Here is a 288,358-nt window from a genome sequence, read left to right on the forward strand (position 1 = left end):
CATTTTTGCACGCTCGTACGGAAACACCCTGTATCTTGAATAATGGGCACACTGAATCTCCTGGTGTGATGTAGAATAGCTCATTTAGGTGAAATGTTTCTTTCAGGTGCAACATGTGCAATAAATATGTACAATAAATTTCTTTTTATTTAGAAGATTGTAGGTACATTGATAAAATATTTTTAGACACAACATATATATTTAATTTTGGCAGGTACATACAGAATAGGACATCTTAATTTTTGCAGTATATAGTCAATAGATATTCTTTTTACACTGTTGTGCTTAATAATCTATCTCTATATCCATCTTTATCACAATGAATGACAGAAACTTAACAATCAATCACAGTAAATTGTCACAATAGTGTGAGGGAGATGGTCCACAGAAAAATTCTCTGCCTTAAAACGAAACTATATACATATCTTTCACTACGTTAAAGTTCAGGGCATGACAAACACTGTTTTGGGGAAATTACAGCTTTTGGCACTGTCGATTTGGCTTTCATACAAAATCTCTCAGCCCCTCCCCATCACCAGCTATCCTTATATTCCTCCAGAACGTCAGTAAAACTAAAGTCGAAGTGTTGTTATTTAATTCTGTTTTGTAATAGTGCTAGTATTATCTATTACCAAAGTTTTTGCCTTGGAACTTAGTGTAGATAGGACCAAAGGTGGTAACTGAGGAATATCAAATTAACAGTCATCAAGGAGCACCAAATTTCCTTTCTGCTATATCTAACACCTCCAATGTATCATCAGTTCATGGTCATATTTTATTTAACATCAAATAGCCTCAAAAACACACGCGCGCACACACACACACACACACACACACACACACACACACACACACACACACACAAAGTTTCAGACATTATTATTAAAACAAGAGAGTTGATATTGTGTTTCCTTAATTACAGGTGCCCAGATTTGGTACTAAAGGGACTTTTTGTATTTGTTATACTCAGATTACTTTGATTGCGGTTGAGCAGTCAAATGTGTAGTGGCTTCAGCTGTCATTTTGTTTACACTGTGACTCAAGTGTACTACCAGTTTATTGTCTCTGTGTAAATCTTGAGTCAAGTCAGCGTTGTCAATTGGAGTACACCCACACTTGAGAATCACCAGGAACGTGTCTGCTTTTCATCCACTAGATTCTCCCACCAAATATTTGATAGCAGGCAACATTTATGTGTTACAGTGTTACAAATGTTTCACAATCCACAGTCAATATTTTGAAATGTGCACGATGTTAATTTTGCAGTGGGTGCAGAAAGAGCAGAGCCAAGTCTTTTGACAGTAGTTACTGGGAAAAAAACAGCCTGGTGATAGTGTCAAGAGCTGGCTGGGCGATGTTGAATCTGACAGAAGTTTGCAGACAACCGCTGTTGGGAAGTGCGTTGTGTGGAACAACAGCTACGAAATGACAGCCAGTCAGCAATGGAAACAAACAACTTTGTCTGGTAAGCGGATGTGTTTTTTCGCAACATACCAGGAATTATTCAGAGGGTGCGCTAGGCGTATTTTCCTCGATGTCAACTCTGTACTGATGCTGGAGGAAGCAGTTTGGATGTGAGAATATGTGATCCGAGAACAAGTGAGTGTTTAAAATTTAATTCGTGCTTCATTAGGCCGCACTTATTGATGTACTGCCCTTCTTAGAAAGAAAGTTGATTCACCCATCAAAAGTGTTTATTCGACCTTTAATCACCAAAGTCTGATAAAATACGAATTTGTCACGGCAAGTTAACGGGCCAGCTCGTGGTCTTGCGGTAGCATTCTCGCTTCCCGCGCATGGGGTCACGGGTTCGATTCCCGGCGGGGGTGAGGGATTTTCTCTGCCTCGACATGACTGGGTGTTGTGTGTCTTTCATTATTATTTCATCATCATTAACTCGCAAGTCGCCCAACTCCCCCGCATGGGTCCTTCCGGCCAGCAGTGCCGTACGATCATTTCAATGGAGCACTTTTCGTGCAAGGACTCATCGCGAAAGACTCCGTAGCCAATCCTTAATTACTGCCCTTTCTGAATTCATTGCTAATGACATTGCACCTCAAAGTAGCGGAGAGTGATGTACCTCAAGAATAGTGCACCTAGGAGTGTGTGATGTTCGATCTAGTGACTTCATTTTACAATCAGATGAAGGGCAGCCCACCAAAACCCCCAACAAGCAGTCTCCAGTATTTGCAATCGTCTTTGTTCCAATGAGAGATGAAGCTATGTTTTGTGCAACATTTCTTAATATTTTAGACAATGGAAACTCAGGTAGGAGTATCAACAGTGTAGGAAAAGACAGACTGCTACTTACTGTGAAGAAGGCACACGTAAAAGACACATACAGCTTTCAGCCACAGCCTCCATAAGGAAAAGAGGGACACCAATCGTACACACAATAAAGCACACCTCATAAACTCATTCCAGCCAGAGATGCTGGAGTTGGTGGTCATGTGTGCATGATGTGTGCTTGCTTGTCTGTATGATTGCTGTGGGTGTCTCTGTTCCTTATGAAGGCTGAGACCGAAAGCTCTGTGTAAGTGTCTTTTAAGTGTGCCTGTCTGCAACTTAATGTGCCTTTTTTTACGGTATTGTATACTATTGTATGTTAACCTGGGACCTAGAAACGACGGAGAGGCTCCGTCCCCACCGCAGCCGCAGTGGTCCACAACCCCACGACGACTACCGCAGTCCACTTCACCCCTCCGCCGCCCCACACCGAACCCAGGGTTATTGTGCGGTTCGGCCCCCGGTGGACCCCCCCACATGGAACGTCTCACACCAGATGAGTGTAACCCCTATTTTTGAGTGGTAGAGTAATGGTGGCATATGCGTACGTGGAGAACTTGTTTGCGCAGCAACCGCCGAGATAGTGCAGCTAAGGCGGAATAAGGGCAACCAAACCCCATTCGCCAAGGCAGGTGGAAAACCGCCTAAAGACCATCCACAGACCGGCCGGCTCACCGGACCTCGACACAGACCGCTCGGCCAACAGGGCGGGCGTTTTACGGTAAGTAGGAGTCTGTCTTTTCCTACATTGTTGATATTTGTAAATATTTTCTCTTCTACACATTCAATTCTTTGAGTACCATTGATTTCGTCTGAAACGACGACCTTTTTCAATTTCTTAAGCACCAGTGCCTTTAGCAAGGAACCACAAATGGTGTTGCAGAACACTGACTTGTAGTGGTACACTGAGCTACTTCTGCGAATGTAGTGCACTGTATAGTTCAAAGCAACCGTCAGGCTGGAGATTGTGCTACACAATTAATTGTGATTATAGGAGAATGTGACCATATTGAGGATACCATTGACAGTGAAACTAAGTATGCCTATTTGAGCTTGTACTATTGCTATGAAACCACAGGGGCAGTACGTAGTTTTGGTACATAGTTTATTAAATTTTAGAGCCATTTTTGCTTGTTGGATTAATTTGTTTGAGGCATGTGGGAGTGTGTCTAACAAAAATGCGAATTTCCTTTTAAATATATCACATGAAACGATAGGTTGTCGAAAATTGTATGTCCTAGTGGTTCCAAAGTGAAACCACCTGCTTAAAACATTTGATTGTTTACTTTCGGACAATACCTCCTCATATTCATTCCTTGCTGTGACAATAAAGCTTAATTTTACGACAAATTTTAAAATCAAGCCTTTTTTTGCACTGGTGCAAATCGAAGGGTTAAGAGCTGTATAATACGTTAAACTTATTTGAATCAGTCGAAGCTATGTCAACTTCAATTTTTTATCCATTGCAGGTTACGTTAGACAGGAATTTTTAGCTTTTAATTTGTCAAGACAGTAAGCTGTATTGCAGAAGCGTCCACAGCAGTAAGGAACCGACTTAACAGTCAAACTTTACCCAGTAAACGTGATACAGAAAATTCGTGTCTAAAGTAACATGCAATGCAACTGCGCTCTTTAGCATAAGAGGTAAAATGGGAGTGAGTGTATGCTGTCGTTGGCCAGGAAGTTCGGCCCCCAAGTGCAGGTCTTATTCCAGTTGGCGCCACATTGGGCGACTTGCGCGCCGGTGATGAGGATGAAATGATGATGAGGGCAACACAACACCCAGTCCGCGAGTGGAGAAAAATCTCAAACCCGGCCGGGAATCGAACCCGGGCCCTCTTGTATGGGAGACGAGCACGTTATCATCCAGCTAAGCAGACGGACTAGCACAATAGGTGTTACCTGGGACCAAGTTAGTTTCTGTGGGCACAATTCCTCATGCTCTTTGCCGGTCGACTGTCGTTTTATGGCTGTCAAATTCGTAGCGGCGCGTCTTTGACCAGTGGCCGTCTGAAAGATTTCAGTTGATTCGACGTACCCTGCCGTGCTGTGTTCATACTACCAGGTTGTTTTGTTTTTCCGCACCGGGTTGGTTGCCTGCACACCGTACTTGGAAGCACTTAAACTCCGCTACTGTTAACCAGTTGCTTCCTGCTTTATATAAGCTCACCAGAAAAAAGAATTTAGGCGCCACGGTGCGCAGGCAAGGACGAAGCGTTAAGCATTTACAGATGGCGCAGCTGTCGAGCACCTGCAGGGCTGCGCACGCACTGCCTCTGCTCAAAACGAGTCGTACGCTGCAATGGAATGTGCAGTGGAAGTTCCAAAGCTCGATTATTGAATGCAGTACGGAGTGTTTATGAAGGTGGTCTGGGAAAAGATCCCAGTTACTCATTTTGACAGGAGGCTGAGTGGATCCGAAGGTATTCTGAAGGGAATGGAACGAGGAAGAATGCAGCCGAACCTGGGAGCAAACCTGGCATGCTCGGGGGCTGCCTGAGTCAAGTGCTCTATGCTCTACATCACCATGGTCCACAATGTGTCTGTATGGAAATGAAATGAATGAAAACTTCGTGACATCACAATGAGTTCATTTCAAATTATTTAGCGATTCTTGATTCTGCGGCCTCGTTGACGGAACAGCAATAACTCTATTGTGTCGTGCTTAGATGTGTCAGTGTTTACATTGAAACACATCTGCACACATGTGTTTGCAAACAGTATTAGCTTATTAGCTGCTGTGTCTGTAGATATGTATAGCAGTAATGGTGGTGAACGTGCACTATAGGGTAGTTTTGTATAATGATGAAAAAGAGGTGCCTTTAGGTAACAGAGGGGACACACAAGTTTGTAACCACTAGTTACAAGACTCTGTGAACAACCCTCGCCTTTGAAGCTTCCCGAAGTGTTAAAATTAGGTGCCAGTCTCTGATTCAGATCCAGTGACATTGTATTACCGGTTCAGCTATCTGGACACAACTCGTGATCTGATGCCACAGGTGCACTTCTTCCAGTTCCTCTCACCCTTGCCTTTCTTCGCTAATGGGGTCATTAATGGATGGAAAGGTGTTAACTGGTCGGATCTCTAAACCAGTGCCTCTGAACTTTTGAGGATTGATGTCCAGTATCATTTCGTACCGTAGCCCACCATTTAACGAGTAAATGGTATTGACGGTTTATCTATCCAATGTGGATCACTGTACAGAATGGGGTACACTTCTAGTTCCGCAATGCTCGGTGCAATCTTGAGGGTGGCTCAGACTTTTACAGTGAGCCCTGACTGTGGAATGTGTGATTCACAATTCTTCTACAGAATGTCATCGAGGTTAGACACCTGATACTTGCGTCCGTGTTTCCACCCCCAGCCGTCCGACACGCGTGCATTGACTTTTACCAACTGCGACATAATTGCGTATACAAACAGTGATCCAATACTGTCAAATGCTTTTTTATTCCAGTCTATGATCACAATATAAATTCTTTAGACCATGACCGGTTTCAGTCTGTAACGACCGTCCTCAGATCTACTTTGGGACATGGTGTAAAAAATATTTTAGATCTGAGGATGGTCATTACGCACTGATACCGGTCATCGTCTAAAGAATTGATATTGTGATCAGAGACTGGAATAAAAAAGCACATGCATTGACTGTCCACGTCACAAGGACTAAACGTGAAACGCGAGGCCAGCACACCGCGGGCTCCAGTGCCACGGCAGTACTGACATTAAGCAATCCTTCAGTATCGGCCCATCTCGTGCTCACCAGACTCTGTGGACCTCTGAAGCTGAAATGTTCCCGTCGTTTCTGGATTGTTCGTAAAAGCAGTCCACAATTCGGTGCGTGATCCGCAGTACGACTCGACGGAGAGCACCTCGCGTTCTCCACAGAGGACCCAGAACTGCTGCCCTGCACGTGAACGTGCAGCAGCACTATCTTTCATCGGTGTGAAGTAGCAGGTCTCCTCGACAGTGCGGTGCGAGACGACTTCTCGTCCGGGGACCACGCTGCCAACCTCTCAGTGGGTTGGATCGGGGTCCCAGCAGAGTCCCGGCGGAGCCGTCTCCGCCACCCGTCCCGCAACGCCGCACCACACGCAGGGCCTGCTGGGCCGTCCTCGGCCTACAGGTCGAGGTACATCACCTGCGATGCGCAGACGGCGCCGCAGAGCGCGAGGAAGGAGGCGACGGCCGCCACGGCGGTGGTGGTGCCGGCCGCGCTCACGATGGCGCCCATGCACATGGAGAGCGCGAACTGCGCCAGGAACACCATGGAGCTGACGATGGCCACGTCGGTGCCCAGGCCGCGCACATGGGACCCCGGCAGCGCCTCCCCCGTCGCCGACACCGAGAACTGCAACAGTGGGGCACGTGTGGGTGTGGCAGTGGGTGTGCATCGACTCGTGTAGTAGACGAGGCAAGTCCTCCACAGTGTGCTTCCATGTATTCGGCCATGCGGGTACCAGGTTGAGATTCATTGGGAGAGTCCTTAGAAAATGTAGTCCATCAACAAAGGAGGTGGCTTACAAAACACTCGTTCGACCTATACTTGAGTATTGTTCATCAGTGTGGGATCCGTACCAGGTCGGGTTCGCAGAGGAGATAGAGAAGATCCGAAGAAGAGCGGCGCGTTTCGTGACAGCGTTATTTTGGTAAGCGTGATAGCGTTACAGAGATGTTTAGCAAACTCGAGTGGCAGACTCTGCAAGAGAGGCGCTCTGCGTCGCGGTGTAGCTTGCTCGCCAGGTTTCGAGAGGGTGCGTTTCTGGATGAGGTATCGAATATATTGCTTCCCCCTACTTATACCCCGCGAGGAGATCACGAATGTAAAATTAGAGTGATTAGAGCGCGCACGGAGGCTTTCAGACAGTCGTTCTTCCCGCGAACCATACGCGACTGGAACAGGAAAGGGAGGTAATGACAGTGGCACGTAAAGTGCCCTCCGCCACACACCGTTGGGTGGCTTGCGGAGTATAAATGTAGATGTAGATGTAGATATTTCGACAATTTACCCAGACGTCTCGAGGCGCTAAGAGTTTCATCGTTACGCGTACCCACTGTGCCCGAACTCCGACCACACTGCGAACTATTCTTGCTGTGCTGACGAGGACTGTCGATAAAATATCAATACGTATCGGCGATTTTTTTCACCCAATATATCGATGTATTGATCTCAATGTGTTTTTTTAAAGTAAAAAAGAAATTTCTGATAATTTCCTATGGGACCAAACTGCTAAGGTCATTGGGCCCTAGGCTTATGCACTACTTAATCGAATTTAAATTAACCTAGGCTAAGGACAACACTTGCGTGTTTTGAAGGGAGGATATAAGATGAACATCAACAAAAGCAAAACGAGGGTAATGGAATGTAGTCGAATTAAACCGGGTGATGTTGAGGGTATTAGATTAGGAAATGAGACACTTAAAGTAGTAAATGAGTTTTTCTATTTGGGGAGCAAAATAACTGATGAAGGTCGAAGTAGAGAGGATATAAAATGTAGACTGGCAATGGCAAGGAAAGCCTTTCTGAAGAAGAGAAATTTGTTAACATCGAGTATCGATTTAAGCGTCAGGAAGTCGTTTCTGAAAGTATTTGTATGGAGTGTAGCCATGTATGGAAGTGAAACATGGACGGTAAATAGTTTGGACAAGAAGAGAATAGAAGCTTTCGAAATGTGGTGCTACACAAGAATGCTGAAGATTAGATGGGTAGATCACATAACTAATGAGGAAGTATTGAATAGGATTGGGGCGAAGAGAAGTTTGTGGCACAACTTGACCAGAAGAAGGGATCGGTTGGTAGGACATGTTCTGAGGCATCAAGGGATCACCAATTTAGTATTGGAGGGCAGTGTGGAGGGTAAAAATCGTAGAGGGAGACCAAGAGATGAATACACTAAGCAGATTCAGAAGGATCTCTCGAAATGAGCACTACCCCTGAGAATGGATACCCCCTAAGTACGAGGATCACTCCAAAAGAAATGCACACTATGTTTTTTTTAATCCATCTTTTATTCTACATGTTTGAAAGTCTTACAGTGTGTAGATACATCCTTTAGGAACAGTATTTTCATTTCTTCACATAATTTCCATCCCTCTCAACTGCCTTACGCCATCTCGGAACTAGCGACTGTATACCCGCATGGTAAAATTCTGGACCAACCTGTTGGAGCTACTGTTTGGCAGCGTGCACAAGGGAGTCATTATCTTCAAACCTTGTTCCACGAAGAGAGTCTTTCAGTTTCGCAAAGAGATGGTAGTCACATGGAGCCATGTCAGGACTGTAAGGCGGGTGTTTCAGTGTTGTCCATCCGAGTTTTGTGATCGCTTCCACAATTTTTTGACTGACATGTAGCCGTGCATTGTCGTGCAACAGCAAAACATCCTGCTTTTGCCGATGTGGTCGAACACGACTCAGTCGAGCTTGCAGTTTCTTCAGTGTTGGTTCCACTTGGCATGATGTCTACAAGCAAGAGTCCTTCACAATTGCAAAACACCGTAGCCATAACTTTTCCAGCAGAAGGTGTGGTTTTGAATTTTTTTTCTTGGGTGAATTTGCATGATGCCACTCTGGTGAAAAATGATGGAGCCATGTTTCATCAACTGTCGAAATTCTTCCAAGAAATTCATCTGCACCATTTTCGTACTGTTCCAAAAGTTCGCTGCACACGGCTTTTCTTGTTTCTTTGTGAGCCACTGTCTACATCCTGTGAACCCACCTGGCACTAACCTTTTTTAATGCCAACACTTTCATTATTCTGCAAACAGTTCCTTCCCCTATCCCAAGGTAGCGTAACAATTCGTCACTGTGATGCGTCTGTCAGCAGTCACCAATTCATTAACTCTCTGCACACTGTCTCGAGTGTGTGCAATATGAGGCCTGTCGCTGCGAGGACAATCCTCAATATTGCCGTGCCCGCTTTCATCACGTAATCAACTTGCCCAGGGACTAACTGTACTGCGATCGACAGCAGCATCTCCGTACACCTTTTTCAACATCTTGTGGATGTTTCCCACTGTCTCGTTTTCACAGCACAGGAATTCTAAGACAGCACGTTGTTTCTGATGAACGTGAAGTGTAGCAGCCATTTTGAAGACAAGCTGTGACGGCGTCACTCATGTGAACAGGTTGAACTAAGTTTGAAAACAAGCGGGAGGGATGTATCTACACACTGTAAAACTTTCACACATGCAGAATGAAAACTGTATTTTTACAAAAATAGTGTGCATTTCTTTTGGAGTGACCCTTGTACATCTGCATCTACGAGGGTCATTCAATAATTAAGGAGACAAATTGGTCTGTCGAAAAAAACTGTTACTAAGGCAACTTTGGTACATTTATGGCTTTACGTTGGCATCACTGGGATGAGCCCTGATCAGCTGATGTATCAACATTGTTTTGTTTATAACCTAAAAGTACATTTCAAGATCTCGAGTCCGCTTGAAACGTCCGCATTAGTTGAACAGCATTCTGTTGTTCGTTTTTTACTTGCTGAAGGCGAGAAACCAGTGAATATATAGAATAAAATGTCTAAAGATTATTGTAAACGTTGTATGAATCGTGCAAATTTTTACAAGTAGGTATAGCAGTTCAAAAATGGTGGCGACTGAGTTACTGACGAACACCGCTCCGGCCGCCCAGTTGCAGTTTCAACTCCCTCACTTGAAAGTCGATTTGATGACACTATTCTTGCCGACTGCCATGCGACTGTCGAAATGATAGTCGATAAGGTTCAAGTTAGTACTGGTACAGTTCATAATATTATCTGTAACAAGCGCAAGTACCACAAAACATGTGCGAGATGGGTCCCAAAGGAGTTAATATGGCTACAGAAGAAAACCATGTTGAAAGTGTGCACAGAGCTAAAGGAACGTTATGAAAGAGAAGGTGAGCACTTTCTCACCAAAATTTTAATTTGTCATGAAACTTGGGTTCACCATTATGAGCCAGAATCAAAAAGACAAAGCATGGAGTGGAAGCACACCCACTCACCTGGCAAGAAAAAATTCAAAACCCAAGCATCAACAGGAAAAGTTATGTTGATAGTGTTTTGGGGTGCAGAAGGTCATGTTTTTTCGTGATTATCTCTAAGAGCAGCGTACAATGAACAGCCAATACTGCTCGGATTTCCTTTTAAACAAGGCGAAGCCAGCCGTGAGAGAGAGACGTCGTGGATCTCAGAGGAGAGGTGTGATTCTCCAACAAGACAACGCACGTCCTCATATTGCTCAACTGACCCGCGAAACCATCGACAATATGGTCTGGGAAGTACTGCCTCAACCCACTTACAGTCCTGATTTAGCACCTAGTCATTTCCATTTGTTTGGTGCACTGAAGGAGGCATTACTTGGTGAGAGGTTCCAGGGCAACGAGGAAGTGAAAAAGTTTGCGGCAAATTGGTTCAAACATCAAGATAAAGAGTTCTTTGCAGCTGGAATAAAAAAGTTTGTAGACCGTTGGAACAAGTGCATAAATATTCAAGGGGATTATGTTGAAAAGTAGAAAAAGTATTGTTTTGTAAAAATAAACGCTTTTTTCTCCAGAGCAATTTGTCTCTTTAATGACTGAATGACCCTTGTGCATCTACACGGATACTCTGCAAATCACACTTAAGCGCCTGCCAGAGGATTCATCGAACCACCTTCACAATCTCTCTCTCTCTCTCTCTCTCTCTCTCTCTCTCTCTCTATTCGTTTAGTCGGTTCCGACTCTTCGTGACCCCATGAACCAAATCACGCCACCTTTTCCTGTCTTGCACTTTCTCCCGTAGACCTTCCAGGTTGGAAGGTTGCTTCTGTGATGCCATCGATCCATCACATCCTCTGACGTCCTCTTCTTCTAGTTCCTTCAATCTTCCCCAGCATTAATGTTTTTTCCAGCGAGGCATGCCTTCGCATTGTGTGTCCAAAGTAGGTCAGCTTTTGTTTTAACATTAGACCTTCCAGGGAGAAGTCTGGTTTTATTTGCTCCAATATTGATCTGTTGCTTCTCTTTGCAGTCCATGGAACTCTAAGAAGTTTCCCCCAACACCACAATTCGAAGGAGTCAATTCTTCGCCGTTCAGCCTTTCTAATGGTCCAGGTCTCACATCCATACATCACAACTGGAAAGACCATAGCCCTCACAATACGGATCTTTGTTGCTAGTGTTATATCTCTGGACCTTATAACCTTGTCAAGGTTTGACAACGCCTGTCTGCCGAGCAACAGGCGTCTTCGGATTTCATGGCTGCAGTCGCCATCAGCAGAGATGATACCTTCACGCCGGCCGAAGTGGCCGTGCGGTTAAAGGCGCTGCAGTCTGGAACCGCAAGACCGCTACGGTCGCAGGTTCGAATCCTGCCTCGGGCATGGATATTTGTGATGTCCTTATGTTAGTTAGGTTTAACTAGTTCTAAGTTCTAGGGGACTAATGACCTCAGCAGTCGAGTCCCATAGTGCTCAGAGCCATTTTTGATACCTTCACAATAGTTCTGTATTATTCCAATCTCGAGCAGTGCATGGTGCCATGTGGAGTAGCCGTGCAGTCTTAGGCGCATTGCCACGGTTCGCGCGGCTCCCCCCGTCGGAGGTTCCAGTCCTCCCTCGGGCATGGGTGTGTAAGCCTAGGAACGGATGACCTCAACAGTTTGGTCCCATAGGAACTCACCACAAAAAAAATCTTCATCTCCAAGTAACTACTGCAACCTACATCCTTCTGAATCTGAGTAGTGTATTCATCTCTTGGACTTCCTCTACGATTTTTACCTTCCAATACTAAATTGCTGATCCCTTGATGCCTTAGAACATGTTCTACCAACCGATTCCTTCTTCTAGTCGAGTTGTGCCACAAATTCCTCTTCTCCCCAATTCTATTCAATACCTCCTCATTAGTTATGTGATCTACCCATCTAATCTTCAGCATTCATCTGTAGCACCACATTTCGAAAGCTTCTATTCTCTTCTTGTCTAAACTAGTTATCGCCCATGTTGCACTTCCACGCCATTCAAAAACTTTCAGAAAAGACTTTCTGATACTTACATCTACCATATACTCAGTGTTAACAAATTTCTCTTCTTCAGAAACACTTTCCTTGCCATTGCCAGTCTACATTTTATATCCTCTCTACTTCGAACATCATTAGTTATCTTGCTACCCAAATAACAAAACTCATCTACTACTTTAAGTGTTTCGTTTCCTAATCTAATTCCTTCATTACCACCTGATTTAATTCGACTACATTCCATTATCCTCGTTTTGCTTTTGTTGATGTTCATCTTATATCCTCCTTTCAAGACACTGTCCATTCCGTTCAACTGCTCTTCCAGGTCCTTTTCTGTCTGTGACAGAACTAAAATGTTATCGGCAAACCTCAGAGTTTTTATTTCTTCTCCATGGATTTTAATTCCTACTCCAAATATTTCTTTTGTTTCCTTTACTGCTTGCTCAGTATACAGATTGAATAACATCGGGGAGAGGCTACAACCCTGTGTCACTCCCTTCCCAACTAGTGCTTCCCTTTCCTGCCCCTCGACTCTTATAACTGCCCTCTGGTTTCTGTACAAATTGTAAATAGCCTGTCGCTCTCTGTATCTTACCCCTGCCACTTTCAGAATTTGGAAGAGAGTATTCCAGTCAAAACTGTCAAAAGCTTTCTCTAAGTCTACCAATGCTAGAAACGTACGTTTGCCTTTCCTTAATCTATCTTCTAAGATAAGTCGTAGGGTCATTATTGCCTCACGTGTTTCAAAATTTCTACGCAATCCAAACTGATCTTCCCCGAGGTCTGCTTCTACCAGTTTTTCATTCGTCTGTACAGAATTCGTATTAGTATTTTGCAGCTGTGACTTTTTAAACTGATAGTTCGGTTATTTTCACACCTGTCAACACCCGCTTTCTTTGAGATTGAAATTATTATATTCTTCTTGAAGTCTGAGGGTATTTCACCTGTCTCACACATCTTGCTCACCAGATGGTTTTATCAGGGCTGTAACGAAACAAAAGAGGAATGTTTGGTGTTGTTCAGGAGCAAGTTGATGAGGAGCAAGCAGGGATGCACATATGGCACCTGTAGATTTTTGTGATTTTAACTTAGAGCGCGCGGTACCCACACACCCGATTTTCTTAACTTTCCCCACTTCAAGCAAACGTCACACAATGGTGGAATAATGAGACTTCATCTCATTTTCTGGTTCTAGAGTGGACTGGCGTCGATCGTTGTGGATTAATGAATTTAAACGATAGTCGTGAGAGCCCTGATGGTCATTTTGAACGTGGACAGTGACTAATGTCGAAACGATCCTCCTTAAAACGAGAAAACCATTTTTTGCCAGGCTATGTTCAGTGGACTTATCCCCGTACATGGCATACACGTTTATGGCTGCCTCTGCTGCTGTCGCCCGTCCACTGGTTTCAAACATAAAAATATGTCGGGAATGTTCCGATTTCTCCACTTGTCGCTCCCATTTTACGGCGTCCACAGCTTCACTCACTATCGCACTATGACAAAATGATAATGTGTAAACTCAAATAGCAACAGCGAACTACAAATAATAAATGAAAGTCGCTAAATAAACCCATGCAACCGAAATAACGGCATACAAAACAAAAACGCTACGAATTTATGTACCGACGAAATATAGCCACGCTTGCAACTTGGTTTTCATTATACTTATGCGTAATTTGAATTCTCTCGCCGATTGTTGGTGTGCAGTAGACGGTACGGACGAGTTTTTCCTGACTCGTACGCTTTTAAATGTCAATAGATTATCTGTTCCTTACGTAAATGACAATATTGCAACTTGGGACTTTTTTGTTTTCAGAGTAATGTTTGTAATTTGCGAAAAAAGATGAAATAACACAATAAGTGAATGCTATCATGTAGAAATGCAATACTAAAATATAGGGTTACTCTAAATGATGGACCCATTTCCAAAACTTCGTATTTATTCAAGTACAAACCCATAATGAACAGGTTTTATACCCATGAAAAGAGGAAGTTTCAAAGATTTTTGTGATCTTTGATATCAATTTAATAATTTGTAATTAATTAGTTTTTCATAACTATTTAATAATTAGGAATGTAATAAATGTTGTAAATGTTGAGTGTGGCTACCCAGTGTGCGATTTGCAGGGGGGGATGGGGGGGGGGATTCCCCCCCCCCTCTGCATCAGACCATCCCCTCCTCTGGTTTTAGTTTATGCATCCCAACCTGGGATGTTTATTTCCACGCACTGGAGTAAAACTTTACATATAATTTAAATTTGTGGAGCCGAACACTGAAAGTTTTTAATACAGTCTTACTATTAATACTATTAATATGTTTGATTATTAATTTTGAAAAAGTGTTATGTAGTAGGTAAGCATTTCAAAACATTTAGAACAAAACGACAAGACGTCGCCCCAGCGTAAACGAGGCTTTAGAGCCAGGTCTGTATTGTATGGTGGATGTGACGTGTTGCGTACGAAACTAAAACCTGCGATCAGATCCAAACGTCGTGGAAAACTGGGAAGAGGTGTCATCCTGCAGCAAGATAACGCTCGCCCACATTCTGCCAAACGGACAGCCGACGCAATAAAGGAGTTGAGATTCGAGGTGCTGGAACATCCACCATAGTCCAGACCTAGCCCCAAGCGATTTTCACATGTTTGGACCCTTAACGGAAGCACTACAGGGAAGAAGATTTGAAAGTGATGAAGTGATGAAGACGTTATTGCTGCGGTGCGGTACAACCGATAAATGTATTTTCTGATGAAATAAAAAAACTCGTAAAACGTCGGGAAATGGTTCAAATGGCTCTGAGCACTATGGGACTTAACTTCTGCGGTCATCAGTCCACTAGAACTTAGAACTACTTAAACCTAACTAACCTAAGGACATCACACACATCCATGCCCGAGGCAGGATTCGAACCTGGGACCGTAGCAGTCGCGCGGTTCCGGACTGAGCCTGAACCGCTAGACCACCGCGGCCGGCAAAACGTCGAGAAACCTGCATTGAAGTCCAGGGAGGTTACGTAGAAAAATAACGCATGTTTCACTTTTCTATCATCAGAATAAGTACAGCTTTTCACAAATGTCCCTTTACTTTTTGAATTCCCCTCGTATACCTGTATGTAGATGATTTTGTAAATAAGCTTTACCTATAAGGTACTTTTACAGATGTAACAAGGGATTGCTTTTCTGATAGTGCTTACGCGTGAATAGTGAGTTTCGGCTTAAATATCTATTTATAAATAACTGTTTAACCATGGGTAACGCCACGATCCAAGCTAGTAACATGTACACTCCTGGAAATGGAAAAAAGAACACATTGACACCGGTGTGTCAGACCCACCATACTCGCTCCGGACACTGCGAGAGGGCTGTACAAGCAATGATCACACGCACGGCACAGCGGACACACCAGGAACCGCGGTGTTGGCCGTCGAATGGCGCTAGCTGCGCAGCATTTGTGCACCGCCGCCGTCAGCGTCAGCCAGTTTGCCGTGGCATACGGAGCTCCATCGCAGTCTTTAACACTAGTAGCATGCCGCGACAGCGTGGACGTGAACCGTATGTGCAGTTGACGGACTTTGAGCGAGGGCGTATAGTGGGCATGCGGGAGGCCGGGTGGACGTACCGCCGAATTGCTCAACACGTGGGGCGTGAGGTCTCCACAGTACATCGATGTTGTCGCCAGTGGTCGGCGGAAGGTGCACGTGCCCGTCGACCTGGGACCGGACCGCAGCGACGCACGGATGCACGCCAAGACCGTAGGATCCTACGCAGTGCCGTAGGGGACCGCACCGCCACTTCCCAGCAAATTAGGGACACTGTTGCTCCTGGGGTATCGGCGAGGACCATTCGCAACCGTCTCCATGAAGCTGGGCTACGGTCCCGCACACCGTTAGGCCGTCTTCCGCTCACGCCCCAACATCGTGCAGCCCGCCTCCAGTGGTGTCGCGACAGGCGTGAATGGAGGGACGAATGGAGTCGTGTCGTCTTCAGCGATGAGAGTCGCTTCTGCCTTGGTGCCAATGATGGTCGTATGCGTGTTTGGCGCCGTGAAGGTGAGCGCCACAATCAGGACTGCATACGACCGAGGCACACAGGGCCAACACCCGGCATCATGGTGTGGGGAGCGATCTCCTACACTGGCCGTACACCACTGGTGATCGTCGAGGGGACACTGAATAGTGCACGGTACATCCAAACCGTCATGGAACCCATCGTTCTACCATTCCTAGACCGGCAAGGGAACTTGCTGTTCCAACAGGACAATGCACGTCCGCATGTATCCCGTGCCACCCAACGTGCTCTAGAAGGTGTAAGTCAACTACCCTGGCCAGCAAGATCTCCGGATCTGTCCCCCATTGAGCATGTTTGGGACTGGATGAAGCGTCGTCTCACGCGGTCTGCACGTCCAGCACGAACGCTGGTGCAACTGAGGCGCCAGGTGGAAATGGCATGGCAAGCCGTTCCACAGGACTACATCCAGCATCTCTACGATCGTCTCCATGGGAGAATAGCAGCCTGCATTGCTGCGAAAGGTGGATATACACTGTACTAGTGCCGACATTGTGCATGCTGTGTTGCCTGTGTCTATGTGCCTGCGGTTCTGTCAGTGTGATCATGTGATGTATCTGACCCCAGGAATGTGTCAATAAAGTTTCCCCTTCCTGGGACAATGAATTCACGGTGTTCTTATTTCAATTTCCAGGAGTGTATAATTATACTAACCCCCTAAGGCACCCCCCCCCCCCTCGCCCACTGGTAAAAGCACAAATCGAACACTGTGGCTACCATCGGTTGCACGGCAAACATCGTCGCGGTAGGCAAGCTCGTCCCACACACGCGACAGCGTGCCTGCTGTTGCTGTGCACCGCAGCAGTGATCCGGTTCCGCAGATCGTTCAGTGGTTGGAAGAGGCGGGACGTAAACAGCTTCCTCCACATAACCCCATAAGAAACAGACGCAGGTTGCGAGATCAGGAGATCTCAGTGGCCAGAAGTGCAGAGCCAGGTCCTCAAGATCCCTGCGACTGAGGAAGGGAGTCATTTAAAAGGCCTCGTACATCACGGGGCCAATGGGGTGGAGCTCCATCCGTTGGAAAATGAAGTCCCGGAAATCTTCCATAAGTTGAGGGAACAGCCACTGTTCCAACACGATTCCCGCTACAGTTTTTTCTGAAAGGAAAAATGGTCCATAAACCTTTGTATGGGATATGGCACAGAACACGTCGATCTTTGGTGAGTCTTTTTCGTGTTGCAATGGTGAATGTGGGTTTTCCAAACCCTATATGCGAACACTGTCGACTTTTCCACTAAGATGGAACATTGCTTCTTTGCTAAAAATTACACGCTACGGAAATGCATCGTCCTCCATCTTTGCTAGCACATAACCACAAAATGCGAGACGATTCTCTTTGTCATTGGGGTTGAGAGCCTCCACAAGTTGTAATCGGGAGGGCTCGTACAGGAGGCGCCGTCACAGAACATTCCATCCAGTTTGTTGGGGTATTCCAAGTTCTCGACTGGCTCTATTGGTAAACTTACTTGGACTGCGCACAAAACTTTCTCGAAGGTACGAGGTGCATTCAAGTTCTAAGGCCTCCGATTTTTTTTCTCCGGACTGGAAAGAGGTAGAAACATGCGCATTGTTTTAAAATGAGGCCACGTTCATTGTCAATACGTCCCAGAGATGGCAGCACCGTACGGCAGATGGAATTTTACGGCCAGCGGCGAGAATCACAACTGTTTTAAATACTTAAAATGGCGACGTTTTCCTTACTTGAACAGTGTGCAATCATTCGTTTTCTGAATTTGCGTGGTGTGAAACCAATTGAAATTCAACGACAGTTGAAGGAGACATGTGGTGATGGAGTTAATGGATGTGTCGAAAGTGCGTTTTTGGGTGCGACAGTTTAACAAAGACAGAACATCGTGTGACAACAAACCGAAACAACCTCGGGCTCGCACAAGCCGGTCTGACGACAGATCGAGAAAGTGGAGAGAATTGTTTTGGGGGATCGCCGAATGACTGTTGAACAGATTGCCTCCAGAGTTGGCATTTCTGAGGGTTCTGTGCACACAATGCTGCATGACGACCTGAAAATGCGAAAAGTGTCATCCAGGTGGGTGCCACGAATGCTGACGCCACACGGCTGCCCGTGCGGCATGTTGCCGAGCAATGTTGACGCGCAACGACAGCAGGAATGGGACTTTCTTTTCGTCGGTTGTGACAATGGATGAGACGTGGATGCCATTTTTCAATCCAGAAACAAAGCGCCAGTCAGCTCAATGGAAGCACACAGATTCACCGCCACCAAAAAAATTTCGGGTAACCGCCAGTGCTGAAAAAATGATGGTGTCCATGTTCTGGGACAGCAAGGGCGTAATCCTTACCCATTGCGTTCCAAAGGGCACTACGGTAACAGGTGCATCCTACGAAAATGTTTTGATGAACAAATTCCTTCCTGCACTGCAACAAAAACGTCCGTGAAGTGCTGCGCGTGTGCTGTTTCACCGAGACAAGGCACCCGCACATCGAGCTAACGTTACGCAACAGTTTCTTCGTGATAACAACTTTGAAGTGATTCCTCATGCTCCCTACTCACCTGACCTGGCTCCTAGTGACTTTTGGCTTTTTCCGACAATGAAAGACACACTCCGTGGCCGCACATTCACCAGCCGTGCTGCTATTGCCTCAGCGATTTTCCAGTGGTCAAAACAGACTCCTAAAGAAGCCTTCGCCGCTGCCATTGAATCATGGCGTCAGCGTTGTGAAAAATGTGTGCGTCTGCAGGGCGATTACGTCGAGAAGTAACGCCAGTTTCATCGATTTCGTGTGAGTAGTTAATTAGAAAAAAAATCGGAGGCCTTAGAACTTCAATGCATCTCGTATAGGATACCATCCTCTGACACACGCGGTCGGCCTGTGCTTTTTCCTTTCCATACTGTCCCAGTCTGTTTAAATTGCTCTTCCTGACAGCTAATGCTTTAACGAGTTGGAGGACGAATACCGAATTTGGTACGAGATGCCCGCTGCACTGCAACGTGCGACTCACTTTTCGCGAACTCGAGAACGCAGAAAAACCTTGTGCTCCATAGTCGTCATCTTACTCACGACTGGCAGTGAAAGGAATAGCGGCCCTATAGAGAGCCTATATAGGGAGAGAGTGGCCAATCGGCCCGTGTCCGCCATGTTTTTACCAGATTGCGTGGGACTTGCAATTAGGTAGTGACGCGAGCAGAAAGCTAGCCACTTCACGAGTAAAATAAGGCATGTTTTTGACGCATGAGACCAAGGCAGATCTTCTAGCTTAATACATGATAAAAACAAATGCCATTCGTCTATTTTTGTATATACCTAATAAATTTGTGAGCAAATGGAAGTATCGTGAAACAGTGTGTATGTCTGCCGAATTTCAACAGCTGTATTTTATGATGCTATATAAACATTGACAACTGATTAATAAGAAAGAGAAGTTTCTTTTAATGTATCTCAGAGTAGATGATGCTATTTCAGATTTTTCCGTGCGGATATTCATCGCTGAAATTGGTAGACCTGTCTCTTTCCGTCCCCACTTAATGCGTTTTAAGTGTGTGTCGATCTTATAAAATTTTCTTATGCTGGCAAAACACGTCATTCTGTATACACTTTTAGGAACTCCATGACACAGAAAATCGGAAAAATATAAATACTTAGGTACTCTACTGAAACAGCAGAAAGTAATTCAAAATAGGTAACTGAATATCCACAAGATAATTATAATTTACAGGAATGCAAATAGCCAAGAGTACAGAGCCAAGTGCGAGTCGCCAGTCGGAAGTACGTAGACTTAGGGTTCCGTATACATCTTTAAACATACCGTGTAGCATGAATTGTCACTCAAAAACCATTAAAAATCTAGAAAACAACGTTTAAAAAGAACCTGCCAGGGGGCCGGATTCGAATTCACGACCTTCAGATTACAAAGTTAAAAATCTACCCCTGTGCTGCAAGGCCACGTTAGTGGTGTTGTGGTGTTCATTTAGTTTTTCTTTCATGGAGGGGATGGATCAGTAAATAGGTTTATTCTGTAATTTTTAAAATTTTGTTTTGTAGGCATATATGTTTTATAAGCATATATAAATAAATTGATTGTTCGATACACAATGAAACCAAACGAGCTTTCTAATAGTGACAACCAATGAGTAAAACGCATGTAACATAGGGACATCTCATGACTGTAGGAGTTCCACTGTTTACGTCTTTCTTCATATCTTGGGAAAACGAGCATCATACTGTATGTCTATCTTCAGTTCGGTTTTTGCACCCAGCAGCGGAGCAACCAGGCATTCCTCTTGACTGTCCTTGATGAATTTGTAATTAATATTATTAGTGACACTCAGTAAATAACTGTAAATAAAAATTTTGCCTCTAAAATTGCTGTGAAGATCTAAAAGTATCGTCATTGGTCCGACCAACAGAGTGACTGTAAGGTAATTTACGTAAATAGAGCCGACAGAGAACATCCAGAAGTCCTTCAATACCTACTGTATTACAACTTGTACCCAATTGTACAATGGAATTGGCGCTCGAAGCGTTGAAGAGAACCAATAGTACAGAATCACACGCAGTATCTATTTATACTCGTACCAAGTCAGCGTCAGTTTGGTAAAAACATGGCGTCCTCGGCTCTCAGCCAATCAACGACGCTATCACCATTGGCCACTCTCCCTCTATGTAGGCTCTCTAGGCCCTACTGCCGGGCGTGAACTCTACTGGCCGCTTCTGAAACCATCAGTGCCCGCCCACAGCCGCCCACCAGAAACTTTGAAACTTCACCTTTTCATTGGAATGAAGCTTGTTTACCATTGGCGTAGCGTGGTTGTAAAGGTTGGGGAGACTCTAAAGTTATTATAGGAAGACAAAATAGTACAATAAACAATAATTTAAACAAATGAAACAAAATGCATAAAATAAAACAACTACTACTACTTCCACTACCACTACCACCGCCACTAATAATAATAATAATGATAGCTAACTTGTTCAAGAAAGGATGACAAATTTATAGAACTCCAGCAGCAAGAGAAGAAGCACTTATATTTTCTTGTACACAAGTGCAATGCGCCTGTCTTTTCTTTACACGAATAAGTCTATAACTCGGTCTACAAAGATCTGATCACTCGGTAGCTCTCCAAGTAGTGTCTTTTCTATTGCTAACGTGCTCAAACACGACAGCCGGATGTTGGAGATTGAATTTCTTAAATAATTTTTCACTCATTCAAGAGCACTCGTGCTTCGTTCACTCCTTGGTGTAGTTGCGGGTAGGGTCAAAACCAAAAGCAGGAACTTCGTTGTTTCTTCATAAACAGAGTTTAAATCATTGTTGACAATGTACTTTAAGAGGATTCTTGGAGATAAGTCTTTTTTTCTCATCAGCGTCTATGTTACACAGTTCATTATCAAGTTGTTCTTGTTTGAAAAAAGGATACTGTTCTAATAATTGAAGTAGTTTCAACTTTGGGAATTATTTTTGATAGTTCGGGAAATACTTTTCGTTCAAAGGTTTAACAAACTGAATTTGGGAAAAGTCTTGAAACCTTTTTTCCATCTGAACAATTTGCAAATCCAGTATCTCGTGAGTTAATGCCCTGAGAGATGTCTTTTGACTGTCACAGAATGATAATTTGCCATTCAAACAGAAGCTGCATTTAATGCATTCATCAATGAATGTTTCCATTCTTAATGGTCATACGTTTCTCAAAACAGTTCTTATTTCGTCGTGGCAAGCAATTATACTGACAGATTTTGACTGAAGAACATTAAAGAGATGATCGACATAAACAAAGCACCCTCTTTAGCTGCAAAGCAAGTAGACAAACGTAGGATCATCCATTCGTCGTTTCATTCCCGCAGCACAGCTCAAAGATTCTGGGTCCCATTGAGAGTCTGTATCATCAATTATATAATTAAAAGCACCATATAACTCTGAGAAATGACTAAATATTGTTGAAACTGCCCTGGAACGAAAGTTTCAGCGAATGTTGCTCGCGTCTGGCAGTTTAAATCCTTTCTCAGTTAGCAATACAGTTCGTTTTGATGATTTGCTGAAAAACGAATGGAATGTAGTACTATCACAAACATGCGTACTTGTCATATGATTTTGGAGGCATGTAACAGTACCAAATTCAGGTGGTGCGCTTAACAATGAAGACAGAACCGATTCATCAATTGCTGTAGTTCTCTTTCTCTGCCCTCCATTACTGATGCGCAATCATCTGTTTGACTAACCACTTTTCCTTCCACATTCCATTCTGCTTGAATAATGTTTGGCAAACCTTCAGCAGTTTAATCTCCAGAAACATCGTAAAATCCACGAATCTTTCCTCAATTTTGTCTGCAATACAGTATCTGAATATAATATTCAGATACTGTATTGCAGACAAAATTGAGGAAAGATTCGTGGATTTTACGATGTTTCTGGAGATTAAACTGCTGAAGGTTTGCCAAACATTATTCAAGCAGAATGGAATGTGGAAGGAAAAGTGGTTAGTCAAACAGATGATTGCGCATCAGTAATGGAGGGCAGAGAAAGAGAACTACAGCAATTGATGAATCGGTTCTGTCTTCATTGTTAAGCGCACCACCTGAATTTGGTACTGTTACATGCCTCCAAAATCATATGACAAGTACGCATGTTTGTGATAGTACTACATTCCATTCGTTTTTCAGCAAATCATCAAAACGAACTGTATTGCTAACTGAGAAAGGATTTAAACTGCCAGACGCGAGCAACATTCGCTGAAACTTTCGTTCCAGGGCAGTTTCAACAATATTTAGTCATTTCTCAGAGTTATATGGTGCTTTTAATTATATAATTGATGATACAGACTCTCAATGGGACCCAGAATCTTTGAGCTGTGCTGCGGGAATGAAACGACGAATGGATGATCCTACGTTTGTCTACTTGCTTTGCAGCTAAAGAGGGTGCTTTGTTTATGTCGATCATCTCTTTAATGTTCTTCAGTCAAAATCTGTCAGTATAATTGCTTGCCACGACGAAATAAGAACTGTTTTGAGAAACGTATGACCATTAAGAATGGAAACATTCATTGATGAATGCATTAAATGCAGCTTCTGTTTGAATGGCAAATTATCATTATAATCATTTGACTCTTGCGTGACGTGTCTAATGTTTCATCAGCCTGAATCGAAATGAAATTGCAGTCCTGAATTTCAGATTTTATTTTCTCATTAACTGCCAAAGTTATCATTTATATTACATCATTCTGTATGTCTGGAGAAGTTCATTTAAAAGTTGAAGATGATGACAGATGGTCTCTGATTAACTGCTCTCCTTGAGCTAGTAAATCCAACAATTCCAGATAGTTACCGTAGTTGCTATAGGATTTGTCTTCTCGATGGCCGCAAAAGCCTAGTTCTTGTTTACAAATAAATACAATTGCCTGAATAAGACGAGCCAATACTCTGCTGTTAGATGCAACTTGTTCATTTTATTTTGTTGCCGTCAGGCGAGCGGCTTCAGAAAGGGCGCACTCAAGTCTACTTTTGCCCAATAACTGAAATGATTCTTTGTTCTGCAGGTGACGTTTTGATATCTGATGCTTTTGTGCTTTCCCCTCAAAGTTCTTTATTGTAAAAATGGCCTCACTGCACCATTCCTTTTCACCACCGAACAGAAGACATATATAAAATATAATCAAATATAATCTGTTATTAACTGCATTCGCTGTCAGCCAAGTGTACTTTTCGTACCAGGCTGTCTGAAAAGTGCGTTTTTGTTTGGCTTCACTTAAAACTACACTGAGTATAGGAATAGGTCGTTTGTCCTTCAATTCGCACTTTTTTCGTTTGTTAATGTAGAAAAAGTCGTTTTTAATAAAAATTCTATAAGGTGTTCAGTTGCTGGCTCACTCATGTTGGCGACACAACGAAAATATGCGCTAAAATCACACAAGAATGACTATGAACACAAACCGCGCGACTGTTCACTTCCATGTTAAAAGCCAGCATAGAAGCGGCAGAGACTGGACTCTAGAGGTGGCAAAAAATAACGTAACTGATAGAAATAACCGGTTACTGAGAAGTAACGGTTACTGCGATAACCGTTCCTCTGATTCTGGCAGTTATTTCAATAACTGTTTACTGTCAACAGTGCCTCGCGCCATCTGTTGACCGAAGATCGTACTGCGTATTTGGAAGGCGTTCTATAGACCATGGGAATAACTGTGAGACTGCGCGCCAACTGTGTACTATTTCGTGGGCCTTCGTTACTTTTAGCATAAATAATTAAATAAAGTTAATGTCCGAGCCGTGGCTGATAGGAGCTGCAGTACAGATATTAACAAGTACGGTCGTTCCCTTAAGCCACCGCCTTACGTGTTAATTTAGCTTGGACGGGTAGTAGAAGGAAAGTTACTTAGGAATTCGAGCGACTATGGAAATAACTGTCAGAGACCTGTATTCTCCTCTGGAAGTTATCGTTATTGGCTCGTAGTTCTAGTTCTCTGGTAGTTATCGGGCTACCACCACAGATAACCTGGAAGCTGGTAACGGAATAACTGTGTGTCTAGACGTTCCTGACTCGGTGACTCCAGTTAAAGGTCGTAGTTCCAGATGATATTTCCAGAGAGGATAGTAACTGGAGCGAACAAATATTTTCGTACTGCTACGGAAATAGCCGCTGGCCATCGCGAATGACAAATAACATGTCAGAAAGTATAACATAATACAGTGGAATATAATAATTATTATCCTCATCATTTGTCAGGAGATTGTCAAAATATGTGAATATATCACAGTAACTGCTAATATTTACAGAATTGGTACACTGACAGAATAAAACACAGTTACGTACTTTTAATAAATTTATCGTACACAGAATACCCGATCTTCACTGTTGCAACCAAGTGCTGTCAAAACTGAAATATAGCAGAATTTTTACCTAAGCTGGTCTACCAGTCTCTGTTACGATATTCATCTACAGAGTAGAAGGAGGGGTCGATGGAAGCGTCTGATTCCACCCGTCTGCTTCGACGTAAAGGTGTTGTGGTGTGTGAATGTCATTACGGCACGGTGTTTATGAGTTGGTTTGTGTGTGTGTGTGTGTGTGTGGGGGGGGGGGGCTGTCGATCTAGGTTGCAGTGCCGGAATTTGCTGGTGGTAATTAAATTTTTTTTTCTAGCTGTGATATTTTGTGTATTTATGATGTATTGAATGTGATTTAATTTATGTAGGGATGATTGATTTGTGGACTTTTGGGATTGTGGTTTTATTTTTCGCAGTTGTAGGTGTTGGTTTTTTGGCATCAGTAGCTGTGGTGGACCTATATAGGTCACCGGAAATGACCGATTCCCATTTTCATAGTTGTGTGTGTTGATGTTTTAGTATCGTCATCTGAGGTTGACCTATATAGGTCAAGGGAAATGTCTGATTCCAATTTTCGTACTTTTAGTTGTGGGTATTGGTGTTTTGGTATGGTCACCTATAGTTGACCTATATTGTTCAAGGGAAGTGTCCGATTCCTGCAGATTTTTGTTGGTGTAGCAGAATGCTGTAATTTTTTTCTTTTTGTTCTTCATTTTGTGTTTTGGGATCATGGTGTGTTTTTTTTACTAGCTTGTCCTCACCCTAAAACCCCCAACTTCCCGCAGTTGTCCCATTGGTTTGATTGTATTTTTGGTGGGAAATGTTATTGTATTATTTATATGTATCTTCGTGTTTGTTGCCATGTGTATGTAGTGACGTCATAGACACACTTAAAATAGCCATTTCCGGCATATTGATGACGGGTGGAATCAGACACTTCTGTATCAAATAGTCTTTCAAACACACTGTAAACCGTGCCTTATCTGAAACCAAGTTTTTAATGGTTGCTGACTTGCTGGCAGTTTATTGAAAATGCATGTTCCTGAATATTCGACCCCTTTTGGACCAAGGTAAGTAATTTTAGGTCTTTATGTAGATTGCTGTTCCCATTTCTAGTACTGATATTATGTATTAAGCTATTGGTTGGAAATACTTGTAACAAATTTCATAAAGGAATAAATATATTAGGAAGCAGTGGTTAGAATACAAAGTTCCTTGAACAGGTTCCTACATGATGTTCTTGAATTGATACCACAAACGATTTTTATTACACGCTTTTACACGTGAAAAACTTTTGCTACGTTTGATAAGTTCCCACAGAATATGCTCCCTTATGAAATAACAGAATGAAAAAATGTGGTATGCCCTTCCCAACTGAATTTATTATCGAGTTGTAGTCCCAGAAATGTAACACTGTCAATCTTTTCGATCTGCATGTCTTCATATGTTATAAACATGCTGTCACTGGAGAAATCGAGCAGTTTGCAAATCTGACATAAAACTTGGATTAGCGTACTCACACTTTTCCCAATAGGACTAGCTTTTACAGCACAGGAGTAAACGAATCTGTCACATTACGTATATTTTTTGTTGTATTATAAGGCTGTACACTTTATTCTATTATTCTATATATTCCTAGGGTTGCATATTGACAGCCAGCTTAGGTGGAGTGAACATGTTAAAAAACTCACAAAGAAGATATCTACAACGTGTTACGCACTTAGAGTTCTCTCCTCAGTATGCAGCGATGAATGTCTAAGAACTGTATATTTTAGCTATGTACATTCAGTCATAAGCTATGGGATAATTTTCTGGGGAAATAATGTACTCAACTTACAAACAGTTTTTAAAGTGCAGAAGAGAGCAGTGAGAATTATAACTAAAAGCAGTAAGTGGGCTCACTGTAGAGAACTATTCAAAATACTTGGTATTCTAACTGTTCCCTGTTTATTTATGTTCCACACTATAGTATATATAAAGAAAAATATAGTGAATTATAGTACAAACAGCATTTTACACAGCTATAGCACAAGAACAAGCCACTGTCTTCATCTAGATAGGAGAAATAAGCATAAGACCCAAAAAAGTTTCTTGTATCAGGGTGTAAAATTGTATAACAAGCTGCCACAGGAAATCAAAGAAATTAACAGCATGTACTGTTTCAGAAAAACTCTTAAACTGTATTTTCAGGAACACTGTTTTTACACAGTAAGTGAATATTTAAATGTTTGAATGTAATTTAAGTGACATAATGACATTGTATTGTATATTCTGTAAATGTATAACAAGCTGCACAGGACATCAAAGAAATTAACAACATGCACTGTTACAGAAAAACCCTTAAACTATATTTTCAGGAACACTGTTTCTAAACAATAAGTGAATATTTAATTGTTTGAATGTAATTTAAGTGATAAATGTCATTGTATTTGTATACTCTGTAAATGCATATAAAAGTGTCAATGTATCTGCAAAAATCACTGTATCCAAACTGACAACATCCATACATTGCAAAATGTCTACGGATGGCTAATCAAATAAATAAATAAATAAATAAATAAATAAATAAATAAATGTGAGCAGCACAAGAAATTAAGCTTCGAATTTAATCTACAGTACTCAGTTTACATATTACTTCATACTTAAAAATGCACGTTGTTAACATTTTACTTAAACAGTGCTTTGGCGAAGTTCCGCGTACTTTCTGTCGCAGCTGCGAAGATAATATTTCTAATAGCGACCGATAACCTACAAACATATAATATGAAACACTAATAATCGTTCTAACATCAACTAAAATGTACCCGGAGTTAATAAGCTAAGGTTATGACACGATTCATACGACATTTCTGCTATTTCACACTACTCGCAGTTATACTGATAACTAAACTGATGGATTCCAACTATGTCATTATTTAACTGTCGAAGTTATCGGTATTCGCTAGCGAAAAATAACTTAGCAGTTATTAATAACGGTTAACGATAACGGTTATCAAAGAATAACTGGAACTGTGATAACGGTTACTCCAGAATAACCGTTTGGCCCACCTCTACTGGACTCTATACCTGCTAGCAAGCGCAGCGCACCGGCCTTCGTGGAAGAGGGAAAGTGGAGGGGAGCCGAGAATGCCAGTAAAGCGTGCAGGCGCACACAGCCAGGTAAGGGAAGGGAGGCAGAGACTGGGAGCGGTCGAGTCTCAAGCAGGCGGATACACCAATACTCACAAGAGAACCTCCCCATCGCACCCCCCTCACATTTAGTTATAAGTTGGCACAGTGGATAGGCCTTGAAAAACTGAACACAGATCAATCGAGAAAACAGGAAGAAGTTGTGTGGAACTATGAAAAAAATTAGTAAAATATACAAACTGAGTAGTCCATGCGCAAGATAGGCAACATCAAGGGGAATGTGAGCTCAGGAGTGCCGTGGTCCCGTGGTTAACGATAGTAGCTATGGAACTAGAGGTCCCAGGTTCAAGTATTCCCTTGAGTGAAAATTTTAATTTTTTATTTTCAGTTTATGTGACAAACTCTTATGTTTTCATCACTTTTTTTGGAGTGATTATCACATCCACAAGAAAACCTAAATCGGAGAAGGTAGAAGAATCTTTTTACCCATTCGCCAAGTGTACAAGTTAGGTGGGTTGACAACATATTCCTGTCATGTGACGCACATGCCGTCACCGGTGTCTTATAGAATATATCAGACGTGTTTTCCTGTGGAGGAATCGGTTGACCTATGACCTTGCGATCAAATGTTTTCGGTTCCTATTGGAGAGGCACATCCTTTCGTCTACTAATCGCACGGTTTTGCGGTGCGGTCGCAAAACACAGACACTAAACTTATTACAGTGAACAGAGACGTCAATGAACGAACGGACAGATCATAACTTTGCGAAAATAAAGAAAGTAAAATTTTCAGTCGAGGGAAGACGTGAACCAAGGACCTCTCGTTCAACAGCTACTCACGCTAACCACGGGACCAAGGCGCTCCTGAACTCACATACTCTTTGATGTTGCCAATCTTGCACATGGACTACTCAGTTTGTATATTTTACTAATTTTTTTCATAGTTCCACACAACTTCTTCCTGTTTTCTCGATTGATCTGTGTTCAGTTTTTCATGGCCTATCCACTGTGCCAACTTATAACTAAATCTGAGGGGGGGTGCGATGGGGAGGTTCCCTTGTCAGGGTGCAGCGCGGGCTACAAAACTGATGTCTTCGCACATTTAGAGCTCTTAGCAGAAAGTTATTTATATTTTTGCTACGAATTACTATTGCATCTTTTTTAAGCAGGAATACAGGGGAGACGCGCACTGTTTTGGGGTGCGGTCGCAAAACACAGACACTAAACTTATTACAGTGAACAGAGACGTCAATGAACGAACGGACAGATCATAACTTTGCGAAAATAAAGAAAGTAAAATTTTCAGTCGAGGGAAGAATTGAACCAAGGACCTCTCGTTCAACAGCTACTCACGCTAACCACGGGACCAAGGGGCTCCTAAAATCACGTACTCTTTGATGTTGCCTATCTTGCACATGGACTACTCAGTTTGTATATTTTACTAATTTTTTTTCATAGTTCCACACAACTTCTACCTGTTTTCTCGATTGATCTGTGTTCAGTTTTTCAAGGCCTATCCACTGTGCCAACTTATAACTAAATCTGAGGGGGCTGCGATGGGGAGGTTCCCTTGTCAGGGTGCAGCGCGGGCTGCAAAACTGTTGTCTTAGCACATTTAGAGCTCTTAGCAGAAAGTTATTTATATTTTTGCTACGAATTACTATTGCATCTTTTTTAAGCAGGAATACAGGGGAGCCGCGCACTGTTTTGCGGTGCGGTCGCAAAACACAGACACTAAACTTATTACAGTGAACAGAGACGTCAATGAACGAACGGACAGATCGTAACTTTGCGAAAATAAAGAAAGTAAAATTTTCAGTCGAGGGAAGAATTGAACCAAGGACCTCTCGTTCAACAGCTACTCACGCTAACCACGGGACCAAGGGGCTCCTAAAATCACGTACTCTTTGATGTTGCCTATCTTGCACATGGACTACTCAGTTTGTATATTTTACTAATTTTTTTTCATAGTTCCACACAACTTCTACCTGTTTTCTCGATTGATCTGTGTTCAGTTTTTCAAGGCCTATCCACTGTGCCAACTTATAACTAAATCTGAGGGGGCTGCGATGGGGAGGTTCCCTTGTCAGGGTGCAGCGCGGGCTGCAAAACTGTTGTCTTAGCACATTTAGAGCTCTTAGCAGAAAGTTATTTATATTTTTGCTACGAATTACTATTGCATCTTTTTTAAGCAGGAATACAGGGGAGACGCGCACGGTTTTGCGGTGCGGTCGCAAAACACAGACACTAAACTTATTACAGTGAACAGAGACGTCAATGAACGAACGGACAGATCATAACTTTGCGAAAATAAAGAAAGTAAAATTTTCAGTCGAGGGAAGAATTGAACCAAGGACCTCTCGTTCAACAGCTACTCACGCTAACCACGGGACCAAGGGGCTCCTAAAATCACGTACTCTTTGATGTTGCCTATCTTGCACATGGACTACTCAGTTTGTATATTTTACTAATTTTTTTTCATAGTTCCACACAACTTCTTCCTGTTTTCTCGATTGATCTGTGTTCAGTTTTTCAAGGCCTATCCACTGTGCCAACTTATAACTAAATCTGAGGGGGGTGCGATGGGGAGGTTCCCTTGTCAGGGTGCAGCGCGGGCTACAAAACTGATGTCTTCGCACATTTAGAGCTCTTAGCAGAAAGTTATTTATATTTTTGCTACGAATTACTATTGCATCTTTTTTAAGCAGGAATACAGGGGAGCCGCGCACGGTTTTGCGGTGCGGTCGCAAAACACAGACACTAAACTTATTACAGTGAACAGAGACGTCAATGAACGAACGGACAGATCATAACTTTGCGAAAATAAAGAAAGTAAAATTTTCAGTCGAGGGAAGAATTGAACCAAGGACCTCTCGTTCAACAGCTACTCACGCTAACCACGGGACCAAGGGGCTCCTAAAATCACGTACTCTTTGATGTTGCCTATCTTGCACATGGACTACTCAGTTTGTATATTTTACTAATTTTTTTTCATAGTTCCACACAACTTCTTCCTGTTTTCTCGATTGATCTGTGTTCAGTTTTTCAAGGCCTATCCACTGTGCCAACTTATAACTAAATCTGAGGGGGGTGCGATGGGGAGGTTCCCTTGTCAGGGTGCAGCGCGGGCTACAAAACTGATGTCTTAGCACATTTAGAGCTCTTAGCAGAAAGTTATTTATATTTTTGCTACGAATTACTATTGCATCTTTTTTAAGCAGGAATACAGGGGAGCCGCGCACTGTTTTGCGGTGCGGTCGCAAAACACAGACACTAAACTTATTACAGTGAACAGAGACGTCAATGAACGAACGGACAGATCGTAACTTTGCGAAAATAAAGAAAGTAAAATTTTCAGTCGAGGGAAGAATTGAACCAAGGACCTCTCGTTCAACAGCTACTCACGCTAACCACGGGACCAAGGGGCTCCTAAAATCACGTACTCTTTGATGTTGCCTATCTTGCACATGGACTACTCAGTTTGTATATTTTACTAATTTTTTTTCATAGTTCCACACAACTTCTACCTGTTTTCTCGATTGATCTGTGTTCAGTTTTTCAAGGCCTATCCACTGTGCCAACTTATAACTAAATCTGAGGGGGCTGCGATGGGGAGGTTCCCTTGTCAGGGTGCAGCGCGGGCTGCAAAACTGTTGTCTTAGCACATTTAGAGCTCTTAGCAGAAAGTTATTTATATTTTTGCTACGAATTACTATTGCATCTTTTTTAAGCAGGAATACAGGGGAGACGCGCACGGTTTTGCGGTGCGGTCGCAAAACACAGACACTAAACTTATTACAGTGAACAGAGACGTCAATGAACGAACGGACAGATCATAACTTTGCGAAAATAAAGAAAGTAAAATTTTCAGTCGAGGGAAGAATTGAACCAAGGACCTCTCGTTCAACAGCTACTCACGCTAACCACGGGACCAAGGGGCTCCTAAAATCACGTACTCTTTGATGTTGCCTATCTTGCACATGGACTACTCAGTTTGTATATTTTACTAATTTTTTTTCATAGTTCCACACAACTTCTTCCTGTTTTCTCGATTGATCTGTGTTCAGTTTTTCAAGGCCTATCCACTGTGCCAACTTATAACTAAATCTGAGGGGGGTGCGATGGGGAGGTTCCCTTGTCAGGGTGCAGCGCGGGCTACAAAACTGATGTCTTCGCACATTTAGAGCTCTTAGCAGAAAGTTATTTATATTTTTGCTACGAATTACTATTGCATCTTTTTTAAGCAGGAATACAGGGGAGCCGCGCACGGTTTTGCGGTGCGGTCGCAAAACACAGACACTAAACTTATTACAGTGAACAGAGACGTCAATGAACGAACGGACAGATCATAACTTTGCGAAAATAAAGAAAGTAAAATTTTCAGTCGAGGGAAGAATTGAACCAAGGACCTCTCGTTCAACAGCTACTCACGCTAACCACGGGACCAAGGGGCTCCTAAAATCACGTACTCTTTGATGTTGCCTATCTTGCACATGGACTACTCAGTTTGTATATTTTACTAATTTTTTTTCATAGTTCCACACAACTTCTACCTGTTTTCTCGATTGATCTGTGTTCAGTTTTTCAAGGCCTATCCACTGTGCCAACTTATAACTAAATCTGAGGGGGCTGCGATGGGGAGGTTCCCTTGTCAGGGTGCAGCGCGGGCTGCAAAACTGTTGTCTTAGCACATTTAGAGCTCTTAGCAGAAAGTTATTTATATTTTTGCTACGAATTACTATTGCATCTTTTTTAAGCAGGAATACAGGGGAGCCGCGCACTGTTTTGCGGTGCGGTCGCAAAACACAGACACTAAACTTATTACAGTGAACAGAGACGTCAATGAACGAACGGACAGATCGTAACTTTGCGAAAATAAAGAAAGTAAAATTTTCAGTCGAGGGAAGAATTGAACCAAGGACCTCTCGTTCAACAGCTACTCACGCTAACCACGGGACCAAGGGGCTCCTAAAATCACGTACTCTTTGATGTTGCCTATCTTGCACATGGACTACTCAGTTTGTATATTTTACTAATTTTTTTTCATAGTTCCACACAACTTCTACCTGTTTTCTCGATTGATCTGTGTTCAGTTTTTCAAGGCCTATCCACTGTGCCAACTTATAACTAAATCTGAGGGGGCTGCGATGGGGAGGTTCCCTTGTCAGGGTGCAGCGCGGGCTGCAAAACTGTTGTCTTAGCACATTTAGAGCTCTTAGCAGAAAGTTATTTATATTTTTGCTACGAATTACTATTGCATCTTTTTTAAGCAGGAATACAGGGGAGCCGCGCACGGTTTTGCGGTGCGGTCGCAAAACACAGACACTAAACTTATTACAGTGAACAGAGACGTCAATGAACGAACGGACAGATCATAACTTTGCGAAAATAAAGAAAGTAAAATTTTCAGTCGAGGGAAGAATTGAACCAAGGACCTCTCGTTCAACAGCTACTCACGCTAACCACGGGACCAAGGGGCTCCTAAAATCACGTACTCTTTGATGTTGCCTATCTTGCACATGGACTACTCAGTTTGTATATTTTACTAATTTTTTTTCATAGTTCCACACAACTTCTTCCTGTTTTCTCGATTGATCTGTGTTCAGTTTTTCAAGGCCTATCCACTGTGCCAACTTATAACTAAATCTGAGGGGGGTGCGATGGGGAGGTTCCCTTGTCAGGGTGCAGCGCGGGCTGCAAAACTGTTGTCTTAGCACATTTAGAGCTCTTAGCAGAAAGTTATTTATATTTTTGCTACGAATTACTATTGCATCTTTTTTAAGCAGGAATACAGGGGAGACGCGCACGGTTTTGCGGTGCGGTCGCAAAACACAGACACTAAACTTATTACAGTGAACAGAGACGTCAATGAACGAACGGACAGATCATAACTTTGCGAAAATAAAGAAAGTAAAATTTTCAGTCGAGGGAAGAATTGAACCAAGGACCTCTCGTTCAACAGCTACTCACGCTAACCACGGGACCAAGGGGCTCCTAAAATCACGTACTCTTTGATGTTGCCTATCTTGCACATGGACTACTCAGTTTGTATATTTTACTAATTTTTTTTCATAGTTCCACACAACTTCTTCCTGTTTTCTCGATTGATCTGTGTTCAGTTTTTCAAGGCCTATCCACTGTGCCAACTTATAACTAAATCTGAGGGGGGTGCGATGGGGAGGTTCCCTTGTCAGGGTGCAGCGCGGGCTACAAAACTGATGTCTTAGCACATTTAGAGCTCTTAGCAGAAAGTTATTTATATTTTTGCTACGAATTACTATTGCATCTTTTTTAAGCAGGAATACAGGGGAGACGCGCACGGTTTTGCGGTGCGGTCGCAAAACACAGACACTAAACTTATTACAGTGAACAGAGACGTCAATGAACGAACGGACAGATCATAACTTTGCGAAAATAAAGAAAGTAAAATTTTCAGTCGAGGGAAGAATTGAACCAAGGACCTCTCGTTCAACAGCTACTCACGCTAACCACGGGACCAAGGGGCTCCTAAAATCACGTACTCTTTGATGTTGCCTATCTTGCACATGGACTACTCAGTTTGTATATTTTACTAATTTTTTTTCATAGTTCCACACAACTTCTACCTGTTTTCTCGATTGATCTGTGTTCAGTTTTTCAAGGCCTATCCACTGTGCCAACTTATAACTAAATCTGAGGGGGCTGCGATGGGGAGGTTCCCTTGTCAGGGTGCAGCGCGGGCTGCAAAACTGTTGTCTTAGCACATTTAGAGCTCTTAGCAGAAAGTTATTTATATTTTTGCTACGAATTACTATTGCATCTTTTTTAAGCAGGAATACAGGGGAGCCGCGCACTGTTTTGCGGTGCGGTCGCAAAACACAGACACTAAACTTATTACAGTGAACAGAGACGTCAATGAACGAACGGACAGATCGTAACTTTGCGAAAATAAAGAAAGTAAAATTTTCAGTCGAGGGAAGAATTGAACCAAGGACCTCTCGTTCAACAGCTACTCACGCTAACCACGGGACCAAGGGGCTCCTAAAATCACGTACTCTTTGATGTTGCCTATCTTGCACATGGACTACTCAGTTTGTATATTTTACTAATTTTTTTTCATAGTTCCACACAACTTCTACCTGTTTTCTCGATTGATCTGTGTTCAGTTTTTCAAGGCCTATCCACTGTGCCAACTTATAACTAAATCTGAGGGGGCTGCGATGGGGAGGTTCCCTTGTCAGGGTGCAGCGCGGGCTGCAAAACTGTTGTCTTAGCACATTTAGAGCTCTTAGCAGAAAGTTATTTATATTTTTGCTACGAATTACTATTGCATCTTTTTTAAGCAGGAATACAGGGGAGCCGCGCACGGTTTTGCGGTGCGGTCGCAAAACACAGACACTAAACTTATTACAGTGAACAGAGACGTCAATGAACGAACGGACAGATCATAACTTTGCGAAAATAAAGAAAGTAAAATTTTCAGTCGAGGGAAGAATTGAACCAAGGACCTCTCGTTCAACAGCTACTCACGCTAACCACGGGACCAAGGGGCTCCTAAAATCACGTACTCTTTGATGTTGCCTATCTTGCACATGGACTACTCAGTTTGTATATTTTACTAATTTTTTTTCATAGTTCCACACAACTTCTACCTGTTTTCTCGATTGATCTGTGTTCAGTTTTTCAAGGCCTATCCACTGTGCCAACTTATAACTAAATCTGAGGGGGGTGCGATGGGGAGGTTCCCTTGTCAGGGTGCAGCGCGGGCTACAAAACTGATGTCTTCGCACATTTAGAGCTCTTAGCAGAAAGTTATTTATATTTTTGCTACGAATTACTATTGCATCTTTTTTAAGCAGGAATACAGGGGAGACGCGCACGGTTTTGCGGTGCGGTCGCAAAACACAGACACTAAACTTATTACAGTGAACAGAGACGTCAATGAACGAACGGACAGATCATAACTTTGCGAAAATAAAGAAAGTAAAATTTTCTGTCGAGGGAAGACGTGAACCAAGGACCTCTCGTCCAACAGCTACTCACGCTAACCACGGGACCAAGGCGCTCCTGAACTCACATACTCTTTGATGTTGCCTATCTTGCACATGGACTACTCAGTTTGTATATTTTACTAATTTTTTTTCATAGTTCCACACAACTTCTTCCTGTTTTCTCGATTGATCTGTGTTCAGTTTTTCAAGGCCTATCCACTGTGCCAACTTATAACTAAATCTGAGGGGGGTGCGATGGGGAGGTTCCCTTGTCAGGGTGCAGCGCGGGCTGCAAAACTGTTGTCTTAGCACATTTAGAGCTCTTAGCAGAAAGTTATTTATATTTTTGCTACGAATTACTATTGCATCTTTTTTAAGCAGGAATACAGGGGAGCCGCGCACTGTTTTGCGGTGCGGTCGCAAAACACAGACACTAAACTTATTACAGTGAACAGAGACGTCAATGAACGAACGGACAGATCGTAACTTTGCGAAAATAAAGAAAGTAAAATTTTCAGTCGAGGGAAGAATTGAACCAAGGACCTCTCGTTCAACAGCTACTCACGCTAACCACGGGACCAAGGGGCTCCTAAAATCACGTACTCTTTGATGTTGCCTATCTTACACATCGACTACTCAGTTTGTATATTTTACTAATTTTTTTTCATAGTTCCACACAACTTCTACCTGTTTTCTCGATTGATCTGTGTTCAGTTTTTCAAGGCCTATCCACTGTGCCAACTTATAACTAAATCTGAGGGGGCTGCGATGGGGAGGTTCCCTTGTCAGGGTGCAGCGCGGGCTGCAAAACTGTTGTCTTAGCACATTTAGAGCTCTTAGCAGAAAGTTATTTATATTTTTGCTACGAATTACTATTGCATCTTTTTTAAGCAGGAATACAGGGGAGACGCGCACGGTTTTGCGGTGCGGTCGCAAAACACAGACACTAAACTTATTACAGTGAACAGAGACGTCAATGAACGAACGGACAGATCATAACTTTGCGAAAATAAAGAAAGTAAAATTTTCAGTCGAGGGAAGAATTGAACCAAGGACCTCTCGTTCAACAGCTACTCACGCTAACCACGGGACCAAGGGGCTCCTAAAATCACGTACTCTTTGATGTTGCCTATCTTGCACATGGACTACTCAGTTTGTATATTTTACTAATTTTTTTTCATAGTTCCACACAACTTCTACCTGTTTTCTCGATTGATCTGTGTTCAGTTTTTCAAGGCCTATCCACTGTGCCAACTTATAACTAAATCTGAGGGGGCTGCGATGGGGAGGTTCCCTTGTCAGGGTGCAGCGCGGGCTGCAAAACTGATGTCTTCGCACATTTAGAGCTCTTAGCAGAAAGTTATTTATATTTTTGCTACGAATTACTATTGCATCTTTTTTAAGCAGGAATACAGGGGAGACGCGCACGGTTTTGCGGTGCGGTCGCAAAACACAGACACTAAACTTATTACAGTGAACAGAGACGTCAATGAACGAACGGACAGATCATAACTTTGCGAAAATAAAGAAAGTAAAATTTTCTGTCGAGGGAAGACGTGAACCAAGGACCTCTCGTCCAACAGCTACTCACGCTAACCACGGGACCAAGGCGCTCCTGAACTCACATACTCTTTGATGTTGCCTATCTTGCACATGGACTACTCAGTTTGTATATTTTACTAATTTTTTTCATAGTTCCACACATGCCACTGTTGTTCATTTTGGATTTTTACTCGAATACATACAAATTTTTGGAAATGGGTCCATCATTTGAAAGGTGGCTACACTGAGCCACAGCGCCAAAGATCGCGCCACAGAGTATTGTTCCGCTGCCTCCACTGGCAGTGATTATTGAGACGTAGCGGCAAGCAGTTCTTACCGAGAAGTTGTGGTGGACACTGCTTGTCGTGAAGTCAGAGTGAGATGTGGTAGTGGAGAGTGTTGTTCCATGTTTTACGCAGTGGTTTGATGGGAGAGATAGCAGATGTTATTCCAATGGAGATATTGTAATGATCTGAGTGCTTTTCGTCAATATATATGAAGGTAATACAACACTATGTTCTTTTATTCTTTCAGTGTCCTGAATAATGTGTCATTACAGGTTCAGTCAACAAAGCATCTGGCTTGTGTTCTTGTATTAGAGTGTAATTTTGGTTTTCTTGCACAATTATAGTATTTGTAATTTCCTTTTATCACGTCAGTATAATTGCTGTTTAAAATTTCTTGTCTTGTTGAAAAAGAACCGTGCCAGATGTGTACGTTGAGTCATACTACCACACACAGAACAGCTACACTTGTGCTATGTTGGCTTCGTAGATTTTATAGTTGCTGGGGACTTAATTAATTAATTGTGCTAACAGAAATTTTCTTACATTCTTGTTGTCATTCTAAGCAGTCAGATTGCGTAATAATACTAGTCAGGGCCAGCCGTTTACGAGACTTGCGTAATCGGACATACAGCTACTAAAAATATTTACATTCATATTTATTTTAATTGAGCCCCCATGCACATTTCGAATAAGCGTGCATATTAAAGTCGTGCTGGCTGAAGCGTGAAGCTCGGAGCTGGCAGGCCAGACAGAGTGTGGCGCGCGCAGGAGGGGAGCTGCGGCCTTACCGTGCCGGAGGCGTGGTAGTGCGCGACCAGCAGGTAGGGCATGGTGAAGAGCGTCGAGTACATGACGCCGGCCGTCCACGAGAAGAGGATGACGCCGACGCGGCCCTTGGTCAGCGCCATGAGCGCCATGCCGGCGCTGTAGAAGAGCAGCCCGCCCACGTACACCTTGCGCGCCCTGCAGCACCACACCACACCGTACAGCCTGCGCCGCTGTCTCCTACACTAATGGCTTAGCACAAGTCTGACAACACAGACAATTGAAATTCACTACTCTAACTACCACTTCAGTTCCCTTTTCAGTTACAATTCGATTTCATGATGACTAACTGACAACCTCAGCTGCCGACAGGTGTTGTGAACAGCTGAAAATGTGTGCCCCGACCGGGACTCGAACCCGGGATCTCCTGCTTACATGGCAGTTGTGGACAGTCGGGAATGTGAGTCTCACGGGAAGCGTGCAAGGGATAATTCCCTGCAGTCGCGCTATTCATCTGTGTCCTCGGTAGCTCAGATGGATAGAGCGTCTGCCATGTAAGCAGGAGATCCCGGGTTCGAGTCCCGGTCGGGGCGCACATTTTCAGCTGTCCACATCGAGGTATAACATCAACACCTGTCGGCAGCTGAGGTTGTCAGTTAGTCATCATTTATTCCAGGGAAAAGCTGCACGGTCATCAACAGTAACTGTTCTTTCGAGAACTAGTTACTGTCTTCGTATATATAATTCGATTTCAATTTCTTTCTCTTATACATTTCTTTTTGATAATGATTAAAATTCTTCTGGATATTATGCCACGTCACTGCTAAAATTAACAACAATAATAAACTAAAACTGACGTTGCGGTCGAATTGCAACGGCCTTCCTCAGGGCACGACTGGTTTTGCACGGGGATAGGTCTGAGCGTGGGGTTGATCTGTTATTCTGCGCAACGGGTTAATCTGAGATGTGCCCTTTACCCTGTGGCTCCTGCAAGATGCAGTTTCCACCCCCACACTACTACAGAAGTCAGACAGACGCTCCTAACAGTTCTAAAGGGAAATGCCTGAAAAACTTTCACCAATAAATACCTTCTGGATTCGTCCGCTGTAAGAAAATGACACAAAAATTCGCAAAATTTCTTACGTAACTAGTGGGATATTTGGGTACTGGAGTAGTGTTAGTAAGTGTAAGAAAAACATGAAACTAACGAAAATTATTATTTATTTTGCAAAAATTCTGAAAAATCACAATGGCACTTTCAGTTATGAATTGAACAAGTTATGTCCTGGTTCTTTTTGGAATGTGAAGTTACCTCTCAAGGGTAGGCTTTGCTAATGAAATTTCTATTCAAAGTTTAAGATGGTTGTTGACTTGGGAGAATGGCTGAGAGGCGCACCTACTCAACTTGAATAAATATCATTTAGAATGTTGCTAGGTACGGTTGAGGCTGTCACGTGTGAAATGCAGTGAAGTGTACTGTTGTGGAGGAAATATGGGGCTCGCAATAGCTGTAGCGGACAATACAGTAAGCTGCGATGACTGCTGTCTGCGCCGCTCTCGCTTCTGACAAATAAGATAACTCTCGTTCTATCTCCCTATGCCTTGATGAAGTCAAGGACTCCTATTCGCCCCTAGTGTAACTATTGGCGTGGTACACCAGTCAGATAACCAGTCCACCGTGATGCCAATCAAAAATTCGCTCGCAGACGTTTAACTATAACTTTGTCCATTCACACTGCACAATAAGTGTGTCGGCCAACATAGTGAACAACGCTTAATCGCAAGGACTCAATATAGAGAGTCACACTTCGATTCGCTCTCGACAGAGGTGCTCTCCCAGTGAAGTACTGAGGAGAGACTTGTTCCTCGCTCCAAGAGCGACAAGGGAACGGCCCCGCTCCACGCCAGACGTGAAGGGGTATATCTTTCGGTCTCTTCCATTACTCCATCAGCTCAAGGCATCAGAAATATCGTCTGCCAATCAGCATTGCTGTTCTAAAACGGGAGAATGACGTTTCGTTTAAGGCGACCAGTCCGAAAACCTGTAGTATCGGCGTTTGCTGTCTCCTGTGAAAATCTCTGAAACTGCGTGCTATGTGTAAAGAATGCGTAGGCTGGCCGCTCCCACACAATGTAGCGGAATTTGCTTTTAAGCTGAACATGCGGCTGTTCCTCCTTTCCCTCAGGCGAACGCTGTCCGCTCCACGGGCGGTCACCGACCAACGTAGATGGGTTGGGACCGGCCTCCTGGCGTGCGGTTGCCTCTCTCGAACTAAAAGCTCCTGTGACCGTCGTGTCTGGAATGTATGTGTGTACTCCAGCCTCGAGTATTTCAACCATGGTGCGCACTTGCGATTTATTAGTTATTTGCATATCGTTTACATCAATGCATCCAACATTGACTATCTTATCGAGTTTGGGTTCGAATAAAGCGTCTTGATGAGCGGAATATGATTGTGAGGACGGAATATGTTAGCAATGAAGGTCAGGAGACCACGACGTCGTACATAGGTGCTTCTATTTATTACAAAAAAATGGTTCAAATTGCTCTGAGCACTATGGAACTTAACTTCTAAGGTCATTAGTCCCCTAGAACTTAGAACTACTTAAACCTAACTAACCTAAGGACATCACACACATCCATGCCCGAGGTAGGATTCGAACCTGCTATCGCAGCAGTCGCGCGGTTCCAGACTGTAGCGCCTTTAACCGCACGGCTACTCCGGCCGGCTATTTATTACAGACAATCGATGTCTGACGTCACTATTGTAAAACTCTTAATTGTCCCTCTAATACGACTGGCTAGTTATGACGACATGGAAGATGGAAGGAAAGAGGATATTTCGTGGATGTCCATGTCGACAACGATTGGTAGCACTGCAGGCGTTCACGAACTACGGTGTGAGTGCAGAGCTGCCTACATAGGGGAAACAGGGAGACCTGTCAGCTTAAGAGTAGCAGAACACGAATTCTATGTACGATTAGAACAACATAATAAATCGCCGATTGCGGAACACCACCGTGACCGTTGACAACCTATCAGGTTCCAGGAAGCACGAGTACTGGCGAAAGAATCGTGGATGCGAGAACGCAAAATACAGTAGGCGATCGAAATTATTAGGCAGGCTGACAACATCAACAGAGAAGGTGGCTACAAACTACCGGCCATCCCAGTCCAACGGGCCGCGGGGCAGAGCTACACGGGACACGGGCGTATCTGCACAAACAGCTGTGGAGCAGCTGTCAGTCCAGTTCCGCGCACACCAGGAGCAAACCTTGCCGACCACAAGCGGAACGCTGATTGGCGGACAGCTACCGATCGTTGACGACATGGACATCGACGAATAGCCTCTTTCCTTCCGTCTTCCCTTACGTCATGACTAGCCAATCATATTAGTGGGCCAATTAAAAGTTTTACAACAGTGACGTCAGACATCGATCGTCTGTAATAAATACACTCCTGGAAATTGAAATAAGAACACCGTGAATTCATTGTCCCAGGAAGGGGAAACTTTATTGACACATTCCTGGGGTCAGATACATCACATGATCACACTGACAGAACCACAGGCACATAGACACAGGCAACAGAGCATGCACAATGTCGGCACTAGTACAGTGTATATCCACCTTTCGCAGCAATGCAGACTGCTATTCTCCCATGGAGACGATCGTAGAGATGCTGGATGTAGTCCTGTGGAACGGCTTGCCATGCCATTTCCACCTGGCGCCTCAGTTGGACCAGCGTTCGTGCTGGACGTGCAGACCGCGTGAGACGACGCTTCATCCAGTCCCAAACATGCTCAATGGGGGACAGATCCGGAGATCTTGCTGGGCAGGGTAGTTGACTTACACCTTCTAGAGCACGTTGGGTGGCACGGGATACATGCGGACGTGCATTGTCCTGTTGGAACAGCAAGTTCCCTTGCCGGTCTAGGAATGGTAGAACGATGGGTTCGATGACGGTTTGGATGTACCGTGCACTATTCAGTGTCCCGTCGACGATCACCAGTAGTGTACGGCCAGTGTAGGAGATCGCTCCCCACACCATGATGGCGGGTGTTGGCCCTGTGTGCCTCGGTCGTATGCAGTCCTGATTGTGGCACTCACCTGCACGGCGCCAAACACGCATACGACCATCATTGGCACCAAGGCAGAAGCGACTCTCATCGCTGAAGACGACACGTCTCCATTCGTCCCTCCATTCACGCCTGTCGGGACACCACAGGAGGCGGGCTGCACGATGTTGGGGCGTGAGCGGAAGACGGCCTAACGGTGTGCGGGACCGTAGCCCAGCTTCATGGAGACGGTTGCGAATGGTCCTCGCCGATACCCCAGGAGCAACAGTGTCCCTAATTTGCTGGGAAGTGGCGGTGCGGTCCCCTACGTCACTGCGTAGGATCCTACGGTCTTGGCGTGCATCCGTGCGTCGCTGCGGTCCGGTCCCAGGTCGACGGGCACGTGCACCTTCCGCCGACCACTGGCGACAACATCGATGTACTGTGGAGACCTCACGCCCCACGTGTTGAGCAATTCGGCGGTACGTCCACCCGGCCTCCCGCATGCCCGCTACACGCCCTCGCTCAAAGTCCGTCAACTGCACATACGGTTCACGTCCACGCTGTCGCGGCATGCTACCAGTGTTAAAGACTGCGATGGAGCTCCGTATGCCACGGCAAACTGGCTGACACTGACGGCGGCGGTGCACAAATGCTGCGCAGCTAGCGCCATTCGACGGCCAACACCGCGGTTCCTGGTGTGTCCGCTGTGCCGTGCGTGTGATCATTGTCCGCAGTGTCCGGAGCAAGTATGGTGGGTCTGACACACCGGTGTCAATGTGTTCTTTTTTCCATTTCCAGGAGTGTAGAAGGACCTATCCCCATGCAAAACCAGCCGTGCCGTGAGGAAGGCCGTTGCAATTCGGCGGAAACGTTGGTTTTAGTTTATTATTGTTGTTAGTTTTAGCAATGACGTGGTATAATACGCAGAAGAATTTTAATCACTATGACACCGGCTGCAGAAGCCTATGTTCTTAAAGCATCTCTTTTTGTAACACACAATTCAGTTTCAATATTTCAATTTCTTCTTATTATGTACAATTCAGTTTAATTTTCCTTATACACAGTTCAATTAAAATTCATACATCTGGTTAATCACCCAAAACTTGCACCGCAAATATTGCGGAAACGGAAAGTGCTATTGGCGTACGGTTCTCACACAATGGAGTGGTAGCCAGTGGTTCGCATTCTTAGCCATTACACAGATTGTAATAATACTTAAAAAGTGCATTTTTTGTGCAAAAGTACATTTTTTAAAATGGATCAATGCCTATTGACACTAACAAACTAAAAGTAGGGACAATAGAATTTGAGTGGTGTTTGTTGCAGGATTCTAGAGTGAGTTGTTTATGAGACATCGGATTTTGAAAAGTTCCCACACCGACACTTGTGCAACACCTGTGATAGCACACACTAAACAACAACACAAGTTATGAGGATTCTGAACAGCAACGAGACGGTCGGTCATCACAGGTTTTGCTCAAAATGGCCACCGGCAGCGACAGTACACGCTTCCAGTCTGGTACGGAATGACTGCTGCACGCGTGCCAGCATTTCAGCAGAGATGTCCAAGCAGGCTGCAGTGGTACATCGCTCCTTATCATCGGATGTAGTTGGTATGTCCTTGTAGGCACCGTCTTTCAGCATTCCCCACACCAAAAACTTCTACAGGTGTCAAATCCGGGGTACAGCCTGGCCGAGGTGAAGATCCTCTGCGACGATTTGGAAACAATTTGTGAAGACATGATGCAGTACTCGGTGCACTATGGGCTGGACACCTACCATATTGGTACCACAGGTACCTTCTAGGATGCAGAGGAACGTCCTATAGCATCCGTGGAAGATGGTCTATTAGGAGGATGTGACACTTGTGCGCATTCTATGTTCCATCCATAAAACACAGGCCTACGAGCTGATGGTTCGCTATCCCACACTACAACTCTACACTCCACGGACGCTGACATTCCAGTTGATGAAGTATTGAGACTTGTCTCCTGTCTTAATACTCATATACAGAAGAACATGATTCTCATAATTGTTTCCATGCAGCTCTTGCTGCAGAGAGCAGCAACAATATTAATTACCCCTCTTCTCACTTGTTGCCTTCTGTTAAGCTGTCTAAGAGTTACACTACCATTTTTACGTATTTACGAGGGCTATTCAGAAGGTAGGGAACGTTTCCATCTGACGCCACTAGGCGCGCGCCGATCGGTTATATTTTGGCATGTGCGGGCTTGGGAGCTTAGTCGGCATTCATCCGTGACAGCGGGAACGTCTCTGCACGTCTGGTTTTTTCGATATTCGAATTTAAACTGTGCGCTGCAATCGAAAATCCCGCCAGCTGTGAAGTGCGGTCTGTTATACGGCCTTTGTTGGCAAAAAAACCTAAAACCTATACGAATTTATCGTGAACTGTGCGAAGTGTACGGAAACAACGTAATGAGTGAATGTTCCTTCCGGAAATGGTGCATTCGGTTTAAAAATGGCCGAACCAACGTTTATGATGAAGAGAAGAGTGGACGCCCGAGCATTGTGACTGACGATCTTGTCGCTAAAGTTGATGAAACGATTCGTGAAAACCGTCGCTTCACAATAACGGAGATTTCGCTTTCTTTTCCACAAGTTTCATGCACTTTGTTGTTTGAGATTTCACTCAAAAGCTAGGCTAACACAAATTATGTGTACGATGTGTGTGCAAAATGCTTACAGAGCACCATAAAGAACAGCAAATGGAGGCAACTTTGACATTTCTGGAGGCCTACCACAAACCTGGTGATTCATTACGGGATCGAATCGTAACTGGTGACGAGACTTGGGTGAAACACGTCAATTGCGAGACAAAATTACTGTCCATGGAGTGGGGGCACACAAGTTCCCCCCCTAAAACAAAGAAAATGTTTTCAAATCTTGTCAGCAAGGAAGTTGATGGCGGCAGTGTTTTGGGGTAGGCAAGGTGCGCTTATTATTGATTTTTTCGAACGTGGAGGAACCATAAATTCTGTCCGGTACTGCCAAACTTTGCACAGCATTAGAAGAGCAGTTCAAAACAAACGCCGAGGAAAGCTCACGTCCAAAATTTTGTTTTTGCACGACAATGCCCGACCTCACACGCAAACCGCACTAAAGAACTCCTTAATTCATTCAAATGGGAAATTTTCCCTCATCCTCCCTACAGCCCCCATCTTGCACTAAGCGACTGCCACTTGTTTCCTGAGATGAAGAACTGGCTTGCAACGCAGCGCTTTGATGACGACGCGGAACTCCAGGCGGGCGTGACCCACTGGCTGAAGTCTCAGGCGGCAGAATTTTACGACGAAGGTCTTTCAGAGCCTGTCCACCGCTATAAGTGCCTCAATGTGTTTGGTGACTATGTGGAAAAGTAGTATGTCAGTCGCTCTTTCAGATGTATATAATAAAATGTATTTCTTGTACTTAGTTTCTTTTGATGCCAAAACGTTCCCTACTTCCTGAATAGCCCTCGTAGTTGAAGAGGTTGGTAAATAATTACCGAGATTTGTTGTTTAGATTAGATTAGATTAGTACTTGTTCCATAGATCATGATTACGACACTTCGTAATGATGTGGAACGTGTCATGTTAATAAAAGGTGTCTATACAAGATATTACATTAGACAAAATATTACATGACACTCAATAATTTTTTTCTTCCTTTTTTGTGGAGGTTGGGAAATTACCCACTTACTATATCCTAAAATTCATCTAATGAGTAGAAGGAGTTGCCATTAAGAAATTCTTTTAATTTCCTTTTAAATGCTATATGGCTATCTGTCAGACGTTTGATGCTATTAGGTAAGTGACCAAAGACTTTTGTGGCAGCATAATTTACCCCCTTCTGAGCCAAAGTTAGGTTTAACCTCGAGTAGTGAAGATCATCCTTTCTCCTAGTGTTGTAGCCATGTACACTGCTATTATTTTTGAATTCGTTTGGATTGTTAATAACAAATTTCATAAGTGAATATATATATATTGTGAGGCTACAGTGAAGATTTCTAGCTCTTTAAATAAGTGTCTGCAGGATGATCTTGGATGAGGTCCAGCAATTATTCTGATTACACGCTTTTGTGCAATGAACATTCTTTTACTCAATGATGAGTTACCCCAGAATATGATGCCATACGAAAGGAGACAATGAAAATAGGCGTGGTAAGCTAATTTACTCTGATGTATATCGCCAAAATTTGCAATGACCCTAATAGCATAAGTAGCTGAACTCAAACGTTTCAGCAGATCCTCAGTGTGTTTCTTCCAGTTCAACCCCTCATCAGTGCATACACCTAGAAATTTTGAATATTCTACCTTAGCTACCGATTTCTGATCGAAGTCTATATTTATTAATGGGGTCATTCCATTTACTGTGTGGAGCTGTGTATACTGTGTTTTGTCAAAGTTTAATGAGAGCCCATTTGCAGAGAACCACTTAATGATTTTCTGAAAAACATGGTTTACAATTTCACCAGTTAATTCCTGTCCGTCGGGTGTGATAGCTATACTTGTATCATCGGCAAAAAGTACCAGTGCGGGATATCTTGCCGCACACACCGTACAAGAACGATCTGCATTCCTCCATGCACGATCAGCATGCCGGTTTTTCCTGCATTGGTAAACCCCATCGTCTGCTCAAGTCCCACTGCCTGGACTTTCACTGACTGATGAACAAGTCGCAGTGTACTCAAGGAACACACTGTAAGCAAACACAACAACATCGTACCTCGGAAGTAGCGCAGGTTGAATGCCAAAAACAAGTGTTGGTATGCACACTATTCAAAGTAACATACCTCGCAAATGACTCTCACTGGAATCCTGTGACAAACACCACTGACATTCTGATTCCCCCTACTATCAATGTATTAATATCAACAGCCATTGTTTGCACAAAAAATACACTTTGTGAGTAATATTACGATCTGTTTATTGGCCGACTGATGACGAAGAGGTTCTATCCTCCGAGGAGTGCAGGGGTGATGCGGGAGACCCGCACCACCTGCTAGGCGAGGTCTTAGCAGAGGTGGTGTGCCATTGCCTTCCTCCCACCGTAATGGGGATGAAAGATGATGATGATGATGATCACACAACAACACCCAGTCATCTCGAGGCAGGGAAAATCCTCGACCCCGCCGGAAATCGAACCCGAGACCCCATGCACGGGACGCGAGAACGCTACCGCAAGAACACGAGCTGTGGACTAGCACCGACTACCAGTCCATTATGTGACAAACACACATGAATAGCACGTTCCATTTGCCCAATATTTCCGATGCAGTTTTTATGTGATTAATCCTGTGTACTAGAAATGTTACTTTATAAGCACTAAACAACTGTAAGGTTTTATAATTAACTGTTTCCCTGAGACATGTAAGTCTCTTTTTTATTATCTACGACAATGATCGAGGCAGACGAAATGAATTAAACTTTGTGCTGCAGCCAGGACTCGAACCCAGGTCTTCTTGCTTGCTTTTATTTTTATCGTTGTGTTTGGTCGTAGCGGACGTCACATGACATCTGTTCAAATTCGTTGTTAATCCTTTCACTCAATTTTTTATTACAGAGGCCAACCAGCTCTCTGACTGAACACGCTGAGCTACCGTGCCAGCAGTTTGCTAAGCAGAAATGCTAACCATTACCCCACCACAGTACGAAGGTCAACATGACTGGGTGCCCTCCCCAACACAAACTTCAATTCATTTTTCCCTTACATATTGTCAATACTGTCAGGTCTCTCCAATATTGGCAAGCACCCGAGCATTGGACATAATGGGACATCCTTGTACCTTCGATCATTATTGTAGATAGTAAAAAGAGACTTAAATGTCTCAGGGAAACATTTAATTATAAGATCTATAATATCACCAAAAGAACAAGGACGTCCCATTACGTCCAATGCAGACATTGGAGAGCCCTGGCAGTAGTGACAATATGTAAGGGAAAAATGGATTGAAGTGTGTGTTGGGGAGGTCACTCGGCTTAGGTAGTTTGTGCAACCAATCAAGAAATGTAGAATGGGTCCAGTGCTTTAGACGTAAGAGGTGGGCGCACAACGATCATACCAAGCAAAATAAAGTATTTGTCATATGCATAAATTGCAACTGTGATACTTCTTCCGCTTGTGCCTTTATCCTACGATTTTGCAGGGTTGGCATGGTTATGAACGGATTTGGCAAGGTTAATGTTAAGGTGTGGCCAGATGCCATTCCTGCCGCCACTCCATACCCCCCCCCCTCCCCTCCCTGGGATGGAATTCGTATACCACAGCTGTCTGCGTCTACCGTGAACATGTTCAAATGTCTGCGAGTTGTGTAATTGAGGTGGGACATGGGGACCAGACTGGTATTCACATAGTGGGATGTGGAAAACCGCCTAAAAACCACATCCAGGCTGGCCAGCGCACCGGCTCTCATTGATAATCCACCATGCGGATTTGATTCTGGGCTAGCGCACCTACCCGGGTCGAGGAAGAAGCACATTAGCGCTCTCAGCGAACCTAGCAGGTAAATTGCAACTGTAATAATGATGATGATAAATCGTTAATTAACATTCAGAGTTCTACGTAGCACATATTATACTAATGGGTGGAAGTTCGCCAAAAAATTGGTTCATTGCCAGTAAAATTTTTGTATTTTGCTGTGGTAAGTGATGTAAGTAACCCTGTAATTTTGTTTACCGCCAATAAATCATATTTTGAAAAGGTTATTAGTGTGTTTTTCTTACCCATCATTGTGTAGTATGATATACATATACGTATTCTCATAGGTGCATAAACCTGCCTTATGCCCAGGGCATATTTGTGCACTCCACTTGAGCTTACATAAAATTATTTTCCTCTGTTAAATGTTATATTGAGTTAGAAGTATAAATACCAAGCCACACGTTAAAAACCTTGTTACTAAACTATTGGGTTGGTGCATAAGTTCGTAGCGTTTTTCCATTAGATTAATAAACACAACATATACCCGTAACAGACATTTTAGTCATGAATAATATGAGGGTTGGAACTGAAATAGTGGCAACTGTGGTGTCACCGCCAGACACCACACTTGCTAGGTGGTAGCCTTTAAATCGGCCGCGGTCCGTTAGTATACGTCGGACCCGCGTGTCGCCACTGTCAGTGATTGCAGACCGAGCGCAGCCACACGGCAGGTCTAGAGACACTTCCTAGCACTCGCCCCAGTTGTACAGCCGACTTTGCTAGCGAAGATACACTGACAAATACGCTCTCATTTGCCGAGACGATAGTTAGCATAGCCTTCAGCTACGTCAATTGCTACGACCTAGCAAGGCGCCATTATCATTTGCTATTTATCTTGTGATGCATGTACCGATGTTCACCAATTATAGATTAAAGTTGAGTACTCCAGCAGCTACATATTATTTTTACTAGACTCAACTCCTTTAACTGTTCCAGACCTCACGCCAGCCTGCGTGAGCTTAACGCGTGCCTTTCGGCTACCAATCATAGTGGCTTGGCTGTCTTGCCAAGTCACAACAGCAACTATTTATTCACAACCGATACAAAACAGTTACTGTCCTTCAACGTAGTCACCAGCGTTGTGTTTAACCCGTTGCCATCGATGTGGAAGGCGTAGTATACCGTTAGCAGAGCCTGTTCTGTTGACGTTGCGAATGGAGCGGTCTACTGCCTGTCGAATCTCTGGAACAGTTCTGAAGCGAATGCCACGAAGTGGTTCCTTCAGCTTCGAAATCAAATCAAAGCCACAAGGACTTAAGTCCGGGGAGTATGGTGGATGGCACAGTACTTCCCAGTCCCGTCGACCGAACAGAGCAGCCACAGCTTGCGCTGTATGCGCCCGCGCATTGTCGTGCAAAATGATGGGTGGGTTGCGCAGAAAGTGTCGCCGCTTCTTTCACAAAGCTAGTCGCAGGTGCTACTCCAAATCGAACAGTAACACTGTGCACCGAAGGTCTGCCGTGGAGTAACGTAATGCGTTAGGATAACACCATCACAGTAGTACACGAGAATCACCATAACTTTCACCATACTGCGGCTCTGGCTTTCGCGGCGACCTATAACGACGCCATTCGTTTCAGTTTTGGCTCGTACTATGTGGCCCATGTCTCACCCAGTGTTACGATACGGTGTAAGAAAGCCTCTCCTTGGCGCTCATAGCGCTCCAAGTTCGTCTGAGCAGCGTCGTAACGCATTCATTTCCGTCAAGTGATGCGGCCACCATCGTGATGCAATTTTTCGCACGCCCAGGCGTTCTTTCGGGATGCGAAGCACAGTCGTATGCGCTAATCCGGTTTCGTCTGCGAGCTCACGAATCGTATGGCGTCGATCACTGTCCACTAACGCGGCAACACCATGCTCTTCTTCTTCGGAGACGCTAGGACGACCTGCCCGATGCACGCCTGCCACAGTTTTCCGACCTTCGCTGAAGGCTTTTACCCAACGTGCCACTGTTCTGTGCGGCAAAGCCGATTCCCCGCACGGCTCTGGAAGACCTTGATGACGCTGTCGTGTTGTACGACCTCTGGCAGATTCAATCTTGATCCAACTCCGTTGTTCCTGTTTCGAAAACATAGTGATACCGTTACATTAGACCGCTCGCTCACAAGTGGCTGTATTTCCCTGGCCGGCCGCTGTGGCCGATCGGTTCTAGGCGCTTCATTCTGGAACCGCGCGACCGCTTCGGTCGCAGGTTCGAATCCTGCCTCGGACATGGAAGTGTTTGATGTCCTTAGGTTATTTAGGTTTCAGTAGTTCTAAGTGTAGGGGACTGCTGACCTCAGATGTTAAGTCCCATAGTGCTCAGAGCCATTTGAACCATTTTGTATTTCCCTCAATTGTGCGCACGCCGGTGACGTGGGACAGGCGAGGCGAGTCCATTTGCTCGGAGGTAAGGCAGGTATGTCAACAACGTTTCCGATCAGCGACAGTAGTAAGCATAGTGTCTCCACAGCAGTTTTGCCACTATTTAAGTTCCAACCTACGTATATTTTCCTTCACTATTCGAAACAGTTTGCCAAAGATGGGGTAACTTTTCGATTCCGTGACTGCCGAAATCACGCGATTTTGAGGCGAAGAACTCATCGACCCATACTCGAAAGCCATTTCGATCCTGAAAGGAAGTTCCTTCTGGGTTAGTGGGTTGTCAGTCTACTGACTGGTTTGACGTGGCATGGCGCTAACCCCTGTCCTGTGCCAACCTCTTCATCTCAGACTAGCACTTGCAACCTACGTCCTCAATTATTTGCTCGATGTGCTCCAATCCCTCTCTTCCTCTACCATTTTTGCCCTCTACAGCTCCCTCTAGTAGCATGGAAGTCATTACCTGTTGTGTTAACAGACGTCGCTTCAAAAATGGTTCAAATGGCTCTGAGCACTATGGGACAACATCTGAGGTCATCAGTCCCCTAGAACTTAGAACTACCGAGCGAGGTGGCGCAGTGGTTAGACACTGGACTCGCATTCGGGAGGATGACAGTTCAATCCCGCGTCCGGCCATCCTGATTTAGGTTTTCCGTGATTTCCCTAAATCACTCCAGGCAAATCGCGGGATAGTTCCTCTCAAAGGGCACGGCCGACTTCCTTCCCCATCCTTTCCTAATTCGATGAGACCGATAACCACGCTGTCTGGTCTCCTTCCTCAAACAACCAAACCAACTTAGAACTACTTAAACCTAACTAACCTACGGACATCACACACACCCATGCCAGAGGCAGGATTCGAACCTGCGACCGTAGCAATCGCGCGGTTCCGGACTGAAGCGCCTAGAACCACTTGGCCACAGCGGCCGCCAGACATCGCTTCACCTTGGCAGTATTTTCCATACATTCCTTTCGTGTTCGATTCTGCGCAGAACCTTCTCATTTCTTTCCGTATCTGTCCATCTAGTTTTCAACATTCGCCTGTAGCCCCACATCTCAAATTCTTCGATTCTCTTCTGATCCGGTTTTCCCACAGTTCATTTTCACTACTGTACTCCAGACATACGTTCTCAAAAATTTCTTCCTCAAATTAAGGCCAATGTTCGATATTAGTAGACTTCTCTTAGCCAGGAATGTGCGTTGTGCCAGGTCGAGTCTGCTTTTTATATCCTCCTTGCTCCATCCCTCATTGCTTATTTTGCTGGCTAGCTACCAGAATTCCTTAACTTCATCTAGTTAGTGACCATCAATCCTGATGTTGGGTTTCTCGCTGTTCTCATTGGTGCTACTTCTCATTTGTTTTTCTTCGATTTACTCTCAATCCACATTCTGCTCGATAGAGAGCGGGAAAGGTGCAAATCTGAGGGCACAACCCGGCTCCTGTGTAGAGTTCCTTGTGAGAGTGTGGGCGGCGTTATCTTGGAGTTGCATCACTTCACGCAGTCTTCCTGGTCGTTGTTCTTGGACTGCGTCTGCAAGACGTCCCAGTTGTTCACAATAAATGTCAGCAGTGATGGTTACACCTCGGGGAAGCAATTCGTAGTACAGCACATCATCGCTGTTCCACCAGATGCACAACATTATGTCTTGCGGATGAGCACAGGTGTTTCTATAGCAAGTTGCTTCTTTCTCTGTGTTGTAACAGCGACCGGGACGGTCGCGGGGTTGAAATGACGGAAAGCGCGGCGGGACCTTCGGAGAGGCCCTCGAACAACAACACAACGGGAGAGGACGGACACAACCAACGCAGGACAGAACAACAAGAAGATCGAACAACAGAGTCACAAGGAAACCTAACAAACACGTCCACAGAACAAGTAAGTAACGCGAGGCGATGTGTCAACAGACGTACGCGACATTAGACTGGCTGGCTGAGCTTTTCTTTTTTTCCTTTATTGAGTTTCGATTCCCCCTAAAGGGGGCGCGCTGGCAGCAGCTTATTACGCCGCTCTTCAGCCTACAGAATTTGTTTCAAAAAGATGAAGATAATAAAAAAATAATAACAGTTGGCGATAAAATCGGTGACTTAAAGGTAAAAATGGCAGAAAATTCTGGAGCGTAAAACATAAAACACAGGGTCGATGAAGCTAATAAAACACACAGGAAGCAGAAAAACAATAGACAGACAATTAAAAAAAAACACGGCGACAGTCTGGGTTCTGTTCGCAAGAGATATAAAAAGCACACCCAGCGACAGCCTGATTTCTGTTCGCAACACTGTGGAAAGACGTACAACACTGAACACTCACTTAAACACTGCACTAAAAAATTGTCACAAATATGACATACCACACCCGAAAGCAGGTGGGGGGGAAACTGGTCAGGTGACGGGAAAAAGGGGGGGGGAAGGAGAGGAAAAGTGAAGGGGGAGGGGGGAAATGAGCCAATGGAAGATGAGGATACATGAGAGGGGGGTCCTGAGCAGACGTGCCAGGGAGTGGGGGAGTACAAAAGGACTCGGGGGGGGGGGGGAGAAAGGAGATAGGGAGAGGGTAGGCGGGGAGAAAACACAGGATGGAAGGGGGGGGAGGAAGAGGGAGCCCAGGGAAAGGACGGAGGAAAGGAGTGGGGTGAGGATCAGAGTTGATAGAAAGGATAAGTGGAGGGAGAGAGGGCATCATCCGGGAGGGGGAGTTGATGGAAGCCACCTTGGGAAAGGAGATGTAGGGTGTAGAGATGGAGAGTAGGGGGGACACAACGGTGAAGACGTGGCAAGGGCGGGGATGGGAGAGGAGAGGAGCAACCAGGGGGTGAGGGGGTTCAAGACGGCGGGAGGTGTAGAGGATGCGGATATGTTCGAGGAATAGGAGCAGATGGGGGAAAGGAATGAGATCATAGAGGATCCGCGTGGGGGACGGGAGGCGTATACGGAAGGCGAGGCGGAGTGCATGATGCTCAAGGATCTGGAGGGACTTATAGAATTTGGGGGGGGGGCAGATATCCAGGCAGGACTGGCATAACAGAGGATGGGACGGATTAAGGATTTGTAGGTGTGGAGGATGGTAGAGGGGTGCAACCCCCACGTCCGGCCAGAGAGGAGTTTGAGGAGTCGGAGGCGGTTGTGGGCTTTGGATTGGATGGAGCGGAGATGAGGGATCCAGGTGAGGTGACGGTCAATGGTGAGGGCAAGGTAGGTGAGGGTGGGGGTGAGGCGGACAGGACGGGCGCAGACAGTAAGGTAGAAATCCAGGAGCCGGAAGGAGCGAGTGGCACGACCTACGATGATGGCCTGGCTCTTGGAAGGGTTGAGTTTCAGGAGCCACTGGTTACACCATGCAGCAAAAAGGTCAAGGTAATTCTGGAGAAGGCGTTGGGACTGGTGGGGGGTAGGAGCGAGGGCGAGGAATGCAGTGTCATCAGCATATTGCAAGAGGTGTACTGGAGGGGGGGGGGGGGTTGGGGCGTATCTGCCGTGTACAGGAGGTAGAGGAGAGGGGGGAGGACAGAGCCCTGGGGCACACTTGCAGAGGGGTAGAAGGTGTGGGAATTGGCATTATGGATGGTAACATAGGAGTGGCAGTGGGAGAGGAAGGAGGCCACCAGACGGATGTAGTTGATAGGAAGAGCGTAGGTTTGGAGTTTAAAAAGGAGACTGGGATGCCAGACACGGTCATAGGCCTTTTCGAGGTCAAGGGAGACAAAAATGGCGGAGCGACGGGAGTTAAGCTGGAGGGAGAGGAGATGAGGCGGAGGAGTTGGTCATCAACAGAGAAGGGAGGTCGAAAGGTGGAGGTGGTGATGGATGGGCTGGGAAAGGATGGATTCCAAGAGCTTGCTGAACACTGATGTGAGACAGATAGGACGATAGGAAGAGGCATTAGATGGAGGCTTGTTGGGTTTGGAGAACATCAGGATACGGGAGGTTTTCCACAGGTCGGGATAGAAGCCAGTGGCAAGGATGACATTGTAGAGGGTGGCTATGATTGAAAGGAAGGAGGGAGGGGAGTGTTTGAGGTGGCGGTAGGTAACGCAGTCGTGGCCGGGAGCAGTGTTGCGTTTAGTGCAGAGTGTGAGGCTGATGTCCTGTGTAGTGATGGGAGTGTTAAGTGTAATGGTGGGATGTGGCCCAAGTACTGGAAGCTAGGAGCAAGGGGAGGAACAGAGGTATTCGTAGGGTGTATGACATCAGGGAAGAGGGAATAATCAAAGTGGGGATCATCTGGGATGGAAAAAACATCAGAGACGTGGGAGGCAAAGTGGTTGGCCTTACTGAGGTTGTCAGGAAAGGGACGGTCATTAAGGAGGAGAAGGTACTGGGGGGTGGGGCGGTTCCCAGTAAGGCGGTGGAAAGCAGACCAATACTTGGAAGAGTTTATGGGGAGCGTGGTGTTGAGTTGTGTACATGTCTGGCGCCAGGCGCGGCGTTTCTTCGCAATAAGCAGGTTGCGGATGTGTCGTTGTAATTGCTGGTGGCGGGTAAGTGTATCCCGGTCACGAGTGTGGAGAAAAGAGCGGTAGAGGCGGCGGGACTCTCGAAGGAGAAGGACGGCCTGTGGAGGCATGGCGGGACGGTGAGGGAGGATGGCTTTGGTGGGGATATGGGTGGCGATGGCGTCAGACAAGGTCTGGTGCAGGAAGGCAGCAGTGCGAGAGATGTCATCAGGAGATTGGAGGGTAAGGTCGTGGCTGTCAACCTGGGTGAGAATGGAGTCCCAGTAGGCACCCCAGTTGGCACGGGAGTAATCACGGACAAGTTTAGGAGGGACGTCAGGGCGAGGAGCGTTGCGGGGATGGCGACCATTAGAGATAGTGAGGAGAACAGGAGTATGGTCACTGCCAATGAGGTCAAGGACATCTGCGGTGATGCGCCCACACATCTAGTGAAACACCCTGTATATACCTTGTCACACTTTAATAGCCAAGTTATAAGACTAAACCATTTTAAAGACGATAAGTGTAACAAAAAATATATATAAAAAAATTGCGAGAAGAGCTGAGTGTGCGCTGCACTGTGGGAGTTTGGGGCCCACCTGAACCTGTTGATGAGCCTCTCGATGATGAAGGAGTAGCAGGCGCAGGACAGCGAGTACATGGACATCCCCCAGCAGCCGAAGCGGACGCCCTCCTCGTACAGCTGGCGCGCCTTCGTGCCGTCCTCCGCCTGCCAACACGAGTCCAGTCTCAGCTGTGCGACTGCTGTACGACGCGCTTGGCGATTATCGTCGTGACATCACAAGAAAAGCAGCTCGGTCGTGCAGGAACCCTTAGATGTCTTCGCTTTCAGGGTATTGTAATCCTACATGGCTGTAGCCATTCTAGCAGGGAAGCAACTCCTTACATCTGCAAGCGGTACTCTCATTGCAACTTTGGGAGCTATTGCCACTTTTATACGGTCTCATTCGTCAGTCGTTAGACAGGCGATCATTCTAGGCAAAACCAACCCTTCCTTCTGTCTCCTCGACTTCTATCTCAGCATTTATGGCCGTCCTATCGCCCTCACCCCTATCCTTAAGTACCTTGGCGTCACCCTTGACCGTCGCCTCTCCTGGACCCCCCATTTCCGGACGATCCAAGCCGAGGCACGCTCCTGACTTCGTCTCCTCGAGCTCCTTTCTGGCCGCACATGGGGTCTGGACCCCTCCACCATCCTTCACACCTATAAATCCCTCATCCACCCTATCCTCTGCTATGACACCCCCCCCCCCCCCCAGCCTGGATCTCCGCCCCTCCCACCTTTTACAAATCCCTTCAAATCCTAGAACGCCATGCGCTCTACCTCACCTATTGCATCCCCTCCCCCACGCTGATCCTCTATGACATTATTCCGTTTCCGCACCTGCTTCTTTTCCTCGAACAGATACGGATCCTCTATACCGCCCGCAAACTTGATCCTCCTCACCCGCTTGTCCCTCCCATCCTCTCCCATTCCCACCTGCTGCCACGCCTGCATTCCCACGTCCCACCTGCTCTCCATCTCTCCACTCTCCATATCCTCGCCCAAGGTGGCTTCCAACAACTCCCCCTCCCTGGTTATGCCCTCATCCCCTCCATCTACCCCTCCTACCAACTTCGATCCTCCTCTACCGCACCCTGTGTTTTCTCCCGAGGGCACCCTCTCTCCCTTCTCTCCCTCCTCCCTTCCTCCCTCTCTCCTCCCCGGGCTTCCCCAACATTCCATACCTTCTTTCCTCACCCTCCCATCTCCTGTGCCACTGGCATCTACACCCTCCCCTCCCTCCTCGCCCCTTTTTCCCCTTTTGGCAGGTCCCCGGACTCACACACATCTAGTGAACTTTCACGCACTGGAGATCATTGTCTAGCGCTTGTGTGTGTCGCCGTGTTTGTGTTCAAGTGTTCCAGTGTTACTCGTTTGTACTCCAACGTTCGCGTGTGCCATCTGTCATCTCTGTGTGTGTCCACATGTCTGAACATTTTTATTTTGGACTCTGCGTCCGTGAACGGCTCCGTGTGTTTTCATTTTGTATGTCTATGTTTGTATATCCACCCTCTCTGTTCTGCGATTGCCGTCTTTTATGTCATTAGTTTTTGTCTGTGACCGAAGAGCGGCGTAATGTGCCGCTGCTGGCCTACCTGTACCAGATGGGAAATAAAGAAAAAAAAATCAATCGTTAGAAACGGAACGCTTATGGGATCATTCGGTTGTCTGCGTGTCCGACACCTAAGACCCCCTTCTCTCATGCCGGCCGTGGTTGTCTCGCAGTTCTAGGTGCTCAGTCCGGAACCACGCGACTGCTATGGTCGCAGGTTCGAATCCTGCCTCGGGCATGGATGTGTGTGATGTTCTTAGGTTAGTTAGGTTTAAGTAGTTCTAAGTTCTAGGGGACTGATGACCACAGATGTTAAGTCCCATAGTGCTCAGAGCCATTTGAACCCTTTTCTCGTGAAAGGGTCGACGTATCGAGTTGGAATTTATGTCACACCCTGAGTTCTGTGGCCCCTTAGCAGTTAAGCTTCTAAGTCAATGCAATCGAAGCACGTGTGTCACATACGAGGGGAGTTTGAAAACTCCGAGCAAAAATAAAAACTACTTACGTGTTTGGGGTAAACCTTTTTTCATTTTTCGACATAGTCTCGTTTTAGACTTATACTCTTTGTCCAAAGCTGTTGTAATTTGTTGATCCCTTCCGAACAATAGGAATTGTCCAATTGCTGCAATCACATCCTCATTTCAATAAAATCGTTGTCCCACCAGCCATTTCTTCAAATTGGGGAACAAATAGTAGTCCAAGGGAGCCAAGTATGGAGAATAGAAGGGATGTGAAACGAGTTGGAATCCTATTTCCATTAATTTTCCGTCCACAGCTGCTGAAGTGTGTGCTGGTGCATTGTCGTGATGGAAAACGACATTTTTGCAGTTCAATAGCCGGCGTTTTTTCTTGCAGCTCGGTTTTCAAACGGTCCAGTAACGATGAATAATATGTACGTGTAATAGTTTTACCCTTTACGAGATAGTCGATGAGGATTATCCCTTGCGAATCCCAAAAGACAGTCGCCACAACCTTTCCTGCCGAAGGACTGATCTTCGCCTTTTTTGGTGCATATTCTCCCTTGGTAACCCATTGTTTAGATTATTGTTTGGTCTCAGGAGTATAGTAATGTATCCACGTTTCATCCACAGTGACGAAACGACGCTTAAAGTCCTGCGGATTCTTCCTGAACAGCTGCAAACAATCCTTGCAACAATAACACGATTCCGTTTTTGGTCAAGCATGAGCAATCGCGGAACCCATCTTTCGGATAGCTTTCTCATGTCCAAATGTTTATGCAAAATATTATGTACCCGTTCATTCGAGATGCCCACAGCACTATCAATCTCACGCACCTTAACTCTTCTGTCATCCATCACCATATCATGGATTTTATCAATGATTTCCGGATATATACTAATATGGTATCTGTTCTTTCGGACATGTCCGAAAGAACAGATACCATCGGTCACCATGCAGCTCGTTAGAATGAAATTACAATGAAATGAACACCCTTAGCTGCTTACAGGCGTTGACATACGTCAACGGGGCAGATGAAAATGTGTGCCCCGACCGGGACTCGAACCCGGAATCTCCTGCTTACATGGCAGACGCTCTATCCATCTGAGCCGAAAGCAGATACCATCTTAGTATATATATAAAGGCTCACCGGCCACTTGACCATCTTCTTCTTCTGTGGGAATGCACAAAAAGTGCCCGAACCCTTACGGGGATCGGCAACGCGCCGCGAGTAAGGAATATAATGGGCGGGGGCACTACGAATGTAGTGCGGGACACTACGTTGAGAATGTGGGTTTCGCAGGAGGCGTGTCAGAGATAAATCCCTGCAGTCGCGCTATCCTCTGTGTCCTCGGTGGCTCAGATGGATAGAGCGTCTGCCATGTAAGCAGGCGATCCCGGGTTCGAGTCCCGGTCAGGGCACACATTTTCATCTGTCCCCGTTGACGTATGCCAACGCCTGTAAGCAGCTAAGGGTGTTCATTTCATTGTAATGATTTCTGGAGTGGTAACCTCCACAGGGCGTCCAGAACGTTCAGCATCACTTGTGCCCGTATGGCCACTCCGAAAATTTTGAATCCGCTCACTGTAATGTATATCAAGCTTCTCTTTAGTCTCCTGAGACGTTTTGCCTTTCATAAAGTAATGTTTAATCACCACACGAAATTCTTATTCGTCAATTTTTTGAGAATCACCCGCCTTCCTTGATTCACACGAATGCCAAACATCAAGAAATACACCAATATGGCTGAAAGTTAGTGTGATGACCTCAATTCGCGCCGGTGGTGCCACTCTCGGACTTTGCACGGACTTTTCAAACGCCTCTTGTATTTCGATACTCGCAAACTGACTCACCGTAACCTACAGGTGAACTACAGAGGGGCGCAAAATAGGTGTTACAAAGTGTTTGCCTACTGTGATTCAGTAGTATGCCATAAACGAGTCTCCTCGTGACATTGTTGTATGGCACCTGTGAAAATTCTACAGCTCGCTCAACAGCGCCTCATTTCACATTTCAGACCGAGCGACGCAGCTGGGTCAGTGGTCGGCACGATGGACTCGTATTCCGGAGGACGACGACCCAAATCCGCATCCGACCGTCCCGATTTAAGTTCTCCGTGATTTCCCTGAATCGCTTCAGGCAAATGCCGAGACTGTTCCTTTGAAAGGGCGCGGCCTGTCTGGCTTATCCATCATTCCCTAACGCCAGCTTGTCGGCGGCACGTTAAACAGTAGTGTCCAACTCCTCCTCCCCCCCCCCCCCCACACCTTTTTATAAAGGAAGCACGAACAGCGTCTGTTTATCGTAAATACATCATACAATTAAATGTTCTCTGAGACATTTGAGTCTCTTTTTATTATCTACGATAATGGTCGAAGCAGAGGAAATGAATTAAAATTTGTGCTGCGGCCGGGACTCGAACCCGGGTCTTCTTGGTTGTTAGGCAGAAATGCTGACCATTATACCACCACAGCACGAACTACGTAAGCCGAGTGCCCTCCCCAACACACACTTCAATTAATTTTTCCCTTACATATTGTCACTGCTGCCAGGGCTCTCCCATATTGGCAAGCACCCCAGCATTGGACGTAATGGGACGTCCTTGTACCATTGGTGATATTATAGATCTTATAATTAAATGTTTTCCTCAGTCATTTAAGTCTCTTTTTATTATCTACTATAATGATCATAGGGAAAAATGAATTGAAGTTTGTGTTGGAGAGGGCTCTCACCTTAGCTAGTTCGTGCAGCAATGTTGACCATTGTGCTGCGCTGGTGTAATGGTTAGCATTTCTGCTTAGCAAGTAAGAATACCCGGGTTCGAGACCCAGCCACAGCACAAACTTTAATTCATTTCGTCTGCTTCGATCATTATCGTAGATAATAGACTTAAATGACTCGGGGAAATATTTGATAATATCTATAAGATCACGAATGGTACAAGGACATCCCATTACGTCCAATGCTGGGGAGCTTACCAATATCGGAGAGCCCTGACAATATGTAAGGGAAAAATTAATTGAAGTTTGTGTTGGTGAGGGCAGTCAGCTTAGGTAGTTCGTGCAGCAATTTTGACCACCGTACTGCGGTGGTGTAATGGTTCACATTTCTGCCTAGCAAGCAAGAAGACCCGTGTTAGAGTCCCAGCCGCACCACAAGTTTTAATTCATTTCGTCTGCTTCGATCATTATCGTAGTAAATACAGCGCTATTACAAATGATTGAAGCGATTTCATAAATTCACTGTAGCTCCATTCATTGACATATGGTTACGACACACTACAGATACGTAGAAAAACTCATAAAGTTTTGTTCGGCTGAAGCCGCACTTCAGGTTTCTGCGGTCGGAGTGCTCGAGAGCGCAGTGAGACAAAATGGCGACAGGAGCCGAGAAAGCGTATGTCGTGTTTGAAATGCACTCACATCAGTCAGTCATAACAGTGCAACGACACTTCTGGACGAAGTTCAACAAAGATCCACCAACTGCTAACTCCATTCGGCGATGGTATGCGCAGTTTAAAGCTTCTGGATGCCTCTGTAAGGGGAAATGAAGTGCGGGCAAGTTTCACGCGTAGCCCGCGGAAAATTGGCTCATGCCACAACTGGAGACCGACAGCGCCGACTTCATCTATCAACAAGATGGTGCTCCACCGCAATTCCATCATGATGTTCGGCATTTCTTAAACAGGAGATTGGAAAACCGATGGATCGGTCGTGGTGGAGATCATGATCAGCAATTCATGTCATGGCCTCCACGCTCTCCCGACTTAACCCCATGCGATTTCTTTCTGTGGCGTTACGTGAAAGATTCAGTGTTTAAACCTCCTCTACCAAGAAACGTGCCAGAACTGCGAGCTCGCATCAACGATGCTTTCGAACTCATTGATGGGGACATGCTGCGCCGAGTGTGGGAGGAACTTGATTATCGGCTTGATGTCTGCCGAATCACTAAAGGGGCACATATCGAACATTTGTGAATGCCTAAAAAAAGTTTTGAGTTTTTGTATGTGTGTGCAAAGCATTGTGAAAATATCTCAAATAATAAAGTTATTGTAGAGCTGTGAAATTGCTTCAATCATTTGTAATAACCCTGTACATGACACACAAATTCTGTATCTATCGTTACGGTGAGACGCGCATTCGACAGCACATTTGATTCGAGAACAGCTCCATCCGGAATGAACACTTCTCCTTGAGACTACAGAACTGAAAGGGTGTCCAACTGTGGTGACAAAATTTAAGCCTCTTCCAATACAGATTTTGTGCGATGCTTTCCTTGTATTTTTACAGGTTGTTGACGCTTTTTGAAAAGACTTGATTCCTGCATAACTCAATGAAGGGCCGCTCAGGAAGACCAGATTCAGCTGAAACGCTGGAGAATGTGGAACGAGTGCGAACCCTAATTGATGAGGAGCCCACTACGTCGGAAAGACATTCGGCACTGCGACTCAGCATGTCACGACTCTCTCTCCTGAGAATAATGAAACAAATTAATACACTCCTGGAAATTGAAATAAGAACACCATGACTTCATTGTCCCAGGAAGGGTCAGATACATCACATGATCACTCTGACAGAACCATAGGCTCATAGACACAGGCAACAGAGCATGCACAATGTCGGCACTAGTACAGTGTATATCCACCTTTCGCAGCAATGCAGGCTGCTATTCTCCCATGGAGACGATCGTAGAGATGCTGGATGTAGTCCTGTGGAACGGCTTGCCATGCCATTTCCACCTGGCGCCTCAGTTGGACCAGCGTTCGTGCTGGACGTGCAGACCGTGTGAGACGGCGCTTCATCCAGTCCCAAACATGCTCAATGGGGGACAGATCCGGAGATCTTGCTGGCCAGGGTAGTTGACTTACACCTTCTAGAGCACGTTGGGTGGCACGGGATACATGCGGACGTGCATTGTCCTGTTGGAACAGCAAGTTCCCTTGCCGGTCTAGGAATGGTAGAACGATGGGTTCGATGACGGTTTGGATGTACTGTGCACTATTCAGTGTCCCCTCGACGATCACCAGTGGTGTACGGCCAGTGTAGGAGATCGCTCCCCACACCATGATGCCGGGTGTTGGCCCTGTGTGCCTCGGTCGTATGCAGTCCTGATTGTGGCGCTCACCTGCACGGCGCCAAACACGCATACGACCATCATTGGCACCAAGGCAGAAGCGACTCTCATCGCTGAAGACGACACGTCTCCATTCGTCCCTCCATTCACGCCTGTCGCGACACCACTGGAGGCGGGCTGCACGATGTTGGGGCGTGAGCGGAAGACGGCCTAACGGTGTGCGGGACCGTAGCCCAGCTTCATGGAGACGGTTGCGAATGGTCCTCGCCGATACCCCAGGAGCAACAGTGTCCCTAATTTGCTGGGAAGTGGCGGTGCGGTCCCCTACGGCACTGCGTAGGATCCTACGGTCTTGGCGTGCATCCGTGCGTCGCTGCGGTCCGGTCCCAGGTCGACGGGCACGTGCACCTTCCGCCGACCACTGGCGACAACATCGTTGTACTGTGGAGACCTCACGCTCCACGTGTTGAGCAATTCGGCGGTACGTCCACCCGGCCTCCCGCATGCCCACTAGACGCCCTCGCTCAAAGTCCGTCAGCTGCACATACGGTTCACGTCCACGCTGTCGCGGCATGCTACCAGTGTTAAAGACTGCGATGGAGCTCCGAATGCCACGGCAAACTGGCTGACACTGACGGCGGCGGTGCACAAATGCTGCGCAGCTAGCGCCATTCGACGGCCAACACCGCGGTTCCTGGTGTGTCCGCTGTGCCGTGCGTGTGATCATTGCTTGTACAGCCCTCTCGCAGTGTCCGGAGCAAGTATGGTGGGTCTGACACACCGGTGTCAATGTGTTCTTTTTTCCATTTCCAGGAGTGTATTTGCCCTTATAAAATTTAGCTTTCGAAGGCCAGTGATGTGGAGCAGCGATATTCTTTTGCAAACGAGATGAATGAGTCCTTCGGAAAATGGAACAGTAGTTAAAGATCAGGTTTATTGATCAAGTACACGTCCTTCTCCGTGGGAAAGTCAACAAACGGAGCTGCCCCAACTGCAGTACTATGAATCCGCACGTTCGAGCTGCTGGACGCAATGTGGAATGGCCCGCTTACAGTCCCGATCTTGATCCGTATCATTATTTATTTTGGGATTTTCTGACGGACGTTGTATTTGAACGTGCACCTGCGACACTCCAGGACCTTCAGACATGAATTTCCAGAAAGATTCGTGCAGTCGAAAATCGTGATCGTCAGTAATTCATCACGAAATTGGGGCAGAGCGGTCTAAGGCGCTGCAGTCATAGACTGTGCGGCTGGTCCCGGCGCATGGGGGTGTGTGTTTGTCCTTAGGATAATTTAGGTTAAGTACTGTGTAAACTTAGGGACTGATGACCTTAGCAGTTAAGTCCCATAAGATTTCACACACATTTGAACAGAATTGGGTTCAAGACTCTGCACAGTCATCGATGAGGAAGGAAAGTTTTCTGAAAACCATTTCTGCTAAATTTCAAGTTGTCTGCTGTAGCATAAATAAGATAAAAAATTATCACACCACATTATGTCGTTGTAGAAAAAAACTTTGTAACACCTATGTTGCGCCACAGTTTTTGTACGTACACATCGGTTCTGGTGCTCTATGGGTAAAGTACACGCCTGGAAACTGAGAGAGTGCGGTTTTCAATCTGGGTCAGACTGTGGATCCCTCAGTCTTCATTTCAACGTAGCATTTACCTCTACATGAGGAGATGACAGAACCAACATGTGGTTTGGATTCCACTATAAACTGTAGGTCCTTTTTCGCCAGTTGGATAACTGTGATAAGTTGGGGACACGCGAGCTGCAAAAGGGGTGCCTTTGAGCCACACAAAATTATTATTATTATTATTCTTCTTTCTTTCTTTCTTTTCTCAGACGTTATGTCTGGTCAAAAATGGAAAGTGATGCGGAACTTGATCAAGCGTGACTTCCTTTTAACTGTACGGTATATGTTATATTGCATTTAGGAACTTTCGGGTGGTTGAACATGTATCAATAATTACGGATTTCTGTAGTTGTATATATATAAGTTTGGATGTAGCTGTATTGCATTGATGTACTGGTGGATATTGTGTGGTATGACTCCTGTAGTTGATAGTATAATTGGTATAATGTCAACTTTATCCTGATGCCACATGTCCTTGACTTCCTCAGCCAGTTGGATGTATTTTTCAATTTTTTCTCCTGTTTTCTTTTGTATATTTGTTGTATTGGGTATGGTTATTTCGATTAGTTGTGTTAATTTCTTCTTTTTATTGGTGAGTATGATGTCAGGTTTGTTATGTGGTGTTGTTTTATCTGTTATAATGGTTCGGTTCCAGTATAATTTGTATTCATCATTCTCCAGTACATTTTGTGGTGCATACTTGTATGTGGGAACGTGTTGTTTTATAAGTTTATGTTGTAAGGCAAGCTGTTGATGTATTATTTTTGCTACACTGTCATGTCTTCTGGGGTATTCTGTATTTGCTAGTATTGTTCATCCGCTTGTGATGTGATCTACTGTTTCTATTTGTTGTTTGCAAAATCTGCATTTATCTGTTGTGGTATTGGGATCTTTAATAATATGCTTGCTGTAATATCTAGTGTTTATTGTTTAATCCTGTATTGCAATCACGAATCCTTCCGTCTCATTGTATATATTGCCTTTTCTTAGCCATGTGTTGGATGCGTCTTGATCGATGTGTGGCTGTGTTAGATGATACGGGTGTTTGCCATGTAGTGTTTTCTTTTTCCAATTTACTTTCTTCGTATCTGTTGATGTTATGTGATCTAGAGGGTTGTAGAAGTGGTTATGAAATTGCAGTGGTGTAGCCGATGTACTTATATGAGTGATTTCTTTGTGTATTTTGCTAGTTTCTGCTCGTTCTAGAAAGATTTTTCTTAAATTGTCTACCTGTCCATAATGTAGGTTTTTTATGTCGATGAATCCCCTTCCTCCTTCCTTTCTGCTTAATGTGAATCTTTCTGTTGCTGAATGTATGTGATGTATTCTATATTTGTGGCATTGTGATCGTGTAAGTGTATTGAGTGCTTCTAGGTCTGTGTTACTCCTTCACTACTCCAAATGAATAGGTCAATATTGGTATAGCATAAGTAATTATAGCTTTTGTCTTGTTTCTTGCTGTCAATTCTGTTTTCCGTATTTTTGTTAGTCTTTGTCTATATTTTTCTTTTAGTTCTTCTTTAATATTTGTATTATCTATTCCTATTTTTTGTCTGTATGCTAGATATTTATAGGCATCTGTTTTTTCCATCGCTTCTATGCAGTCGCTGTGGTTATCCAATATGTAATCTTCTTGTTTAGTGTGTTTTCCCTTGACTATGCTATTTTTCTTACATTTGTCTGTTCCAAAAGCCATATTTATATCATTGCTGAATACTTCTGTTATCTTTAGTAATTGGTTGAGTTGTTGATTTGTTGCCGCCAGTAGTTTTAGATCATCCATGTATAGCAAATATGGGATTTTGTGTTGGTATGTTCCAGTAAAATTTTATCCATAATTTGTATTAATTAGCATGTTGGATAGTGGGTTCAGAGCAAGGCAGAACCAGAAAGGACTTAATGAGTCTCCTTGGTCTTCTCCTTGGTTTTATTATTATTATTATTATTTCTATTCTTCTCAGACCTTAGGTCTGGTTAAAAATGGAAAGTGACGCGGCCCTTCATCAAGCGTGACTTCCTTTTAACTGTACGGTATATGTTACATTGTATTTAGGAACTTTCGGGTTATTGAACATGTATCAATAATTACGGATTTCTGTAGTTGTATATATACGTTTGGATGTAGCTGTATTGCGTTGATGTACTGGTGGATATTGTGTGGTATGACTCCTGTAGTTGATAGTATAATTGGTATAATGTCAACTTTATCCTGATGCCACATGTCCTTGACTTCCTCAGCCAGTTGGATGTATTTTTCAATTTTTTCTCCTGTTTTCTTCTGTATATTTGTTGTATTGGGTATGGATATTTCGATTAGTTGTGTTAATTTCTTCTTTTTATTGGTGAGTATGATGTCAGGTTTGTTATGTGGTGTTGTTTTATCTGTTATAATGGTTCTGTTCCAGTATTATTATTATTATTATTATTATTATTATTATCATCTCTGCTGTGTGCTCTGATCTTCCCGTTACACACTTCTAGAACTTATAGAGCGGGCTGAGTACATAGTATCTTGAACTGGAACACAAAGCTACCGTTCAGTGCTACAGCCATTTGAAAACCTATAGGTAACACCACCACTCTTACAAATAATTTATTAGTCGTGGCCCTGCACGTAACTTGTTTTACAGTTCCACTCAATAATAATCAAAGAAACCGCACCAATATCAGGTGGGCGGCGTTTTCTTGAAGCACCACACTCTCGCCTGCTGACGGAGTAGCTACCCTTTTCTCGAAGCCGTTGCGTAATTGTGGCGGAAAGGGTACGCGGTGGAGTCGGACTTTGAACAGAACGATCTTGTAAAGGCGACGAACAGCTCCATTTCCGCGAGCTTCGCCAGACAGAAGGACCGTGTCGGTGTATCCTGCAAACGTGTACCCACCCAAGTTGCTGTAACATCACAGATACGTGAATGAGGCTGTAACCAGGTCAGAGAGGTAGGATACATGTCAAATGACATCAGTCGATCCAACGTAAGCAACCCCCACCTGTTGCGTACCTACATAGCAAACATGATTCAAATGGCTCTGAGCACTATGGGACTCAACTGCTGAGGTCATTAGTCCCCTAGAACTTAGAACTAGTTAAACCTAACTAATCTAAGGACATCACAAACATCCATGCCCGAGGCAGGATTCGAACCTGCGACCGTAGCGGTCTTGCGGTTCCAGACTAGCAAAATGTTTTCAAACGGCTTTAGCTACGAAACGGTACATTTCCGAATATGGGTTCCACTTCAAAATATTGTCGTTCCCCTCTACCTCTACATCTACATCTATACTCCGCAAGCCACCTGACGGTGTGTGGCGGAGGGTACCTTGAGTACCTCTATCGGTTCTCCCTTCTATTCCAGTCTCGTATTGTTCGTGGAAAGAAGGATTGTCGGTATGTCTCTGTGTGGGCTCTAATCTCTCTGATTTTATCCTCATGGTCTCTTCGCGAGATATACGTAGGAGGGAGCAATATACTGCTTGACTCCTCGATGAAGGTATGTTCTCGAAACATCAACAAAAGCCCGTACCGAGCTACTGAGCGTCTCTCTTGCAGAGTCTTCCACTGGCGTTTATCTATCATCTCCGTAACGCTTTCACGATTACTAACTGATCCTGTAATGAAATGCGCTGCTCTCCGTTGGATCTTCTCTATCTCTTCTATCAACCCTATCTGGTACGGATCCCACACTGCTGAGCAATATTCAAGCAATGGGCGAACAAGTGTACTGTAACCTACTTCCTTTGTTTTCGGATTGCATTTCCTTAGGATTCTTCCAATGAATCTCAGTCTGGCATCTGCTTTACCGACGATCAACTTTATATGATCATTCCATTTTAAATGACTCCTAATGCGTAATCCCAGATAATTTATGGACTTAACTGCTTCCAGTTGCTGACCTGCTATATTGTAGCTAAATGATAAAGGACCTTTCTTTCTATGTGTCCGCAGTACATTACACTTGTCTACACTCAGATTCAATTGCCGTTCCCTGCACCATGCGTCAATTCGTTGCAGATCCTCCTGCATTTCAGTAGAATTTTCCACTGTTACAACCTCTCGATATACTACAGCATCATCCGCAAAAAGCCTCAGTGATCTTGCGATGTTATCCACAAGGTCATTTATATATATTGTGAATAGCAACGGTCCTACGACACTCCCCTGCGGCACACCTGAAATCACTCTTACATCGGAAGACTTCTTTCCATTGAGAATGACATGCTGCGTTCTGTTATCTAGGAACTCTTCAATCCAATCACACAATTTGTCTGATAGTCCATATGCTCTTACTTTGTTCATTAAACGTTTTTCGGGAGCTGTATCAAGTTTTTAATAGGAATTACAGAGCACTCTGTATACATAACTGGGTTTGAACGGGACCCTCAGAGTACGAGACCTACTGCCACTGGGAACCCCTGCCAACTTATTTCTCGTAACTTCCATGAGTTTTACAGAAAGAAACAGCCTCCTCTATTAGTAAACTACTGAACGCGTATATTTAAACATTTGTGCCTGACGAATTCGGTGGTTCAGTCAGTAAACACTTGACTTCTAATCTGAAGGTTTGTCTGGCTCCATAGCTTAGTGGTCAGTCATGTGGCAGACCCAGGTTCGAGGTTCGATTCTCGGTACTGCCAAGTATGCCACTTTACAGATCGTGAATTAGATTCTTTTTCAATTTTGGTCTTCGATTCTTCGAAGGTTGCAATTCCACAGTCTCTCTACAGTAATTCCCATGCTACTGGCGATGATGTGGAGTGTTTTTCTAATCTTATTCCCATCCGGAAATTCTGTGCACGAATTATTTCACAGGTTCCCTCATTCTCGTGCACAAAAATAAACATGACCATTCAAATCAAATACATGACATAGAATTTTTGACGAACAATATTCTAATGACAATGAGAAATTTTGGGATGCAATTAATATGAAACGCTCATGTTTGATAATTTGCTGATGTTGAAAAACGTTACTTTGCCACGAAATTAATTTAGAATATTACCACTATGAAGAGACACGATACCGTGTGCAAATTGCAAAGACTGCAGTGACATCTACTGGTTCATACTGAACGACCGAGCTCGATTCTGTCACGAACATCAGTCACTGATCAGTCTGTCTAAACTGTGTGCCGGAACGAGACTCGAACTTGGGACCTTTGCCTTTCGCGGGCAAGTGCTCTACCGACTGAGCTACCCAAGCACGACTCACGCCCCGTCCTCACAGCTTTACTTCTGCCAGTACCTCGTCTCCTACCTTCCAAATTTTACAGAAGCTCTCCTGCTAACCTTACAGAACTAGCACTCCTGAAAGAAAGGCTATTACGGAGACATGGCTTAGCCACAGACTAGGGGATGTTTCCAGAATGAGATTTTCACTCTGCAGCGGAGTGTGCGCTGATATGAAACTTTCTGGCAGATTAAAACTGTATGCCGGACCGAGACTCGAACTCGGGACCTTTGCCTTTTGTGGGCAACTGCTCTACCAACTGAGCTACCCAAGCACAACTCATGCCCCGTCCTCACAGCTTTACTTCTGCCAGTAAGCGGGGCGAGAGTCGTGCTTGGGTAGCTCAGTTGGTAGAGCACTTGCCCGCGAAAGGCAGAGGTCCCGAGTCTCAGTCTGGCACACAGTTTTAATCTGCCAGGAAGTTTCATATCAGCGCACACGCTGCTGCAGAGTGAAAAATCACAATTTTACCTGTGCTACTTACTCTGTCATCAGTGGTAAGGACACGTGCGGCCCGGAGGTGTCTCGCATATGGGAGGAGCGTGAGCGATCCATGGAGTTCTGTGACGTCAGTATAACGCTGACTCTATACCCGAAAATAGAGGCAACTTTCACCTGCGCCCTGAGGCAGGTTATGGCTGTGACTGCGTGTGCATCCCTGGAGCGTCTGCGCTCCCGCCTGGTCGGATCAGCAACTGTGCCTAGGCGAACACATATTTCCAGAGGAATTTCTCAGGTATCAAGTGCGAAAGGGATGTCGCTGCCTCATGCATGCGGGCATCTATGCGTGGTTTGACAGCTGACGGCTCCGTCACTTTGTGGGGCTGCACGCAGCCTCGTGTGTGGTCTACTGGACAGGGGATGGCAGACGGTGTTTGAGTACATTGATTGTCCGTCTGTTGCATTATTTTGCCAGCAGGTCTGTAGGCTGTGATATGCATTAATTGGGCACTTTATGAGTTGATTTCATGTCTGCACATCTGTGTTCTGCATCATTTAGGAGTAGTCTCCATGTCTGTACTGAAATTACTCTCCTGGAAATGGAAAAAAGAACACATTGACACCGGTGTGTCAGACCCACCATACTTGCTCCGGACACTGCGAGAGGGCTGTACAAGCAATGATCACACGCACGGCACAGCGGACACACCAGGAACCGCGGTGTTGGCTGTCGAATGGCGCTAGCTGCGCAGCATTTGTGCACCGCCGCCGTCAGTGTCAGCCAGTTTGCCGTGGCATACGGAGCTCCATCGCAGTCTTTAACACTGGTAGCATGCCGCGACAGCGTGGACGTGAACCGTATGTGCAGTTGACGGACTTTGAGCGAGGGCGTATACTGGGCATGCGGTAGGCCGGGTGGACGTACCGCCGAATTGCTCAACACGTGGGGCGTGAGGTCTCCACAGTACATCGATGTTGTCGCCAGTGGTCGGCGGAAGGTGCACGTTCCCCTTCGACCTGCGACCGGACCGCAGCGACGCACGGATGCACGCCAAGACCGTAGGATCCTACGCAGTGCCGTAGGGGACCGCACCGCCACTTCCCAGCAAATTAGGGACACTGTCGCTCCTGGGGTATCGGCGAGGACCATTCGCAACCGTCTCCATGAAGCTGGGCTACGGTCCCGCACACCGTTAGGCCGTCTTCCGCTCACGCCCCAACATCGTGCAGCCCGCCTCCAGTGGTGTCGCGACAGGCGTGAATGGAGGGACGAATGGAGACGTGTCGTCTTCAGCGATGAGAGTCGCTTCTGCCTTGGTGCCAATGATGGTCGTATGCGTGTTTGGCGCCGTGCAGGTGAGCGCCACAATCAGGACTGCATACGACCGAGGCACACAGGGCCAACACCCGGCATCATGGTGTGGGGAGCGATCTCCTACACTGGCCGTACACCACTGGTGATCGTCGAGGGGACACTGAATAGTGCACGGTACATCCAAACCGTCATCGAACCCATCGTTCTACCATTCCTAGACCGGCAAGGGAACTTGCTGTTCCAACAGGACAATGCACGTCCGCACGTATCCCGTGCCACCCAACGTGCTCTAGAAGGTGTAAGTCAACTACCCTGGCCAGCAAGATCTCCGGATCTGTCCCCCATTGAGCATGTTTGGGACTGGATGAAGCGTCGTCTCACGCGGTCTGCACGTCCAGCACGAACGCTGGTGCAACTGAGGCGCCAGGTGGAAATGGCATGGCAAGCCGTTCCACAGGACTACATCCAGCATCTCTACGATCGTCTCCATGGGAGAATAGCAGCCTGCATTGCTGCGAAAGGTGGATATACACTGTACTAGTGCCGACATTGTGCGTGCTCTGTTGCCTGTGTCTATGTGCCTGTGGTTCTGTCAGTGTGATCATGTGATGTATCTGACCCCAGGAATGTGTCAATAAAGTTTCCCCTTCCTGGGACAATGAATTCACGGTGTTCTTATTTCAATTTCCAGGAGTGTATTTAGGTAAATTAGGAGCTGTTTGTGTGTCTGTGGAGCATTATTTAGGAGTAGTTTACAGGTCTGTGGGCTGTGTCGTGTGACCCCAAGAATGTGTTTTGTGTCGTTGTGATAAATATACTCCATTCCTAAATAAATTGTTCCAAAATAAATAAAGTACACTCCTTCCTTACTCTATCCAGCAGCCCAGCGCAGGCTGAGTCATTTTCGCGCCATTTCCCCCCTCCAGACCACCATCTTGGATGATGTCACAGGATGGATGACAGCACCCTGTGGTGGCAGTATTGTGTATTAGGTTAGTTGGAGTTTAGATCTCGTGGTGGAGACATTGCCTGCAAAATTAAAACTTATGTCCAGCACAGGCAGGGTCGTTTTCCCACCATTTCCGCCACCATCTTAGATTATGTCACAAAACAGATGACAACGCTCTTTGGTGGTGGTACTGTGTACTAGGTCCAAACCTCATGGTGAATGGTGAACACACTGTTTGCCGCCATCTTGGATAATGGTACTTGCGTTATCAGCTGACATCATGACTGCCATCTTGGATTACGCCACAGAATGGACAACAGTGCCCTCTGGTGGTGGCACTGTGTACTAGGTCAGTTAGAGTGTGGACCTTCTGGAGAACACACTGGATGGTGGTGCTGCCTCTAATTGTTTAAATAAAGACTGGTGCATGATTTCGACAGCTGACAATTAGCAAGCATGTTTGCAGAGTCTTTTAGATGGATTATTATTTTGACAATTTAGGAGCTGTTTCACTCTCTCGACGTAAATCTATTGCATTATTTACGAGTGGTTTGCATGTCTGAAGGCTGTGCATGAGAGTTTACAATTAGCAGGTGCTTTGTGTAGAGCATTATACACGAGTTATTTAGGAGTAGTATGCAGGTCTGAATGCTGTGTGGCATGTCACAGCAAGTGGTCTGTATCACTGTGATAAATATACCCCATCGCTAAATAAATTGTTCGAAAATAAATAAAGTACACTTCTTCCTCTCTCCACCAGCCCTGTGCAGGCTGAGTCCTTTTCCTGTGAATCCCTAGGAGGAGGTGGCGGTCGGGTGTCTTAGGTTAGTGAAGTGTCCTTTCTTTCGAGCCATTTTCTTAGCTTAGTAGAGATATGCGAATTGACCTTTCTTTACCAACAAAATTCAAACTTGGCGCCAGTTCCTAGGAAGAGGTGGCGGTTGGGTGACTTTGGTTATTGGGGGTAGCTCAAGTGACCTACCTTCCCGCGATTTTCTTAGCTTACAAGGGAACCTCCCCATCGCACCCCCTCCCCCTGTCAGATTTAGTTATAAGTTGGCACAGTGGATAGGCCTTGAAAAACTGAACACAGATCAATCGAGAAAAATGGAAGAAGTTGTGTGGAACTATGAAAAAAATTAGTAAAATATACAAACTGAGTAGTCCATGCGCAAGATAGGCAACATCAAGGGGAATGTGAGCTCAGGAGCACGTGGTCCCATGGTTAGCGTGAATAGCTGAGGAACGAGAAGTCCGTGGTTCAAGTCTTCCCTTGACTGAAAATTTTACTTTCTTTGTTTTCACAAAGTTATGATCCGTCCGTTCGTTCATTGACGTCTCTGTTCACTGTAATAAGTTTAGTGTCTGTGTTTTGCGACCGCACCGCAAAACCATGCGATTAGTAGACAAAAGGACATGCCTCTCCAATGTGAACCGAAAACATTTGATCACAAGGTCATAGGTCAACCGATTCCTCCACAGGAAAACACGTCTGATATATTGTCTACGACACTGGTGACAGCATGTGCGTCACATGACAGGAATATGTTGTCAACCCACCTAACTTGTACACTTAGCGAATGGGTAAAAAGATTCTTCTACCTTGCCCGATTTAGGTTTTCTTGTGGATGTGACAATCACTCCCAAAAAGGTGATGAAAACATAAGAGTTTGTCACATAAACTTAAAATAAAAAATTAAACTTTTCACTCGAGGGAAGACTTGAACCTAGAACCTCTAGTTCCGTAGCTGCTCTCGCTAACCACGGGACCACGGCGCTCCTGAGCTCACATTCCCCTTGATGTTGCCTATCTTACACATGGACTACTCAGTTTGTATATTTTACTAATTTTTTTCATAGTTCCACACAACTTCTTCCTGTTTTCTCGATTGATCTGTGTTCAGTTTTTCAAGGCCTATCCACTGTGCCAACATAACTAAATCTGAGGGGGGTGCGATGGGGAGGTTCCCTTGTTAGTAGAGATATACAAATTGAACTTTCTTTACTGTCAACATTCAAAATTCGTGCCAGTTCCTAGGAAGAGGTGGCGGTCGGATGACTTAGTTTAGTGGAGGTAGCCCAAGTGACCTGCCTTCCTGCGATTTTCTTCAGTTCGTAGAGGTGTGATGCATTATCCTGTTGGAATTTGAACTTTTGAATTTTTCTGGGGGTGGGAGGGGAGGGGGTTAGGTTAGTGGAGGTACCCCAATAGACCTATTTTCCTGCCGACAAAAGCCGCCCTCTTGGATGATGTCACTGCCGCCATTTTGGATGACGTCATCGCCTCCATCTTGGATGACATCATCGCCGCCATCTTGGATAACGGTACTTTGGGGTGCTGTGCCCCTTGCCCCAATACTCATGGAGAGCGGAAATCATTCGACACTGTTTTAGAAAACAAACCCTATGATGAACCTACTACAATGTGGGTCACATAAAGAAAAGCGTGGGAGCCCAACTTTGTCAGCTGTAAAAAAAAACTTGGCGGCACCAACTTATCAGATGGAGAACGTAAAAAATATGCTGGGCAGCTCACTGATAAAGCTATTGCTGAATTTCAGGAATTCTGTGGCAAAGCCATTGGAGAAAACACACATGATTTGGTAAGCAAGGAAAAGAACCATGTAAGCAACATGCTTTCACAGGCTGTCTCCAGGTACTAACCCTGTAGCTAACTTGGGTCTGCCTGCACCATATACTGAGCACGGGCAGCAGGCAAACTACGTGAATTCAAACATAGACATTAAGTACCTGAAGCAGTAACAGAGGCCATTAAACATATATACAGAGACTCAGCAAATCCCGACTCGATAAAGAAAAGCTTCCACAGCAACACACAGAATGTTTAACGAGGCAGTTAACAATATTGTGTGAACTTGGATTCCAAAAAAGGTTTTTATAGGCTTAAAAACTTTCAGATTACGTGCGTGCGATGCAGTTATCTCCTTCTAAGACGGGTATTCTGGTAGAATAAAAGTTTCGGAACAGCTGGGCATAAGTAAAGGACAGAATACGGGAAGAACATTGGAAACCGTGGACCGATTAAGGGTACAGAAGGCTGAAATGATCGAGTTGGCAAGAAAGAAGAGAAGAAGGAAGAATTTAGGCGAAGAAGAAGGATCAGACTATGAACCAGGCTGCTTCTAACCAGTATTTTAGGAAGAGAGATGTGTTTCCATAGAGTTACAACTTTAATTTGAATTTTCTTAAAATTTTTTATTTTCTGACAAAATACCCATTCTCTCACGAACCAATAAATATATAAATTGTAGAAATTACTCATGTAGTGGAGGTGATTATATGGATCTGCAATCAGTGTTTTGAGAGTTGTGTAACTGATGGCATGTTATATAAGACACTAGTTTTTCGAATAAACAGGCGTATATTTAAAAAATTGTGTCTCAGTTTCCACTAGGGGTACCTTCCCAATTCTAGATCTGTGAACTAAATATCTTCAAATGTTGAACTGCTAAAAATTTGGTATGGATATCTCGAATAGTTTCAGAAATAATGGATTAATTGTTGGCAGAGATTTACATTGTTGGTATAGGAGTTTGCTTTCACCGTAACGTGTAAATTAGATCATTAGTGCTAACATGTGTGCCACTATATTTCTTACTGTTATATAAAAATATGATAGACAAATTAGATGTGGAAATAATATGGTGGAACTTAACATGAGGGTCCACTATATACTGCACGAAATGGAATACAAAGGTCAAACTATATGGCTGGCTGTTTTCTTGTAATGACTGGTAAAATACTGGGCTGTGATTGGTATAGCAAAATATTCACGTGTTAATTTAGAAGCACACTCTGCCTGGCCTGTTTACAACAAAGTGTGATGGCCCAGGAGAGGCGAGAGGAGGGCAGAGTAAGAGGCACGACGCTGTCACCCCACCATTGCCACCGCTCTACTTGCAGCACTCCTGCTTTTGCATCTAGGAGAGCGAACGGTTCGAGGTAATTTTGTGTCCATAGAGTACGTTGGTTTCCTAGACAAGTGGAAGAAAACACGAAAAAAATCAGTTCTTTTCCAGATAGTGATAATATGAGGAAAGACTGCTCTACTAGTGGTTTGTGCAACCTATCACTACATCAACAAAACCAAAATAAGGATAAAGGAATGTAGTCGAATTCAATTGGGTGATGCTGAGGGAATTAGATTAGGAAATGAGACACTTGAAGTAGTAAATGAGGTTTGCTATTTGGGGGCAAAAATAACTGATGATGGTCGAAGTAGAGAGGATACAAAATGTAGATTGGCAATGGCAAGGAAAGCGTTTCTGAAGAAGAGAAATTTTGTTAACATCGAGTATAGATTTAAACGTCAGGAAGTCGTTTCTGAAAGTATTTGTATGGAGTGTTGCCGTGTATGGAAATGAAACATGGAAGATAAATAGTTTAGACAAGAAGAGAATAGAAGCTTTTGAAGAAGAATGCTGAAGATTAGATGGGTAGACCATATAACTAATGATGAGATAGTGAATAGAATTAGGGAGAAATTTGTGGCACAACTTGACTAGAGGGAATCAGTTGGTAGGAGATGTTCTGAGGCATCAAGGGATCACAAATTTAGTACTTGAGGGCAGTGTTTAGGGTAAAAATCGTAGAGGGAGACCAAGAGATGAATTCACTAAGCAGATTCAGAAGGATGTAGATTGCAGTAGGTACTGGGAGATGAAGAAGCTTGCACAGGATAGAGTGGCAAGGAGAGCACCATCAAACCAGCCTCTGGACTGAAGCCCACAACAACAACAACAACAACAACAACAACAACGATAACATCACTACTTAATCTAAAATATGTACACTCTGCACAAAATTGAAGTAATCCAAGCACAACTTACTAGGAGAATAGACAGAGTAGAAAACAAATAGAGGTACGGGTGAGTCCCCATACTGGACCCAGTAACTAACCTGAGGGTCGCCGCCAAAGACGGCCTCGCCGACGAAGTCTGTGAAGTAGAGGGAGTAGCAGACGTGGGCCATCCAACAGAAGAGGTTGGTCAGGCAGAGCACGCGCAGAGAGCCGGGCATCCACACGATGGACATCAGGTACTGTCCCAGCGAGGGCGTCGCGTGTGCTGTCACCAGTGGGGGGCTCACCTCCTGTCAAAAGAAAACCGTAATTGTGTCTAGATCTAGGGATAGCTGAGGCAGAGCGTAAACACGGAGCGAGGCCTCCACAGTGGGCAGCAGGTGCTGCCGCAGTAAGGGTGTCATGCTCCATCACCAGGAGTTGGCCCATCTCCAGTCAGAACCACACAGTAAGTCACATCTAGATCTACAGGTTCACAAGGCAGAGTGTACACTCGGAGCCAGGCTTCCACACAGTGGATGGCAGGTACTGACAAAGTAAGGATGTCGCATGTCATTGGTGGTTGGTCCACCTTCTGTCAATACCAAACAATAAGTCATATCTAGATGTATAGGTTGGTGAAGCAGAGCTAACGCAGGGAGTCAGGCATCCACATGACGGACAGCAGGTACTGCCCCAAGGAGAGCGTTGCATGCACTGTCATCAGGGAAGGGCCCATTTCCTATCACCAACCCATCATAAGTCACCATTATACAGGGGCATTTCCACAGATAAATAAGTCCACAACTGGAGTACATAAATGAAATTACAAAAGATGTCTGGTTTAGTTGCTGCTAGCAAATGCAAAAGAAAGCAGAAAGACGTGAAGACTGGAAATGGTGCCGACCAGACTGCTGCTAGCCTATTCTGGCATTGAGCACTAAATGAGGAGAAAAGTTAAGCTGCCCACAACGTGGCTTTTGGTTTGAGGACCACAGTGCTCTACTAGGAACAGCCCTATTTTGGGGCGGCATGCCCTACCACCCTCTGACTTTTGATGTTATGAACCCAACCAGTTGTAGGTAGACCCACAGTTTAACAGAGTCCTAAGCACAGTAGGAAATAAGGCATTTTTCACTTTAAGAAATCATTGGCAGAGGTGAAAGAAGCAATAAGAGGTAAAAAGTGAGGACTGAATCCCAGATCTTTGCATGCAGAGCCTGACACCCGGCCATTGTTTGCGCATGGAACATCGACACAATGGAACGTCACGCTCCAGTGGAGGTGTACACACACCAGAAGAAACATCAACACACAGCACTTCTCTTACATCAGTATGTCCGTAGTACAAAAAGCTGGAATACAGTATCAATATTAAGTCCACTTCCACAGCCGAGTAGTCATCACGAATGACTGTCGTGCAGGGGACCAGCGTCTGATTTCTGGTACGGGCAGGGATATTTCCATGGTGGGAGGACTGGTATGGAGTGCACACAGTCTTGTGAGGCCAGCTTAGGAGCTCGATTAGTGACGGTCGCTATAACGAGAAACCCGACAACGGGGATATCAGTGTGCTGACCGTGTGCCCCTCCGTACCATATCTGATGACACCACTGGCAGAGGATGGCACAGTGGTCGGTCAGACCTGTTTGGTCCCTCTAGGCTCAGAATGCGGAATTTTACCATAACCGTTAAGAAACAGGCAGTATTTTATCTTGGAGTAGCACTTGCACCCAGTGTCCTGTATTATTTGCTGGATATATTACACTCCCTGTCATAGTGTCATCCACTACGATTTCTACTCTCCATGGCTCTTTTTAGTGACATAGATGTTATTCTCTGATGCCTGAATACATGTGCTATCATCCTGTCTCTTATTCTCTCCAGTGGGTTAACCGCACAGATACGGACGCCTTGCCACGGTTCGCGCGGCTTCCCCCATCAGAAGTCAGAGGCTCGAGTACTCCCTTGGGAATGGGTGTGTGTGTTCTCCTTAGCGTAAGTTAGTTTGAGTTAGACTAAGTAGTTGTGTAGGCCTAGGGACCGATGATCTCAGCGGTTTGGTCCCATAGGAATTTAGCCCAAATTTCCAATTTCTTGTCAGTGTTTTCCAAATGTTCCTTCTCTAGCCCATTCTATAGACGACCACCTCATTTCTTACAAACTGCCGGAAGAAAAAAAAAAAACTGTACACCAGGAGGAGAGGGGAGAAAATGCCGTATGAAAATAGGGGGAGAGGAAATAGCGTAAGTGAATAACTGCAATTACTTGTAAAGTGTGATAATGGATGATATGTATTGCTCAACAGAAATTAGGAACAGAATTGCACTGGAACGAAGAAGGATTCAAGATGAAACAGAAATTACTTTGCGGACCACTAAACAGAGATGTGAGGAAAATACTTGCCAAATGTTACATCTCGAGTGTTGCACTGTATGGTGCGGAGACCTGGACATTGAGGAAGGAAGATGAAAATGGATTGGAGGCGCTAGAGAGGTGGATATGTAGAAGAATGGAAAGAATGAAATGGGAAGACCGAGTAAGGAATGAAGAAGTATAAGGAAGAGTTGAAGAAGAAAGAAACATGCTGAAACTCATCAGAAAGAGAAAACGGAACTGGAGTGGACATTGTTTGAGGATGGACTGTTTACTGAAGGAAGGTATGGAGGGAATGGTGAAGGGGGAGGAAAAAGAAGATATCAAATGGTGGACAATATCAGAGGAGACAAATACTCAGAAATGAAAAGACTGGCTATGGGCAGACAAAAGTGGAAGAGGCTTAACCCACAACAAGACCTGCTGTAAGGCAGAATACCGTACTACTAGTACTACTAATTAACTCAAGATTTACTGCTGCAACAGTGCACATGGAGTACATGACACGATTACATTTACAGATTAATAGCACAAGCTGTTCTGACGTAACAGGCATCGACCCATGCTGAAACACCTTCAGGTGGCATATGCCGTCCTCAAATCAAAATCGTTTGATCTCAGGATGGCATATACCACCTGAAGAACAGTACGAGGTGCATTCAAGTTCTAAGGCCTCCGATTTTCTTTCTCCGGACTGGAAAGAGATAGAAACATGCGCATTGTTTTAAAATGAGGCCGTGTTCATTGTCAATACGTCCCAGAGATGGCAACACCGTATGGCAGATGGAATTTTACCGCCAGCGGCGAGAATGAGAACTGTTTTAAATACTTAAAATGGCGACGTTTTCCTTACTTGAACAGCGTGCAATCATTCGTTTTCTGAATTTGCGTGGTGTGAAACCAATTGAAATTCATCGACAGTTGAAGGAGACATGTGATGATGGAGTTATGGATGTGTCGAAAGTGCGTTCGTGGGTGCGACAGTTTAATGAAGGCAGAACATCGTGGGACAACAAACCGAAACAATCTCGGGCTCGCACAAGCAGGTCTGACGACAGATCGAGAAAGTGGAGAGAATTGTTTTGGGGGATCGCCGAATGACTGTTGAAGAGATCGCCTCCAGAGTTGGCATTTCTGTGGGTTCTGTGCACACAATACTGCATGACGACCTGAAAATGCGAAAAGTGTCATCCAGGTGGGTGCCACGAATGCTGACGGACGACCACACGGCTGCCCGTGTGGCGTGTTGCCGAGCAATGTTGACGCGCAACGACAGCACGAATGTGACTTTTTTTCGTCGATTGTGACATTGGATGAGACGTGGGTGCCATTTTTCAATCCAGTAACAAAGCGCCAGTCAGCTCAATGGAGGCACACAGATTCACCGCCACCAAAAAAATTTGGGTAACCGCCAGTGCTGAAAAAATGATGGTGTCCATGTTCTGGGACAGCGAGGGCGTAATCCTTACCCATTGCGTTCCAAAGGGCACTACGGTAACAGGTGCATCCTATGAAAATGTTTTGAAGCACAAATTCCTTCCTGCACTGCAACAAACACGTCCGGGAAGGGCTGCGCGTGTGCTGTTTCACCAAGACAACGCACCCGCACATCGAGCTAACGTTACGCAACAGTTTCTTCGTGATAACAACTTTGAAGTGATTCCTCATGCTCCCTACTCACCTGACCTGGCTCCTAGTGACTTTTGGCTTTTTCCAACAATGAAAGACACTCTCCGTGGCCGCACACTCACCAACCGTGCTGCTATTGCCTCAGCGATTTTCCAGTGGTCAAAACAGACTCCTAAAGAAGCCTTCGCCGGTGCCATGGAATCATGGCGTCAGCGTTGTCAAAAATGTGTACGTCTGCAGGGTGATTACGTCGAGAAGTAACGTCAGTTTCATCGATTTTGGGTAAGTAGTTAATTAGAAAAAAAATCGGAGGCGGTGAATCTGTGTGCTTCCATTGAGCTGACTGGCGCTTTGTTTCTGGATTGAAAACTGGCATCCACGTCTCATCCATTGTCACAACCGACGAAAAGAAAGTCCCCTTCGTGCTGTCGTTGCGCGTCAACATTGCTCGGCAACGTGCCACACGGGCAGCCATGTGGTCGTCCGTCAGCATTTGTGGCACCCACCTGGATGACACTTTTCGCATTTTCAGGTCGTCATGCAGGATTGTGTGCCCAGAACCCACAGAAATGCCAAATCTGGAGGCGATCTGTTCAACAGTCATTCGGCGATCCCCCAAAACAATTCTCTCCACTTTCTCGATCGTGTCGTCAGACCGGCTTGTGCGAGCCCGAGGTTGTTTCGGTTTGTTGTCACACGATGTTCTGCCTTCATTAAACTGTCACACCCACAAACGCACTTTTGATACATCCATAACTCCATCACCACATGTCTCCTTCAACTGTCGATGAATTTCAATTGGTTTCACACAACGAAAATTCAGAAAACGAATGACTGCACGCTGTTCAAGTAAAGAAAAAGTCGCCATTTTAAGTATTTAAAACAGTTCTCATTCTAGCCGCTGGCGGTAAAATTCCATCTGCCGTACGGTGCTGCCATCTCTGGGACGTATTGACAATGAACGCGGCCTCATTTTAAAACAATGGGCATGTTTCTATCTCTTTCCAGTCCGGAGAAAAAAAATCGGAGGCCTTAGAACTTGAATGCACCTCGTATCGTGCTGCACGAGTATCTTCCCCACAGTCTGAGTACTGCTTCCAATGGAGTGCATCATTACTGGGCCAAACTGACGGAAGCTGGAAGGTGCGAGGTCTGGCCCGTAGCGTGGATGGGGAACAACAGTCCGCCAAAGTTTTGTGATCTCCTCTTGGGTGCGGAGAATTGTGTGAGGCCTTGCACTATCGTGACGAAGGACAAGTCCGTCTGCAATGATGAATCCACTGAACCCGTTTCTTCAGTTTAGTAATGGTAAGACAATGCACTCCAGAGATGAGCGTCGCACCACGACAGAGAACATCAAAGACAATAACCCCTGCACAATCCCAGAAGACTGTCACCGTGACTACATCTACGTCTACATTTATACTCCGCAATCCACCCAATGGTGTGTGGCGGAGGGCACTTTACGTGCCACTGTCATTACCTCCCTTTCCTGTTCCAGTCGCGTATGGTTCGCGGGAAGAACGACTGTCTCAAAGCCTCCGTGTGCGCTCGAATCTCTCTACTTTTACATTCCTCGGGAGGTATAAGTAGGGGGAAGCAATATATTCGATACCTCATCCAGAAACGCACCCTCTCGAAACCTGGCGAGCAAGCTACACCGCGATGCAGAGCGCCTCTCTTGCAGAGTATGCCACTTGAGTTTGCTAAACATCTCCATGACGCTATCACGGTTACCAAATAACCCTGTGACGAAACGCGCCGCTCTTCCTTTGGATCTTCTCTATCTCTTCCGTCAACCCCATCTGGTACGGATCCCACACTGATGAGCAATACTCAAGTATAGGTCGAACGAGTGTTTTGTAAGCACCTCCTTTGTTGATGGACTCAACCTAGTACCCGCCTTACCAACAATTAATTTTATATGATCATTCCACTTCAAATCGTTCCGCACGCATACTCCCAGATATTTTACAGATGTAACTGCTACCAGTGTTTGTTCCGCTATCATATAATCATACAATAAAGGATCCTTCTTTCTATGTATTCGCAATACATTACATTTGTCTATGTTAAGGGTCAGTTGCCACTCCCTGCAACAAGTGCCTATCCGCTGCAGATCTTCCTGCATTTCGCTACAATTTTCTAATACTGCAACTTCTCTGTATACTACAGCATCATCCGCGAAAAGCCGCATGGAACTTCCGACACTATGTACTAGGTCATTTATATATATGTTGTGAAAAGCAATGGTCCCATAACACTACCCTGTGGCACGCCAGAGGTTACCTTAACGTCTGTAGACGTCTCTCCATTGATAACAACATGCTGTGTTCTGTTTGCTAAAAACTCTTCAATCCAGCCACACAGCTGGTCTGATATTCCGTAGGCTCTTACTTTATTTATCAGGCGACAGTGCGGAACTGTATCGAACGCCTTCCGGAAGTCAAAGAAAATAGCATCTACCTGGGAGCCTGTATCTAATATTTTCTGTGTCTCATGAACAAATAAAGCGAGTTGGGTCTCACACGATTGCTGTTTCCGGAATCCACGTTGATTCCTACAGAGTAGATTCTGGGTTTCCAAAAATGTCATGATACGCGAGCAAAAAACACTACCAGTTGAGGGTGCGGCTTTGAACTTTTTCTTCAGAGTATAGACAGTGTAGCACAACTTCACGGATTGCCGTATTGTTTTCGATTCGAAATTACGAACCCTTGTTTCATCGCCTGTGATGATGTTCAGCAAATATTGTCACGATCAGCCTTGTAACGTGCGAGCAATTCCGTGCTGATGTCCTCCGTCGTTCTTTATGGTCTCCTGTTATGAGCCAGCACAAACCTTTGAATACCCCAAATGGTGGACGAGTGTGTCAATACTATCGACAGAGACGTCCAGCGAGGTGCTCGATCTCCTCGAATAAGAGTGTCCGCACATTCTGACTTTGCAATAGTCGTTTGGGAGAAGAGACCAAAGAGCGAGGTCATCAGTCACATCAGATTAGGGAAGGAAGATTAGGGAAAGGAAGTCGACCGTGCCGTTTCAAAGGAACCATCCCAACATTTGCCTGGAGCGATTTAGTGAAATCTCGGAAAACTTAAATCAGGATGGCCGGACGCAGCATTGAACCGTCGTCCTCCCGAATGCGAGTCAAGTGTGCTAACCACTGCGCCACCTCGTTCAGTCAATAGTTGTACGAGGGTGAGTCAAACGAAAACGTTAAATTTGTAACAACAAATCGAAATTTCGCGCCGTTATCCGCTAAGTTGGTAAGCGTGCCTCAAACAGCGTGCAGAATGGCCTGTAGATGGCAGCATAGTGCAGATGCACACATACCGTCGCAGTGTCAGTGTAAAGATGGCCGCCCCACTTGCGACTTGCCCCAGGGGAGAACAGCGTTCTGTTGTTCGGTTTTTGCGTAGTGAAGGTGTGGTGTCACCGGCAGACACCACACTTGCTAAGTGGTAGCCTTTAAATCGGCCGCGGTCCGTTAGTACACGTCGGACCCGCGTGTCGCCACTATCAGTGATTGCAGACCGAGCGCCGCCACACGGCAGGTCTAGAGAGACTTCCTAGCACTCGCCCCAGTGTACAACCGACTTTGCTAGCGATGGTTCACGGACAAAATACGCTCTCATTTGCCGAGACGATAGTTAGCATAGCCTTCAGCTACGTCATTTGCTACGACCTAGCAAGGCGCCATTACCAGTTACTATTGATGCTGTAAAACATGTACCGTCAAGAGCGATGTTCACCATTTATGGATTAAAGTTAAGTATTCCACCAGCTACGTCCGTTTTTCTAAAGTCTAATTTCCTTGTCCTGTTCCAGACCTCACGCCAGCCTGCGTGAGCTGAAACGCGTGCCTTTCGGCTTCCTCTAGTACCCGGTGTTGCCTCTCCTGCCAACCCACAACAGAAGGTGTGAAAACTATTGAAATTCGTCGACGAATGAAGGTTCAGTACGGTGATACATGTTTGTCACAGCAGCAAGTCTACGAATGGAACAGCAACTTCGCAAATGGTGTGACTTCAGTGGAAGATGCTCCTCGTCCAGGTCAGCACAACGAGTTGTGACTCCACAGAAGCCATAGTGAAGGAAAACCGCCGAGTGACACTGAATGACACTGCAGCATGTTTACAGATTAGTCAGGGGTCAACACACCACATTGCGCATGATGTGCTGCAGTTTCACCAAGCGTCTGCAAACGCTGCAACGGCAGCTGACTCCTGAAATGAGAGAACGACGCGTTGATGCTTGTGAAGAACTTATTCGGCGCTTTGAACGAGAAGGTGATGGCTTCCTTGCAAGAATCGTTACTGGGGACGAAACCTGGGTTTACTTCCACCAACCGGAAACGAAGAGAGCGCGCAAGGAATGGCGCCATTCCTCATCACCAAAACCGAAGAAATTTCGAGCAGAACCATCAGCAGGGAAGGTTATGCTGACTTTCCTTTGTGACGAAAAAGGCGTCTTTTTGGAGCATTACATGCCTAGAGCGACCACTGTCACCAGTGCATCATACACAGATCTCCTAAAAAAATCATCTGCGGCCTGCAATCAAATCAAAGCGACGTGGATTGCTGTCAGCAGGTGTCCTTTTGCAACATGACAATGCAAGGCCCCACACTGCCCGTACAACAGTTGCAACAATCACAGACCTGCATTTTGAGTGTCTGCCTGATTCACCATACTCACCAGACCTTGCCCCCAAGTGATTTCCATTTGTCTGGACCACTCAAAGACGTAATTGGAGGAAAGAAGTTCCGTTCTGATGAAGAGGTACGCCACGCGGTGCATGAGTAGTTGCGCGGACTACCAAAAGAATTTTTTTCTAAAGGAATTTATGCACTTTGTAAGCGTTGGAGGACTTGCATTGAGCGTGGGGGAGATTATGTTGAAAAGTGTCACAGCTTTGTACCACTTCTGCACAATAAATAATATTTAAAAAATGTTTCAGGTTGTCATTGGACTCACCCTCGTAGTTGTGTGCGGCTGGACAGTACGCAGAAGATGGGACACGTTTGCCTGACCTTGTCACGACGATGACAGACGCCTCGCCCGACGACTCACCGTGCTTTTGTCGAATGCCAGGTCTCTGTAGGCATTCTGCGAGTGCCTAAGAATGTTTTTGTTGCTCCGTTTTTCCGCCAAAAGAGTCCGGTGACATCTGTCTACTCGGACCACACCTCCGTCACATGCGCCATTTTGAAGGCTACGTATAGCTCTGCTGTTAGGGAGACCAACTCTCCCGTGTTATACGGCTTCTCCCGTGTTTTAACACTTTTTTAAAGATTCGTCCGTCTCCCTTATTGTCCGCCTGTTTCTCCCGTATATTTCGTTTAGTTATCGCTGTTATAACCTGTAAGGTACACTACTGGCCATTCAAATTGCTACACCACGACAGTGACGTGCTACAGACGCGAAATTTAACCGACAGGAAGAAGCTGCTGTGATATGCAAATGATTAGCTTTTCAGAGCATTCACACAAGGTTGGCGCCGCTTGCGACACATGCAACGTGCTGACATGAGGAAAGTTTCCAACCGATTTCTCATACACAAACAGCAGCTGACCGGCGTTGCCTGGTGAAACGCTGTTGTGATGCCTCGTGTGAGGAGGAGAAATGCGTACCATCACGTTTCCGACTTTGACAAAGGTCGGATTGCAGCCTATCGCGAGTGCGGTTTATCGTATCGCGACATTGCTGCTCGCGTTGTTCGAGATCCAATGGTTGTTAGCAGAATATGGAGTCGGTGGGTTCAGGAGGGTAATACGGAACGCCGCGCTGGATCCCAACGGTCTCGTATCACTAGCAGTCGAGATGACAGGCATCTTATCCGCCTGGCTGTAACGGATCGTGCAGCCACGTTTAGATCTCTGATTCAACAGATGGGGACGTTTGCAAGACAACAACCATCTGCACGAACAGTTCGACGACGTTTGCAGCAGCACGGACTACCAGCTCGGAGACCATGGCTGCGGTTACCCTTGACGCTGCATCACAGACAGTAGCGCCTGCGATGGTGTACTCAACGACAGACCTGGGTGCACGAATGGCGAAACGTTATTTTTTCGGAGGAATCCAGGTTCTGTTTACAGCATCATGATGGTCGCATCCGTGTTTGGCGACATCGCGGTGAACGCACATTGGAAGCGTGTATTCGTCATCGCCATACTGGCGTCTCACCCGGCGTAATGGTATGGGGTCTCGGTCACCTCTTGTTCGCATTGACGGCACTTTGGACGTAACATTTCAGATGTGTTACGACCCGTGGCTCTACCCTTCATTCGATCCCTGCGAAACCCTACATTTCAGCAGGATAATGCACTACTGCATGTTGCAGGTCCTGTACTGGCCTTTCTGGATACAAAAAATGTTCGACTGCTGCCCTGGCCAGCACATTCTCCAGATCTCTCACCAACTGACAACGTCTTGTCAATGGTGGCCGAGCAACTGGTTCGTCACAATACGCCAGTCACTACTCTTCATGAACTGTGGTATCGTGTTGAAGCTGCATGGGCAGTTGTACCTGTACACGCCATCCAAGCTCTGTTTGACTCAATGCCCAGGCATATCAAGGCCGTTATTACGGCCAAAGGTGGTTGTTCTGGGTACTGGTTTCTCAAGAGCTATGCACCCAAATTGTGTTAAAATGTAATCACATGGCATTTCTAGTATAACATATTTGTCCAATGAATACCCGTTTATCATCTGCATTTCTTCTAGGTGTAGCAATGGGGTGTAGTGTAATATTGATAGTTGAAATCTTTTATCGAGATATTTCCATACTTTTCTTGCAATAATCGATACTATTCTCGATTACTGTGTCGTTTCAGCAATCGAAACAGACGAACGTTAGCGCCAAATGATTCGATTTGTGCCAACTTCTCGGTTTTTCCGTAATACCTACTGTGAAATATTCGTGTATGCAGTGTTTTCATTTGCTTTTTAAGTGAGTGGGCTTTCGCTATGTCCTCTCGCCGTGAAAATGGAGATGTTGAAACTCCGCGAAGCAAGGCGTTGAAGTACATCTATCTACATCTACATCCATATTCCGCAAGCCACCTGACGGTGTGTGGCGGAGGGTACCTTCAGTACCTCTATCGGTTCTCCCTTCTATTCCAGTCTCGTATTGTTCGTGGAAAGAAGGATTGTCGGTATGCCTCTGTGTGGGCTCTAATCTCTCTGATTTTATACTCATAGTCTCTTCGCGAGATGTACGTAGGAGGGAGCAATATACTGCTTGACTCATCGGTGAAGGTATGTTCTCGAAACTTTGACAAAAGCCTGTACCGAGCTACTGAGCGTCTCTCCTGCAGAGTCTTCCACTGGAGTTTATCTATCATCTCCGTAACGCTTTCGCGATTACTAAATGATCCTGTAACGAAGCGCGCTGCTCTCCGTTGGATCTTCTCTATCTCTTCTATCAACCCTATCTGGTACGGATCCCACACTGCTGAGCAGTATTCAAGCAGTGGGCGAACAAGCGTACTGTAACCTACTTCCTTTGTTTTCGGATTGCATTTCCTTAGGATTCTTCCAATGAATCTCAGTCTGGCATTTGCTTTACCGACAATCAACATTATATGATCATTCCATTTTAAATCACTCCTAATGCGTACTCCCAGATAATTTATGGTATTAACTGCTTCCAGTTGCTGACCTGCTATTTTGTAGCTAAATGATAAAGGATCTTTCTTTCTGTGTATTCGCAGCACATTACACTTGTCTACATTGAGACTCAATTGCCATTCCCTGCACCATGCGTCAATTCGCTGCAGATCCTCCTGCATTTCAGTACAATTTTCCATTGTTACAACCTCTCGATACACCACAGCATCATCTGCAAAAAGCCTCAGTGAACTTCCGATGTCATCCACCGGGTCATTTATGTATATAGTGAATAGCAACGGTCCTATGACACTCCCCTGCGGCACACCTGAAATCACTCTTACTTCGGAAGACTTCTCTCCATTGAGAATAACATGCTGCGTCCTGTTATCTAGGAACTCTTCAATCCAATCACACAATTGGTCTGATAGTCCATATGCTCTTACTTTGTTCATTAAACGACTGTGGGGAACTGTATCGAACGCCTTGCGGAAGTCAAGAAACACGGCATCTACCTGTGAACCTGTGTCTATGGCCCTCTGAGTCTCGTGGACGAATAGCGCGAGCTGGGTTTCACATGACCTTATTTTTCGAAACCCATGCTGATTCCTACAGAGTAGATTTCTCGTCTCCACATCTGTTCGACGTCCCTTCTTGAAAACGGGGATGACCTGTGCCCTTTTCCAATCTTTTGGAACGCTACGCTCTTCTAGAGACCTACGGTACACCGCTGCAAGAAGGGGGGCAAGTTCCTTCGCGTACTCTGTGTAAAATTGAACTGGTATCCCATCAGGTCCAGAGGCCTTTCCTCTTTTGAGCGATTTTAATTGTTTCTCTATCCCTCTGTCGTCTATTTCGATATCTACCATTTTGTCATCTGTGCGACAATCTAGAGAAGGAACTACAGTGCAATCTTCCTCTGTGAAACAACTTTGGAAAAAGACATTTAGTATTTCGGCCTTTAGTCTGTCATCCTCTGTTTCAGTACCATTTTGGTCACAGAGTGTCTGGACATTTTGTTTTGCTCCACCTACCGCTTTGACATAAGACCAAAATTTTCTGCCAAGTCAGTATTTGTGTGTTTACTTGAAGATATGGGAGGAACAATATTCGTGGTTAAAGGTCATGGACAACAACGCAAATCGAGGTCACTGTGTGCTATGTGAGCGTGAATTTAGAGAATCGCATATGGTGGTAAAGCTGACTGCATCCAACATTCTTCTACAGAACTACACAATCGGAACTAAAGAGACGTAAAGGGGAATCCAACTGTATTTAAATATTATGGTAATACCAGCAAGGACATGAAAAACGTTGCAGGTGAGCTAGCCACAATTTTTCATACAGTAAAGCACAATATCAGCTACAGAAGTATGGATTGTCCAAATAAATTATCGAAGGACATTTTTCTTCACACTACTTTGGCCAATATGATCTCATGTGGTCGTATTGCCACCGAGAAGTATTCAGAGCTTCACTGGTGTCTTAAAAGATCCAGCTAAATGAAGTAAGTTTTTTTCTGTTGCAAACTCATGCTTCGAACCACAAAACCAGCAAGATGTTTCCCATAGTTGTAAGATATATCGACCCTGAAAACGGATTAAAAAATAGACTTCTGGACTTCATTGAACAGACTAATGAGACAGCCAATGCTGCAGTCTTAAAAACCTGCTCTCAACTTGAAGAGGTACCCCAAAATATGATATATGAGTAAAAGAAAGTAAAGTATGTCTTACTTTTTATGTTTACATCCCCATTGTCATCCAGTTCAAGGAAATGCATGTAAGTGCGTACCTGAAATTCACTACGACTATCGCTATCGCTATCGCTTGCGCCCTTGTCCGGCATTGTGCGTGGGGTTGTCGTGGTTAAATCGGATGTGGCATGTTAATGTGAAGGGGTAGCCGGATGCCCTTCCTGCCACCCCCTGCCCCCGCCCCCCCCCCCTGGGACGGAATCAGAGTACCCCATCTGTGTAGCGTAAATCATGGGAAAGTGCGGATGTGTGTCGAATGTCTGTGAGTCGTATAACTGGGACGTGGGGACGAGGCCAGTATTCACCTAGAGGGATGTGGAAAACCGCCTAAAAATCTCATCTACACTGGTTGGCACACCGGCCCTCGTCGTTAATCCGGAGGGCGGATTCGATATGGGGCCGGCGCGCCTACCTGAGTCCAGGAAGCAGCGCATTAGCGCTCTCGGGTAACCTGGCGGGTCTTGAAACTGACTACGACTAAATCTCCTATATTCTCCCTTATAATCAAATTTTGGTCATCTTCCTTAAACCCGTGATCAAAAGTTGGTGGCCCTAGCTGCCACCTATCGGAACGTTACGAAAGTAAAGGGGTTGAAGCGGAAATATTACACGATGGCCCACGAAAAACGTTGTTGCGTCATATAGTGAACGCCTCTCGTGCAGATAAGGGTGTTTACACGTGATGAGAAACAGTGCTGGACCTAAGATTGAGCCTTGCAGAACGCGCAAGTTTCAGCAGCAGCAGGCGGTGTGTGACTGACCTGCGGCTCGGGGGCGCTGAAGGAGGTCTCGGCGGTGGGCGGCGGCTGCAGCCAGCTGCGCTGCTCCTGCCGCGGCGCGGGGGCGGCGGGGGGCGGCGGGCGCGGCGGCGGCAGCGGCTGCGGGGGCGGCGCCGGCGCCGGCTTGTGGTAGCTCTCGTCGTAGCCGAAGTTGACGTAGCCGTTGCCGTGCAGCGGAGAGTCCGTGCCCGCGATGGGCCGGTACTCCGCCCTGTCTGGCGGGCCGTCAACCTGCGTGCCGCACACCCACGCATGAAACGACTTCCCACTCGCTCCCACCACGCCACAATGCACTGAAGCTTACAGGCACACGGCACAACTACGTTTAACCCTCTCACGGGATGAGGGGGATTTATTTTATTTTACATTAGTTTTTTTTTCTTAAGCATGTTTCACTCCTTCTCCTGAGGAGAGAAGGCGCGCTGTTTTAAGGCTTATCTCAGTGCCCTTCATCAGCCGGAGGTTTACATCTTTATTTTATTTATTTTACATAACTTATATTTTTGAATACATGCTATAAAATGGTGCAAATGTCTCTGAGCACTATGGGACTCAACTGCTGAGGTCATTAGTCCCCTAGAACTTAGAACTAGTTAAACCTAACTAACCTAAGGACATCACAAACATCCATGCCCGAGGCAGGATTCGAACCTGCGACCGTAGCGGTCTTGCGCTTCCAGACTGCAGCGCATTTTAACCGCACGGCCACTTCGGCCGGCTACATGCTATACATGCTCACAATATATATAAATGACCTAGTAGATACTGTCGGAAGTTCCATGCGGATTTTCACGGATGATGCTGTAGTATACAGAGAAGTTGCAGCATTAGAAAATTGTAGCGAAATGCAGGAAGATCTGCAGCGGATAGGCACTTGGTGCAGGGAGTGGCAACTGACCCTTAACATAGATAAATGTAATGTATTGCGAATACATAGAAAGAAGGATCCTTTATTGTATGATTATATGATAGCGAAACAAACACTGGTAGCAGTTACTTCTGTAAAATATCTGGGAGTATGCGCGCGGAACGATCTGAAGTGGAATGATCATATAAAATTAATTGTTGGTAAGGCGGGTACCAGGTTGAGATTCATTGGGAGAGTCCTTAGAAAATGTAGTCCGTCAACAAAGGAGGTGGCTTACAAAACACTCGTTCGACCTATACTTGAGTATTGCTCGTCAGTGTGGGATCCGTACCAGGTCGGGTTGACGGAGGAGATAGAGAAGATCCAAAGAAGAGCGGCGAGTTTCGTCACAGGGTTATTTGGTAACCGTGATAGCGTTACGGAGATGTTTAACAAACTCAAGTGGCAGACTCTGCAAGAGAGGCGCTCTGCATCGCGGTGTAGCTTGCTGTCCAGGTTTCGAGAGGGTGCGTTTCTGGATGAGGTATCGAATATATTGCTTCCCCCTACTTACACCTCCCGAGGAGATCACGAATGTAAAATTAGAGAGATTATTGTTTTTTTTTTGTTTCATTAACATATAAATAAGTGATTGGTAACATTATAAATTAAAATAATTGAAATATAAGTAAAACTAAATAAGTGATTTACCATTAAGTAATGGTTTACAACGTTTAGGGTGCTTATATTAGTGACTAGGGTGATTGCGATTTTTATCATAGTTTTAGTACTATGAGAGTGGTGAGTGTTTTTTTTTTTTCCTTTTTTTTCTGCTTGCTTGTGCAGGAGTGTTATGTGTTGTGGTGTCGTGTTTGTTGTGGTGTTTGTACTTCTGTGTCTTTACTTACTTCTAGGTTACAGGTTCTCCTTTCCTGTTACTACAGTACTCGGAGTTCGGTACTACAACATTTTCCTTAGTCTATGATTCTCTGATTGTTCTTGTTCTCTTTTGTTGTGTTTTATGTGTGTTGACGTTGTGTTTTTCTGTACGATACTTGTGTGTTTTGTGTGGTGTGGAGGCGTTGCGGAGTTTTGGATGTGGATTTTGGTGCGTTATACTTCATGTCATGGGCTTTTGCTATGGTCTTTCGTCTAGGTGAGGTGGGATTGTTTCAAGATGAGTCAGTTGTGTCATTGTTGGTGCTAGGTCGGTGAATATTCTGGAAGTGTTTTGAGCTACTGTACGCGTTGGGTATATGTGTTTGAATTTTGGTCGTCCTGTCGTTGGTGGTTTGTTTGTCAGTATGTCTTCCATGTCTGGTCTTTTGTGCAGGATATGGCATCCATATCTTGCTCTGAGTTTGACGAGCCTTGTCTGGAGCGGCGTCACGTCTGTGATCTCGTATACTTCGTTGCTTTGGGTGCGAAGTGGTAGTTTTGCGATGCCGCACAATAGTCGTCGCTGTGTTGCGTATAGTTTTTTCGCTACGGGTATACCGCCTAGTGGCGCTGAGGTGTATTCGTAAATACGTCTGATGTATGTTTTGTACGTATGTATGGCTGTCCTGGTGGAACATCCATACAGCCGGCCTTGGACTTCTCTGATGAGGTTTTCTCTTTGTCTTGTTTTGTTTATTAGGTGCTGAAGATGAGTCTTATAGTTTAGGTGTTCGTCAAGGAATACCCTGAGGTATCTTGCGGAGTCTGCGAGTTGTTGGGGTTGGTTCCAGAGTCTGAGGGTGATGGCGGTGCGTTGTGTTGTCGTTTTCGAGTCAGGTTTCGGTGCTGGAATAGCACTGTTTGTGTTTTTGTGGGGTTTGGTCTTATCCTCCATTTTGTCATCCAGACTTCGAGTTTGGTCAAATATCTAGTGGCTTTTCGTTGTATGATGTCTGTCCAGAGGCCCTTGCACCAGTAGGCGGTATCGTCCGCATATAGCGCCAATTTTTCGTTGGCGTCTCTTGGGGTTGGTACGTCTGCGTGTACAGCGCGCACATAGTGGAGATAGTGGGACGCCTGCCACAGGGCGGAATGGTTCTGATGCTGCGTCGTTTACATGGACTCTAGAAATCCTTCCAGTGATTTGTATGCGTATGAGGTGCACTAGTTTGGGTGGGATGCCTAGTTTAATTAGCTTGTAAAGCAATCCGTTGTGCCATAATCGGTTGAAGACGCGTTCGATGTCTAAAAATATGGCTAATGTGTAATGAGTTCTATCTTACCCACTACTCTTTACAGCGTTCAAGAGAATATGTATTACCGTAAAATGGGGTTACTTTGTGACTGTGGGGGCTACTTTGTGACATACGTTAATGTTCGCTTATTTCGAATCTCCCGCTGCGTCCAAGATGCCTAGAAACCAAACATTAGCTCCAGCGGCTTGCCTGCAGTGCTGCACCATCTTGCGGCAGCCGGCTGAATCTGCCGCTCTTCTTTTGTTCGTCGGCAGTGCGTTCGTAGTGAAACCTGCTTTGGAGCCATTGTTTGAATTGTTGTAAACTTTGTGTGCTGGAGCCGTTCATGTGAAAGAACTGCAGAAAACAGGTATGTATGCCCGATTGTTAATATGTTGGCTACATTATGGCGTGATTTGGCGTTAATTGTAATGTTTATGTAAGCAGTATAATTATACAACCATAAAATCAGCATAACAATAGTAGAAGCGACCACTGGTAAGACGAAGGCGAAATCTTCGAGTCCTGGTATCGGCACTACTCAGCAGCCGAAGAAAAAGTGTTCTGAAGTGTCAAGAAGAGTCACTGATAAGGTCGAGTCCTCAGATGAGAGCGAAAGCATCAAGTGGACCGATGAAGATCCGAGTGACTCGGAAGCTCTCTATGAAAGTTCACCACATGAGCCATCAGACAGAGACGCACCTTCGACTACTGGTAAGTTACATCGAGACACAAGAAACGACCACCACTTGAAAAGGGCCACTAAGAGGACCCTGAATGCACATTCAAACTCGATGACTTTGTGGTAGTGAACTTCGAAGGTGAAATGTTCCCCGGAAGAGTGACCGATATCGAGCCAGGAGGCTACATGGTATTGTTGTTGTTGTTGTGGTCTTCAGTCCTGAGACTGGTCTGATGCAGCTCTCCATGCTAATCTATCCTGTTCAAGCTCCTTCATCTCCCAGTACCTACTGCAACCTATATCCTTCTGAATCTGCTTAGTGTATTCATCTCTTGGTCTCCCTCTACGATTTTTACCCTCCACGCTGCCCTCCAGTGCTAAATTTGTGATCCCTTGATGCCTCAGAATATGTCCTACCAACCGATCCCTTCTTCTAGTCAAGTTGTGCCACAAACTTCTCTTCTCCCCAATCCTATTCAATACCTCCTCATTAGTTACGTGATCTACCCACCTAATCTTCAACATTTTTCTGTAGCACCACATTTCGAAAGCTTCTATTCTCTTCTTGTCCAAACTATTTATCGTCCATGTTTCACTTCCATACATGGCTACACTCCATACAAATACTTTCAGAAACGACTTCCTGACATTTAAATCTATACTCAACGGTAACAAATTTCTCTTCTTCAGAAACGCTTTCCTTGCCATTGCCAGTCTACATTTTATATCCTCTCTACTTCGACCATCATCAATTATTTTGCTCCTCAAATAGCAAAACTCCTTTACTACTTTAGTGTGTCTCATTTCCTAATCTAATTCCGTCAGCATCACCCGATTTAATTCGACTACATTCCATTATCCTCGTTTTACTTTTGTTGATGTTCATCTTATATCCTACTTTCAAGACACTGTCCATTCTGTTCATGGTAAGGGACATGGAAAGGTCAAAAATATGCTGTAAGTGACCAGAACGAGATGATTCCATTTATTATTCAACGGAGGACGTTCTGTATAAAATAGCACTTCCAACACAGTAGGAAAGCGAGGCCTTTTTCATGTTAAGGATTTATTTTTAGATTAAGTAGCTACCTTTGTAAATTCTTTATGTTGTCAAGCAATAAACCAATGTTTTGTATATTGCTTTAAATAAACATCTGATGCGGTAACTTTGTGTCAATGTTTATTTTCCATGCATTTCGAAGCAAAAGCGTAGCTTGTCACATAGTAGCCCCACCCAGTGGGGTAACTTTGTGACAACTTTTAACAGTTACATAATGGTTTCTGTTGATTTATTTGTATAACATATCGCCACATAGTGGAAGGTTTCAGTAAATTCTTGGTATTACGTATTAAACTTCATAATGTGCACTGTCTGGCCCATGCGAGCAAAACCTTAAAAAACTGTCACAAAGTAACCCCATTTTACAGTACCACTTCTGTATGCTTCTGGCGCCAAGTGACAGTACGCCACACCAGCTGTAGTTTCTGTTTGTTGTGCCTTCAGGACTGTGGGAAGTATACACAGTGTGATTCACAAAGATATGCAAATACAGGGTGTTTATAAATCAATATCGGGGTTTTAACGCTTTGTAATATTTATTATATTAAACTTACAGTTATAAATGATATGTCCAATTAAAATTGCAACTCAAACAGTTTCACCAAGAACCTTATAAATGTTCAATGTGAGCACCATTTGTCACACAGCACACATCAAGTCTATAGCCAAGTTCTTCCCGAACGTTGATAAGCGTGTCTTCAGTGATTGTAACAACAGATGCTTCATTCCAGTTTCTTAATTCAGGGAAGTCTGCTGGTAGCAGAGGCTTGTACACACGATGAAGCCCCAAAGGAAAAAATCGCGTGGCGTTCAGTCGGGTGAACGTGGAGGCCAGGCAAAGCAAGCCCTGTCATTGGGCCCCTTGCGGCCTGTCCAGCACTTGGGTACAGTGAAGTTCAACCAATCACGTACTTCGCTATGCTGTTAAGGTGACACACCATCTTGCTAGAAAATGAAGTTCCCTGGCTCATCTTCTTCCAACCGAGGGAAGAGCCATTGCTCTGGTGTACAAAGATAAGAAGTGCAAGTTACACTAGATTTACCAATAAAGAAAGGCCGATAAACTTTCCGCCTGGATGCGGCACAAAAAAGTCACTCTAGGGGAATCTCCTTGCATTTGTACCACTTCGTGAGGATTTTCTGAGTCCCAGATGTGCACATTGTGAGTGTTAACATGTCCACTAAGGTGAAAGATCGATTCATCACTGAATACAACATGATTCATAAAATCTTTGTCGTCAAGAAACAACATTTCGTTTGCCAAGTTGGCACGTAATCCATGGTCTGCCGGCCTTAGAGCCTGTAATAACTGTAAACGGTAAGGATGTAGTTGTACACGTTTCCTTAAAACTTTCCGGAGAGTCGAGACAGGAACTTGTAATTCACGACTAGCCTTCCGGACTGATTTCTTTGGGCTACGGGTCAATGACTCTCTCGCTCAACAGTTTCTTCACTAACTCTTGGTCATCCTGTGCTCTTCCCTTTACAAAGGCAGCTGGTATCTTCAAATTGGTGATACCATCTACGAATGTTATTATCACTTGGAGGATCACAACCGAACTTCAGTCGGAACGCACGTTGCACAGTAACTACAGATTCAGTCTTTCCAAACTGCAAAACACAAAATGCTTTCTGTTCACTAGTCGCCATCTTCGCTACTACCGCTTCTAGCGGATTGCGGCGGAAACACTACGCGCTGCGCACGCGCACTGGTGCCAAACACAACTGTTTGAGTTGCTCTTTCATTTGACATATCATGTATAACTGTAAGTTTAATGCAATAAATATTATAGCGTTACGGAGTTATGGCTAATAAAAGATGTTGCCTCAAATTTATCAATTTCGCTAATACGAAGCCATCACAAAACTGTACGAAGTTATAGCAAAACACGATTTCCATTTATTTTGTTGTTAATGATCTGGTGAATCTAATAAAACACGTCCCAGATGTGTATCTGCAGTAGTTTCCCAGAACATCCAAAGAAGCTAAGAAGTAATTTTGTAAAATTTTTAATTTTTAACTACTTGGCCCAATTTCTTTTTTAAAATTCAGACAATTGCGTAAGTTTCCAACAGAACTTGTAGAGAATTTAATTTTGGAAAAATGATGGTAATAATGTTAACTGAAACTGTATGAATGTGTCAGATAATCTACTTTTATTAATACCATAGCACACGTGACTTCATGTTAAACCAGAAAAAACAAAGCTCAGTGTTAACGAACTTGTACGGTGTACATACAGTTTCACAATACATTCACAATAAATGTTGAAAAATGTCGGCACCGAGTTCAATACATTTAGCTGTACGTGTATGAACAGATTTTGTTGCTCGTTTCAGTTTCTCAGGGTTGTTCTTAATTTCGTCTATTGCATTCATAACGTGAGCAAATAATGCCTCACGTATATTGGTTTTTCCCTCATAAACTATGTCTTTCATCCATCTCCTTACACAAACATCCATTGGTGTTAAATCGGGCGATCTGGGTGGCCACAGACGTGTAGCACCACAACCAATCCATTTCTGGGGAAAATGTTCATTTAAACGTCTAGTAACGGCGTTGGTGAAATGTGGAGGCGCACCGTCATGTTGAAAATACATTTTCAATCGCGTAGCAAGTGGAAATCGTGCTTTACTTAAACCTCGTACAGTTTTGCGATTGTTTATTCGTGAAGTTGCTAAATTTCAGGCAAAAACTTTTATTAGCCGTAGCTCTGTAACCAAACATTTGTGGACCTATTTTATATGAACTATTATTCTTTAGTTTTACTTCTAGTATAACATATTATAATGTTTGCATATCTTCGTGAATCACCCTGCATATGCCACAAAACAACAGTGCTTTAATGGTTATTGGGAAGTATGGCTACCACCAATGTGGTTTATGGAAGGGGCTTGGGGAATATACTCAGCACAAAATTAATCTATCATTTGTGGTCCTTGGGAAGCATACTTAGGCGTATCCCAGAGGTTCTGGGAATACGTTTTACCACCTCTGTCTATGCCTGGCATCTGGTGGCGGTATACAGCACCAGGTCAATGAAAACTGCTACAACAATCAGTTTCTGTTTGTCGTGGGATCACTACTGTTGTCTTAACACATTGTTTCGCTACTGCAATATAAATTATTGTGGCCTGAATCAGCTCGTACGTTTATTGCGTGATACGGTTTCGAGGATTGTTTTCACATTGTAATAAGTAAACTTCAATATCGGTAACAAATTAAGGAAAAGGAAACATAAAATAAAAACAGGAAACACGGTTCATTACTTTTTATGTGTAATGGCAACACATAGCAGCACACAAAAGAAAAGTGGGAAATCTATTTACCACCAGTTTTAATACCTAACAAAGGCGCCGTGGTAATACATGTATCACCACAGTTTTTCGTCCTAAATCACAAAAACGAAATTATCAAAAAATAAACACAGGCAGTTGATCAAATTTGTAACGGGACAGCAAAAAAATTATCTTTGTTGAGCTTCCACAAAAAAAATGCGCCCGCGAAAGGGTTAACTTGCACGCAGGTATAAATGTAGTCGACATTTTTTCTTCCGCAAATTCCGTTAATAACTTTGAGTTTTCAAAACACTATGAGTTTAATCAATAAAACTTGATGGAAGGCTAAATTCCCTGTCTTCTTTTTAATGGTGACTTCGCTAGGAAGAGGATATTTCAATACGGCTCTGACAAAAGATAACGCTTTATAAAACAGCCAATGCAACTCGCAACATTTGCAATGTCATTAGACAACCTGTTTGTATCCCGTCCTGTCATAGCAACTCATCTACAGTCAGGAAAAGAGCCCTGTATCAATTTTTGAACATGTTTTAATATTTTTTCATTAATTCCTCATCTTTATTTAACCTGCTTGCAAAATCATAAAACTTGCAACATTCGTATAGGAAAAAAAAAAGTTGCAGATTTTTTCTTCCTCAAATTTCGTTAATAACTTTGAGTTTTCTGAACACTAAGAATAAATCAATAAAACTTGATGGAAGGCTAAACTTTTCTAGCTTGAAGGGGGAAACCAGATGGCGCTATGGTTGGTCCGCCTGATGGCGCAGCCATAGGTCAAACGGATATCAGCTGCGGTTTTTTAAATAGGAACCCCCATTTTTTATTACATATTCGTGTAGTACATAAAGAAATATGAATGTTTTAGTTGGACCACATTTTTCCCCTTGTGATAGATGGCGCTGTAATAGTGACAAACATATGGCTCACGATTTTAGACGAACAGTTGGTAACAGGTAGGTTTTTTAAATTAAAATACAGAACGTAGGTACGTTTGAACATTTTACTTCGGTTGTTCCAATGTGATACATGTACCTTTGTGAACTTATCCTTTCTGAGAACGCATGCTGTTACAGCGCGATTACCTGCAAATACCACATTAATGCAATAAATGCTCAAAATGATGTCCGTCAACCTCAATGCATTTGGCAATGCGTGTAACGACATTTCTCTCAACAGCGAGTAGTTCGCCTTCCGTAATGTTCACACATGCATTGACAATGCGCTGACGCACGTTGTCAGGCGTTGTCGGTGGATCAACTTTCCCTACAGAAGGAAATCCGGGGACGTCAGATCGGGTGAAAGTGTGGGCCATGGTATGGTGCTTCGACGGTCAATCCACCTGTCATGAAATATGCTATTCAATACCGCTTCAAATGGTTCAAATGGTTCTGAGCGCTTTGGGACTTAACTTCTGAGGTCATCAGTCCACTAGAACTTAGAACTACTTAAACCTAACGTAACCTAAGGACATCACACACATCCATGCCAGCGGTCGCGCGGTTCCAGACTGAAGCGCCTAGAACCACTCGGTCACACCGGCCGGCAATACCGCTTCAACCGCACGCGAGCTATGTGTCGGATATCCATCATGTTGGAAGTACATCGCCATTCTGTCATTCAGTGAAACATCTTGTAGTAACATCTGTAGAACAGTACGTAGGAAATCAGCATACATTGCACCATTTAGATTGCCACCGATAAAATGGGGGCCAATTATCCTTCCTCCCATAATGCCGCACCATACGTTAACCCGCCAAGTTCGCTGATGTTCCACTTGTCGCAGCCATCGTGGATTTTCCGTTGTCCAATAGTGCATATTAAGCCGGTTCACGTTATCGCTGTTGGTGAATGATGTTTCGTCGTTAAATACAACGCGTGCAAAAAATCTATCATCGTCCCGTAATTTCTCTTGTGCCCAGTGGCAGAACTGTACACGACGTTCAAGTCGTCGCCATGCAATTCCCGGTGCGTAGGAATATGGTACGGGTGCAATCGATGTTGATGTAGCATTCTCAACAACGACGTTTTTGAGATTCCCGATTATCGCGCAATTTGTCTGCTGCTGATGTGCGGATTAGCCGCGACAGCAGCTAAAACACCTGCTTGGGCATCATCATTTGTTGCAGGTCGTGGTTGACGTTTCACATGTGGCTGAACAATTCCTGTTTCCTTAAATAACGTAAGTATCCGGCGAACGGTCCAGACACTTGGATGATGTCATCCAGGATACCGAGCAGCATTAATAGCACACGCCCGTTGGGCATTTTGATCACAATAGCCATACATCAACACGATATTGGTAAACGGTCCATTTTAACACGGGTAATGTATCACGAAGCAAATACCGGAATGTTACGTGTTACCACGTACTTATACGTTTGTGACTATTACAGCGCCATCTACCACAAAGCGAAGAAAGTGGTCCAACTAAAACATTCATATTTCTTTACGTACTACACGAATATGTAATAAAAAATGGGGGTTCCTATTTTAAAAAATGCCGTTGATATCCGTTTGACCAATGGCAGCGCCGTCTAGCGGGCCAACCATAGCGCCATCTGGTTTCCCCCTTCAAGCTAGACGAGTTTCGTTCTTTGTAGTTTTTTCGTTTGGCCCGGTCACGATCAATGGACCACCCTGTATGTAATATATCAATATACCTTTGTCTCAGCATATGCCAATCGTACAAGGTCGAATGAGGTATCGTTGCGTGGAAAATTTTAACGTACAAGAGACGGTTAACTATCATAGGAAAAAGGGTATTTAAATGCCCAGCTTCATACCTACTTTTTACGAAGCTAATTTATTAATCACAAATAAGAGACGCTCTTTTCATATCACCTTATTACAAATCTCATTTAATTTGTTTTAAAATACTTAGTAAGTGCATAATTTGTATACCACATGTCATAGATAACAATTGTGAACAACGCCGCAGTCCATTATCTCTGCCCATTGTACAAGTTGACTTCTTTTAAAAGAATATACTTTCCGAAACGAAAAACAGGTTTGTCGTTTCCGCCTTGATTGTGATTTATCTATTCCAATTACGGAGTAACATGTTTCCATGAAGTATACAGTTAGAGGTTATTGTGGACTTCGTGATATATAAGGCAAGAAGCGAAGATTACGTTCTAATCTATACACTTTGAATTTATTTACTTCTTTGTATTTTATAGTCGTATTTGTAATTAAACCTCCCTTCAACAACTGGGAAATGTAAATATTATAGTTGAAAGATATAAATTACGAGCAATTATCCGTGGAAATGTATATACAAGGATGTTATTCATGATTATTATTTCGCTTCATTCGGTTCATTTTTAAAGATGTTTTCTCCACATTCTAACGACTACCCTTGTCCCAGCGACTCTACTTATTCCAAATACTGTCATTATTTAAAACTACGAAAGTTTCACACTGGTTCACTGGTTGTCAATTGAAACATTCGTGTGCTCTTTGCACCAAGCTGCGATAATCTGCCTTCGTTCTTCTCAAAATCGTCTTGTAAGCGCGGCACAAGCTGCGAAGTGCACTGCTGCAGATGCCTTCCCGCTCGAAAGCTCACAAGTGAGTGAACGGTACGAATTGTGTCGGCAACATTCACGTAATATCGCCTGTGTTCGGCTCCGACCAACGTGCGGCAGCGAGATGTGGAGGTAGCTGAGTTGCAGACGGCCGTCTGCGCAACTGCGCGTACTCTTTAGTGTGCAGTGAAAAGGATGGGTGACCGGGCACTTAGCCAAGTGGTCTAGCTAGCCCACAAGTAAATGCGGACCTGGTGTACACAGTAAGATTTGTTTTTACTAACATTCACAAGGAAATGGAAGACAGGTCTAGTAAACTGATGTCTATATAAATAAAAATGAAAATGTTGGTGTGATCAAAATCGTTAATTTCTGTAGGTTTATCACCGAGTGTCCACCCCAATGGCTGAGTGGTCAGCGAGACGGATTGCCGTCCTACAGGCCCGGGTTCGATTCCCGGCTGGATCGGAGATTTTCTCTGCTCACAGCCCGGGTGTTGTCTTCATCATCATTTCATCCCCATCCGGCGCGCAGGTCGCCCAGTGTGGCGTCGAATGTAATAAGACCTGCACCAAGGCTGCCGAACCTGTCCCGCAAGGGGCCTCTCGGCCAATGACGCCAAACACTCATTTCCATCAGTGACTGCTTTGAAATTTTTTCACATAACGTTGAATTGTAGTACGGGTGCGTTTTTAGATACCCAGTTCTTTAATATATGTATATATAAATGAAAAGTATGGTTATCAAAAATCTCATTTCCGATTTACTTCAAATTTTTATATGTTACCATAATAAACGATCAGACAGCTATAGGCTGTATAATTTCTAATATATAAATATGTATATAAAATATGCAATAGTGAAACAGGAAAGTTGTATTTATGGCTTATTGGTTTATGATTAAAATGCTACTACAGAATCTGAATTTGCAATAACAATAAACAAGGCTCAAGTTCAGGAATGGGGGAGGTAAGAGAAGACTGATACAAGGATGGGATGAAATGGGTGTAGAGAACACGAAGGAGGAGATGGGCAGAGAGAAAGGAGGAGAAGGTGGAGAGAGAGGGGGATGAGAAAATGGAGAGAGAGGGACGAGGCAAAGATAGAGAGGGAAGTAGAAGGAGAGAGGGGGATAAAAAGCTGGATCGAGAAGAGGAGGAGAAAGATAGAGAGAGAGGGAGGGGGAGAATATAGAAAGTGTGGAGAAGATGGAAAGAGAGGAGGAGGAGATTACGGAGAGAAAGGAGAAGATACAGAGAGAGGGAGGAGAAGATGGAGAGAGAGAGGAGAGGAGAATATAGAAAGTGTGGAGAAGATGGAAAGAGAGGAGGAGGAGATTACAGAGAGAAAGGAGAAGATACAGAGAGAGGCAGGAGAAGATGGAGAGAGAGGAGAGGAGAAGATGGAGTTAGAGGAGGAGGAGAATATGGAGGGAGAGGGGAGGAGAAGATACAGATAGAGGGGAGGAGAAGATTGAGAGAGAGAAGAGGAGAAGATGGTGAGAGAGGAAAGATGGAGAGAGAGAAGGAGGAAAATATGGAGAGAGTGGTGAAGAGGAGATGGAAATAGAGGAGGAGGAGAATATGGAGAGAGAGGAAAAGGAGAAGATACAGAGAGAGGAGAGGAGAAGATGGAGAGAGATGATGAACAGAGAGAGGAAGAAGGAGGAGGAGATGGACAGAGGTAGGAGAGAGAAGGAGCTTAGGACGTACATCCAATTCCCATACATGTTAAAAAAGTGTGGTTTCTCTTTTTTTCTTTCATTTCCATTTAAGTAAACCATGTGGCTGCATACAGCCACTCCTCAAAAATAAGAAAGAAAATAAAGAAAACTCACCTGGTTAGCATAGTCCGGCGACACGCTGCCGTAACCGTAGCCATTCACCGACGCCTCCGTGGATATCTTTGTGTACTCGGCGCTGTCTGGCTTCCCCTGCTGGTTCTGCAACACGCGACAACACACAATTATGGAATGTGGTACAAGATGGCAAAGCGGTACAATGTTACCGACACACTCGTGGAACCCACTGCGGTAGCAAAATTGGTTCAAATGGCTCTGAGCACTATGGTACTTAACATCTGAGGTCATCAGTCCCCTAGCACTTAGAACTACTTAAAGCTAACTAACCTAAGGACATCACACACATCCATGCCCGAGGCCGGATTGGAACCTGCGACCGTAGCGGTCGCGCGGTTCCAGACTGAAGCGCCTAGAACCACACGGCCAGTAAGCCCAGCACCTGTAGTAGCAGCAGAAGGTCACCGACGATGGCGGCTGAGTATAGGCTTGTTCTGCACACCTACACCACGTATGCCCGCACAGCCAATGAATATTCAGTATTTTCTGAGCGCTCTGCTGTGAATTCTGTCGGGCGCGGCTGTTCTAATTGATACACGTCGATATTTGCTGTAAATTATTTGTCGGCACTGGCGCCTTCTCACTAGTAGCTTCCATTGTTGTGTGCTTCAGTATCAACCCGTTACCGTTACATTTCAACAGGTAATTTCTTTGATTATCAACAAAACTTATTAAGTAGTAGAAAGCTAATTAACAATGTAAAATGCACTTATATTCTTGGAGCGTTTATTCGTCTTTTACAGTTGTCTGAATATCAAGTATGAAATTGATACACCGCGCCTGATTGCGTTTTTTATAGAAATTTTATGATTTTAAGTGTTATATACTTCATGATGGTAGGCTGCAGTAAGACGTATAATAATGCTGCAGATATCCAAAAGGTGCTATTCAAAGAGCCTTATAATGAATTTCAAGAGGATTTTGAAGACGAAGTGTACACAAATTGTGATGGGGTAGTTGAAGTCCAACCGGAAGATTCGGAAACAGAGGAAGACGACAGTGAAGATGACAAGGAGGTACTTGAGGAAAACGGCCATTACTGTATTGGAAGGGACAAAGAGACAAAATGTAATAAAGTTCCACCATCGCAGAGAGTACTATTCGGGGCTCTCAAAATTATTTGGAAGTGACCTGGACCTATGGGTGTGGCAAAAGCAACGAGAACGCTACAGATGTCTCATAAATTAGGCTCTTCATACGACCCCACAAGAATTAGTCCATAGGGGTTAAATCCGGCGGTCGTGGAGGCCACGCGGTTGGACCACCACGGCCTATCCATCTTTCACCATACCGTCTGTTGAGATGTCTCCGGACCGGCAGTGAAAAGTGAGGTGGTGCTCCATCATGCTGAAACCACATTTCCTGATGGGCATTCAATAGCACAGCTTCCAAGAACGGGTCCATTACGTGTCCTAGGGAGACTACGTATGCGGGACCCGTGAGTTTGTATGGAAGGATGTATGGTCCAATCACATGACCGTCCAGAATACCTGTCCACACGTTAATTCCAAACCTGTCTTGAAATCCCTGAACATGCGGGGCATGAGGGTTTTCGTCCGCCCAGACGTGGCTATTTCGAGCATTCAGAAGACAATCCGTCGTGAACCTACATTCATCTGTGAAGAGAACTCGACGTGGAAACAGGGGCGCGTCGAAGCAACGGTGCAGGAACCGTGTGCAGAAGGCGACGCGTTGTGGAAAGTCTGCTGGACCCAAAGCGTGTACCCTTTGTAAGTGGAACGTGTAAGGGGTCCATAGGCCCTTACTACACTCCTGGAAATGGAAAAAAGAACACATTGACACCGGTGTGTCAGACCCACCATACTTGCTCCGGACACTGCGAGAGGGCTGTACAGGCAATGATCACACGCACGGCACAGCGGACACACCAGGAACCGCGGTGTTGGCCGTCGAATGGCGCTAGCTGCGCAGCATTTGTGCACCGCCGCCGTCAGTGTCAGCCAGTTTGCCGTGGCATACGGAGCTCCATCGCAGTCTTTAACACTGGTAGCATGCCGCGACAGCGTGGACGCGAACCGTATGTGCAGTTGACGGACTTTGAGCGAGGGCGTATAGTGGGCATGCGGGAGGCCGGGTGGACGTACCGCCGAATTGCTCAACACGTGGGGCGTGAGGTCTCCACAGTACATCGATGTTGTCGCCAGTGGTCGGCGGAAGGTGCACGTGCCTGTCGACCTGGGACAGGACCGCAGCGACGCACGGATGCACGCCAAGACCGTAGGATCCTACGCAGTGCCGTAGGGGACCGCACCGCCACTTCCCAGCAAATTAGGGACACTGTTGCTCCTGGGGTATCGGCGAGGACCATTCGCAACCGTCTCCATGAAGCTGGGCTACGGTCCCGCACACCGTTAGGCCGTCTTCCGCTCACGCCCCAACATCGTGCAGCCCGCCTCCAGTGGTGTCGCGACAGGCGTGAATGGAGGGACGAATGGAGACGTGTCGTCTTCAGCGATAAGAGTCGCTTCTGCCTTGGTGCCAATGATGGTCGTATGCGTGTTTGGCGCCGTGCAGGTGAGCGCCACAATCAGGACTGCATACGACCGAGGCACACAGGGCCAACACCCGGCATCATGGTGTGGAGAGTGATCTCCTACACTGGCCGTACACCACTGGTGATCGTCGAGGGGACACTGAATAGTGCACGGTACATCCAAACCGTCATCGAACCCATCGTTCTACCATTCCTAGACCGGCAAGGGAACTTGCTGTTCCAACAGGACAATGCACGTCCGCATGTATCCCGTGCCACCCAACGTGCTCTAGAAGGTGTAAGTCAACTACCCTGGCCAGCAAGATCTCCGGATCTGTCCCCCATTGAGCATGTTTGGGACTGGATGAAGCGTCGTCTCACGCGGTCTGCACGTCCAGCACGAACGCTGGTCCACCTGAGGCGCCAGGTGGAAATGGCATGGCAAGCCGTTCCACAGGACTACATCCAGCATCTCTACGATCGTCTCCATAGGAGAATAGCAGCCTGCATTGCTGCGAAAGGTGGATATACACTGTACTAGTGCCGACATTGTGCATGCTCTGTTGCCTGTGTCTATGTGCCTGTGGTTCTGTCAGTGTGATCATGTGATGTATCTGACCCCAGGAATGTGTCAATAAAGTTTCCCCTTCCTGGGACAATAAATTCACGGTGTTCTTATTTCAATTTGCAGGAGTGTATAACTTTGCACTTGGCACTGGTCGATAGGACGAATGATGGATTGTGACGTGTTGAGAGATCGAGTGTCTAGATGCGCCAGTGTGGTTGGCGGGTATGTGTGTGTGAAGGCCATTGTTGAAATACAGGGCTTTAACGGAGAAGGGTGTCGCCATCGCCGTGGTTAGACCCCTATGTAATAGATTAATGCCGGGAAAGTGCTGAAGTGTCATTACGAAAGTGATCAGTGACGTTACTAGTGCCGATATTTGGTTTGGCGTCTACCGCGCCGGCCTAACCTTGGATTGCAGTGTTAAATGCAGTGATGGATTAGCGTGTGACGATAATGGAAAACGAAGAAAGCCTGTGCTGCGATTAGCCGTAATTAGATGTGTATGGCGAAGGCAGTGGCTGTCTCCTTTTTTGTGTTTTGAGAAGAATATAAGTTCGTAATTAGTAAAACTGTGTTGGTGTTCCTCATTACCAGACATTCAGCAGAACGAACTGGAAAGTAACAACTTCCGTAGCAGTCAATTCCGATTACCAGCCCCATTAGGTTCACGGTCATGTTACTAATAAATATTGGACTGCTATTCGATCAGATCAGGTCGGGATAAAAACGGAGGTGTTGCAAACGGATGTAATTGTTGCTCATGCAGGACGTCCAAGACGGTACTGTGACTAACAGCCATTGCACGCGCAATTGTTCGCGAACTCCTTGACGGGCTATCTCCAATGTGACTCAGTACACCTTCTTCAAATTCGGAAGTACGGCGTCGCCGTGGAGCCCCACAGTCCTGCCTCCTCACGGTGAAGGTACCAGTTTCTCGTAGCCGTTGTGTAACTTGGGCAGACAGTTTGTGCGATGGAGCGTGACGGTGTGGAAAACGTTCGTGATACAGCCGACTAGCAGCTCTCCCGTTACCTCCAGCTTCGCCGTACACAAGGAGCACGTCTGTGTATTCCGCAAACGTGTACTGCACCATGTTTCCTCTATCGGTGATGTACAGGTATTGACTCCGTCTCACAGCAAGGCGGACAATAAGTGACATCTGGGGATCGTTTGCCGTAGTACACGTCATCGAGTCTACCCTGTTGCATACCAGGACAGGGAACTCTGGGACGTTTCTCTTGCCATAAGTAGACGTTGACGAGGTACACATCTGAACTGAAACTGTCGTTGAACGGAAACGATACGATTCCTATTCAAAATGTTGTGTACTCACTACCCTCTACATGTCCTAGAAGTGCGTAACGGGAATTGCGACCACCCTGTATAGTGTGAGAGTGAGTTTTACTCCACTTCAGTTGTGTGTGACTGTTTTCATAGAGCTTATGATAAAAGAATGGTACACAAATGACAGTGGCAATTAAGAACATTATGGCATCCCTGAAAGTCTTAATTATTCATCGCCAATATCTAATCAGCCTATGCATTCGGGAGCACGACGGTTCAATCCCGCGTCCGGCCATCCTGCTTTAGGTTTTCCGTGATTTCTCTAAATCGCTCCAGGCAAATGACGGGATGGTTCCTTTGAAAGGGCACGGCCGACTTCCTTCCCCGTCCTTCCCTAATCCGATGAGACCGATGACCTCGCTGTCTGGTCTCCTTCCCCAAACAACCCAACTAATCAGCCTATCACTCATTTGTAGCGATACTCTTTGCAGTCGAGACGACAATCAACAGATCCACAACTCTGATATTTTCCGAATGACGCACAACTGTAGAAGACACGAGATGAGTGCAAAGAAGATTTATGCACTGGCACCTATAATCCGTCTTGATTGCAAAAAATGTTTCTTCACATGACCGGTTTCGGTTCCTCAAGAACCATCTTCAGATCTGCAATTCCGTTTACAGGAGTAACCCGCCCACACTCAGCAACCTTCACATGGTGCGTCTCCACTGCCTGTTTGAGTGGACCAAGCAAGTGATGCAGCATGTGAAGGTTGCTGAGTGTGGACTGGTTACTCCTGTAACCGGAATCGCAGATCTGAAGATGGTTCTTGAGGAACCGAAACCGGTCGTGTGATTGAACATTTTTTGCAATCAAGGCGGATTATAATTAGCAGTGTATAACAAGTGATTGCAGTATCCCTGCAGATATTATGCCTGTTTTTGCGAACATTTATGGTTGAAATGGCTCTTAGCAGTAGTCCGTATTTCAACTGTAGGGACGCTCAGTATTTGTTTGTGTACGTGTTAATCATATGTGGTTAAGGCAGCAGAAATGAACCAAGAAAAGTTGAAGAAACTACAGGCCCAGGTGCGGATTGGAGGGATACGCACACCGCGAAGGAAGAAGAAGGTTGTTCATGCAACCGCAGCCACTAATGACAAGAAGTTGCAAAGTTTGTTGAAGAAGCTTTCAGTAAATACTACACCGGGCATCGAAGAAGTAAATATGATCAAGGATGACGGTACTGTAATTCACTTTAATAATCCTAAAGCCCAGGCGTCTTTATGGCCAATACATTTGCCATCACTGGCCTTGGAGAAACCAAGCAAACTACAATGTTACCGGATATTCTAAGTCAGTTGGGCACTGAAGGTTTGACTCAATTAAAGCGCCTGGCATCGAGTGTGGCAAACAGTGCTGCAGGCGGCAAAGCTAGCACTGAAGAAGACGACGAAGTTCCTGAACTTGTTGAGAACTTCGACGAGGCAAGTAAGGAAGAGGTTGCAGTAATATCAGATAAATCCAAGGGGAAGGACGCGGATGGATCCGCAGGTGACAGAAAACAGGAAGAAAAATCCAAAGAAAATAAAGCGGAAGCAACAAACAAGGACAAGGAGAACTGAAGAATCTGAAGTGTCAGTTATTTTGCCGTGAAGAGTAGCTGTACCCCTGAATCCTCCAAGCAGCGGCAGCAGTCTTCATGGACATTTTGATGTGCATTTGCAACATCAGTTCTATAAAAATTTACTCTCACTGTATGTGAATAGAATAAAAATCAAAGTTTAATAAAAAATAACTTTGAGTGATTGTATACTTGCTTGATATAATCGAAAGAAAAAAGTTAATTTTCATTTCTCTTACATGTTATAAAGCTCTTAAACTTCGGAAGAGAAATGTTGAGTTAGTGTCTTAAAGTTGTTTTGTATTCTTTAACCACACTATTTTGTAAGCTGTTGAGCAAATGAGACTTAACTTTCTTCTTCTTCTTCTTCTGTAGTGGTCAATCCAACGATTGGTTTGGAACAGCTACAATGGCAGCTTGTCTCCATTCTGTGCGTCTTTCAGCTTTTCTCTTCATTTCTTTATAGGTGTTACATCCCACATCTTTCACGATTTGATCCATGTACCTCAGTCGTGGTCTTCCTCTTGGTCTTTTTCCCTCGACATATCCCTCTATGATTGTGTTCAGGAGTCCTTTATGTCTTAATAGATGGCCTGTAAATTGCACTCTTCTTTTAACAATGAAACTCCAGAAGCTTCTCTTCTCACCTGCTCTTTCCAGAACCACTTCGTTTGTGACCTTGTCGATCCATTTTATTTTGAGCATGCGTCTATAGCACCACATTTCAAAAGAATTTAGCTTCTGGTCTTCCTCTGTCCCGAGAGTCCATGTTTCACACCCATAGCATGCCACACTCCACACATATGATTTCAAAAATCTTTTCCTGATTTCAAGGCTGATGCTCTTAGATGTTAATATGTTTTTCTTCATGTTAAAAGCAGCCTTTGCTTGAGCTATTCTACTTCTCACTTCTGCCTTGCTCCTTCCATCCCTGGTAATATTACTGCCCAGATAAGTAAATTTATCAACTTGTTCAAGCAGTTCATTGCCTACATGAACTTGGACTTTCACTTGATCTTCTTTGTCACATGCCATTACTTTTGTTTTTGCTTTATTAATTCTCATATTATATTCTTCACCCATAACTTTATCCATTTTATTCAGTAAGACTACAAGCTCTTCTTCACTTTCAGCCAGGACAGCTATATCATCGGCATATCTTATCATATCTATTCGTTGGCCATGAATTACTACATCTGTCTGTGAATTTTCCCTTACTGTTCTCAGCGCCTCTTCGATGTATACGTTAAAGATAACAGGGGATAGTGCGCAACCTTGTCAGACACCTTTCCGTATCTGCACCTCTTCTTGTTTTGTCCGTCCACGGATAACTGCTGTCTCGTTTTTGTACTGGTTCCATACCATTTTTCTATCTTTATGGTCTATTCTTACTTTTTTGAGTACCTCAAACATCTTATCCCATTTAACATTATGAAAGGCTTTCTCTACATCTACGAAAGCTATGTATGTTTTCAGGTTCTTATCTAGTCTTTTCTCTATTATTAGTTTTAGAGCAAATATTGCTTCTCTGGTTCCTCTATCTTTCCGGAATCGAAACTGGTCTTCGGAGAGTGTAGCTTCGACTTTTTGATTTAACTATCAGATTGTATAATAAAACTGATAAAAAAGCACTATGAGAATTAACATCTGAGGTCATCAGTCCCCTAGACTTAGAACTACTTAAACCTAACTAACCTAAGGACATCACACACATCCATGCTCCAGGCACGATTCGAACCTGCGACCGTAGCAGCAGCGCGGTTCCGGACTGAAGCGCCTAGAGCCGCTCGGCCACCGCGGCCGGCTGAACATTTATGCCACGTGAATGTGAGGTTCACATGCCCACCTGCAACAGCCTCGTGAAATATCTGGCTGCTACAACGGCACGTTTTCGGCAGTCATGTCCAGTGGAGATGCAGCTAGCCGCTGGAGTGTCCAGCAGCTGGACTCACCTGTTGGCTGTGCAGCTGCTGTCGAGCCTCGTCTGCCTCCAGCACGTCCAGCGGTATCTCCCGGAAGCTGGTCACGGTGTACGTGACGCACGCCACGAAGATGAATGTGATCAGCGTGAAGACAGCCCGCACGTGTCCGCCCAGCACGCGGCCTGCCATACAAAACAACACAACACCAACATCTCGTCCCTGTAAACTTTCAGTCTCTAACTCAACCGACAAGAAATGTAAAACGTCAGTCGCCGTGCACTGTGATCAATCGTCGTGAGTACACCCTACAAGTCTGGCCGGATATTGACTTTACTCAGTATAAGCACACTGACGACTCCCTTCTCCTCCCCCCACTGCCGCCCCCCCCCACCCCCATCTCCCTGAACACACACATACAGGGTGTTACAAAAAGGTACGGCCAAACTTTCAGGAAACATTCCTCACACACAAAGAAAGAAAAGATGTTATGTGGACATGTGTCCGGAAACGCTTACTTTCCAAGTTAGAGCTCATTTTATTACTTCTCTTCAAATCACATTAATCATGGAATGGAAACACACAGCAACAGAACGTACCAGCGTGACTTCAAATACTTTGTTACAGGAAATATTCAAAATGTCCTCTGTTAGCGAGGATACATGCATCCACCCTCCATCGCATGGAATCCCTGATGCGCTGATGCAGCCCCGGAGAATGGCGTATTGTATCACAGCCGTCCACAATACGAGCACGAAGAGTCTCTACATTTGGTACCGTGGTTGCGTAGACAAGAGCTTTCAAATGCCCCCCATACATGAAAGTCAAGAGGGTTGAGGTCAGGAGAGCGTGGAGGCCGTGGAATTGGTCCGCCTCTATCAATCCATCGGTCACCGAATCTGTTGTTGAGAAGCGTACGAACACTTCGACTGAAATGTGCAGGAGCTCCATCGTGCATGAACCACATGTTGTGTCGTACTTGTAAAGGCACATGTTCTAGCAGCACAGGTAGAGTATCCCGTATGAAATCATGATAACGTGCTCCATTGAGCGCAGGTGGAAAAACATGGGGCCCAATCGATAAATCACCAACAATGCCTGCCCAAACGTTCACAGAAAATCTGTGTTGATGACGTGATTGCACAATTGCGTACGCATTTTCGTCAGCCCACACATGTTGATTGCGAAAATTTACAATTTGATCACGTTGGAATGAAGCCTCATCCGTAAAGAGAACATTTGCACTGAAGATTGACACATTGTTGGATGAACCATTCGCAGAAGTGTACCCGTGGAGGCCAATCAGCTGCTGATAGTGCCTGCACACGCTGTACATGGTACGGAAACAACTGATCCTCCCGTAGCACTCTCCATACAGTGGCGTGGTCAACGTTACCTTGTACAGCAGCAACTTCTCTGACGCTGACATTAGGGTTATCGTCAACTGCACGAAGAATTGCCTCGTCCATTGCAGGTGTCCTCGTCGTTCTAGGTCTTCCCCAGTCGCGAGTCATAGGCTGGAATGTTCCGTGCTCCCTAAGACGCCGATCAATTGCTTCGAACGTCTTCCTGTTGGGACACCTTCGTTCTGGAAATCTGTCTCGATACAAATGCACCGCGCCACGGCTGTTGCCCCGTGCTAATCCATACATCAAATGGGCATCTGCCAACTCCGCATTTGTAAACATTGCACTGACTGCAAAACCACGTTCGTGATGAACACTAACCTGTTGATGCTACGTACTGATGTGCTTGATGCTAGTACTGTAGAGCAATGAGTCGCATGTCAACACAAGCACCGAAGTCAACATTACCTTCCTTCAATTGGGCCAACTGGCGGTGAATCGAGGAAGTACAGTACATACTGACGAAACTAAAATGAGCTATAACATGGAAATTAAGCGTTTCCGGACACATGTCCACATAACATCTTTTCTTTATTTGTGTGTGAGGAATGTTTCCTAAAAGTTTGGCCGTACCTTTTTGTAACACCCTGTATATACAAATACATTATAACTGAGGTTTTACGAGGGTAAGTCAATTATTATCTGCAAAGTCATCATCAGTGTTCTGCCAAAAGGCAGGTTTTCACAGGGTAGTTCTCCAGGCTGTCCGGTCTTCTGCCATCCTCTTTCAGGTCTGCATAATTTCCTCTTCCCTTTATGTCGTCTATCATCTTGTATCTCCTTCTTCCTCTCAGTCTTCTCCTACAAACCAGTCCTTCCAAAGCATCTGCTAGCAAGCACTTCCTTCTCAATGAATGTTCCAACCAATTCTTTTTCCTTTCTCTTACAATCTTAGCGGACATCTTCTCTCACCGACCCTTTCCAATACTTTTTCATTACTCACTCTTTCCATCCAGCTTATTCTCTCCATTCTCCTCCACATCCACATCTCAAATGCTTCTAACCTTTTATCATCCTCTCGTCTCAACGTCCATGTTTCTGCCCCATATAGTGCCACACTCCAGACAAAACATTTGCTTTTTCCTTAGACCTTTATCTAACTTGCCACATAAATGTCTCCTCTTTCTGTTGAATGCTTCCTTCGCTATGGCAATTCGAGTTTTCACCTCCTGGTGACATCTCAAGTCTTCAGTTGTTGTGCTTCCGAGATATTTAAATTCACTTACTTGGCTAATGGTAGATCGTCCTATTTTAATATTGGACAGTCTGCGTCTTGTACTGATGACCATACTCTTTGTTTTTGCTGTGTTTATTTGCACCCCATATTCCACACAAGCTTCATGCTGATCTTTCAGCATGTTATTCTCTGTCCGCTCACTTTCTTCCACTAATACCATGTCATCAGCAAATTTTATACATTCTATTCTCTTTCCACCAATACATAATCCTCTTTTCCCATATAAGCCTTTCGCAATAATCTCTTCAAGGTATGCATTAAACAACAGTGGAGAAAGGCAACAACCTTGTCTAACACCTTGTCCAATGCTGCTTCCTTCTGACATTTCATTTCCAATCCTTATCCTTACTTTCTGGTGTAAATATAGATTCTGTATCAGTCATCTCTCTTTCCATTCTGCTCCCTTCCTCTTCAAAATATCCATCAGCTTGTTCCACTGAACTCTGTCAAAAGCCTTTTCTAAATCTATAAAAACAGCAAAGATTTCTCTGCCTTTTTCCATATATCTTTCCCCTATAGTTATTAACAGGCCAATAGCATCTCTTGTTCCTTTTCCTCTTCTAAATCCGGACTGCTCCTCTGCAATTCCTCTATCCAGCTTGCCATATAGCCTTCTGTTCAACACTCTCAGCAAGAGTTTAGCTGCCTGAGAAATTACACTGATGGTCAGATACTCTTCACATTGTTTAGTGTTTCCGCAAAGTAATAATGAAATTTTATTGTAATTAAATAGGGAACTTACAGGAACATCATTTTTCGAAATAGTCTCCTTGCGTTTCAACGCACTTTGTCCATCGTTGTACATGCTTCCTGATGCCCTCATAAAAGAAGGTTCTAGGTTGAACTGCGAGCCAGGAATGCGCCGCTTCTTTCACTGCTTCGTCCGAGGCAAATCTACGACCCCTTAATGCCTGTTTGAGTGGACCAAACAAGTGATAGTCGGAAGGCGTAGATCGGGACAATATGTAGGATGATCCAGTACTTCAAATTTGAGTTTCTGGAGAGTTTCAGCAGTGTGGGCAGCAGTATTTGGACGGGCATTGTCGTACAACAACACAACACCTTTTGACAGCAATCCTCGGCGCCTGCTTCGAATTGCAGGCTTTCGCCTGGAAGTAAGCATCTCACTGTAACGTACACTGTTTGTTGTGGTGCTCCTTTCCCCATAATGTTCCAGTACTGGACCTTGTGCGTCCCAAAAAACCGTAAGCATCAGTTTTCCTGCGGACGCTTGGGTCTTCAACTATTTCCTGCATGGCGAATTTCGATGTTTCCATCCCATACTCTGCCGTTTACCCTCCGGATCGTAATGATGCATCCATGTTTCGTCACCAGTAATGATCCTGTCTAAGAAGTTGTCCCCTTCGCTACCATAGCGATCCAAATGTTTTTTTGCAGATGCCCAGGCGAGTTTGTTTATGCAACAGTGTGAGTTGTTTTGGGACCCATCTTGCACGAACTGTATGAAACCCAAGTCTGTTGTGGATGATTTCGTAGGCAGCACCGTGACTAATTTGCAGACGATGTGCCACTTCGTCAATAGTTATTCGTCTAAAAGAGAGTCATTTCACGTGAACGCTCAGTGGTTTCTTCATTTGTCGCGGTAAACGGTCGTCCGGCTCCTTCATCGTGCGTAACACTTGTGCAACCATTTCGGAATTTTTCAATCCATTCGTAGACACTCCATTGTGGCAAAACACTGTTCCCGTATTGTACCGAAAGTCTTCGATGAATTTCGGCCCCTGATACGCCTTCCGGCCACAAAAATACGGATCACAGAACGTGGCCCTTCTTTGGTGCAAATGGACAGCGGAGCAGCCATGATTAACAGCACGGCAGCGATAACGGAACTAACGTAGCAGCTTGAAAATTGTAAAGATATAACAACAAATAAACAAAGCATGCGTCATCAACGTAAAACGACAGTATTACCAAAATAAACAAAAATATAACTAAATTGCGGATAATAATTGACTTACCCTCATAAATTCGTGAGTGGGACATATTGTCTCAAATTGAAATTTGAAAATAGTACCAGCCCCCCCTCCCCTCAGTTCTGACCAAGGTTTTCAGAAAGTTTCCCTCGCTTTTAAGGTAAATTGCATAACCGCAAATTCCCTCCAAAATATTCCAGGTTGGAATTCCAACTGTCGCTCTATTGACTAGCCTGGTACTTAGCTAAAAAGTGCCAGACCCTACATGGTCATTACTTGAACAGCCCGACAGGCGAAAAAAAAACTACTGACATATAGACAGTCTTTAAAAATAAGTATCTCATTGACCGTGTGTGGCTCATGTTCCTGCCATGATGTATTTTACATCATGTTTTTAACGTACTTTCACCTCACTACGTTAATTTAAATTAGTACTGTCACTGAGTTGCTGCTTTGCCTGACCGTGAGCGGCGTTAGCAGCGCGTATCGATATATCTGATCTCGTACTATCTTTGCTCGACTGCTATTGCTTTGTAAGACGTATGCGTTGCCGGCGATGGGCGAGGCATGGCAGAGCCTCTGACCAGAGAGTAGTATGTAGTTAGTTGTTGCTTGTCGCTAGTCGGCAGTAGTCTTGTGTAGTCTTCAGTAGTCTGCAGTAGGCAGTTTTTGTTGAGGTAAGAATTTTTCCTTCTTTATCCAGAATACAGGGCCGAGGCGCAGCGTTAGTGTCGTCATAAAATTTACCAGGTTACTGAATTTTTTTATCATTTCCGGGTTTAGCAATTGAATTTTGTGGTTACATTAAATGTGAATGCATTTCTGCACAGAGATAATAAATGGGAGCCAATTTCGTTCAGAGGTTACAATATATAAAATTCATTTAATTATTATCTTTGGGCGGAGGTTACACTTGGTTCATGGTTTTTAATTTAAATAATTCTATGGGGAGGTTACAACTACCCGGCCGTTGTCTGTGGCAGACCAGTTCGGGTCACAAGTTCGGGTCTGCAGTCGGTTGGAACGCGTCGGGAGCGCAGTCTGGACCTGAAGTCGGGGAATTGCAATGCGGCACTGGTGCAGTCGGGTTGGAGCAGCAGTGACGTCTGCGTCGACATGGCTCGCTCGAATATTACCGCCACGCATCACTTGAGCCGGGCCACAGTCTTGGTGGATCGTCGGTCGCGTTTTGTCTCGCTGATCATTCACGAGTCGGCTGTGTGTGTGTGCATTGACTCCCGATTTGTCTTCATGCGTGCTTAGTTACTGTCGGGTATCGTTCAGGTCTTCATGCAAGTGTTTGTCAGGTTGTGTGTGTGTAGTTGGAGTTACACTCCTGGAAATGGAAAAAAGAACACATTGACACCGGTGTGTCAGACCCACCATACTTGCTCCGGAAACTGCGAGACGGCTGTACAAGCAATGATCACACGCACGGCACAGCGGACACACCAGGAACCGCGGTGTTGGCCGTCGAATGGCGCTAGCTGCGCAGCATTTGTGCACCGCCGCCGTCAGTGTCAGCCAGTTTGCCGTGGCATACGGAGCTCCATCGCAGTCTTTAACACTTGTAGCATGCCGCGACAGCGTGGACGTGAACCGTATGTGCAGTTGACGGACTTTGAGCGAGGGCGTATAGTGGGCATGCGGGAAGCCGGGTGGACGTAGCGCCGAATTGCTCAACACGTGGGGCGTGAGGTCTCCACAGTACATCGATGTTGTCGCCAGTGGTCGGCGGAAGGCGCACGTGCCCGTCGACCTGGGACCGGACCGCAGCGACGCACGGATGCACGCCAAGACCGTAGGATCCTACGCAGTGCCGTAGGGGACCGCACCGCCACTTCCCAGCAAATTAGGGACACTGTTGCTCCTGGGGTATTGGCGAGGACCATTCGCAACCGTCTCCATGAAGCTGGGCTACGGTCCCGCACACCGTTAGGCCGTCTTCCGCTCACGCCCCAACATCGTGCAGCCCGCCTCCAGTGGTGTCGCGACAGGCGTGAATGGAGGGACGAATGGAGACGTGTCGTCTTCAGCGATGAGAGTCGCTTCTGCCTTGGTGCCAATGATGGTCGTATGCGTGTTTGGCGCCGTGCAGGTGAGCGCCACAATCAGGACTACATACGACCGAGGCACACAGGGTCATTCATTGTCCCAGGAAGGGGAAACTTTATTGACACATTCCTGGAGTCAGATACATCACATGATCACACTGACAGAACCACAGGCACATAGACACAGGCAACAGAGCATGCACAATGTCGGCACTAGTACAGTGTATATCCACCTTTCGCAGCAATGCAGGCTGCTATCCTCCCATGGAGACGATCGTACAGATGCTAGATGTAGTCCTGTGGAACGCCTTGCCATGCCATTTCCACCTGGCGCCTCAGTTGGACCAGCGTTCGTGCTGGACGTGCAGACCGCGTGAGACGACGCTTCATCCAGTCCCAAACATGCTCAATGGGGGACAGATCCGGAGATCTTGCTGGCCAGGGTAGTTGAGTTACACCTTCTAGAGCACGTTGGGTGGCACGGGATACATGCGGACATGCATCGTCCTGTTGGAACAGCAAGTTCCCTTGCCGGTCTAGGAATGGTAGAACGATGGGTTCGATGACGGTTTGGATGTACCGTGCGCTATTCAGTGTCCCCTCGACGATCACCAGTGGTGTACGGCCAGTGTAGGAGATCGCTCCCCACACCATGATGCCGGGTGTTGGCCCTGTGTGCCTCGGTCGTATGTAGTCCTGATTGTGGCGCTCACCTGCACGGCGCCAAACACGCATACGACCATCATTGGCACCAAGGCAGAAGCGACTCTCATCGCTGAAGACGACACGTCTCCATTCGTCCCTCCATTCACGCCTGTCGCGACACCACTGGAGGCGGGCTGCACGATCTTGGGGCGTGAGCGGAAGACGGCCTAACGGTGTGCGGGACCGTAGCCCAGCTTCATGGAGACGGTTGCGAATGGTCCTCGCCGATACCCCAGGAGCAACAGTGTCCCTAATTTGCTGGGAAGTGGCGGTGCGGTCCCCTACGGCACTGCGTAGGATCCTACGGTCTTGGTGTGCATCCGTGCGTCGCTGCGGTCCGGTCCCAGGTCGACGGGCACGTGCACCTTCCGCCGACCACTGGCGACAACATCGATGTACTGGGGAGACCTCACGCCCCACGTGTTGAGCAATTCGGCGGTACGTCCACCCGGCCTCCCGCATGCCCACTATACGCCCTCGCTCAAAGTCCGTCAACTGCACATACGGTTCACGTCCACGCTGTCGCGGCATGCTACCAGTGTTAAAGACTGCGATGGAGCTCCGTATGCCACGGCAAACTGGCTGACACTGACGGCGGCGGTGCACAAATGCTGCGCAGCTAGCGCCATTCGACGGCCAACACCGCGGTTCCTGGTGTGTCCGCTGTGCCGTGCGTGTGATCATTGCTTGTACAGCCCTCTCGCAGTGTCCGGAGCAAGTATGGTGGGTCTGACACACCGGTGTCAATGTGTTCTTTTTTCCATTTCCAGGAGTGTATATTGGCTGACTACAATTTAAGTGCACCAGCGGTATTTTCTGCCTTGTGGCCGTTAGTGTTCCAGTTACCTGCCCTGGCCACTAACGCAGTTTTAGGCAGCGTCCTTTCCTCATCTTTTGTCGCTGTCCAACATAGTGTGTAGTTTTGACAGCTAATACATATTTCATTGTGGATAGTAACGTTCGTAACCTTTAGTGTTTGAGTACTCATGTACCGATTGGTGGCAAGCAAGTCGTTGTTTCGGTCGGGCCGTGGCTGTCCCCTGGTTGGATTCCGACGGATCAAGTGTAGTTGGGTTCACCACCTGTCTCACCTAAGTGAACGAGGGCAGACCGACCTCCATGGGGGCTTCTGAGTGTCTTTATTGTCCTTCTCACTGGTGTTTAGTTGTCTGTTTATAATCTATCATGGCCAATGATTTAAAAAAATCGTATTTCTATTGGATTTTATGGATTTTGAATTTTGGAAAATCAATTGTGGTCCTTCAGCCACTTAAATCCTTATTCTAAAAAAAAAAAAGTATCGTTTCGGCCTTCTGCCTTTGAAAGGTTAAGGTAATTTATTTTAAAATCTTGAAAGTTTTACTGTGGGCCTTCAGCCTTTTGTATTGCATCTTGTTTATGTTTGTCTATTCACCATTGCCTTGAGGCTCTCAGCCATGCTGTGCGTATATCTATGTTAATTATTTTATTTGCAATTTTAACTGCATGTTTTTACCAGTTGAGAATCTTGTTGCTTTAAGATTTCTTGTTTGGAGGCCTACAGCCACAGAAAAATTGCCTTTTGGAAACTCGTAGTTCTAAAGGCTTGGCTATGTGCCGTTTTGGTTTAAAGGTGTTATTAAATTACAATAAATTACAATTTTGGGTGAACTTGACCGACACGTTATTTGGCCCTTTCCACAATCCTAAGCACGTGTTCTGCCCAGCGGGTTTAGGAGGTGTCTCACTCATGTTTTTTCAGCGGACAGTCCAGTCAGTATTACAAAATAGTGCTATAAGCTCATGTCTGGAAACAAGTCCATCTTGAGGTATGGGCTAATCAACTTGTGCACAGAACAGTCAGCACTCATTTGCAACATTCTCATAGGTAAGCCGAGCTGTTACATTCGTAAGGCTTTCACATTCACCTGACATGAGAAAAATTCAGGCATTCAATGGAGTGTGAACGATGCAAACAAGGGCCGTATTGCAGCAGACTGTAAATGGCAGTCAGCGTTCATCCACAGACAAATGTTGCGTTCGCCAACTGGACACATATTGTATGGAGCGTTTCACTGTGTTTCCTCCTGAAACAGCCTGAATAAGGTGGAATGCTAGACTCCCGCAGGTAGCGGAGATGGAAGGAGATGGCACGCATCTCAAGCTTTCCAGCCGCACTTCACTACACGGGTCATGGGGGCTGACCGTACTGAGCGCCAACGGCAGTATCAGCACACAGGCAGCCCAAGTGAACGCCTTGTTCCTCTAGAAGGATGTACTCGTATCTCCAGACGTACACAACTGGGCTGAAACATTATGGCCACTTACCTAATAGCACGCTGGTCCACCTTTAGGAAGCAATGTAGCAGCGATCCTGCGTGGCGTGTATTTGATAAGCCCTTATTAGGGTTCAAGCACAAGATGTCTGTTCTGAGGTCATGCAATTCCCATAAATAACCGGCAGTGCTATACAGGGTGCTCTAAACCTTGTAGGGACTCAGTAGATACACACATGAAAAAAAGTTTTACATCACCCCAGTTCCCAGAACTCCTAAAGACAGACGTTCACTGTGGTTATTGTAACACACACACATTACTTTTGACTGTTCAGGGATCTCACTAAACCCACCAAGAGATGTAAACAACCATGCATGAGCAGCGTCTATTAGACGAAGAAGGACCGACAGGCAATCAGTTCGTCATTCCACCAGGAAGGAGGTACACAGCTCGTGTTTTCTGTAGTACAACCATGCCTAGACGGTCAATACCGCGGTTCGATCGCGTCCGCATTGTTACTTTGTGCCAGGAAGAGATCTAAGCAAGGTAAGTGTCCAGGCGTCACGGAGTGGACCAAAGCGATGTTGTTCGGACATGGAGGAGATACAGAGAGACAGGAACTGTCGATGACATGCCTCGCTCAACCCGCCCAAGGGCTACTACTGCAGCGGATGACCGCTACCTACTGTTTATGACTCGGAGGAACCCTGACAGCAACGCCACCATGTTGAATAATGCTTTTCGTGCAGCCACAGGACGTCGTGTTACGACTCAAATTATGTGCAATAGGCTGCATGATGCGCAACTTCACTCCCGAGATCCATGATGAGGTCCACCTTTGCAACCACGACACCGTGCAGCATGGAACAGATGGGTCCAACAACATGCCGAATGGACCGCTCAGGATTGGCATCACGTTCTCTTCACTGATGGGTGTCGCATATGCCTTCAACCAGACAATCATGTTTGGAGACAACTAGGTTGGGCTGAACGCTTTAGACGCACTGTCTAGCGGGTGCACTAAGGTGAGGGGGTCCCTGCTGTTTTAGAGTGCCAATATGTGGGGCTGACATATGCTGCTGGTAGTCACAGAAGGCGCCATAACGGCTGTACAACACATGAATGCCATCCTCCGACCGATAGTGGAACCATATCGACAGCATATTGGCGAGGCATTCTTCATCATGGACGAAAATTCGCGCCCCCATCGAGCACATCTTGCGAATGACTTCCTTCGGGGTAATGACATCGCTTGAATAGAGTGACCAGCATGTTCTCCAGACATGAACGCTATGGAACAAGCTTGGATTAGATTGTAAAGGGCTGTTTATGGACGACATGATCCATGCTGAATCGCCGTTGAGGAGTGGGACAATCTGGACCAACAGCATCTTGATAAACTTGTGGATAGTATGCGATGACGAACACAGGTATGCATCAATGCAAGAGGACGTGCCACTGGGTATTAGAGGTACAGGTGTGCATGGCAGTCTGGACCACCACCTCTGGTCTCGCTGTATGTTGGTATGACATGCAATGTGTTGTTTGCATGAGCAATAAAAAGGCCAGAAATGATGTTTATGTTGGTATCTTTTCCAGTTTTCTGTACAGGTTCCAGAACTCTCAGAACCGAAGTCATGCAAAACTTTTTTTGATGCGTGTAGTATTTCGAATGGGAATCCATGTCTGGTAACACACCGTTTCTGTACTACAAATATTTGGAAGCACGTTGGTAATGTGACCATATGAGTAAATTATAAGGTGTGATTCGGTACATCACTTGTTTTAAAGTTCCACTCATTAATAAGCAAAGAAACAAAAAGAAACCTTAATTTGTTTTCACAAACACTGTTGTTGTCCAATGCCGGGCTGTGTGGGGTAGCTGCGCGGTCTAGGGTGCCTTGCCATGGTTCACACAGTTCTCTTCCCCCCCCCCCCTCTGTCCCCCCCTCAGAGGTTTGAGTCCTCCCTCAGGCATGGGTGTGTGTGTTGTCCTCAGCATAAGTCCATTTAAGTTAGATTAAGTAGTGTGTAAGCCTACAGACCGAGAACCTCAGTTTCGTCCCACAAGAACTTACCACCAATTTCCAATTTCCAACCTGGGTCTACGGCGGTCTCCTTGGAGCCTGACTACCATGAAGGTACCCTTTTGCAAAGCTGTTGTGTAACTATGGTGGAAAGCGTATGCAATGGAGTACGATATTGATATAGGCAGCAAGCAGCTCTTACATTAACGGGAGCTTCGCCATTCAGAAGGATCATGTCGGTGTATTCTGCAAACGTGTTGCTCTAACACTCACAGAAGTAGTGGGGCTATGTTCGTACAAGGCCATTTTGTTAGTGCGGGTTGCCTACATTAGGCAACCTGCACTAACAAAATGGCCTCATACGAACATAGCCCCACTACTCACAGACGAATGAATGAGCCTCAAACTGTATCAGAGAGGGAGGACAGATGACACCAGCCGGTCTGACGTAACCACCCTGCTGCATACCTACCTAACAAACATGTTTTCCAATGGCTGTAGCATGGAAGCGGTGCGTTTGCAGACATGGGTTCCTGTTCAAAATGTTGTCTAGTTGCTCCCTCTAAAAGTCCTAGAACTTGCTTACGAGAATTTTAGAGCACACTGCATACACAGGGTAATTAAGAAGCAGCTGTACTCACTTCTTGGGTGTAATGTATGCACCAAAATAAGAGTAAAAAATAAAGTTTTGACTGAAACTGCTTATTCGAGAGTTATGAGTAACGTACAGATCACAAGTGCAACAAAAAATTAATTCTTCTGAGAAGTCAGCAACACGAAGTGACCCGAAATTCAACACTACTACGTACTGTAGGTTAGTTCGAGGTACCAGGTTCAAAATGATGTCCACGTGGACAAAGACAGTGGTGTGCTCGATTTGTTTCCGCTCTTGGAATGTTTCAGACTCCATTCATCTCGTTCTGCATAGTTGCACAGCCATTTTCAGTTCGTTGCTGCAGTTTGCACTAGATACTCAACTGAGACACCATACATGACCTCCTCGGGGCAGCCCCACAGGTGGAAGCCGAGGGTCAAGCAACTGGTCCCGCACGATCTGTCCACTTATCGGGAAGATTGACACTGAGTCGACGGCCTTGCCGCGGTCGCAACACTGGTGCCCATCAGATAACCGAAATTAAGTGCTGTCGGGCTGGGTTAGTACTTGGATGGGTGACCATCCGGTCTGCCGAGCATTGTTGGCAAGTCTGATGCACTCAGCCCTTGTGAGGCAAACTGAGGAGCTAGTTGATTGAGAAGTAGCGGCTCCTGTCTCGTAAACTGACTTACGGCCGGGAGAGTGGTGTGCTCACTGCTTGCTCCCCCTCTCCCCCCCCCACCCCCACCCGCAATATCCGTATCCTGTGACGTCTGTGGGGTGAGGATGACATGGCAGGCAGGTGCTACTGCTGGGCCTTCATGACCTGTCTGGGTAGAGTTTAGTTTCTTAGTTTTATGGATACTCTCTTGAGTGCCAGCTGAAATATGCAGGGGCACAGAGGTCGAAAAGCAACATCAGTCCACATGCAGGTGAACACGATGCATCAGAAGCCTGTACTAGCCCCTGAGATAATGTCTACCACAAATGATGTTACGCATGATAAATCACAAATAAAGCAGTTTCACACATCAGTTTATTTAATATTTTACTCATATTTTGATGCATACATAACACACATGAAGTACAGGGGGTTTCTAAATAAATATCGGGGTTTTAACACTTTATAATATTCATTATACAAAACTTACAGTTATAAATGATATGTCAACTGAAAGAGCAACTCAAACAGTTTTACCAAGAACCTTCTAATGTTCAATGTGAGCACCATTTGTCACACGGCACACATCAAGTCCATAGCCGAGTTCTTCCCAAACGTTGAAAAGTGTGTCTTCAGTGATTGTAGCAACAGCTGCTTCAATCCGATTTCTTAATTCAGGAAAGTCTGCTGGTCGCGGAGGCACGCACACACGATCCTTGATGAAGCCCCAAAGCAAAAAATCGCATGGCGTTAGGTCGGGTGAACGTGGAGGCCATGCAAAACAAGCCCTGTCATTGGGCCCCTTGCGGCCAATCCAGCGCTTGGGTACAGTGAAGTTCAACCAATCGCGTACTTTGCTATGCCAGTGACCATTTATAAGGATCTTGGTAAATATGTTTGAGTTGCTCTTTCATTTGACATATCATTTATAACAGGAAGTTTAATGCAATAAATATTATAAAGTGTTAAAAACCTGATATTCATTTATAAACACCCTGTATGTACAGTTACGTTTGAATCACCCCATATATAAAAAGCAATGTCCTGACTGAGTGAGTGCGTGACTGGCTCACCATCGCCCAGCCCTTACTGCTGAGAACAGAAACTTGAAATTTGGTGAAAGTGTGAATCTTATACTCTAGGCATCATTTAAGAAGGGATTGCCCAAAATTCCACTGCTAAGGAGGTAGAAATAGAGGATGAAAGTTTTTTTTTCTTGAAAGTATGTCAATATTAAGTAAATTTTGAAGGTAGAACTACGAAAACTCGTATTTGGTTTCTCAGTCAGAAACTACAAAAAACATGTTTCATCATTTTTGGAAATTCAACCACTAACTGGGTAAAAGAGAGAGAAAAAATTTCGGGTAACCGCCAGTGCTGAAAAAATGATGGTGTCTATGTTCTGGGACAGCGAGGGCGTAATCCTTACCCATTGCGTTCCAAAGGGCACTACGGTAACAGGTGCATCCTACGAAAATGTTTCGAAGAACAAATTCCTTCCTGCACCGCACCAAAAAGGTCCGGGAAGGGCTGCGCGTGTGCTGTTTCACCAAGACAACGCACCTGCACATCGAGCTAACGTTACGCAACAGTTTCTTCGTGATAACAACTTTGAAGTGATTCCTCATGCTCCCTACTCACCTGACCTGGCTCCTAGTGAGTTTTGGCTTTTTCCGACAATGAAAGACACTCTCCGTGGCCGCACATTCACCAGCCGTGCTGCTATTGCCTCAGCGATTTTCCAGTGGTCAAAACAGACTCCTAAAGAAGCCTTCGCAGCTGCCATGGAATCATGGCGTCAGCTTTGTGAAAAATGTGTACGTCTGCAGGGCGATTACGTCGAGAAGTAACGCCAGTTTCATCGGTTTCGGGTGAGTAGTTAATTAGAAAAAACATCGGAGGTCTTAGAACTTGAATGCACCTCGTAGAGACAGAGAACGGGCTACTCACCGATGAAGGTGGCGTCCCAGTTGATGCCGCCCAGGGCATAGCCCATGAAGCCGCCCAGGCCGGCCATGATGGTGAACGTGCTGAGACCCCGCGCGTGGTCCTCTGCAACAGCAAACAATCCTGTTGGAAGAACATCCGTAACTGACCATTATAGCAGAGGTTGAAAATACGGCTTCAGTTGTAAATTACTTTATTTTCACACGACCGGTTTCGGACCGTTATAAGCCCATCATCAGGTGTCGTTCTGCGCTCATAGGCAGCACACCGCGCCTGGTACACGCGGCGCTCAGGAACCACAGCTCAGCTATACACCTGAGGATGGGCTTATAACAGTCCGAAACCTGTCGTGTGAAAATAAAGTAATTTACAACTGAAGCGGTATTTTCAACCTCTGCCTCTGCAACAGGTAAGAGCCGCTCTTTTCAAAAATGGGAGATCGATTACGACCAATCGATCTAGTCCTAATTAGGGCTGTCACATACTACTGACGATGTCAACACGGCGAGTGTTATCACCAGATTTCCCAGGAACTTCGCTCGATGGAAGAGGAGCAAAAATACACGAAGACGTGTCTCGGATTAGATGGGTAGATCACGTAAGTAATGAGGAGGTTCTGAATATAATTGGGGAGTAGAGGAATTTGTGGGACAACTTGACTAGAAGAAAGGATCGGTTGGTAGGACATGTTCTGAAGCATCAAGGGATCACCAATTTAGTATTGGAGGGCAGCATGGAGGGTAGAAACCGTAGAGGGAGGCCAAGAGATGAATACACCGAGCCGATTCAGAAGGATGTAGGTTGCAGTAGGTACTGGGAGGTGAAGAGGCTTGCATAGGATAGAGTAGCATGGAGAGCTGCATCAGTCTTTGGACTGAAGACCATATAGCGAACCCAGTAAAATGATACGAAAAGACTTAAAAAAACAGTATTTATAAAGAAGAGACATTTAAAAATTGAATACTATATATTTTTATCATGTACCCGTAAAACAATAATTTCTCTGTGTAAGTTTCGAGTGCAAAGAAATATAACAAAATGATCTAAAGAGACGACAAGATACGCTCTTTCGTTAATTTTTTAGTCGTCTTCACTTCTTCTCTTGTCTTGATTGCGTGTAGACGGACATCTTGCGTGTGCTGACATGTACTAATTAAGCAGATAATATATTGATTTAATATTATTGTTCACTTTTAATTTGTAAGAGGTGATCCCGATTTCATTTCCACCTTCATTGAATTAACCTGCATTCGAGTAATCTACAGTTTAACAATCGCAGCGGTCGATGCAGCCAACGGTGCCATTACGTGGCGATATTAACTTATAAAAATTAGCGGAAGCGAAAAACTCGCCCGCCATTAATATAATATACATTCTTCTCCACAGCCGCCTGACGTTGCAGAAAATAAGTAGCTTCAAGATTCTTATTTTCAGTACCATAGCCGAGAGCCAGAGCCAGGACTCCGACTACAATGCAATGGGTAACGGAGGTAAAAAAAAATACGCTCGCGCGTGTGTGGGCCGCAATTGTAATTAATAACTAAACATTTTTTGCTTTAAATTGAACTGACTAGCCGAGGAAATTAATATGAAAAGCTTATTCCATTGTTCAACTTATATGCTCATGTTTTAACATTCAGTGAGTCTAACGTTCATTAACGTAACAAATAATTTATACTGAAGATTAATATTGTTAAAAAAGGGACAACTTCACAAAAGCGTTTAATTGTAAATCAAAATAAAATGAAATATCATTTTTATTAAGGCCCACCACGTAAGTCGGCAACAATCAACATAATAATAATATATTAAATTACGACAGCCGACGGAAGCAAGAACCACAAGAACAACAACAACAACAACCATCAGAAAAAATGATAGCACAATTTTGCTCCCAGTCTTCGAAACACAATTATAGATTTTCTTTATTTTATTTTTATTGTTTTCATTTATCTGCACGTGTCCGTAGGAGATTATTATTATTATTATTGACATTTTTTCTCAGACTGTTAAGTCTGGTTAAAAATGGAACGCGACGCGGACCTTGATCAAGCGTGACTTCCTTGTAACTGTATGGTATATGTTATATTGCATTTAGGAACTTTCGAGTAATTGAACATGTATCAATAATTACAGATTTTTGTAGTTGTATATATATGTTTGGATGTAGCTGTATTGCATTGATGTACTGGTGGATATTGTGAGGTATGACTCCTGTAGTTGATAGTATAATTGGTATAATGTCAACTTTATCCTGATGCCACATGTCCTTGACTTCCTCAGCCAGTTGGATGTATTTTTCAATTTTTTCTCCTGTTTTCTTCTGTATATTTGTTGTGTTGGGTATGGATATTTCAATTAGTTGTGTTATTTTCTTCTTTTTATTGGTGAGAATGATGTCAGGTTTGTTATGTGGTGTTGTTTTATCTGTTATAATGGTTCTGTTCCAGTATAATTTGTATTCATCATTCTACAGTACATTTTGTGGTGTGTACTTGTATGTGGGAACGTGTTGTTTTATTAGTTTATGTTTTATGGCAAGTTGTTGATGTATTATTTTTGCTACATTGTCATGTCTTCTGGGGTATTCTGTATTTGCTAGTATTGTACATCCGCTTGTGATGTGATCTACTGTTTCTATTTGTTGTTTGCAAAGTCTGCATTTATCTGTTGTGGTATTTGGATCTTTAATAATATGCTTGCTGTAATATCTGGTGTTTATTGTTTGATCCTGTATTGCAATCACGAATCCTTCCGTTTCACTGTATATATTGCCTTTTCTTAGCCATGTGTTGGATGCGCCTTGATCGATGTGTGGCTGTGTTAGATGATACGGGTGCTTGCCATGTAGTGTTTTCTTTTTCCAATTTACTTTCTTCGTATCTGTTGATGTTATGTGATCTAGAGGGTTGTAGAAGTGGTTATGAAATTGCAATGGTGTAGCTGATGTATTTATATGAGTGATTGCTTTGTGTATTTTGCTAGATTCTGCTCGTTCTAGAAAGAATTTTCTTAAATTGTCTACCTGTCCATAATGTAGGTTTTTTATATCTATAAATCCCCTTCCACCTTCCTTCCTGCTTAATGTGAATCTTTCTGTTGCTGAATGTATGTGATGTATTCTATATTTGTGGCATTGTGATCGTGTGAGTGTATTGAGTGCTTCTAGGTCTGTGTCACTCCATTTCACTACTCCAAATGAGTAGGTCAATACTGGTATAGCATAAGTATTTATAGCTTTTGTCTTGTTTCTTGCTGTCAATTCTGTTTTCAGTATTTTTGTTAGTCTTTGTCTATATTTTCCTTTTAGTTCTTCTTTAACATTTGTATTATCTATTCCTATTTTTTGTCTGTATCCTTTTAGTTCTTCTTTAACATTTGTATTATCTATTCCTATTTTTTGTCTGTATCCTAGATATTTATAGGCATCTGTTTTTTCCATCGCTTCTATGCAGTCGCTGTGGTTATCCAATATGTAATCTTCTTGTTTAGTGTGTTTTCCCTTGACTATGCTATTTTTCTTACATTTGTCTGTTCCAAAAGCCATATTTATATCATTGCTGAATACTTCTGTTATCTTTAGTAATTGGTTGAGTTGTTGATTTGTTGCTGCCAGTAGTTTTAGATCATCCATGTATAGCAAATGTGTGATTTTGTGTGGGTATGTTCCAGTAATATTGTATCCATAATTTGTATTATTTAGCATGTTGGATAGTGGGTTCAGAGCAAGACAGAACCAGAAGGGACTTAATGAGTCTCCTTGGTATATTCCACGCTTAATCTGTATTGGCTGTGATGTGATGTTATCTGCATTTGTTTGGATATTAAGTGTGGTTTTCCAGTTTTTCATTACTATGTTTAGAAACAGTATCAATTTAGGATCTACTTTGTATATTTCCAATATCTGTAGTAACCATGAGTGGGGTACACTATCAAAGGCTTTTTGGTAATCAATGTATGCGTAGTGTAGGGACCTTTGTTTAGTTTTAGCTTGATATGTCACCTCTGTATCTATTATCAGTTGCTCTTTACATCCTCGTGCTCCTTTGCAGCAGCCTTTTTGTTCTTCATTTATAATTTTGTTCTGTGTTGTATGTGTCATTAATTTCTGTGTGATGACTGAAGTTAATATTTTGTATATTGTTGGTAGGCATGTTATGGGGCGATATTTAGCTGGGTTTGCTGTGTATGCTTGATCTTTAGGTTTCAGATAGGTTATTCCATGTGCAAGTGTATCAGGGAATGTGTATGGGTCTGCAATGTAACTGTTAAATAATTTAGTTAGATGTGAATGTGTTGAGGTGAACTTCTTTAGCCAGTAATTTGCTATTTTATCATTTCCAGGGGCTTTCCAATTATGTGTAGAATTAATTGCTCGGGTGACTTCATGTTGCAAAATTATCACTTCAGGCATTTGTGGTATCATCTTGTATGTGTCTGTTTCTGCTTGTATCCACCGTGCATGCCTGTTATGTTGTACCGGGTTTGACCATATGTTGTTCCAGAAGTGTTCCATGTCTGTTATGTTTAGTGGATTGTCTATTTTAATGTGTGTGTTATCCATTGTTTGGTAAAATCTCTTTTGGTTTGTGTTGAATGTTTGGTTTTGTTTCCTTCTATTTTCACTTTTTTTGTATCTTCTAAGTCGTTTGGCCAATGCTTGTAATTTCTGCTTTTTTTCATCTAATTGATCTATTGCTTCTTGTTGTGAGATTTTACCTAACCTTTTTCGTTTTTTGTCTGATATTTCATTTCTTATAAATTGTGTTAGCTGTCCGATGTCTTTTCTCAGTTTTTCTATTCTGTTCTGTAGCCTGTGTTGCCATGCTGGTTTTGTGGGTTTCTTCTGTGTGTTGGTTTGTTCTGATCTCTGCCTAGTGTGTATATTTAGTGTAGTGAGTGCTCCTATATAAACCAGTAGTTGTAACTCTTCCATAGTTGTGTTTTCATTTATTTTGTTGTGTATGATTGTGTTGATAGTTTTTATTGTTGTTTCGACTTGTGGGTTATTTGGCGGTGTAGTCAAGAATGGTGTAATGTCTGTATTTGTGTCTTTGTATTCTATATATGTCAGCTGAAATTTCTCTTCTATATCTAACACATGTGTCTCTTCGTGTTCTATTTGTGCTTGTTCTGGTGGCTGTGTTAAGATTTTGTTTTCCTCTGATTGTTTAATTGATGCGTGTTGGTCTTTGTTTGTTTGCTCTGGGATGTTTGAGTCCATTACTGTATTTTCTTCTCCTTCTGATTGCACATTATTTTGTTCCAGTATTTGTTGTACTTGTTGTTTGATGTTTTCTAATTCCGACTGGGGTATCCTGTTATTTTTTATTATTACACGGATCTGATCAGCTAGTCGTTGTTCTGTTAAAAATTTTAATTCCGGGTATCTGGTAATAAATGTTGTGTATACTTGTGATCTGTATCCAGTTGTGTTGGTTCCTAGGTTTGTTGCTTGGTAATAACAGAACATGAGGTGTCGATTAACTTCATCTGACCATCTCATCCTCTGTCTTTGTTTTCCTTCTAGGGTGGTTGCAGGAAGCATATCCTGCAAAACACCTCTATTTGGATTTAAATCATTTTCCAGTTGGCTAGCAGTGTCGTTACCATTGTGGGCGGGCATAGGGTTCAAGCGTCGTCCCCGACCATGACGGCGCTTGTCCGAGGCTTCTTTAGTTCTGTCCTGAACCAACTAATCACACTAAAAGGGGGGTTAGCCCTATTAGTGGTTTGTTCTTTTCGTCGCCTTTTACGACTGGCAGAACATACCGGAGGCCTATTCTTTTCCCGGGCCTCCACGGGAATTATTATTATTATTATTATTACAGGATTAATCAATTCAAAGATTAGTTAATAACGACATCTTTTTGTATTCCTGTTATCCTCCGCCAAGCCTCTTTATCCAGCGCATCTTCCTTGTCTATGCTACGATGTCCGATCACTCCATTTATATGGTCCGTCCAAAAACGTCGTGGTCTCCCGCGCTTGCGTCTGCCGGGTGGTTTCCATTCATAAGCATTCTTTGGCCACCGATGATCTGGCATTCTCATCATATGCCCGTACCATTTTAACCCTGATATCAAATCCTGGCTGGCCACTGTCACCGAGCGGTTCTAGGCTCTTCCGTCTGGAACCGCGCGACTGTTACGGTCGCCGTGTAACATTACGAGTCAAGATAGCTGTAACGGAAATTGAATAGCGTAAAGTTATCATTAAAAACGCACGCCGCGCGATTTGTGACGATTTGGTTGGTCGTAATAGTAGTAACATGCTTTTTAATACAATTAAAATATAACGGCGATACCTGTGTAGTTCAAATGGTTCAAATGGCTCTAAGCACTATGGGACTCAACTGCTGAGGTCATTAGTCCCCTAGAACTTAGAACGAGTTAAACCTAACTAACCTAAGGACATCACAAACATCCATGCCCCAGGCAGGATTCGAACCTGCGACCGTAGCGGTCTTGCGGTTCCAGACTGCAGCGCCTTTAACCGCACGGCCACTTCGGCCGGCACCTGTGTAGTGTTATTGGAAATAATATGTAGTAAATTAATGAGTAAGGTAGCCAATCCTATAAGAAGAGGTGAAATTGGGCATATTAAGGTGTTTTGCTTTATGTCGACTAAGCCGATGATACGGCGTCTTTTTTCCGTTTACTCTTAGAAAACAAAAACAAGTAACGAAGTGCTAATTGTGCGTTGTGAGAAATATAGGGGCGAATTTTAAATAGCTACAGTGTATAATCAGACTAACAAATGGACATTCAGTTACGCGAAATAGCGGACAGCGAAGTGTGGTCATTAAATTGAGTACACCTACAGGGCGGTCAATTCCGGGACAAGTCTATTCGCATCTCACGAGGGACACGGTATTTGAGACCGGTTTTTTTTTAATTATATCACGGAGAGCGGGCTTCAATTTATAAAAAGGAGAAAAGATGTGTCATTATCATTGACTGTTGGTGTTAAGCAACCAAAACTGTTCATCAAAGGGTTTCGGTGAATGAGTGGTGAATGCGAAATGAAACTGTGAACGAAGTTATGTTAAATAAAGCAGAAGAGACAAGACAGTTTGCTCGTATCTGTTATTATTCCATAAACCGTAACATTTCTTACGTACGTGTGGCGTGCACACGGGGGTTTTTTAGGTTAGAGGGACCCCCCCCTTGGGCGAAACGATAAAATACCTGACGGCTTACCAGAGAGGACATTATCATCGTTGATAAAGAACGTCCGTCCTCAGAGACCAAAAACAGGAAAAGTTAACGTAATATTGGTAAACTGCAGGAGTATCCAGGGCAAGGTTCCTGAATTAGTATCTCTTATTGAAGGAAATAGTGCGCATATAGTATTAGGAACGGAAAGTTGGTTAAAACCGGAAGTGAACAGTAACGAAATCCTAGACACAGAATGGAATATATACCGCAAGGATAGGATAAACGCCAATGGTGGAGGAGTATTTATAGCAGTAAAGAATTCAATAATATCCAGTGAAGTTATTAGCGAATGCGAATGTGAAATAATCTGGGTTAAGCTAAGTATCAAAGGTGGGTCAGATATGATAGTCGGATGCTTCTATAGACCACCTGCATCAGCAACCGTAGTAGTTGAGCGCCTCAGAGAGAACCTGCAGAACGTCGTGAAGAAGTTTCGTGATCATACTATTGTAATAGGGGGAGACTTCAATCTACCAGGTATAGAATGGGATAGTCACACAATCAGAACTGGAGCCAGGGACAGAGACTCTTGTGACATTATCCTGACTGCCTTGTCCGAGAATTACTTCGAGCAGATAGTTAGAGAACCAACTCGTGAAGCTAACGTTTTAGACCTCATAGCAACAAATAGACCGGAACTTTTCGACTCCGTGAATGTAGAAGAGGGTATCAGTGATCATAAGTCAGTGGTTGCATCAATGACTACAAGTGTAATAAGAAATGCCAAGAAAGGAAGGAAAATATATTTGCTTAACAAGAGTGATAGGGCACAAATCGCAGAATATCTGAGTGACCACCATCAAACGTTCATTTCTGAGCAAGAGGATGTGGAACAAAAATGGAAAAAATTCAGAAACATCGTCCAGTACGCCTTAGATAAGTTCGTACCGACTAAGGTCCAAAGCGAGGGGAAAGATCCACCGTGGTATAACAATCATGTACGAAAGGTACTACGGAAACAAAGAAAGCTTCATCATAGGTTTAAGAGTAGTCGAATCATAGCTGATAAGGAAAAGCTGAACGAAGCGAAAAAGAGCGTAAAGAGAGCAATGAGAGAAGCATTCAACGAATTCGAACATAAAACATTGGCAAACAATCTAAACAAGAACCCTAAAAAGTTTTGGTCATATGTAAAATCGGTAAGCGGATCTAAATCCCCTATTCAGTCACTCGTTGACCACGATGGCACCGAAACAGAGGACGACCGAAGAAAGGCAGAAATACTGAATTCAGTGTTCCGAAACTGTTTCACTGCGGAAAATCGTAACACGGTCCCTGACTTCAGCCGTCGCACGGACGCCAAAATGGAAAATATTGAAATAAACGATATCGGAATTGAAAAACAATTGCTATCACTTAGTAGCGGAAAAGCATCCGGACCAGACGAGATACCCTTAAGATTCTACAGTGATTATGCTAAAGAACTTGCCCCCTTTCTATCAGCAATTTATCGTAGATCGCTGGAAGAACGTAAAGTACCTAGCGACTGGAAGAAAGCGCAGGTCGTTCCCATTTTCAAGAAGGGTCATAAATCAGATGCGAATAATTATAGGCCTATTTCGCTTACGTCAATCTGTTGTAGAATAATGGAACATGTTTTGTGTTCTCGTATTATGACGTTCTTAGATAATACAAATCTCCTTCATCATAACCAACATGGATTCCGCAAACAGAGATCATGTGAAACTCAGCTCGCCCTATTTGCCCAAGAAATTCACAGTGCCGTAGACACTGGCGAGCAGATTGATGCCGTATTCCTGGACTTCAGGAAGGCATTTGATACGGTTCCGCACTTACGCTTAGTGAAAAAAATACGAGCTTACGGAATATCGGACCAGGTTTGTGATTGGATTCAGGATTTCCTAGAAGAAAGAACGCAACATGTCATTCTTAACGGTTCAAAATCTGCAGATGTAGAGGTAATTTCGGGAGTACCACAAGGAAGCGTGATAGGACCTTTATTGTTTACAATATACATAAATGACTTAGTTGACAACATCGGTAGCTCCGTGAGGCTATTTGCAGATGACACGGTTGTCTACAAGAAAGTAGCAACATCAGAAGACTCGTACGTACTCCAGGAAGACCTGCAGAGGATTAATGCATGGTGCGACAGCTGGCAGCTTTCCCAAAACGTAGATAAATGTAATATAATGCGCATACATAGGGGCAGAAATCCATTCCAGTACGATTATGCCATAGGTGGTAAATCATTGGAAGCGGTAACGACCGTAAAATACTTAGGAGTTACTATCCGGAGCGATCTGAAGTGGAATGATCACATAAAACAAATAGTGGGAAAAGCAGGCGCCAGGTTGAGATTCATAGGAAGAATTCTAAGAAAATGTGACTCATCGACGAAAGAAGTAGCTTACAAAACGCTTGTTCGTCCGATTCTTGAGTACTGCTCATCAGTATGGGACCCTTACCAGGTTGGATTAATAGAAGAGATAGACATGATCCAGCGAAAAGCAGCGCGATTCGTCATGGGGACATTTAGTCAGCGCGAGAGCGTTACAGAGATGCTGAACAAGCTCCAGTGGCGGACACTTCAAGAAAGGCGTTACGTAATACGGAGAGGTTTATTATCGAAATTACGAGAGAGCACATTCCGGGAAGAGATGGGCAACATATTACTACCGCCCACATATATCTCGCGTAATGATCACAACGAAAAGATCCGAGAAATTAGAGCAAATACAGAGACTTACAAGCAGTCGTTCTTCCCACGCACAATTCGTGAATGGAACAGGGAAGGGGGGATCAGATAGTGGTACAATAAGTACCCTCCGCCACACACCGTAAGGTGGCTCGCGGAGTATAGATGTAGATGTAGATGTAGATTTCTTCTCGTTGTACGAAGCCCTTATAGACGATCGTTATGACCATTTGCTTTGAAGGGATCTCGTTACGAGTTAAGTTTTGGGGACCTGGTCAACAGGGGATAGTTCGTAGATCTTAACTACTGCAGCTATTCTGGAATCAGGTGCTACCGTGACCGTTGTGTGTTGTCAATGGCTTAAGGTCATCGTATCTCATGCTCTAAGATCGACGCGCCTTTCCTCTTGGTATAACGGTGTCTCACGGTAACAACGACAACGCCGACGGCGAAGGAAGATACGATAGAAGTGGCGCCACAACGTGCGGCTCGATCGAGGAGGATTGCTGCATCGAGTCGAGTGTCATCCGGATTCACGAACCCTAGAGTTGGAAAATATTGTAGCAGCCAGTGAGTCTGTCCAATGAAAGAGGTATTCTTCAATAATCGCTAAAAGTGAGCGATACTACCAGGTATGATTAAAATAACTGTATAATTATATAAAAAAAAGAAGTTGAGACTTGTGATTTCGGTAGATAAATATATATAAATACATAGTGAAAATAAGTGTATGTCTTGGTAGTGAATAATCATGTCAAAACGAACGAAAAGAATACATGATAATGTGCAGTTGAGTAGAGTAATGAGTAGAGAGAGAGAGGAAAGTGAAGAGGATATGAATGATGCATCCCATGAGCTCAATCTGGGACAGGAGACATGTACAGATAATAATACAGTTATTGATTTAGAGCCGTTAGGAGATTCAAATACAGTGATAAGTAAGGTAAGCAGCGTGGGAGAACATAAATATCTTGAGGTTTCGGAAGTAGATCAGCAAGTTGATCCTCAAAATGGAAATATTAATCAAAAAATGTTTGATATGCTGGTATCAATAAATACTCAAATAGGTGTAATGAATGGAAGACTTGGTTCACTAGAAAATGATAATAAGCAATTAAAAGAGGACAATCAAAAGTTAAACGAAAAATTTGAGGCCAAATTTGGTTCATTAGAAGTTAAAATGGATTCTTTGGAAAGCAAACTGAACACCTTTGATTATAATTTGGAAAATACTAAGAAAGAATTAAAGGCGGACTGGGAGACTCAATTAAATGCGAAATTTGGAGAACTAGATGTAGAGTTTTGTAACACCTTAGAAAGGCAATATAATAATTTAATGGGAAAACTTCATGACGTAGAAAAGAAATATGAGGTAGTTTCGAAGAGTTATGATGGCCTGTCCAATAGGATGGTTAAGTGTGAAAGCAGCTGTTTCAATGCTAGCGCACAGATAGAAGAGCTTTCGAAACAAATAGTCGAGTTTGAGTCCAATGCTGGTAAGGGGATTGACAAGTATTTAGTAGATCAAACTAAAAGACTTGACGAAGATCTATCTGAATGGATAAAATAAAAGGAAATGAAATTGTAGACAAGGTTAAGACTACTATTGGATCCCAGCCAAATGAAAATATCAATGAGCACCTAAGTAGAAATGATGAATTAATTAAGCTCTTCACTAGCGAAATTCAGAAAATAAAAGAGAAAATAGTTGATGAGTTACCTAAGTGGCAAAAGGAAACCAATCATAAATTGGCGGAGTTAGAACGAAAGTCATCACAAAATTTGTTGACAGAGGACGAACGTTCGGAGAATAGGTCGAAAAACAACCGAACATGTGAAAATACGAAGTACAATTGTGGTGAAAATTTGCATTGGGAAGTCGATGATTCGGTTGGTAAAGATGATGATTCTTTTGGTCAGCGAGGATATTTGTCTTCTTTAAAGGTGGAGAACAGCATTTTTAAAAGTAGACAATTCCCAACATTCTCCACTGAAAAGAACAACCTGCATCCGAAACTCTTTATCAATAATTTCAAAAGAATATTTCCACGTAGCTGGTCAGAACACGACCGACTTCAATTTATAATATCCAAAATTACCAGAGAAGCCGCATTATGGGCCGCCGAAGTAAGTGAAAGTTGCCATACTTGCGCTGAGTTTGAACAACTTTTTTTGGCTAAATACTGGTCGTCGAGTAAACAAGAGAAACTAAGAAAAGAAGTTTACCAACCTGAGTATTTTAACAGTAAAAGGAGTACTTTAAGGCAATATTTTGAAAAGTACATAAATAAGACGCGTTATTGGAGTGATCCAATTTCTCACAAGGAAGTGATTAGAATTTTGAAGGGAAGGTTGCCCATAAATATACGTGAAAAGTTAATAAATGTTCCTGACCACGATGTAGAACAGTTCTTGGCGGTGATTGATTCTAGAGATATGATTATGGAAGACGCAAGACAAATGAGTAGTAATCAAATGTCGACTCACACTCATAGTAATACGAATAATTATAATAATAATAATTTAACGTATGATAATAATAATACCGAAAACCAGGTCAAACCCGCATCACAGGAGCGTGGACAATCTTCATCCTATGGTTGCAATAAAAACAATGATTGTAATAAATATAGAAGAGATACTTACTGTGCTAGAGGTAAACCTCGACATGGTGACGCGAATGTGCATAGTAGTGATATTAATAAGAGTAACAGGTACCCAAGTGATGAACCCAATTGTATTCGACCTTGGGAAGATAATTCGAAGCATAATGTTCATCGGCAGGATGGAACAAATGCCTCGAGTCCTCATCCAGCACAAGGAGTTATACCAATGGGCGAAGGAGCCTCCAATGTGCGACGGGGTGAATACCATAACTCGGATCATACTGTGCGGATTGTGGAAGTTCATGAACCCCCACCGATGACTCAACGAGATAGATTAAACTAATACCAGTCACCAAATGCCTTCCTAGGATGACTGGAAAGGAGAAGGAAGGCAGGCATCAATTTGAACTGAGAGTATTAAGGTACAATAATGATCAGGAGATAAGGAATGAATTAATTGAAGAAAAACCTGAAGTTTCTAATAAATGTGGACAAATTTTACAGGCAATAATTGCAACAAGTATAAATAATGTTGATGTTGAAATATTAATTGATACTGGAGCAACTATTAGTGTCATGACGCTGGACTGTTTAAAACAGATAAGCCGAGGGGTAAAAATGCCCACTTTTCCTATCACAGGATGTTCCGTGTCTGGCGCGTTCAGCGCAAAAATGCAAAAAGTTGTGAAACAGGTACGTGTCGACGTTACAATACGGGGGGCTCAAATAGAAAGTACATTCCTGGTTGTTCCTAAAATGACAGTACCATGTATCTGGGGCTTGGATTTTTTATGTGAGACCGGTGCAATCATTAATTTAGAGAAAGGTGAATGTATGTTTAATTCCAATGGTAATGTTTTGACAGCCACCCTGAGAAAGGGCCGAGTAATTCCAAATCAGTTGTGTATGAATCTAATGGTAAAATATGTCAGTATTGATGATGAAAATGTGTATGATATATGCCTTATTGAATGTTCTGAAGAAATGATTGATAAAATGTCATTGCAGGAAAAGGTGTTAGAATCAGAATATTTATCTGTTATCCAAAGGGACGAACTGTACTACTTGTTGGAAGCATATCAGTCGATTTTTAGTAAACGTCCAGGTATAGTAAAAGACTTTGAATTCCATATAAAGACGTATGCACATAAACCCTTTTGTCGTACTTCCTATTCTATCCCATGGACAAAGAAAGAAGTAGTCAGAAAGGAAATCAATAAAATGTTAGAATGGGGTATTATTGAGCCCTCAGATTCCGAATATTGTAACCCTCTTGTGGCGGTAATTAAACCCAATGGTGACATCAGATTGGTGTTGGATGCCACAGAGATCAATAAGATCATTATACCTGTACAAACGCGACCGGAGAACCTAGAAGAGTTAGTACAAAAGTTTTATGGTGCTCGCTTCTTAACTTCTTTGGATACGCGTAGTTCATATTGGCAAACTAGAATATCGAAAGAATCTAGAAAATATACTGCATTCATTTTTCTGGGCCGAAGTTACCAGTTTACCGTCATGCCACTTGGGTTGAAAATAAGCGGTGGTGTTTTCATATCGGCATTAGATACCGTACAGGATAGAGACCTTTTGAATGAAGTTACGTTATATGTGGATGATTTGCTAATTGCTTCTGAAACTTGGGAGGAACATTTGGACTTATTAAGAAGAGTTTTTGCGAAATTTTTGGAATACGGAGTCACTGTAAATTTGAGCAAATCCAAGTTTGCTCATAACCAATTGAAATTTCTTGGACATATAATCACTCCTGAAGGGATAAAACCAAATCCTAAAAAGATGGATGCGATTAACAGATGTGCTTATCCAAAAAATAGGACGGAATTAAAGTCATTTATCGGCTTAGTTTCATTTTTTCGACGATTTTTACCCAATCAGTTAGGAAGCCAAGACTGTTTGTTACGGCTGTTAAAAAAAAAGTCACGTGGGAGTGGAATTCCGAATGCACGCAAGCTTTTGATAACATCCGCAATGCTTTGACTAATGCTCCACTGTTACATCATCCGAGACTTGATCAAGATTTTTATATTGCTGCGGATGCTTCTGAAACAGGATTGGGTGCCACTCTTTTCCAGATGGACAATCCAGAAGATATCAGTACCATCAAAATAATTGGGTTTGCCAGCAGAACACTCTCTAGCTGTGAACGTGCATATTGTACTACTGAATTGGAAGTACTGGCCGTGGTCTGGTCCCTTAGAAAGTTTCGCTATTTTGTATATGGAAAGGAGATCATTGTATTCTGTGACCACAAAGCTTTATCTTTTATTTTAACAGGAAGGATGTTCCATTCATGTTTAACCCGGTGGGCCTTGCTACTGCAAGAATATGATATTACACTCAAATACATCAGAGGGAAAGACAACATCATAGCCGATGCTCTTTCAAGACTACCGAAAAGAAGGAATGACGACGAGTGTGAAGAACGGACTATTGACTTTAAAGTGATGAATTTATCAAGGCAATATTGTGAGAGGCAGATTTCACAGCTATGTCGAAGTCTTTCACAACTGCAAGAAGATGATAAGTTGTGGAAAGCCATTAGGCATGCTGTTGAAAGCAAAACGCTAAGTCACTCTCAAGAACAGTATCAATTAAAATCCGGAATATTGTACCGAAAGAAGGATGAAGAAGATGTTTGGAAAGTTTGTGTTCCAAATAAATATTTAGAATCACTAGTATGGTACACTCACTTGAATTGGGGTCATTTTGGTGCCGCTAAATGTACAGCCAAAATAGCACAATACTGCTATCATCCAAATTTGGGACGTATAGCTACAAATATTCTTAAGAAGTGCAAAATATGTCAGAAGGCGAAACCCATAAACTATTGTCGGAAGATATAATTACATCCTATCATCCCACAACAACCTTTAATGTTGGTATCATGTGATATCTGTGGGCCATGTCCCATGACACGTGGACGGTTCAAATATGTATTGGCTTTCTATGATCTCTTTTCAAAATATGTGAAATTATATCATTTAAAAAATCTCCACATTCGACCCATGTTACACAAATTTATCAACAACTATATAACTGAGCTTGACAAACCTATAATGGTCTTGACAGACAACGCTGCTTATTATACAAGCAAAGTATGGAGAGACACTATGAAAGAACAAGGAATCCAGCACATTTACATCTCAAGATTTTACCCTTGTGGAAATCCGGTTGAGAGAATCTTCCGAGAGTTGAACCGATTTTTACAGACGTACATACACAAACAACATTATAAATGGATCGATTGGATTTATGAATTTGAGAAAGTGTATAATGACTTACCACACTTATCGACAGGTTATTCACCTAACCAAATAGTATTTGGTGAAAGTATTGTGCCAGAATGGATGAAGAAATTACCTGCGATAGAACAAAAGATTACCAAGAAAGAATATATGGTGAAGAAGGTCTACGAAAACCTGAAGCATCAAGCACAATTGAGAAAAACCCGTTTTGATAAAAATGTGAAGAAAGTAGTCACATATGATGTAGGGGAAGAAATTTTATTGAGAAATCACCCAAAAGCATCACCCAGGAAAAGACTGAATAAGAAATGGCAATATTTATATACAGGTCCATACAAAATAATGAAAATACCTCATGAAGGGAGCTACCTCCTGGCAGATTGTGATACTGATGTAATTAAAGGCTTGTTCCCTCACATAGACCTGAAGAAGTATTATCAATAATGAGCAAAATATAGATTCAAGAAACACTGAATGATACCAAGACTACAGTCAGTGGACTAAATAAAAGCACCAGTGGATAAATACGTACTTATACTAACTTACAAAGAAAATTAAAGAATGTACCGACGATTTCCATGAGATACCTTCTTGGTATCAGCAACAATGTCGACGCTGAAATACGATTTATCCTCTCACCGAACAGCGAGGATGGATGATTTAAAAGTGGAATTAAGAGGAACAGAAAAGGACCAAATCCTCTCTGGTTGGCCTAGGATGCCAATCGTCGAACCCGGCCTTGATACCTGCCTTGCACAGTCGGTTGAAGAACTGAGGGCTTCATCCAAGAAAAAAAAAGTGGTGTGAATATGAAGTGATTAGTGCGAAGTGTTTCTAAGACAACCTATAAACAAATGTGGAATTTAGACAAGGGCATTTTGTCTAGGCCCATTAACTCAACTTAAATATTGTAGAATGTATGTACTGACTTGTTGAGTGAATCTGAGAGTGAGTGTATTCGCCGAAACAAATACCCTCTCCTGTCACTGTAAAAAAAAAAAAAAAAAAAAAAAAATAAGAAGCCTGTTCTGTCTGGAACCCTCCTCAAGAAATCACAGTCTTGGGGGCCGTGTAACATTACGAGTCAAGATAGCTGTAACGGAAATTGAATAGCGTAAAGTTATCATTAAAAACGCACGCCGCGCGATGTGTGACGATTTAGTTGGTCATAATAGTAGTAACATGCTTTTGAATACAATTAAAATATAACGGCGATACCTGTTTAGTGTTATTGGAAATAATATGTAGTAAATTAATGAGTAAGGTAGCCGATCCTATAAGAAGAGGTGAAATTGGGCATATTAAGGTGTTTTGCTTTATGTCGACTAAGCCGATGATACGGCGTCTTTTTTCCGTTTACTCTTAGAAAACAAAAACAAGTAACGAAGTGCTAATTGTGCGTTGTGAGAAATATAGGGGCGAATTTTAAATAGCTACAGTGTATAATCAGACTAACAAATGGACATTCAGTTACGCGAAATAGCGGACAGCGAAGTGTGGTCATTAAATTGAGTACACCTACAGGGCGGTCAATTCCGGGACAAGTCTATTCGCATCTCACGAGGGACGCGGTATTTGAGACCGGTTTTTTTTTTTTAATTATATCACGGAGAGCGGGCTCCAATTTATAAAAAGGAGAAAAGATGTGTCATTATCATTGACTGTTGGTGTTAAGCAACCAAAACTGTTCATCAAAGGGTTTCGGTGAATGAGTGGTGAATGCGAAATGAAACTGTGAACGAAGTTATGTTAAATAAAGCAGAAGAGACAAGACAGTTTGGTCGTATCTGTTATTATTCCATAAACCGTAACATTTCTTCTCGTTGTACGAAGCCCTTATAGACGATCGTTATGACCATTTGCTTTGAAGGGATCTCGTTACGAGTTAAGTTTTGGGGTCCTGGCCAGCAGGGGATAGTTCGTAGATCTTAACTACTGCAGCTATTCTAGAATCAGGTGCTACCGTGACCGTTGTGTGTTGTCAATGGCTTAAGGTCATCATATCTCATGCTCTAAGATCGACGCGCCTTTCCTCTTGGTATAACGGTGTCTCACGGTAACAACGACAACGCCGACGGCGAAGGAAGATGCGGTAGAGCAGGTTTGAATCCTGCCTCGGGCATGGATGTGTGTGATGTCCTTAGGTTAGTTAGGTTTAAGTAGTTCTAAGTTCTAGGGGACTGATGGCCTCAGATGTTAAGTCCCATACTGCTCAGGGCCATTTGAACCATCAAATCCTGGTCCTCCAAGTTCAGGGTTGGGTCAATGGGCCAGCATCCCATTACCCACAAAAAACTTCTATAGGCTCGAGAATCTAAAGCGGAGCCTCGGAAATCGGACAGGAACTCTTTACGACAATTATTGGCAAGGAGAAGGACATTGAAAGTTGGTACATGGCACGTTCAAAGCCTGACAAATGTCCGTAGAAGATAACTACACAAATGTTTCTTATCAGATTATGGTATACAAGGGCGTTACATTAATTCTGAAATTAGAGCTGAATTTCACAGTAAATGCCATACATATATTACGTATCTCTGTGTGGTATTTTGAGGAGTTACAATTTTTTAAAATTCTCATATTTTTATAATTAATTCTGATACCAATTCTTATATTGATTATTATGTTTTACTCATATATTTATTCTTCATAAAAATATGGTGTATTCCCTCGGATGATAGCGATCGTAGAAATAATCGGTACACAGATATTCCGAACACAACGAGCATCGTGCTAAGACAGGTTTGCCGTAGTGACATATCTTTGTAGGAATTTCACTCGGAAGACAAAGTTTCGTGCGTTGCCAGTTATTCCGCCGCAAGCGATGCATAATAGATCATTTTTCGGAAAACTGGCGCCTGCACTTGATTATGAATCAAAATACAGTACAGGCACTTCATCGAAAAAAAATTTCTATTTTTTAAAATTCTAATCTGATACGAAATTAGTTGGCGAGTACGGACGACGTTGTATCGATATACAGTGGAAAACATTCGTCTAGCGATCTTCTACAGACCTGGATATACAAATGAAAAACAAAAAGAAAAGCAATAATCGTGTTTAGAACACTGGTCGCAATACCGACTACTGTACGACCTCTTCGCCTGAGAATATCCCGCGCTGAACCGCACACAAACTACCTGCAAAACCATGACCGTGGTTTTCTCAGAAACGGCCGAGTACCATCTGCGGACAAGCCGAGACAGGTGCTCGGCTAATCTGACCCATCTTCCACTGAGCCGAGTTTCCGGGGAATTGGGTGGTGGCGCAATCGTGTCCTCCTGGTGAGTAACCGTCTCGTTACTGCCTGAAACCAGGGGCGTAACTGAGTTGGGTCAATCGGGACACTGCATTGCGCTGGGGCCTCCAAGAGTAGGGTGCCCCTAGCGTCTGAAAGCAATAAACGAAAAAAAAACAAGGAATTATTAAAATGAAAAGAAAAACAAAATTGAAAAATTAGTAAAATCGATCGATCCGATCAAGTTGAAACTTCCCCTTTGAATGATATGAATTACTGTGCTAGTAAACTTCTAAGTTATTTGATTTTCAAACAGTTGAGCAAAACTCAACGTACTCAGACAGTTTTCTCTTTACTTATTCTGATCATCACTAAACTGACACATAATATTTTACCGCAAGCAATCTCCTTTAATAATCCCTACAAAAGAATGTCCCTGACTAACATTAACCTATACCTTTCACAAATCACGTATCTCACAAAAATCTTCGTTACTCGAACTACTGCAATACAGCGAGCGCCAATACAGCCAGCTAAATAAAAGATTCTAGCTACTGAAGGCACTAACTACTGATAGGAATAGTTAGCAAATGAAAGATTTTGATAGAGAACAAACAATGTATTTACCTTGATAGTGTTCAAAAGTCATTATATACATAGGGTGGTCCATTGATCTCACGAAATAAGCGTCAAACGAAAAAACTACAAACAACGAAACTTGTCTAGCTTGAAGGGGGAAACCAGATGGCGCTATGGTTGGCCCGCTAGATGGCGCTGCCATAAGTCAGATGGATATCAACTGCGTTTTTTTAAAAATAGTAACCCTCATTTTTTATTACATATTCGTGTAGTACGTGGAGAAATATGAATGTTTTAGTTGGACCACTTATTTCGCTTTGTGATAGATGGCGCTGTAATAGTCACAAACATATGGCTCACAATTTTAGACGAACAGTTGGTAACAGGTAGGTTTTTTAAATTAAAATACAGAACCTAAGTACGTTCGAACATTTTATTTCGGTTGTTCCAATGTGATACATGTACCTTTGTGAACTTATCATTTCTGAGAACGCATGCTGTTACAGCGTAATTACCTGTAAATACCACATAAATGTAATAAATGCTCAAAATGATGTCCGTCAACCTCAATGCATTTGGCAATACGTGTAACGACATTCCTCTCAACAGCGAGTAGTTCGCCTTCCGTAATGTTCGCACATGCATTGACAATGCGCTGACGCATGTCGTCATGCGTTGTCGGTGGATCACGATAGCAAATATCCTTCAATATTCACCACAAAACGAAATCCGGGGACGTCAGATCCGGTGAACGTGCGGGCCACGCTATGGTGCTTCGACGACCAATCCACCTGTCATGAAATATGCTATTCGATACCGCTTCAACCGCACGCGAACTATGTGCCGGACATCCATCACGTTGGAAGTACATCGCCATTCTGTCATGCAGTGAAACATCTTGTAGTAACATCGGTACAACATTACGTAGGAAACCAGCATACATTGCACCATTTAGATTCCCATCGATAAAATGGGGGGCCAATTATCCTTCCTCCCATAATGCCGCACCATACATTAATCCGCCAAAGTCGCTGATGGGTTCAAATGGCTCTGAGCATTATGCGACTTAACTTCTGAGGTTGGTTGGTTGGTTTGGGGAAGGAGACCAGACAGCGTGGTCATCGGTCTCATCGGATTAGGGAAGGATGGGGAAGGAAGTCGGCCGTGCTCTTTCAGAGGAGCCATCCCGGCATTTTCCTGGAGTGATTTAGGGAAATCACGGAAAACCTAAATCAGGATGGCTGCACGCGGGATTGAACCGTCGTCCTCCCGAATGCGAGTCCAGTGTCTAACCATTGCGCCACCCCGCTCGGTAAAACTTCTGAGGTCATCAGTCCCCTAGAACTTAGAACTAATTAAACCCAACTAACCTAAGGACATCACACACATCCATGCCCGAGGCAGGATTCGAACCTGCGACCGGAGCGGTCGCTTGGCTCCAGACTGTAGCGCGTAGAACCGCACGGCCACTCCTGCCGGCTCGAGGTCGTTGATGTTCCACTTGTCGCAACCATCGTGGATTTTCCGTTGCTCAATAGTGCATATTATGCCTGTGTACGTTACCGTTGTTGGTGAATGACGCTTCGTCGCTAAATAGAACGCGTGCAAAAAATGTGTCATCGTCCCGTAATTTCTCTTGTGACCAGTGGCAGAACTGTACACGACGTTCAAAGTCGTCGCCATGCAATTCCTGGCGCATAAAAATAGGTACGGGTGCAATCGATGTTGATGTAGCATTCTCAACACCAACGTTTTTGAGATCCCGATTCTCGCGCAATTTGTCCGCTACTGATGTGCGGATTAGCCGCGACAGCAGCTAAAACACCTACTTGGGCATCATGATGTGTTGTAGGCCGTGGTTGATGTGGCTGAACACTTCCTGTTTCCTTAAATAACGTAACTACCCGGCGAACGCTCCGGACACTTGGATGATGTGGTTCAGGATACCGAGCAGCATACATAGCACACGCCCGTTGGGCATTCTGATCACAGTAGCCGTACATCAACTCGATATCGATCTTTTCTGCAATTGGTAAACGGTCCATTTTAACACGGATAATGTATCACGAAGCAAATACCGTCCGCAATGGCGGAATGTTACGTGATACCACATACTTATACGGTCAGCGATTTTCATACAGAGCACTACGTGGCGTTACCAACATAAAAACCTAAACAGCCTACTTACAAAGTGAAGTATTTCTCTGTGTTAAAACAAAGTTCGTTCTGCAATTCCTTTGGAGGTGACACTTGTATCGTTTATCGCCTTTACCCAGGTCAAAGAACAGTCTGCAGTGAGAATCGCACACAGTTAATTAGATGTACAGAAGGGAAGAAATATTGCAGCCAAGGCTGTGATGGAATTGAGGATTTCAAGATGCATTTGCAAAAAAATTCGGCTTAGAAGGATCTGCACAACATACGAGCTATTTTTTTTAAATTTCGCGGGCTTTATAAATAAAATTTCCAAAAATTTTTTATCTTGTTGGTAGACATTTTTACATTTTCAGCTCTTTCGAATATTTAGTCTTTTGTTGACAGTCGAAAAGGTTATACGTGTTTACGAGTGCTCGGCGAATTTTTACTTACGAAACAGATGGATCAAAGAATTTGCATTAAATTTTGCTTGAAAAATGGAGTAAAGTGCCACAGTACAGACACTGCAATCTCGTATTTATTCGCCGAGACCGGGCAAGCGACATTCCAGTAAAATATCACTCACCTGTACTGGAATACACATAGTGGATGTGCGAGCACAGATCTTAGGCGTGTGGTTGACGACATTTGGAAGTTTGGGTCCGCAGCGGTTCGTGCTCAGGTAGCCTAATGGCAAGGCGACCGCTCGTGACAAAGGGGAGATACGGGTTCGAATTCCAGTCCAGCACAAATTTTCATTAAAGAAAAATACGGTTCTAAGCACTATGGAACTAAATATCTGAGATCATCAGTCCCCTAGACTTAGAGCTACTTAAACCTAACTGACCTGAGGACATCACACACATCCGTGTCCGAGGAAGGATTCGAACCTGCGACCGTAGCGGTCGCATGGTTCCGGACTGAAGCGCCCAGAACCGCTCGGCCACAGCGGCCGGCTATGCATTTCTTGATGTGAGACAAACCACAGCGTACTACCACTACTGTTCGTTCGTATTTTTCCGACTAAACATTTGTCGCGCGTTTTGCGAAGTGTTATCATCTTCATTTTAGTTTTTTCCTATGATCATGTGCAAGAGAAAGTGAAAAAGCAGCGATGGAGTTGAAGATATAAAAGGCGGAAAGATGGGGCCGGGGCACAGACGAGTGACAGTGAATTTGATTACTGCAGTCGAGCCTGCAGGCGGTGTACACCGTATGGAGGTGTTCGATGTGACTGAGGAGAGGCGGGAACGTGGCGAGTTGGTAATATACACTATGTGATCAATAGTATCTGGATACGTTGCTGAAAATGACTTACAAGTTCGTAGCGCCCTCCATGCTGGATGGAATTCAATACGGTGTTGCCTCACCCCTAGCCTTGGAGACAGCTTCCACTCTTACAGGCATACATTGAATCAGGTACTGGAAGGTTTCTTGGGGGATGGCAGCCCATTCTTCAAGGAGAGGTATCAATGTCGGTCGGTGAGGCCTTCGAAAGCATCCCAAAGGTGTTCTGTGACTGTGCAGGCCAGTCCATTACAGGGATGTTATTGTCGTGTAACCACTCCGCCACAGGCCGTGCATGATAAACAGGTGCTCGATTGTGTTGAAAAATGCAGTCGCCATCCCCAAATTTCTGTTCAAAAGTGGGAAGCAAGAGGGTGCTTAAAACATCAATGTAGGCCTGTGCTGTGATAGGGGTGCAGGCCCCTCCGTGAAAAACCACACCATAACACCACCGCCTCCGAATTTTACTGTTGGCACTACACACGCTGGCAGATGATGTTCACCGGACATTCGCCATACCCACACCCTGCCATGCGATCGCTACATTGTGTACCGTGATTCGTCATTCCACACAATGTTTTTCCACTGTTCAGTCGTCCAATGTTTACGCTCCTTACACCAACCGAGGCGTCGTTTGGCATTTACCGGCATGATGTGTGGCGTATGAGCAGCCGCTCGGCCATGAAATGCAAGTTTTCTCACCTCCCGCTCGTCATAGTACTTGCGGTGGATCCTGATGCAGCTTGGAATTCCTGTGTGATGGTCTGGATTGATATCTGCCTCTTACACATTAAGACCCTCTTCAACTGTAGGCGGTCTCTCTCAGTCAACAGATGAGATTGGGTTGTACGATTTTGTGCTGTACGAGTCCCTTCACGTTTCCACTTCACTATCACATCGGAAACAGTGCATTTAGGGATGTTTAGGAGTGTGGAAATCTCGCGTACAGGCGTATGACACAAGTGACACTCAATCACCTGACCACGTTCGAAGACCGTGAGTTCCGCGGAGCGCCCCATTCTGCTCTCTCACGATGCCTGATGACTACTGAGGGCGGTGATATGGCGTATCTGGCAGTAGGTGGCAGCACAATGCACCTAATATGAAAAACGCATGTTTTGTAGGAAGCACATTTTGCTCATGTGGGAGCGATCTAGATGCTTGTAAAACAATATACTGGTAGCCAAGATCGCAGAAATTCTTTTTATTCCATGATTACCGGTTTCGGTGAAACTAAAGCCGCCATCATCGGATCTGGGGAGGACAGAAAACACTATAAACGTGGGCTTGGATTCCACTTATATAACATGTATACATATAAATTTAGTTACATAGCTTAGGACACAGACAGGTGACAACATCAAGACAAACAATGGTGATATTAATAGTTGCCTATAACTCGCAGGTCTTACAAAATTGTCGTAAGTAGCGCATAGGCGCCCGAGAGAGATGACATTATAAATGTTAAGCGTCTCCATCACATGATGGCGGCTTTAGTTTCGCCGAAACCGGTAATCACGGAATAAAAATAATTCCTGCGATCTTGGCTACCACTTTATTGTTTTAAAAGCGTATGTTTTTGGGGGTGTCCGGATACTTTTGATCACATAGTGTAAGTCGGGTGGGGAGGACACCCGCGCAGCATTCACACATCAAAGGATGGGTCGGATGGAGGTTTTATAGATGTGGAGGACAGTGGACTGGTGGAGTCCCCGAGACCGGGCAGTTAGTAGTTCTAGTCATGTTTCCATGCCATGATGCGCCCTCTATATCTTGTGTCAAATGTCCTGCCAGTCATACCAGTACAGATTTTTTCGCAGTTCCTGCAGTAGATCTAGTAGGTACCAGACTTTTGGTATGATTTTGGTTTTAGTTTATGGATGTGTTTCTGTATTGAGCTACTTGTTATGTAGGGAATGTTTATGTTTATATTTAAAATGTAATAATCTTGTGTTTTTACTAAATTAAAATTTATGTGATTCTCCTGTCTGTAGGTAGGTGTCGTGAATATAGAATCAGTCAGTACATGCCCCGTAACTGAAATGTAAACTTCAACAACTGTCAGTTAGTGCTCGCTTGGTAAAATATGAACTTGAACGTCAATTATTGTCGCTTGTGTGTTTTTCGTGTGGCTTATAGTCTGAAAAATATACAGGGTGGTCCATTGATGGTGACCGGACCAAATATCTCACGAAATAAGCGTCAAACGAAAAAACTACAAAGAACGGAATTTTAGCGCAATTTGTCTGCTACTGATGTGCGGATTAGCCGCAACAGCAGCTAAAACACCTACTTGGGGATCATCATTTGTTTATGGATGTTGACGCTGACGTTTCACATGTGGCTGAACACTTCCTGTTTCCTTAAATAACGTAACTATCCGGCGAACGGTCCGGAAACTTGGACGATGTCCAGGATACCGAGCAGCATACATAGCACACGCCCGTTGGGGATTTTGATCACAATAGCCATACATCAACACGTTATCGACCTTTTCCGCAATTGGTAAACGCTCCATTTTAACACGGGCAATGTATCACGAAGCAAATACCGTCCGCACTGGCGGAATGTTACCTGATACCATGTACATATACGTTTGTGACTATTACAGCGCCATCTATCACAAAGCGATAAAAGTGGTCCAACATTCATATTTCTTTACATACTACACGAATATGTAATTAAAAATGGGGGTTCCTATTTAAAAAACGCCGTTGATATCCATTTGACCTATGGCAGCGCCATCTAGCGGGCCAACCGTAGCGCCATCTGGTTTCCCCCTCCAAGCTAGACGAGTTTCGCTCTTTGCAGTTTTTCGTTTGATGCTTATTTCGTGAGATATTTGGGCCGGTCACTATCAATGGACCACATTGTATAACGGAGCTCACCAACAAAACTGAAACTAGTATTAATAAGTGTGAAGAGCGTCGAAAAGCCAATTCCATAGTACTGCGCACTTCATCTAATAACAGTTCGGAACATTTAATAAAATGTTTGAAATGGCTCTGAGCACTATGGGACTTAACTTCTGAGGTCATCAGACCCCTAGAACTTAGAACTACTTAAACCTAACTAACCTAAGGACATCACACACATCCATGCCCGAGGCAGGATTCGAACTTGCGACCGCAGCGGTCGCGCGATTCCAGACTGTAGCGCCTAGAACCGCTCGGCCACTGCGGCCTGCGGAACATTTAATAAACACACGAAGAAGACTAGAGAAGAAATTCGACGAGATAGACAGATACAAAACATGTTGGTAAGTTCCAAGATGTAGATGCAGGCGGTAGAAATAGCGCCGTGAGGGGCTAAAAGTTTTGCTACAAAGTGTTAGAGTAGACCAAATATGTTAAACACTTGTTAAGAACTCTGCTTATGATCTAAATATCGGACACGCTCGTAACTGACGAAACCGGTTTACGCTAAGGCTGTCTATTTCGATAATGACGGCTCCTTAGATTGTTACCCACTTAAAAAACATTAAGTTGCCACCTATCATACGAGCTCGACACGGCACCTTAGCAACAGGTATACAGTGCTGCACGTGCTTCAGACTCGTCTGGTTGAGCAAAACACACGTAACGCACCAGAGATGCCGACTGTAAGGCTTGTGCACGCACCGCCGACTTTATAACTTGCAGTTTACACAGGGTTCAACAGCTAGATCTGCGTACTCAAAGACGCCGTACGTTCCATGGCGGAGACTACGAGGTACTAGTAGTTGACATTTCCCTTCCGCTTCCACTCGCAAATAGAGCTATGGAAAAAGGACTGTCTATATGCCTAGGTGTCAGCCCTGATTTCTCGTACCCTACTGAGCCGAGGTAAAAATTGCTGCTTTGAAGAGCGCGCCGCAGAGCGTAGTGTGTAGCAGTCGCCCTCCGTTTCTGGCGGTGGCGCCGCTGTGGCAATCGCAGCTTTGGTGTCTCCCTCTGGTGGGAAAGGGGAAAGGATGCCTGGTCACATGCATTTAAGGGGCGCTATGAGCTCGTCAGGCGAGGATACGGATGTGGTGTCACCGCCAGACACCACACTTGCTAGGTGGTAGCTTTAAATCGGCCGCGGTCCATTAGTACATGTCGGACCCGCGTGTCGCCACTGTCAGTAATTGCAGACCGAGCGCCACCACACGGCAGGTCTAGAGAGACTTACTAGCACTCGGCCAGTTGTACGACGACTTTGCTAGCGACTACACTGACGAAGCCTTTCTCTCATTTGCCGAGAGACAGTTAGAATAGCCTTCAGCTAAGTCCATGGCTACGACCTAGCAAGCCGCCATTAACCATATCTAGAGAGAGTCTCACTTGTATCATCAAGAATGCTGTATACAAATGATGGAGTAAAGTTAAGTATTCCAGAAGCTACGTACTTTTCTTTATAGCATTCATTACGTATCCTGTTTCAGACATAACGCCAGACGGCGTGTGTAAACGCGTGCCTTTCGATTACCCGTCACTGTGGACTGGCTGTCTTGTCAGTCCACTACAACGGATCCTGTACACCTCCCGTAAACTCGATCCTCCTCACCCGCTCGTCTCGGCCATCCTCTCCCACCCCCGCCCGCTGCCGCGCCTGTATTCCCACGTCCCACCTGCTCTCCATCTCTCCACCCTCATTACCCTCTCCCAAGGTGGCTTCCACCAGCTCCGCCTCCCTGATGATGCCCTCCTCCCCTCCACCTACCCCTCCTACCAACTTTGATCCTCCCTCCCTTTTCCTGTGTTTGCTCCTTTCGGCACCCTCCCACCCTTCTCTCCCCCTTCCCTCCCATCTCCATTTCTCCCCACTCCTCCCCCGGGCTTCCCCTCCCCCGTCCCTCTACTCCTCCTCCCATCTCCTCAGCCATTGGCATCTTTGTTCTCCCCTCTCCCCCCTCACCCTTCTTCACCTCTTCCCCTCTTGGCGGACTCGCAGACATTCGTGGGCCGGAGATCATCGCCGTCCGTGTCTCGTGTGTGCCGTCGTGTTTTGTGTTCAGTATTCACCGTCACGCTCCATCGTTCATGTGTGCCATCAAGGCATGTGTGTTTGTGCGTCGTGTCAACAGTTTGTAGTGTGGATTCTCATCGAGTGTGAACGGCTTCATGTTTTTTATGTTCATATGTCTACTGTTTTTTTCCCCACCGATTGTTCCAACTCGTGTGTCTTCTCTGTTTAATCATTGTAACATCTTGGGCTGAAAAGCGGCGTAATGTGCTGCTGCGAGCCTACCTGTTGTTATACGGGTATTAAAATCACAATAAAGAAAAAAAAAAAAAACTCGTCAGGCGGTCAGTCTGGGTCAGTCTTTCGTCCCCATCTTGCTAGTCTCTCTCTCTCGTCCGCATTTCTTAGGCAGTTAATGTCTGTCGTTCGGAGTGCTAGTATGTCTCTCGTTCGGATCAACCCGTAAAGCCGGCAAAATGAGAGTCTTTCCACTCCGCCAGTAAGAGAACTCAGCGAGTGTACGCCCGGTCGGGGCTGAGCTCCTGCATCTGAGTCTGCGCGTTAGGCCGCCAATCTGCTCGAGTTTGCTCAGGCAATGGTCATTGGCTGTTGGATCGATCGGTTGGTCGGTCGCGCACTGACACACAAGATGACTTGTCCCTCTTGAGCGTCGGCGCATGTGAGGTCGCCACGTGAGTCCAGTGGGCCGCGGCGTATAGCGAGGGGTAGTGACTTCGCGGTCGACACGAGAGCAACAGGAGTCAACCCACGACATCAGTCTGGCCGGTGCGAGCTGCGAAGTCGTGGTGTAACTGGTTCTCCGAGCGCTTCTGGGCCCCTTGAGTTACCATCTTGTGGAGCTTGGCTCGGTTCTTTCCTGGTGCAGGGATGTCGTTTAGCCAGTGGGCGTGTTTCCTCTGCATGGTTGGGTCCGAGCCAGTATTTCTGCCGTCGTGTGTCTGGAAGTGAGTGGGAGACGCACCAGCAGTGCAGTCGCGACGGAGCAGCGGGCAGTCGGTGGGTTGGTGCGGACCAGGGAAGACGGGAGATTGGCGCACCTTCCTGCGTCCGTTGAAGCGGCTGGCAGCGGACAGTTCGGGAGAGCGATTTGGGGGTGCTGCGCCAGGTCTTCTCGAGAAATCGCAGTTTATTAGAAGTGATTGGTGATATGTTGTGTGATTTACTCTTCTACATCTACATCTACATGTTTACTCTGCAATTCACATTTAAGTGCTTGGCAGAGGGTTCATCGAACCACAATCCTACTATCTCTCTACCATTCCACTCCCGGGAAAAACGAACACCTAAACCTTTCTGTTCAAGCTCTGATTTCTCTTATTTTACTTTGATGATCATTCCTACTTATGTAGGTTGGGCTCAGCAAAGTATTTTCGCATTCGGAAGAGAAAGTTGGTGACTGAAATTTCGTTAATAGATCTCGCCGCGACGAGAAACGTCTTTGCTTTAATGACTTCCATCCCAACTCGCGTATCATATCTGCCACACTCTCTCCCCTATTACGTGATAATACAAAACGAGCTGCCCTTTTTTGTACTCTTTCGATGTCCTCCGTCAATCCCACCTGGTAAGGATCCCACACCGCGCGCCAATATTCTAACGGAGGACGAACGAGTGTAGTGTAAGCTGTCTGTTTAGTGGACTTGTTGCAGCTTCTCGAATGAAACGCAACCTTTGGCTCGCCTTCCCCTCAATATTATCTAGGTGTTCTTTCCAACTGAAGTAATTTTAACACCCAGGTACTTAGTTGAATTCACAGCCTTGAGAATTTTACTATTTATCGAGTAATCGAATTCCAAAGGATTTCTTTTGGAACTCATGTGGATCACCTCACACATTTCGTTATTTAGCGTCAACTGCCACCTGCCACCTGCCACACCATACAGCAATCTTTTCTAAATCGCTTTGCAACTGATACTGGTCTTCGGATGACCTTACTAGACGGTAAATTACAGCATCATCTGCGAACAACCTAAGAGAACTGCTCAGATTGTCACCCAGGTCATTTATATACATCAGGAACAGCAGAGGTCCCAGGACGCTTCCCTGGGGAACACCTGATATCACTTCAATTTTACTCGATGATTTGCCGTCTATTACTACGAACTGCGACCTTCTTGACAGGAAATCACGAATCCAGTCGCACAACTGAGACGATAAACCCATAGGCCCGCAGCTGGACTAGAAGTCGCTTGTGAGGAACAGTGCCAAAAGCTTTCCGGAAATCTAGAAATGCGGAATCAACTGGCTCTCGTCTGCATCTGTTAGGCAGTTAGTGTCTGTCGTTCGGACTGTTAGTATGTCTCTCGTTCGGACCAACTCTTAAAGCCGGCAAAATGAGTCTTCCCACTCCGCCAGTAAGAGAACTCAGCGAGTGGTCGCCCGGTCGGGGCTTAGCTCCTGCATCTGAGTCTGCGCGTTAGGCCGCCAGTCTGCGCGAGTTTGCTCAGGCAACGGTCATTGGCGGTTGGATCGATCGGTTGGTCGGTCGCGCACTGACACACAAGATGACTTGTCCGCCTTGAGCGTCGGCACACGTGAGGTCGCCACGTGAGTCCAGTGGGCCGCGCCGTATAGCGAGGGGTAGTGGCTTCGCGCTCGACACGAGAGCAACAGAAGTCAACCCACGACATCGGTCTGGCCGGAGCGAACTGCGACGCCGTGGTGTAACTGGTTCTCCGAGTGCTTGTGGGCCCCTTCAGTTACCATCTTGTGGAGCTCGGCTCGGTCCTTTCCTGGTGCAGGGATGTCGTTTAGCCAGTGGGCGTGTTTCCTCTGCATGGTTGGGCCCGAGCCAGTATTTCCGCCGTCGTGTGTCTGGAAGTGAGTGGGAGACGCACCAGCAGGGCAGTCGCGACGGAGCAGCAGTCACGGACGGAGCAGCGGGCAGTCGGTCGGTTGTTGTGGACCAGAAAAGACGGGAGATCGGCGCGCCTTCCTGCGTCCGTTGAAGCGGCTGGCAGCGGACGGTTAGGGAGAGCGAATTGGGGGTGCTGCGCCAGGTCGTCTCGAGAAATCGCAGTTTATTAGAAGTTAAGTGACTGGTAATATGTTGCGTGATTTACTCTTCTTAAATTTTACTTGTTTTCTTGGTCAGTCTCTCGTCCCCAGCTTGCTCGTCTCTCTCTCGTCCGCATTTGTTAGGCAGTTAGCGTCTACGTCTACATCTACATCCATACTCCGCAAGCCACCTGACGGTGTGTGGCGGAGGGTACCGTGAGTACCTCTATCGGTTCTCCCTTCTATTCCAGTCTCGTATTGTTCGTGGAAAGAAGCATTGTCGGTATGCTTCTGTGTGGGCTCTAATCTCTCTGGTTTTATCCTCACGGTCTCTTCGCGAGATATACGTAGGAGGGAGCAATATACTGCTTGACTCTTCGGTGAAGGTACGTTCACGAAACTTTAACAAAAGCCCGTACCGAGCTACTGAGCGTCTCTCCAGCAGAGTCTTCCACTGGAGTTTATCTACCATCTCCGTAAAGCTTTCGCGATTACCAAATGATCCTGTAACGAAGCGCGCTGCTCTCCGTTGGATCTTCGCTATCTCTTCTATCAACCCTATCTGGTACGGATCCCACACTGCTGAGCAGTATTCAAGCAGTGGGCGAACAAGCGTACTGTACCCTACTTCCTTTGTTTTCGGATTGCATTTCCTTAGGATTCTTCCAATGAATCTCAGACTGGCATCTGCTTTACCGACGATCAACATTATATGATCATTCCATTTTAAATCACTCCTAATGCGTGCTCCCAGATAATTTATGGAATTAACTGCTTCCAGTTGATGACCTGCTATTTTGTAGCTAAATGATGAGGGATCTTTCTTTCAATGTATTCGCAGCACATTACACTTGTCTATATTGAGATTCAATTGCCATTCCCTGCACCATGCGTCAATTCGCTGCAGATCCTCCTGCATTTCAGTACAATTTTCCATTGTTACAACCTCTCGATATACCAGAGCATCATCCGCAAAAAGCCTCAGTGAACTTCCGATGTCATCCACAAGGTTATTTATGTATATTGTGAATAGCAACGGTCCTAAGACACACCCCTGCGGCACACCTGAAATCACTCTTACTTCGGAAGAATGACATGCAGCGTTCTGTTATCTAGGAACTCTTCAATCCAATCATACAATTGGTCTGATAGTCCATATGCTGTTACTTTGTTCATTAAACAACTGCGGGGAACTTTATCGAACGCCTTGCGGAAGTCAAGAAACACGGCATCTACCTGGGAACCCGTGTCTATGGCTCTCTGAGTCTCGTGGACGAACAGCGCGAGCTGGGTTTCACACGACCGTCTTTTTCGAAACCCATGCTGATTCCTACAGAGTAGATTTCTAGTCTCCAGAAAAGTCATTATACTCGAACATAATACGTGTTCCAAAATTCTACAACTGATCAACGTTAGAGATATAGGTCTATAGTTCTGCACATCCGTCCCTTCTTGAAAACGGGGATGACCTGTGCCCTTTCCCAATCCTTTGGAACGCTACGCTTTTCTAGAGACCTACGGTACACCGCTGCAAGAAGGGGGGCAAGTTCCTTCGCGTACTCTGTGTAAAATCGAACTGGTATCCCATCAGGTCCAGCGGTCTTTCCTCTTTTGAGCGATTTTAATTGTTTCTCTATCTCTCTGTCGTCTATTTCGATATCTACCATTTTGTCATCTGTGTGACAATCTAGGAAGGGAACTACAGTGCAGTCTTCCTCTGTGAAACAGCTTTGGAAAAAGACATTTAGTATTTCGGCCTTTAGTCTGTCATCCTCTGTTTCAGTACCATTTTGATCACAGAGTGTCTGGACATTTTGTTTTGATCAACCTACCGCTTTGACATAAGACCAAAATTTCTTAGGATTTTCTGCCAAGTCAGTACACAGAACTTTACTTTCGAATTCATTGAACGCCTCTCGCATAGCCCTCCTCACACTACATTTCGCTTCGCGTAATTTTTGTTTGTCTGCAAGGCTTTGCCTATGTTTATGTTTGCTATGAAGTTCCCTTTGCTTCCGCAGCAGTTTTCTAACTCGGTTGTTGTACCACGGTGGCGCTTTTCCATCTCTTACGATCTTGCTTGGCACACACTCATCTAACGCATATTGTACGATGGTTTTGAACTTTGTCCACTGATCCTCAACACTATCTGTACTTGAGACAAAACCTATGTGTTGAGCCGTCAGGTACTCTGTAATCCGCTTTTTGTCACTTTTGCTAAACAGTCGTCCAGAGCTTTCTGTGTCATGTTTGTCGGATTCGGCGTGTTAACTAATTTATTGCTTGGAGTGTAACGGCCTAATTCCTGAAATATGTTTTGATCTTGCCTATCGTCTAGAGAGGTGCTATATGTGTACTGTAGAGCATGTTAACTCTTTTGGCCAACCTTGTATAATTTTATATAAGATTGCATTTCATGGGCTTTTATTTAAATGGTCATTTTAGTATATAAAGTTGCCACCCTTCCACCGTAAGACTTTTCTTAGAAGTAAAAATAAAGTTTCACCTTCGGTGGCAAGTTAATCTTTTAATTTTAGTGTTTTGTACCATTTCCATCCCTCCTACGGGGTGCATAGTTTGTGTGCTTGTATGAATTGTAAAAACTTTTACTTTAAGGTAATATGGTGTGTTGCAGATTTGCACCAGTGTAGTCTTGCAGAGGTTGTTGTGAGTCGTCGTGACTACAGCCGTGTCAAAACGGAGCGGCAAGGTTCTCAGCCCGAAAGCTCATACACTCAAAAATTTGTTTCTTTCTGCATCTGAATAAATTGTAACTTGGTATTTAGAGGGTGTTTTCTGATTATAATTTTAAATCTGTTTCTTTTTAAAAATGCTTTAGGCACCATTAAAGTGAATAAATTACCATTTGTTAAAAAGAATTTGGTTATGATTTCATCAGCCACTCCCTGGCAACTACTTCCACGCTTACATAGTGTGATTAAATGTGCTAATGTTCTTGATGAAAAGCTAGTAAATAAAATAAGTTCTTGAGAATATTCTTTGAAAATAAATTCACGGATCACCTATCTTCGTGGTCAGTCCAAAAACTGGTTCTATAAATTTTCTCAGCAGTGGTCCTCAACAAGAACGCCGCCTTCCGTCAAGGGATTTCCATTTGAGCCCACGACGCATCCCCGTAATATTTGCGTGCTGATCGAACCTACCGGTAACAAATCTGACAGCCTGCCTTTGAATTGCTTCGATGTCCTCCTTTAATCCGAGCTAGTGGGGATCCCAAACTCTTGAACAGTACTCAAGAATTGGTCGTACTAGTTTATTACACTAACCCAAAATTCTCCCAATAAAACGGCAGTAGAACATTCGCCTTCCCTCTTACCGTACTACGGGTTGGAGCAGAGAAAACGCACGTTTTTCACTATTTAATAACTGCGACACGGTTTGATAAAAATAATAATAACAAGCATTAAGTGATAGATTTTTTAATGCAGTTTTGAAATATACGTATTTTAATTTGGTTCGAAAAATAAGGTTTTGGAGATAACGTCCTTCTAGTTGGATACTAATTTGGATCCTCTCCCGAAAGTTACGCATGGCTCTCTCCAACATTTCATTCGGCACAGCTTCTATTTCCTGACGAATGGAATTTTTTAGGTCATCGATTGTGCAAGGCTTCTTCGTGTAGACTTTTGAGTTTAAATGTCCCCACAAAAAAGAAGTCGCATATCGACAAATCAAGTTAGCGAGGAGGCCAATAAACATCACCGTATCTCGAAATAGCATGTCCTGGCAACATCTGTCGAATCACTCCCATGAATGTTCTCGCCGTGTGAGCTGTGGCACCGTCCTACTGAAACCATATTTCTCTCTCATTTTCACTTGACGCCTTTCAAATTCCGGACGAAGAAAGTTGTTCAACACTTTAACGTAACGAACTGATGTCACAGTAACTGCAGTTCCTTCATTTTCAAAAAATAGGGTCCAACAACCCCCATCTTTGAAATGCAGCACCACACTGTTCTACACTACTGGCCATTAAAATTGCTACACCACGAAGATGACGTGCTACAGACGCGAAATTTAACCGACAGGAAGAAGATCCTGTGATATGCAAATGATTATCTTTTCAGAGAATTCACACAAGATTGGCACCGATGGCGACACATACAACGTGCTGACATGAGGAAAGTTTCGAACCGACTTCTCATACACAAACAGCAGTTGACCGGCGTTGCCTGGTGAAACGTTGTTGTGATGCCTCGTGTAAGGAGGAGAAATGCGTACCATCACATTTCCGACTTTGATAAAGGGCGGAATGTAGCCTATCGCGATTGCGGTTTAACGTATCGCGACATTGCTGCTCGCGTTGGTCGAGATCCAATGACTGTTAGCAGAATATGGAATCGGTGGATTCAGGAGGGTAATACGGAACGGCATGCTGGATTCCAACGACCTCGTGTCACTAGCAGTCGAGATGACAGGCATCTTATCCGCAAGGCTGTAACGGATCGTGCAGCCACGTCTCGATCCCTGAGTCAACATATAGGGACGTTTGCAAGACAACAACCATCCGACAAACAGTTCGACGACGTTTGCAGCAGCACGGACTATCAGCTCGGAGACCACGGCTGCGGTTACCCTTGACGCTGCATCACAGACAGGAGCGCCTGCGATGGTGTACTCGACGACGAAAGGCAAAACGTCATTTTTTCGGATGAATCCAGGCTCTGTTTACAGTATCATGAAGGTCGCATCCGTGTTTGGCGACATCGCGGTGAACGCACGTTGGAAGCGTGTATTCGTCATCGCCACACTGCCGTATCACCTGGCGTGATGGTATGGGGTGCCATCGGTTACACGTCTCGGTCACCTCTTGTTCGCACTGACAGCACTTTGAACAGTGGACGTTACATTTAAGATGTGTTACGACCCGTGGCTCTACCCTTCATTCGATCCCTGCGAAACCCTACATTTCAGCATGATAATGCACGACCGCATGTTGCAGGTCCTGCACGGGCCTTTCTGGATACAGAAAATGTCCGACTGCTGCCCTTGCCAGCATATTCTCCAGATCTCTCACCAACTGAAAACGTCTGGACAATGGTGGCCGAGCAACTGGCTCGTCACAATACGCCAGTCAATACTCTCGATGAACTGTGGTATCGTTTCGAAGCTGCATGGGCAGCTGTACCTGTATACGCCATACAAGCTCTGTTTGACTCAATACCCAGGCGTATTACGGCCAGAGGGGGTTGTTCTGGGTACTGATTTCTCAGGATCTATGTACCCAGATTGCGTGAAAATGTAATGACATGCCAGTTCTAGTATAATATATTTCTCCGAAGAATACCTGTTTATCATCTGCATTTATCTTGATGTAGCAATTTTAATGGCCAGTAGTGTATTAAACTGTGGAGAGGTCTTTCGTGTAGTTCATGTGGGTTCTCCAGCGCCCAATACCGACAATTTTGAACATTGACGTAACCGTCTACATGAAAAAAGTGCTTTATGACTCATGAAGACTGTAGATCTGCATCGTTCGTAAAAATTTCGTCCATTAAGCGACAAATCTCTGTGTGCTGCACAAAATCTGTGGTGTCACCGCCAGACACCACACTTGCTAGGTGGTAGCCTTTAAATCGGCCGCGGTCCGCTAGTATACGTCGGACCCGCGTGTCGCCACTGTCAGTGATTGCAGACCGAGCGCCGCCACACGGCAGGTCTAGTGAGACTTCCTAGCACTCGCCCCAGTTGTACAGCCGACTTTGCTAGCGATGCTACACTGACAAATACGCTCTCCTTTGCCGAGACGATAGTTAGCATAGCCTTCAGCTACGTCATTTGCTACGACCTTGCAAGGCGCCATGACCAGTTTATATTGAGATTATATAATGTATCAACAAGAGCGATGTTCTCCAATTATGGATTAAAGTTAAGTATTACATCAACTCCGTACTTTATTTATTAGACTCAATTCCTTTAATCTGTTCCAGACCTCACGCCAGTCTGCGTGAGCTTAAACGCGTGCTGTTTGGCTACAAGTCATAGTGGATTGGCTGTCGGGTCAGTCCACTACAAAATCCCCTTGACTTGGCTGTCGGACGATCATTAACTTTACGGGTGGAACTTAAGATCATCACGTAAGATGTGGCGAAGCGAACGACGTGACAGACCCAGCGCTACAGCCTGTCGTCTCGGACTAGCAAGAACTGCCGTTCTCACTCGGACTACACTTTCCGGAGTACGAACTGAACGGCGAAGACAAGGCAGTTTCTTTCTCATCACAGATACAGTACTTCTAATCATTTGGCTAATTACAAAGTTGTGTAAAGTATCAATGTGAGAATTTGCGGTGCAATATTGAGATTCAATGAAACGACTGTTTTCAAGAGTCACGATCATTCGACTGGTGCTACAGATCAAGAGGCATGTTTTACGCGCAGAACTGTAACCATATGCATCAGGCGAAGAAATGTTAATAAGACATTAATCACAATTTTAAATTACCCACAGGCTCACAATATCAAAGATCAGTTTTGAAAGCGACGCAATAATTCATTTGAGATGAAAAATTTTACGCATCATTTCACAGTCGTCTTAAATTTCTTAAACATCACATTTATTTTATTTTTCTAACATGGCACAATGGAGGTTCGAAGAAGTAGTTGATACAAATATTATTGCTACGTCATTAAAATACATTACGTGTAATTTAATATACAAAGAATAAACAGCTTTATGTACGAGTTTGTACATAATTAAAGTGGCACTCACCATAGGCAGCCTAATTCGACTGATATATTCTTACTTTTTGTGACCTCACATCTAGCCGGCCGCTGTGGCCGAGCGGTTCTACGCTCTTCAGTCCGGAACCGCACTGCTGCTACGGTCGCAGGTTCGAATCCTGCCTCGTGCATGGATATGTGTGATGTCCTTAGGTTAGTTAGGTTTAAGTAGTTCTAACAACGGAACCTCCCCATCGCACCCTCCTCAGATTTATTTATAAGTTGGCACAGTGGATAGGCCTTGAAAAACTGAACACAGATGAATCGAGAAAACAGGAAGAAGTTGTGTGGAACTATGAAAAAAATAAGCAAAATATACAAACTGAGTAGTCCATGCGCAAGATAGGCAACATCAAGGAGAGTGTAAGCTCGGGAGTGCCGTGGTCCCGTGGTTAGCGCGAGCAGCTGCGGAACGAGAGGTCCTTCGTTCAAGTCTTCCCTCGACTGAGGCGTTTAATTTTTTATTTTCAGACAATCATCACCACACGTACTGTTTATCAACAGATGTAGGAAATAATCATACAAATCTTCGACAATCGTTCGATCCCTTAAGGAACTTTCCGATGCGTTTCAGTTCGGAAAATATTCATTGACATTATAATTGAAGTCGCGAGCTATATTTGCTGGATTCATATTGCCCACGGAATACATCTCACGTATTTAATGCACTCTCGTCCAAAGTAGCGAACAGTCAACTGCCAGCCAGGGAGCCTCGTTAGCAGGAATACTCTCTCTTCCGTGCGCTGTAGTCGGCTGACGTCACGTGCTTCGATGTTTGTCTTGGTGTAGCGTCATCATAATACGGCGCAGCTACCTCGCATCGGACGGACGGATGGACACATAATAATAGTCTGAAAATAAAAAATTAAACTTTTCTCTCGAGGGAAGACTTGAACCAAGGACCTCTCGCTCCGTAGCTGCTCACGCTAACCACGGGATCACGGCGCTCCTAAATACACACTCTCCTTGATGTTGCCTATCTTGCGCATGGACAACTCAGTTTGTATATTTTGCTTATTTTTTTCATAGTTCCACACAACTCCTTCCTGTTTTCTCGATTGATCTGTGTTCAGTTTTTCAAGGCCCATCCACTGTGCCAACTTATAGCTAAATGTGAGGGGGGTGCGATGGGGATGTTCCCTTGTAAGTCTAGGGGACTGATGGCCTCAGATGTTAAGTTCCATAGTGCTCACAGCCATCGGAACCATTTTTTGACCTCACGTCCGTCAAACTGATGTAGAGAGGCATGCCCGTGAACAGCTTTCTGAGAGACGGCACATGCAGTTGAAGGTGAACTGATGCTGAGGTAGGCCATTCTGAAGGGCGAAACCTGTATGTTTGTCAATACTTTCCAAAGTTAGGTTGGCATCGCTGAGAAAACGTGGTTGATGCCTGTCGAGACTGCGACTCTGTACGTGAACTGTGTTGACGTGATAAATGTACGGAGACTAGTTTTCACTCACTGCTGGGTGCAAGGAACACAATGCCAGGACAGGTGAAGCCCGAGACCAGATGCCTGGAATGGACTGCATCCAGCCCCATTAATTCATCGTTAACTCCCGACGATATCCGTAATACGGAATTGTGGGACTCAGAATTCGATATTTTATTGACTTCGAGTTTACGAAACGGCACGAAGGTAACGCCTTGTTCTTCTGAAAGGATTTCAGCACAGCCTTCCCTGAACATGGCCGCGCCCAGTACGTCTTGCGTGCTGGTGGTAAATAATGGCGCCATTCTTTATTGGCTCTTTTGATTTCATCTCCTGTAACGATTCCCGCAAGGAGACCACGACCCTCTGCTTCGAGGCACCCCAAACACATCTCAGTCGCTCTTCCACCTTGGGAAAATGGTTCAAATGTCTCTTAGCACTATGAGACTTAACATCTGAGGTCATCAGTTCCCTAGACTTAGAACTACTTGAACCTAACTAACCTAAGGACATCACACACGTCCATGCCCGAGGCAGAATTCGAACCTGCGACCGTAGCAGCAGCGTGGTTTCGGACTGAAGCGCAAAGAACCGCCGTTGCCTGGTGGAACATTGTTGTGATGCCTCGTGTAAGGAGGAGAAATACGTACCATCACGTTTCCGACTTTGTAAAGGTCGGAATGTAGCCAATCGCGATTGCGGTTTATCGTATCGCGACATTGCTGCTCGCGTTGGTCGAGATCCAATGACTGTTAGCAGAATATGGAATGGGTGGATTCAGGAGGGTAATACGGAACGCCGTGCTGGATCCCAACGGCCTCGTATCACTAGCAGTCGAGATGACAGGCATCTTATCCGCATGGCTGTAACGGATCGTGCAGCCACGTCTCGATCCCTGAGTCAACAGATGGCGACGATTGCAAAACAACAATCATCTGCACGAACAGTTCGACGACGTTTGCAGCAGCACGGACTATCAGCTCGGAGACCGTGGCTGCGGTTACCCTTGACGCTGCATCACAGACAGGAGCGCCTGCGATGGTGTTCTCGACGACGAACCTGGGTGCACGAATGGCAAAACGTCATTTTTTCGGATGAATCCAGGTTCTGTTTACAGCATCATGATGGTCGCATCCGTGTTTGGCGACATCGCGGTGAACGCACATTGGAAGCGTGTATTCGTCATCGCCACATTGGTGTATCACCCGGCGTGATGGTATAGGGTGCCATTGGTTACACGTCTCGGTCTCCTCTTGTTCGCATTGACGGCACTTTGAACAGTGGACGTTACATTTAAGATGTGTTACGACCCGTGGCTCTACCCTTAATTCGATCCCTGTGAAACCCTACATTTCAGCAGGATAATGCACGACCGCGTGTTGCAGGTCCTGTAAGGGCCTTTCTGGATACAGAAAATGTTCGACTGCTGCCCTGGGCAGCACATTCTCCAAATCTCTCACCAACTGAAAACGTCTGGTCAATGGTGGCCGAGCAACTGGTTCTTCACAATACGCCAGTCACTACTCTTAATGAACTGTGGTATCGTGTTGAAGCTGTATGGGCAGCTGTAGCTGTACACGCCATCCAAGCTCTGTTTGACTCAATGTCCAGGTGTTTCAAGGCCGTTATTACGGCCAGAGGTGGTTGTTCTGGGTACTGATTTCTCAGGATCTATGCACCCAAATTGCGTGAAAATGTAATCACATGTCAGTTCTAGTATAATATATCTGTCCAATCAATACCTTGTTATCATCTGCATTTCTTCTTGGTGTAGCAATTTTAATGGCCAGAAGTGTATATCTCGACTCTTAAAAGCCCGCATCTCGTGGTCGTCCGGTAGCGTTCTCGCTTCCCACGCCCGGGTTCCCGGGTTCGATTCCCGGCGGGGTCAGGGATTTTCTCTGCCTCGTGATGGCTGGGTGTTGTGTGCTGTCCTTAGGTTAGTTAGGTTTAAGTAGTTCTAAGTTCTAGGGGACTGATGACCATAGATGTTAAGTCCCATAGTGCTCAGAGCCATTTGAACCATTTTTTTGACTCTTAAAATTTCACAAATAGTTAATGGTAAACACCAGCTACCTTTATGACTGTACCGAATGACGGAAGTCACAATATCATTTCATTTTACACATAATGCGTTCGGACACTTTCAGCATGAAAGCTAGTCCACCACTTCCTTCTTCTCTCTCTGCCTCCACAAGCACCTCTATCTCCTGCGTGACGTGGCAAACCGTCCCACTTCTTATTGGCTCTACAGAATTACGGCCAATCTGGACTGACTTTTCTTTTTTTCTTTTTGTAACTTCCAAATTATGACAGTTATTGACTTCAGATCTTGACAGATTGTTCCTTTATACAACAGAAGGTTATATACCTAATATGAAGTTCCTCGGGCTATTTCTAGTTCAGTTATTAATTTTCATAGTTCCAGAGAATGTAACTACTCTGTAAGCGTCTCTGGCTGAGCGCTTCAAGGCGCTACAGTCTGGAACCGTGCGACTACTACGGCCGCAGGTTCGAATCCTGCCTCGGGCATGGATTTGTGTGATGTCCTTAGGTTAGTTAGGTTTAAGTAGTTCTGAGTTCTAGGGGACTGATGACCTCAGAAGTTAAGTCCCATAGTGCTCGCAGCCATTTGAATTTTGTAAGGACCTCTCCGCTACTTTCACACGCTGCAGTCACGCCATATGGTCACGACGCACGTCTGCAGGGCACAGCTCGCCCGTTGCAGATCGTATAAGATTCTGACTGCTTACACTGGAGCCCACATACATTCACACAAGAAAGCTTTAATAGACAAGTTGGCGATTGCGGCGTAGCTGCGGTGCCTCAACACATTTGAACAAATGGATCACTCGACAAGAGCGCACGAATTTTCCAACTTGACTGCATAAGCTATGAGGAGATATGAGAAAGCTGTCCCGCACCACACAGTACTGATTTAGACACTGAGGCCAGAGTAGACTGGAAGGTACCTGGTACGGTGACGTCCAGCAGGTAGGCCCTGGCAGGGCTCTGACAGGCATCGGCGTCGAAGTCGAGCAAGACGGTGCCCAGGATGGTGAAGACGACGCCCCAGGGGTGGCTGGACTGCGGCTTGCGTGACACCACCGACGACTCGTTGGCCAGCGCTGCGGGGCTGTCCGTGGTGGAGAGTCCGGGCCCCAGGCTGGCGTTGGTCGCCTGCCACTCTGAGGAGGTGACCACCTCCAGTGGGGGAGTCGCGTTCAGCGCTCCAGGGGGGCTGGGCGACGGTGCGGGCCGGGGGTCGCCCAGCGCGTACCCGATGTCCGCCCCATTGGGCACCAGGATCAGTCCTGTAGGAGCACCACACACAACGTCACAAACTCGTAATGGCAGAAAGCAATGGTGAACCTCTGTCAAGGATGACACTGTTTCTACGTGGACTGAGGCCCGTTTCATCAGCTGACTAATGTCAGTCTTAGATCATTTTCTAGTGATATTTATAAATAATCATACATATAACAACACAAATTACATAACAAACCAAAGGTTTCTGTTGGAACCCCACAGTATATTACTAGCCACAGTCCCACCACTGACAACACTGTGAGCATAAGGACCACAACCACTGTCTGTGGTTGTGTCTGCAGGTACAGCAACGAGAGTGGACTGATGGAGGGGGTAATCGCCAACATACACTCCTGGAAATGGAAAAAAGAACACATTGACACCGGTGTGTCAGACCCACCATACTTGCTCCGGACACTGCGAGAGGGCTGTACAAGCAATGATCACATGCACGGCACAGCGGACACACCAGGAACCGCGGTGTTGGCCGTCGAATGGCGCTAGCTGCGCAGCATTTGTGCACCGCCGCCGTCAGTGTCAGCCAGTATGCCGTGGCATTCGGAGCACCATCGCAGTCTTTAACACTGGTAGCATGCCGCGACAGCGTGGACGTGAACCGTATGTGCAGCTGACGGACTTTGAGCGAGGGCGTATAGTGGGCATGCGGGAGGCCGGGTGGACGTACCGCCGAATTGCTCAACACGTGGGGCGTGAGGTCTCCACAGTACATCGATGTTGTCGCCAGTGGTCGGCGGAAGGTGCACGTGCCCGTCGACCTGGGACCGGACCGCAGCGACGCACGGATGCACGCCAAGACCGTAGGATCCTACGCAGTGCCGTAGGGGACCGCACCGCCACTTCCAGGAAATTAGGGACACTGTTGCTCCTGGGGTATCGGCGAGGACCATTCGCAACCGTCTCCATGAAGCTGGGCTACGGTCCCGCACACCGTTAGGCCGTCTTCCGCTCACGCCCCAACATCGTGCAGCCCGCCTCCAGTGGTGTCGCGACAGGCGTGAATGGAGGGACGAATGGAGACGTGTCGTCTTCAGCGATGAGAGTCGCTTCTGCCTTGGTGCCAATGATGGTCGTATGCGTGTTTGGCGCCGTGCAGGTGAGCGCCACAATCAGGACTGCATACGACCGAGGCACACAGGGCCAACACCCGGCATCATGGTGTGGGGAGCGATCTCCTACACTGGCCGTACACCACTGGTGATCGTCGAGGGGACACTGAATAGTGCACGGTACATCCAAACCGTCATCGAACCCATCGTTCTACCATTCCTAGACCGGCAAGGGAACTTGCTGTTCCAACAGGACAATGCACGTCCGCATGTATCCCGTGCCACCCAACGTGCTCTAGAAGGTGTAAGTCAACTACCCTGGCCAGCAAGATCTCCGGATCTGTCCCCCATTGAGCATGTTTGGGACTGGATGAAGCGTCGTCTCACGCGGTCTGCACGTCCAGCACGAACGCTGGTCCAACTGAGGCGCCAGGTGGAAATGGCATGGCAAGCCGTTCCACAGGACTACATCCAGCATCTCTACGATCGTCTGCATGGGAGAATAGCAGCCTGCATTGCTGCGAAAGGTGGATATACACTGTACTAGTGCCGACATTGTGCATGCTCTGTTGCCTGTGTCTATGTGCCTGTGGTTCTGTCAGTGTGATCATGTGATGGATCTGACCCCAGGAATGTGTCAATAAAGTTTCCCCTTCCTGGGACAATGAATTCACGGTGTTCTTATTTCAATTTCCAGGAGTGTATATAGGACACTGACCTCACTTATATTTTTTAGAGTACGATTCCATTTGCGAACCGAGCGTACTTGTCTCGGTTACATGACTGTTGCCTATCTGTATACAATTCCTGAAACAGACTAGTGCAGGTTGCATAAAACGGATCGGTAGGGGTAGCTGAATCACCTGTAATCCAGTGTTGCACTCACTCGAATGAAGGTGTAATGATCAAATTTCCTCTAAGTACTCTACCTAATAAAATCCTACATTTCAGTGAAAGAAGACTGAGCCATAGTTGTATCTGGCTCTTCGAAAAGCGTGCCAGGCGGAGTGCTTTCGCTTCGCGTCTAGTGTTTTCGGTTTGGCGCGCTGTTTGGATCGCTACCGCCACCTGGCGTGACGATCGAGGGGTACGTACTGGGCTGGGACCGAGAGAGGTGTTAGCCCCCCCCCCCCCCCCCTGCTGTTGGGGGTCGAAAACTGCTCGCCACGTGCCTTGGCCGACCTCTCGGCTGTCAGGGGCTAAGTCAGCCTTACCCGCATGTGCGTGGCTTATGAAGCTTAGAAGCCGTGGTGCAGGAGATCAGTGCGTGGGACCGTATGTCTTCTTATCGGCCGTTGAAACCACTGGCAGCAGTTGCACCTGACGAGCATTTGGAAGGGTGTGTTCCCAGCGCTGTAGTGGAGTGTGAGAAGTTGAGTACTGTTTTTATGCAACAGAAGTTCTAGTGAAGTGTATGAGTTTCTTCACCAGTGGTTTTGTTGAGGTCTTCCCACCACAGTTTTCGTTTGCCTGTCTGCGGGAATGTGGTAATTGCTTCTTGGTCGGGCCGCTTCATTCAAACCTCGATTGGGTGATTTAGGGTCAATTTCGCATGTCTCTGTGGTTTGGAGTCTGTGCAGGCACCGCCGTTGCTACATCTTCTGGTTTTGGGTAACTCGGGGAGGTGGTGGCTTGTAATGGAAGTTTTGGGGCTGATCAGCTGTGGCCCTGTAGACCACCAATAACTATTCCGACTGTTGTGATTTGGGCCCCTTTACACGTGTCACACCCTGACCGAGCCAAGGAAAATTTTTTTGGGAACTGCCTTTAATGTGAAGGTTTGTGTGCTGGCTTATTCACATTTATCTTGTAACAACTGACAGGCGTAATGTAGGTTATTTAACTGGCGAGAGACAACTATTTTAGCTTTAGTGGAAACTAACTATTTAAAGGTGTTTTTTTAAGGAATTGTTCTCTTGTAAGAAGTTTAGAATCTTATTATTGGGAAGTTGTTAACGTCATACCTTGCAGTATCCTTTACATAGAGAAAATTTCTAAGCTATTTAAAAAGGTTTTTTAAATTGTTGTCTTATATATACGTATGTCAAATTATAATCTTACTATTGGGAAGTTGTTAACGTCATACCTGCAATCTCCTTTTCATAAAGAAAATTTGTCAGCTATTCGAAATTGTTTTTGAAATTTTTTTTTTAAATGCCAGAGTTAAAAATTTATTATTGAGAGAGCCTTTAAAATAAAAAGATAACCTTAGCAGTGTGTGTTATTTCACCAGCAGCTCCTGGTCCCTACTTCCACGATAACGTTTTTGGAATAACATGTGTACTTGAGTTGTTGTTTGTGAACCGCCTTTTAATTGATGGCTCAAACACATCCACTTTCTCTCATCTCTGAAGGCTGTAGTGAAATACACGGAAGTCCAAGTCAGCTGCTTCACCTTAACACGATATCGAGGTAACTTCAAACTTAGCGATTCGCAAACAGCCATATCAGTGGGTCACTGCATATAAATCGGTATTATGTTCATTTGACTCTCGATGTGACGTCAACAGAGCGGTGCAATAGGCAATCGCTTGCAGGAAGAATGGACAGGAGAGATGGCAGCCCTGCACACGGCTCGCACGCTCAGGATGGCCATTCTGCTTCCACTGTTGCACAAACCATGGTTTGCTCGCCAAGAAAGGAAAGAAATCGAGCGACATTCCGAAGAGACTCCAAATACTATTTGTTGTTGCTAATGTGAGTAAAACCCGAGTTTTAAATTGGTCCAACAATTTCCAGAAGGGTCGTGATAAAGCGGAAAAATAAAAGCCATAATTAGTGTCCAGCGACTAGAGACACTGAAGACAATATTCGAACCACGTGTGAGTTCACTGAAGGTGACCGCAACATTACTGCTGCCAAGATTGCGTGACAGGTGGGGATAAGTGTCAGCGTGTCCGTACCATTTTATCGGGCTCATTTGGACACTGAAAAATGTCACATGGTGGTCTACATGTGTCCACAATAAGGAACCAAAAAGTGTGTGGAAAGACAATTGTTGACAATCTCTTTGAAGAAGGAACAGCAGACGCTTTTCCGAAATGAAACGTGTGTCCATCACTAACGCCAGAGATGGAGATGGGGGAATGTTGGAAGAGGGAGCAGAAACTAAGACTCGTCTGTGAGGAAAGTTTGAGGAGTCAGCAGAGGTATTACTGTGTACCTGCACGGGTCAAGGAAGGTGAATGTGCCCTACTACCACAGACTGTCAGCTGATGCCCAGAGTGCTTGTTGCGACAACCTATGCTAGCAACCGATCTGCAGTGTCTTCCTCCTGCACAACATGTGGCTGCGTAGAGGAGATCCGACTTGTGTAAAGTTCACGAAGTGGCACCAGCAGACCATCCACCCTGACAGTGCAGGCTTGTTCTCGTGTGACCACCACAAGTGCAGACCACTGAAGAAGGCATTAGAAGGGGAACATTTCGAAGATAACACTGTGGACAAAGTACGCAGATTACTGGGGCTGCCAATTTCTCTCTTCCATTAAGGAATCTGAAAGTTTATTATCCACTGGGCAAAATATACGCTATATACAGGGTGTTTCAAAAATGACCGGTATATTTGAAACGGCAATAAAAACTAAACGAGCAGCGATAGAAATACACCGTTTGTTGCAATATGCTTGGGACAACAGTACATTTTCAGGCGGACAAACTTTCGAAATTACAGTAGTTACAATTTTCAACAACAGATGGCGCTGCAAGTGATGTGAAAGATATAGAAGACAACGCAGTCTGTGGGTGCGCCATTCTGTACGTCGTCTTTCTGCTGTAAGCGTGTGCTGTTCACAACGTGCAAGTGTGCTGTAGACAACATGGTTTATTCCTTAGAACAGAGGATTTTTCTGGTGTTGGAATTCCACCGCCTAGAACACAGTGTTGTTGCAACAAGACAAAGTTTTCAACGGAGGTTTAATGTAACCAAAGGACCGAAAAGCGATACAATAAAGGATGTGTTTGAAAAATTTCAATGGACTGGGAACGTGACGGATGAACGTGCTGGAAAGGTAGGGCGACCGCGTATGGCAACCACAGAGGGCAATGCGCAGCTAGTGCAGCAGGTGATCCGACAGCGGCCTCGGGTTTCCGTTCGCCGTGTTGCAGCTGCGGTCCAAATGACGCCAACGTCCACGTATTGTCTCATGCGCCAAAGTTTACACCTCTATCCATACAAAATTCAAACACGGCAACCCCTCAGCGCCGCTACCATTGCTGCACGAGAGACATTCGCTAACGATATAGTGCACGGGATTCATGACGGCGATATGCATGTGGGCAGCATTTGGTTTACTGACGAAGCTTATTTTTACCTGGACGGCTTCGTCAATAAACAGAACTGGCGCATATGGGGAACCGAAAAGCCCCATGTTGCAGTCCCATCGTCCCTGCATCCTCAAAAAGTACTGGTCTGGGCCGCCATTTCTTCCAAAGGAATCATTGGCCCATTTTTCAGATCCGAAACGATTACTGCAACACGCTATCTGGACATTCTTCGTGAATTTGTGGCAGTAAAAACTGCCTTAGACGACACTGCGAACACCTCGTGGTTTATGCAAGATGGTGCCCGGCCACATCGCAGGGCCGACGTCTTTAATTTCCTGAATGAATATTTCGATGATCGTGTGATTGCTTTGGGCTATCCGAAATATACAGGAGGCGGCGTGGATTGGCCTCCCTGTTCGCCAAACATGAACCCCTGTGACTTCTTTCTGTGGGGACACTTGAAAGACCAGGTGTACCGCCATAATCCAGAAACAATTGAACAGCTGAAGCAGTACATCTCATCTGCATGTGAAGCCATTCCGCCAGACACGTTGTCAAAGGTTTCGGGTAATTTCATTCAGAGACTACGCCATATTATTGCTACGCGTGGTGGATATGTGTAAAATATCGTACTATAGAGTTTCCCAGACCGCAGCGCCATCTGTTGTTGAAAATTGTAACTACTGTAATTTCGAAAGTTTGTCTGCCTGAAAATGTGCTGTTGTCCCAAGCATATTGCAACAAATGGCGTATTTCTGTCGCTGCTCGTTTAGTTTTTATCGCCGTTTCAAATATACTGGTCATTTTTGAAACACCCTGTATATGAAGATAGCAACTGTTCTCGAAAGAACAGATGCCATTGATGACCGTGCAGCTTCTCTAGAATAAATGATAATTAACTGAAACTCTCAGCTGCCGACAACAACAACACAACAAATTTTGGGAGTGGGTAAAGACAGCGACCAGTGGGTAAGTGAGTGAGGGAGAGGGAGAGAGAGAGAGAGAGAGAGAGAGAGAGAGAGAGAGAGAGAGAGAGAGAGAGCTGGACTGAGGACCACAACAGCAACAACAACAACAACAAGAACTTTTGGGATTAGATAAAGACAGCGACCAGTGAGTAAGTGGGTGGAGTAGAGGGACAGAGCGGATACTGACCGAGCAGGACGCCGGCGGCGAGCAGCGCGATGAAGGGCCTGCGGCGGCCCCAGGGCAGGCGGCAGCGGTCCGACAGCGACCCCAGCAGCGGCGTCACGAAGAAGCCGACCAGCGGGCTGAGCGCCCAGGCCAGCGTCATCAGGCGGTGCGCCACGCCGATCTGCAGCAGCGTCGGCGACACGAACGCCGTCTCGGCCGCGTACGAGAACTCGATGCCCGCCACCGCCGCCGACACGCGCACCAGCTCGCAGAACGTCTTGCGCCTGCAGGCAGAGGCAGCGCAGCGTTAGTCGTCCCACCACGCCCTCAAGGCGGGCCGGCAAGAGACTCCCAGGAAGACCGAGATGCAAATGGTTGGACAGGAAACGAGCAGCAAGGCAGTGGACAAGCACAGCCAGAAGCAGAAAGGAGTCACTACCTGCACTAAAGAGTAGGCAGGATTCGAAGCTTAACATTAGTCGAGAATTCTGTTAACTAATTTTGGTGCAAATTTGAATATTAGTTTAAAGCACGAGGCAAAATGAAAATGAGCATACGGCATAGTACACCTGGAGGCTGAGGGAAGTTTGACCGCTGAGTGCAAGCCTTATTTCAGTCGACACCACATTGGGTGACTTGCGTGTCAGAGATGATGAAGAGGACAACAACATGACACTCAGTCCCAGGGCGGAGAAAATCTGCGGCCCGGCCGGGAATCGAACCCGGGCCCACTTGCGTGGGAGGCGAGCACGTTATCGCCCAGATAAGCAGGTGGACAAGCTATGAGGTGAAGGTGGCCGAGGTACGTGGAGTGAAAGATACGAGCCAGGAATCGTGACGGACTCCGCGAGCATTGATTGTGTGAAACTTGTATACAGGCCATTTCTGTAAGAGCGTGCAAAAATATAGCAGAACATACAGGATGCTCCACTGAACACTTTGAGGTACGGAACCTGGGGTGGGAGGAGCCAGTTTAAGGACGTAGTAGGACCAAAACCACATTACTGCGAACTCTTTCATTCACTGCAAATACCATCAGTGATACAATGAATGTACCAGTTCTACTTTATCTTACAAAATGTGCTGAATCTGACGTCCCCAAATCTCAGTGCAAGTGTGACAGCGGCAAATAGGATTCTGATGCAGCCTGACAAATCTCCCTGGTGTCTCTCAAATCATGTGACAGGGAGCTACAATTGTGCCAACTAATTCCATCTCCGTATCCACACGGGTGATTTTCGATATCCCCACAGGAAATAGTCGAGGGGTTTCAGATATGGTGGCCTGGCAGGGCACGGAATAGGACCTTCCCTTCCAATCCAGCGACCATAAAATACAACATTGGGACAGTTGCAGGCTTCCACACTGAAGTGAGATGGTCCACCGTCATGTCGTATCCACATCATCCCGTGAACAGCGAAAGGTATGTTCTCCGACAATTCACATGAACTTGCATGAACCTCAAGTAGAGGTGGCTATGGCCAGGTAGAATATATAGCCCAATGAGATTATCACCTACATATTCACAGGAAAACGTAGTTGATGGTGCGACTCTAGTACAGCGAGAGGGTTTTCCTCAACGCTCACGTGGCTTTTACTGCTGTTCAAAATATCATCATGATCAAATGAGGCCTTGTCTGTAAACAGCACGACTTGGAGGAAGTCTGTTCGATGAATCCATTGATGGAGCAACTCCTAACACAATGCAATCCTTGATGGAAAGTCAGTCACAAGCATTCTATAGACTCGCTGTGGGTGATAGGTGCAATTGTTGTTCATGGAGTACTCGCCACACACTAGTATGTGTAGTGCCCATTCCACATGCAGTGGGGTCTGCTGCAATACGTTCCAGCATCTCCTCATCAAAATCGGATGTGCGAGTGGTCCTCATGTTGCCAGGCCCCTCGTTTCATCTTTCCAACCAATCAGTCTCCCACAATCCTCGATCGAGAGAAATAAACCTTTGTCATGACGGATGATGCCTGTTAGGTAATCGTTCTCTGTACAACCTTTCAGCAGTGAGAGCATTGCAACATGCATCCCCATACACATTGTGGATGTTAGTGAGTTCTGCGAAACTGTACCGGTGGTGCTTCATTGTACTTTACTGTACATCTCTGAATACCAATGAGTAATAAATGGGTCTGTCATGATTCATGACATGTTCTGTCAGGGGTTACCTTACACACAGGTAAAGTACACATAGCCTGCATCATGACTCCACAGTAGTTAGTCTCGTCCTCCATGTTTCCTTGCAGGAAATAAAGAATGTATATGTAAATAAACAGCACAGTACCTGTAAACCTGTACATTTGTTAGTTGTAAATAAGCTGGAAAGCAGTAATGTTAGGCAAAGCAGTAGAAAAGTTTACTTCCGTATCTCCTTAAGGATGCAGGGTACTTTTCTGGCTCAATATTATGTAAAAATCAACACCTATGTCTTTCAGGCACTGTTTATAATGTATATGGTTTACAGATTTTTTGTTGATATCAGGTAATGCAGCACACTTTCTAAACAAATCAGAAGTGTTTGGAGTACTTTTGAACCTGCTTAGGGTTATTTTAAAAAACTACAAAGAAATTGATGCAATTTTTTTCCAAAATCCTTCCTCAAATTGAGGTACCATTTAATCCAATGTTATACATTTGAAGAAGACCAAATATTTACCAGATATGCATGACATGATGGCTGAGGTACTGGACCAAATTAAATTCCATCTATTACGTATATCACAATGATAAAAAATATCACATCTCAAATTTTAATTTTTATAATTTTTTTCGTAATAAAAATGGTATTTTTTCTATAATTTAGTTGATTCTGCAATAAAGCTTACGTCTACTACATAAGTATGGGCTATTGCAAGTTACAGAAAAAAATTAGAGCAATGCTTTATAAACTTTAGGAAATATTTGTACCTAAATTCTGAAAAATACAGCTTATGGGAAATTGTGAAAGACGGTATGAATCCAACTAAACTATGCCTCCGAACATTCCTTAAGCATATTCATCCTGCAGCATTTCTTCATCTCCAAGCTTCCTCTTGGCATTCCTTTTAGCACTTCTTGCTTCTTTGGTAACATGAAGAGCGAATTTTTCAGCTTCGTGCACCCATTGTCTGTCACACGCAAGCAATTAATCTTCCATATTAGAGCCACATTTTATGCCTAAATTTGTCAGGACTTTCAACCTTCCTATCACTCCATAATTGAAACATATAACTGCATCTAGTACACCAACTTTTAACGTATTTAGTCCTACAAAAAAATTCTTGGGTAATCTTTACCATACGCAATGGTTGAAACTTTCTTTTGTATTCTGAGTGCCCTCATGAAGACATTTACTAAGCAAAACAGGATGACTCGTGTCTCTAAACATTGGTTTTATTTCGTTCATAACAGACTTAGGAAGAGAATGCTTATGTTGGTTTATTTGGCCACTTTTTTTGCTTTTTGGTAACCACGCCAGGACGCTGCTACTTTAGGACAAAGTCCGTGAACGGGGTGGTCATCTGTGGACAACTTATGAAAGTAGGTGGCCCATACAGTTTTTATCATTGCTGTAACATCATTCAGAGGTGCAGTTTGTTTAATGGCTAGTCCATGATAACTCTGAAGAAGGTCTATTTCAGTTTCTGTCAATCTGCCTCGGCCAGACAATTTCCATCAGATAGCAACTTTCATTTATATTAAAAAACTAAAAACCCGCCTCGATTGCGAAAACAGCACCTAGTGTTAAGTGTTAACCCAGGTTTCAGCGTAGATAACTACACCTTCTTCAGAACAACAATAAAACCCACCAGTGCCTAAGAAGACCTTTTTAAATGGCACTGGTGGGTTTTATTGTTGTTCTGAAGAAGGTGTAGTTATCTACGCTGAAACCTGGGTTAACACTTAACACTAGGTGCTTTTTTCGCAATCGAGGCGGGTTTTTAGATTTTAATATATTAACCAACGATTGCTGACGCTCTGCGATGTTGAAGGTTCTTTCCTTTCATTTCTCTTTTTAGCTTCCTCAATCTGGCACCCATCCTCTTTTGCACATGTCCACAACACGCCAGTTTTGTTAGCAAGGTGTCACCATAAACATTGAACTCGTTAATTTTATTGAAAGCTTTAGAGTTCCCATCGCCTAATTTTTAAATTTGGTAGAGAATAGGTCATTTTTCATTTGAAACCGTAATATGTATATATCAATGTAATCAGGAAAGACTGTAGAATTTAATAAAGTCATTTAAAAAAATTTCGATTTTTCCACCACTTATCAGTACCCTGTATCCTTAAGCTGGCTTCTCTGACCCCAGGTTCCCCACCTCAGATTGTTCGATGGAGCATTCTAGATTCCCTATAACATTTTTGCACGCTGTTTCGGAAACACCTGTATACAGGGCACACCAAAATTCTGCTTAGCAACTTCTAGTAGAGGGAACCGAATAGATAACATTTTGGAACTCATGTCTGGAAACACGCGGTTCCCTTGCTACAGGCGTTTGATAACGTGTTTGCTAGCGAGGTACGCAACTGGGTAATCATGCTGGGCGGTTGGATACGCCGGATTTTCTGATGTCATCTGACGTCTGACCTACATCTCTGACACGGTTCGAACCTCATTCACGTGTCTGTGAGTGATAGAGCAACGTGGCAGAGTATGCGTTTGCAGAATACGCTGGCATTGTCCTTCAGTATGGCGAAGCTCGCAGTAACGGAAGAGGTGCTCACCGCCTTCAAGACCGTTCTCCGTAACGTAGGATTCCATCACACCCTTTTCGTTGCAATTACGCAAAGCCTTTGAGAAAGCCGTACCTTCACGGCCAGCAGGAGCGGCTGTGGTGCAGCAACGAGAAGCCGCGCACGTTAATTGGCTGCAAACAAGAGCTTTCATGAAAACTGATTAAGTTTCCTTTCTGTTTGTTTGATTATTAATGAGTGGAATTGTATAACTTGTAAAAGTGTTCGCGTTACCAACTTGGTTTCCAATGGTTGTAGCACGGAAAAGATACGTTACCGGACCTGGATTCCCATTCAAAATACTACCTTCTCTCTACAAGTCCTAAAGTTGTATTTGGTTTCTCTGTCAGAAATAAAGAAATGAGTGTTTCAGCACATTTGGAAATTTAACTCCATGGGTGTGAAATAATGGATGAAAGCTTTTTTTGAAAATATATCATTATTAAAGACCTACTAAAGTATGATTAAAGCTACATCTATGAACGTTGGTTTCTAACTTTTCAGCTACAAATAACAAACGTTTTTGAAAATTGAACCCCTAAGAGAATGAAATAGGGGATGAGATCTTTTTATGAAATTATTTTATTATGAAACCATTTTTAAAGGTAAATCCATAAAAATTTAAATTTGGCTTCCCAGTTAGAAATAAAAAAACGCTTCATTGTTTTTGAAAATACGTCCCTAATGGGGTGAGACGGGGGATAAAATTTTTTATGGAAATATTTCATTGTGCAAGCATTTTTGAAGCTAAATCTATGAAAATTTGTGCTTGGCTTCTCTGTTAGAAATAAAACATACACCTATCACTGTTTTTGGAATTTCAACCCCTAAGGGGAAAACAGCATCAGGCATTCACTGAATCATCACTGTCAAGTACAAACCGCTAATAACAGAAACTTGAAATTTGGAGAGGGTGTGGATCTTATATTGTAGCTATCACTTAAGAAGAGGTTGTCCGACATTCCACTCCTAAGAAGGTGAAATGGGCGATAAAAGGCTTTCTGAAAGTCTGCCGCTATTAAGGGACTTTTGAAGCTAGAACTAATTAAACGGGTTTCTCAGTCAGAAAATAAAAAATACGTATTTCAGCAATTTTGGAAATTCAACCGCTAAGGGGGTAAAATAGTGGTTTTTTTTCAATAAATAATTGGTAAAGGTATTAGTAAGGGATTTTTAAAGCTACATCTATGACAGTTGGTATTTGACATGTCAATTAGAAACAAAAAATACGTGTTTCAGCGTTTCTGGACATTCAACCCCTAAAGCAATGCAACGGGGGATGAAAATTTGTAAGAAAATATTTCGTTACATTAAAAAAATTGAAAGCTATATACACTCCTGGAAATTGAAATAAGAACACCGTGAATTCATTGTCCCAGGAAGGGGAAACTTTATTGACACATTCCTGGGGTCAGATACATCACATGATCACACTGACAGAACCACAGGCACATAGACACAGGCAACAGAGCATGCACGATGTCGGCACTAGTACAGTGTATATCCACCTTTCGCAGCAATGCAGGCAGGCAGCACGTTGGGTGGCACGGGATACATGCGGACGTGCACTGTCCTGTTGGAACAGCACGTTCCCTTGCCGGTCTAGGAATGGTAGAACGATGGGTTCGATGACGGTTTGGATGTACCGCGCACTATTCAGTGTCCCCTCGACGATCACCAGTGGTGTACGGCCAGTGTAGGAGATCGCTCCCCACACCATGATGCCGGGTGTTGGCCCTGTGTGCCTCGGTCGTATGCAGTCCTGATTGTGGCGCTCACCTGCACGGCGCCAAACACGCATACGACCATCATTGGCACCAAGGCAGAAGCGACTCTCATCGCTGAAGACGACACGTCTCCATTCGTCCCTCCATTCACGCCTGTCGCGACACCACTGGAGGCGGGCTGCACGATGTTGGGGCGTGAGCGGAAGACGGCCTAACGGTGTGCGGGACCGTAGCCCAGCTTCATGGAGACGGTTGCGAATGGTCCTCGCCGATACCCCAGGAGCAACAGTGTCCCTAATTTGCTGGGAAGTGGCGGTGCGGTCCCCTACGGCACTGCGTAGGATCCTACGGTCTTGGCGTGCATCCGTGCGTCGCTGCGGTCCGGTCCCAGGTCGACGGGCACGTGCACCTTCCGCCGACCACTGGCGACAACATCGATGTACTGTGGAGACCTCACGCCCCACGTGTTGAGCAATTCGGCGGTACGTCCACCCGGCCCACTATACGCCCTCGCTCAAAGTCCGTCAACTGCACATACGGTTCACGTCCACGCTGTCGCGGCATGCTACCAGTGTTAAAGACTGCGATGGAGCTCCGTATGCCACGGCAAACTGGCTGACACTGACGGCGGCGGTGCACAAATGCTGCGCAGCTAGCGCCATTCGACGGCCAACACCGCGGTTCCTGGTGTGTCCGCTGTGCCGTGCGTGTGATCATTGCTTGTACAGCCCTCTCGCAGTGTCCGGAGCAAGTATGGTGGGTCTGACACACCGGTGTCAATGTGTTCTTTTTTCCATTTCCAGGAGTGTATATCATACTATTTCACTTCTTGGTTCGATATAAAGAAATATTCGTCAGGGGATGAAAGTTGCTATGCAAATATCTCTACAAGAACGCAAATGGTATGATTAACAAAAACTTCAGACTCCAGCTCCCAGAATCTCTTTTTGGTCACTTTCGGAAAAGGCTAAAGTTCTATGGCCTTAAGTAGTTTGAAAAGTTTAGAAGGTGTTGCAATTTGTGAGAAACACAAAAATTCGATTAAATATAAACAAAAAAAATCCTCTAGGCATCGGTTACTGCTGTTACGATGGCAGGTTATCAAGATGTGAGTGAGTTTGAACGCGGTGTTATAGTCGGCGAACGAGCGGTGGGACGCAGCACCTCCTAGGTAGCGATGAAGTGAAGATTTTCCCGTACGGCCATTTCGCGAGTGTACCGTGAATATCAGGAATCAGGTAAAACATCAAATCTCGGACATCGCTGCGGCCGGACAAGGATCCTGCAAGAACGGGACTAACGACGACTGAAGAGAATCGTTGAACGTGACAGAAGTGCAACCCTTCCGCAAATTGCTGCCTACATCTGACACTAGTAGACTTATCTAGGCGAGAAATGCCATTTTTTCCAGTGCTAGACTGCATGTGATGTCCTCCTTACTCCTCCGTCATTGATTATTTTGCTGCCTAGGTACCAGAATTCCTTAACTTCATCTACTTCAGGACCGTCAATTCTGATGTTTGTCGGTGTTCTCATTTCTGATACTACACGTTACTTTCGTCTTTCTTCGATTTACTCTCAATCCATATTCTGTACTTACTAGACTGTTCATTCTGTGGTGTCACCGCAAGACACCACACTTGCTAGATGGTAGCCTTTAAATCGGCCGCGGTCCATTAGTAAACGTCGGACCCGCGTGTCGCCACTATCAGTGACTGCAGACCGGTCTAGTCTAGAGAGACTCCCTAGCACTCGCCCCAGTTTGACAGCCGACTTTGCTAGCGATGGTTCACTGTCTACATACGCTCTCATTTGCAAAGACGACAGTTTAGCATAGCCTTCAGCGACGTCATGTTCTACGACCTAGCAAGGCACCATATTCAGTTACTATAATCTGAACAGATAATGTTGTGACTCATGTACCGTCAAGAGCGACGTTCATCATTAATGGATTAAAGTTAAGTATCAAACTAATTATTCCACTGTGGCGAAGTATTTTTGGTGAAATACTTCGCCACAGTGCAATAAAAAAAAAATCGGAAACGGACGATAATGTAAAGTGTATCTTGAAAATCATGTGAACAGCCGTCTGATGATGAACTTGCCAGTTCGAAACCGGTAACGGCGCTATTTACCTAAATAAATAGCAGTATTAATAGTGGCTGGTTGCTGTCTTCTTCTTTGCAAGAATTAACCTACATTAATCAAGAAATTTTTTAAACGGTGGTTATGGAACCCTAGTAACATAATAATTATTCCTGCATCTTTTACGGTTGTAGTGACACTTTGAAAATAAAGAATTTATTTTATTTTAAATTTTTGCAGGGCAGCTCCAGTGCTGCCTACAGAGCCTGTTATGTAAATGCGTCCCAGGTGCAAGCAGGGATTAATTCGGGCACTGGTGCTTTATATCGCAAGTATCTGAGTGGTCAGTGAAGTGTGTCCGGTGAGTTCAAGGGGGTGCTGCATCCGACACCAACGAAACAGGTTAGAGCAGGTTTGGTTGCATATAAAACAGGAGTAGCGAGTCCGCCATCTGGCGGTGCAACAGGTGGGACTTGTTAGGGTATTAACACACGCTTTATCCTGAGAATCTGACCGGAGGACCGCGCCCACTCGCCGTCATCCATTAGTTGCAGATCTGTGGTGTGTGCCAGGCTTGCCGGAAACCAAAATGACAGAAGCGTCAGCTCCAGTCGCCCAAGGAAGGGTCTAGGGACGTCAGCATTTCTGGCGTGGGTCGGAAGTGCATGTGCCATTTACAAATGGTTCAAATGGCTCTGAGCACTATGGGACTTAACTTCCGAGGTCATCAGTCCCCTAGAACTTAGAACTTCTTAAACCTAACTAACCTAAGGACATCACACACATCCATGCCCGAGGCAGGATTCGAACCTGCGACTGTAGCGGCCGCACGGTACTAGACTGTAGCGCCTAGAACCGCTCGGCCACAACGGCCGGCGTGCCATTTACACTGAGGAGACAAAAGTCGTGAGTTTCCTACTAATGTCGAGTCGGAACCGCTTTTGCGTGGCCTAGAACAGCAAATCGATGTGGCATGGGTTCACCACGACATTGGAAGCCCCTGCAAAAATACTGAGCCATCCTCCCTCTATAGATGTGCACAATAGCGAAAGTGTTGCCGGTGCAAGATTTTGTGAACGAAGTAATCTCTCGATAATGGCTTATTAATGATCAAATGGTTCAAATGGCTCTAAGGACTATGGGACTCAACATCTGAGGTCATCAGTCCCCTAGACTTAGAACTACGTAAACCTAACTAACCTAAGGTCATCACACACATCCATGCCCGAGGCAGGATTTGAACCTGCGACTGTAGCAGCCACGTGGTTCCGAACTGAAGCTTCTAGAACCGCTCGGCCACAGCGGCCGGCCATTAATGTTCTGCGGGGCTTATTTCAGGTGATCTGGGTTGCCAAATCAGTCAAACGAATTGTCCAGAATAATGTTCAAACTAGTGGCGAACAACTGTGGCCTAGTGAAGTATTTACGAACATGAAGTCCATTAGTGACTCCAGATGGTCGATGCAAACACAGCCCAAATATCAGCCGTGTTCAAGTTATTAGACTAAAGATATACACTACTCGCCATTAAAATTGCGACACCAAGAAGAAATGCAGATGATAAACGGGTATTCATTGGACAAATATATTATTCTAGTACTCACATGTGATTACATTTTCACGCAATTTGGGTGCATAGATCCTGAGAAATCAGGACCCAGAACAACCACCTCTGGCCGCAATAACGGCCTTGATACGCCAGGGAATTGGGTCAAATAGAGCTTGGATGGCGTGTACAGGTACAGCTGCCCATGCAGCTTCAACACGATACCACGGTTCATATAGAGTAGTGACTGGCATATTGTGACGAGCCAGTTGCTCGGCCACCATTGACCAGACGTTTTCAATTGGTGAGAGAACTGGAGAATGTGCTGGCCAGCGCAGCAGTCGAATATTTTCTGTATCCAGAAAGGCCCGTACAGGACCTGCACAGGGTCGTGCATTATCCTGCTAAAATGTAGGGTTTCGCAGGGATCGAATGAAGGGGAGAGCCACGGGTCGTAAAACATCTGAAATGTAACGTCCACTGTTCAAAGTGCCGTCAATGCGAACAAGAGGTGACAGAGACGTGTAACCATTGGCACCCCATACCATCACGCCGGGTGATACGCCAGTATGGCTATAACGAATACACGCTTCCAATGTGCGTTCACCTTTATGTCGCCAAACACGGATGCGACCATCGTGATGCTGTAAACATAACCTGGATTCATTCGAAAAAGTGACGTTTTGCCATTCGTGCACCCAGGTTCGTCGCTGAGTACACCATCACAGGCGCTCCTGTATGTGATGCAGCGTCAAGGGTAACCGCAGCCGTGGTCTCCGAGCTGATAGTCCGTGCTGCTGCAAACGTCGTCGAACTGTTTGTCGGATGGTTGTTGTCTTGCAAACGTCCCTATATGTTGACTCAGGGATCGAGACGTGGCTGCACGATCCGTTACAGCCGTGCGGATAAGATGCCTGTCATCTCGACTGCTAGTGATACGAGGCCGTTGGGATCCAGCGCGGCGTTCCGTATTACCCTCCTGAACCCACCGATTCCATATTCTGCGAACAGTCATTGGATCCCGACCATCGCGAGCAGCAATGTCGCGATACGATAAACCGCAATCGCGATAGGCTACAATCCGACCTTTATCAAAGTCGGAAACGTAATGGTACGCATTTCTCCTCCTTACACGAGGCATCACAACGACCTTTCACCAGGCAACGCCGGTCAACTGCTGTTTGTGTATGAGAAATCGGTTGGAAACTTTCCTCATGTCAGCACGTTGTAGGTGTTGCCACCGACGCCAACCTTGTGTGAATACTCTGAAAAGCTAATCATTTGCATATCACAGCATCTTCTTCCTGTCGGTTAAATTTTGCGCCTGTAGCACGTCATCTTCGTGGTGCAGTAATTTTAATGGCCAGTAGTGTAGGTTATATTTGTACATTCAACACTTTGTATGCATGCGTTTGTTCTTAATCAACATTTTTATCCTGTTTGGCATTTTTTTTTAGCTTTTCACATGAAATTTTAACATCATTGTCATGGTATTAGATTTCCTCTAGTTTCGCCATGAGATCTTGTATAAAAATGGATAAAAATGGCTACTTTATTAGGAAACCACTAATTTCTTTGGAGGGAAAAAGTTCCTTTTCAAAGATTTCTTTATATTGTTCTTGCCTCATTGTTTCTTCAGGAATGCATAATCAGCCAGTACCTTTCACGGACTTCACCCTCCAAACCATAAAGGAAGTTGGATGCTTCACACATTGCTGCACACACTCAGCTTTGAACTCTTCTCCAGGTCTGCGACGAACATACTGGCTGCTTTCTTCCATCACATTCAATACAGATTCATCACTGAAGCATTCCTGAAGCTTGTATACAAAATTGCAAGTTAGAAGAGTTGAAAATAGTAGCATAGGAGACCTCAACAGTTCCAAAATTCTAATGTGCATTTCCTCAGTATCAATACGTCACAATTTCAAGACAAAACTCCTAACTTTAGAGATCAGACCCACTTAATTTACCATATCATTGCACATATCTTAGCCCAGTTCTCACTTGTCCACACATGGAGTTGTTTAGCCCACTAAAATCTTTTGGTTTTCATGGCAGGTGTGGATTTTCTGTTTTTTCCACATTCAAACAGCCTTCTCCCCACTGTCACAAGTGAAGCTTCAACATCCAAACCTTTCAGCTGTTGGTTCATGTCTTAAGAAGTAAGTTTACGGTTCTTTGTTGCCATGTTTGTAACTCTTCTCATTGTTCTAGGATTGATTTTCCTTTTACGTCCACATTTTCCTTTCTTGTTTGGCTTGTGCCTTTCTGTACTCGAAGTTTGATTCTGCTGACAATTTTCTGTAATATTCTCATTCTGTCAGCAATTTCTTGCTGTGTATAACGATTTTCAGCAAGAATTGCTACCACAGCCGAAACATCTTTTGTCTTCACATAACCTTACTTTCTTTGGAAACTCCTATAGCTAAAAACATCCAAGTTCACAACCTATACAATGTCTTGTTAATGCAGCAAAAAGTTTGTAGAATAAATAACAATACGAACTACATCACAGAAACATAAAACATTGCTGTAAACACAGTTTCAAAGCATACACAGACAACTAACACCAACACGATTTAATGGCAAAATGACAAATGTTAGCAACTGCGAAACATTCAATGACCTGTCAGTTGCTTGGAAGGGAAACTTCGTGGCGTCAATGAAGCCATTAAAACAAATCAGTTATTACACTTTTTCTCCTATTTTTACACCAGAAAACTTAGGAGTATCACAAATAATCGTTTAGTCTAATTTACATCTACATATATACTCCGATAGCCGAAAAGCGGTGTGTGGCGGAGGGCACAATTCGCGCCAAAGTCATATCCCCCCCCCCCCTCTCTGCTCCCCTCGTGGGATCGCACGAGGGAAAAACGACTGAACGCCTCAGTACGAGCTCTTATTTCCCTATCTTTGAATGGTGATCATTGCACGATTTAGAAGAAGTTGGTGGTGATAATATATGCTCTACATCCTCGGCATAGATCGGATTTCGGAATTTAATGAGCAGCCGCTTCCGTTTAGCGCGTCGTCTATCTGCAAGTGTGTCCCACTTCAATCTTTCTATGAGATTTGTAACGTTCTCGCGATGGCTAAATGTACCAGTCACGAATCTTGCCGCTCTTCTTTGGAACTTCTCAGTCTCTTGAATGAGACCCCACTGGTAAGGGCCCCATACAAACGAACAATACTCTAAGACTGGACGAACAAAAGTATTTTAAGCAATTTCCTTTGTTGAAGGACTGCATCGCTTCAGGTTTCTACCAATGAACCGCAATCTAGAGACGCCTTACCCGTTACTTGTGTAATCTGATCGTTCCATTTGAGATCATTTCGAATAGTCACACCCAGATTCTTGGCGGATATTACTGCTTCCAAAGACTGGACATTTATTTTGTGCTCGTACATTAATGGGGGTTTTCGCTTTGTTATACGCAGTACGTTACACTTACTAATATTGAGAGATAACTTCAGTCATTACACCACGCGTTTATTTTCTGCAAATCCTCATTGATTTGTTCACAACTTTCGTGTGATACTACTTTCATGTAGACTACAGCATCATCGGCAAACAGTCTAAGGTCGCTGTCAATACCATCAACCAGATCGTTTATGCAAATCGTAAAAAGCGGAGGACCTATTACACTGCCCTGGGGCACACCTGAAGTTACGCTTGTTTCTGTTGAAGTCACCCCGTTCAGGACGACATACTGCTCCCTGTCTGTCAAAAACTTCCTATCCAACCGCATACGTCACCGGATAGACCGTAAGCGCGCACTTTTTGCAGCAAGCGACAGTGCGGAACTGAGTCGAACGCCTTTCGAAAGTCGAAGAATATGGCAGCAACCTGGGAGCCGGTATCTAGAGCCTGTTGTATATCATGCACAAAGAGGGCCAGCTGTGTCTCCATGACCGCTGTTTCCTAAAACCGTGCTGGTTTCTGCAGATGAGCTTCTCATAGTCTAGGAAGGTCATTATGTCTGAACACAAAATATGTTCCATGATTCTACAACAAATTGATGTCAGTGAAATTGACTGGTATTTATGTGCATCCGATTATCTACCATTTTTGTAGATTGCTATGACCTGGGCCTTCTTCCAGTCCTGTGGAACTTTCCGCTGTTTCAATGATCTTTGATAGATGATGGATAGGAATGGTGTTATGTTTGTAGCATAGTCAAGATATAATTTTTCGGGGATACTGTCTGGGCCAGATGCCTTCCCGGCGTCTAAGGATCTTAACTGTTTTACAATCCCAGATACACTAAGCACTATGACAGCTATAATTGAAAGGGGAAATGGTGCTGCAGTCCTCTACCGTAAACGAGTTTTTGTATGCTAGGTTCAGAATTTGGGCCTTCTGTTTATCATCATCCGTTACATTACCCCTACTGTTAGCAAGAGAAGGTATTGAATTTTTCGTAGCGTTCATAGATTTTACGTATGGCCAAATATTTTTGGAGTTATTTTTAGAATCTGTAGGTAATATATTGCTTTCAAATTCGTTAAAAGAATCTCTCATTGACTTTTTGACAGCTGCTTTCATTTCGCATGGTTTCTATTGTGTACATAGTTCCGCATAGTCAGCGCGTACACAACTTTCCCACTAGAGCGCGCCCCGCTAAGCACAACAGCGCAGGCGCAGCGCTCGTTTGTCTCCGCACTACGAGATGGCGCTGCCATAGAGACGGACCAAATTCTACTTCCGCCGATCCTCGTATTAGTATGTAACGCAGCCAATGAGATTGCTGCTAACGTAGAACCTTTTCTCCTCGCGGATCACACTCGTGCAGTGATACCTGAACGTGCGAGGTATTATAACAAGTGTACAGACCTCCGATTAGTCAGTCTTCATTTGTCTACACCAGTCTGTACCAGTCTGCATTTGCCTGCACCAGTCTGTACCAGTCTATAGTCATGTTTCAGTCTGCGCCTAATAAGATTACCATATTCCTGTACATAGCCCTGAAGATAAATGTATAGACACTTTTGTCAAGTATCAGAGATATAAGTGAGAATAAGATTAACGTACCAATACCAAAGGAACTTCAGATTGTCAATTGTAAATAGCATCGAAAACCAAGTTAAGTAATTTTTAAGCTTGTTATTATTTTAATAAATGTGTGTGGAAATTAATCAAGTTCTGTTTAAAGTTGGTCACCGTCAATCTGCTACTCTAAGCGTGCAAGTGGCATTTCTATCATGTGACCTAACGGCAGAAGATAAACACGCCTAAATATGTTTGTTGTACCAAGGTGGATCCTTTCCCTCCCCTATATTTTTGCTAGGCACGTACTGCTCTAGCAGGTGGTGGACAGCACCTTTAAATTCGAACCAAAGAGCCGGCCGCTTCTAGGAGCTTCAGTCCGGAACCGCGGTGCTGCTACAGTCGCAAGTTCGAATGCTGCCTCGGGCATGGATAATGTGTGATGCCCTTAGGTTGGTTAAGTTCAAGTAGTTCTAAGTTCTAGGGGACTGATGACCTCAGATGTTAAGTCCCATAGTGCTTAGAGCCATTTGAACCCCTTGAATACAACCAAAGATGCTCAATATCTTTGTGTCCTGTGGTGAATGCTTGGAGCTGACTACGAAGATATTCATTAATGACACTTTTATTTGCATTCACAAACAAGAAAACTCTACGCTAATAATCTGAAAACGTCTGTGTTATGGAGGAAACACCAGCTTGCACAGTGCCCCGTCGACAGTTTGAGTCCACGGGTTCGTGGGGCCTACGCCACAATCGAACACAACGATCAGCTCTTACCGCCTGAAATGGGACTCATCTGATCAGGCCAAGGTTTTCCGATCGTCTAGGGTTCAATCGATACGGTCACTCGCATCGTTCGACTGCCGCCATAGCCCATTAACGCCGAATTTCGCCGCACTGTCCTAACGGATACGTTATGGGTACGTCCAACATTGATTTCTGCGGTTATTTCACGCAGTGTTGCTTGTCTGTTAGCACTGACATCTCTAAGCCAACGACGCTGCTCTCGGTCGTTAAGGGAAGACAGTCTCCACTGCGTTGTCCGTGGTGAGAGGTGATGCCTGAAATGTGGTATTTACGACACATTCTCGGCACTGTGGATCTCGGAATATTGAATTACCTAACGATTTCTCAAGCTTAAAGACCTATGGGTCTGGCTCCAACTACGATTCCCTGTTCAAAATCTTTTAATTTCCGTCGTGCGGCTACAACACTCTTTGAAACCTTTTCACATGAACCGTCTCGGTACAAACGACATCTCCGCCAACGCACTGCCCTTTTATACCTTGTGAACACGACACTGGCGCCATCCGTAAATGTATCTATCGCTATCCCCCTATTTCGCGATTTCGGTGTATGTTAAGAAGCAGCATTTGGGGTAGTGGAAAGAGTGCAGAGCGGTAAATTGGGTATCCTGCGGTCGGATCCCTACATGGAAACTATTGCATTTTATTTATTTATTTATTTTTTCTACCAAGGGGCCCGTCCGAAACTTGCGCATTTCTATAGTTTTAATTAATGGCATACCGGTACTGCATGTAATTTCTAACTTTACGTTTACTGCGCTTTGTTGGCAGAACACTTAGAAGATGCGACAAACCCACTAAAGAGACAGCCTACGTTACACTTGTCCGTCCTCTGCTGGAATATTGCTGAGCGGTGTGGGATCCTTACCAGATAGTATACACGGAGGACATCGAAAAAGTGCAAAGAAGGGCAGCTCGTTTTGTGTTACCGCGTAATATGGGTGAGAGTGTCACTGATATGATACGGGAGTTGGGGTGGCAGTCACTTTAACCGAGGCGGTTTTCTTTGCTGCGAGATCTATTTACGAAATTTCAATCACCAACTTTCTCTTCCGAATGCAAAAATTATTTTGTTGATATCCACCTACGTAGGGAGAAATGATCATCATAATAAAATAAGAGAAGTCGAGCTCGAACGGAAAGATTTAAGTGTTCCTTTTCCCCACGCGCCATTCGAGAGTGGAATAGTAGAGAAGTGGTATGAAAATGGTTCGATGAACCCTCTTCCAGGCACTTACGTGTGAATTGCAGAGTAACCATGTAGATGTAGATGTAGATGTACCTGTTGCTGAAGGAGAGTTTAATGAGAAGTACGAATATAAAATACAAATAAGTAAATAAATGCGTAATGTATAGGTTGGGAAGTAGTGTTCGCTTGTTACCCGGTGGGTCACTAACTGCATTTTTTAATGTATCTGCACATCCTGCTTCACTCAACAACGTTAAGCGCTAGTAGTAATAAGTAGATCACAATTCAAGGCGACAATGACAAATATGTTTGTCTTTTCGGAAGGTATATTCCTTTACAAAAGTCAACAAGTACGATGGGGAACTTTAACAGACTACCGCAGTTGCCACGATTATTGTCTATGACAATGCTGTATACCAATGATCTGGTTAGGAAGTACATTAAAACAAATAAAATGATATTTGTAATAAGATAACATGAAAAGGGAGTCTTTTTTAGTGATTAATATAAGAAGTTAGCTTCGTAAAATACGGGTATGAAGTTGGCCATCCATGGTGCCCTTTTCCTAGGATAGTCAAAAGTCTCTTTAACGTTAAAATTTTCCAAAAATAGTACGTTTTAGCGCAAAATCGGCATGCAGTGTCAAAAGCCGGTTAAAAAGCCTTTCTAACGATACCTCATTCACGCCTGTGCGGTTAGTAAGTATCGAGAAAAAGGGATGTTGACTTGGGAAATAATATTACAACTTATTTCAATACGCACGGTCGTAACCGCATTTAAGTTCTTTATTTAAAAGAACTTAAATACCATCACGACTGTGTGTACTGAAATAAGTTGTAATATTATAAAGGTCGCTGTTTTTCCTTGAAACGTGTTCTTAAAATTTTTACGTAATAATATGATTTTTACGTTACTTACATTGTTAATAATGCTCAGTATACTGTATTTATTAATATTGTCGTAAAAAGCGGGGAAAGGCAATGAAAACGTTCAGACTGCAAATAAGGGATTGTAAGGTGTGCACTAAATTTCTTATCTAGGAGGGTGCCCCCATTGTTAATGCCTCCGAGTTTTTAATGTGAAAACTCTTGCAGGTTTCTAAACAAAAGGAACGTTATTGATATTCTGTATCTTTATTCTTAATGTCAACATATTTATTTCTCACCATGGTCGCCCTGGCAACGAAGATGTTTTTCCCAACACGAGACAAGTTTGTTATTTGACTGCGTTGACGGAGCCGCAACTTCACCTCCGCTTGAAGCGCTCCATCACTGTCAAAGTGAAGTCCTCGAAAGCGTTCTTTAAGTTTTGGAAACAGATGAAAACAGGGTGGAGCCAAGTCGAAACTGTATGCAGGCAGCCGTCTTAGCTTGTCTGCAGATGACGCTGTCGTTTATCGTCTAGTAAAGTCATCAGAAGATCAAAACAGATTACAAAACGATTTAGAAAAGATATCTATGTGGTGCAAAAATTGGCAATTGGCCCTAAATAATGAAAAGTGTGAGGTCATCCACATGAATGCTAAAAGGAATCCGTTATACTTCAGTTACGCTACTGGCCATTAAAATTGCTACACCAAGAAGAAATGCAGATGATAAACGAGTATTCATTGGACAAATATATTACACTAGAACTGACATATCATTACATTTTCAAGCAATTTGGGTGCATAGATCCTGGGATATCAGTACCCAGAACAATCACCTTTGGCCTTAATAACGGCTTTGATACGCCTGGGCATTGAGTCAAACAGAGCTTGGATGGCGTGTACAGGTATAGCTGCCCATGCAGCTTCAACACGATACCACAGTTCATCAAGAGTAGTGACTGGCGTATTGCGACGAGCCAGTTGCTCGGCCACCATTGACCAGACGTTTTCAATTGGTGAGAGATCTGGAGAATGTACTGGCCAGCGCAGCAGTCGATCGTTTTCTGTATCCAGAAAGGCCCGTACAGGACCTGCAACATGCGGTCCTGCATTATCCTGCTGAAATGTAGGGTTTCGCAGGGATCGAATTAAGGGTAGAGCGACGGGTCGTAACACATCTGAAATGTAACGTCCACTGTTCAAAGTGCCGTCAATACGAACAAGAGGTGACCGAGATGTTTAATCAATGGCACCCCGTACCATCCCGCCGGGTGATACGCCAGTATGGCGATGACAAATACACGCTTCCATTGTGCGTTTACCGCGATGTCGCCGAACACGGATGCGACCATCGTGATGCTGTAAACAGAACATGGATTCATCCGAAAAAAATAACGTCTTGCCATTCTTGCACCCAAGTTCGTCGTTGAGTACACCATCGCAGGCGCCCCTGTCTGTGATGCAGCGTCCAGGGTAACCGCAGCCATGGTCTCCGAGTTGATAGTCCGTGCTGCTCCAAACGTCGTCGAACTGTTCGTGCAGATGGTTGTTGTCTTGCAAACGTCCCCATCTGTTGACTCAGGGATCGAGATGTGGCTGCACGATCCGTTACAGCCATGTGGATGCCTGTCATCTCGACTGCTAGTGATACGAGGCCGTTGGGATCCAGCACGGCGTTCCGTATTACCCTCCTGAATCCACCGATTCCATATTGTGCTAACAGTCATTGGATCTCGACCAACGCGAGCAGCAATGTCGCGGTACGATAACCAGCAATCGCGATTGGCTACAATGCGACCTTTATCAAAGTCGGAAACGCGATGGTACACATTTCTCCTGCTTACACGGGACATCACATCAACGTTTCACCAGGCAACGCCGGTCAACTGCTGCTTGTGTCCGAGAAATCGGTTGGAAACTTTCCTCACGTCCAAACGTTGTAGGTGTCGCTACCGGGGCCAACCTTGTGTGAATTCTCTGAAAAGCTAATCGTTTGCATATCACAGCATCTTCTTCCTGTCGTTTAAATTTCGCGTCTGTAGCACGTCATCTTCGTTGTGTAGCAATTTTAATGGCCAGTAGTGTACATGATAAGTCACCTCTAAAGGCCGTAAATTCAACTAAACACCTAGGAATTACAGATGCGAATGACTTAAATGAGAAAGAACACATAGAAAATGTGGCTAATGCAAACCAAAGACTGCGTTTTATTGGGAGAACACTTAGAAAGTGTAACCGATCTCTTTAAGAGACTGCCTACACTACGTTTCTCTCGTTTGGAGTACAGTCAGATAGGACTGACGGAGTACATCGAGTAAGTTCAAAGAAGGGCAGCACGTTTTGCATTATCGCGAAATAGGTGAGGGAGTGTCATGAACTTTCTCCACCGAATGCGAAAATATTTTGTGACTCCGACTTACATAGAGAGAGAAACGATCATTATAACAAAATAAAGGATATCAGAGCTCGGACGGAAAGATACAGGTCTTCGTTTTTTCCGAAATTGGAATAATAGAGAATTATTGTGAACATGGTTCGATGAACGCTCTGCCAGACACTTCAGTGTGGTTTGCAGAATATCCATGTATAGGAGATAGGAAAAATAATGTGAACACCTGTACTTACTTGGGAATGGTTTATTTATAAAAGAGTTGATGATGTGAACTCCTGTACTTACTTGGGAATGGTTTATTTATAAAGGAGTTGGGCCCCCATTTGCCCGTAATACAGCTGCAATTCTTCTTGGAATAAAAAAGTACTCCGTCTTCAGGCCACGAGTGGCCTACCGGGACCATCCGACCGCCGTGTCATCCTAAGTGGAGGATGCGGATAGGAGGGGCGTGGGGTCAGCACACCGCTCTCCCGGTCGTTATGATGGTATTCTTGACCGAAGCCGCTACTATTCGGTCCAGTAGCTCCTCAATTGGCATCCCGAAAAATTGGAAACAGTGCATGGCTGCCTGGATGGTCACCCATCCAAGTGTCGACCACGCCCGAGAGTGCTTAATTTCGGCGATCTCATGGGAACCGGTGTATCCACTGCGGCAAGGCCGTTGCCATTCTTCTTGGAATACTGACATATAATGATTGTGTAGTCTCCAGTGGAATGTTATGCCACTATTAGAACCTCTTCTAACTCCTGTAGTGACGAGGGAGGCGGATATCTACTCCGGAGTCTGCGCTCCAATACCGCCCACAACGTTTCCATGTCCGTCCGAACAGGCCTCGAAACCCTAACGGTAGGGACCGACCGCAGTGGTGGTTAGTGTTTAACGTCCCGTCGACAACGAGGTCATTAGAGACGGAGCGCAAGCTCGGGCTAGGGAAGGATTGGGAAGGAAATCGGCCGTGCCCTTTCAAAGGAACCATCCCGGCATTTGCCTGAAACGATTTAGGGAAATCACGGAAAACCTAAATCAGGATGGCTGGAGACGGGATTGAACCGTCGTCCTCCCGAATGCGAGTCCAGTGTGCTAACCACTGCGCCACCTCGCTCGGTACCGACCGCAGTGTCATCTTCCACTGATAGTCATTACCGGAGTCAGAAACATTGCGGTATGTGGCCAGAACACCGCTCTCCGTTGTCAGTTGTCGTGACCGGAGCCGCTACTTCTCAATCGCGTAGCTCCTCAACTGGACTTCTGAGTGCCGAGCGTACCCCGCTTGCGAATAGCACTCAGCAGACCCGGACGGCCACCCATCCCAGTGCTTGCTGAGCCCGACACACTTAACTTCGGTGGTCTGACGAGAACTGGCGTTTGGACACATTTGAGGTGTGCTACTAACCTACCAAGTCTGACGCCAAATTGAAATTTCCATGTCTGTAAGGTCCCCTTGTTAGAAACATTAGGTGTAAGTCTGGAAATATTCATAAAGTTTAGTGTTGCTGTTTGTCAGACACTCCTCACATTCAGAAAGAAAACATAATTGATCCAACGACTCCATGAATCTGTGGTTCCAAGAATCATTTCCCGACAAACTGTTCCCACACGGTTCACATGTAAACATCTTGGGTTCATAGTGTCTGCAACAGCGCCCACACAACACCAAATACACTAACGGAAAAAAGATTGCAACACTGTGCGACATAAACGAAAGCTGGTAAGCGCCTGTCTATTCAAATTTCGCGCCAGCCGAATAAGAGTAGCGATAGCAGCGCCACTATGGGGATGCAAATCAAGTTTCCTGTAACGGTCGTGAGTGTAGGTTACCTTTGAGATTGATATGTTGAGTTCATGACTGTGAAGAACGCCTTTAAGGCAACAAAGAAGCCATCATCAATGCCTCACTGAGTTTGAACGAGGCCATGTAATAGGGGTAGGAGAAGTTGGATCTTGCTTGTACGATATTGCAAAAAGACTTGGCAGGAGTGTAGCCACTGTTCAAGACTGCTGGCAGTGACAGTCATGAGAAGAAGACTGGGCTCCGGATGGCCATGTGGCACTACCGAGAGGGAAGATCATCGTGTTCAGTGTATGGCTTTGGCGCATCGTACTGCAGCTGCAGCAGAAATCTGAGCAGCAGTTGCCACCACAGTGACACAAAGAACTGTTACAAGTCGGTTACTTCAAGGACAGCTCCGAGCCAGATGCCCCGTAGCATGCATTCAATTGACCCCAAACCACCAACATTTGTGACTTCAACAATGACAAGCTCATTGGAGGGCAGGTTGGAGGTTAGTAAAAGCTGGTTCTGCCTTGGTGCCAGTGATGGTCGAGTGTTGGTTAGGAAGAGGCGAGTTGGGGGCCTGCAACCAACATGTCAGCATGCTACATGCACTGGACATACACCAGGAGTTACAGACAGGGTGCAATTTCGAAAGACAGCAGGAGCACTCCCGTGGTTATCCCATGCACCCTGACTGCAAATTTATACCTCAGTCTGGTGATTTGACCTGTTATGCTGGCATTCTCGAGCAGCACTCGAGGGGGTGGTTTCCAAGAGGATAACGCTCAGTGGTTTCCAAGAGGATAACGCTCGTTCACATTTCACTGTCGTAGCCCAACACGGTCTGCAGACTGTCGACATGTTCACTTGGACTGTTCGGTCACCAGATGTGTCTCCAATCGAGCACATACAGAGCAGCACGAATGTCCAGCATCATTCACTAACAGCGTTAACCGCCACTGTACTGACCAGCGAAGTGCAACAGGGCTGGAACTGCATCCCACAGCCTGTCATCCGGCACCTGTACAACACAATACATGTGCATTTGGATGCTCGCATTCAATATTCTGGCGATTTCACCTGTTATTAATGTACCAGCATTTCACATTTGCAATGGCTTGTCTCGCACTTATTCTTCTTCATGTTTCGAATAACCCATTTGGAGGGTACGATGGATCAACTTTGGCTACTCTTCATTGTATTAGATTTCTTTAGTTTCCAAATTTCCTTCATCCTTTTAGAGTGTTGTTCCCTTTCTTCTTGAGTCCACTTTCGTCTAGTTGATTTCTTTCTCTCCTGAAATTCTGCCTTTTGAACTGCCTTTTTGAAATGTGCTCTGTTTTCTATTGTGTCTATTGTAATTCCAGCGCTTTCCATGTCCTTTTCAGTCTCTATGAACCACGCAGGCCTGGATTTATAGCTGTTGAGTAATGTGAGTATCCGCTTGGTTAGTCTGTTGTTATCCATTCTGAATACATGTCCAAAAAACTGTAGTCTTCTCTTCCTCGTTGCATCAGTTACTTTTTCAGTTTTCAAGTATAGCTCTCTGTTTGCTCATAACCTGTGTTCAGCATTATCGTTTCTTTTAGCTCCCAGTATTTTCCTTAAAATTCTTCGTTCGACCTTCTGTAGTTTCTGATCTACATTTCTTGTTACTTTAAGTCTTTCTGCCACATACAGAGCTTCAGGTCTGGCCAGTGTTTGGTAGTGTCTTAATTTCCTGTTCCAGGACAAGGACTTTTTGTTATAAACGTTTTTGGTCATATGAAACACTCTTTCCATTTTGTGCACTCTAGTTTCTATAGCTATCTTTTCTTTTGCATTGTACGTAATCCACTCTCCTAGGTATTTAAAGGAATCTGTTATGTGTACAGGATTACTGTCAACTGCAATACTCTGAGGAGCATCACAGATGTTTGTCGCGTTTATACACTCATGGAAATGGAAAAAAGAACACATTGACAGCGGTGTGTCAGACCCACCATACTTGCTCCGGACACTGCGAGAGGGCTGTACAAGCAATGATCACACGCACGGCACAGCGGACACACCAGGAACCGCGGTGTCGGCCGTCGAATGGCGCTAGCTGCGCAGCATTTGTGCACCGCCGCCGTCAGTGTCAGCCAGTTTGCCGTGGCATACGGAGCTCCATCGCAGTCTTTAACACTGGTAGCATTCCGCGACAGCGTGGACGTGAACCGTATGTGCAGTTGACGGACTTTGAGCGAGGGCGTATAGTGGGCATGCGGGAGGCCGGGTGGACGTACCGCCGAATTGCTCAACACGTGGGGCGTGAGGTCTCCACAGTACATCGATGTTGTCGCCAGTGGTCGGCGGAAGGTGCACGTGCCCGTCGACCTGGGACCGGACCGCAGCGAGGCACGGATGCACGCCAAGACCGTAGGATCCTACGCAGTGCCGTAGGGGACCGCACCGCCACTTCCCAGCAAATTAAGGACACTGTTGCTCCTGGGGTATCGGCGAGGACCATTCGCAACCGTCTCCATGAAGCTGGGCTACGGTCCCGCACACCGTTAGGCCGTCTTCCGCTCACGCCCCAACATCGTGCAGCCCGCCTCCAGTGGTGTCGCGACAGGCGTGAATGAAGGGACGAATGGAGACGTGTCGTCTTCAGCGATGAGAGTCGCTTCTGCCTTGGTGCCAATGATGGTCGTATGCGTGTTTGGCGCCGTGCAGGTGAGCGCCACAATCAGGACTGCATACGACCGAGGCACACAGGGCCAACACCCGGCATCATGGTGTGGGGAGCGATCTCCTACACTGGCCGTACACCACTGGTGATCGTCGAGGGGACACTGAATACTGCACGGTACATCCAAACCGCCATCGAACCCATCGTTCTACCATTCCTAGACCGGCAAGGGAACTTGCTGTTCCAACAGGACAATGCACGTCCGCATGTATCCCGTGCCACCCAACGTGCTCTAGAAGGTGTAAGTCAACTACCCTGGCCAGCAAGATCTCCGGATCTGTCCCCCATTGAGCATGTTTGGGACTGGATGAAGCGTCGTCTCACGCGGTCTGCACGTCCAGCACGAACGCTGGTCCAACTGAGGCGCCAGGTGGAAATGGCATGGCAAGCCGTTCCACAGGACTACATCCAGCATCTCTACGATCGTCTCCATGGGAGAATAGCAGCCTGCATTGCTGCGAAAGGTGGATATACACTGTACTAGTGCCGACATTGTGCATGCTCTGTTGCCTGTGTCTATGTGCCTGTGGTTCTGTCAGTGTGATCATGTGATGTATCTGACCCCAGGAATGTGTCAATAAAGTTTCCCCTTCCTGGGACAATGAATTCACGGTGTTCTTATTTCAATTTCCAGGAGTGTATTAGCCAGTGATCTTGCAATATTAATCGCTTAATTACGTTACGTAGACAAATGTATTGCCGAAATTTCATTTTATATTCTACATTAATTTTTTTGTGTTGCGATTTTTTTCCCCATCAATATGCAAAAGTGTCGATGCCAGGCCGCAGAAACGTCCATCCGAACCGAAACAATCCCGCTAGCCCTCGCTAGCCTGAACTCCAGCGCTCTGACGCCGCTGCTCCGGAAATTGTTTTCTTTCATTCCTCTCCCAGAATGGGGGAGGTGGACATCTGCTCTTTGGCGCCTTGTATTGACTAAATTATGCTGTTTTGGCGATTTTAATTTTGAATTGGGGTAGGATTTTCCTATTACTCTTTCGAGTATCTGCTCGTACGTAACTGCTTTCTTTCGGGCAGTAGGGTGGTAAAGATCCTGCCATCTGCCCCAGTGCTGAGGGAAAGCTCCGTAAAGCCTCAGCAAGGATGTCTGGAGTCTTCTATTCCTTATATGTACGGTTGTTCAGCGTGGGGTTACTTGTTCTGCTCTGTCCCCATATTTTTAAATGTCGTGTTACTCTTCAGGTTCGTCTTCTAGAAGGTGTTTTAGCTTGACGCCTTATCTATGGTTCAAATGGCTCTAAGCACTATGAGCCGGCCGGAGTGGCCGAGCGGTTCTAGGCGCTACAGTCTGGAGCCGCGCGACCGCTTCGGTCGCAGGTTCGAATCCTGCCTCGGGCATGGATGTGTGTGATGTCCTTAGGTTAGTTAGGTTTAAGTAGTTCTAAGTTCTAGGGGACTTATGACCTCAGCAGTTGAGTCCCATAGTGCTCAGAGCCATTTGAACCATTTTAAGCACTATGAGACTTAACATCTGAGGTCATCAGTCCCCTAGACTTAGAACTACTTAAACCTAACTAACCTAAGGACAACACACACATCCATGCCCGACGCAGGGTTCGAACCTGCGACCGTAGCAGCAGCGCGGTTCCCGACTGAAGGGCCTAGAACCGCTCGTCCACAGCGGCTGGCACGCCTTATATATCTGTGATGGTAAAATTTGTTTTGTATCGGTTGCCTTTGTGCAAGTTTTAATGATTGTTGTCAGATAGGGATATTTCGTTTTTGGGTACATGAGAACTGTGTATTGTCTTTGTAGGAGTTCTGGTGTCGCTCTTTTGTTCTGTAATTGGCTGAAGTCAATTTTGGCGGTTAGTTCGAGCCATCTTTTCTTTAAAGATCGTACTTTTACGTTTTGGGCAACGGCCTTGCCGCAGTGGATACACCGGTTCCCGTGAGATCACCGAAGTTAAGCGCTGTCGGGCGTGGTCGGCACTTGGATGGGTGACCATGCGGGCCGCCATGCGCTGTTGCCATTTTTCGGGGTGCACTCAGCCTCGTGGTGCCAATTGAGGAGCTACTCGACCGAGTAGTAGCGGCCTCGGTCAAAGACAACCACCGTAACGACGGGAGAGCGGTGTGCTGACCACACGCCCCTCCTATCTGCGTCCTCCCCTGAGGATGACACGGCGGTCGGATGGTCCCGGTAGGCCACTCGTGGCCTGAAGACGGTGTACTTTCACGTTGTGGTGAACTAATTCGTTTCTGGTCCTTGCATTCATCTTTCCCGCGATTTGTAATATTTTTTTCTTTCTGTCGCCATTATCTTCCCCGCTGTTGTCCTGTTTGCCATCCGTACTGGTGCAGCGTACTTTAGTACGGGGCGAACGAAAGACTCGCAGGTGTGAACCATTGTGTTTGTGTGTCTGCGGCGTTCTTCCTGGATCTCAGCAGGCGGAGAAAGTTGGGTCTGGTTCGAGCTTTTGCTGTGACGTGTTGTGCTCAAGAGGAAGGCCGCCGGGTGCAGCTGCGATGTGCCGCTGCAGCCAGAACTTGTTTCACGGCCCGCACACACACACACACGCACACACACACACACGGGGGCAACCGGCCGACCTCCAAACAACCAGTCCCGCCTCGCAGGCCTAATCTTTTTACGCCACGCTCCATCTCGTCTCTTTCTGCAGCCGGCCACGACAATAAAGCCGTCGAAAAGATATTTATCGTCTCGCGACCCGTCTCGAAAGGAACACTTTTCATAATGTGAAGTCGGGCGCGTCTTGTTACACGCCCTAGATCGCTTTACACTGGAGGCCTTCCACTAACGCGACAAATACCCGCTAACCACTCACAAAATTACAATTAATGTAACGACGGATAGTACTCATACTGACGTAAAGTTGTCACTTCTACCTTATTCCCAAGCGGTGTCTTGTTCAAAATGGTTCAAATGGCTCTGAGCACTATGGGACTTAACATCTGAGGTCATCAGTCCCCTAGAACTTAGAACTACTTAAACCTAACTAACCTAAGGACATCACACACGTCCATGCCCGAGGCAGGATTCGAACCTGCGAACCGTAGCGGTCGCGCGGTTCCACACTGAAGCGCCTAGAATCGCACGGCCACACCGGCCGGCGTAAATTGTAAATTATAGATTGCAGCAATAAGCCGTCCTTCTTAAATTTTACTATGCAGATCTAGATTTCGGCTATAAGCTAGCCATTCTCAATGCTAAGAATACAAGAAGTACATAGACGATGTCATAATAAGTTACAAGTAATGGATTAACTCATATGGTTTGTATATTACATACCACTAATTTTTTCGTTCAATGCATGTATGTCCCTGTTGATCGGGGTTGCTTTGTATTTACAAGAAAAAGGATAATGAGGTTAGTACCCTCTATATCTATAGCGGCATAGCCAAATTGCACCAACCATGCATCTGACTGACATTTGGTGCCATCTATCAACTCTTTAGTAAAAATGATGAACAATATACTTGTTATGTTTTAATAAAGGGAGATATAAAGATAAAAATACTTAAGCCATATCAACTGGCAATGGCAAGGAAAGCGTTTCTGAAGAAGAGAAATTTGTTAACATCGAGTATAGATTTAAATGTCAGGAAGTCGTTCCTGAAAGTATTTGTATGGAGTGTACCCATGTATGGAAGTGAAACATGGACGATAAATAGTTTGGACAAGAAGAGAATAGAAGCTTTTGAAATGTGCTGCTACAGAAGAATGCTGAAGATTAGATGGGTAGATCACATAATTAATGAGGAAGTATTGAATAGGATTGGGGAGAAGTTTGTGGCACAACTTGAGTAGAAGAAGGGATCGATAGGTAGGACATGTTCTGAGGCGTCAAGTGATCACCAATTTAGTATTGGAGGGCAGCGTGGAGGGTAAAAATCGTAGAGGGAGACCAAGAGATGAATACACTAAGCACATTCAGAAGGATGTAGGTTGCGGTAGGTACTGGGAGATGAAGAAGCTTGCACAGGATAGAGTAGCATGGAGAGCTGCATCAAACCAGTCTCTGGACTGAAGACCACAACAACAACAACTGATAAGTGTATACAGCACGTGTCTTCTTGTATCTCATAAATTTTTAAAAAGTTTTACCCATCTCACGAATTTAGATGTTGTAATAATAATAACGGACTCACAGGGAGTGAATATCGAAATTTTGTTACTTGCCTAGAAATATGAAGTTCGTCGGACTACATTGTAAAGAATTATACGCTACTGGCCATTAAAATTGCTACACCACGAAGATGACGTGCTACAGACGCGAAATTTAACCGACAGGAAGAAGACGCTGTGATATGCAAATGATTAGCTTTTCAGAGCATTCACAAAAGGCTGCCGCCGCTGGCAACACCTACAACGTGCTGACATGAGGAAAGTTTCCAACCGATTTCTCATACACAAACAGATGTTGACCGGCGTTGCCTGGTAAAATGTTGTTGTGATGCCTCGTGTAAGGGGGAGAAATGCGTACCGTCACGTTTCCGACTTGGATAAAGGTCGGATTGTAGCCTATCGCGATTGCGATTTATCGTATCGCGACATTGCTGCTCGCGTTAGTCGAGATCCAATGACTGTTAGCAGAATATTGGTGTATTCGTCATCGCCATACTGGCGTATCACCCGCCTGATAGTATACGGTGCCATTGGTTACACGTCTCGGTCACCTCTTGTTCGCACTGACGGCACTTTGAAAAGTGGACGTTACATTTCAGACGTGTTACGACCCGTGGCTCTACCCTTCATTCGATCCTTGCGAAACCCTACATTTCAGCAAGATAATGCACGACCGCATGTTGCAGGTCCTGTACGGGCCTTTCTGGATACAGAAAATATTCGACTGCTGCCCTGGCCAGCACATTTTCCAGATCTCTCAGCAACTGAAAACGTCTGGTTAATGGTGACCGAGCAACTGTCTCGTCACAATACGCCAGTCACTACTCTTGAAGAACTGCTGTATCGTGTTGAAACTGCATTGCAGCTGTAACTGTACACGCCATCCAAGCTCTGTTTGATTCAATGCCCAGGCGTATCAAGGCCGTTATTACGGCCAGAGATGGTTTTTCTGGGTACTGATTTCTCAGGATATGTGCACCCAAATTGCGTGAAAATGTACCACATGTCAGTTCTAGTATAATATATTTGTCCAATGAATACACGTGTATCATCTGTATTTCTTCTTGGTGTAGCAATTTTAATGGCCTGTGCTGTACGATGGGGGCTACAAGTTGAAAGTAACGGCGTATGCAAAACAACGTGAAAACCGAACAGCTGAGCAGCATTTCGGCTCTCCACCAACAGTAAAATAAACTTTCAAGTTTGTCGGGCTAGTGCAGGAGAATTGAAAAAATGAGGCAGATTAAATACGCAAATAGAGGACGAATGCAAAGTGGCCGAAACTAGGAGACGACGTGTTGAATTGGATTCAAGGACACCGTCAAAATGGCATTGGAATTAATACAAAAATTATTCAAATACACGGTCGTACGCTAGCGCTGCAATGAAGCTTAAGAACCTTAAAGGTGGAGTTTATGAAGCCTCAGAAAATGCCGCAAGAGTTTGAAGAGAAAATTCTCGCTTTATTATTCAACATCGAAAGGAAACCACTGTGGAGCGAAGCCAAATGGCGAATGTGGACGAAACTCCGCTGACAGTTGATGTGCCAAATAACGGAACTGTTGCCAAGAAAGGTACTAAACCTGTGATTACAACAAGTGGACATGAAAAAATGCGCTACACCTGTTGGCCTTCCTTGTTGTGCTAACGGTACTAAAATTACTCCGACGGTCATTTTCGAGTGCAGAACAACGCCAAAAACTTCTAAAATACCTCCAGGTGTTGTTCACGCACACAACAAAGGCTGGATGGACGCGGCTGGTATGAAATTGTGGATTAACCGAGTGCGAGAGAGGTGCTTCAGTGAAGAAGAGTTCTCTTCTCGTGCTAGACCAGTTTAGCAGTAACATAATTTAAATGCAGTCTTGATCGCAGCCGATGTTAACTACTGACGGGTTTCGGCCTTTTAATTACGGGCCATCATCAGAGCTTGCATCATCTGGATGATGGCGATGTCGCCCGAGGCGCTGTGGATGCGTCAGCTACTGTAACTGTTTAACCGTCATTTGAAAAATTCTGTGGAAGTGAAACTGAGACAGGAAAATACAAAGTTTTCCGTTATTTCGGGAGGATTCACTTCGCAATCGCGACCTCTTGATGTCTCGACAAATAAATCGTTCAAAGTGTATATGAGAGACGAATGGAACAAATGGATGATGGACGAAACCCAACATGAATTCACGCCGAAGGGAGCTTTAAAACGACGTACAATCAAACAAGAGTGTCTGCGAATAAATCATTGGTGGTCTAGAGCGAGAGAGGACATTACTGTTACATGCGTCAAGGAGTGTGGCATAAGTAACGCTCTCGATGGGACAGGATGATTTTTCCCAAGGTGTACAAACTCCAGGGATTGCTCGATGAGAGAACATGGAACAAAAAAGTCTAATGAACTTATGTCCGAAAATGCATGGTTTCCATGCTGAAGACCTTCCAGTCATACTTTGTTACAGCGACTGTGGTGTAATACACGCTGTACTATGCAGCCACAGTTACAGCACGTATTGGTTTCCTCCTTGAGAGTGGTACTGTTGCTAATATATCGTGCCCTAGAGCCCTATCCTGCCATAGTAATTGGTAATGTTGTATCCAATTCACTTCTCTCGCTGACTCACCTTGTAGTGGTTATAATACAGCTCTGTGCACAATGGTTCCTAAATCTCTGTCTTACCATTGTACGATGCGTGTTTTTTTAAGTAAGTGCCGTTTTGAAATTAAAAAAAGACTTGCTAAGATATCTCAGTAATTTTATTTTTACCTTAATCTACGCACTGACGCCATTACAGTCTGGTTCTTCCTTGTATACGTTGCGTATTGAGTGTTTAAGGTGCCTCCGATACTCGTGAGTCCCGCCGCCTGTGAAGTATGGGCTATTATAAGATTTCTTAGTGCTAAAGGCCTAAAAGCGATCGATATTCATCGTGAGATCTGCGCGGTTTACGGAGAAAACATTATGAGTGGTGGAATGGTAAGAAAGTGGGTGAGAGCATTTAAAGATGGCCTCACAAATGTGCATGTTGAACAACGAAGTGGGCGTCCTTCAGTCGTTAATGAAAATTTGGTGCAGGAAGTGGACAATAAGGTGAGAGAAAACAGACGCTTTACGATTTCCTCCTTGCGGGATGACTTTCCTAATGTTCAAATGGTTCAAATGGCTCTGAGCACTATGGGACTTAACATCTTAGGTCATCAGTCCCCTAGAACTTAGAACTACTTAAACCTAACTAACCTAAGGACATCACACAACACCCAGCCATCACGAGGCAGAGAAAATCCCTGACCCCGCCGGGAATCGAACCCGGGAACCCGGGCGTGGGAAGCGAGAACGCTACCGCACGACCACGAGATGCGGGCTTTCCTAATGTTAGTCGTAGTGTTTTGTATGGCACTGTGACTGAGCACTTGTATTACCGAAAATTGTGCGCACGTTGGGTGCCGAAAATGTTGACGGATGTGAACAAAACCAAACGTTTAGACAGTGCATTGACTTTCCCTGAGCGGTACCACAACGACGGTGATGATTTCTTAAGCCAAACTGTTAGAGGCGATGAAACATGGGTGGCCTATGTCACACCAGAATCAAAGCAACAGTCCATGGAAGTCGAGCAAGGACATCGTTTTGCTGCAAGACAATGCCCGTCCGCATGTGGCGAATCACACCAAAGATCTCATCACATCTTTTCGACGGGAAACTCTAGATCATCATCCGTGCAGCCCCGATCTTGCGCCCAGTGACTACCATCTGTCCCTGCACTTGAAGAAACACCTGGGCGGTCAGCGTCTTCAAAACGGTGGCGATGCAGTTGTTAACAAGCCAGGCGGCAGACTTCTATGAGGAGGGTATTCAAAAACTGGTACAACGTTATGACAAGTGCCTCAATATTGACGGAATTAATTTGAAAACGGTACTTACTTAAAAAAACACGCCTCGTATAATCTATCCGAAACCTTCTGGTGTCTACAGGTCTCTTCCATGTATACAACCTTCTTTCATTATGAGCACGGAGAAGCCAATACCTCACATGAGGGACGTCGCTACAATCATTACCACACGCAGCTGTCATTCCTGTATGGCTTTAGATTGGAGGCACGTTTTCTGCGATTAGAAATTCGTTCACAGCCTTCGACCATAAATATAATAGACTGGCCCTGAGGTCATTTTCTTGGCTCCAACATCTCTGGGCTAAAGTCACGTGAATGTTGGCAAAACATGGTTGTTTCGTGTTGCGCTTATGGCTGTACTCAGCGTTTTGTCGGGGAAAATGGCGTTACATTTCACGTGTAAGTGTTTCTATGATAGCGCAAATGCGTTTATTGAAATCTGCTGAAGTGACTTTTATATGTTTTTTACACTTGAAATAGAGTATCACGTAAATTAGTGTGCTGAAAGTGATGCCTGTAAAGTCAGACTCATATTACATTTTGGAAAGTATCTGTGATAATTCGGTTACAGAAGTAAGTATAATTGTTTCTCGTTCCTACTCATAGATTCCCTAAGGATGAAAACCGAAGGCAGCTTTGGGTACAGGCCCTGAAAAGGAAAAACTTTAAGCCATCTGCACATACGCGCCTTTTTGTATATACAAGTGAGATTATAATAAGGTAAGAGCACCTGTAGTCGGCACATGAAGAGAATTTTTTTCTACCTTCTAATACTATTAAATAAATGTAGGCTCCAAAATTATTTTCTGAAACTTCAAAGTCTCACCTTTCATCTAAAATATCATTTTTTAAAACTGATAGTTTAAACTTTTGTAAAAATAGTAGGAACTGAACCTTTGAAGTGCACCTAAAATTGATACTCTAAAATGGACCTGCTCCTAAAGTCGACAATTTTGGCACCTATAGTTGACATAATTCCCATATACCATTTTCTTTTATAAGTGACTAGACCTCAAAACGCTGCGAATCCAATGTTTAAAGTTTTGACACGAGCCCACTCTTACTGTTTAAAAGAATTTTAACGACATTTTACTTTAACTGATAGTTTATAGTAATTTCGTCCCGCTGCCCACCAGAGGGGCGTTCGATGTATTTGTTAGATTTTATAAATGGTTGTTGTTGTTGTGGTCTTCAGTCCTGAGACTGGTTTGATGCAGCTCTCCATGCTACTCTATCCTGTGCAAGCTTCTTCATCTCCCAGTATCTACTGCAACCTACATCCTTCTGAATCTGCTTAGTGTATTCATCTCTTGGTCTCCCTCTACGACTTTTACCCTCCACACTGCCCTCTAATGCTAAATTTGTGATCCCTTGATGCCTCAAAACATGTCCTACCAACCTATCCCTTCTTCTAGTCAAGTTGTGCCACAAACTTCTCTTCTCCCCAATCCTATTCAATACCTCCTCATTAGTTACGTGATCTACCCACCTTATCTTCAGCATTCTTCTGTAGCACCACATTTCGAAAGCTTCTATTCTCTTCTTGTCCAAACTAGTTATCGTCCATGTTTCACTTCCATACATGGCTACACTTCATACAAATACTTTCAGAAACGACTTCCTGACACTTAAATCTATACTCGATGTTAACAAATTCCTCTTCTTGAGAAACGCTTTCCTTGCCATTGCCAGTCTACATTTTATATCCTCTCTACTTCGACCATCATCGGTTATTTTACTCCCTAAATAGCAAAACTCCTTTACTACTTTAAGTGTCTCATTTCCTAATCTAATTCCCTCAGCATCACCCGACTTAATTTGACTACATTCCATTATCCTCGTTTTGCTTTTGTTGATGTTCATCTTATATCCTCCTTTCAAGACACTGTCCATTCCGTTCAACTGCTCTTCCAAGTCCTTTGCTGTCTCTGACAGAATTACAATGTCATCGGCGAACCTCAAAGTTTTTACTTCTTCTGGTGCTGTGAATAAATCCAGGTCAAATCTAGTTCTGACATAAGTTTACGCAAATAAAAAAGTAATTTTTGTTGGAAGCGTTTGGCAGTCAATTGAGAAATGTGGGTAATATACGACACAAACAAATGATGGCAGAACGCTGATTTGAAATCCCGCCACGTTTTGCCAACAGTCACGTGGTTTATGTTGGAGCCACACCAGCCCTATAGCTTCTGCACAGCGAGGCCAGTCTACTAGTATCTATGGTCGAAGTTCACAGCACGCCGTTTCTCACGAACCGACGTAGTTACGTTACACACGGCCGTGTTGCGCGCTACAATCCGGAGCCCTCTAGCGGCAGAGACGCCTGCGACTCGAGTCACTGGAGCGGGAAGTGCGGCGTGACGTGTAATACCTTACCCGACATTGTAAACAGAATAAAAATTACGGAGGCATTGCCTTTCAGTACACCCGTGTATATCCTCTATACTTCTGCCCTTAAGAGTTATTTTGTTGCCCAAATAGAAAAACTCTCAGCATAATTAAATTATGCTCCATGCAGAATTCTACCACTCAGTCCATATCCACCTACTACTTTTCCTTCTCTTCCTTTTCCTACTGTCAAATTCCAGTCCCCCCTTGACTATTAAATTTTCCTCTCCCTTAACTATCTGAATAATTTCTCTTGCCTCACCATACATTTCCTCAACTTCCTCCCCATTTGCGGAGCTACTTGGCATATAAACTTGTTCTACTGTGGTGGGTGAGTTCACTTTGTCGTTCGGAGTAGCTTATCCGCATGCATATATTTTTGTTCATTATTAAAACTACTCCTGCATTATCCCTATTTGATTTTGTATTCATAACCCTGTATTCACCTGACTAGAAGTCCTCATGTATACATAAAAATAAATAAATAAATAAAATGAAAAGTAACACAGTTCTTGCTCAATCGGTGTAAACTACTGTATCTGTGAAACATCCTGACAGACCAAAACTGTGTGCCCGACCGAGACTCGAACTCGGCAGCTTTGCCTTTCGCGGACAAGTGCTCTACCATCTGGGCTACCGAAGCCCGACTCACGCCCGGTCCTCACAGCTTTACTTCTGCCAGTATCTCGTCTCCTACCTTCCAAACTTTACACTGTATCTGTCTTCGTTCTTGGTTTTCCACGTACTCCACTCCTATCTCCTCAAGGTGTGACGGAATACCGTGGCCAGGTCTCGGGTTGCGCTCCCTGCCCACTCTGCCCCCTGGCCCCTTCCTTTACGCCCTAGGTATGGGGAAAAATTTTCAACTTTCCCCACTGATTTCAAAGGATGCTCGCTCGCAGTTAATGTCTGTAATTCCTTTGCATCTTAACACCTACCTTGTTTGTTATTACTAGGCCGGGGCATAAATTAAAATTTCGATGGCGTTCCATTTCTGTGAGACACGACAAAAGAGTTAGAATAAAGGACAGTGTGTTGAAAAGAGATCATAAGACAAAAATCGACACCGAGCGAGGTGGCGCAGTGGTTTGAACATTGAACTCGCTTTTGGGAGAACGGTACAATCCCGAGTCCGGCCATCCAGATTTAGGTTTTCTGTGATTTCGCTAAATAGCTCCAGGTCAATGCCGGGATGCTTCCTATGAAAGGACGCGGCCATTGACACAATCCGCGCTTGTGTTCCATCTCTAATGACATCGATGTCGATGGGACGTTAAACCCAATCTTCCTTCCTTCTTTTTGAAAATCGAAAAAGTGAAAAATGGCTGACAGAATGTATTCGAAATACATCTGGTGGTGATGAGGGGATACGTGATGAAATGAGACACTGGAGTAGCAGCTGAGTTCTTCTATTTGGGCAACAAAATGTAAAGGGCAGAAATACAGAGTATATACATAGGTCTGCTGAAAACTAATGCCTCCGCAATTTTTATTCTGTTCTCAGTGTCAGGTGAGGTATTGTGCGTTGTATGTTAAGGGGCTCCGGAAAGGCTCAAAATCATGAAAAGTTCAATTTTTACTTTTTTGCGTTTTCTGAATCTGCAGACTATTACCTTTTAATAGATATATAATTTATTCAATTCCGAAGACTACAACTATTTTTAAATTTTTTTTTGAAATGTGTTCTACATGGGCGTGACCCACTGTGGCGCTGTTAAACTGCTGTCAAATGGTGTTATTATTAACGTCCGTGTTCATCAGGTACATTTTAGTGATGTGAGATAAAGTATGTGTTGTGGCTAACCTGTGATGGTTCAATATATATCGCTGGTGTAATTGTCGATTGTTTCATGTTTATTTACTCTGTCGTTATCTCCAAAATATTCGTAATTAATCCTGTTTCTTGAGTCTCTGTTTTGTTGAAGTATAATAATGAGTAAAAGTAAAGTTATTAGAAATCCTCTGAAGGCTTTTAAAAAAAGGAGAAATGTTGGAAAGCCAAAGGTATGTGTTATTACTGTAAATAATAACATTCTAACATGGTACGAGCGATGCTTGCTTTAGACAAGGAACGCCTTCGGGCTGCAGACAGGGCTGTAAAGAGTCTAGAAATACAAGCAAGAGTAAACAGGAGGAGGAACAAGAGGAAGCTGGAGGAGGAGTTTGCAGAGGATGAAGATAATCCATCCTATGGACCTGGAATGCACTAAAAAGTTAATCCAATCTTTGTCGCTCGATTCCCAAAACTTTTATTTTCTCATACTAATTACATGTTTTCTAAGGATCTTCCAAACGTATTTGTTTCAAACTTTCAGTAAATGTTACACAGTACCTTCTGCATAATTTAACACAGCCTTTTTCCAAAAAACTGTATATTTTTGAATATATAAATAAAAAATTGCAAAAAAATGTTGTGAATTTTCATTACAATTGAAAAAAAAAATCATCTTTAATAACTGAACTAAAATTTTGTAAAATCCCTATGTTAAGTTGTAGCCCATATTCCAATAAATAATCTGTAAAAAGTTCAACTTCCTACCTCAAATACTTTGCGAGGAAAGATGTAATTTATAAGCGTTATTTTAACATTGCAAGTATACGGCGTTCCGGAGCCCCTTAAGCGGGGACCTAGAAACGACGGAGAGGCTCCGTCCCCCCGCAGCCACAGTGGTCCACAACCCCACGACAACTACCGCAGTCCACCCCTCCGTCGCCCCACACCGAGCCACTCTTTCAGGGTTATTGTGCGGTTCGGCCCCCGGTGGACCCCACCAGGGAACGTCTCACACCAGACGAGTGTAGCCCCTATGTTTGAGTGGTAGAGTAATGGTGGCGTACGCGTACGTGGAGAACTTGTTTGCGCAGCAATCGCCGACATAGTGTAGCTGAGGCGGAATAAGGGGAACCAGCCTGCATTCGCCGAGGCAGATGGAAAACCGCCTAAAAACCATCCACACACTGGCCGGCTCACCGGACCTCGACACAAGTCCGCCGTGCGGATTCGTGCCGGAGACCAGGCGCTCCTTCCCACTCCGGAAAGCCATGCTGCGTTAGACCGCACGGCTAAGCCGGCGGGCTAGGTGAGGTATTACACGTCATGTCGCACTTCCCGCTCCAATGACTCGAGTTGCAGGCCTCTCTGCCGCTAGAGGGCTGTTCTCCAATCTAAAACCATAGAGGAATGACAGCCGTGTGCAGTAATGATTGTAGCGACATCCGTTTTGTGGGGCATTGAGTTACCATGCTCGTAATGAAGGCAGCAGTGGTGCTAACTTCTACGTGTGTGACAGCGCTCGGGGTGGACGACAATCGAGGAGACTCATTGGAATCCGGTTGATGAACTTATCATCAGGGAAAACAGTCAGATAACACAGTGGTAAAAGGTAAGAGAAGAGAACCACTTGTACGAATACCAAGAGCTCAGTTCTAAGCAAAGCAGGGAAGGCAGAAAGGTGGAAGGAGTATATAGAGGATCTATAGAAGGGCGATTTAGTTGAGGGCATTATCACAGAAATGGAAGAGGACGTAGATGAAATGGGAGATATGATACTGCGCGAAGAACTTGACAGAGCACTGAAAGAGGCAAATCGAAACAAGGCCCCGGGAGTAGACAACATTCCATTAGAACTACTGATAGCCTCGGGAGATCCTGTCCTGACAAAACTCTACCATCTGGTGAGCAAAATGTATGAGACAGCAAAATACCCTCAGACTTCAAGAAGAATATAATAATTCCAATCCCAAAAAGAAATGGTTCAAATGGTTCTGAGCACTATGCGACTTAACTTCTGAGGTCATCAGTCACTTAGAACTTAGAACTAATTAAACCTAACTAACCTAAGGACATCACACACATCCATGCCCGAGGCAGGATTCGAAACTGCGACTGTAGCGGTCGCTCGGTTCCAGACTGTAGCGCCTAGAACCGCACGGCCACTCCGGCCGCCCTATCCCAAAGAAAGCAGGTGTTGACAGGTATGAAAATTACCGAACTACCAGTTTAATAAGTCACGGCTGCAAAATACTAACAAGATTTCTTTACGAATGGAAAAACTGGTAGAAGCCGATCTAAGGGAAGATCAGTTTGGATTCCATAGAAATGCTGGAACACGTGAAACAATACTGACCCTACGACTTATCTTAGAAGATGGATAGGCAAATCTACGTTTCTAGCATTTGTAGACTTAAAGAAAGCTTTTGACAATGTTGACTGAAATACTCTCTTTCAAATTCTAAAGGTGGCAAGGGTAAAATACACTCCTGGAAATTGAAATAAGAACACCGTGAATTCATTGTCCCAGGAAGGGGAAACTTTATTGACACATTCCTGGGGTCAGATACATCACATGATCACACTGACAGAACCACAGGCACATAGACACAGGCAACAGAGCATGCACAATGTCGGCACTAGTACAGTGTATATCCACCTTTCGCAGCAATGCAGACTGCTATTCCCCATGGAGACGATCGTAGAGATGCTAGATGTAGTCCTGTGGAACGGCTTGCCATGCCATTTCCACCTGGCGCCTCAGTTGGACCAGCGTTCGTGCTGGACGTGCAGACCGCGTGAGACGACGCTTCATCCAGACCCAAACATGCTCAATGGGGGACAGATCCGGAGATCTTTCTGGCCAGGGTAGTTGACTTACACCTTCTAGAGCACGTTGGGTGGCACGGGATATATGCGGACGTGCTGTTGGAACAGCAAGTTCCCTTGCCGGTCTAGGAATGGTAGAACGATGGGTTCGATGACAGTTTGGATGTACCGTGCACTATTCAGTGTCCCCTCGACGATGACCAGTGGTGTACGGCCAGTGTAGGAGATCGCTCCCCACACCATGATGCCGGGTGTTGGCCCTGTGTGCCTCGGTGGTATGCAGTCCTGATTGTGGCGCTCACCTGCACGGCGCCAAACACGCATACGACCATCATTGGCACCAAGGCAGAAGCGACTCTCATCGCTGAAGACGACACGTCTCCATTCGTCCCTCCATTCACGCCTGTCGCGACACCACTGGAGGCGGGCTGCACGATGTTGGGGCGTGAGCGGAAGACGGCCTAACGGTGTGCGGGACCGTAGCCCAGCTTCATGGAGACGGTTGCGAATGGTCCTCGCCGATACCCCAGGAGCAACAGTGTCCCTAATTTGCTGGGAAGTGGCGGTGCAGTCCCCTACGGCACTGTGTAGGATCCTACGGTCTTGGCGTGCATCCGTGCGTAGCTGCGGTCCGGTCCCAGGTCGACGGGCACGTGCACCTTCCGCCGACCACTGGCGACAACATCGATGTACTGTGGAGACCTCACGCCCCACGTGTTGAGCAATTCGGCGGTACGTCCACCCGGCCTCCCGCATGCCCACTATACGCCCTCGCTCAAAGTCCGTCAACTGCACATACGGTTCACGTCCACGCTGTCGCGGCATGCTACCAGTGTTAAAGACTGCGATGGAGCTCCGTATGCCACGGCAAACTGGCTGACACTGACGGCGGCGGTGCACAAATGCTGCGCAGCTAGCGCCATTCGACGGCCAACACCGCGGTTCCTGGTGTGTCCGCTGTGCCGTGCGTGTGATCATTGCTTGTACAGCCCTCTCGCAGTGTCCGGAGCAAGTATGGTGGGTCTGACACACCGGTGTCAATGTGTTCTTTTTTCGATTTCCAGGAGTGTACAAGGAGCGAAAGGCTATTTACAATTTGTACAGAAATCAGATGGCAGTAATATGAGTAGAGGGGCACGAAAGGGAGGCTGTGGTTGAGAAGGAAGTGAGTGTTGTGTACATAGTTCCGCTTAGTCAGCGCGTACACAACTTTCCCACTAGAGCGCGCCCCGCTAAGCACAACAGCACAGGCGCAGTGCTAGTCCGTCTCCGCGCTACGAGATGGCGCTGTCTTAGAGACGGACCAAATTCTCCTTTCGCCAATCCACGTAGTAATATGTAACGCAGCCAATGAGTTTGCTGCCAACGTAGAACCATTTCTCCTCGCGGATCACACTCGCGCAGTGATACCTGGATGCGCGAGGTATTATAACGAGTGTTCAGACCTCCGATTAGTCAGTCTGCATTTGTCTGCATCAGTCCGTACCAATCTGCAATAGTTTGTACCAGTCTGTACGAGTTCTACATTTCTTTGTACCAGTCTATAGTCAAGTTTCAGTCTGTGCCTAATAAGCTTACCATATTCCTGTACATAGCCATGAAGATAAATGTATAGACACTTTTGTCAAGTATCAGAGATATATGTGAGAATAAGATTAACGTACCAATACCAAAGGAACTTCAGATTGTCAATTTTGGTCACCGTCAATCTGCTACTCTAAGCGTGCAAGTGGCATTTCTATCGTCTGACCTTATGGCAGAAGATAAACACGCCACGATAAGACCACGAGACATATTGCTGACTCTCACCTACTTCGTTTGAGCGACAGGTCAAATAATCTGATGGTGCATGTACCGAAGGTCTTACAGTACGCACACCATAGTGAGAGAGGGTTGTACCCTATCCCTGATGTTATTCCATCCGTATATTGAGCAAGTAGTAAAGGAAGCAAGCAGTGTGGTCGATGGCATCTTGCCACGGTTCCTGCAGTTACCACCCTCAGAGGTTACAGTCCTCCCTCTGGCGTGGATGTGTGTGTTGTGCTTAGCCTAAGTTAGTTTAAGCTAGATTAAGTAGTGTGTTGGCCTAGGGACCGATTACCTTAGCAGTTTGGTCCCATAGAAACTTACCACAAAATTTCCAAAAAGGAAACAAAAGAAAAAGTTGGAGTAGGAATAAAAATCCATGGAGAAGAAACAAAAACTTTGAGGTTTGCCGATGACATTGTAATTCTGTCAGAGACAGCAAAGGACCTGGAAGAGCAGTTGAACGGAATGGACGGTGTCTTGAAAGGAGTATATAAGATGAACACCAACAAAAGCAAAACGAGGATAATGGAATGTAGTCGAATTAAGTCAGGTGATGGTGAGGGAATTAGAAATGAGACACATAAAGTAGTAGATGAGTTTTGCTATTTTGGGAGCAAAATAACTGATGATGGTCGAAGTAGAGAGGATATAAAATGTAGACTGGCAATGGCAAGGAAAGCGTTTCTGAAGAAAGTATTTGTATGGAGTGTAGCCATGTATGGAAGTGAAAACAATGGACGATAGATAGTTTAGACAAGAAGAGAATAGAAGCTTTAGAAATGTGGTGCTACAGAAGAATGCCGGAGAGTAAACGGGCAGACCAAACAACCAATGACGAGGTACTATACGGAATTTAGAAGAAATAAATCTATGCAACAGCTCGACTAGAAGACGAAATCGGTTGATAGGACACATACTAGGGCATCAAAAAGTCTTGAGTTTGGTCATAGAGAGAAATGTGTGTGTGGGAGAGGGAGTTCGAGGGGGGTGGGAGAGTGCGGTGATTAAAATTGTACGAAAATATCGAGGGATGAATACAGTAGGCGTATTCAGAAGCATTTGGGTTTCAGTAGTTATTCGGAAACGAAGAGGCTTGAATATGATTAGCATGTAGTGCTTGCGTCAAACGAGTCTTTGGACTGCAGACCTCGGTACCAGTAGCAGGTGGTCCAAATTGCATTTGCAATTTAGGGGTGCAGTGGACAGCTGATACGGTGCTTCTGAACTCGGGAAAAGACTTCTCATACAGTTCCAGGCCAACGCCTTGTGCAAACTACTCGCAAACTCGCTTCGAAAGAAGCAATTTCCGCTACGTGAAGTCGTGCACGCCTTGTTAGACGACTTTATTTACTTCACCTTATTCGCTCTCCACTGAGGCCATCCAGCCTCCCAACGGCAGCCCACTACCCACACAGAAAATTGCCATTCACGTTTGAGGACTTTATGCAGAAGTAGCCACTCGTAACTTTACCTATTGCTGGTTGCAAGTGGTTCATATTACTCACGTAAGGGGCCATACACACATATTGCGTCACACCTTAAGGGGGAACGGAGGGGGTCGACAAAGTTTGGGGGGGATGGCGCATGGTGGTGGAAGGGTTTGACGATTTGTAAGCTTCGCGACGTTACATGTATACAGTTGTACTACAAAACACGACAAAAACTGTATACAGTTTTGTCGTGTTTTGCAGTGCAACTCTAAACTTTAACGGAAAACCTTAAAACGTTAGCAATTCTGCCATTATTATTTACCAACATTTGTTTGTATGACTATTCGCCGTACCCACAGCCGCCTTTGACACAAGTCGAAAGGCCGATACCGCCTTTGAAGTTTCGACAAAAACCGCCACCGCTCTCATTTCGTCTTCCTTGACTTGTTTGTATCGTTCAAAATTCAAATGGCTCTAAGCACTATGGGACTTAACATTTGAAGTCATCAGTCCCCTAGACTTAGACCTATGCAAACCTAATTAACCTAAGGACATCACACACATCCATGCCCGAGGCAGGATGCGAACCGGCGACCGTAGCATCCGCGTGGTTCCGGACTGAAGCGCCTAGAACCGCTCGGCCACCGTGGCCGGCTTTATATCGTTCAGTAGAAACTTTAATTCCGCTAAGTGACAGACGCGTTTTTCTCGGTTCTACAATTTTGTGATTTTCAATTTATTTAACAAAAGTAAAATGAGTAAATATAGCGATTTAGGTACACGTCTACCGCAAACTATATGAAATATACAGTGCAGCTCGTGCTGATAAAAATAAACAAAATACGCAAGACGAAGTTTGCACCTTCCCCGGCGAAGTTTGGTTCAAATGTTTCAAATGGATCTAAGACCGGTATTACACTATCAAATTTCTTTGTCCAATATCTTTGTCCAAATCCTTTGTCAAAGATATTTGATGGTGTAATAGGGACTTTGTCAAATGTCGTCCAATATTTGATCAAATCTAGGGCCTCGCTGTAGATTTGATCAAAGAAATCGCTTGTCTTCTGTTCACACTTCACTGCAATGTGACATGTTACCACATGGAGCGCTAGCATCGCTGTAGTGTTCTGTCGTCTGTAGTGTTTTTATAAACTTTGCCGGTAAATAAAATTGGTGTGTGCCGACAACTACAAAATTAATAGAGATGTATGAAGCTGATGAGGCGTTTTACAATGTGAGGCACCCTGAATACAGAAATAGATTAAGAAGATTGGAGACCTGACCTGACCTGACCTAACCTGACCTGACCTAACCTAACCTAACATAACCCTCTCCTGTAGCAAGGAATCGGAGTGTTACAGTGAGCGTGTCTTCTGCAGATGTAGCAGTTCTTAAGTGAATATTGTGCTTTGTGATATGAGGATACACTTCACCAAGCACATACAGAAATGTATGCTCATCCATTCTTAAGTAATTGATGTACGACTTGACGTCATCCAGTGTAAGCTCACGTAACGAGTTTTGTTGAATGCTTTTATCGTGTCGTCGTAAAACCCGCGGCTTCACCCAGATTAGATTAGTTTTTCGTTCCATAGATCCGTGCTGAGGAGATCCTCGTGGATGTGGAACATGTCAATCTTTTAAAGCTGAAATAACAATACTAATAGTATGAATAAATACATAATTTGTTTCTATTAAAAATTTCGTCAATGGAGTAGAATGACCACTAGTAAGTCTTTCAGGCTCCTTTTAAACTGATCTTTATTTGTAACTAAATTTTTTATGTTTGCTGGCAATTTATTGAAGATGAGTGTTCCTGAGTAGTGGACCCCTTTTTGAACTGAAGTAATTGCTTTTAAGTCCTTATGCAGATCATTTTTGTACCTGGTATTGTATGTATGAACTGAGTTGTTTGTTGGAAAAAGAGATATATTATTTAGGGCAAATTTCATTAAGGAGTAAATACACTGAGAGGCAGTAGTTAGTATACCCAGTTCTTTGAAGAGGTTTCTGCAGGACGTCCGTGAATTTACTCCACAAATAATACGTGTTACACGTTTTTGGACTCTGAAAACTTTTGTTTGACTTGAAGATTTACCCTAAAATATTATCCCATATGACATTATGGCATGAAAGTAGGCAAAGTATGCAAGCTTTTTATTTTTATGTTGCCTATGTCTGCTATTAACACTCGAATTGCAAATGCAGATTTGTTAAGGCGTTTCTGCAGTTCTGTGGTGTGCTCCTCCCAACTGAATTTATTATCAAGTTGTAATCCCGGGAATTTAAGACTGTCAACCTCGTATGTATGGTTCCTTTTTTTCCTCCACTTCTTTTCCGCATGTGCACACAATGCAATTGCGGTACGTGCAACTGCTGCGGTTAATAACAAGTTGTTGTCAGCCATCTTGAACTTTGACGATAAATTTGATGACAGTGTAGCCCGCATCTCGTGGTCGTGCGGTAGCGTTCTCGCTTCCCACGCCCGGGTTCCCGGGTTCGAATCCCGGCGGGGTCAGGGATTTTCTCTGCCTCGTGATGCTGGGTGTTGTGTGCTGTCCTTAGGTTAGTTAGGTTTAAGTAGTTCTAAGTTCTAGGGGACTGATGACCATAGATGTTAAGTCCCATAGTGCTCAGAGTCATTTGAACCTTTCTTTTTTTTTTTTTTTTTTTTTTTGATGACAGTGTAATACCCCTTCTAGCGCTACGTCAAAGATCTTTGTCAAATATATTTGACGGAATATTTGATCACATCTTTGATCAAATCTTTGACAAAGAAATTTGATAGTGTAATACCGGCCTAAGCCTCCCCCCCCCCTCCCTTTAATCCGACCTCGGTTCGTGGAAGGCTGCAGTCAGCGGATCTGTGACAGTGCGATGGACACGAGATCTTGCCCCATCTTTCGTGGGAACAGTGGTTTGCAAACAGTTGCACTGTTCCGCAGAAGGACTCAGGTGCTGTACAAAGTCATACGGCGAGTGCAGTGGCTCTTCGTACGCAACAGGCGGTTTTAATGGTACCCCAAATTTGGCAGTTCTGTGTATTCACTGCACGCTGTAGAGAGAAGTGTGTCTCACCACTTCATAGATGACTTGCCGGTCACGTCGATCCGTGCCAGGAACCGAAGAGAGAATTCAGAACGTTGCTGCAGATCGTCAGCCTTCAGCTATTGTACCAGACGTATCTTGTACGGGTTGTAGTCTAAAATAGACCGCAAAACTTTCCGTACTGTTGACCACGTGATGGACAATTCTCGTAACACTGCACGATCAGTTAACAGCAACAGCGGCCTCGTCTCCAACTTCCACCGGAACAGGACGTCTTTCTCTTCCAGGTGCCACACGAAGCTCAACCGTGTTGTCAAATTTCATTATCATCTTGTTTGTACCGTTTAATGGCACAGTATCTTTCTTTTCAGACTTTTCAGATGGCGATACTGTGGTGTCACCGCCAGACACCACACTTGCTAGGTGGTAGCCTTTAAATCGGCCGCGGTCCGCTAGTATACGTCGGACCCGCGTGTCGCCACTGTCAGTGATTGCAGACCGAGCGCCGCCACACGGCAGGTCTAGAGACGTCCTAGCACTCGCCTCAGTTGTACAGCCGACTTTGCTAGCGAAGCTACACTGACCAATACGCTCTCATTTGCCGAGACGATAGTTAGCATAGCCTTCAGCTACGTCATTTGCTACGACTTAGAAAGGCGCCATTACCAGTTTATATTGAGATTGTACTTATGTATCATCAAGAGCGATGTACACCAATTATGGATTAAAGTTAAGTATTCCAGCAACTACGTTCTTTTCTCACTAGACTCAACTACTTTACATTGTTCCAGACCTCACGCCAGTCTGCGTGAGCTTAAACGCATGCTATTCGGCTACAAGTCATAGTGGATTGGCTGTCGGGTCAGTCCACTACAGATACTGTCTCAATACGGTACCGTAATCGGTGCCGTTCACATGAAACAGTCTCACTAACAGCCACACTGTTCACCAGCGTTTAGGCTTGTAAATGACTGCGCGGACGTCTAAGCGTCATACAGACAGTGCACAAGGCCAGACTGGCACCTGGTGGCCAAAATTGGAACTAATTCTTTTCAAGAGTAAATCGGACCCACTTTTAATGGGATCTGGAACGATGAAAATAGCAAAATTAACATTTTTGGGGTTTTTCATTATAAAATTATTTGCAGTTTTACGATTAAAACAAATCGAGTTTCACTCTTCTAAGTGAATTTTAAGTGCGTTTTTAATAGTTTCAAAGTTGATGCGCCGCGCCGCGTAAATGGCCGTAGCGAGTCCGTGTGTTCTCTCTCACACCACCGCTCCCTGGCTTAAGGCAGCGTTTCTTGGCGGAATTTGCCAGTTTTTTGTTTTCCAACGTTGTAGGCCTTGATCTCCGTGACAAGTGAATGTTCACATCCGTTAACATAAACGGAGCGCCGTGTTTGTTGACTTGTGAGGTTTGCTATGTGCATGTTGTTTGGCTCAGCAATTTTGCGTATTTGTCGAATTTTTCTCGTATCTGTTTTACGTATTTGGTTAATGGATATAAATACGCCACGTTTCAGCAATGGAGTGTATAAGAAAAGTCGCAATGAGTGGAAGAAGAAATCCTTTGTTGTTGTTTCCATCTGATTCATAAAGACTCCAAATCTGTGTGAGTAAACTTCTTCCAGCAAGAAACTTATTGAGAGCAAAAAAAAAAAAAAACTGTGGAAGTGACAGTAATGATGTGAATGCAATAATTAACATTTTCTTGCTGTCTAATGCTTTAAAACATGGTCGGAACTTTAATAATGGCAACTATTTATTTGCAGCTCGTACAATGTGGATACGTGTTTCAAACTTTTACTGACCTCCAAAGTAGTCACCAGCATTGTGTATAGCCCGTTGCCAGTGATGTGGAAGTCGTAGGATACTCTTAGCGGAGCCAGTTGTGTTGACAATTCGAACGGCGCGGTCTATTGCCCGACGAATTTGTAGCAGTTCTGAAGCGAATGCCGTGAAGTGTTTCCCTCAGTTTAGAAATCGACTCGAACTCACGAGGGCTTAAGTCAGGGGAGTGCAATAGGTGATATAGCACTTAGCAGCTCCATCAGTCAAACAAATCAGTGACAACTTGCACTGTACGTGTTTGAGCATTGTCCTGCAAAATGATGGTCAGCTCCTGCAGACAGTGTCATCCCATCTGTCTCTAAGGTGGTCGTAGGTTGTGTTCCAGAAATTAATAGCGTAGAAACAGAAGTGATGACACTATCTGCATGACCTGGCCATCATTTTGCAGGACAATGCTCAAGCACGTACAGTGCAAGCTGTTACTGATTTGTTTGACTGATGGGGCTGCTAAGTGCTATACCACCTAGTGCACTCCCCTGACATAAGCCCTCGTGAGTTCAAGTCGATTTCTAAACTGAAGGAAACACTTCACGGCATTCGCTTCAGAACTGCTACAAATTCGTCGGGCAATAGACCGCGCCGTTCGAACTGTCAACACAACTGGCTCTGCTAAGACTATCCTACGATATCCACATCGCTGGCAACGAGTTATACACAATGCTGGTGACTATTATGAAGATCAGTTAAACTTTGAAACACGTTTCTATTTTGTACGAGCTGTAAATAAATAGTTGCCACTATTTAAGTTCCAAGCCTTGTGTTATGCCAAGTTTGCAAAGAAACAGGGCTCTAATTGAAAATAATGTCTCGCATTGATTTGGCATGTAAAATGTATTTGAAGTGTGACAAATGTGGTGCAGAGATTTCGTTTTATAATTCTGATAGTATTTCCCGTAGTGATAATAGTGGAAACAAGGTGCATGACATAAATTTTAGCCCTCATCTCGTGGTCGTGTGGTAGCGTTCTCGCTTCCCCCGCCCGGGTTCCCGGGTTCGATTCCCGGCGGGGTCAGGGATTTTCTCTGCCTCGTGATGGCTGGGTGTTGTGTGCTGTCCTTAGGTTAGTTAGGTTTAAGTAGTTCTAAGTTCTAGGGGACTTATGACCACAGCAGTTGAGTCCCATAGTGCTCAGAGCCATTTGAACCATTTTGAACATAAATTTTAGGTTAGTGTATGGCTTTCTTTTCATAGGAAGGAGCGTTGCTGCAGGAACAACGTTATGTGGAATTATGAACTTGCCAAAACCACCAATCAAGTTCGGATTTTATAATGAATTGGCGAGATCTTCTGATGGTCAGCGTCACGGACTGCGTGCGAAGGGCCCCGGGTTCGATTCCCGGCTGGGTCGGGGATTTTCTCCGCTAAGGGCCTGGTTGTTGTGTTGTCTTCATCATCATTTCATCCCCATCCGGCGCGCAGGTCGCCCAATGTGGCGTCGATTGTAATAAGACCTGCACCAAGGCGGCAGGACCTGCCCCGTAACAAAATATGTTCCATAATTCTACAACAAATCGATGCCAGCGCTAAGTTACTGATGTTGCTATTCTCTCCAAACATTGTAGATGTAAGGGCAATACCAAGGAAGCAAATTTTCACGGCACAAGTGGGGCGATGGAAGTAGAGGGCGTCAAAAGAATTTTTTCCAGGTCAGGGGAGTGGTCATCATCATCATCATCAGACAATTCAATCATTAGATGATGTGGCCTCTTCGAGTCGTGGATTCAGGTAGGCTTTCAGAAGTCTTCTCCAAGTGTGACGGTCTTGGGCAGTTCTCTGCCAGGTGTTACCAGCGATCTTCTTGATGTCTTTGTCCCATCTGTCTGGTGGTCTTCCTCTAGGCCTCCGGTGCTCTCTCGGACTCCACTCCAGTACTAGCTTCGTCCACCTGTTGTCTTTTCTTCTTGCGACGTGGCCAGCCCACTGCCATTTCAAGGAACCTACTCTCTCTAAGATGTCGTTAACCTTCGTCACAGACCGGATGTCATCTGCCCTTTTCTTGCCCTTTCTTGTATAGCCCAGCATTGGTCTCTCCATGTATCTCTGTGCTGTCCTAAGTTTCCCTTTTGTGAATGAGTTCAGTGTCCATGTCTCGCATCCGTACGTCATCACAGGAAGAATGCATTGATCAAATACTGCTTTCTTCAGATTTACTGGCATTGTCGATCTGAATACTTTTGAATTCTTCCCAAATGCTTGCCAGCCAAGCTTGATGCGTCGATAGATTTCTGGTCTTATGTCTCCCTTCATATTTATAATCTGGCCAAGGTAGACATATTCACTGACCTCTTCTAGTAGACTGTCCTTGACTTTCACATCTCCAGCTGGGACCCATTTGTTGGAGTGGTATAATGTAGGATATACTAACTATTTATGGGATGGTGAATCTAACGGATGTAACACTGTAGAGGAACTCGAACCTTGTGGCAATGAAATTCACATTAAAAAACAGGAATGCATCGGACAAGTGCCCAGGCGCACGGGGGCAAACTGAAGCAGACATTAGGATCCCAGAAGCTTAGTGTTGGTAAGACCCTTGGAAGAAGAGGGAGACTGACAGATGAAACAAAGAGAGATTGGAGAGGTATTATGGTTGTGCAGTTAGGCAAAACACAGGAAGCGCTGAACATATGAGGAAAGCAGTATGGGCATTATTTTTTCGTACTGCAAAACAAGTAAGCATCCACAACATGCGCTATGTCCCACAAGTGATGACTCGTCGTGTAAGTACCAATGAGGAAAGGAACATGACCATAAATACAATTTGCCAAATGCTGTAATTGATGTAATTAAGTCAATATTCAGAGAATTGTCACAGACAAATTTATTGGAAAAGTGCCTACATGGGAAAACACAAAATCCCATTGAAAGTATAAACAATTTAATTTGGATTAGGATTCCAAAAACAGTGTTTGTACAGATAAAAACATCGCACTTTGGAATGTATGATACAGCTGCAACATGCAACGCTGGAAACATTATAAAATGTGATGTGCTGAAAGGAATAGGTTTCCAACCAGGGCACAACACCATTTCCTAAATGCACCTAATTGACGAAGAAAGAGTAAAAGGTGCAGCAAGAAGAGACAAAAGTCTACAACATGCAGCAAAAGGGAACGAGAGACCTGTGAAAAGAAAACTTACAGTAGAAGAAGAAGAGGATGCTGATGATGCATCATACGGAGCGGGAATATACACTGCTGGTCATTAAAATTGCTACACCACGAAGACGACGTGCTACAGACACGAAATTTAACCGACAGGAAGAAGATGCTGTGATATGCAAATGATTAGCTTTTCAGAGCATTCACACAAGGTTGGCGCCGGTGGCGACACCTCAACATGCTGACATGAGGAGAAATGGTTCAAATGGCTATGAGCACTATGGGACTTAACATCTGTGGTCATCAGTACCCTAGAACTTAGAACTACTTAAACCTAACTAACCTAAGGACATCACACACATCCATGCCCGAGGCAGGATTCGAAACTGCGACCGTAGCAGTCGCCCAGTTCGTACATGAGGAGAGTTTCCAACCGATTTCTCATACACATACAACAGTTGACCGGCGTTGCCTCGTGAAACATTGCTGTGATTCCTCGTGTAAGGAGGAGAAATGCGTACCATCACGTTTCCGACTTTGATAAAGGTCGGACTGTAGCCTATCGCGATTGCGGTTTATCGTATCGCGACATTGCTGCTCGCGTTAGTCGAGATCCAATGATTGTTAGCAGAATATGGAATTGGTGGGTTCAGGACGGTAATAAGGAATGCAGTGCTGGATCCCAACGGCCTCGTATCACTAGCAGTCGCGAAGACAGGCATCTTATCCGCATGGCTGTAACGGATCGTGCAGCCACGTCTCGATCCCTGAGTCAACAGATGGGGACGTTTGCAAGACAACACCCAACTGCACGAACAGTTCGACGACGTTTGCAGCAGCACAGACTATTAGCTCGGAGACCACGGCTGCGGTTACCCTGGACGCTGCATCACAGACTAGAGCGTCTGCGATGGTGTACTCGACGACGAACATGGCTACACGAATGGCAAAACGTCATTTTTTGCATGAATCCTGGTTCTGTTTACAGCATCACGATGGTCGCATCCGTGTCTGGCGAAATCGCGGTGAACGCACATTGGAAGCGTGTATTCGTCATCGCCATACTCGCGTATCACCCAGCGTGATGGTACGGGGTGCCATTGGTTACACGTCTCGGTCACCTCTTGTTCGCACTGACGGCACTTTGAACAGTGGACGATACATTTCAGACGTGTTATGGCCCGTGGCTCTATCCTTCATTCGATCCCTGCGAAACCCTAAATTTCAGCAGGATAACGCACGACCGCATGTTCCAGGTTCTGTACGGGCCTTTCTCGATGCAGAAAATGTTCGACTGCTGCCGTGGCCAGCACAATCTCCAGATCTCTCACCAACTGAAAACGTCTGGTCAATGGTGGCCGAGCAACTGGCTCATCACAATACGCCAGTCACTACTGTTGATGAACTGTGGCATCGTGTTGAAGCTGCATGGGTAGCTGTAGCTGTACACGCCATCCAAGCTCTGTTTGACTCAATGCCCAGGCGTATCAAGGCCGTTATTACGGTCAGAGGTGGTTATTCTGGGTACTGATTTCTCAGGATCAGTGCACCCAAATTGCGTACAAATGTAGTCGCATGTCAATTCTAGCGTAATATATTTGTCCAATGAATACCCGTTTATCATCTGCATTTCTTCTTGGTGTAGCAATTTTAATGGCCAGTAGTGTATTTGGTGAAATTAACGTGGAGGAGATAGGACGTTCCGGCTCCCCTTGAGCATCAACATATCTCCGTACGACAATCACAGCGCGCACCGGAAGTTCGCTTGTAACTACTGTATAACCAGGCGGCAGCGTCGGTCTCTCTGTCTTCCCGTATAGCGACATCCTGGCGTAGTGTGGGAGCGCAGCGATCACGGCTGCCGCACGGGTCGTACATCATGGAACCCTGTGTTTAGCTCGGAGGCCGCTGTGCTCAAGCGGGCCAAATTACGGAGTCCGCATAATCGCCGCACCGCCGTTAAAAGGCAAGGGCAGCGAGGCTGCCTGCCTGCCTCTCTGGCCCCGGCCAAGATCTATGCTGTTTGTCTCCTGGCGCTACACAACAGCTCGGCGCTGGCGCTACGGAAATCCAAATGTCACAAAAGAACCGCAAGTCGCACACCGTGTGCGTAAGAACACTGCAATGTCTCCTCGATTCCCTCATACTACGAGAGTGGTTCGGTAGCATAACAAGTGTCCTTTACGGGTGCCCGGTATACGCAAAGACTTTACGAGCAGCTGTTGTAAGATTCGATGTCTTCCAGGAGACTCCAAACAAGCTCACAACAGTTCAAATGGCTCTAAGCACTATGAGACTTAACAAAAAAAAAATGGCTCTGAGCACTATGGGACTTAACATCTGAGGTCATCAGTCCCCTAGAACTTAGAACTACTTAAACCTAACTAACCTAAGGACATCACACACATCCATGCCCGAGGCAGGATTCGAACCTGCGACCGTAGCAGTCGCGCGGTTCCGGACTGAGCGCCTAGAACCGCGAGAGACTTAACATCTGAGGTCATCAGTCCCCTACAACTTAGAAACTACTTAAACCTAACTAGCGTAAGGACATCACACAAATCCATGCACGAGGCAAGATTGAGAAGTTATTGAACATTAAAAAAAATCAATGTTAAGAGCCTGTGGTTTATACGTTATTAATAATCTGTAATGTTTGATGAAATTAAATCACTTCATTTGGATGTCAAAATAGACTACTGGCCATTAAAATTGCTACACAATGAACAAATACAGATGATAAACGTGTATTCATTGGACAAATATATTACACCAGAACTGACATGTGATTACATTTTACGCAATTTGGGTGGATAGATCCTGAGAAATGAGTACACAGAACAACCACGTCTGGCCTTTATAACGGCCTTGTTACGCCAGGGAATTGAGTCAAATAGAGCTTGGATGGCGTGTACAGGTACAGCTGCCCATGCAGCTTCAACACGATACCACATTTCATCATGAGTAGTGACTGGCGTATTGTGACGAGGCAGTTGTTCGGCCACCATTGACCAGACGTTTTCAATTGGTGAGAGATCTGGAGAATGTGCTGGCCACGGCAGCAGTCGAACATTTTCTGTATCCAGAAAGGCCCGTTCAGGACCTACAACATGCGGTCGTGCATTATCCTGCTGAAATGTAGGGTTTCGCAGGGATCGAATGAAGGATAGAGCCACGGGTCGTAACACATCTGATATGTATCGTCCACTGTTCAAAGTGCCGTCAGTGCGAACAAGAGGTGACCGAGACGTGTAACCAATGGCACCCCATACCATCACGCCGGGAGATACGCCAATATGGCAATGACGAATACACGCTTCCAATGTGTGTTCACAGCGATGTCGCCAAACACGGATGCGACCATCGTGATGCTGTAAAAAAGAACCTGGATTCATCCGAAAAAATGACGTTTAGCCATTCGTGCACCCAGGTTCGTCGTTGAGTACACCATCGCAAGGCGCTCTTGTCTCTGATGCAGCGTCGGGGGTAACCGTAGCCGTGGTCCCTGAGCTGATTGTCCATTCTGCTGCAAACGTCGTCGAACTGTTCGTGCAGACGGTTGTTGTCTTGCAAACGTCCCCATCTGTTGTGTCAGGGATCGAGACGCGGCTGCGCGATCCGTTACAGCCGTGCGGATAAGATGCCTGTCATCTCGACTGCTAGTGAAACGAGGCCGTCGGGATGCAGCACGGCGTTCCGTATTAACACCCCCCCCCCCCCCCCCCGAACCCACCGTTTCCATATTCTGCTAACAGTCATTGGATCTCGACCAACGCGAGCAGCAAAGTCGCGATACGATAAACCGGAATCGCGGTAGGCTACAATCCGACATTTATCAAAGTCGGAAACGTGATGGTACGCGTTTATCCTCCTTACACGAGGCATCACAACAGCGTTTCACCAGGCAACGCCGGTCAACTGCTGTTTGTGTATGAGAAATCGGCTGGAAGCTTTCATCATGTCAGCACGTTGTAGGTGTCGCCACCGGCGCCGACGTTGCGTGAATGCTCTGAAAAGATAATAATTTGCATATCACAGCATCTTCTTCCTGTCGGTTAAATTTCGCATCTGTAGCACGTCATCTTCGTGGTGTAGCAATTTAGTGACCGGTACTATAGTCGTTGCAGCCTTACGTACCTACTAAACCTGTATTATGTTAACAACTCAAGGGGCGTCCAATAATGGGGCCAGGGACTGTAGATCACAGTACGACGTTTTAATGAAGAGTTAATTCGCGTTAGCTGCTCAGAGTTTAATATCATACTTTTGTACTATAAGCTTATCTCGCCTTTTTATCATTACCTAGTGCAACCTGCATCACTGTACACAGTACGGTTGCCTTCTCCTAGATGCTAGTTTACACAGAGTATGTATAGAGGTATAGTTATGTTGTTCGTAACGTATGTACGTACTGCATATCTGTCTGGTCGCTGCTGTCTTGTTGTTGTTGTGGTCTTCAGTCCAGAGACTGGTTTGATGCAGCTCTCCATGCTACTCTATCTTGTGCAAGCTTCTTCATCTCCCAGTACCTACTGCAACCTACGTCCTTCTGAATCTGTTTAGTGCATCCATCTCTTGGGCTCCCTCTACGATTTTTACCCTCCACACTGCCCTACAGTGCTAAATTTGTGATCCCTTGACGCCTCTGAACATGTCATACCAACCGATCCCTTCTTCTTGTCAAGTTGTGCCACAAATTCCTCTTCTCCCCAATTCTATACAGTGCCTCCTCATTAGTTATGCGATCTGCCCATCTAATCTTCAGCATTCTTCTGTAGCACCACATTTCGAAAGCTTCTATTCTCTTCTTGTCCAAACTATTTATTGTCCATGTTTCACTTCCATACATGGCTACACTCCATACAAATGCTTTCCGAAAACACCTCCTGAGATTTAAATCTATACTCAATGCTAAGAAAACCGCTTCTTTGGAAACTCTTTTCCTGCAATTGCCAGTCTACGTTTGTATCCTGTCTACTTTGGCCATCATAAGTGATTTTGCTGCCCAGATGGCAAAACTCATCTACTACTTCAAGTGTCTTATATCCTAATCTAATTCCTTCAGCATCACCTGATTTAATTAACTACATTGCCTTATCCTCGTTTTGCTTTTGTTGATGTTTATCTTATATCCTCCTTTCAAGACAATGTCCATTCCGTTCAACTGCTCTTCCAGATCCTATCCTGTCTCTGACAGAATTACAGTGTCATCGGTAAACCTCAAAGTCTCTATTTCTTCTCCATGGATTCTACATTACGTTGTTCATAACGTCTCTGTCTAGTCGCTATTTTCTTGCTGTCTTACGTTGTGAATAATTACTTACTTTTCGTTGTTGTTGTTGTTGTCGTCTTCAGTCCTGTGGTTTGATGCAGCTCTCCATGCTACTCTATCCTGTGCAAGCTTCTTCATCTCCCAGTACTTACTGCAGCCTGCATCCTTCTGAATCTGTTTAGCGTATTCATGTCTTGGTCTCCATCTACGATTTATACCCTCCATGCTGCCCTCCAGTACTAAATTGGTGATCCCTTGATGCCTCTGAACATGTCCTACCAACCGTTCCCTTCTTCTAGTCAAGCTGTGCCACAAATTTCTCTTCTCCCCAATTCTATTCAATACCTCCTCATTAGTTACGTGAGTCCGCAGCTCGTGGTCGTGCGGTAGCGTTCTCGCTTTCTGCGACCGGGTTCCCGGGTTCGATTCCCAGCGGGGTCAGGGATTTTCTCTGCCTCGTGATGTCCTTAGTTAGGTTTAAGTAGATCTAAGTTCTAGGGGACTGATGACCATAGATGTTAAGTCCCATAGTGGTCAGAGCCATTTGAACCATTAGTTATGTGATCTACCAATCTAACCTTCAGCATTCTTCTGTAGCACCACATTTCGAAAGCTTCTATTCTCTTTTTGTCTAAACTATTTGTCGTCCACGTTTCACTTTCGTACATGGCTACACTCCACGCAAATACTTTCAGAAACGACTTCCGGACACTTAAATCTATACTCGATGTTAACAAATTTCTCTTCTTCAGAAACGCTTTCCTTGCCATTGCCAGTCTACTCTACTTCGACCATCATGTGCAGTATGTGCAGTTGACGGACATTTTATAGATGACTTTCTGGTAACAGATTATGTCATAAACGACGTTGCTCCTATGACATTATGTTATGTTCATAAATTACACTCCTGGAAATTGAAATAAGAACACCGTGAATTCATTGTCCCAGGAAGGGGAAACTTTATTGACACATTCCTGGGGTCAGATACATCACATGATCACACTGACAGAACCACAGGCACATAGACACAGGCAACAGAGCATGCACAATGTCGGCACTAGTACAGTGTATATCCACCTTTCGCAGCAATGCAGGCTGCTATTCTCCCATGGAGACGATCGTAGAGATGCTGGATGTAGTCCTGTGGAACGGCTTGCCATGCCATTTCCACCTGGCGCTTCAGTTGGACCAGCGTTCGTGCTGGACGTGCAGACCGCGTGAGACGACGCTTCATCCAGTCCCAAACATGCTCAATGGGGGACAGATCCGGAGATCTTGCTGGCCAGGGTAGTTGACTTACACCTTCTAGAGCACGTTGGGTGGCACGGGATACATGCGGACGTGCATTGTCCTGTTGGAACAGCAAGTTCCCTTGCCGGTCTAGGAATGGTAGAACGATGGGTTCGATGACGGTTTGGATGTACCGTGCACTATTCAGTGTCCCCTCGACGATCACCAGTGGTGTACGGCCAGTGTAGGAGATCGCTCCCCACACCATGATGCCGGGTGTTGGCCCTGTGTGCCTCGGTCGTATGCAGTCCTGATTGTGGCGCTCACCTGCACGGCGCCAAACACGTATACGACCATCATTGGCACCAAGGCAGAAGCGACTCTCATCGCTGAAGACGACACGTCTCCATTCGTCCCTCCATTCACGCCTGTCGCGACACCACTGGAGGCGGGCTGCACGATGTTGGGGCGTGAGCGGAAGACGGCCTAACGGTGTGCGGGACCGTAGCCCAGCTTCATGGAGACGGTTGCGAATGGTCCTCGCCGATACCCCAGGAGCAACAGTGTCCCTAATTTGCTGGGAAGTGGCGGTGCGGTCCCCTACGGCACTGCGTAGGATCCTACGGTCTTGGCGTGCATCCGTGCGTCGCTGCGGTCCGGTCCCAGGTCGACGGGCACGTGCACCTTCCGCCGACCACTGGCGACAACATCGATGTACTGTGGAGACCTCACGCCCCACGTGTTGAGCAATTCGGCGGTACGTCCACCCGGCCTCCCGCATGCCCACTACACGCCCTCGCTCAAAGTCCGTCAACTGCACATACGGTGCACGTCCACGCTGTCGCGGCATGCTACCAGTGTTAAAGACTGCGATGGAGCTCCGTATGCCACGGCAAACTGGCTGACACTGACGGCGGCGGTGCACAAATGCTGCGCAGCTAGCGCCATTCGACGGCCAACAGCGCGGTTCCTGGTGTGTCCGCTGTGCCGTGCGTGTGATCATTGCTTGTACAGCCCTCTCGCAGTGTCCGGAGCAAGTATGGTGGGTCTGACACACCGGTGTCAATGTGTTCTTTTTTCCATTTCCAGGAGTGTAGATATTGTGGTTTGAGTTGTTGTTTATGTAATCTTTGGCATATGTTTTAAGTCGGTCTGAGTATAGATCATAGACGCATGATTGACGACACATGGAAGTTTAGGTCTGGCCGTTAGTCGTGCACGCATAACCAGATGGATCGAATGCGGATCGGCAAATGACGTTTGGTATTTGGTGCGTCAGATATTGTCTTTTCTCACACGCACGACTCCCGACAGGATAACTACCCGATCACTTCTTTTCCCAAATGGGGTGTATTTTCCATGGGCAAAAACCATCTCTGTGACGTGGATTAGCGGCTCGCTGCCCACTACCTATTCGACAATGGCGACAAGATAGTACCCGATTTTTGGTACCACCTCAACGAACGACGTTATGCGACCGTCAAGAACCTAAATACAAACAATATTTTTCTAATTTTCTTTGGAGCGCATTCCCTAACCCGCCTCGCAGCTGGATTGTCCATGAGATGAGAAGATAACCTACCAACGTCTTTCCAGTTCATTTTATTAATGAGACTGAACAAACAACGGAATCAACACGGTGACGAGACGAAAGTCATCGGAAAATCTGCAGCGGGCTGTAGCATGCATGATCCTTACGTCGTAACGGGACGACCTTTATTATTCTGGTTATGCTGCCGAAGAGGAACGGCATTCCTTTACCATTTGTGTTAAAAAAATAAATAAACAAAATAAAAATGAAACAAAGTGGTCAAGGTGAGCAGCCGGGAACTGCTGGCTGCGGTTCGATTGCCACTCATGCCAACACTCTTTTTCATTTCATTTTATTCCTCATGTTATTAAACAGTTAACTACAAAATACACTACTGGCTATTAAAACTGCTACACCACGAAGATGACGTGCTACAGACGCGAAATTTAACCGACAGGAAGAAGATGCTGTGTTATGCAAAAAAACTAGCTTTCCAGAGCATTCACACAAGGTTGGCGCCGGTGGCGATACCTACAACGTGCTGACATGAGGAAAGTTTCCAACCGATTTCTCATACACAAACAGCAGTTGACCGGCGTTGCCTGGTGAAACGTTGTGGTGCCTCGTGTAAGGAGCAGAAATGCCTACCATCACGTTTCCGACTTCGATAAAGGTCGGATTGTAGCCTATCGCGATTGCGATTTATCGTATCGCGACACTACTGCTCGCGCTGGTCGAGATCCAATGACTGTTAGCAAAATATGGAATGGGTGGGTTCAGGAGGGTAATACGGAACGCCGTGCTGGACCCAACGGCCTCGTATCACTAGCAGTCTAGATGACAGGCATCTTATCCGCAAAGCTGTTACGGATCGTACAGCCGCGTCTCGATCCCTGAGCCAACAGATGGGGCCGTTTGCAAGACAACAACCATCTGCACGAACAGTTCGACGACGTTTGCAGCAGCACGGACTATCAGCTCGGAGACCGTGGCCGCGGTTACCCTTCACTCTGCATCACAGACAGGAGCGCTTGAGATGGTGTACTCAACGACGAACCTGGGTACACGAACGGCAAAACGTAATTTTTTCGGATGAATCCAGGTTCTGTTTACACCATCATGATGGTCGCATCCGTGTTTGGCGCCATCGCGGTGAACGCACATTGGAAGCGTGTATTCGTCATAGCCTTACTGGCGTATCACACGGCGTGTCGGTATGGGGTGTCATTGGTTACACGTCTCGGTCACCTCTTGTTCGCATTGACGGCACTTTGAACGGTGGACGTTACATTTCAGATGTGTTACGACCCGTGGCTCTACCCTTCATTCGATCCCTGCGAAACCCTACATTTCAACAGTATAATGCACGACCGCATGTTCGACTGCTGCCCTGGCCAGCACATTCTCCAGATCTCTCACCAACTGAAGACGTCTGGTCAATGGTGGCCGAGCAACTGGCTCGTCACAATACGCCAGTCACTACTCTTGATGAACTGTTGTATCGTGTTGAAGCTGCATGGGCAGCTGTACCTGTACACGCCATCCAAGCTCTGTTTGACTCAATGACCAGCCGTATCAAGGCCGTTATTACGGCCACAGGTGGTTGTTCTGGGTACTGATTTCTCAGGATCTATGCACCCAAATTGCGTGAAAATGTAATCGCGTGTCAGTTCTAGTATAATACAGGGCTATTACAAATGATTGAAGCGATTTCATAAATTCACTGTAGCTCCATTCATTGACATATGGTCACGACACACTACAGATACGTAGAAAAACTCATAAAGTTTTGTTCGGCTGAAGTCGCACTTCAGGTTTCTGCCGTCAGAGCGCTCGAGAGCGCAGTGAGACACAATGGCGACACGAGCCGAGAAAGCGTATGTCGTGCTTGAAATGCACTCACATCAGTCAGTCATAACAGTGCAACGACACTTCAGGACGAAGTTCAACAAAGATCCATCAACTGCTAACTCCATTCGGCGATGGTATGCGCAGTTTAAAGCTTCTGGATGCCTCTGTAAGGGGAAATCAACGGGTCGGCCTGCAGTGAGCGAAGAAACGGTTGAACGCGTGCGGGCAAGTTTCACGCGTAGGCCGCGGAAAATTGGCTCATGCCACAACTGGAGACCGACAGCGCCGCCTTCATCTTTCAACAGGATGGTGCTCCACCGCACTTCCATCATGATGTTCGGCATTTCTTAAACAGGAGATTGGAAAACCGATGGATCGGTCGTGGTGGAGATCATGATCAGCAATTCATGTCATGGCCTCCACGCTCTCCCGACTTAACCCCATGCGATTTATTTCTGTGGGGTTATGTGAAAGATTCAGTGTTCAAACCTCCTCTACCAAGAAACGTGCCAGAACTTCGAGCTCGCATCAACGATGCTTTCGAACTCATTGATGGGGACATGCTGCGCCGAGTGTGGGAGGAACTTGATTATCGGCTTGATGTGTGCCGAATCACTAAAGGGGCACATATCAAACATTTGTGAATGCCTAAAAAAACTTTTTGAGTTTTTGTATGTGCGTGCAAAGCATTGTGAAAATATCTCAAATAATAAAGTTATTGTAGTGCTGTGAAATCGCTACAATCACTTGTAATAACCCTGTATATTTGTCCAATGAATAGCGGTTGATCAACTGCATTTCTTCTTGGTGTAGCAGTTTTAATGGCCAGTAGTGTAAAGAAAACTGGTTCGCTTAAGCGTTGATATGCTAGTGCTCTATGAGATGACAGTATTAAATTTACAAAAAGAAAATGAAAAAAGAAACATTTAAAAAATAAGAAAAAACTGATAAGGCGACCGCTCACGATACGTGGGAAATCCGGGTTCGAGTCCAGGTGCACCACAAATTTTCACTGGCGTCATTCCATTCTACAGCTGGTGGTAATCATTATTCGCAGTTGCCAATTCACCTGATGTAACGGCTCTGGTCGGCGTAGTGCATCAGAATAACGCAGGCACACCAATATCCTATACTTACAGGTGTATGAATCGCCAAAATTTTCCAAATCTATTAAAAACTTTCACAAAAATAATTGCCTATAAAATTTGAGTTTTTCTAAACATGAAGTTTCAAATGTAACAGCTCATTCAGTTCTTCATAAATTAAATATAATTCTAAAGTTTGATACACCTGCAAGTGTGAGTTTGTATACTGTGCAAAACTGATCGAAGAATATCTCTTACTTATGAAGAAAAGTGTAACTATAGCACCAAATGCAGCAAATAGTAAGTGAAAAAAACGATGAAATTTTGCAAGTAAAAAAAAATTTTTTTTCTTATGTCTTTGAACTTTCTCTGCTATGAGTGTGCATCCAAAATCCTTCCTGGTCATGCTACATCTACATCCACATTTATACTCCGGAAGCCACCCAACGGTGTGTGGCGAAGGGAACTTTACGTGCCACTGTCATTACCTCCCTTTCCTGTTCCAGTCGCGTATGGTTCGCGGGAAGAACGACTGCCGGAAAGACTCCGTGCGCGCTGGAATCTCTCTAATTTTACACTCGTGATCTCCTCGGGAGGTATAAGTATGGGGGGAGCAACATATTCGTTACCTCATCCAGAAGCGCACCGTCTCGAAACCTGGACAGCAAGCTACACCGCGATGCAGAGCGCCTCCCTTGCAGAGTCTGCCACTTGAGTTTGTTAAACATCTCCGTAACGCTATCACGCTTACCAAATAACGCTGTGACGAAACGCGCCGCTCTTCTTTGGATCTACTCTATCTCCTCGCCGGCCGCGGTGGTCTAGCGGTTCTGGCGCTGCAGTCCGGAACCGCAGGACTGCTACGGTCGCAGGTTCGAATCCTGCCTCGGGCATGGGTGTGTGTGTGATGTCCTTAGGTTAGTTAGGTTTAAGTAGTTCTAAGTTCTAGGGGACTTATGACCTAAGATGTTGAGTCCCATAGTGCTCAGAGCCATTTGAACCAGCCATCTATCTCCTCTGTCAACCCGACGTGGTACGGATCCCACACTGATGAGCAATACTCAAGTATAGGTCGAACGAGTGTTTTGTAAGCCACCTCCTTCGTTGATGGACTACATTTTCTAAGGACTCTCTCAATGAATCTCAACCTGGCACACGCCTTACCAATAATTAGTTTTACACGATCATTCCACTTCAAATCGTTCCGTACCCATACTCCCAGATATTTAACAGAAATAACTGTTACCAGTGTTTGTTCCGCTACCATATAATTATACAATAAAAGATCCTTCTTTCTATGTATTCGCAATACATTACATTTGTCTAAAGGCTAGTTACAATTTGTACAGAAACCAGATGGCAGTTATAAGAGTCGAGGGGCATGATAGGGAAGCAGTGGTAGCGAAGGGAGTGAGACAGGGTTGTAGCCTCTTCCCGATATTATTCAATCTGTATATTGAGCAAGCAGTGAAGGAAACAAAAGGAAAATTCTGAGTACGTATTAAAATCCATGGAGAAGAAATGAAAACTTTGAGGTTCGCCGATCACATTGTAATTCTGTCAGAGACAGCAAAGGACTTGGAAGAGCAGTTGAACGGAATGGACAGTGTCTTGAAAGGACGTTATAAGATGACCATCAACAAAAGCAAAACGAGGATAATGGAATGTAGTCGATTTAAGTCGGGTGATGCTGAGGAAATTAGATTAGGAAATGAGACACTTAAAGTATGTTTTTCTGTTTGGGGAGCAAAATAACTGGTGATGGTCGAAGTAGAGAGGAAATAAAATGTAGACTGGCAATGGCAAGGAAAGCGTTTCTGAAGAAGAGAAATTTGCTAACATCGCGTATAGATTTAAGTGTCAGGAAGTCGTTTGTTGTATGGAGTGTAGCCATGCATGGAAGTGAAAAATGGACGATTAATAGTTTGGGCAGGAAGAGAATAGAAACTTTCGAAATGTGGTGCTACAGAAGAATGCTGATGATTAGATGGGTAGATCACATAACTAATGAGGGGGTATTGAATAGGATTGGGGAGAAGAGAAGTTTGTGGCACAACTTGACAAGAAGAAGGGATCGGTTGGTAGGACATGTTCTGAGGCATCAAGGCATCACCAATTTAGTAATGGAGGGCAGCGTGGAGGGTAAAAATCGTAGAGGGAGACCAAGACATGAATACACTAAGCAGATTTAGAAGGATGTACGCTGCAGTAGGTACCGGGAGATGAAGAAGCTTGCAGGGAATAGAGTGGCATGGAGAGCTGCATCAAAGCAGTCTCAGGACTGAAGACCACAACAACAACTACATTTGTGTATGTTAAGGGTCAGTTGCCACTCCCTGCACCAAGTGCCTATCCTCTGCAGATCGTCCTGCATTTCGCTGCAGTTATGCCGACAAAGTTCTGTGGATTTATTTGTAGAAGTATAGACAGTGGGAATTAAAATGTCCTGTGGTGCCTCTCCTGCTCCAAGTCAGCCCATTTGACGTCCTAACTCCCCTTACTCCGCTACGTTTACTCGGTTTGCAACTGCAGTTCACGCGGGAAGTACTAACTGCGGACTGACCTTTAAAAACTGCTGCGTACTACTTGTCTTCACTGCGTAGATTTTTAATTACCGGTCCATCAGTCTTTGGTGGAGACGGCAATTATCGTGTAGCCACACACATTCCGGCGCACACGTAGACCTTGTCTCGTCCCGCGATCTTCAGATTGACTTTCGCACGTTCCGGTCCCGGCTGGTAAGGCCGGCGATGCGCTCTTTTTCGTTTTGTGGAAACGTAATTTTTTTTCGCCAACCTCCGGATTGAAACCCGAAGCGCGAGTAATATTTCCCTGCGCGGCCGCTCGCCTTGGTGTGTCGTGAGTCGTAAGTAGCTGCGAGCAAGGCGCCGGCTGTGTAACTAGTTTCCAGACAGGTTTTGGGAGCCAGAATGCGCCGCAACGCTCCCTCCAGGCGATACTTAACGTGTGTGGATCTAGCGAGCTGTTCTGTGGTCGGCCAGCAGCGGATTTAAGGGGAGACTGAAACTTAAAATTTTTAAATAGAAAGCAAACTAATGGCTATTTCACATCTTAGGAGTGTCCGCCCCGATAGCTAAGTGGATAACTGGACCAAAAAAAAAAATGGCAGCTATGCCTGTTCGGTCAGAGGGTATAGCTACCTATGCCTGTTCGGTCAGAGGGTATAGCTACTCTCTGTAACAAACAAAAAAAAAAAAAAAAAAAAAATTGACTGTACGAAACAACGTACAACCGGAACGAGTGTTATCGGACGTCCGTCACTAACAAATTCAACAAACAGTATAGAACAAAATGGTCGTCAGCCTGACGGATTGCCATCCTACGGCCTCGGGTTCGATTCCCGACTGGGTCGGACATTTTCGGCCGGCCGCGGTGGTCTAGCGGTTCTGGTGCTGCAGTCCGGAACCGCACGACCGCTACGGTCGCAGGTTCGAATCCTGCCTCGGCCATGGGTGTGTGTGATGTCCTTAGGTTAGTTAGGTTTAAGTAGTTCTAAGTTCTAGGGGACTTATGACCTAAGATGTTGAGTCCCATAGTGCTCAGAGCCATTTTTTTGAACATTTTCTCCGCTCAGGGACTGGGCGTTGTCTTCATCATCATTTCATCCCCATCCGACGCGCAGGTGGCCCGATGTGGCGTCGAATATACACTACTGGCCATTAAAATTGCTACACCACGAAGATGACGTGCTACAGACGCGAAATTTAACTGACAGTAAGAAGATGCTGTGATATGCAAATGATTAGCTTTTCAGAGCATTCACACAAGGTTGGCGCCGGTGGCGACACCTACAACGTACTGACATGAGGAATGTTTCCAACCGATTCCTCATACACAAGCAGCAGTTGACCGGCGTTGCCTGGCGAAACGTTGTTGTGATGCCTCGTGTAAGGAGAAGAAATGCGTACCATCACGTTTCCGACTTTGATAAAGGTCGGATTGTAGCCTATCGCGATTGCGGTTTATCGTATCGCGACATTGCTGCTCGCGTTGGTCGAGATCCAATGACTGTTAGCAGAATAAGGAATCGGTGCGTTCAGGAGGGTAATACGGACCTACTCGCTGGATCCCAACGGCCTCGTATCACTAGCAGTCGAGAAGACAGGCATCTGTAACGGGTCGTGCAGCCACGTCTCGATCCCTGAGACAGCAGATGGGGACGTTTGCAGGACAACAACCATCAGCACGAACAGTTCGACGACGTTTGGAGGAGGATGCACTATCAGCTCAGAGACCACGGCTGCGGTTACCCTTGAAGCTGCATCACAGACAGGAAATCCTGGGATGGTGTACTCTACGACGAACCTGGGTGGACGAATGGCAAAACTTCATTTTGGATACTTAGTAAAATTATTCTCCTTTGTATGGAATGCATTGAATGATGGCGAATGATGGCGAATGCGTACTCTAAAGCAACAACAGAGTAACGCGATATATTCTGGTCTCTCATGAAAAGCAAAAATGTGATAGCTACAGGTACAGCAGTGTGAAAAGCTGGCCATAGTGCTTGAAATGCACATGAAATCCTGATAAACGAGAACATTTTAAGAAAATCCAACTTCTTTAAAAAATATTTGACCTGGACAGGGAGGCGGTACTGATTATGGTGAATTACTAACACTGAGTTTACTTAGCAAAATGTGCAAGTTAAGTTTGTCTTTTCAAAAAACATCTGACGTTACATTACTCACAATTGATTGACAAACAATTAGATTTAAACAGCAAATATTATCTAACCTCACTAATCCAACATAAATGCAAATCATCAAATTACACATAGCTCTGTTAACATATCTTAGAACGTTTTTGAATGATTTCTTGAGCCTTCAGCTGCTATTTTCTTTATTTCCTGTACGATTGTACAATTTCGGCCTTAGGACATTTTCAAGTATTTTACAGATGACTTTCTGGTAACAGATTATGTCATAAACGTCGTTGTTCCTATGACATCATGTTATGCTCATAAATTAGTTCGAGGTGTTTACGCTATTTTAGGAACACGTTACTTTAGAGCAGTTGTTCAGAACGTGCTTCTAAAATTGCCTGAACACCTCCAACTAATTTATGAGCATAACATGATGTCATAGGAGGAACGACGTATATGACATAATCTGTTACCAAAAAATCATCCGCAAAATACTTGAAAATGGCCTAAGGCCGATATTGTACAATCTCACAGGGAATAAAGAAAATGGCAGCTGAAGCCTTCAAGAAATTCAAACAATTCATCGCAGCTACGGACCCTATCGCAATAAAAATCTTAGAGGCACTACAAAAGTGAAATATGTAACTTGCCTTTCTATAAAAACGGTTTACGTACATTCTGGGGTTACTCAACAATTACAAATTACCAGCCAACTCATCTATACTAACGCGCTGGCAAAACAAAAATCATAACTTTTTAATATCTTTACCTTGCTTGCATGAAGACTTGTGCTTCCATGTTCAACAAATCTGACACACCTACATTAATCTAAAACTTGGTGGCTTCACACAGCACACCACAAAAACTGCCTACTCCATAGTCTTTTCCTCACAGACAGCTACCTACAATTACGCGTCAAGCGCTCTCTCACTCCAACACTGTAATAATCTCAGACCAGAGGCTGCATCTTTGGGTCTGCGATATAAAACCTATGAAAGACATACAGCGTTTATAAAATCACATTCGGTTGCCAATAGACTCTTCTCATCCCTTCCGACTTTCGCCCCCGGTAGCTGAGTGCTCAGCGCGACAGAATGTCAGTCCTAAGGGCATGGGTTCGATTCCCGGCTGGGTCGGAGATTTTCTCCGCTCAGGGACTGGGTGTTGTGTTGTCCTAATCTCCATCATTTCATCGCCATCGTCGCGCAAGTCGCCGAAGTGGCGTCAACTCGAAAGACTTGCAACAGGCGAATGGTCGGCCTGACGGGAGGCCCTAGCCACACGACATATTTTTTTTAAAAAATAAGGACAGAATTATAATTATCGACGTCCACATTATTGGTATTACTGTTTTTTACGCAAAAATTGTGTCTCTCTAGCTCTTCGTCTTCCAGTCAGACCTGTTAGTGTTCTTCTTCGAGGCATAGCCTAAAAAAAAATACAGTTTATGGTGGTTACTGAAGAATGGGATATAACTCCTCAGCTCTGACCAATGATGTCAGATCTTACAAGATACATGTACTGTACAGGTCTAACAGCAAACACGAATGTTGACAAACAAAGGAATGCAGGACAGACAAAACAGATGGTAAACATATCTCGTGCACATTCATATTTAGAACATTATGTGAAGTATATCGCTTCTTTGAGTCCTAGTATGCTATTCTTCAGCTGACCTATACAGCTCAACTGAAGAATGGGATAGTAGTGCAAAGAAGAAAGAAATAAAGGGACAGAAGTAATGTTAGCATGGAATACCTCAATTGACATACATGATTTGTATCCCGAACTTGAGTTGACCTGTGTAGGTTAGCTGTAGTACAGGATACAAATTTAAAATATATCGACTTTTCTGCCTTCGCTAGCACTAGTAGCTTATTCTTCAGCTGACCTATGTATGTCAGCTGAAGTCTTTTTTGCTTGTACCTGTGTCCTGCAGTTTCGCAGGGTCGGTATGATTAGGGTCAGATTAGGCAAGGTTAATTTTATGGGGTGGTCGGATACCCCATATCCCCTGGGATGGAATCAGTGTACCCCCCCTGTCTGTGTCTAGTGTAATCCATGGAATAGTGTGGATGTGTTCAGATGTCTGCGAATTGTGTATCTGAGGCGGAATGTGGGGACCAACCCGGTATTCATCTAGTGGGGTGTGGAATACCGCCGAAAAACCAGATCCAGGCTGTCTGGCACACCGGCCTTCGGCGGTAATCCGCCAGGCGGATTCGATCCGGGGGCCGGTGCGCCTATCCGAGACCAGGAAGCAGAACATTAGCTCTTTCGGCTAACCTGGCGGGTGTATGGCAACTGAAGTACAAGATGCAAATTTCACAGACGCTGTTTTCGCCTCCGCTACTACTACAAATAGCATCCTATTCTTCAGTTGTCCGCCCCTCGTGGTCTCGCGGTAGCGTCCTCGCTTCCCGAGCGCGGGGTCCCGGGTTCGACTCCCGCCGGGGTCAGGAATTTTTCCTGCCTCGAGATGACTGGGTGTTGTTGTGTCGTCTTCATCATCATCATTCATTCCCAAAGCGGTCGGAGGAAGGCAACGGCAAACCACCTCCATTAGGACCTTGCCTAGTAAGGCGGTGCGGGTCTCCCTCATCGTTCCCCTACGCTCTGTAAAGAAGCATGGGACTTCATTTCATTTCATCACATTCTTCAGTTGATACCAGTACTAGTGAAGGTAAAAAGACCGACGTACGTAAAATTTGTATCCCATACTTCAGTTCATCTAAAGTACGTGATACAAATTCTTTTTCGCCTTCGATACTAACAGTATCGACTGAAAATTATCATAGTAGTACTAGCGACGGCGAAAACCCTTACAAGAGTAAAATTTGTAAAAATGGTTCAAATGGCTCTGAGCACTATGGGACTTAACTTCTGAGGTCATCAGTCCCCTAGAACTTAGAACTACTTAAACCTAACTAACCTAAGGACACCACACACATCCATGCCCGAGGCAGGATTCGAACCTGCGACCGCAGCGGTCGCTCGGTTCCAGACTGTAGCGCCTAGAACCGCTCGGCCACTTAGCCGGCAGTAAAATATGTACCCCCTATTTCAGCTGACGTACGTAGGTATGCCGTACTTCTGTTGACCTACGTAGGTCAACTGAAGAATGGGATACAAGTGCTAGCGAAGGCGAAAAATAACGACAACCATAAGATTTGCATCCGGTACTTCGGTTTACTTTTTATGTCTACTGAGGAGCAGGAGACTACCTTCGTAGTTCAACAGAGGTACAGGATGCCAATGTTACGTATGTCGCTTTTTTCGTCTTTGGTATCACTACTATCCTATTCTTCAGTTGACCTATATAGGTCAACTTAAGTACGGGATATATATTTTTCGTACGCCGGTTTTTTCGCATTCGATAATACTAGTATCGACTGAAAAATATCGTAATACTAGTGCTATCGAAGGCGAAAAAATGCAACTGTAAAAATCTGTATTCCGTACAGCAATTGCCGCACCCTGTTTCCCATATTCACAGAAATAGATAAATCGATGCCTTCAAACGAAAATAAATAAAAATTTCCCAGATTGAAAAACAATTCTTCTAAAATATTTCAAACTCCCTAAGAGTGGAAATAAATACCGAATGAATTGGGGCAAACAAATGATTTAAACTAATACAAGCGAAAAAAATCGTACGCAATGTCTAGTCCTGTCCGCTAAAAAGACATTTATTTATTTCAGTTTACAATGATGACCTCTCACCTTACAAGATAACCGATTATCATCTATGGTTCGAATATAAAGACAATAATATACAGCACTCTGTCTTCAGGCCACGAGTAGCCTACCGGGACCATCCGACCGCCGTGTCATCCTCAGTGGAGGATGTGGATAAGAGGGCCGTGGGGTCAGCACACCGCTCTCCCGGTCGTTATGATGGTATTCTTGACCGAAGCCGCTACTATTCGGCCGAGTAGCTCCTCAATTGGCATCACGAGGCTGAGTGCACCCCGAAAAATGGCAACAGCGCATGGCGGCCCGGATGGTCACCCATCCAAGTGCGGGCCACGCCCGAGAGCGCTTAACTTCGGTGATCTCACGGGAACCGGTGTATCCACTGCGGCAAGGCCGTTGCCAATAATATACAGGGTGGTCGGGAATTCCCGTTCCAGACTTCTAGGACATGTAGAGGGTAGTGAGTAGACACATGTCCGGAATCGTATCGTTACCGATCTATGGCAGTTTCAGTTCAGATGTGTACCTCTTCAACGTCTGCTTAGGGCAAGAGAAACGTCTCAGAGTTCTCTGTCCTAGTATACAACAGTGTAGACACGATGACGTGTACTACGGCAAACGATCTCCAGCTGACACTTATTGTCCGCTTTGCTGTGAGACCGAGTCATTATCTGTGCTTCGCCGATAGAGGAAACATGGTGCAGTACACGTTTGCGGAATACACAGACATGCTCCTTGTGTACGGTGAAGCTGGAGGTAACAGCCGAGCTGCTAGTCGGCTGTATCACGAACGTTTTCCACACCGTCACGCTCCATCGCACAAACTGTTTGCCCAAGTTACACAACGGCTACGAGAAACGGCTACCTTCACCGTGAGGAGGCAGGACTGTGGGGCTCCACGGCGACGCAGCACTCCCGAATTTGAAGAAGGTGTACTGAGTCACATTGGAGACAGCCCGTCAACGAGTTCGCGAACAATTGCGTGTGCAGTGGCTGTTAGTCACAGTGCCGTCTTGGACGTCCTGCATGAGCAACAATTACATCCGTAACCACTTACAAAGAGTACACGCTATGGGTCCAGTAGACTTTCCACACTGCGTCGCCTTCTGCACACGGTTCCTGCACCGTTTCTTCGACGCACTCCTGTTTCCACGTAGAGTTCTCCTCACAGATGAATGTAGGTTCACAAGCGATTGTGTTCTGATGCTCGAAATCGCAATGTCTGCGCGGACGAAAATCCGGATGCCACGCATGTTCAGGGATTTCAAGACAGGTTTGGTATTAACGTATTCTGGACGGTCATGTGATTGGATCATACCTCCTTCCATCCAAGCTGAATGTCTACCAGAACATGCTTCGGAGGTACAATGTGTGTAACAACGTTTGTGGTCGCCACATCGAGCCGCTGTTGTAATACATCGGTACGTTGCGGCTGGTGCCGTAGATGCTGGGTTCTTGTTGTTGTCCACTAATGTAAACCATAAGGAGTAAATTGTAATGCAAATCTGTAAGTAATAACGGAACGAGTCAGTATTCTTTTAAAATGGATTGCAAACAATTGTACTGGGTCACGCCTAAGTACACTACTGGTCATTAAAATCGCTACACCACGAAGATGTGCTACAGACGCGAAATTTAACTGACAGGAAGAAGATGCTGTGATATGCAAATGATTAGCTTTCCAGAGCATTCACACAAGGTTAGCGCCGGTGGCGACACCTACAGCGTGCTGACATGAGGAAAGTTTCCAGCCGATTTCTCATACACAAACAGCAGTTGACCGGCGTTGCCTGGTGAAACGTTGTTGTGATGCCTCGTGTGAGGAGGAGAAATGCGTACCATCGCGTTTCCGACTTTCATAAAGGTCGGATTTGTTGACTGAAATACTGTCTTTCAAATTCTAAAGGAGGCAAGGGTAAAATACAAGGAGCAAAAGGCTATTTACAATTTGTACAGAAATCAGATGGCAGTAATATGAGTAGAGGGGCACGAAAGGGAGGCTGTGGTTGAGAAGGGAGTGAGTGTTGTGTACATAGTTCCACGTAGTCAGCGCGTACGCAACTTTCCCACTAGAGCGCGCCCCGCTAAGCACAACAGCGCAGGCGCATTGCTCGTCCGTCTCCGCACTACGAGATGGCGCTGCCTTAGAGACGGACCAAATTCTGCTTCCGCTGATCCACGTATTAATATGTAACGCAGCCAATGAGATTGCTGCTAACGTAGAACCTTTTCTCCTCGCGGATCACACTCGTGCAGTGATACCTGAACACGCGAGGTATTATAACGAGTGTACAGACCTCCGATTAGTCAGTCTGCATTAGCCTACCAGTCTATAGTCAAGTTTCAGTCTACACCTAATACGATTATCATATTCCTGTACATAGCCATGAAGAGAAATGTATAGAGACTTTGTCAAGCATCAGAGATATGTGACAATAAGATTAATGTAACAAGACCAAAGGAACTTCAGATTGTCAGTTGTAAATAGCATCCAGAACGAAGTTAAGTTATTTTTATGCTTGTTATTATTTTAATAAATCTGTGTGAAAATTAATCAAGTTCTGTTTAAAGTTGGTCACCGTCAATCTGCTACTCTAAGCATGCAAGTGGCATTTGTATCGTCTGACCTAACGGCAGAAGATAAACATGCCACGATAAGATCACGAGAGATATTGCTGACACTCGCCTACTTCGTTAGAGCGACAAGTCAAATAATCTGATAGTGTGTGTACTGGAGGTCTTACAGTACGCGCACCACACAACTACAGCCCCTCGATCTGGCAGTGCGTGTGCGCCGCCAGCGGTCCCGGCATGTCCTCACACTAAAAAAAAAAAAATGGCTCTGAGCACTATGGGACTCAACATCTTAGGTCATAAGTCCCCTAGAACTTAGAACTACTTAAACCTAACTAACCTAAGGACATCACACACACCCATGCCCGAGGCAGGATTCGAACCTGCGACCGTAGCAGCCTCGCGGTTCCGGACTGCAGCGCCAGAACCGCACGGCCACCGCGGCCGGCTGTCCTCACACTGCCGGACCTCTCTGCTGCTGAGTCCCAACCGAACTCCCGGCACACCCGAGCCAGAAAACACTTTATGTCCTTCCAAATATAGTATGGGTACTAGATATCGATAAACGCCTCTGCTGCCACTCGCGGACAGACTGTGGTAGCAAACGTAGTGGCGCCAGCAAACAGAAGAAGAAAACGAGACGCCACTATCCCTATTACACGATGACAACCTACCAAGAGCACAAACGCGAACCAGCTCAAATATATAATTTTATTTCGACACATTTTTATTTCCAACATGGGGGCGAAATGCAAATATTAATAGATTTAGTTTCAAAAATGAAACATTTCCATAAAATATTCGTCTGTATATCACACCCATAAGAGATGAATTTCCAAAAACTGTGAAACACGTAGTTTTTATTTCTAACTGGGAAACCACGTTTAAAAATTTCATAGATTTAGCTTTAAAAATGCTTTCGTAATGAAATATTTTCAAGACACATTTTATCCTCTCAGGGGCTGAATTTCCAAAAATCACTGAAACACGGATTACTATTTTTTTTTTGTAATCCAGGTGTCAAAAATCAATTTTCATAGCTATAGCTTTAAAAATACTTCAATAGTTCTTTCATAACGATTTCTTTAAGGAAAAAACTTGGCACTTACTATTTCGCCTCCATAGGGATTAAATTTCCACGTATGCTCAAACACACATTTCTTATGCCCGCGACTCCAAATACCAAGTTTCGTGGGTCTTGCTTCGATATTGCCTTAATAGCGACATATTTTTTTAAAAAAGTTTCGATGCCCTAATTCACCCCTAGAGGTGGAATATCGAAAAAAAATCCCTTCTTAAACAACGCCTACAGTATAAGATCAACACCCTCTGCAGATTTCAAGTTTCTATCCTTCGTACTTGGGGCTGGAGCTTTCAGTGAGTGAGTCAGTCGGGACATTGTCGGGTTGCCGTTTGATCTGGTCAGTCCCGTGACACATCCGTCGCCCACCACGTCGCACCTAGAGCGAAGTCCTGAGCCGCGGTTTTTCAGCAGCCGACCTCAGTACTGCACTGAATTCTTGTCGATTTCGAACTGAGCCAATAGGTGACCGCCACATTCCCCACCACCAGCCAGGCCTGATCCGCGTGTTGCTAAGCAACAGTATTTCATTACATTTAACTCCCTGTAACAGTAGTCCTTATCTTTGATTTTTCTGCGGTTTCTTATTAAACCAGTTCGCTCGCTGTGCTAATTATCCTAATATCAGTTTCAGGAATCACGATTCCGCTCCACGGTCCAGTCCCGAGATTGTGCTGCCCGTCTGGAAATGTCTGGAATGTTGGTCGGAATCTGTGCGCGCCATAACTGGCTAAGCTTGCTCCCCATCTCACGGTACGTCCTAAGAAGACTCAACCGACAGATTACTTCCTGGCATACATTACTGCTAAAAACTTTTACATCGCCCGTGATAAAAACTACACCTGTTCTGACTGTGATAAGCTTCAGTCAGGCAGAGACGTAGCTGATCGTGAACGCAGCTCGAGGTTGCAGAATTCTGACTCCAAGTTTTGCTGAGCAGGTACTGAGTGAGTGTTACACCTGCTGGCCAGAGTCTCACGTCCTTCGCTTAGCAAACGAAGGAGTAGAACTCAGTCTGCTGGAAGTCCTGGAAATTAACATACACCTAGCCCACAGTCCAGATATAATCTTAAATGACAGAAACAACGTAATACTTCCCCTCATCTAAACTGCACATAATCCTCTCTGTTTTTCATTACTTCCTACACTGTCTGTTCATATTCCTCCATTTTGCTGTATTCATTTCTTTTATTTTATCGAAATTCCCTATGCAATCCATACACTCTGCAGTTACAGTTGTTAAGTGTTTCCTTTATTCGTTCTTGTATTACTTTCCATGTTCAATACCTCTGCAAGCTGTTTCGTCAAGTATTGTTTTTATTTTACTTGGCTCACTTATTTAGGCCAAACTGTTATACAGCCACGTTTTTCGAGTACAGAGTTAATGTTTTTCCTGTTTCCTCCTTTTATATTTGTATACTATTCAACGTTTTACGTCTTCAAATTCAGTACCATCACACTCGCAAAGATGGTATCTGTTGTGTGTTCCCCCATATTCTTCCATTTAATTGCATTTATTCAAAAATGGTTCAAATGGCTCTAAGCACGATGGGACTTAACATCGGAGGTCATCAGTCCCGTAGAACTTAGAACTAGTTAAACCTAACTAACCTAAGAACATCACACACATCCATGCCCGAGGCAGGATTCGAACCTGCGACCGTAGGAGCCGCGTGGTTCCGGACTGAAGCGCCTAGAACCGCTCGGCCACAGCGGTCGTCAGGGTCACATCGTCTGACTAGCTACTCGTCCACGTGTGCTGCAGTAACATATTACTCACAATCACAATTTTTTTTTTAGTTCACTTAAGGACCACGAAGGTAAGATACGAGAATTGGAGATCATACAGAGGCATATAGACTGTCGTTTTTCTATCGATCTATCTGCAAGTGCAACAGGAAGGGAAACGTAGTGGTACAGGGTACGGTCGCTTCCGGTGTGGCAATGTAGATGCAAATGCAGACGTACATGTACAACGTTACCCAGGGCCCTCCAGATTGCGGAACACTTGCATTGGCACCGGTTTGCTTGAACCGCAGCAGTTTCTACACAACTGTACTTTCGTTGCTATTATCCTACTAGAACAGCCTTCCTGGTGCACAGCTACCTTTTTTTTTTTTTTGTCTACTGACTGGTTTGATGCGGCCCGCCACGAATTCCTTTCCTGTGCTAACCTCTTCATCTCAGAGTAGCACTTGCAACCTACGTCCTCAATTATTTGCTTGACGTATTCCAATCTCTGTCTTCCTCTACAGTTTTTGCCCTCCACAGTTCCCTCTAACACCATGGAAGTCATTCCCTCATGTCTTAGCAGATGTCCTATCATCCTGTCCCTTCTCCTTATCAGTGTTTTCCACATATTCCTTTCCTCTCCGATTCTGCGTAGAACCTCCTCATTCCTTACCTTATCAGTCCACCTAATTTTCAACATTCGTCTATAGCACCACATCTCAAATGCTTCGATTCTCTTCTGTTCCGGTTTTCCCACAGTCCATGTTTCACTACCATACAACGCTGTACTCCAGACGTACATCCTCAGAAATTTCTTCCTCAAATTAAGGCCGGTATTTGATATTAGTAGACTTCTCTTGGCCAGAAATGCCTTTTTAGCCGTAGCGAGTCTGCTTTTGATGTCCTCCTTGCTCCGTCCGTCATTGGTTATTTTACTGCCTAGGTAGCAGAATTCTTTAACTTCATTGACTTCGTGACCATCAATCCTGATGTTAAGTTTCTCGCTGTTCTCATTTCTACTACTTCTCATTACCTTTGTCTTTCTCCGATTTACTCTCAAACCATACTGTGTAATCATTAGACTGTTCATTCCGTTCAGCAGATCATTTAATTTTTCTTCACTTTCACTCAAGATAACAATGTCATCAGCGAATCGTATCATTGATATCCTTTCACCTTGTATTTTAATTCCACTCCTGAACCTTTCTTTTATTTCCATCATTGCTTCCTCGATGTACAGATTGAAGAGTAGGGGCGAAAGGCTACAGCCTTGTCTTACACCCTTCTTAATACGAGCACTTCGTTCTTGATCGTCCACTCTTATTATTCCCTCTTCGTTGTTGTACATATTTTATATGACCCGTCTCTCCCTACAGCTTACCCCTACTTTTTTCAGAATCTCGAACAGCTTGCACCATTTTATATTGTCGAAACCTTTTTCCAGGTCGACAAATCCTATGAAAGTGTCTTGATTTTTCTTTAGCCTTGCTTCCATTATTAGCCGTAACGTCAGAATTGCCTCTCTCGTTCCTTTACTTTTCCTAAAGCCATTCTCAATTTTCTTTTCCATTCTTCTGTATATTATTCTTGTAAGCAGCTTCGATGCATGAGCTGTTAAGCTGATTGTGCGATAATTTTAGAAATTCTGATGGAATGTTATCTATCCCTTCTGCCTTATTTGACCGTAAGTCCTCCAAACCTCTCTTAAATTCTAATTCTAATACTGGATCCCCTGTCTCTTCTAAATCGACTCCTGTCTCTTCTTCTATCACATCTGACAAATGTTCACCCCCATAGAGGCTTTCAATGTATTCTTTCCACCTATCTGCTCTCTCCTCTGCATTTAACAGTCGAATTCCCGTTGCATTCTTAATGTTACCACCGTTGCTTTTAATGTCACCAAAGGTTGTTTTGACTTTCGTGTATGCTGAGTCTGTCCTTCCGACAATCGTATCTTTTTGGATGTATTCACATTTTTCCTGCAGCCATTTCGTCTTAGCTTCCCTGCACTTCCTATTTATTTCATTCCTCAGCGACTTGTATTTCTGTATTCCTGATTTTCCCGGAACGTGTTTGTACTTCCTCCTTTCATCAATCAACTGAAGTATTTCTTCTGTTACCCATGGTTTCTTCGCAGCTACCTTCTTTGTACCTATGTTTTCCTTCCCAACTTCTGTGATGGCTCTTTTTAGAGATGTCCATTCTTCTTCAACTGTACTGCCTACTGCGCTATTCCTTATTGCTGTATCTATAGCGTTAGAGAACTTCAAACGTATCTCGTCATTCCTTAGTACTTCCGTATCCCACTTCTTTGCGTATTGATTCTTCCTGACTAATGTCTTGAACTTCAGCCTACTCTTCATCACTACTATATTGTGATCTGAGTCTATATCTGCTCCTGGGTACGCCTTACAATCCAGTATCTGATTTCGGAATCTCTGTCTGACCATGATGTAATATAATTGAAATCTTCCCGTATCTCCCGGCCTTTTCCAAGTATACCTCCTCCTCTTGTGATTCTTGAACAGGGTATTCGCTATTACTAGCTGAAACTTGTTACAGAACTCAATTAGTCTTTTTCCTCTTTCATTCCTTGTCCCAAGCCCATATTCTCCTGTAACCTTATCTTCTACTCCTTCCCCTACAACTGCATTCCAGTCTTTCATGATTATTAGATTTTCGTCCCCCTTTACATACTGCATTACCCTTTCAATATCCTTATACACTTTCTCTATCTGTTCATCTTCAGCTTGCGACGTCGGCATGTATACCTGAACTATCGTTGTCGGTGTTGGTCTGCTGTCGATTCTGATTAGAACTACCCAGTCACTGAACTGTTCACAGTAACACACCCTCTGCCCTGCCTTCCTATTCATAACTAATCCTACACCTGTTATACCATTTTCTGCTGCAGTTGATATTACCCGATACTCATCTGACCAGAAATCCTAGTGTTCCTTCCACTTCACTGACCCCTACTATATCTAGATTGAGCCTTTGCATTTCCCTTTTCAGATTTTCTGGTTTTCCTACCACATTCAAGCTTCTGACATTCCACACCCCGACTCGTAGAACGTTATCCTTTCGTAGATTATTCAATCTTTTTCTCATGGTAACCTCCCCCTTGGCAGTCCCCTCCCGAGATCCGAATGGGGGACTATTTCGGAATCTTTTTCCAATGGAGAGATCATCATGACACTTCTTCAAATACAGGCCACATGTCCTGTGGATACACGTTACGTGTCTTTAATGCAGTGGTTCCCATCTGCTTCTGCATCCTCATGTCGTTGATCATTGCTGATTCTTCCGCCTTTAGGGGCAATTTCCCACCCCTAGGACAAGAGAGTGCCCTGATCCTCTATCCGCTCCTCCGCCCTCTTTGACAAGGCCGTTGGCAGAATGAGGCTGACTTCTTTTGCTGGAAGTCTACGGCCGCCAATGCTGATTATTTATCAAAATTTAGGTAGTGGCGGGGATCGAACCCGGGACCGAAGACGTTTTGATTAGGAATCAAAGACGCTACCCCGAGACCACGGCTACAATTACAGCACTTTTTTTTCCATTTCAGTGTCTTGCTTCCACCGCAGTAGGAGGTAATAGGGTATGAACCTTGACCAGCTGTACAATCACACTCCTAGATGCCCACTGCTTACAGTAAATTAATGCGAACTGGTTGCTACACACACACCTGAGGGAATGAGGCCCATTCGAGTAGAACAGTCTTACGTAAAGGCACGTGTTTTGGATACTTGTCAGGACGGTCTTATGCGAACAACCAATCAAATCCATAACAGAGCGCCAAGTCGTTCCATATTTATACTTGTTTTTTTACCAGAACACGGCTGTAGTAGAATATTCAAACCTAAATCGCCGGTTATGACCACAAATCCACACTTGTGATACGTGATCGAAAACTTTTCAGCCGGCCGCAGTGGACGAGCGGTTCTAGGCGCTTCAGTCTGGAACTGCGCCACCGCTACGGTCGCAGGTTCGAATCCTGCCTCGGGCATGGATGTGTATGATGTCCTTAGGTTAGTTAGGTTTAAGTAGTTCTAAGTTCTAGGGGACTGATGACCTCACAACTACCTAAACCTAACTAACCTAAGGACATCACACACATCCATGCCTGATGCAGGATTCGAATCTGCGACCGTAGCAGCAGCGTGGTTCCGGACAGAAGCACCTAGGACCGCTCGGTCACAACGCTCGGCTATGGGGATTCATCAAGGATGTCGTGTTTATACCCCTTGTGCCGGCTTCTCTACCTGAATTTAGAGCAAGAATTTACCCCGCCACTGAGCAAGTTACATCTCCAACGTTACAGAGATTTTGGGAAGAAACTGACTTCCGATGAGATGTGTGCAGGATAACCAACATACAACATTTTAGTTTAAGGTAAAAAAACTTGATGTGTTTCCCTACACCTATACCTTCTTTTAATAAATTTATATGAATTTATAAAGTTGTAAAGTTCTTTCTGAAACACCCTGTATTTCCATACGGGCACTGGTTTCCGTTATTTTATTATGATGATCGTTTCTCCCTATGTAGGTTGACATCAACAAAATATTTTCGCATTCAGAGGAGAAAGTTGGTGATTGACATTTCGCGAGAAGATCCCGTCGTAACGAGAAACGCCTTTGTTTTAATCACGTCCAGCCCAAATCCTGTATCATTTCACTGACACAATCGCCATTTCACAAGACCGTGTAGCGCCCCATTATTGCTTTGCTTGGCTATCGGAAGATCTGTGCACGATGGGTACCCCAGATGCTGACTCCTGAAATGAAAGCGCACAGACTTGAAATTTGCCAGGAGCTCCTCTCGCATTACGAGAATGAGGGTGACGCTTTTCTCCATTCAATGGTGACAGGAGAAGAAACGTGGGTACACCATTACGACCCGGAGAAGAAACATCACTCTATGAAATATCGACAAAAATATTCGCCCCAGAAAAAGAAATGAAAGACGCAGTCCTCACCTGGAAAATCCTGGCTAAATGTTCTTATCAAATGCCGCTTGTGCCGGCAATTTCTGCCTGAGTGATACGACGATCGTCCTGAATCGATCTGTCAACATTTTGCTCGTGAAACTCGGCAGTTGCTGTCACAGGACGTCCAACTCTTTGTCTGTCACGCAGGTCAGATGCTTCCGCCTCAACATCTTTAAACTTACTCGCCCAACGACGCACAGTACTCACACCAACACAATCACCACAAACTGCTTTCATTCTCTGATAAACCTCCTTTGGGGTGACACCTTCTGCTGTCAAGAATTCAATGACTAACGTTGCTTAAATTGCACTGACCGACCGTCTGCACAGGGTTCCATACATTACACTGTAACAACACAACCGTCAATGCGAAGGCTTCCCGCCAACTGGAGCTGTAAAGAAGAGGCTACGGAACAAGCCAGTACCTGCCGCATACCAATGCTGCCAACTGTTGAAGCACGTATAGTGCAAGCTGTTAGTGATTTGTGAGACTGATGGGGCTGCTAAGTGCTATACCACCTACTTCACTCCCCTGACGTAAGCCCTCGTAAGTTCAACTCGATTTCTAATCTGAAGGAAACACTTGACGGCATTCGATTCAGAACTGCTACAAATTCGTCGGGCAATAGACCGCGGCGCTCGAACTGTCAACACAACTGGCACTGCTGAGAGTATCCTACGACTTCCACATCGCTGGCAACGGGTTATACACCATGCTGGTGACTACTTGGAAGGTCAGTAAAACTTTGAAACACGTATCTATTTTGTACGAGCTGTAAGTAAATAGTTGCCACTATTAAAATTCCTACCCTCGTTTATATACACTACTGACCATAAAAATTGCTACACCAAGAAGATGATGTGCTACTGACGCGAAATTTAACCGACAGGAAGAAGATGTTGTGATATGCAAATGATTAGCTTTTCAGGGCATTCACACAAGGTTGGCGCCGGTGGCGACATCTACAACGTGCTGACATGAGGAAAGTTTCCAACCGATTTCTCATACACAAACAGCAGTTGACCGACGTTGTCTGGTGAAACGTTGTTGTGATGCCTCGTGTAACGAGGAGAAATACGTACCATCATGTTTTCGACTTTGATAAAGCTCGGATAGTACCCTATCGCGATTGCGGTTTATCGTATCGCGACATTGATGCTCGCGTTGGTCGAGATGACACGCATCTTATCCGCATGGCTTTAACGGATCGTGCAGCCACGTCTCGATCCCTGAGTCAACAGATGGGAACGTTTGCAAGACAACAACCATCGCACGAACAGTACGACGACGTTTTCAGCAGCATGGACTATCAGCTCGGAGACCACGGCTGCGGTTACCCTTGACGCTGCATCACAGACAGGAACGCCTGCGATGATGTACTCAACGACGAACCTGGGTGCATCAACGACGAACCTGGGTGCACGAAGGGCAAAACGTCATGTTTTCGGATGAATCCATGTTCTGTTTACAGCATCAGGATGGTCGCATCCGTGTTTGGCGACATAGCGGTGAACGCACATTGGAAGCGTGTATTCGTCATCTCCATACTGGCGTATCACCCGGTGTGATGGTACGGGGTGCCATTGGTTACACGTCTCAGTCACCTCTTGTTCGCATTGACGTCACTTTGAACAGTGGATGTTACATTTCAGATATGTTACACCCGTGGTTCTACCCTTCATTCGATCCATGCGAAACCCTTCATTTCAGCAGGATAATGCACGACAACATTTTGCAGCTCCTGTACGGGCCTTTCTGGATACAGAAAATGTTCGACTGCTGCCCTGTCCAGCACATTCTGCAGATCTCTCACCAACTGAAAGCGTCTGGTCAATGGTGGCCGAGCAACTGGCTCGTCACAATACGCCAGTCACTACTCTTGATGAACTGTGGTCTCGTGTTGAAGCTGCATGGGCAGCTGTACCTGTACACGACATCCAAGCTCTGTTTGACTCAATATCCAAGCGTATCAAGGCCGTCATTACCGCCAGAGGTGGTTGTTCTGGGTACTGATTTCTCAGGATCTATGCACCCAAATTGGGTGAAAATGTAATCACATGTCAGCCCTAGTATAATATAATTGTCCAATGAATACCCGTTTATCATCTGCATTTCTTCATGGTGAAGGAATTTTAATGGCCAGTACGGTATATATGAAGAATCAGTTTTTAACACGTTTTTATTAGGTCGGTTCCTAGTCTGCTTGTTCCGTACAAATTTCGCTATCGATTTTAAACTAACATCCACATAACCTAAAGATCTGAAACTTTCAACATATCTCGTAACTGGATGACGCTGCAACATTAACTCGCTTCAGAGCCGGGTGTATAGCGGAGGGTACTTTGTTTTTCCTTCTTCCTGTCTGTTCGGTCCAAAGTTTGCAACTGATCGTAAATTAACCTCCTTGTAAGGTAAAGACCTGAAACTTTCAACTTAGCGCTGTTAATTCGCTTCGTTTTCTGCTGGTGTGGCGGAAATTACTCGGTGCAGCGCTGTTATTTCCCCGCTCTCTTGTTGCAGCCGCGAGTGTTTCGCGGTTACTAGCGACTGCTGTTAAGCTGCAGTGTGAGCTCCGTCCTCTCTCAATAATTTTTTAGATTTGGGGTCTCTCTGGGAGATATACATTGGAGGGAGCATCGTACTGCTTGACTCAGTTCAAGATAAACTGAAATAAACCTCAAATTTACCACGTGTCTCTGTTGTAACCTCATCAAAATGTTTGAAATCAGTTGAAGAAATTCACGTACACAAGATTTACGCTTTTCACTCGAAAACAAAATTTGAGTACTTCAGTCAACATGCAAAGGTGGAACAGTGTCGAATGTTTTCATTGAACAACTTCCGCAGACTGCTTTCACTCAAATAAATAAATAACAATCTGACAAGATGACTAACAGAAATGGCATAAATTTCTATCCTTCAATCTTCAAACAATGTCAACATTTTACAAACACAAGCCAAGTAAGCAGAAGACTTGGTGATCACCAGGCAATGTGTGTGGAGAGAAACAGATTGATCATGTAGCAATCTCTGGGAGAGCAGTTAGGCAAATAATGAATGTTAAAGTACAGAGAGGTGCCCAGTTTGACTCGGATCATTACCTATCCAAGATCAAAATTAATTTCATCCCTCTCAAAATGGTTCAAATGGCTCTGAGCACTATGGGACTCAACTTCTGAGGTCATTAGTCCCCTAGAACTTAGAACTAGTTAAACCTAACTAACCTAAGGACATCACACAAATGCATGCCCGAGGCAGGATTCGAACCTGCGACCGTAGCGGTCTCGCGGTTCCAGACTGCTGCGCCTAGAACCGCACGGCTACTTCGGCCGGCCATCCCTCTCAATATGGCCGTGAAAACCGGAAATAAAATTTCTGAAATATGACGTTGCGAAGCTCAAAATCAATCAGAACGTATTGGAACAATACCACCAGCAACTGACATTTGAATCCCATAAGCCGGCCGCTGTGGCCGACAGGTTCTAGGCGCTTCAGTCCGGAACCGTGCTACTGCTACGATCGCAGGTTCGAATCCTGCCTCGGACATGGATGTGTGGGATGTCCTTAGGTTAGTTAGATTTAAGTACAGGGCTATTACAAATGATTGAAGCGATTTCATAAATTCACTGTAGCTCCATTCATTGACATATGGTCACGACACACTACAGATACGTAGAAAAACTCATAAAGTTTTGTTCGGCTGAAGCCGCACTTCAGGTTTCTGCCGTCAGAGCGCTCGAGAGCGCAGTGAGATAAAATAGCGACAGGAGCCGAGAAAGCGTATGTCGTGCTTGAAATGCACTCACATCAGTCAGTCATAACAGTGCAACGACACTTCAGGACGAAATTCAACAAAGATCCACCAACTGCTAACTCCATTCGGCGACGGTATGCGCAGTTTAAAGCTTCTGGATGCCTCTGTAAGGGGAAATCAACGGGTCGGCCTGCAGTGAGCGAAGAAACGGTTGAACGCGTGCGGGCAAGTTTCACGCGTAGCCCGCGGAAGTCAATGAATAAAGCAAGCAAGGAGCTAAACGTACCACAGCCGACGGTTTGGAAAATCTTACGGAAAAGGCTAAAGCAGAAGCCTTACCGTTTACAATTGCTACAAGCCCTGACACCCGATGACAAAGTCAAACGCTTTGAATTTTCGGCGCGGTTGCAACAGCTCATGGAAGAGGATGCGTTCAGTGCGAAACTTGTCTTCAGTGACGAAGCAACATTTTTTCTTAATGGTGAAGTGAACAGACACTATGTGCGAATCTGGGCGGTAGAGAATCCTCACGCATTCCTGCAGCAAATTCGCAATTCACCAAAAGTTAACGTGCTTTGAGCAATCTCACGGTTTAAAGTTTACGGCCCCCTTTTCTTCTGCGAAAAAAACGTTACAGGACACGTGTATCTGGACATGCTGGAAAATTGGCTCATGCCACAACTGGAGACCGACAGCGCCGACTTCATCTTTCAACAGGATGGTGCTCCACCACACTTCCAACATGATGTTCGGCATTTCTTAAACAGGAGATTGGAAAACCGATGGATCGGTCGTGGTGGAGATCACGATCAGCAATTCATGTCATGGCCTCCACGCTCTCCCGACTTAGCCCCATGAGATTTCTTTCTGTGGCTTTACGTGAAAGATTCAGTGTTTAAACCTCCTGTACCAAGAAACGTGCCAGAACTGCGAGCTCGCATCAACTATGCTTTCGAACTCATTGATGGGGACATGCTGCGCCGAGTGTGGGAGGAACTTGATTATCGGCCTGATGTCAGCCGAATCACTAAAGGGGCACATATCGAACATTTGTGAATGCCTAAAAAAACTTTTTGAGTTTTTGTATGTGTGTGCAAAGCATTGTGAAAATATCTCAGATAATAAAGTTATTGTAGAGCTGTGAAATCGCTTCAATCATTTGTAATAACCCTGTAGTTCCAAGTTCTAGGGGACTGATGACCTCAAATGTTGTCCCATAGTGTTCAGAGCCATTTGACCCATTTTTTTGAAGCCCATAAATGGACGGACATAGCTTCCAAGATCCAAGAGCAGCTAATACTGCAATCCTGACAGCTAACAAGAGAAAGCATAGATGGTGGAATGACGCTCGTGATGAGGTGGTGGCTCAAAGAACAAATGCATGGAAAAAGTGGAACTCGACCAGGAAAGCTGAAGATTTTGAAGTTCGAAAATATGCAGCAAGAACTCTACGAAGGGCTAAGCGATTGTATGAGAAAGAGCAGTTAGAACAGATCTATCAGTATTTCCGGAAAAACAATGCCACAGACTTCTATCACACGTTCAAATGGAATCTGGAAGGATACCAAGCCCCCAGTCTTTGTTTTAGAGACGAAAATGGAAAGCTCGGCTTGACCAACAAAGAAAACTGCACGATCATGTCTCGCTATTTTGAAAACCTACTTAATTGTGATGAACCGAAAGAAAGATTCCTTTTTTGTGCCCTGACCGACAAACTACCCAACTCCTCTCCACCTAGTAAAGAGGAGATCAAAGAGGTCATCAACAACCTTACGAATAATAAGGCAGCTGAAGAGGATTCAATAGTGCCCGAATTACTGAAGCTGGCAAGTAATAAAACTCTAGATGTACTAGTCCAACTTTCTGAGGAGATCTGCTGAACAGGGATGATACTAACTGAATGTCAGTGAGCTTTAATCCATCCTCTACACAAAAAAGGCGATAAAAAGAATGTTAGTAACTATAAGGGCATCTCATTACGATCTGTTCCATATAGGATTCTCTCCAAAGCGATACAGAACAGAATAGAAAGTCATCTTGACCAACTGATTGGGGAATATCAAGTTGGTTTCCAAGAGGGCCGTTCTTGCCCAGATAGTACTACACTCCTGGAAATGGAAAAAAGAACACATTGACACCGGTGTGTCAGACCCACCATACTTGCTCCGGACACTGCGAGAGGGCTGTACAAGCAATGATCACACGCACGGCACAGCGGACACACCAGGAACCGCGGTGTTGGCCGTCGAATGGCGCTAGCTGCGCAGCATTTGTGCACCGCCGCCGTCAGTGTCAGCCAGTTTGCCGTGGCATACGGAGCTCCATCGCAGTCTTTAACACTGGTAGCATGCCGCGACAGCGTGGACGTGAACCGTATGTGCAGTTGACGAACTTTGAGCGAGGGCGTATAGTGGGCATGCGGGAGGCCGGGTGGACGTATCGCCGAATTGCTCAACACGTGGGGCGTGAGCTCTCCACAGTACATCGATGTTGTCGCCAGTGGTCGGCGGAAGGTGCACGTGCCCGTCGACCTGGGACCGGACCGCAGCGACGCTCGGATGCACGCCAAGACCGTAGGATCCTACGCAGTGCCGTAGGGGACCGCACCGCCACTTCCCAGCAAATTAGGGACACTGTTGCTCCTGGGGTATCGGCGAGGACCATTCGCAACCGTCTCCATGAAGCTGGGCTACGGTCCCGCATACCGTTAGGCCGTCTTCCGCTCTCGCCCCAACATCGTGCAGCCCGCCTCCAGTGGTGTCGCGACAGGCGTGAATGGAGGGACGAATGGAGACGTGTCGTCTTCAGCGATGAGAGTCGCTTCTTCCTTTTATGCCAATGATGGTCGTATGCGTGTTTGGCGCCGTGCAGGTGAGCGCCACAATCAGGACTGCATACGACCGAGGCACACAGGGCCAACACCCGGCATCATGGTGTGGGGAGCGATCTCCTACACTGGCCGTACACCACTGGTGATCGTCGAGGGGACACTGAATAGTGCACGGTACATCCAAACCGTCATCGAACCCATCGTTCTACCATTCCTAGACCGGCAAGGGAACTTGCTGTTCCAACAGGACAATGCAAGTCCGCATGTATCCCGTGCCACCCAACGTGCTCTAGAAGGTTTAAGTCAACTACCCTGGCCAGCAAGATCTCCGGATCTGTCCCCCATTGAGCATGTTTGGGACTGGATGAAGCGTCGTCTCACGCGGTCTGCACGTCCAGCACGAACGCTGGTCCAACTGAGGCGCCAGGTGGAAATGGCATGGCAAGTAGTTCCACAGGACTACATCCAGCATCTCTACGATCGTCTCCATGGGAGAATAGCAGCCTGCATTGCTGCGAAAGGTGGATATACACTGTACTAGTGCCGACATTGTGCATGCTCTGTTGCCTGTGTCTATGTGCCTGTGGTTCTGTCAGTGTGATCATGTGATGTATCTGACCCCAGGAATGTGTCAATAAAGTTTCCCCTTCCTGGGACAATGAATTCACGGTGTTCTTATTTCAATTTCCAGGAGTGTATCTTTAACCTGAAGAACATCATCAACTATTAAAAAAAAAAAACCGGAGGAAATAACCACGTGGTCGTGTTTGTTGATTTTCAGAAGGCGTATGACAGGGATTAATGAATATTTTTTAAGAGTTTGGGGTGGATAATACATCAAGAAAGCTGACCAAAGGAACTCTCACTAACACAGTGTCAAGAATAAAATTTATGGGTGAGATATCAGAACCCTTTACAATCAGAATAGGCGTAAGACCCGGAGATGGACTATTCCCACTCCTTTTCAACTGCGTCTTGGAAAAGGTAATTCGAGGGTGGAGAAAGTTGTTAGCCCAAGAAGAAACAAATGAAGAGCGGTTCAGACTTGGTCCTAAGAACAAAGGGGTGTACATTGACTGCTTGGCCTCTGCGGATGACATGGCCATTTTTGCTAACAACATAGAGTCAGCAGTCAACAAGATCAATAGGCTGTTAGAAATAGTCGAAAAAGTTGGACTCCAGATCTCTATTGAAAAGACAAAATATATGACGAACATCAGAAATCTATAGGACAAAGCACAACAGGTGCGTTCAGTGGCTGGACTGTGTGAGTGACCTGTAGCCTCATCTGGATTAGTGCTACTAATTGAGAAAAAGTACATTAGAGTCGTAAAAAAATTTTGATAATAGGGATGATCTTTTGAAAATAATCCAGATTCGTGACAAACAGAATGCAATCGTTCAATTTTTACCCCGCGTAAAATTTCAAAAAAAGGTTCAAATGTGTGTGAAATCTTATGGGACTTAACTGCTAAGGTCATCAGTCGCTAAGCTTACACACTACTTAACCTAGCCGGCCGGAGTGGCCGAGCGGTTCTAGGCGCTTCAGTCTGGAACCGCGCGACCGCTACGGTCGCAGGTTCGAATCCTGCCTCGGGCATGGATGTATGTGATGTCCTTAGGTTAGATAGGTTTAAGTAGTTCTAAGTTCTAGGGGACTGATGACCACAGCAGTTAAGTCCCATAGTGTTAAGAGCCATTTGAACTACTTAACCTAAATTATCGTAAGGACAAACACACACACCCATGCCCGAGGGAGGACTCGAACCTCCGCCGGGACCAGCCACACAGTCCATGACTGCAGCGCCGTAGACCCCTCAGGTGTTCTACGTGCTCTACCAATAAAACGCAATCTTTGTTTCACCTTCCTCACAACATTTTCTGCGTGTTCTTTCCAGTTTCACTTGTTCGTAACTGCAATTATTTAGTTGATTTGACTGATATCGTGGAACCGCAGTTTAACGGGTTCCTTGTAGCACTTTTCATTATTTAGCGTCAGTCACCCATTTTCGCACCGTACAGATATGATCTCTAAATCGTTTTACAACTTGTTTTGATGTTTTGGTGACTTCAATTCGCGATAAATCACAGCATCATATGCGAACAACGTGAGGCGGCTGCTCAGATTGTCTTCTAAATCTTTTTGTATAGAAAAGGAAGAGCAGAGGGCCTATAATACTAACTTGGGGCACGCCAGAATCACTTCTGTTTTACTCAATGACTTTCTACATCTACATCTACATCTACATCCATACTCCGCAAGCCACCTGACGATGTGTGGCGGAGGGTACCTTGAGTACCTCTATCGGTTCTCCCTTCTGTTCCAGTCTCGTATTGTTCGTGGAAAGAAGGATTGTCGGTATGCTTCTGTGTGGGCTCTAATCTCTCTGATTTTATCCTCATGGTCTCTTCGCGAGATATACGTAGGAGGGAGCAATATACTGCTTGACCCTTCAGTGAAGGTATGTTCTCGAAACTTCAACAAAAGCCCATACCGAGCTACTGAGAGTCTTCCACTGCAGTTTATCTATCATCTCCGTAACGCTTTCGCGATTACTACATGACCCTGTAACGAAGCGCGCTGCTCTCCGTTGGATCTTCTCTATCTCTTCTATCAACCCTATCTGGTACGGATCCCACACTGCTGAGCAGTATTCAAGCAGTGGGCGAACAAGTGTACTGTAACCTACTTCCTTTGTTTTCGGATTGCATTTCCTTAGGATTCTTCCAATGAATCTCAGTCTGGCATTCGCTTTACCAACGATCAGCCTTATATGATCATTCCATTTTAAATCACTCCTAATGCGTACGCCCAGATAATTTATGGAATTAACTGCTTCCAGTTGCTGACCTGCTGTTTTGTAGCTAAATGATAAGGGATCTATCTTTCTATGTATTCGCAGCACATTACACTTGTCTACATTGAGATTCAATTGCCATTCCCTGCACCATGCGTCAATTCGCTGCAGATCCTCCTGCATTTCAGTACAATTATCCATTGTTACAACCTCTCGGTATACCACAGCGTCATCTGCAAAAAGTCTCAGTGAACTTCCGATGTCATCCACAAGGTCATTTATGTGTATTGTGAATAGCAACGGTCCTACGACACTCTCCTGCGGCACACCTGAAATCACTGTTACTTCGGAAGACTTCTCTCCATTGAGAATGACATGCTGCGTTCTGTTATCTAGGAACTCTTCAATCCAATCACACAACTGGTCTGATAGTCCATATGCTCGTACTTTGTTCATTAAACGACTGTGGGGAACTGAATCGAACGCCATGCGGAAGTCAAGAAACACGGCATCTACCCGTGAACCCGTGTCTATGGCCCTCTGAGTCTCGTGGACGAATAGCGCGAGCTGGGTTTCACACGACCGTCTTTTTCGAAACCCATGCTGATTCCTACAGAGTAGATTTCTGGTCTCCAGAAAAGTCCTTATACTCGAACACAATACGTGTTCCAAAATTCTACAACTGATCGACGTTAGAGATATAGGTCTACAGTTCTGCACATCTGTTCGACGTCCCTTCTTGAAAACGGGGATGAATTTCCGTCAACTTAGCGTTTCTGAAGAAGAGAAATTTGTTAACATCGAGTATAGATTTAAGTGTCAGGAAGTCATTTCTGAAAGTATTGTTATTGAGTGTAGCGATGTATGGAAGTGAAACATGGACGGTAAATAGTTTGGACAAGAAGAGAATAGAAGCTTTCGAAATGTGGTGCTACAGAAGAATGCTGAAGATTAGATGGGTAGATCACATAACTAATGAGGAAGTATTGAATAGGGTTGGGGGAGAAGAGAAGTTTGTGGCACAACTTGACTAGAAGAAGGGATCGGTTGGTAGGACATGTTCTGAGGCATCAAGGGATCACCAATTTAGTATTGGAGGGCAGCGTGGAGGGTAAAAATCGTAGAGGGAGACCAAGAGATGAATACACTAAGCAGATTCAGAAGGATGTAGGTTGCAGTAGGTACTGGGTGATGAAGAAGCTTGCACAGGATAGAGTAGCATGGAGAGCTGCATCAAACCAGTCTCAGGACTGAAGACCACAACAACAACAACAACAACTACAACTACGTAGTGTGAACTCTCTGACTGGGAATCACGAATTCATCCGCATAACTGAGACGAGTATTCCGCAAGCAGGTAATCTGGTTATAAGCCGCCTGTGAGGTCCGGAAGCAGGTGTTTGCGTTTTGCGCTTAAAAAAACCACGTGTGATATTGCTGTTGACTCGCGTGACTGGCGGGTTGTTGTTATGGGACCGGTTGCACCAGTGTGTTGTACCCTGTATGCGAAGCACATAAACGCTCCCCATTACCGGTGAGGCGGTATACGCCCGCAGCGCTTCCGGCCCGCTGCACTGCACTACGCTACACTACACATAACGCCGGGTCCCGGCGGCCACGTTCCCATAATGCGGCGGGAGCCGTGTCTAAAGCCGTCGGCACACGGACCGTGCATCCGAACGTTGAGCTTTGACTGTGCCGAGTTTCTGACGTCACAGCGTGGAATAGCACGTTCGGGAGTCTTTCCGAACATGCAGAGCAATACCTGGCATGTCAGGTATTCTGAGCGTGGACCAATGAGATGGCACAACGTCACACGCACGCCGTCTCCCTTCAGTACAGAGTTGTAAGGCGCCATATTGGCATTCATTTCAAGCCTATATGTATACAGGGTGAGTCACCTAACATTACCGCTGGATATACTTCGTAAACCACATCAAATACTGACGAATCGATTCCACAGACCGAACGTGAGGAGAGGGGCTAGTGTAATTGGTTAATACAAACCACACAAAAATGCACGGAAGTATGTTTTTTAACACAAACCTACGTTTTTAAAATGGAACCCCGTTAGTTTTGTTAGCACATCTGAACATATAAACAAATACGTAATCAGTGCCGTTTGTTGCAATGTAAAATGTTTATTACATCCGGAGATATTGTAACCTAAAGTTGACGCTTGAGTACCACTCCTCCGCTCTTCGATGGTGTGTATAGGAGAGCACCGAATTACGTAGCGATCCAAAGGGAACGGTGATGAACCTTAGGTACAGAAGAGACTGGAACAGCACATTACGTCCACATGCTAACACCTTTTTATTGGTCTTTTTCGCTGATGAACATGTACGTTACCATGACGGGTAAGGTCCACGTTCGACGGGCGTTTCATAGGACGTGGAGGACGCATAAATTGGCCAGCCCGTTCTCCTGATCTTAGACCTCTGGACTTGTTTCTGTGGGGTACGTTAAAGGAGAATGCGTACCGTGGTGTGCCTACAACCCCAGAGGATATGAAACAACGTATTGTGGCAGCCTGCGGCGACATTACACCAGATGTACTGCGGCGTGTACGACATTCATTACGCCAGAGATTGCAATTGTGTGCAGCAAATGATGGCCACCACATTGAACATCTATTGGCCTGACATGTCGGCACACACTCTATTCCACTCTGTAATTGAAAACGGATACCACGTGTGTACGTGTACCTCACCCCTCATGGTAATGTACATGTGCGTCAGTGAAAAAGACCAATAAAAAGTTGTTAAGGTGTTACCATGTGGACGTAATGTGCTGTTCCAGTCTCTTCTGTACCTAAGGTCCATCACCGTTCCCTTTGGATCCCTACGTAATTCGGTGCTCTCCGATACACACGATCGAACAGCGGAGGAGTGGTACTCAAGCGTCAACTTTAGGTTACAATATCTCCTGATGTAATTAACATTTTACAATGCAACAACGGCACTGATTACGTATTTGTTTATATGTTCAGATGTGCTAACAAAACTAACGGGGTTCCATTTAAAAAAACGTAGGTTTGTGCTAAAAAACATACTTCCGTCCATTTTTTTATGGTTTGTATTAACCCATTACACTAGCCCCTCTCCTCACGTTCGGTCTGTGGAATCGATTTGTCAGTATTTGATGTGGTTTACGAAGTATATCCAGCGGTAACGTTAGGTGACTTACCCTGTATATGCCGTATCTGAGCACCAGCAAATTGAGAATCAAAGGAAAACCCGTTGTTAACTGTGTGATTCGTTCCAATAAAATAATGAGAACCATCATATTCGTGGCAAAAGAATTACTGTAACTTCCGTATTATGAGAGTAGGCTATTTGAAGGCAGCGAGGAGGGCCAGCATCTCGTGGTCGTGCGGTAGCGTTCTCGCTTCCCGCGCCCGGGTTCCCGGGTTCGATTCCCGGCGGGGTCAGGGATTTTCTCTGCCTCGTGATGGGTGGGTGTTGTGTGCTGTCCTTAGGTTAGTTAGGTTTAAGTAGTTCTAAGTTGTAGGGGACTGATGACCATAGATGTTAAGTCCCATAGTGCTCAGAGCCATTTGAAGGCAGCGAAACACTGAAGATCCACACAAAACGGATTGTTCTTGGACAATTTGTTATAATTAAATGTCAATTAGTAACATATCTACGATAAAGGTTTTCAGCAAGGGGTAAAATAATATGATTAGATAATAGTGCTGTGTTGTTCGTTTAGCGTAATGAGTAGCGTCGCTGGTCTGCAGTGGAATGTCTGTCGGGTTGGTGGTTCGCGGCTTGTCACATTTCTCCTAACATTCGCGTTTTTATTAGGTTCTGATACTTTATTATTAGTTTAATATAAATATATACTATAATATTTGATGTTATGTAAATATGTGTTCACCTTTCTTTGAGGGGTGACTTTGTTGATAGGCTTAATCTGCAGGACAGTTTGCGCTACTTGTATAAAGATATTTTGCTCCTTTTTCTTTTACGATTCGCAATTCACATGTTGCAAAGATTCTGCTACTGGTTAGGAACAATGATCAAGTAAGACTGACCTTGAGGTTTTACTAAAATGTGGGAATGATTAAACAATGTTTATCTTATGCGGAGAAGTATTCCAAATTTGTACCGCACTGTTTGTAACGGAACTTTTATAAGCCTGTGTCCTTATTGATTGGACATGGTATTTCCCTTTTCGTGGACGATGGAGGAAATGTGCGTTTTAATACAGCTAACGTGGGAATTTTACGCCCGCCCGTTGAATAAACAGTGTGATTTACGAACTAGAAACATCCCTCAACTGCCGCTGGAGTGCGTTGCGATCACGTGTACCACGTTGGGCCCCACGTACCGTATGCACAAGTCACATCGTTCCTGAGCGTTCAGCAGCACGTTGAACCTTGCACGCTCAGCGTTAACGTTCGACAGCACGGTCCGTGTGCCGAGGGCTTTACGCCACGTTTTTGCTGTTCCCTACGAGACTACGCACTACTGCTGGAATTCCAAGCCTGTGAACTTGGCCATCCCGCGTGTTAGCCGGCAGAGCGAGTGCGCTGGCCGCCTGCGGGGGACGCGGTGGTGGCAACAGCCGAACCAAAACAAACGGTTCATTCGGATGCTGGAAGACAATCGACTCATTCGGTTGTACATTTACGTATCCATTGAATTATTCATGTTTTCATATGAGCCTCTATGGATTGCGTTGTAACAACCAATTTCATTTTAGTGTCTAGGTCTTGCTCTTGTTCCAGCTTTGACATCCTGCGGGTATCTTCTGACAAGGGAACCTCCCCATCGCACCCCCCTCAGATTTAATTATAAGTTGGCACAGTGGATAGGCCTTGAAAAACTGAACACCGATCAATCGAGAAAACAGGAAGAAGTTATGTGCAACTATGAAAAAAATAAGAAAAATATACAAACTGAGTAGTCCATGTGCAACATGGCAACATCAAGGATAATATGAGCTTAAGGGCGCCGTAAAATGGCTCTGAGCACTATGGGACTAAACATCTGTGGTCATCAGTCCCCTAGAACTTAGAACTACTTAAACCTAACTAACCTAAGGACATCACACACATCAATGCCCGAGGCAGGATTCGAACCTGCGACCGTAGCAGTCGCGCGGTTCCGGACTGAGCGCCTAGAACCGCTAGACCACCGCGGCCGGCAAGGGCGCCGTAGTCTCCTGGTTAGCGTGAGCAGCTGCGGAAAGAGAGGTCCTTGGTTCAAGTCTGCCTTCGATTGAAAATTTTATTTTCTTTATTTCCGCAAAGTTATGATCCGCCCGTTCGTCCATTGACGTCTCTGTTCACTGTAATACGTTTAGTGTCTGTGTTTTGCGACCGCACCGCAAAACCGTGCGATCAATAGACGAAAGGACGTGCCTCTCCAATGGGAACCGAAAACATTTGATTGCAGGGTCATAGGTCAACCGATTCCTCCACAGGAAAACACGTCTGATATATGCTATAAGACACTGGTGACGGCATGTGCGTCACATGACAGGAATATGTTTTCGACTCACCTAACTTGTTCACTTGGCGAATGGGTACAAAGATTCTTCTACCTTGCCCGATTTAGCTTTTCTTGTGGATGTGATAATCACTCCCAAAAAAAGTGATGAAAACGTAAGAGTTTGTCACATAAACTGCAACAAATGAATGCAACTGTTTCACAGCCGCACAGTTTTCCCTGTGCTCTCTCAAAACATATGTTTTTAACGTTTTCAAGTTTTTCCGTTTGTAGACCGTCAAATCCTGCATATGTCCAAGCAAATCTGAACATGTCCTGGAATTTTGGAGAGCGAAGTTGATTATGTGTGAGTGCCTGAACTTTGATAATTGTTACACGACCACGTGAACAATACTGCAGTGTGTACCTCTGCAGCTTCGCAAAATAATTGTCTGATAATAAAAAATTAAACTTTTCACTCGAGGAAGACTTGAACCTAAGACTTCTCGTTCCGCAGCTGCTCACGCTAACCACAGGACCACGGCATTGCTGAGCTCACTGTTTCCTTGATGTTGCCTATGTTGCGCACGGACTACTCAGTTTGTATATTTTGCTTATTTTTTCATAGTTCCACACAACTTCTTCCTGTTTTCTCGAGTGATCTGTGTTCAGTTTTTCAAGGCCTATCCACTGTGCCAACTTATAACTAAATCTGAGGGGGGTGCGATGGGGAGGTTCCCTTGTGAGAAGTGCCTGTTTATGCTCTTCCGAAATAAGTCCTCTCCGTCTTTTGGACGTTGTCATTTTAAAACATTGGTAGTTGTTCACCCATGTTCCAAATTTGTTCCTGTCAGGAATTTCTCTCTCTGAGATAACAGTCTGCCTAAGATCTTTTTCACATTCTTCGAACCATCTTGGCCTTCTTTTCTTAGATTGGATCAAACTTCACATTCTTTTTGTTAGTCGGCCACCGTCCATCCTTATGAGATGGCCGTAAAATAACAATCGTGTTGTGACCTCCCCTTCTCTCTTTGCTCCGTTCCTTTCACTAATCTTTCCTCTTCTTTCTCCCTTCTTTGTACCGCGGCTATATCTCAGGGTTTTCAATGCAGAAATGTAGTGAGAAGGGGGCACATGTGGGTGGTGGTTCACGATATCGTAGTGCTGTGAAGGAGCGTCACTCGTGCTTCTGGTTTGAGAAGACTGATGACTGAGGCATGAACACTTCTCAAAAGAAAAACAAGTATGTGCTCTCTCTTCTTTTAAAACTTGTAATGGTACTTGAATTACGCAACCATTACGGCACCTCACCTGAACCTCTCGATACCAGCAATATTCTACTGTGTTTCTGTAAAGTAGTTAACATATTTCTGAGACAACATTCAGATTTGAATTCATTAATGTAGAGATACTTTGATACATCGATATGTTTATGTTGCAATGATATTATTCTTGTGTGTATTCTTTCTTTTGTCACTACGATCTTTGACGTACTTGTAACTCTGATTTTTGGGCGCGTAAGCGATTATTAGTTAGAGAGTCCGCCGCTCGTGGTCTCGCGGTAGCGTTCTAGCTTCCCGAGCACAGGGTCCCGGGTTCGATTCCCGGCGGGGTCAGGGATTTTGACCTGCCTCGAGATGACTGGGTGTTTGTGTTGTCCTCATCATTTCATCATCATCCAGGAAAGTGGCGAAGTTGGACTGAGCAAAGATTGGGAAATTGTACGGGCGCTGATAACCACGCTGTTGAGCGCCCCACAAACCAAACATCATCATCATCATCATCAACATTAGTTAGAGAGTCGGACCTTGAGAAAGTCAAGTCTTGGACGTCATGTTGGAAAGACGCATACTGTAGTCAGCTTATAACAGCTTTAACAGTGAGGAAGATGTTTTCAAGTATGTTTTGTATTGTGAAGTGATGTTTTGTGTGTTACGCGATATTGCAACAAAAGCAATAAATAGGAAGTGTAACTTAAATTCGGAGTGCTGATTATTCTTTTACATCACCATTGTGCTAGCTTTCAAAGGTTTAATCTGCAAGAATGGTTTGTGAAACACATCTATAAAACTTTTGAATATAGCAGAATTAAAACCTAGGCCTCTTTGCATCCGAGCTTGGAATCATCACCACCTAGATTTTCGATGATTGAGCCATGATTATACAACGAGAACAGCGTGGGAAACACGAAAAGATGAGTGCCTAGTTTATTCTTTGTTACATGAAATGACTTTATTAATTGTGCTCTAATGACACCTGACACTTAATAACTTTGTTGTTGCCCGATAATGCAGTATTTAGCAGCGTGAGCAACACCACAATCATTATTAAATTTTGACCTTCGTTGTGGTAGGGTTGTTAGAAACTGTAAATAGTAGCGTAGTTAGTACTATCTATCGTTCTACTAAACTGAATGAGCGAGACACCACTGACGAAGTTTCAACCTCGAAAGAAATTTATTAATACCAATTAAGTGAAATAAATAAAAAACTCATCCAATCCAGAATTCACTCACAGTTGGAGCAATTAGTTTCTGATGTGTGTGTAGTGGCCATTGATACTTAAAAGATCGTTTCAGTAATTTTATGACAGTAAATAGGTTATACAGAACTGCAACCAAGTGACTGGTTGCAGTTTTGTATAACCTATTTACATTCAATCTACAGTCACGGTTCTAAAATATCAGCAATGGATAAGCATAATTCTATCACTGTCTTTTTTTGAGTTGCTAAGCAACGTAACAACAAGCTGACTGTGCATGATTAATATTTGTCGTATCCTGACAGTAAATCGCTTCTTTCTTGCTTTAAGCGTCAAGACGATTACTATGCCACTCATAGAAGTCTTCGATAGTTATTATCAAGCAAATGTCCGTAAATTGCAGTTAATGTTACTGAATCACACACGCGACGATAACGCCCGATATCCAGCCTCGTATCTTAAACTCCGCGCTGATATTTGAGAATTCACAAACGATTTCTTTGCACCAAAGTCGGGCGGTGGTTCCCTAGAATAATTTTTAAGTGAACTGTGGTTTTGTAAATTAACAATTATATGCCCATTCATGAAAGTTACAGAAGATCTGCACTCGATGACTGCTTGATTGCGCACTCGAGCAACACGGAAGATTTGGGTCTAGTGAAGGGAGGGATACAACCCGTCGGCTTTGACCAATGACGTCATACCTTCATCATAGATAGTAATGTCTTCACTTTGAGGCATAGATAATAAAACAGTTCTGTGACATCTTGGGTTGTCGGGTGTTCTGCCGGATATCAGCGTCTTACTTGCACGATATTTCGGTCACGTAGCTCGTGACCTTCATCAGGTGCGACCTGAGACTGCTCCTCGAGTGGACCTGGTCCAGTATTTATGCCTATGGTCTTCCCCCTCCACCAACGGCTGCAGGCGCTTCCTCTGTGGTCCGCGCCCATTCCCTGCGACCTGCTGGAGCGTTGCTGCTCCGTTTTCCGTCCGCTGCGGTTCTAGGTGTTCCCTCTGCGGTCCGCGCCCAACAAACCCGCTCCTGGGGGTTTCATCTACGGTCTGGGGTACCAAGCGTTCCCCCTGCGGTCCGCGCCCGCTCACCACGACCTGTTGGAGCGTTGCCGCTCCGTTTTTCGTCCGCTGCGGCTCTGGATGTTCCCTCTGCGGTCCGCGCCCACCAGTCCCACTTCTGGGTGTTCCATCTTCGGTCTGGTGCGCCTGGCAGTCCGTCAGGGGCTCGTTTTCCATCTCCATGTCTCTGGTTCTTCTGTTTGTGTAGTGTTGCAGCTGGCCCTGTTGCTCCTGTAACAATTCCAGAGCCGGATCCCAGGCTCTGCTTAGATGGTACCCTGTGTCACGGTTCATAAGATCTTCAGCCATTTTAATTTCTATCGCTTCTCTTATAACATTGTCCCAAAATCTGGGTGTTTGTGCTAGAATCTTGGTATCCTCATACTTCATGGCATGATCTAGTTCTAGACAGTGTTCAGCAATGGCTGACTTAGTCACCTGTCTTAATCTAGTGTGCCTCTGATGTTCTTTGCACCTGATCTCCACAGTTCTTGTCGTCTGGCCAATGTAGGACATGCCACAAAAAATGGTTCAAATGGCTCTGAACTCTATGGGACTTAACTTCTATGGTCATCAGTCCCCTAGAACTTAGAACTACTTAAACCTAACTAACCTAAGGACAGCACACAACATCCAGCCATCACGAGGCAGAGAAAATCCCTGACCCCGCCGGGAATCGAACCCGGGAACCCGGGCGTGGGAAGCGAGAACGCTACCGCACGACCACGAGATGCGGGCGACATGCCACATTGACAAGGTATATTGTAAATCCCTGGTTTTCGTAACCCCAGGTCGTCTTTGACACTCCCCAGCAGTCCCCCAATCTTGTTGGATGGACAGAAAACACACTTGATATTGTGTTTACGGAGGATCCTACTGATTCTGGCAGAAATAGAGCCAGCATAGGGCAGATATGCCACCTTCTTTGCTTCATCTTGGTCTTCTTCAGGAACCTGTGGTATAGTGGCTGGTTGGAGTGCCCTATCAATTTGTCTGTCCGTGTATCCATTCTTGGAGAAAACTGTTTTGAGACGTTCTATCTCTATAGGTAGATTCTCTTGTTCTGATAGGGCACGTGTTCTGTGGACCAAAGTCTTCAGAACCCCATTCTTCTGTGCAGGGTGGTGACAGCTGCTGGCCTGCAGATATAAATCAGTGTGTGTTGATTTTCGGTACACACTGTGGCCAATTGATCCATCTGCTTTCCTCTGGACTAGTACATCCAGAAATGGCAGCTGGCCATTCTTCTCCAGTTCCATGGTGAACTTGATATTAGGGTGGCATGAGTTAAGATGTTCAAGAAACTTATTGAGCCTGTCCATCCCATGTGGCCATGTCACGAAGGTGTCATCCACATACCTAAAGAAGCATGTGGGTTTAAATGTGGCTGTCTCCAATGCCCTCTCCTCAAAAATCTCCATAAACATGTTGGCAACCATAGGGGACAGTGGGCTGCCCATAGCTACACCTTCAGTTTGCTCGTAATATTGGTTTCTGTACAGGGAATACGTGGATGTCAGTGTATGACTGAACAGGTCCAACAGAGCACCGTCAAATTTCTCTGCAATCGGTTCTAGTGAGTCCTTCAGTGGGACCCTGGTGAACAGCGATACCACATCATGGTTAGTTTTGATGTCAGGAGAGCGAGGAGGCCATGGAATTGGTCCACCTCTACCAATCCATCGGTCACCGAATCTGTTGCTGAGAAGCGTACGAACACTTCGACTGAAATGTGCAGGAGCTCCATCGTCCATGTTGTGTCGTACTTGTAACGGCACATGTTCTAGCAGCACAGGTAGAGTATCCCGTATGAAATCATGATAACGTGCTCCATTGAGCGTAGGTGGAAGAACGAACCTAAAATGAGCTCTAACATGGAAATTAAGCGTTTCCGGACACATGTCCACATAACATATTTTCTTTATTTGTGTGTGAGGAATGTTTCCTGAAAGTTTGGCCGTACCTTTTTGTAACACCCTGTATATGTGAAGTACAGTTTTTCTCTCTCGCATTCCATTGTTTCTCAATATTCTTCTCAACTCTTTCATCTTTGTAATGCATGCTCTCTGACCAATTCTGACGTCATTGGTCAAAGCCGACGGGTTGTATCCCATGCTAAACTAGACGCATCGGTCGGATAATACTCACGGCCATCCCAGTAGAACAAGCCAGCTTTCGTCCCAACCGAAGCTGTGCAGACCAATTCCTGGCCCTTACAGCACACATTGGAGCGGGATTCCAAAAGGAAATAAAAACATGTGCCCTCATTGACTTGTCAGCAGCCTAAGATACTGCCTGGTGACAAGGCCTAAACTGATGCAAATAATTCCTTGTCAAAAATTGACAAAGCTTATTGGTAACATGATTGGTAACAGAGGATTCCAGGTCATCATGGGAAACAAAGTCAGCAGCCAGAAATTCCTTCAAAATGGCTTACCTCAAGGGTCAGTATTGATTCCACTGCTTCCCAGCCTGTACATGGCTGACATGCCAGAAACAGCTTGTACGAAATTTGGCTACTCTGACGACCGGGCCATTGCAACAAGGCACACCGATTTTGATACAATGGAAGAAACCCTGACATAAGATCTGTCTGTCCCGGCAGCATACTTCTGTAAACGGAGGCTTGGGCCCAATGCTACGAAGTAACTTGCTTCCATCTCAGTAACAGAGAAGCCAACAGAGCTCTAGAAGTATACTTTGACGACACACACCTCAACCACAACAAGGAGCCAAGGTACCCAGAGGTCACTTTCGGCAGAAACTCCTCATCTAAGTTACGCCTTACAAAAACAGCTGCCAAGGTGAGAACAAGAAACAACCTCATCCATAAACTCTGCAGAACTACCTGGGGATCAACGACAACAACTCTGAGGACGTGTGCGCTAAGCCTGGTACACTCTGCGGAGGAGTACTGTGCAACAGTATGGATAAACAGTAGCCACGTGAACAAAATCATACAGTAAAGTGTATCACAGTGTCATGAAAGGAGGGTATAAGATGAATATCAACAAAAGCAAAACGAGGATAACGGAATGTAGTCGAATTAAGTCGGGTGATGCTGAGGGAATTAGATTAGGAAATGAGACACTTAAAGTAGTAAAGGAGTTTTGCTATTTCGGGAGCAAAATAACTGATGATGGTCGACGTAGAGAGGATATAAAATGTAGACTGGCAATGGCAAGGAAAGCGTTTCTGAAGAAGAGAAATTTGTTAACATCGAGTATAGATTTAAGTGTAAGGAAGGCGTTTCTGAAAGTATTTGTATGGAGCGTAGCCATGTATGGAAGTGAAACATGGACGATAACTAGTTTGGACAAGAAGAGAATAGAAGCTTTTGAAATGTGGTGCTACAGAAGAATGCTGAAGATTAGATGGGTAGAGAAGTTTGTGGCACAACTTCACTAGAAGAAGGGATTGGTTGGTAGGACACGTTCTGAGGCACCGAGGGATCACCAATTTAGTACTGGAGGGCAGCGTGGAGGGTATAAATCGTAGAGGGAGACCAAGAGTTGAATACGCTAAACAGATTCAGAAAGATGTAGGTTGCAGTAGGTACTGGGAGATGAAGAAGCTTGCACAGGATAGAGTAGCATGGAGAGCTGCATCAAACCAGTCTCAGGACTGAAGAACACAACAACAACGTGAACAAAATCGATGTCGAACTTAACAACACCATGTGCATTCTTTCAGGAACCGTTAGGTCTACACCTAACATGTGGCAACGTGTCCTGAGTCATATGCCACCCAAAAATGCGACGAGAAGCAGCCTTGCTCAAGTAATACCACAGGATCGAAGCAAACCCTGAACTACTGGTACACATCGATATACCTGATCTGAGTATCAAGCGGCTCCGTTCAACAAATCCTCCTCTGGACAGCCTCACTGGGACTGACATCAACTCTTGGAGAAGAGAATGGCTCCAAAATGCCCCAACAACTTGCCACCTAATGCCTTGTATTACCGAGGCAGTTCCTGGGTTTGATCTGCCCCGCAAGATCTGGTCAACACTGTACCGACTGAGAACTGGTCATGGAAGACGTGCTGACTCACTCTTCAAATACGGACTGCTTTCTTCGCCAGTATGTGCCTGCGGAGCGCCTAAGCAAACCATTCAACAAATCAGAGATGATTGCAGTGCCAGAGCAGTCAGTGGGGACTTTGAAGAGTTCCTCATGGCATCCCAAAAATCCATTGAATATATACAATATATATAGGTGTTTCTCTGTGAATATACACTACTGGCCATTAAAATCTCTGCACCAATAAGAAATGCAGATGATAACAGGGTATTCATTGGACAGATATATTATACCAGAACTGACATGTAATTACATTTTCACGCAACTTGGGTGCATATATCCTGAGAAATCAGTACACAGAACAACCACCTCTGGCCGTAATAACGGCCTTGATACGCCTGGGCATTGAGTCAAACAGAGCTTGGATGGCGTGTACAGATACAGCTGCCCATGCACCTTCAACACGATACCACAGTTCATCAAGAGTAGTGACTGGCGTATTGTGACGAGGCAGCTACTCGGCCACCATTGACCAGACGTTTTCAATTGTTGAGAGATCTGGAGAATGTGCTCGCCAGGGCAGCAGTCGAACATTTTCTGTATCCAGAAAGGCCCGTACGGGACCTGCAACATGCGGTCGTGCATTATCCTGTTGAAATGTAGGGTTTCGCAGGGATCGAATGAAGGGTGGAGCCATGGGTCGTAACACATCTGAAATGTAACGTCCACTGTTCAAAGTGCCATCAATGCGAACAAGAGGTGACCGAGACGTGTAACCAATGGCACCCCATACCATCACGCTGGATGATATGCCAGTACGGCAATGACAAATACGCGCTTTCAATGTGCGTTCACCGCGATGTCGCCAAACACGGATGCGACCATCGTGATACTGTAAACAGAACCTGGATTCGTCCGAAAAAATGACGTTTTGCCATTCGTGCACCCAGGTTCGTCGTTGAGTACACCATCGCAGGCACTCATGTGTGTGATGCAGCGTAAGGGTAACCGCAGACATGGCCTCCGAGCTGATAGTCCATGCTGCTGTAAACGTCGTCGAACTGTTCGTGCAGATGGTTGTTGTCTTGCAAACGTCCCCATCTGTTGACTCAGGGATCGAGACGTCGCTGCACGATCCGTTACAGCGATGCGGATAAGATGCCTGTCATCTCGACTGCTAGTGATACGAGGCCGTCGGGATCCAGCACGGCGCTCCGTATTATCCTCCTAATTCCACCGATTCCATATTCTGCTAACAGTCATTGGATCTCGACCAACGCGAGCAGCAAAGTCGCGATACGATAAACCACAATCGCGATAGGCTACAATCCGACCTTTATCAAAGTCGGAAACGTGATGGTACACTTTTCTCCTCCTTACACGACGCATCACAACAACGTTTCACCAGGCTACGCCGGTCAACTGCTGTTTGTGTATGAGAAATCGGTTGGAAACTTTCCTGATGTCAGCACGTTGTAGGTATCGCCACCGGCGCCAACCTTGTGAGAATGTTCTGAAAAGCTAATCATTTGCATATCACAAGCATCTTCTTCCTGTCGGTTAAATTTCGCGTCAATAGCACGTCATCTTCGTGGTGTAGCAATTATCATTTTCTGTAGTGTATATAATGAGTAGCCGCAAGAGAAAGGACCATACAGGGAACTAAGAAGCGGTTCCCATACACCTATGCATACCTGTGGCCGCGGCTGTCCTCATTTCGGAACACGAGAGTGTTCACCGTACACTCTTCCACTGCTGCGTGAACACCGCGCACTGTCTGACGGTGTGCGGCGGTGGCCACTTCTAGTCCTACTCTCTGGTCGACGCCTCTTCCCTATTCCGATCGCGAATCATGGAGATACGCGGCAAGTGTAAAAGCCATTCGGCGACAACGTTCGAGCCAGCAGCCTGGTTTATATTCAGCGTAACTCGAATGGCTGGTACCAGCTGACGGTGCCATAAACACCATAAAGTGGCACAGAACCACCTCGAGGCGAGAAGGATTGAGAGGTGGCATGAGCCCCCTCTCATATTTCTATCTTACGATTTTCCTCTCTAATTGCATGCAGTGAAAAGTCGCTATTCCTTCACACGCGGACTTCCCACGCAGCGTCTCTCGTCACCCGGGTGGTCCGGTGACAGGCGGGCTCTGCTGATCTGGAAAGCGTTAAGCCGACGAGTGTGAGGAAGTCGAGTGAATGCTTTGCAGACGCCAACATTGTCAAAAGACACGCCCGGAGGGGGCCTGAAGTAGCGGCTGGGCTAGAGGTTCCGTTACTTCGCAGAAACTTAGCGAAAACACTTTCTGGCGGGCTACCAGCGAGGCGTGAGAATGACTTGTGTACCCAGGCAGTTGTGGCGGGAAAATTCCCGCGCTTTCTGCAAAATAGTAACTGTGATTGGCTTGCTCAGGGCATAGCTCCGTGACGTAGCAAAATCAGCGCAGAAATTGGCGCCAAGATGCGCCATTGGTGGAATGGTAGTGCTCCGGCAACAGAGTGGAATTTTCCGCCGGTTTTCGAATTGCTGATTGGAACGTTTAACCACGGCCACTGTCGTGGGGGTGGGAATGTTGTGTGTTCGGCCTGTACGGGTGCTCTAGGTAGTCAGCTCTCGCCTTTCGGTCGAGGACGTCGAAGCAACCAGCCATCGCCTCCGGTACGCCAGATCGTGTTCTGGCAGTTAAGAAGACAGTTTGGTAATGTATGTCCGCAGCACCGGCAGATAGGGATTTTCCTAGGTGATAATCTGAGCTCAGCAGAGCGCGCCTGTTCGTCTTTTTCTAACTTTGTTCTGTCTTGAGTAGCAGCAATTAATGTTGGGTTAGCTGTGTGTCTCTCTTAAGATTTGAGTGGCAAGGAATTGGCTCCACATACCACTTCGTCTTAAACCTCACAAACCCGAAACTCATGGTCGTGCGGTAGCGTTCTCGCTTCCCACGCCCAGGTTCCCGGGTTCGATTCCCGGCGGGGTCAGGGATTTTCTCTGCCTCGTGATGGCTGGGTGTTGTGTGCTGTCCTTAGGTTAGTTAGGTTTAAGTAGTTCTAAGTTCCAGGGGACTGATGACCATAGATGTTAAGTCCCATAGTGCTCAGAGCCAGAGCCATTAAACCTCACAATCTAGTTTAGGGATAACTTCACCTTCATAGCGTTTGTTTGAGTATCCAATTTGAGCCAATTTGATGTATTATAAATGTTTCATGTGTTTTTGTTTATTATTTTATGTTTAGTCTTAATAAATCATATTGTTATTTTGGACAGAACTTTCATTCTGTTAATCGGTAGAGCAACCCATCATTTCTCACTACGTTAATGAAACCTTCCTTTATTTAACTTATTTATCAAATTAAATTATTGCAGGTGCCAAACTCTTTTCTACTCCGCTTGCAGGGTTGATTACAGTCAGTTCGCGTATATTCTTTAATCCATGTGCAACAGCAAATGTCGGAGTTAGAATAGGGGGGGCTTGGATCATCATTTACATATGGAGATTCTAGAAGAACTTAGTGTTAAATACACTGCTTGCCCCAGCACCTCGCAGGATCTTCCATATGTAGCAACTGAAATGCCTCATTCCACCGCCGGTTCACCCGACGCCTCACACCGTTGCTAATGATCGAAAATCGTCACTCATCAGCTTCTGCCCAGCTTCTGAATGTGAGGATCTCCACATGCTGCCGCCAGCAGTGGCTTTCTACGAGATATCCGACTGCAAGCGCCCACTGCATGCAGCTCTCTTTTCAAGGTGCGCTCACACTCCGAAACTGGTTGAGCTGGACCTGCATTCACCGGCAGTGGCAATTCCTAGCCGGCTTGAAACCTGTTGTCACGGACAAGGCGCGAATGTGTTCGTAGCACCCCAAATCGAGCAACTTTTCCGGACTGCAGCTGTGACGTGCTAAGCAAACTGCATCCGATAAGTGAGAGGGTAGAGAGTGGTGTGTTCCCTGTCCGGAGAGGTTGTCTCAGAACTGAGCCTTCCATCTGCTACAATTTCAGCACTGCGTATAAACATGAAAAGCAAAACAAGACGGTGGTCCAGGGAATGGTAGGAGTTGAGAAGAGAGAAATACCCCCGTGAAAATCTGATAAAGGGAACATTACGCTGACAACTTGATCGCTACATCATCTTTCTCCGCGTTAACATTCAAATTTTTCCAGTTACTTCGCCCTGGAAAGGAACTGACAGAAAAATTTATTCTCTTCTACCTGATCCTCTAATGACAGTTCATTGAAACAACACAACGTGGGAACATTTACGTCGCCCGTGAAAAACCGGAAACTTTGAATTTTATTTTGTTTTATTGCATTCCTATTTACACGTAGTGGGAAGGATACTGATGTTCTTCTTAACTTATTCCTGCGAAATACGTGGATGGAACGACACGGCATGTTTACCATTTTGGTAACTGGCGGCACTGGTTTACATCGTGGTGGAATCTTACTAAACGGTGAGATAAATTGTAAACTGTGAATGAGCGAGGCGAAATATTAACACAACCAACTTTTGCTGTCTTGTCATATCTGCCTTCAATTAAAATTTTTCCCGAACACATCAAACACGCTCTATGTTTGACAAACACGGCTCAAAGCGTCGCAAACGGCCAAATATTTCACAAACGTTTACTGACTGAAAAAAAAGTAACACTTAAAAATATTAATGTAGAGTAATTATATTTGGGAATACATTCGTACTCGATTTGACATAAATCCCTCAGAGTGGTTGGTGGGTCACCCTTTTAAATCTATCCATGCATGTTCGATAGGGTTCATGTCTGGAGAACATGCTGGCCACTCTAGTCGAGCGATGTCGTTATCCTGAAGGAAATTATTCACAAGATGTGCACGATGGGAACAAGAATTGTCGTCCATGAAGACGAATGCCTCGATAATATGCTGCCGATATAGTTGCACTATCGGTCGGAGGATGGCATTCACGTATCGTGTACAGCCATTACTACGCTTTCCATGACCACCAGCGGCGTACGTCGGCCCCACATAATGCCACCCGAAAACATCAGGGAACCTCCACCTTGCTGCACTCGCTGGACAGTGTCTAAGGCGTTGAGCCTGACCGGGTTGCCTCCGATGATTGATTGAAGGCATATGCGACACTCATCGGTGAAGAGAACGTGATGCCAATCCTGAGCGGTCCATTCGGCATGTTGTTGGGCCCATCTGTACTGCGTTGCACGGTGTCGTGGCTGCAAAGATGGACCTCGCCGTGGACGTCGGGAGCCAAGTTGCGCATCATGGAGCCTATTGCGCACAGTTTCAGTCATAACATGACGTCCTGTGGCTGCACGGAAAACATGAGTCAATATGGTGCGTTGCTGTCAGGGTTCCTCCGAGCCATAATCCGTAGGTAGCGGTCATCCACTGCAGTAGTAGCCCTTGGGCGGCCTGAGCGAGGTATGTTCAAATGGTTCAAATGGCTCTGAGCACTATGGGACTTAACAGCTATGGTCATCAGTCCCCTAGAACTTAGAACTACTTAAACCTAGCTAACCTAAGGACAGCACACAACACCCAGTCATCACAAGGCAGAGAAAATCCCTGACCCCGCCGGGAATCGAACCCGGGAACCCGGGCGCGGGAAGCGAGAACGCTACCGCACGACCACGAGCTGCGGACGCGAGGTATGTCATCAACAGTTCCTGTCTCTCTTTATCTCCTCCATGTCCAAACAACATCGCTTTGGTTCACTCCGAGATCCCTGGACACTTCCGTTGTTGAGAGCCCTTCCTGGCAGGAAGTAGCAATGCGGACGCGATCGAACTGCGTTATTGACCGTCAAGGCATGGTTGAACTACAGACATCACGAGCCATGTACCTCCTCCCTGGTGGAATGACTGGAACTGATAGGCTGACGGAACTACTTCGTCTTATAGGCGATGCTCAAGCATGGTTGTTTACATCTTTGGGCAGGTTTAGTGACATCTCTGAACTGTCAAAGCGACTGTGTCCGTGATACAATACCCACAGTCAACGTCTATCTTCAGGAGTTCAGGGAACCGCGGTGATGCAAAACTTTTCTTGATGTGTGTATTTAAGTGATTGCCATTGCAATATCACAGGTTAACGTAAGCGCGAGATAAGCCACTGCAAATGTGAAATGCCGGTACATTAAGAACCTGTCTAATCGCTGGAATGTTGAATGCAGGCATGAGAAAGTGCAAGGTTTGTGTTGTACAGGTGGCAGATGTCAGTTTGTGGGATCGAGTTTCATGCCTGTTGCACTCGTTCGGTCAATACAGGGACCGTTAATGCTGGTTGTGAATGATGCCGGAGATGTCGTCCCACATTTGCGCGAATAGAGACATTTCTGGTGATGGAGCAGTGCAAGCCCACATGTGGGCGAGCGTTATCCTGTTGGAAGACACCTCGTGGAAAGCTGTCCACATACGGCAGCACAACAGGTCGAATCACCAGACTGACGTACAAACTTGTAGTCAGTGTGTGTGACATAACCACTACAGTGCTCATACTGTCATACGAAATTGCACCCCAGACCATAACTACAGTTGTAGATCCAGTGTGTCTAACACACAGAAGGGTTGGTTGCAGGCCCTAAACTGGCCTCCTGGATGTTGGATAACATATGGCCATCACTGGCACCGAGGCAGAACCAGCTTTCACCAGAAAACGCGACAGACCTCCACCCAGCCTTCCAATGATCTCTCGCTTCTCACCACTGAAGTCGCAGATGCGGTGGTTTGGGGTGGGCTGAATGCACGCTACAGGGCATCTGGCTCGGAGCTTTCTACATCCACATCTACATTTATACTCCGCAAGCCACCCAACGGTGTGTGGCGGAGGGCACTTTACGTGCCACTGTCGTTACCTCCCTTTCCTGTTCCAGTCGCGTATGGTTCGCGGGAAGAACGACTGCTGGAAAGTCTCCGTGCGGGCTCGAATCTCTCTAATTTTACATTCGTCATCTCCTCGGGAGGTATAAGTAGGGGGAAGTAATATATTCGATACCTCATCCAGAAACGCACCCTCTCGAAACCTGGCGAGCAAGCTACACCGCGACGCAGAGCGCCTCTCTTGCAGAGTCTACTACTCGAGTTTGCTAAACATCTCAGTAACGCTATCACGCTTACCAAATAACCCTGTGACGAAACGCGCCGCTCTTCTTTGGATCTTCTCTATCTCCTCTGTCAACCCGACCTGGTACGGATCCCACACTGATGAACAGTACTCCAGTATAGGTCGAACGAGTGTTTTGTAAGCCATCTCCTTTGTTGATGGACTACATTTTCAAAGGACTCTCCCAATGAATCTCCACCTGGCACCCGCCTTACCAACAATTAATTTTATATGATCATTCCACTTCAAATCGTTCCGTACGCTTACCCCCAGATATTTTACAGAAGTAACTGCTACCAGTGTTTGTTCCGCTATCGTATAATCATACAATAAAGGATCCTTCTTTCTATGTATTCGCAATACATTACATTTGTCTACGTTAAGGGTCAGTTGCCACTCCCTGCACCAAGTGCCTATCCGTTGCAGATCTTGCTGCATTTCGCTGCAATTTTCTAATGCTGCAAATTCTCTATATACTACAGCATCATCCGCGAAAAGCCGCATGGAACTTCCGATACTGTCTACTAGGTCATTTATACATATTGTGAAAAGCAATGGTCCCATAACACTTCCCTGTGGCACGCCAGAGGTTACTTTAACGTCTGTAGACGTCTCTCCATTGATAACAACATGCTGTGTTCTGTTTGCTAAAAACTCTTCAATCCAGACACACAGCTATTCTGGTATTCCGTAGGCTCTTACTTTGTTTATCTGGTGACAGAGCGGAACTGTATC

General features: G+C 45.0%; 1 protein-coding gene, 4 non-coding genes and 2 pseudogenes across 5 annotated transcripts; 3 read left to right on the forward strand and 4 right to left on the reverse strand.

Moving 5' to 3' along the window:
- Positions 1-6,407: 6,407 nt before the first annotated feature.
- On the reverse strand, positions 6,408-189,170 carry LOC126109458 (membrane-associated transporter protein-like). Its single transcript, XM_049914487.1, has 12 exons — positions 189,118-189,170; positions 177,393-177,655; positions 170,569-170,910; positions 128,490-128,591; positions 113,712-113,849; positions 111,509-111,678; positions 105,754-105,858; positions 92,441-92,557; positions 78,292-78,483; positions 56,751-56,881; positions 38,842-39,016; positions 6,408-6,638 (listed from the first exon to the last, which is right to left on the reverse strand). The coding sequence occupies exons 1-12, from the start codon at positions 189,168-189,170 to the stop codon at positions 6,408-6,410; spliced, it is 2,019 nt and encodes a 672-aa protein (XP_049770444.1).
- Positions 39,338-39,411, forward strand: Trnat-ugu (transfer RNA threonine (anticodon UGU)). Its single transcript has one exon. It is a non-coding gene; the product is annotated as a tRNA-Thr (tRNA).
- Positions 60,075-60,149, forward strand: Trnat-ugu (transfer RNA threonine (anticodon UGU)). The gene has a single exon. It is a non-coding gene; the product is annotated as a tRNA-Thr (tRNA).
- Positions 61,130-61,202, reverse strand: Trnav-aac (transfer RNA valine (anticodon AAC)). Its single transcript has one exon. It is a non-coding gene; the product is annotated as a tRNA-Val (tRNA).
- Trnal-caa (transfer RNA leucine (anticodon CAA)) lies at positions 70,867-70,941 on the reverse strand. Its single transcript has one exon. It is a non-coding gene; the product is annotated as a tRNA-Leu (tRNA).
- Positions 189,171-204,072: 14,902 nt separating the features above from the next.
- On the forward strand, positions 204,073-204,190 carry LOC126109950 (5S ribosomal RNA; annotated as a pseudogene).
- Positions 204,191-248,033: 43,843 nt separating this feature from the next.
- On the reverse strand, positions 248,034-248,151 carry LOC126109940 (5S ribosomal RNA; annotated as a pseudogene).
- Between the last annotated feature and the right edge of the window lie 40,207 nt (positions 248,152-288,358).

This window comes from Schistocerca cancellata, chromosome 12, assembly GCF_023864275.1.
Source record: "Schistocerca cancellata isolate TAMUIC-IGC-003103 chromosome 12, iqSchCanc2.1, whole genome shotgun sequence".
NCBI lineage: Eukaryota > Metazoa > Arthropoda > Insecta > Orthoptera > Acrididae > Schistocerca > Schistocerca cancellata.

Coding starts and splice junctions, on each gene's coding strand:
- LOC126109458 (XM_049914487.1), bottom strand. CDS start 189,170: ATGTGTGAAGCATCCAACTTCCTTTATGGTTTGGAGGGTGAAGTCCGT. Junction 92,558..105,753: donor CGCCGGACTATGCTAACCAG/GTGAGTTTTCTT, acceptor TGCGGCACGCAG/GTTGACGGCCCGCCAGACAG. Junction 6,639..38,841: donor ACTACCACGCCTCCGGCACG/GTAAGGCCGCAG, acceptor CCACTGTTGCAG/TTCTCGGTGTCGGCGACGGG.